The following is a 236,683-nucleotide window of genomic DNA, read 5'->3' as shown; positions in this document are numbered from 1 at the left end:
GTTAAAACTAAACCCGGACATGGGGCCTATCCGGGTTTAGGTCTAGGCCAGTTCAGGTTTATCATTTATAACACCACGTAAAATGGCATTCCTTTCACGTGCACGCGGACGCTTGACGTGGTTAGCTCGAGCCTCAAAAGGCGTCGGGGCATGAGATCGTGGGTTCCAATCCAAGCTCCTCACCTACGCCGCCATTTTTTGGGGGGGATCACCCACCTCGGGATGCCTGCCAAACCTCCTCCACCGTCGATCCCCTTACCCACCCCCACGTGCACCCTTGTGTCAATTAGTGCCATAGGTAGACCATAGTAATCGACATTCGGTGTGTTCGCCTCCTTTGTAATGAACGTGTACGTCGGTTGGTGCGAACTCTGATGGAATTTCTAATACACGAGTACGACCGGTCGTCGAAGGTGACTGGCCTCTCTCTCTCTCTCTCTCTCTCTCTCTCTCTCTCTCTCTCTCTCGCTCCCCCTCTTTATCGCGTGCACATGAGCTTCTCTCACTTTTGGCATTTAGCCTTCATCTCGCAGCTTGTGCCACGTGTAAAAGGCACTCCCCTCCACCATATTATCTTAAAAATAGATATATGTGTGTGTGTGTGTGTGGGGATTATGATGGAAACATCAATGAGTTATCTATAATCAAGAGATAATAAAGTAGACATAATGCCTTGTTAGAGCAGTCACAAGAAAGCCTCTTATATAGGAGAAGCCAAGCATCTAGACCTGACATCAGGTGAAGGTCGGATACATTATATCATACTACAAGTGGCAAGGGTTGATCCCTCATTCTAGGTATGCTTTTGGACTCTTGTGAAATGCATAAATGACCAGGAAACACATGGTGTGTCACACGACTCTATGCCACATAGGCTCCAACAAAACCAGAGAGTATACATAAGAAAACTCAATAAAGAGGCTCCAAGGAAAGGTTCCCCCAAGGGTCCATATCATGTCATGTTGCGATGAAGTAAGAGAAAACCTCTAATGGAATCCATGGATAACTCTTGCCGAGGCCTAGAAAGAATAGGCCAAGGCATAGAAAATCCTTGGGGTTTATTATGCGCATGTTTTCACATTAACATGCAATGCAAGTAGATAGAAAGTGATATACAACATGTTTCATGTCAGGCCTATAAAATTGATCTTCATAAGAATAAGTATGGTTAAACTACCCTTGAGATCAGTGTTCGAGAAAAGTGTGCCTCAGCTTAGCCTTGAGCCGGTTGCAAAATCAAAGTAGCCGGTTGATGGGAGGGCAAGAAGGAGAAAATTCACGTAAAATACATGGAAAATAGTGTAATTTGCAAAAATAGTACTGTAAAATTTCGGGTTAAGATTTTGGTATGTTTGTGAAAACGATTTTTCCCAAACACAGCTTGAGACTCATATATAGAGACAAATGCATTTCATGTAAAAGAAATCGTCAACAAGGTGCAATCTCACAACTTACAATGGAAAATGAGAAAATGAGGAGAACATGAGTACTCATTAGTTGGCATTTTGATTTTTATGCAGCATTTCAGACAAGAGAGAAGCATAATCGTGATAAGAGTCATGCATAATGCATAAGATCAAAAGATGTACGGTTGGTGACTGAAATATTGTTAATAAAAGGCCCCAATACTAAGTACATGTGCAACAACATTTCCATGATCAAGATAATACAAAATCAAAGGTTGAAAATTTTGAATAAAAGCAACCGATTTGATGTGTTTATTTGAGATGAGGGTTGTGTCAAAAGTTGTCATATACTTTTTTGCTAAGTTTTAACAGGAAGATAAGAATCCATTAGACAATGTTCCCACATACATACCAAGGCAATTCCTTGTTATAAGTTCTATTACTTTGTTCATTTGGTTTCAATTTACAACTCTCAAAAGAAATCCGGATGATCATCTTGCATTAAAAACAACACCTTTTCCTAACCCACTAGCATTAATAACAACTAAAAGGAAGCATCTAGAAAATCAAAGCAATTGTTAAACATGTTTATGTGTAAGGTGTTTTAAGTTTCTCAAAAGCTCTTTGTTGCTTTCTTTCCAATGAAATTCAGTTTTCTTTATCAAAAGAATTGTGAAAGGAAGTGTACATTTGTCACCAAAAAAAATTTGCATACAAATGATTCTCATGCTATAATCACACAATCATGATGTCGATGAAAATTATATTCATCATGTCGCTCAAAGTAGTAGGTGCATTCGAGAGACCAAAAGGCATAACAAAAAATTCATAGAGACCACTTCAAGTGCAAAATATGGTTTTACAAATGTCATATGGCTACAATTCTATTTGATAATAGCCAAATTTTTAATTAATATCAATCAAAACAATGGCTCCCTTGAGTTTATCAAGCAAATCATCAATACAAGGAATGGGATACCTATTCTTGATCTTCACCTTGTTTAAATCATGGTAGTCTATGCACATTATATATTCTATAGGTTCAGTTTTTAAAGGACACCAAAAGGGACAAGGTTCTATCAAGCCTCTCTTGTCAATAGTTTAACGACTTCTTTGAATTTATTTTTTGAATTTATTTTTTTTAATGGGATTTTGAGCACAAACAAAGTCAACCCTATGATCCTACATTAGAAGGTGGTAAATGTGGAGGGTAGTCTGAAGCAAAATAATTTTGATTGATAATGAGAAACATATATGATGTGATGTAGTAGTTGGTGAAGTAGAAGACTGTTTGACTTTATTAACAAATGAGGTTTCCTTTCTTATGATTGTGTAATGCACGACAAGCTTGTGTGTGAGAAATAATCGGAGACATTTCAAGTGATTTATCACTAGAGGTTGTCATTAATGTCTCGTCCTTTTTGAAGGTCATTGTGTGTGAGTGTGAGTGTGTGTGTGTGTGTGTGTAGCAATCGATAATTGATATTGTAGTGATGACAAAAAGGCTTACTTAGAATAATATTTGTGGAATACAAAGGTGCAATATGGAAATTACATGCTTCTTTCTATTCCCCTATTTGCAATTGGTTTCTTACTTCTTATGTCACATTATCTCTTGGACCTTGAAATGCGGCTTTAACTTTTATATGTTGATGAAGAAGCGCTTAATTAAAGATTATAAAGAAGCCCCTCAGAAATAAAATCATGAGAACTTTCATCATTATGCAAAACAATAAACTCATGGTCATGGAACAAACAAAGCATATGCAATAAAGTGTTCATGTCTTGAAGGTTATCTAAAGAACTAAGTATATGCAATATAGTGTTCATCTCTTAGAGGTTATCTAAAGGTTTGACATCGCATTGGGGAGCAACGTGTCCATGACAATTACACTTAAAACAAATAGAACAAGTGTGTTATGGATGCCATTGTGCACATGTGTGTTGTGTGTGTGTGTGTGTGTGAGAGAGAGAGAGAGAGAGGTGAGGATTTTACTTTACAGTGAAAAGAGTAGACACATTATTTACATGAGGACACTTAAAACAAATAGGACAAGTGTCTTGTGGACATGGTTGTGCACTATTGGAAATACACACAGCTTGGAGAAGATGAAGACGCCTTGAGATGAAGACGCTCAAGGCACACAACGAAGAATATGTATTGTTTAGTGCACAATGAAAGATAAGTTAAAATGATGGGTGTATATACAATGCAAAGGGGGGAAACCTCCTAGTGAGGGAAAAAATGCCCCGGTAGTCCTAAGTGTGCTCACACACACATCACTACCACATAGGATGGTAACAAATCCCCCCTTGGAGTGATGTGGTGAACAAGAGCTGGCACATAGAGTATAGGGAAGTGACATGCCTTGAGGACATGATCAGTCCACAAAGGGGAGTAAGCCCAAAGCTTTGAGAAAAGCTTCAAACTTCTCACGAGACAATGCCTTTGTGAAAAGGTCTACAAGGTTGTCATGTGTTGGCATCTAAACTAAGTTGATCTCTCCTGCTGAGAGTCTCTCTCTAACATAGTGGTAATGCACCTCAATGTCCTTTGTGTGAGCATGAAAAACTGGGTTTCTCGCAACTGCCAATGCGCTCTATCTATTAGTGTATATGATGTTGGGAGTGTCATGTTCAACACCCAAATCAGCCATAAGGTGTCTGAGCCATGCACACTCAACCATAGCTATGAATAAGCCTTGTACTCAGCCTCATAACTAGAAGTGGCCACGTTGGGTTGCTTCTTGCTCAACCATGATATGCATGAACTATTGAGCATGAAACAAAAACCACTCGTGGACAATCGCGTGTCATTACAACAAGCCCAATTTTAGTCCGAAAAAAGCATGTAAATCTGGTGGCAATGATCTCAACATAAACACTTCGGACTTAGCATTAAGCAGATACACCCATGAATGCCTGGAGTAATCATCAATGAAAGTCACAAAGTAAAGGTAATTGCCCAAGGACGGAGTTTGCATTCGCCCACAAACACCACTATGCACAAGCTGAAATCTGCATGTAACCCTAGCTGATGAACCATCCTTTGGAAACTTTGAATGCTGCATCTTACCCAAAATACGACCTTCACAAACATGCTTCACAAGTGCTTCAAGACGCAGCAAAGAAGCAATCAAATCAGATTTTGCAAACGCAGCAAGCTGGCAAAATTCAAATGCCCAAAATATGTATGTCAAAGTTTTACATTTGAAACAGCCTTTGGACCCACCATTGCATTTGCAAAAAAATTCCCACACCTGTCATACAAAGTGAGCTTACATAACCCACGACACAAAATGCCATATGCAACAATTTCATCACCAAAACTGAGATCATGAACTGTACATTAGTCATCCACAAATTTCACAACAAGACCAAGTCTAGCAAGTGCAAATACAGACAAAAGGTTCTTTTTTATCCTAGGTACATGAACTGCATCAACAAGTGTGAAAGAACGACCATTCACAACGGTCACTACAATATTTCCAGCTCCTTTGATTGAATAAAAGGCATTGTTGGCACAAGTGAACGTTTTCCCACGGGACAGACTCGAGAGAGGTAAACAAGTCACGGTGTGAGGTTGTATACGGCTAAGACAGTCTCAAAAGGCGGGAACTGTCTCCTGGAAGCCGAACAGTGGATCAGTAAGTAATTACCGCGGCAATTACCACAATAACTTCGAGAGGCTATAAATAGGACCCATTACATTGTAATTGGGCTGCTTGTATTTTGACTTCTTACTCCTAGTCTGTTGGTTTTAGTCTCCGAAGTTGTTCTTGAGTTACAATCTCTTCACTTGTAATTCTACTATGTAATCATTACTACAGTAGTCAATTGGGCTTCAGTCTGTTATACCTTGTACTCGTTCTTCATAAACTCTGAATCTGAACCTGAAACATTTCTCCAATCATTCAGTCTGTTTCTAGTCCCAGTAGAGTATTTCAGTTCAGTTAACTATTCCAGTTTAGTTTCCATATTCTATTCCAATTTCATTGAACGAACTGACGACTTCTGGTAGTTGTAAATTGTAACACTGGAATCAGCTATCTAAACAGATCAGATCCAATTACATTCTGGCAATCATGGTGGCTAGAGTTGTTTGCTCGTTGACCAGAACGCTTCTCCCAGTTTGAATTTTCAGCTGAGGTTATGACACCCAAAACCAACCGTGGTCGTAAACCATCCTATCGCATTGACCCTCTCCCTGAGGAGTCAGAAAGAGATTCTGATCCTAAGAATGAACCGAGGACTGAGATTGAGGCTAAGGAGGAGCACAATCATGTTGATAAGGCTAAGGACTCTTAACACTCTAGTCAGTCCAGAAGAAGAAGGGCTAAGAGGGAAGAACGCAAGGCCAAGAGTTCTAGGACCACACATGGGGATGAAGGAACCAAAGGCAGTAAAGGTAGTCACCATAGTTCCATTAGAAAAGCCAGGGAGGAGACAAAAACTGAGACTGAAGAAGGAATTGACTGGGATGCAGACACAAACCATTACAAGAAATCTTCAAGAAGGAGTTAGGTTCCTAAGGTGAGAAGAGACAGAAATGATGTTGATCGACATGATTACACCTCTTCATTGAAAATTTATTTCACAGTGTTCAAAGGTGGAAAGAAAGATGACCCGGATGTTCATATCCGAGCCTTCGAACAATATGCTGAGTTGAAAAATATTGATGAAGATGACTGGGTGGAATACTTTCCTCAAACATTAAAGGAGGCAGCAAGGAAATGGTACTACCATTACCCAACTTGCCAACTCATATCATATAACAGACTACTCAAAGCTTTTCAACTAGAATATTCAGATAACAAAGGAGATGAGGATATCCTATGTGAACTGGATAAGATAAAGCAAAGGAAATTATCAGTCAGAAGTTATGTTGAGAAAATCAAGTAGTTGACTAGGCAGCTCTGCAGGAACCACCATCAGAATAGCAGTTGTGGGCATGCTTTTTAAATGGTTTTCGTAGTAAGAAGCTTAGGGAACAGGAGGTGCTTGCACCAACAAATAAATTTAATTATTTGGTGCAGCGAGCCCTGAAGCTGGAACATCGGGCTAAGAAGAAAAGGAGTCATAAGAAGAGGAGGTCCAGTAGTAGCAATACTTCTCTGAGAATTCTGATTCGAGTAAGACCTCTAGTAGTTCTGAAAGTAGCTTGGATGAGAAGAGCAAAGACAAGGCTAAGAACGGGTCTTGGTCTAGAAAAATTGATGAGATGGCCCGGCAGATTGTTGTAATCAGCTAGATCAGACAACCAGTAAGAAGAGTGGAAACCTGGTGTTCAATCCAAAGATCATGTTTCCAATGAATGTCCATAGTGTACTTACTGCAAAGCTTACAGCCATCTATGGAGCAACTGTGGCATTCGCATTCATCATTTCAAGAAAAGAAAAGATCTATTTTTGGTGGCATTTACCAATGTTGAACCAGTAAGAGTGGAGACTACCAGTGTACCCCGAGAAGAGAAATCAGGTATCAATGGTACAGGTATGGGATGCGGCAAGTAGCAAGGGGGTACTGGCCAGGGCTGGGGTCATGGTAACTTCTAGAGTCGAAGTCTGTATTGATATACTTGTGGTAAGTATGGGCATTTCATGGCTCAGTGTCCAGAAACACGTGTTACTGCGGCTATTGAGGCGAAGGTCCAAGAACCAGTTCCTGTACGAGCAGTTACACGCAGCAAAGAGGTGGTTATTGAGGAAATTCCAGATAACCCAACAAAACCAATTAATCCTGAAAGTAGCAAATGGGCTCAACAGAGAGAGGTGTGGAAAGCCGAGGGTAAAGAAAAGGTGGTTGATGAATGGTAGGAGTAGAGTACTGGCGGTGTGAATCACAGAGGATTTAGCCAAGAAGCTGCCAAAGCAGCCAGAGAATTCTGATGCTCAGGTCATTCAGAAGATACCAATCCAGTCTTCTGAGAAAGCACAACCAGATCAGTCAAGGTTTGGAACACCTGAGACCATGTTGGCTGTAGTTCAGGGACTGATGGAAGAGTTAGGGACTCATAAGGGAGCTGAAAGCACTAGAACAAAGGAATGGTGTTGTGCAGATACTACCAATTCTTCAAGTTTTAATAACAACTATGATCATGAGAGGGAGGAAATTCATGTCAAGATTTGTGACAGAATTCAGAAACTCACGGTGGAGTTAGAGGACATTAGAAAAACTTTGCCTGAAGCAGCGAATTTCATAAGCTAGTGAAGCAAGGCTGAGGCGGAAGCCAGAACGGTTGGCTTGGCTGCTGTCAGAGATGATGAAGTGCCGATGATTCAGGTAGATTGTAAAGTTAGGAAACATTGGGAGCCACTATATGGTGTCATATTGAAGAAGGAGCAGGAGTAAACATCCTAGGGGCACATCTTCAGCAAAGGATGGGAATTACAAATCTGAAACCCGCACCTTTCAAAGTTCGAATGGCGGACCATCGAGTAGTGCAGGCAACTGGTATGATAGAGAGTATGCAGATAAGAGTGGGCAAGGAAAAGTTCAAAACTAGCTTCCTAGTATTAGACATGCAAGGCGCGTATGGGATGCTATTGGGGCACCCATGGCTGCGAACGGCACAGGCTGTTTACAACTATGCTAATCAGACTCTGCAAATACAAGGTGCCAGTAGCTGAATTCAGATTTACACTAGGAGTTGGAGAAAGGAGTTGAGACCGGAAGAGCTTTGCCAGAAGTATAAGGTGAAGAAAATTGAGAGAATGCTAGCAACAATGAATGTTTTTCCATTAACCGAGATAAATCTCAACGCAGTGTTACTGGACAAAGATCAGGTTGAAAAGCAAAAGAAGCAATTTCCAGTCCAGTTCACTGAGCAGAACTTTGGAGAACGGCTAGTTCAGCTGACTGGAAGGCTAGAAGAAACAGTTGATTCCAATGCACCAATGGATTTTGAACAAATACACTCTGAAGAAGTTACTAAAAATCAGAATAGCAGTTCAAAGCTTAGGGGACCTTCTTGGGATTATGTTGAGGAGTAGACCAAGAGAAAAGGCGGAGGGCCTAACTGGTTACTTCCAGATGATCAGGAAATAGAGGAATGGAATTTAGGTTCTGAGGAAAATCCTAGATTGATCAAAGTCAACAAACATCTGAATCCTAAGATGAAAGAGAAGGCTCGACATATGTTCCAGCAGTACAAGGATGTGTTCGAATGGGAACGTATTGATCTTAAAAGAGTAGATCCAGAGGTATGTCAACATCGAATACCATTGAAACCAGATGCCAGACTAGTACGGCTGCAGCGATACCGAATGAATCCAAATTACACTAAGAAGGTCAAGGAAGAGATTGATAACCTTCTGAAGGCTGGGTTCATTACTGAAGTAGCTAGTAGTGAGTGGTTGTTTCCTATTGTGGTGGTACCCAAGAACAATGGAAAGCTTAGAGTGTGTGTGGATTATAGGAAGCTGAACGCTAAAACAATTAAGGATCCCTTTCCTTTACCCTCATGGATATGTTGCTTGATGAAATTGCAGGATATGAGATGTATAGCTTTATGGATGGTTATAGTGGCTATAACCAATTACAGATTGCTCCTAAAGACCAGAGTAAAACCATTTTTATTACTGAGTGGGAAGCATTTGTGTATCTAGTGATGCCATTTGGTCTTTACAATGCACCAACCACTTTTCAATGATGTATGATGGAAATATTCAATGAATTTTTTCACCGATTCCTTGCCATATTTATGGATGATTTCACTATATATTCAACAGAGGAGAAGCATTTACTTTCTCTTGAAATGGTTTTCCAGTGCTGTCAGGAAAAGCGGATCTGTTTGAACCCATTCAAATCTGTTTTCTTAATCTGGAAAGGACAGCTATATTGGGACATGTAGTGTTAGGAATGGTATAGAAATGGCCAATGACAAGATCCAGTGTGTCCAACAGGCCAAGGCGCCTTGGAATGTGTTAGAGTTAATGTCTTTCTTGGGATATATCAATTTTTATAGACAATCTGTGCACAAGTTTGCTTCTCAGGCATTACCTTTGTATGAACTTACAAAGAAGACCAACACGTTCAGTTGGACTGATGAATGTGAGGAGAGTTTTCAGAATTTGAAGAATGCTATTATCAGTAAACCAGTCCTTCGACAACCAAATGGGACGTCATTTTTCATGTACATGTTGATGCTTCATGATTGGCGATGGGAGAAATACTGGCTCAACTAGAAGGAAGAACTGATTATCCAGTGTACTTTGCTAGTCGCAGGTTTAGTCAGGCTGAACAAGGGTATACAACTACTGAAAGAGAAGCCTTAGGGATGGTTTTTAGTGCTACTAAATTCAGACATTATTTGTTGAGCAAGCTATTGCATTTTTATGTGGATTATTAGGCCTTATTATTTTTTATTAATAAAGTCACTATTCAAGGCAGGCTGATACCCTGGATGATGTTCCTGATGGAATTTGAATTTTGTATTTTCCATAAGCCCGGAAAAAACCATTGTGGTGTTGATTTCCTGTCCAGGAGTACGAATGGCTACTTTGAGGTGTCTTTAAGAGACGAGCCAGTGGATGCAAAACTATTTCAGTTAACAGCTACAGAATCAACTGATTCAGAATCGTATGAGGTATATCAGTTTCTTGCTAAGGGAGGATTCCTAGATAACTGGACTTAGAATCAGAAGAAGGCTTTGATTATTAAGAGTTTGAAGTTCACCATCATTGGCGGATCACTTTACAGATTGGGAGTCGATGGGGTTCTTTGCAGATGTGTGCCTATGGAGGGATGAATGCAAGTTATTTTAGAGGCACATAATGGGGATTCTGGGGGACATTTTTATACTGATATCACTTCCAAAAATATTCTGCATGTTGGCTTGTGGTGGCAGACTTTAATATTTGATGTCATAAGCTTTTATAAAACTTGTGATATATGCCAAAGAATGGGCAGACCCACAGCAGCAGATATGACTCCTCTAACACCGGTTCAGTCACTGGGTGTTTTTATGAAATGGGGTCTAGATAATTACTCCAAGGAAGAATAGGTATATATTGATGGCCACTTGTTATGTGACCAAATGGGTAGAAGCTAAGGTTCTTCCCGACAACACGGAAAAATCCACTGCTATGTTTCTACTTGAAAATATTATTTGTCAATACGGATGTCCTATGGAGATTGTGTCAGACCAGGGTACGCACTTTATCAATGACGCTATGGACATTCTCATGGATATGCTTTCAGTCAAGCATCGAAAATCAGCACCATATTATCCTAGATGCAATGGGTAAGCCGAAAGCAGTAACAAGATTGTCAAGACTATTCCCGTGGGATTTGAAACTTCAAACTGCTCTCTGGGCATATCGAACAGCTTAAAAGGTCACTACGAGATTGACACCATTTAGAATGGTGTACGGCACTGAAGTTCTTGTGCCTATGAAATTTGTCATACCCAGTCTCAAGATGGCAGTCGAGTATGGGTTAGATTTTAATCACAATCTAAAACAGAGACTGGAGGAGTTAACACAGCTGGATAAGTTAAGGCAAAGGGCTATGCTGGAACAGGAAATTGTTCAGCAAAGAAGGAAACACTGGCATGACAGATGAATCAAAGTCAGGGATTTTCAGAAAGGAGATTTGGTTATGTTATATCAATCAAAACTAGGCCCTATGAAACCGAACTTAAAGATAGCTTGGGCAGGTCCATATGAAGTTGATTGGGTGTTCTCTAATGGAACAGTAAGATTGAAAGATTTATCTAGATTCTTGTTGCCAGGGTATATCATGGGGCCAAAATCAAGCTCTAATATTCAGAAGACAGAGAGACTTCTAGAGATAAAAAAACTGGTAGTCTGGGAACTGAAGACCAGGAAATTCCAGAATCAGCTATTTTAAGCCTTTTTCATGTACAACCAGTTCCAGAGCCAATCAAAAGGTCAGAAAAGTCTCAGTACGACAAAACCATGTCAGTACCAGAATTTGTAAAGTGTCAAAACCAATATCAGTTTTTATGAGGAAAAGGGTCAGTTGGACTATCAGTAGTAATCATTTCATAGAAGATGGAGAATATTAGCCAATGCATGTGTGCCACATAATTTGCAGTGCATAGGACTCTAGGAACGGTAAGTAGTGGAGCTTTCATGGCACGAACGCGTATAACAATAAGGCAGGTAGGTATTTTTCCTCTTAAATCTCTTGTGCGACGTCTACCTACTGCTATCCATTCGCCATCGCCAAGCTCTGAAGTTTGGTCACTGCAACCACAAACTCCTGCGTCTAAGGAAACTGTTGATTGCTGTCTATCTTTACGAGCCAAACCAGGATACGGGTTTGAAGATTCAAGTAAGTCCCCTTCTTCTTCCTCTACTGATTCATCATCTTCACAGTGTATGGGTAGGAAGAAAATGTCGGACAAGATGCAGGAAACTATAGAGGAAACCCAAGCACTTATTGCTACTGCAAAAGCTTTTCTTCCACTTATCCCTCACAGTAAAATATAGCGGTATGTGTTTACTGAGCAAGCTGAGGCATTACTTCGACTGTGGGATTTGCATGTGGTTGTGCAAGCCACAAGAATTGAGTTTGACACAGCTATCATTAGACAGGTTCTTGATTCCTTCAATGTTGATAAAGGAAGTGCTATGGTATATGGTAGGAAAGTGTCGGTAACACCTGGAAATATTGCTTTTGCATTCAAGATGCCAAATGAGCCAAAGCCATCTGTAGCAACATCTGAATAGATCAGTGCAGCTCTGAAAGAAGATGCTGCTACCAAGAAGAAACACAAAGCTAGTGTGCAAGGGGTTCCAGTAGCAGGTCTGGACATTCCCGTTGCTTACCGCTTTGTAGCTGAAGCTGTGAGTCTCAAAAACAACCCAACTTATGTGTCAGAAAAATTGTTTGCTATGTTACTGGCAAAAAGATTGGACGCCATAGTTTCAATAAATCTATGTCAGATTCTGTCACATAATGAGCTTCAACAGACTGCTAAGTTGATGTCCCAAAATGTTTTCAAAGCTTGGTATGTTTGGCAGTTCCTTTACTGGGCAGCTTCTTCAGACGCTCATAATCAGGTAAGGATGGCTTGGAGCCATAAGCCCTTTCCAGTAACTAACAATGTGGATTTATCATCAGATGAAGAAGCCCCGGATAACCAGTTAGCTCTCACTGAACAAAAGAGGAAAGCCACACAAGAGAAACCTGGCAGTTCTAAAAGACCAAAAACTACACTAGCCAAAAGCAGTGCTCTCCTTAAGCAGCTAGAAATTCAGGTCAAAACAGTGTCTATTGAAAAGACTCTAGCATACCAGACTTCAGCTGACCAGCCCGACCAGCCTCCAGTCCAGACCACTGGTGGAACCAGCCAGCAAGCAAGGCAAAGTTCAGCGTCCACCAGTGCAGGAAAAGACCAGTCAGACAGGACCAGTGTTGAGCAGCCAGTGGGTCAGACTGATAAGGGAAAAGGACCAACACCTTCGAATCCACTTGGTAAAGTTTCCATCCCTTACAGTGAAGCGGCTTTGATTTTAACCAAGAAGGACCGGTTACAACAGCTGCAAACTCATCCTCTCAAAGGACGCCTACTCTTGCACAAATTTGATTATGCTACACTACCATATATGGCTCCTGTCACAGTTTATGACCCGGCAATGGTGAATGATGGTTGTTCAGTCCTTATTCAGTCGTCCTGGAACACTATTGTGAATGCTATAGGACAAATGTTGGATGCCTCATGTTGGGGTATAGGCGTCTGTGCCTTGCCCGGCCGCCCAGAGTCTGGGCGCCCACTGACTTGTATACCTTATACATAGCATAAGTGTATAGGGGACTGCTCACTCTTTGAGTCTCCCCACCCACATCGTGTGTGTATCTCCTTCTCTCTCTCTCACTCTCCGTCTGTGGTGCTCCCCGATCCCCTTCAATTGGTATCAGAGCTATGGTGACCGCGGAGAGCACGACGGCTTTGAGAGCTTCGAGGCGATAGCTCGCTCGCTCTCGACGGTGGAGTTCGATCACGGAGTTTCACGAAGAGCGATTTTAGCTTGAGGAGCATTGTCTTTGGAGCTCAGGAGCTTGGTGTGGTCAAGCTTGGTCGAGGAGGCGGTTGCGGCTTCCTTGGTGAGAGGAGCTTTTGAGCTCAGTGGAGCTCGTTAGAGAAGTGCTCGGCGGAGGAGAGCTTGACATTCGAGTGCTTGGATGCTGTTGTGGCAGAGCTCTTGCGTTGGAGCTTGCATTGAGAGGACATTGCATCATGCAGAGTGGAGCAGGAGCAGGTTTAAGACTGTGTGCAGCTCGTTTTTGCCATTTTCGGGCTCTAAAACACAGTTTTTTGCGTAGCTCCGTCATACAGAGTCAGATCTACATGATCCAGGAGTCTAGGTCAGGGTTTTGGCACGCTCCGAACACGATGGTGATGTCTATTTGCTGAAATTCTGCTTTGAATTACAGCAGGTACAGCAGCAGGTTTATTTGTGCACTTTCGGGTCCCAAAAACACTGTTTTTGGTATATCTCACACACACGGAGTATTTTCTGCAACAACCAACAAATTCATAGGTGTACACAGGTTTTTGGATATACATTTTTCCAGAGAGCCACTCATGCGAGAGTGAGCTATGTTGCCATGGTCTTGGCGGTTTATGTATGCCATATATGGATTTGTGTATTTGTTTATGGCTGAGATTATTTGAGTGGTACTCCAACAAGAGCGGGTATGCTCATATGTATGACTTTGTGAGGTGATTCCGGTCGAGTTTATTCCCGGATTGGCCATCGTGGCATATATTATTGTCTCTTTGAGGTTTACTGTTGAGATTTTGCTCCAGTTACAAAGGAGACTCTGCCAAAATTTTGTCAGATATTTATGCGCGATTAAGTCATATTGACTTGTGATTTTGTGCAAAGTTTTGCACGTTTATTGGTGCAACTTTGCATCAGGTTTTGAGCCATATTTGCAGACTTTTGTTGATGCGATTCGAGCCAGTTTAGGGCTGACTTGTATTGACATTGTGGGAGCTCTATTTTGGAGTGTGTCTCACAGGTTTTACATTGTGTTTCTGGCCATATTTGTAGACAGTTTCCAGGTGTTGTTGGTGAGGTGGATTTGCTTTCTAGTTTGCTACATTGTGCTCATGGCAGAGAGAGGTGATCGATCAGATTGTGACCTCTCACAGATGCGCGTGTTTGATGGGTCAGACTTTGCGGCATGGAGAGAGTGTATGCTTGATGCATTGACACAGCGAGGGTTGCATCGACCATTGAGTGGTGATGCAGGTAGACCTTCAAACATGTCTGACGATCAGTGGCAGGAGCTAGAGGAGATGGCACTATCTACACTCTCTTTGCACCTTGCGGAATCTGTATATGCTCTTGTTATGTATGAGGCTACTTCGAGAGCACTTTGGCGCAGATTACATGATATGTATGATAGATCTGAGTCATCAAGATAGATCTGAGTCATCAAGGACTCATGTGAGACATGTACATTCATGAGCACGCCGACAGGTGACATGTTGGTATTGTGGTCATTCTGGACACGTTAGACGGCGTTGTTTTCGTCGTATGCAACATCGTAGGAGACATGGCAGTCTCAGAGATGTATGTAGTGATGCCATGGACTCAGTTGCTTTGACAGTTGAGGCACATGTAGTGTCGGAGTATACTAGTGACGGGGATGTCACTTTTACCTCGAGCTATGCACGAGATGCTATACATGTGGATAGTGCACTCCCTTCCCAGTGGTTGCTAGACGCAGATGCTATGTTTCATGTCACGCCGCATCGTGAATGGTTTTGTAGCTATTCTAGCGGGATGCTTGGCAGTGTACATTTGACCGATGGATCGGTGCATGCGATAGCAGGTGCAGGAGATGTGAGACTGTCATTACCGAGTGGTGCATCTTACTTGTTACGACATGTGCGCTATGTACCAGATTTGACAGTGAGTTTGATCTCGATTGGTTAGCTTAGAGATTGTGGATGTCAGATTTCACTACGAGAGCGAGATTTTGTGATGCATTTGGGTTCGCTAGTGATTGCGAGAGGTGCCAGGAGTGGTACAGGTTACCCATTGCATGTGGATCACGCGAGAGACGGTGTTGTCTCTGTGATCACGCAGCCAGGTAGAGAGAGAGAGAGAGAGAGAGAGAGAGAGAGAGAGAGAGAGAGAGAGAGAGAGAGAGAGAGAGAGAGAGAGAGAGAGAGAGAGAGAGAGAGAGAGAGAGAGAGAGAGCAGGCGAGTCTCTTTTGCTTGTGGGTTGCAGGATGCTTTGCATGGAGTGCAGAGTAGTGAGCTCGTTGTGCACACAGTTGGGGCACGACTTGAGCAGTCACACAGAGAGGTGACAGAGTCAGACATGCATGCTTTGCTAGTGACTGAGCAAAGCAGAGAGTCAGTTGTGCGAGATGCTTCTATGCAGGATAGACAGGTAGAGCGGTCTTGCTCTAGTGAGTCACGACAGGAGATCGTTGTGCAAGAGTCTATGCATACGGAGTTAGAGCATGAGAGCTCTAGTGAGTCACAGCAGATTGAGTGGTCATGTTTGCAGTGGATGATTGCAGAGGAGACTGAGATGTCAGCGATTATGCAGTCATTCCTTTCTATGCTCGACAGTGAGCATGGGGATATAGTTGTGCAGGATATGTCTTCCAGCAGACACCTAGAGCAGCTGGTGTGCTCTGAGGTTGCACGACAGGTTGATGCATCTTTTGCGGACAGTCAGGAGATGCATGTGGCTGACACGCCTTGTCAGTCAGAGATCCTATTGCCAGGGATATATATGTTGATGCATGCTCCGTAGAGCTAGCAGGGCCCGCTAGCATTGCATCGGCATTAGGTGGTCTCATGTATGAGATGTTGATCTTGAGACCGGATATCGCAGCTGCAGTGGGAGCATTTGCAGTTGGGGTTGTCAGCCGTTTGTTGATTGATGATGGCATAGTGCACGAGGGAGATATGCAGGTATTGCGTACATACTTGTAGTACGTGTGCGGTACGTCTAGTGGTGTATGGACATACACGGGAGCAGGACAGCCACATGCACACGATCACAGCCAGCTAGTGGGCATCGGTTGAGAGCGGTTTTCTCTCACCTTTTGTAGTCTTTAGACTAGGTTCCCTTGCTTAAAGGCACAGTCGCCTTTAAGTGGGAGGTTGTTGGGGTATAGGCGTTTGTGCCTTGCCCGGCCGCCCAGAGTGTGGGCGCCCACTGACTTGTATACCTTATACATAGCATAAGTGTATAGGGGGCTGCTCACTCTTTGAGTCTCCCCACCCACATCGTGTGTGTATCTCCTTCTCTCTCTCTCACTCTCCGTCTATGGTGCTCCCCGATCCCCTTCACCTCAGTGTTTAATGATGAATTGACCAAGCTAAAGATCAAACTGAGGGAGACTAAGCAGCAAGTTGAGAAGTTGGAGCAGGATAGAGGAGCACAGTCATTGCGGCACAGTATCCTTGAAAATCAATCAACTAGGACCATTTAGCATATAGAAAATAAGTTGTTAAACATGGAGTTTGAGATGAGGATGCTTAGAGAAGAAAAGGCTGAGGCTGAAAGAGCTGCTGACATATTCAAAACCATGCTGCAAATGAAGAGAGTTGATTTAAAATCATTGCTGACTAACCACACTGCATTAAAAGCCACTTTAACTGAAAGATATATCCATAATAATTTGGTTGAGATACTAAATCCAGAGGGGAATGCTGTTTTCAATATAGATAATCTGAGGGCTCTCATGGAAACAATGCAGAGTGATTTGCATGATAAAATTTCTGAAAACAACAATGCTTTGGCAAATCAAGCTATCATGGACTATATTGAACAACAGAACAACCTTGATGAGGATGATGATAAAGCAACAAAAGAGGAAGAGAAGGAGGATGAACCAGCAGAAAGGCATGATGATGATGACTCTCCTCCATCTCCACCTTCAGGATCTGGTGCTGGTGGAGCAGGGGCCACAGGGGGAAATTAGCCCAATACAGACCAGCCAGACCAATATAGGGGTCAGCAGTCGGGTGATCAGCACGTTGGAGATCAACAACCCAACAACACTGGGAATTCACCAGTACACCAGTCACATCACAGTTCAGATGAGAAGGGGAAAGGTAAAGCTGTGACTAAGGTTCTGGAAGGTGATGAGCAACATTTGTTACAGCTCATCACACTGAACAAGAGACTAAGACATCAGCAAGCTCCTATAACTAGGATGTATATGGAGGATGATGTTCTTCTTTGTGATCTTGAACGATTCCAGCGACTATATGTCAGCTGTAGAGAAATGGTCTAACATTGGAAATGAGCTGCTTTCCATGACCAAGAGGTGTGCCAACTACCTGAGCATCCTAACAAAAATCAATTGCTAGAGAGAGTACCTGAATGGGTACTAAAAAGAGTACTATCATGAGGAACATCGGCCCACCTAGCAAGCAGGCAAAGAGGTTCCTCAACACCTCAGAAGAATTAGATGGTGGATTATTTTAAAATTTTTTGGAGTCATACCAAAATTCAAGAAAGGAGGGAAGGATGTAGACGGCGAAGATACTCTCAACAAGTGGGAACTGTCTCTTGGAAGCTGAACAGTGGACCAGTCAGTAATTTCCACGACAATTACCACAGTAACTTTGAGAGGCTATAAATAGGACCCATTACATTGTAATTGGGCTACTTATATTTTGACTTCTTACTCCTAGTCTCTTGGTTTTAGTCTCCGAAGATGTTCTTGAGTTACAACCTCTTCACTTGTAATTCTACTCTGTAATCATTACTACAGTAGTCAATTGGGCTTCAGTTTGTTATACCTTGTACTCATTCTTTATAAACTCTAAATCTGAACCTAAAACACTTTTCCAGTCATTCAATCTATTTCTAGTCCCAGTAGAGATTTCAGTTCAGTTAACTATTCCAGTTCAGTTTCCATATTCCATTCCAATTTCACTGACTGAACTGATGACTTCCGGTAGCTGTAAATTCTAACACTGGAATCAGCTCTCTAAAGAGATCAGCTCCAATTCCAGAGGTAATGTGCACTGTCAAAGTACCAGACATGTGAATCTGCAACAACAAACATACATGCATCATGAACAGAAGGATCATAAGTTCACTCTGTACTAAATGCCCATCATGCATCTACATCAGCATCACAATCACCTTTCACAGAAGATTCTACAATAGTTGAACTTGTAGTAGAACCTGCCACTTTCTTCTTGGCTTCTTTTCCCTTCAATTTAGGACACTGCTTGATCAAGTGATCATTAGCTTTCCAATAATGGCAACGCATCTTGAACAGTATTGTATCCACAGAATCTTGGATGTACATCAATGCCCTGCACAACATTCCAAATTCCCTTTGACACGAACATATTGCATCATGTAAGCCCACATTGGGTAATTGTCCCCATCCAATTTATCCTCATTAGCAAAAATCTTAAACACATCTGTGTTGTTGTCAGCCATGGCAAGTATCTGCAGCTGATGTGAAAAGTGCCCAAAAGGAGGAGAAGCAAAGTGGGACTAACACGTGCTATATAGCACAACCCAAAGAAGACTGTAAGTGACCTGTTCTGCAAAAAATTGCAATTGACAGAAATTCTGCTTAAAATGACGAAATTGCTTGTGGAGTATTGCCTATAGAGAAAACAAAGTCAGAAGTTAGCCCGAATAGAAATTCTGAGCAGACCAAGCTCTACAAGATCCCTAGAAATATATGTTGACCTGTTGACAACTCACCAAAGCTCACCTAAATCTGAGAATGTGAGCAGGTATGTGTTGGCAATGCTGGCGACAATGCTCGAGAGATGCAACCTACTCTAATACCAATTGTTGGAATAGGGTTGCAGGGAAACACACTCTACTTGGAGAAAATGAAGAAGCTCAAGGCACACAACAAAGAGTATGCATTTCCATTGCTTTGTGCACAATGAAGATAAGTTAGCCCTAGAATGATGGGGGTATATACAATGGAGGGAGGGAAAAAAACCTCCTAGTGAGGGAAAAAATGCCATGGCGGTCCTAAGTGTGTTCACACACATCACTCCACATATATATGGTAACATGCACTTTTGTCTTTAGGTTGAGGATTTGAATTTACATTGAAAAGGGTAGACACATCATTGCATGAAAGACATTAGTAGTGGGATAAATGAGTGCACATGGTGGGATGGATTGTGTGTTTCCGTATCTACTATTGAATGAATTGAAGCATGTTAGAGTATTATGTTCAACTTGTGATAGTTCTCCTCATACTTACAAGCTTCTCATCACACATGCATTAGCCCTTCATTGTGGGTTGGCCACCCATGAAACTACTAGACACGGATCTCATACATATTTAAGGTTTGAACCATCACTTTTCACATCTCAAGCTCTCTTTGGCCATTCTATAGTTTTAAGATATGAGGGTTTTGTTTTTTGCCGTGGTATTTTACAAAGATACTGTTTTGACCTTACCTTGGCTCATTGTATGTGTGGCCTAGGGGGCTCTATATCCTTTGCCGTGTACATTCATACAGTTGTCCATTTAGAGATATTGGGCCCACCATCTTCTTGCCCATTGGCGTCTCTCTCTCTCTCTCTCTCTCTCTCTCTCTCTCTCTCTCTCTCTCTCTCTCTCTCTCTCTCTCTCTCTCTCTCTCTCTCTCTCTCTCTCTCATCTTGTTGTCATTTGTCTCTTCTTTTGTTGCACACTTCGACATAGTATATCGGAGCTTCAAATGGTTCCCTTGGAGATCATCATTACCCACACTATCCCTTGTTGCATTGCTCTCGCCTCTCAAACTTTGCTAGCATTTTTCTCTGTCACAACATAACTCACACACCCATTTTTTTAAAACTTTGCCTCATTTTTTTAATACTCCAACATGTTTTTGCTTGTGTATGGTTTTCTTTAATGTGAGACCTTGTTAGTGTCTTTTAATGTAACAGTAGCATTGTGTGCTATTCTAGGGAGTTGAGGTTTGAAGCAAGCTTTAAGAGCAAGCTTTAGAGGAAACCTTTTGTGGATATTGATAGACTTGCCAATTCTAGGGAAATTTCTTGCTCCAAAGAGCTCGCCCCAAAGAAGCATCACAAAAAACTCTCTCAAATATATATATATATATATGTGTGTGTGTGTGTGTATATATATCTTTATCTGTTTTCCTCTTATATATGTCTCTCTCTATACAAATATCACACTATCTTCCTAAATCTTAAATATGTGCATGAGCATCTCTATCTCGCTCTCTCTCTCTCTCTCTCTCTCTCTCTCTCTCTCTCTCTCTCTCTCTCTCTCTCTCTCTAGTAATTAATCTGAAAACAAAAAATCCAAAAAAATTTAAGCATTGAGAATCTTGCAAGAATATATTTCCATTCAATTACAAAAAATATGCAGTTACCCGCATTGGCTTACAAAAAGCTCTTAGGTTTAAGGTAGGGAACTCGAGTAGACATTCCTGATCTAAGCCATGGGTTGGTGGTTCTAATTCTATGACACTTGGCTTTGGGCCCGCCAATGATCCTTCCCCTATCGCATGATGCCCAAAGGGGAAGGAGCATTGGTGGGCCCAAAGCCAAGTCTCATAGAATTAGAACCACCAACCCATGGCTTAGAACAGGAATGTCTACTTGAGTTCCCTACCTTAAACCTAACAGCTTTTTCCATGCTCTTGCATCTCACTTGATCCAAGATGGGAATATGGTCACCATTAATATCTGAAAAATTTCAAAGATCACACTTTGTTAGCCTTTTGGCACTTGCACGAAACCCAAACATGAAAATCAATTATGCATTTCAAGCTCCACTTTCTCTCATTCAAATGTCTACGACATTGATTTTTTGGAAGACTTACCAAATGATGAGTACGTCACTATTGGCAAGTCAGACACATCCATTATGTATGTTTCAAGACTTGTTGTAAAGTCAATCATATCGTTGGTAGTCAATCCCAACTTTTTTCGTGATATATGCAATGACACATCTTAAGATATCCTATCCCATTCCTATGAGAATTCACAAAATAAAATAGGCATCATAACCTACTATTTTCCTTTGTGCAAGCATTCAGTTATGTGCCTCCAGCTCCTCCAGTTTGCTCCTAAAGTTGTTGTGTCCTTGGGGCAAGTCTTCACTATCAAACAAGAAATCAAGTTTTGATATGGTGGTCATCAATTACACACTTGAATTGTGGTAGATGTCTCATGTCTTTGTGACACTTGCACATTGGACTCAATAGCTGTAGGCATTGCAGGGATTTGTTCAGCCAAAGTAAACTCCGAGTTTGTTGAGGGATGTATATGTTGTGTTGCTTATCGAGCACAATCCTCCCTTTCCTTCACCGCATCATTGTGTGCCATTTCTTTGTTTGGAGGGAAGGAGCCCTTACTGTACTCCAAGAACCCTGGGATACTTGTGTACATGGTCTTCTTGAAGCTGAAAGTGAACTCGTGGTGTGTACCACTACAAGAGGTTGTGTGCTCTTGTGACGCTTATAGCGACGAAAATACACTGAGTTTTTTAAAGCCCTGGCGTCGCTAAAAGCATCGCTAAAAGCGTCGCTATTAGCGTCGATAAGAGAACGTCGCTATATTAGGCTCTACAGCGTCGCTATATGCGTCGCTATATAGCGACGCATATAGCGACGCTGTAGAGCCTAATATAGCGACGCCCGAGATTAAAATTTTTTGGGGGCAGGGCATTGAATGCCCTGCCACCCATCAACCATATGGAATGTTTCATTGGTCCATTTACCTTTGAAAAAAAGTGCAAAGGTAAATATAGACCTAAAATAGTCACCCACAAGACAATATAATCATTAACTCCAACATCCATAGTACGTATTGTTTGAAAAATAAAGATACAAAAATGACAAGCGTGAATTGATGGAAGTAAATAAATGACAATTGTACACAGCAGCAAAATCACTTGATTGTTAATCATTGCAAATGTAATAGTTACAAACCATTTCATTATTTAAAAAATATACATGGTTTTCAAAAATACATAGTTACATGGTCTCATGATACATAAGCTAGGACAAAAAGAAACTAATGCTATCTATCTATGGCTAAACTGACGTCGTCTAATCAGACGTCTCATCGCGTCCAAGCGGCGTATCTGTCGGATTCTGCAAAAAAAAACAATAAGATAGCCCATTGTAAGTATAAACATATAGTGAGCGACGTTTATAAAACAATAAATAAATAGAAAAGAATAAACCCTAATACTAACCATGCCGTCGTGAGAAGTCAGGATGTCTATAAGAGCGTTTAAGCCCTTCTTGCCTGCGTACTCATGCTCGTACGGAGTGGGATCACGTCCTGTAAACGACCACTGCCAAAACATACAAAGAATCCATTATGTTAGAATTTCAAATCCCATAAACCCTAAACTATCGAACATAGATGCGAACACTTACAAAATCGACCTCAAATGATGCCCACCTGCCGCTCCCCAAGTGGTGCGAGCTCCCAGCCTCTACTCGCGCTCTGGCTGCCTCCTTTTGTTGCTTCCACTTGTCGGGATTCTCGCGCACTTCTTTCTTCGCATGCTTCCAATCTTCTTTGGCCAGCCAATTTGGTCTGTTCCATCCATGCTTGATTGCTTTTTGCACTTCGGAACGCTTATGCTTGCAGTATTCGCGCATTCGAACCTTCATCACATCTTCATTGAAGCGGTCATCCCCTGTTGGAACGGGAAACTCGTCATGAAGTATGCTGATGACTCTGTCTTTTAATTCATTCGGTACTTCACTCCAGGTGTTTAGTATGTAGTGTCTAAACACCTGAGAGCAAAGACCGCGCATGCGCGAAATCACCTTCTTGCCGTCATCATCCAAGATGATGCCGCCGCTGAAGTCGACGGAGTAAGGCAAGCCCTCTCGCCGCTGACGCGTGAACCTGGGTGTCTCGAGACAGGGGTCTCTAGCGGCGTGTCAACGGGGGTACGGATGCGAGGTGTCTCCATTGGAGTCTGAGCCCCGAAGCGAGGAGTGTCCACTGGAGTGACTCCTGGAGGAGTAGCTAGTGGTGTGTAGCTGTGGGGAACAGCACTCAGCCGCACAAAACTTGGTGTCGATGGCGATGCCGTGGCTGGTGTCAGGACGGGCAAAGGAGGGGAGGGTAAAGAGCCTCGTCAAACACAAGGCGGTGTCGAAGCATCGGTGGCGCCACCCCCACAACAACCGCCACCGCCACCACTAGAGCGCCGATGCCAAGACGAGTGTGAAGATCGTCTCGTCGACACCAAAGCTTCGGAGATGCGGATGGAGTAGGAACGCGCGATGGTGCGCCAGAGCGATGACGCTCCACGTACCACTGTCTCTGCTGGGGTGACAAAGAAGAAAGAAACTCGTCATCATCCATACCTGCATTAAACACACGAACATTTAAACTAATATTGAATGAATGGAGTAGAAAACATGGACAAGTAGATAGATAGAGAGAGAGAGAGAGAGGAGGTGCTTGTCATCTCTGCTAATGAGAACATACCTAGAGCATACGTACCTGGAGTGGACGCAAAGACCATTAAATACAATGACGCAATGATGCATATAAATACAATGACGCAATGACGCAAATACTTAATGAGCCGGAGAATCGTACAAGAACTTGAATGTGCATGTAGCAGCAAAGGCTAGCAGCAACAGAAAGCGTTCTTCTTCTATTCAACTTGAGTGATGAAAGAGGCAAGTGCATAACTCTGAACCATTGCACGTCGAACAAGTCGACACAAAATCCTCTATAATCGATCCTCAAAATCTCTTGTAGCGTGCCGAAGTAAGTGAGTTCCGCCACCACAGTATCTGCATCAGAGGACCGTCGTCGACTGGACTGTTCAAATTTTGCCATGATTCCACAATCTTGAGTAAAACGTTTTTTGTCGATCCATGCCACCCTAAAATGTCGACCTTTACACCATGCTGCTGTGTATAACTTATACTACAACCAACAAAGATTATGAGTGGCCGTTCAAACATCTAGAAAGTTATTAGTCGTACATTGCAAACTTACCTTGGTCGCGCAACCCCTAGAGTACTCCCACTCTTCCTCAGTCACTTCTTCACTGCACTGTTGTGCGCTTTTCAATTGGTTGTGAAACCATCTTAAGCTCATGAATGTTGGTAGGCTCTCCAGACCCGTCGGATAGTGCATCGGTGGTCGTCTTCCCCGTCTCCACTCGATTCTTACCCTTTGTCACTCTTGCTTTGCATCCTCATATTGTGAGATCCACTTCTGCATGACTGGATTGTGAAGCATGCAAAATCGGTTGATTTTAGCCTCTAGATCTTCCGTCATCTTCTTCTCAACACCGAGATTGCACATGACAATTCCAGATATGCGCTCATCATCTATGGTTCGCCATAGCGTGTCCCGTTTTATCAAATCCATCTAGCCACTCTCCAATGTACACTAGGGACTCTGATACCAGCCAACCTTCTGCCATGCTACCCTCCGGACGTGCGTTCTGACGCACATATCCCTTGAGTGTTTTCATGAAACGTTCTAAAAAGAACATCCATCTAGAATGTACTGTGCCGGCTATTTCCACCTCATCAACTATGTGACCAAGAAGATGCACCTGAATGGTTAGCATGGTAGTAGGAAAATGTTTCTCAAACATGCACACAACCTCCGTAGCGCTTAGTTTGGTGAATGGTATGGAGTCTACGTTGATCTCCTTTTGTGAGATCCATTGTACCAACTTCGCAAGTTTGTAGATTGTGTTACGGACGTCAAGAGACAGACATCCCTCAATGGAAACCGGTAAAATAAACTGCAAAACACGTGCAGCAATGATATTAAAGTACGTCCACACACGAATTTGTTACACAATTCTCACTATGATATACTCCACTATGAACATACCTGACACATTTTATGCCAGTCGTGTGACTTCAAACCGGTAAGCTTTCCTTCTTTAGTAAAACACGTTCGGAGCGAGTGCATTACGCCAGTGGGAGTCCGCAAAGATCGAATGGTCTCTTTTACTTTGCGTTCTTGGGCTCCTGTGAAAATCCATGGTGCTTTAGGGAGTTTTATCGATCCATCAGACGCTGTTTGCGGCCAATATTGCTCCATACGATCCACATTTCTAAGGTCAACTCTGGCTCCCAAAGTATCTTTCTTGCCAGTCAGATGGTCCCATAGTAGATTATCCACATTCTTGAATATGTGCATTGGATCAAGCAAGTGATTCATCATGAGTCGGGGCCAGTATGGTAACTCGTACCATAGAGATAGTCTCTTCATCCCTGGGGGCAATCCGTCATCACACATCTCCTTCTGCTCTAACCATGCTTGTGCAGACATCCTCGGTGGCTCTCTTCCCAAAAAGCCGTCGCGTAACACATGATTCTCTGGAAGATACGCTTGATGACCTTCGTAGATTTGCTTCTTCAGTGAGGGCGCCCTACGTGCATTCAGTCTAGGTCCACATGTGACACATGCTCTGTATCTGCTTGTTTGAAGCCCTGCATGTATACACATGATAATAGATCAACTTGAGAAAAAGCAAGATTTACAGTGTCTGAGTGAGGAGTGTAAATAGATCACCTCAGCATTCTGTTAGTCCGGGATATTCATGCATGGTCCACATTAGAATGACTCTGATCAAAGCATTCCGTCGACCTGTGTGTTGGCTCATATCCACCACCTCTATGCCAATCCACAATTGTTGTAGCTCTTCCAATAGTGGACGAAGATACACATCCATATTCTTCACTTTATATCGCCCCAGCACAATCAAGCTTAGCCATAGGTGTCCCTTCTTCGTAGTCAACCATGGGGGAATGTTGTAGTTGACGATGACAACGGGCCATACACTGTAAGATGTTGATCTTTGACCAAATGGATTTACGCCATCCATAGCCAGGCCTAAGTGAAAATTTCGAGCTTCCTTGGCAAAATCTGTCCATGTTCCATCTATATGTTTCCAGGCTGCACAATCTGCAAGAATCCGTAGCACACCATCCGAAGATTTATTCTCCTCATGCCATGATGCTAGGGCGGCCATGGACTTACATTCGAAGAAATGCTTGATGCAAGGAAGCAGAGGAAAATGTCGCAAAACCTTTTGCGGAATTTTTGTTCCGTGGAGATCTACTCGATATCTTTTGGAATCACATTTCGGACACTTCTCCATGTCTATGTATTCCCCTCTGAAAAGAATGCAGTCATTAGGACAAGTGTGGATCGAATTGTAATCCATCCCCAAGTTTCGCAAAATCTTTCTTGCTTCCTCTCGAGAATTTGGCATCACATTATCAACTGGTAGTATGTGCTCTTTGAGCAATCTACACAACATAAAAATACGGTACAATTGTGTAAAAATCTATCAGATCATTATACATTTAGAGTTTTATTAAAGTAAACTAATTGTAATAGATCACCTGAAAAGCGCTGTGACGCTAGTGTCACTCCATCCAAACTTTGTCTGCATGTTGAGAAGAACCAGGAGCACTTTCAATCTAGACACACGTGCTCCATTATACAATGGCGTATCGGCTTCACTTTTCATATCATCATAGACAAGCCTTTCTGAATCCATGATCGTCTCGATCATTTCATCAATTTCGGGCTCAAACATTGCCTTGTTGGGAATGTGGTCTGCATGATCATCCCCCGAGCTGTCAGAGGCTACATCTTGTGGCCTCACATATGCTGCTTGACCAAAGCGCCTACGAACATGTCTATTGGGTTGCAAGATTGCTGCCTGTTGGCCAGCGTCAGAGTCCGACAAGTTATAATTGGCAATAACTCAATCTATAATAGATGGATCGAACTCGCCAAATTTGCAAACGTGCTGCAAACAAACGCATCTTGTCCGTCGCATAGCATGCTTGCAATGGTTACAAGGACATAACATCCTCGTTGAGAGATAGGTGTTTCGGTTGGACGGCCCCACATCCTCGTCACTACTCATAATGAGGGCAAAAATCTTATAACCTGGACAAAAAATTTAATCTTGTATTGACATTTAGAATCTTATCTCTCTCTCTCTCTCTCTCTCTCTCTCTCTCTCTCTCTCTCTCTCTCTCTCTCTCTCTCTCTCTCTCTCTTTGTTCACACTTTAACTACCTCACATTCTCTAGTCATGTCTAATCCCCGCACACCTCGGTCTAGAGGTGCACGGAGATTAGAACCACCGGGTTATAATCTCGTCTTTATTGGTCAATGCCTATATTTGTGGGTACAAGAAATCTACACACCCACGTCTACATGATACTGCATGTAGTGGACAAAACTCCTTTGCCTCTTCTCTAACTGTAGCATTTCACAGCATCTTAACATCTTTTCATAGTAGATCTTTGTTTGTAGCATGCAGGTACGTCATTCTTGCAATGTAGCTGATGTCTGCTCCAAGGCACTTAATTCTTATTCTAGATTTGACAAGATGTGCATGGTGTGTGTGTGTGTGTGACCCTTGAAATCGTCATATTGCATCACTAATTTCTGTGTATGCTCAATTTTCTCTTCCATTAGCTGAACATGACGGCTTATTGTATGGTAGCAACAGTCGAACATGCAGGTGGAATTGCTGGTCCGCATGGACTGTCGAGGCTGTGAGCGCAGGAAATTTTCTCGCCATTTCTTCTAACCTTATCTTAAACGATTTCCTCGCCATTTCTCCTAACCTTAATTAAATAACCTAAATCTAATTTAATATAACAACCCTAAACCTAAATTAATAAACCTAAATCTAATATAATATAACGTAAATCTAAATCTAACGTAAATAAACCTAAATCTAATCAAACGTAGATCTAACTAAAAATAAACATAAATCTAATCTAATTTAACTTAAATAAACCTAAATCTAATTTAACGAAAGTCTACATCTAACCTAATCTTTAACGTCTTTTGGGATAGTTTCCTACGACGTTAAAACTCTCTTCTTCTTGTGTGTGTGTGTGTGTGTGTGTGTGTGTATGGGTGTGTGTGTGTGTGTGCCAATAAAAAGAGAAAAATGGTATAACCTTTCTATCACCCAAGTGTGGTAGATTGGTTATGCCATTTTCCTCTTGAATAACAAGTCTTGGTTTCAACTCCTCGTCAGCTAGATTTTTAGGTCTCTTTAATTAGTTTCCTACGACGTTAAATTAAACTCTCTTCTTCTTGGGTGTGTGTGCACGCCAATAAAAAAAGGAGAAAAATGGTATAACTTTTCTATCACCGAAGTGTGATAGATTGGTTATGCCATTTCTCTTATGAATAACATGTCTTGAGTTCAACTCATGTCGACTAGATCTTTAAGGTCTCTTGGGATACTTTCCTACGATGTTAAGACTCTCTTCTTCTTCTTCTTCTTCTTTTCTCTCTCTCTCTCTCTCTTTCTCTCTCTCTTTGTTTTATATATATATATATATATATATATATATATATATATATATATATATATATATATATATATATATATATATATATATATATATATATATATATCTTTTCCTCTCTCAATGTGTGTGCATTTTTTGATTATTCATGTATGTGTGCGTTTTTTTGGTTTATGCATGCTCTCTCTCTCTCTTTTCCTCTCTCAATGTGTGTGTGCTTTCTTTGATTATACATGTGTGTGCACATTTTTGGTTTATGCATGCTCTCTCTCTTTTCCTCTCTCAATGTGTGTGTGCTTTCTTTGTGTATGCATGTGTGTGCGTTTTTTATTTATGCTTGTGCTCTCTCCCTCTCTCTCTCGTTCTATCTCTCTCTCTCTCTCTCAAAAACACAATGTGTGTGTGTGTGTGTGTGTGAAAGAGAGGGAGAGAGAAAGAGGGGAAGGGACCATGAGAGTGAGGAGAGAGAAGGAGCATACCTAGCTCTCCTTCCTCTCCTCGTGTGTGTGTGTGTGTGTGTAAGAGAGAGAGAGAGAGAAGGAGAGAGAGAAAGAGGGGAAGGGAACATGAGAGTGAGGAGAGGGAAGGAGCATACCTGGCTCTGCTTCCTCTTCTCGTGTGTGTGTGTGTGTGTGTGGAGAAGAAAGAGAGAGAGAGAGAGGGAGAGCGTTACCTTGCTTGTTTGAGCGCGCGTCGAAAACTCAGATCTGAGATCTGAGTTTTTGGACGCTCTCGGTTATTTTTTTAGCCCCATCGGCGTCGCTATGTTACTTGTAACATAGCGACGCTCATAGCGACGCATATAGCGACGTCGTGCATTTTCATGTTTAAGCGTCGCAGTATGAGCGTCGCTAATGTTAAGCATAGCTTGTAGTGTGCGGAATGCATGACGTGCATGCATACACGGAAAGGGAGAAGCAAGAGACTATCTGTGGGAGGAGCTTCTCTATGAGGATTTGAAATTACCTCACTACTTCTTCTTGTTTTATATGATTAAAAGAATAGATAAGGTTAGTATGGTCAATGTGATGGATGTCTGACCAGCTATCCTAAACCCTAACAATTTCCCACTTGAAGGCCAATGTGGCCCAAGTGGCCTATGTATTACATTTGTACAACTGTGAAGCATCCAAGTGGCTTCACCACTAGGCGACGAGCTAACCATAAAACTTCCTTGCTAGCATCATAAATTGCCACATGCTCTTCCTCGTGGTGGAAGATGATGTACAATTTTGGAGACATGGATCTCCACAACATTGCTGCTCTAGCAAATAAAAAAACATAGCCAGACGTGGATCTTCAACTATCCACACAACCCGCATAATCGGCATCCATGTAACCCATAATGGATGCATCACTATTGCCAAAGGTAGGCCCTTGTTTGCAATACCTTTTAAATATCTCAAGATGTGCTTCATCACTTCTCAGTGCTTTCTTCTGGGATTTGCCATAAATCAGCTAACCACTCCACTGCAAAAGCAATGTTCGGTCTTGTGGCTACCATGGTGTACATAAGACTGCCAACCACTTAAGAATATGGCACCTTGGCCATTTTTGCTTTCTCAGCATCAAACTTGGGAACATCATTCTTGCTAAGTTTTTCATATGCCTGCATTAGAGTACTAAATGTAGCCTTTCTCCCTGCATATTAAAATGTTGCAAGACCTTGTGGATATACGTTTCTTTTGATACAACGCCAATGTTCCACGTTTCCAAATCTTCTTATTGTTCTATATGATCAAAAGAATAGATAAGGTTAGTACGATCAATATGAAGGATGTCCGGCCAGTTGGCTTGAACCCTAACAAAATTTACGTGCTAGCTACATGGGGGTGAAAATGCAATCCGCGTTCTTCTCATCCAACCATATATAGACCTCTAACACTTTTAATGTTGAAGTTATGCTTACTCATCCGTCTAAAACAATTACAAGTTTTTCAATTATCCAAATGAACTTGTTAATATAGCACCATTATATTGAATTGTACTTATCTACATAGACACCATTTCCCCGCGTGTGTCAATCCCTTGCTCACCTCAGTCTATTATCCTTTCTTTATTAGTCCGAGCTCGTAAGCAAAGGAATTGGCCCTACGTTGTTGTTTGGTATTTTCCAAGAATGAGTCCACACTTGGGATCGATTTCAAATGAAGGCTCCTCATAGAGTTATAGACATTTGGGCCTCCCTTTATATTGATGACCACAAAACCTCACTCTTGAAAGACAATTGATTCCTCTGTTTCACAAAACATCTTCGGTTGGAGGAGTTGTCAGATTGCACATGTCTATTTAGGTTTTAGTAGTGAGTGCCATTATCGGTTTGAGGGATGTTTAAACTCTTCACATAGCAGGATCACTTGAAGCCATAGCCCGTAGAAATTACATCTTCTTTCTGGGAGGGAGATCTACACAAGCCAATCCGTACAATCACTCTTCTTGAACGCACTTCAGTAGGGAGTTCCATTCAATTGTTTGAAAAGTCATGCATGTTCAAAATTAAAACCAAACTCCATGATACTATATGCAATCCATAAACCTAGCAATCATAAAGAACCTTCACCGATCGTCTTCCAGGGTTGGGTCAACAATGGCCAAAGCTTTCTTTGTCATTCTTTAAGAGAGGCCATTCGTTTCAAAGAACTCTTTTCTATATTGGGCTTGGAAAATTGATGGGAGCATTGAGTCCTTTTTGGCCATAATCTTCTTTAGGACCAGAGCATACTTGTCCTACACACAACAAATACCAATGTTTTGTTTATTCACCATAGATATTTCATGTATTTTTTGAGTTCAATGACGTCGCATCCAACTCTAGACAATGCATGGAAGCTTACCCATGAAAGCTTCTTTAGAAGCTAGTCCCATTGTGTGCACCATCCATAGCATGTTTGTGTAAGACATGGCACGAAGCTTGTGCCATTCAATCTACTATAATGTGGAAATCAAAGGCAAAGCTATATATTACTTTCTTAATTGCAAACAATGCCTTAATAAATAAAGTGTAACATACTTGTTTATATGTATCACTAAGCTTAGCATGCCTGCCTCGTTCATGGAGTCCATAGTCACTAGCTTGACTCAACTATGGGATGCATATCTATATATCTCTCGTAAGCGACACCTGAAATAAAAAAGAACAAATTAACCATAAGAGAAATGCATCCACCTCTCTTTCTACAAGTAATATCTTACAATATTAAAAAAGCAATTGTCTTTCAAAACCCCCATCCACGTGGCCAATCTGTGGTTTCCATCTCACGTGTATAGAATTTTCCCAGACAAGTCAAGCAAGTATGCTGAATCTTTACTTCAAACTCATCATTCAATTCTTGTCATACAAAATCCCATTTTTGTAGGATTTTGTCGTCGACGCTGATAGATGGGTGTTTCGGTGCATCCAATGAAAAAATAAAAGATCCCTTTGGCTTGTAGTACCCTTCGAGTAAGAAAGTGTCGTCCAAGGGTTTTAAGTGTTTGGAGTCCCAACTCACTTGCCTGGCTTTCTCCAACTTTGTTAGTGGACATAGTGGAATCCACGGCAATGGAGTCTCACGCTCCTTCTAATTGTTTTGCATAATTTAATACAAACATCGCTTCAAAAACATTAAAATAAATACCTTTCTATTTTTTAGATATTTTGATAGTATATCCTAACGTAGCGTAACATCCTCATTTATTGGAAAGTCACCACCAACATTAGCTCCAACTGACGTACATGCTTCCATCTCTCTATCGTCGATTTTCTCTTTAGAATCTTCTTCGTCTACGAAGACTCTCAAGGAGGTACCTTCATGCACTTTTGCTTTTCCTGTTGCAGCCCTTTTAAGTGCAGATTTAGGTGTAATGGGTGGAGATGACACACAATTGACACACGTGTTTGGGGAACTGAAAAACTGGATGTTGGAGTAAACTTGTTGTAAATCAATTGATCGAACTTTCTTATCTCAAGCAATTCGATGCCAAATCAAAATAAGATATATCCAAGAGAGCGATTGAAAACTCTTACCAAATCATCTTTTGGCCATGCAATGAAGCTTTTCTCTGCCTTTTTCAATGTGTTTATTTCCATGTTCATCGGTAGGACATGGGAAAGGGGAGTGTCTTTACCATCATATACTTCAATGACAACAACAAAATAGTTAGCAAATTGGCAACCTGCTTCCATAAAGATGAACCAAGTTTGATGTCTTCTCAATTCGTCCCTATTCCAACTACTTTGTTGTTGTAAATGAACTCAACGAAAGCTCCAACATCCAATTTCTTTGCAAGGGCCAATTCAATCCTTTTTTAATATAGTTGTGAAGAAACATAAAAATTACGGATTTTCAATCCCTCTCTAACTCTCTAGTTTCCTCTCTGTATCCCTATCCATCTCCATTTTCCTCACTCTCTTTCTTCATCTCTATCCCCCCCTCCCCCCCCCCCCTCTCTCTCTCTCTCTCTCTCTCTCTCTCTCTCTCTCTCTCTCTCTCTCTCTCTCTCTCTCTCTCTCTCTCTCTCTCTCTCTCTCTCTCTAACTCCTTTACTCTCTCTCCCTCATTGGGCGTGTAGAGAGACACGCCCAATGAGGGAAGAGAGAGTAAAGGCGTTAGAGAGAGAGAGAGAGAGAGAGAGAGAGAGAGAGAGAGAGAGAGAGGGAGGGAGAGAGAAAGAGAGGAAAGGACATTGAGAGAGATAGTGATAGAAGAGACAAAAAAAAAAACTTACTTTGATAAACTTACTTCTCGTCCTCTCTATCCAACCCTTTCTCTCATTTTTCATATCCTTTCCTCTTTCTCTCTCCACCATGTGTTCGTACCTCTCTCTCTCTCTCTCTCTCTCTCTCTCTCTCTCTCTCTCTCTCCCCCCCCCCCTACTCCTTTTTATTCATAAACCTACATTTTTTTCTAAAAATTGAGTTAAAATGCCCCTCCTGGAAGTGTCAATTTGTGATTGATATGAACTATAGTATACCCTTCAATCAAGCACACATGATACACCTACATACCTACAAGGTGCACCCCTTGGAAACATACGTGGGAGTATGGAGCAGATAAATCATGCAAATACATAGACATAGTATTGTATGCTCAATAGAATTTTCCCAGTGATTAAAACTTATCAAAAAGGTTACAAAAATGACCTTTATACTTTGGTCAAAGTTTAGGATTTTGGTCCTTGGCCATAAAGGACTTAAGACTTGGTAAATAATTGACATCAAAAGTGATAGTTACAACCTGGAAGTTTGTATATTGGACTCGGTGACAAGTGACTCATAGCTACATCCGTAATAAAAATATATATAAGCCAAGTGGAAAAACTAACATCGATTGATATGATATATTAATGTAAAATTGCAAGGGGATTTACAAAATGTGCCTCACGATCTTCTATTAGGCTATATATATTAGCCTTGCTGCTAACATTCCCCTCCTCCTTAGCCATGTTGTCCCGTGACATACAGTCAAGATGCAAGCCAATGGTTTGGGATTTGTTTATATAGTGGCTCACTCAATATGCCCCACCTTGACACTTTTAAGGGTACACACATGAAGCTTGACTCCATGGCTACATCGAAATAAGGAAAAAATGCATAGGCTTCTTTGCACACACAATCTACCCCGCGTAGTAGAAATTAATTTCTCACCCTTAGGCTTACCACCTGAAATTTTGAGCGACAGCTTCAAGCTATAAAATCCTCCTTTTATAGTAGGTATGATGCATCAGCTTGCCACACCAGATTTTTGGATGCTATTTTGAACTTTCACTTGCATGTGTTCATCCTTCAAAATCAGCTCACAATATTATTTATATATCCTTATTTTTCAAGGGCTTAGAGATCCATATGGTTCGTTTCAAAACTCTCAAATAGTCCCCCTTCCCTTGGGCTTAGATAGTACGTCCATTGGTGTAGATCGTTGGTTTACGCATTACAAATTAATAGACCATTCTAAAAGTCACTGACCACCACTATTGTTAGCTTGGTTTGGGTACAATTGAGGATAATTTTGTTTTAAAGCCTAGATTTTGCAATGAAAATGAATATTCATTATTTCTATTGATTGTTTAGATTTGGTTTTACCAATGGCGATTTGATATGATATGGTGTTCTTATTTAGCAAATTAGTAAGCTAGGTGCATGATGCATTAACCGCCGCTTCAAGTCTAGTTCATGCATGTAGATGGCATATGCCACTTATTATTTGGACACGTAGTTTTTTTGTAAATAGAGTCTATGGATAGTTTTTATTTTTACCCAAAGAGAAGTGTATCTATTTTGAGCTTGACTCTTCATCTACTAAATCAAATACATGAAAGGGGGTAATGTACCTAGTGCTCATGTCACTCTTCTCCTGTCTTTCCTCTATCTCTCCTCTCACTCGCATGCATGCAATATCACTTTGATTGTGGATTTTGCCCATGTCTCCATCGCTCTTGAATCTCTCTCACTTTGTGCAATTATTGTTATTTTGTATGGAATTAAGCTTTCTATTGTTGCATGGAGAACCAAAGGCAAGAAAGAAAGGGGTAGGCTAAGAGGACACTAGAGACAAAGGGAGAAGAGGGAGTAGAACAAGGAGTGAAGAAGGGAAGGGAAAAGGCAAGAAGGGAGAGACAAAGAGATATGGGGAGAGAGTGAAAAAGGGGTGGATAAATGTTGAAAAGAGCACAAGAGAAGTGGAGAAACTGTGAGAGGGGCTTCATATGGAAAAGCAAAGGAGAGAATGTGGCCCGGGTGGGAAAGTGAGTGAGAAAGAGACAAATACAAATCATACGCAAAACAACAAGAAGAAAAAACAGTGGCCTATGCTTTTATGTGGCCATAATGCCACATGCCATTTATTAAAATATTGATAATATTGTTGAAGTTTGTGCTTTGGCAATCAATCTTTCTCATCAATGATGTGCCATATCACCAACCACGTCTCCTAGATTGCCATGCCTTTCACTTTTTCAATTATTCATGAGAGAAATGAAGGGTATACCCTTCATGAGAGAAATGAAGGGTATACATGCCATCAACTTCCCTAGGTATGAAGGAGAGGAGTGTTGTGGAATATCTTGTGGGTAAGGACAAAAAAATCATTGCACAAGGTTCTTGGGCTTAACATTGATGGAGGTAATGAAGGTCAACAAAATCCTAATGCAGTACAATGGTGATGTTATCTAAAGGTTTTGATTGTAATTGAAACATGTAAAGGAATGGATTCAATGGAGTTCAAAAAAAAAATTCAAACAATTCGAATGGTCATAACAACCAATGTGATATTTCTTGAAATGGCCAAGAAAAGCATATGTACCAAGAGTATGTGAAGGAAAGAGGAATGAGAGGAAAACGAGATTACAAAATTGCAGATGTACAAATCACACACAATTCATTGGGAGCATGTTGAAGGCTACACATGTTGGCAAAACATGAGAAGATGGGTAAGGAAAGTTAGAGTGCTTCTCTGTGCACAACACAATGTTTTGCAGTGGCATGCTATGTAATGTCCACATATGAGTAGAACAATATGTCATTGTGGTCAACATGACAATCCCACATGGAGAGGAACCTTTAAAAGCTACACATGTTGGCAAAACATGAGAAGATGGGTAAGGAAAGTTAGAGTGCTTCTCTGTGCACAACACAATGTTTTGCAGTGGCATGCTATGTAATGTCCACATATGAGTAGAACAATATGTCATTGTGGTCAACATGACAATCCCACATGGAGAGGAACCTTTAAAACCCCAAGAGATAATGTAAAGATGATGGTACCTCAGATCACAAGGTCCGCCCATGCAACTAGTCCTTGACAAGTGAAAATGTATGTGGCAAAGGAAATTGTAATGGTCTCATTAATGAGAGAAGGTGCGGCATGCAACGTCGTCATCATGGAATAAGCAATGAACTCTTTGCTTAAACAAATGCATATATAGCATACACAATAATGGCTCAAAGTACAAACATGAATTAAAATACTTGCTCACATCCATTGTGCACATCAAGAAACAAGGATGCGGCAATTCCAAGCATAATGTGTGACAAAGCTTGAATACACATTGATATGCATCTAGTTCCATGATGCTGAGATGCTCCATGTGAAGTGTTGCAACCATCATGTTGTGTGGTAGAAGATACTATGCCGTTAAGTAGATCCCTAGAGAAAATTTTGCATTTAGGGAATGCCAGATTTAGTGGAGAGACTGCACAATGAGAAAGTCTGTCCACACCTATCACATTGTGCAATGCAAGAAGTAGGATTCATTTTTCCATTAGAATTCAAGGAGCCCAAAAATCATTCTACAACACTTGTTTTTCTATAGCATGCAGTTAACATATAAATTATGCAGCAATTGCAATGTGTTTATGTTACTCAGATTCAAAGGTGAAATTTACCTGCTTTGTGACCTCTTTCCCTATAACTATAATTGCATGTAGATGATGTTGCAATAAAATCCAAGGTATAGTAGATCGATATCTTTGTTTGTACCATCTTTCTCCACCATCTACATGGTTTGCAATTCAACTTCAGAAATAAGTACGAAAAGTTTAGTTTGGGGTAACAAAATTTCATTTGCATCTTACCTATAAAGGAGACGATGAATTGTGCACGACATGTGTGGATGTTCCTATGCCACATTGGTGGCACGCATATGAAGGCCTTCTCAAAATACCATGTGTGATAGGCTCACAAGGTGGATGCTAAACTAACCCTTGATTTCTCTATAGCCTATCTATGCGCTTTTTCCACTGCTACAAGAAAGGAGTTCTTGAGCTTCGCAACGAGTTCTGTTACCATACATATATGGTAGTGATGTGTGTGAACACACTTAGGACCGTCGAGGCATCTCTCCCTCACTAGGAGGTTTTCCCCCCCATTGCATTGTATATATGCCTATCATTCTCGAGCTAACTTATTTTTCCATTGCACACTAATTAATACTACTCTTGGTTGTGTTCCTTGAGCATCTTCATCTTCTCCAAGTTATGTGTGTTTCCCTGCAACCCTATTTTCAGCAATTGATACCAAAGCAGGTCGCATCCTCCCATGCATAGGCATCAACGTCGCCACCCGCTTACTCACTTTCTCCAATTTGGGTGAGCCTTGGTGAGCATCAGCAGGTCAACAAATACTTTGGGTAAGATCAAAGGGCTCAGTTAGCTCAAATTTTCCATTTGGGCTCATTTCGGCCTCCGTTTCCACTATAGGTAGTGTTGCCAATGCAATTTTGTCGTTTTGTGCAAAATTTCTATCAATGTTATTTTTTGCATAACAAGTCCTTTACAATATTTTTTTGGGTTGTGCTATATAGCACATGTTAGTCTCGTTTCATTTATACTCTTTTCATGCAATTTTCACATCAAGTGCAGGCACTCGCCATGGTTGACAACAACATAGATGTGTTCAACATGTTTGCTACTGCTGAGGATAAATTGGATGGGGACAGTTACCCAATGTGGGCTTACATGATGCAACATGTTCTTGTTTCAAAGGGAGTTTGGAATGTTGTGCAGGGAAATTATGTACATCAAGGTTCTGTGGATACAAGCGATGTTGAGGATGTTGTAGGTTTTGGTGGCAGGTTGGGTGTTTGAATTTTGCCAATTTGTTGCGTTTGCAAAAATCTGATATGGTTGCTTCTTTGCCGCCTCTTGAAGCCCTATGTTACATGTTTGTGAAGGGTGTATTTTGGGTAAGATGCAACGTTTGAAGTTTCCAAAGGCTGGTTCAATTAGGGCTACATGCAAATTACAGCTTGTGCATAGTGATGTTTGTGGGCCCATGCAAACTCTGTCCTTGGGCAATTACCTTTACTTTCTGTCTTTCATTAATGGTTACTCTACGCATGAATTGGTGTATCTGCTTAAAGCAAAGTTCAAAGTGTTTATGTGCTTCAAACAATTTTTGGCTATGGCTAAAAATGTCTCTAAATGTACTATGGACACCCTCCATTTAAATCGAGGGGGGGAGTATATGTCTCATGTGTTTAATTCATTTCTTACTAATCGTGGATAAACACCAATGTACAATGTTGTATATACCTCATTAAATGGTGTTGCTGAAAGAAAAATGGGGTCGCTTACGGAGATGGCATGACATATGGTCAAGAGTCAAGCTTTACCACATTCGTTTTGGCTTGAGGCCATTATGTGTGCTACTTATTTACTCAATAGGTTTCCTACGAAGGCTTTGCAGTCTATGACTCCATATGAAGCATAGCATGATAGAAAGCCTTCTATTGATCACATGCGCGTTTTTGGTTGTTTAGCTTATGCTTTGGTGCCACAGACGCAACGCAGAAAATTGAATGATAGGGCTGTTAAATGCATTTTTGTTGGTTATAGTACTGAAAGCAAAGGTTACAAGTTGTACCATCCGCAGACAAAGTGTAACTTAGTTTCACAAGATGTTGTGTTGTGGAAGATTCTGTTCAGCCCTTGTTGTCATGTACTAGAGACAGTAATGGAAGATCACAAGACCTTTATGATAGTTTCTTGCCTCTTTTCAGTGGCGGAAGTTTGAATGTAAATTCAAATGAGGAAAAATGTACAGCCTATGGGGGTTTCAAAAAATGCTACAGATTATCCTATTACGGATGCACATGTACATGGTGTACTTGATGAGAAAAGGGCTAAGAATGAGCAAGCCAGAGGTATGCCAAAATGGTTGTTGCATACTTTGCGTGATAGTAGATTGACTGCATCTTTGTCTAGTTGTACTCGTTCAGGTTCTCGTCATGCATCTTATGCACCAGATTGTTATGCTTTGGCTATTTCTAGCTTATGTGATGTAGAGGAACCTCTGTCTTTTGACAAAGCACATATTTCTAAAAATTGGATGACTGCCATGCAATTAGAATATGATGCACTTATAGAAAATGACACATGGACTTTATGTGATTTTCCTTTTGGCCTCCTGGCAAAAAGGCCATTGATACAAAGTGGGTTTACAAAATTGAAATGTAAGCCGGATGGTGAGATTGATCACTATAAGGCCTGACTTGTTCCAAAAGGTTATGCACAACAGAAAGGTATAGATTATGAAGAGTCTTTTGCTCCCACTTGTCGTATGACTATTGTGCATTGGCAGCTCATTTTGGATGGGATGTACACCAATCAGACATTGTTACAACTTTCTTGAATGGTGACATATTTGAGGAAATTGATGTTGTCGGGGAGGTTTGGAAGGCGAGCCAGGTCAACACCTAGGTCAACACCGGGCTGGTAGCTGTGGGAGAAGAGAGAAAAGAAAAGATGCACCACACCGCACAATTGTATAGTAACCTCTTCAAAACGGGAGCAAAGTGCCAAAACAACTGAATTTTATAGTGCCGACAAAATTCAATGCACAATTGCCAAGGTAGTGCCATTAACAACACCGTTATAATTGCAAATTCAGGAGTTTACGCTCCTTTTACAAAATCTAGGGCCACATTAATTTAGCATGTATTGATTTTGAGTAACTGTTGATGTGGTCGGCGTTGATGAAGGTCAGTTTTTGTATGATTATCAAGAAGAAGAAAATCAACAACGTTGAAGCTTTCCCTATGCTTCTCAAAACCCTTGGTTAGCCCTCCTAATCTCCTCGATTATGCCACAGTTCTCTTGTTGCTTCAAAGTAGAGCTTCGGATTCCGAGCCTTGGTCAAGATAGAGATCGAGAGATCGGTAGCCTTCTTCTTATCTCCTTTGCCTTTAAAGCCTCCATCAAGAGTGAGATCGAGATCAGTATACCCCATTTCTTCCCTCCTCTCTTGCTTCAAGCTCACCCCTTGTTTGCTAGTTCCTCCTCTCTTTAAGGGAGAGAGAGAGAGAGAGATAAAGAGCTTTGTTGCATTCCGAGCCTTGGGAGAGGGAGAGAGGGAGAGAGGGAGAGAGAGAGCTCCATCCTCCCCTTCTTCCTTTGCATCCCTTGCCTGCGCTCTCCTTCTTCTTACATGCAACAACAACCCCCTTGTCCTCCTGCTCGTTTTTGCCTCAAAAGTTTTCTCCTTGCTTTTCTATTTTTAGGCTTAAAAAATACCCCTTCTATTGCTTGTCACGGCGGCGTGACAAGCCTCATGCTGACATGGCAGACCGGCTTGGGACGAGCACAAAATTTGGTGCCGCTGATGATGAATGGCTGCGCTTGAAGATCCCCAACACTTTTCGCTTCAATGTTGGTCTTGATCAATGACCGTGGCAGCTTGTGCAAGCTCTTCTCCTTCTTCCTGCGCCTCCATGTTCGCTGCCTGCCGACATGCCTTATTTTTCCCTCCTCCATTCACACCCACTAAGCCCTATTTGACGGCCTTACTATGGGAGGTGGCCAAAATTGCTTAAGCCCTTATCCTTATGAGCACACCGTTTTGGCATACATGTCCACCAAGGCTTTGCCTACTACAAGTGCAAATCAAAGCATTGCCAAGCAAGACATCATCCTCCAACAGTCCTTGACTAACAATATCATCGTGAATTTTGTTTCAGTTTTAGTGTCATGGATATTGCCATGGGCCATCAAGATGCAAGTATAAGTGATAGCATTTCTCCAGAAAGCCTTCTCTTAATTCGATTAATAGATTATGCCTGAGATGATCAATAACTTTATGTGCTTCCGTAAGGGTACTACATTTGACATGCATATCGGCTAAGGCACTGCCAAATGAGACTTCCCTTTCTAACAGTCCCCATCATCAATGTACTGCAAGAGATGACATTCCGAAAAACCTTTTTAGCTGAAAACTCATCAAGCACTTACTACTCTACTAGCTGCATGATATTCCAATATGTGGTTCAAGCCCAGAAATTATCAAATGGCACATTGATTGAGGCGACCAAACTGATACGAAACTAGCCCCCAGTGAAATTTAAATTGGCAGTATCCTAGCAACCATAACTTGATTTCTGATCTGAAGAGACCGACACCCACCACAAGATGAGCACCTCAGGCCCATGCAATTACTTTATTTCCAATCCCTCATCTGCAGTTGCCCAATCCGGTACAGATTTGCAAACCACTCAACTTCAAACTGGTATAACTTCTTCACTGTAACTCCAATTGACAAGGCGTAAAGACAGGCCCGTAGAGCACCTTGAGCACTGCAATTATAATCCATAAAATCCCATTGTTTGTCACTTTAGATATACCCTCTTTTAGCATTACAAACATAGTTTTGCCCCCTTAAAGTTGCATCTAGCATACATAAAGCTTAAAACTAGCTTGTTATCAAGCCATGATCACTGATCAATCATCAAGTAGACTTCAATCAAGCACAATGTGCATCCTTCTGATATTTTTCCCATCATGGAAGTGGATCTGCACGACATTGACCCCCTCTACACCTGCACACCCTCCGGTCTCACTGCCAACCGGTCTTCACTTAATCAACATGATCAAAAGCATCATTAGACACATCGCCCGATGCATACGTATCATTTTCTTCTAGAGGTTGATCTGAACTAAGATCTTCAAGAACAATCTCACCTTCTTGCTTCTTAAACAACTTAACCCTTTTTCTTGCAATAGGCACCTTGAGCATAGTGCCATCAAGGTCACATAGCTTATATGTCGCATTATCGTAAGCATGAAGCACCACATATGGTCCAAACCATTGTTCAACTATCTTTCACATAGCAGTATATTGGTTCTCCAGGCTATTGCCATAAACAAGTACCCAGTTGCCGTCTTTGATAGCATGGGTCGTAGTCTATGCTTTCCATCAAATGCTGCTTTATTCTTCAACCTTGCCTCCTTAAGCTTCACTTTAGCCTGCTCGATATCTTCTTGATGCCTCTCAAGTTGGCAAATATGCAAAGCAAGCAAGTCTTATGTAGTCATACCTTCTTCCCATGGCATTATAGTCCAAGATATGATTGTTTTCTCTATAGGCATAATGGGTTTTTTCCCATGCATCAACTCGAATGGCATAAAATTTGTAACAGAATTGTGTGTAGTATGATCAGCCCATAAATCAAATGGTGAGAGCTTAGGCCAATCACCAATATGCCCTTGACATGCCTTTGCTAAGGCTTTAACAATAGGCGAATGTCCTCTTTCACTTTTTCCAGTCCCTTCTTGATTGTATGCTGTAGTGAGAGCTAGATTAATGCCCAGCTGAGCAAAGAAATCACGAGCTTCATCTGCATCTAGCTCGCCTCTGTCAATAGTAATTTTACCAACACATCCATACATGGAAATCACATCTTCAAGCAAGAACTTGCAAACTGGACTGGTAGTTGTGGTACGCAAAGCTCTTCCTTCAACCTGGTTAGTAAGATTGTCTCTGGAAAAACAAATACCTCATCTGCCACACTCCTATTGGCATTGTAATAAGGTCCACCATCCACTTGTAGTTCATAGCCAGTGGATAGGTGGGATGCAATTCATCTCGATGTTGCACATTAGAATATTGTTGGCATACTAAGCATGTCTCCACAAATTGAGCCACATCCTTATACATACCCTTCCATCAGTACCGGTCTTTGATCTTGACAAAGGTTGCCCATACTCCTCTGTGTCTAGCCCACAAGCTCTCATGAGACTCTTTTATAGCCTGTTGTTGAGTCGCTTTATCACAAACAACCCGTTGCAGTACCCCTCCTAAACCCTTTGGCTGCTTCCATAGATAACCATGCTTCATAAAATAGCCGTAGGCCTTCTTCCTTATTCTTTTATAATCTTGGTCAGTCCATCCTTATTGCCAGGTTAGAGTGCTTAGGTAGCGGCCAATCAAAATCCACTCTCCCTCGTAGAACTCTTCAAAAAATACTTCAAAAATATGAGCAATATTATCGCAATTTTCATGTAGGTAAGAAGATGTATAGAACTTCAAGCCAACGTCATCACTCGTGGTAAGCATCTCTTCTTCATCTTAAAATCTAGTCGTTGATAACATATATGCAACAAGATTATCTCTACCTGCAATATGACAAAATTTAGGGTTAAGAGACTTAATATAAGCTATCCATCATAGCATGGCAATGTCCGGAGTAGAGAAGTTTGCAATCATCCCTATCAATGGCAAGCAATCTGTCTCTACCACTACTAAAGCTCCAATAAAATATTCTTTATCAGACCTTAGAGTAGTAGCAACGTCCCAAAGTTCTCTCTTAACCTGTGGGTAACCTTGTTGACGAGCATTGAGCACCTTTGCTCCAAATCGAACTGCATACATGTGTCCTTCTGAATCATCTTGACCTATAGCCCACCCAATAGCTGTCGCGCTAGTATCAACTGTAAATATTATTGGCCTTCCACATTTATAATCAACCTTCCTCAAGGTAGGAGCCTCAAGAAGCATTTGATTTAGCTTCCTGATCGCCTCCGTGTGAACTTCTTCCCAAACAAACCTCTTCCTTTCCTTAGCAATTGATAAAGCACCTCTGCAACATGAGCAAAATGTGGCAACCAAATAAGGTAAAATACACACGCACCAACGAACTTCATTAACTGAAGAGCATGTTTCCTTCATCTTTTGGATAGCTTCAACTTTAGTCGAACTTGGATTTCTACCTTTTGGACTGCACATATGTCCCACAATTAAAACCTCTTTAGCACCAAAAGTTGATTTCTACCCTGAATGTGCTAACTTCTTCAAGCTTGGACAAAATAGAGTCACAGTCAGCAATATGTTAAGCAACAAACTATCGGCCCCCCCTCTGATCTTTTAGCTTGTCTTTTGATCCTTCCTCACATCCTTTAATTGGTAGATCATGAATAGCAACATGAGGGATAAAGTCCCTTAATATCTTATTCATGTCACTCATCATATAAGCTGTAAAATTAGTAGCACCATGTGGCAGAGTGCACATCCTTACCAAAAACCCGAGAGGTGTATGCATCATAGTAAGATCCCTGCTCTCCAAAGCTAACTGAAATTGATTATATCCAGAGCAAAGATCACCCATAGACTAAATTGATCTACCTGCAAAGGCCTTAGCAAATTCATCCACGATTGGGCCAGTACCCACATTACTGATTGTTAACTTGTTAACCGACTACATGTCCTAAATGAACCTACCATTTTTCTTTGAACAATGAACCATCGATTGGAGTATGGTGCACATGATGGCTCCAAAATTACCATTTGTATCTTCTCATTAAGCAAATCGATAAGCTTTGGCAAGTGAGCTTTAGGAACTGGAATGGGACGTAAGCTCCATGGCATGTGAGGAACAGTGAATATAACTGTAGGTGAAACAACACTTGGATTCACACACCCAATCTCACCTGGCTCAAAAGCAAAAGCTTTACCGTGTTTTTCAAGCAAACCTTGAAAGCACTCCTCTTTGTTGAGGAAACCATCTTCTCCAATCTTCAATTGCTGCAATGTCTCCTTAGTGAATTTATGCCCAATGTTCTTTGGATTCCCTGGATTCTTTGGATTCCCTTGGGAGTTGCTTCCCTCTCGACCCCAATTTTGTTACACAGAAAAACTTCGCAAGCGCCATACTCTCTGCACAGATCGGCTCGTCACCGTACTTGTTTTGTGGTTAGCGACAACGAAGAGCTTTCTATTGCGCCTCTCGCCTTCTGTTTTGGTGCAGCACAGAGGTCGCGAGCTCGAGTTCGGCTTAGGTGGCCTTAAGTGGGGCCCCTTACCCTATCCTTATGCGCACACCATTTTGGCATATATGTCCACCAAGGCATTGCCTACTACAAGTGCAAATCAAAGCATTGCCAAGCACGACATCTTCCTCCAAACAGTCCTTGACTAACAATATCGTCGTGAATTTTGTTTCCATTTTAGTGTCGTGGATATTGCCACGGGCCATCAAGATGCAAGTATAAGTGATAGCATTCCCCAGAAAGCCTTCTCTTAACATTCGGTTAATAGATTATGTCCAAGATCATCAATAACTTTGTGCTTCCATAAGGGTACTACATTCGACATACATATCAGCTAAGGCACTGCCAAATGAGACTTCCCTTTCTGACATTCCCCACCATCAATGTATTGCAAGAGCATCAATGTACTGCACTTTACATGCCATTGTCATGATTGGAATCGAAGAATTGACATTGCCACTAGAGAAGACGAACAATCATTTAAGAGAGAGAGTGTTACATTGTAAACAAATTTCTCTCTACAAAGTCAGTGGTGGTGGTGGTTGAAATGAAGTTGTCTCAAATTCCAACGGAATAGCTTCTCCTCTTTTGTATACTCCCTGGCAAGAATTGTGTTTAGGGAAACTATTATATATGAATCAAGACTAAAAAATAGGACTAAAGCAAAATTGATGAGACATAGACCACCATGCCACGAGGAAAGGAAGCAAGGCATGCAAAAGATTGTTAATCGTGCCACTTTGTACCATGTGTGTATGCACATATAGGTACGAACATTCTTGAAAGTGTGTATGAGTATCGGATAAGATGTACTATCAGCTATGAGCTACAGCCTGCAAGATGTCCGTCCCCTAAGCCAAATATATGTCTAGTAGTTGTATTTTTGCCATCTCACCCTCATCGACCACATCCGCCACAATTTGAAAGTTGTGACAAAGAGCCACATTAAGGGTATCTGCCCTCCTCCATGCACAAAATATGGTGGTAAGAGGACCCATCTTTACCCTCACAAAGCAAACGAAGTCTTCAAGCCCATTATCATTGACAAAAAACAATCCAAAATAGAACTAACCGCAGTCTTCTTCATATTTTTAAGATTAATATTGTTCTATGCAAAGATAATGTACTCTTTTGGTGTGGACATGATGAAGAATACATTCAAGGATGCAAGTATCTATAGAGATGCAATCTAGTAAGTCCTCTCCTACTTTCATTTTTCTTTCAATACTTAGTTGCAAATTTATAGAGGTAATAAACATATGAACTTGGCCTCATGGTATTTATGCACCTCAAGCAGTGTATTTTACGATGAATTCTTTACCTATTGATGAAATCAAAAACCAATAGAAATCTATAATTGGTGATCTCACTTGAGCTACTAACTCCTTGGCATGAGACCATGTTAATATCTTAAAAGACGCCATTGACTTAATTAGAAGAGCACATCAGAACCGAAAACATGGACTAAAAGTGTAGAAATGTATCCAAGAGTCAAACCGCTCCCTAGAATCTTTGGCCCATTCAAAATACTCCAAAGGGAAAAAAAATTAATGCCAGTGCATTCCACTTGGGTATCCTTCACACAAAAGGATACAAAATTCCTACCACGTTAGCTCATAGAAACCATACAAAGGCCCTACCATACCCCCTCTCGTTGAAGATGATGAGGAAAATTTTAATTCCTAAAACTATAGTTGACACCATACATAACTAATATCACATGTAAACACAAAAAATCACTCTCTCTAGAAGAATATCAATGGATTTCAAAAGCATCGCTCAGTCCACACTATCATCACCTGATACTTACCACTCATGTGGGATCACACGCTCGTCAATTTAGATAGTGATCCTTGTTTAGCATCAATTCATGCATTTAAACAAGACTTTTGAAAAATTCGGTGCTACTTTGTTGGTTTAGGTAGCATTATTTACAGAAAATTACAATGCTACTTCTAGACACTATCACAAAGCCACAACATTCAAGATGCAAGGGTGAGCGATTCTTACATCAGAGTTTCATACTATGGTCATTATTTAAAACAAAGTAAGAACAAGGATCTGCAAATTGCCCACCATTCTAAAATAAATAAGTTTACCTATTGTAAAGCAACAATCAGCACTTACATATTCCAAGATTAGCCAAAGCATAAGGAAAAAATTAGTGTCAATGCCTATCTAACGAATCTCATCTGGATAAATAGTGTACGACAAATAGTGTACAAGAGGTAGACATCAAACACTGGATGCAGCAATGTGCATCAATTCCCTCTCACCAATGTTACCCTGTTTGGGTCATGAGCGACCAAGTGCAAGGTGCAAATCGTTCTCTCTACAAACCATCACAAATAGTCGCTGAACAATTTGTCGCAAAGGCAGTGCGACAGAGTAGCCAACCATTCTCAAGAAAGAAAAGTTTCATGAGCAAGCTTGTTTATTCCACACCCATGCAAGGTCCAGAATTCAAGACTTATGGGATAGCTCTTGACAGCTTTCTGCTGCTCTTCTCTCTCAGGCTGTTGCATTTTACAGCCAAAGGCAGATTCCAAGCTATCTTCCAAGGGTGGCTTCAACTATCGTCATGTACACAAGGAGAGCTCTCTCTCTCTCTTTCTGTGTGTATGTGTGTGCGCACGTTCATGAGCAAGCTTGTTTATTCCACACCCATGCAAGGTCCGGAATTCAAGACTTATGGGATAGCTCTTGACAGCTTTCTGCTGCTCTTCTCTCTCAGGCTGTTGCATTTTACAGCCAAAGGCGGATTCCAAGCTATCTTCCAAGGGTGGCTTCAACTATCGTCGTGTACACAAGGAGAGCTCTCTCTCTCTCTTTCTGTGTGTATGTGTGTGCGCACGCGCACGTGTGTGTGTGTGTGTAGAAAGAGGAATGGTTGTTTAAAGCTTAACATTGACATGGCCTCTTTGAGACCCCCATTGAGCTAGGAGGTTCTATGTTAGGCACCTACCTACGAAGTGCAGCTTTGTGGGTGTACAAATCTTTGGTGATGTCAGACGTGAGTACAAATCTTTTGAATGGTGTTCACACAGCCTTCCATACTTGCAAACCTCACTAAAAATAGCCCACATTAATTAGGACTGCTCATATATCCAGTTTGACCTCTGCAAACCTTCCTACAGAGCTAGACAAAAACTGCCAATCACCCCTGTAAAAGGATATCCACACATTACAAAAGTAAGACCAATGCGATCACTTTCAAACAAAAAGGCACCTAACTTTGTAGATTCCCCTTCCAAGAAAATGACATGGGACACCTTCAAATTTTCATTTTGATTGACTGTAGACATGCAACCATACAAAGTCTTGTGCTTCCGCTCCCTGGTGGCCAGACAAGCAAAATCCACATTTATCGACTACAACGTTACTAAGACATCTTTTTCCAAGCAATTTAACCCAAAAAAGATGGGAGTACATCAGCTAGTTGCAACGATTTAATTATGCCCGGTACTCTTTACCAAGGTTGCTTTTTGCCGGGCATTTTACCTGTTCTGGGTATTTTACCTGTTTTTTTACGTGTGACTGTGAGCTACCCTTCAAAAGATACACAAAAATACGTGGAAAATCATAAAATCTGGGAAACTTGACATGCAAGCGTGCCCTCCCCACTACAAGCTCCATCCCAAACCATCATTGAGAAAATGGAGTCTTCAAAAAATTAAAGCGCCCAATTCCAATTAATTGTTGGTGTACCAGTGAACATTAAACTAGAACTCCGCTTCACTTCAACTAGAATTCCACTTCCATTCTCTCAGGCCAAGTACCACCCCCCATACATAAATCAAAAGGAAACAAGACAAAAATATGAATATCCTCTAGATTAAAAGCTAACCACTTTGTATGCAATCGGATTGTATCGACACACCACAATATCTCTGCTTCTGACATTATTTAGCAAAAGGCTTTATCGATAGGAAAAAGTGGTGAGCCGTGATGAAAGTTATAAGATTCATCCTCGATGGACCAGCCTTTTCAGATAAAATTGCAGCCTCAATTGTTCAATCTTTTCGAAGCTCCATTGTCTGTCGTTTAATGCCCTCTGCATTCACCACAACTATCTCTACTGCATCACCCTGAAAATTAATACAAAAACTCAGCTATAACACCATCATGGCTCATGTTACAAGCAACACTGCCACCTGATAACTACGCACCGTGTAAATATCTCTTTCTGCTGCAGAAGCAAACACATCCATAATAAGATCAACGGCCTCACCCTCACTTAGCGGAGTGGCAGATTCCTGCAAGTAAAAGATAGTTGAGGACAATCATCCCAATATTGCAGAAAAAACGAGCCGATACACTTCAGTTAAAAGGCTATATGTCAGACTTTAACCTGTGAAGGCAACAAAAGAGGGCTAGCTGCCTGTAATTGATTGTCCAAAACAGGCATAAGGAGTTGCTGTCCACTGCCTTGAGAGCTGTAGCCAACACGTTCATACGATCCGACGGCATCGTAAGTAAAAACACAACCCTTACCTGCTGTCAGCAAGACCATTAGCTACTCCATTCATGGTGTCAAAATTGCACCTATAAAACCAACACGAGCACTTGCCTTCACTGTCCAAACCTCCAAGAACATTGAAGGCATAATACGGGAAAAATCGCTTGTAATATAAGGTGTTTGATAGCAGCTGTGCCATAGCCGGACAGCTCATCTTTTTGCTATGTTGATGCTGATATATCTGTTTGGAAAAGTTAATGATGCATGCAAACAGTGATCAGAATTATCCTTCAGTTTTCCAGCAAGACAAATGAAAACAAACATATTCCTAGATGAATCCAGGATAAGCCCAGATTCACCCTTGAAGGAAAGTGCAAGGTATAGACCCATGGTAGTCACCCACAAGACAATATAACCATCAGCTCCATCATGCATAGTATTGACTAAATACCATGACATCCCCACTAACGTCATCAGTGCCCAATAGTGGGTGTAGAACTAGGTACTAACATATGCTCCCCAACACAACACACAACACACGCACACACATATGAGCATACATCAACACAAAGTTCAGTGTGCTGAGTTTCTGTCATGACTCCGGAGATCAAGGGCAGACTCAGCCATAATGAAGCCTAGCACTAAAAGAAGCATTAAATCAGAAAAATTAGCACAAAAATGAGGTAGTTGATAGGGCATACGCACCACAAAAGATAGAAAGAATTAGCACAATATCAACTGGTCGTAACTCGGATGAAAACTTCACAACGTGAAGTCTGCATGTCCGCAATACGACTAAAAAATATACCTAGATGAATCCAGGATAAGCCCAGATTCACCCTTTGAAGGAAAACAAACAGCTAAATTTAAATGATTTAGTTTTTAAATGAGATTAAGGACAACAGCTTAATTTGATTACTTTGTACTTAAGACGTTAGTTGCAGACACTGTTGTAATGAAACGCGTTTCGCACCCATACGAAACTTTGCAGAACGTTCTTTTGCACGAAACACATTTAATACCTGTGAGCCCTTAACTTTGCAAAATTACATTTCTTGTTTACGTGGTTGGATCAAACAGCGAGGATGCAGCTTCATAAAAGTTGCACACACCAGTAGGTACGATACTCTTTCTGTAAGTTCGAAAGTCAGGGTCGATGAAGTGGGAGGCTAAGTGTGTGCAATGCACCAAGTACAAAACTCTCTCTCTCTCTCTCTCTCTCTCTCTCACACACACACACACACACACACGGGCTGTATTCTATGCACATAAGAGACTTCTGGAGATGCTCAATGGCTTATCACCCAAAGGAAGTACAAAAGCAAGGTAACAATAGGTGGGCTATGTATCAAGGTGGAAAGCAGATGCAACTCAAAATGGTCCTGTAACTCATGTTCCCCTCGTCGCCACTTTGCAGCTGCCTGTCAACAAACCTCGGAAGACGCAGCAATGTATGTAGCCAGATGGGGCGCGGGATCTACAGAACAAGTGCATGACACATGTCCAAACATTCCAAATCAACTCACAATGAAGCTTCCTGTAACACCAAGTCAGGTATGTGCGATCCCCGTCTACGCATAGAGGTGGTCTCAAATCTCAAATGTCAAGAAATTGGGGAATGATCAGAGAGCATTGTGCCATGCCAAATCATAGCTGTCCCACCATGAGATGCTGCCCAGGTACCCACGTAAAATCTATCTAGCCATATGCTACTTTCCCCCCAGTACATCAGTCTATGCTGGGCCTAGAGGGCAGTCGCCTTTCTTTGTCCTAGACGATGACGTATGGGAGTTATCCAAGGATGGTGACGTAATCCTCCTAGGGGACTTCAATGCCCGAATGGGCAATGCTCAGACAGTCTTCTATAGACTATGACACTTTAGAGGAGATGCTTAGAGAGCTGGATGTAGGAGATTTGGTGCTTGATAGACATTCACAGGACAGAGAGCAAATAAAGTACGGGAGACATCTCACGGATGGCGACTACACATGGTCTGGCCATACTTAATGGCCTACAACGTTTTCCTAGAGCGGCCGGTTTCACATGCTTTCCACACACGCATGGGGCCAGCTGAGTGGACTAAGTCATGGCACAGCCGAGCTTCGTCCCTTGCATTCAGGATTTCATCGTAGGACCTAGACCACTGGGTGTAGCAGTGGATCATGCTCTCTTGACACTTTCCATCTACTTTCAGTAGAGTTAGCCCAGGTATCAGGAGGGAGGACACATACCCGCTATACATATTTACACCAGAGACGGACTCCATTTATACAGAGGAGACCTATAGTCGTCTATGTACAACAGCCAGGCCAGGACTCTATGGAGGAGATCACCTCTTTGCTGACTGAGACATTGCATGATGCAGCAACAAAGACATTGTTGCTAAATGGACTATTTTCTTTTTTTTTTGACTAATTTCTATTTATTGAAATTAGGATATTTCAACATGTGCACTTGAACCGTAAAGGTTAAGAACTGTAGATCTACTGGAATTATTAAAATCCATCAGGAACAGACAACTCTGTTGTGTCATATGATGGGTAACATTAGGCATCGTGAAGGGGTTGTACTGTTAGTTCTGTGGGAGAGACCGGGAAGTGGATATTCTCGATGCGTCACATGATGGGTGACGGAAGTATCGAAAAGGGAGTATTCCATTGGTCTGGTAGGAAATCCGAACTGGAAAAAGGAATACGTGTAAAGATGCAAGCACAAGAATAAAGATGGGTTCTAGAACCTAGGACTTCAGCATTGAAAAGCTATTTCTTTTAGCCAAGGCTTAAAGCAGACATCGATCAATATGTCAAGGAATGTTTGGTTTACCAAAAAGTAAAGTATGATCGGCATGAGACGCCTGGGTTACTCAAACCTTTGCATGTGCTTGATCAACCCTAGGAGAGTATTGCCATGGATTTTACTCTGGATGCGCTCTGGACCATTATGGATAGATTTATTCCAGTCACGAAAACGATCAAAGCGGATCATATGGCTTGAATTTTTCTAGCACAGATCTTTAAGCATCATAGGATGCCCAAGTCTATTGTGAGTGATCGAGATCCTCGCATGACAAGAAACCTTTGCACAAAATTGAATTTTTCTTCTCCAAACCATCCCCAGACGGATGAGCAAAGTCAAATCGCCAATTCTACATTGTTGGATATGTTGAAATCCTATGTGCCCAACAAACATTCTAATTGGAAGAAGTATTTGCCCCTTGTCAAGTACGCATATAACAATACCGTAAATTCGTCTATGAGGAAGGCACCCTTTGAGATTCTTTATGGTAAGCCTTTGCTTCCACCAATCGTTTTGACTAAGGATAAGACTTTTGCAGTGGATTAGTTTGTTTGAGATTTGGGAAAAAGAAATACACATAAAAACACAAGCACAAGAATAAAGATTGGTTTTGAGAAGCTTTTTTAAAAAAGCAAAATATTTTTAAGTGCCTTTCGGGAAAAGCAAATGCTTTCTTACTAGGAATATGTGTTTGCATTGCATCCATGCCTGAGAATTGCATCCGGGGACGCCTGGAAGTGTTATTTCGCATCAATTTTCAACTCACTGAGTTTATTGAGTTTTTAAACAGGCACACATTTTTAAAGGGTGACCGGCCGCCCGCTTAATAACTGGACAGCCAACTGTAAAAATAAAGCAAGGCTTCCTAGAGAAAACTAGCGCTACCTCTTTGGGCTGAATTAGCTTGCGATCCCTCTCTGCCTCTATTCACGCCAAAACTACCGCCAGCCTTTCCCCTCCTCTAACGCTACTCTCTGCAACTATTATAGCCGGCACCGCACCAGCTATGGGTACAGCCAGCCCTCTCTCCCAGTCAGAAAGTTTTGTCAACGCTAGCAACTGAGGACTCTGCCAGCACGAAGCTACAGATTGCAGGTGATCGTGCAAAGCCAGTGTGCGAAGATCGATTTTCGACACACGGAGCAACATGTACAGATTGTGAAACGCTATACGAGTTGTTATTTTGTGTTTGTGCTTTTGCAGATACTCTATCACAGAGAAGGAGTGAGGAGGCCTTGGCCTACGCACAAGGATTCTAGAAACAAAAACACGAACAGTCTACGGAGTTCCGTACTTCGGAAATTGGGAGCCTAATGTAGGGCGATTACAATTCTTTCAAGAGGGGGGTATGTCACAAAGTGATGACATGGCTGGCCTAAAGCACTGAGCCTGGACATCAGGGCCTAGAATCTCTCAGGAAGAGGCTGAAGAAGTTTAACTGTCACGAGGACGTGGCAACTGCTAACCTTAGTTGTTGGTTTCTTTCCAATGATTTTTGTTTAATTTTTGAGACCCTCTTTTTGAAGTTGCAAATGGTCGAACATTGTATGGCCAATGTGAACGGTAGTTTCACCCGTAGACGGGAAGTTGGTCAGCACTGGAACTTGTAAAGTAAAAGGATGTCTAGGCTCAGTTCAAGATCATGTAGGTTCCCCCGTCACACTTAGCAAGTTGGTGGATACTCGGAAGTGAACTCAATAAAGGCATAAAGTCAAGGTGGGATCACCAACAGAAAGTATCCGACAGTTGGGCCACATTGCACTTTTGGATGCGGTCCCAATGAGGATAGATTGTCAGATGACCAGTGGGAGCCCAACGGAATCATTTCCTAAACTTTAGGGAACTGCTATTTTGGGCCATGAAATGTGTTCACGTCATTATCTTCGGTATGACAAGGGGAACATTTTATTACTCTGCTGCAAAGTCAACTGATACACCTATTGAGAGATTTTTAAGCAAGAAGCCCAATGCGGGGAAATTGCATGTATGAGTGTCAAGTGACACTTTTTGGTCAATTTACCAAGTTTGGGAAAAGAGAACTCGTAACTAACTTTTAGGAGTAGTTTTGGAGGCTGATAACTGTGATTTTCAGCCATCTCTCTCCATTTTTGACCTTCCCATGACTTTACCTAAGACTAAGGAGCTCATTTTCAGCATTGGAAGGCATCAGATGCATGTTTACAGGGCTGTTTTGCTGCGTTTTCAGCGATACGCAGGTTTTGGCAGCCATGGAAATCTTCCCCTTTTTGCATCTATTTGTTCACAGATGCATTACACGTCGAGGGCAGCAGAGGGGGCGCTCAATTTATGCTGGGGGGATGCTTCACTGAGAACTTGTCTCACAGGTTAAGAGCTATGGAGTGCTTGCTTTCCTCTCTATGTACAGTGTGGTGCTAGGAGTGATGCCCTACACGCTACACACTGCTCTCTCTCCCCTACGTGCAGTTATGTGATGCCCCACAAGAGGGCTCTTCATTTGACTGATGTACAGCTGTGTGGTTTCATGCTTTTGTGCTGAGGCAAGAGTCTCCTTGAGCAGGAACAGGGGTAGCTAGCTGCTACTCCAAAGCAGGCACCGGTCAGGGTCATAACCTCACCGTACAGGTGCAAATTCAGCGCTGTGTATGCGCAAAAAATTGACTGTTTTTCAGCCATATGGACACCAGAACACTTGGGAATCGTGCCCCACTGGTAGAGGACAGTTAGTGGACTGTTCGAGGCTGAAAGCAGGGCAAAAACCAGTAAATACAGCGTGCTGAATTTACTGTTTTTGGGCAGGAATCAGAGGGTTTATGCCAGTGGAAGTGAGTTCCAACAGGGGAATTGATTTCACGCAAGTTTTGGGGTGTTATGCTGCCGAACTTTGGCCAAATCAAGTGGTATCTAGTTGGATATAGACAAAGGATTCCTAGGACTCTACTTTGTAAATTTACCCTCTCAAAGTATAAAGAAATACCGAAAGGGGCGCCAATTTTGGGGCCTACAGGTTGTCGGCGTTTGCTCGGGGCGTTCTAGCTTCCAAGCCGTGTGTGTATTCAAGTGTTAATTCTTGTCGCAGGTTTCCTTTGCACGTTCTCTCTGTGTGTATAAAGTAAAGAATTTCAGGTGAAAGCCAACGCCTACCGCCCCACGGGCCAGTTTCATTAACCAACTTATGGCACCTATCCGAGTGGCCCAAATTTAAGGGTACTAATTTGATAAGTTGTACCAACTTCTGGTACTCCCGTCGAGGGGCTTAAAACCTTGTAAATAAAGCAAGGGACCTCGATTGCATAGATAATGTTGAAAAGGCATCGCTGTACGGCAGACCCGTGAATCGCGCTAACTGCCGATGTGGCTGTACGAACACCCGCATTTTACAAAGCAGCCCAAAGGATGCATGCTTTTGGGCATAGGAGCTTTTGGGGCTTAATGATTTTCATGTAACTGCTTTTGATATGGCTAGGGGCCTTTATAAGTGTGCCAAGGCCTCATCTTCGCTGACAAATTTGCTTGGGAGCACTGCAGAGAGAGAGGACCCTCGAACATTGTACTTGTTGAAGCAAAATAATAATGAAATGTTGAGAAGAAGCGCCAGTCTTTTGGGCTAATACCTTTCGGCGCGTAACTCCACCGTGTCGTATTGACTCTCTCTCAATTTTGTTCAGTTGTTCCAATTTCTCTCACGTGTTGCATTAGATCTTTGGCTTGGGGTGCCCAAGTCTATAACATATAGCAAACAAGCAAACATGGAGACAAAAAGGGAAACATGGACAAAAACCCCCAAGATAAACAAAGAAAATGCAAAAACCGAACGCAAAAAGGGGGGCACAAGGGCAGGCAAAAATTTTCTGAAGGGGGCAAGGTGGAAGGACTCCTCTCTCTCTCTCTCTCTCTCTCTCTCTCTCTCTCTCTCTATATATATATATATATATATATATATATATATATATATATATATATATATATATATATATATATATATATATATATATATATATAGTGGACCTTTTGATCTTTATGTAGAGAGAGAGAGAGAGAGAGAGAGAGAGGTCTTGCCAGTATCTACAATCTTTGAGTTGCCAAAAAGACTGTAAAATTGATCCTTTCAAGTTCACTAGCTGACCACAGTTCCAGATACCATTAGGCAGGGAGAACAAATGCTCCACTCTTCACCGTGCCAGCACGAATGGGTACATGAATATAAAACAGTCCTATCAGACAGTTGTAGCTGCTAACCTGATGTTGTGCATCAAGATTCTTTTGCAATGCACGAATATCAGCTTGAAAACCTGATGAAGCCAAGATACACTTATCTGACCTGCCAGAGAACCACTGTGAGAAAAAAGCTAAAAATGTAGCTGATAACACATCGGCTTTCTTGTAAAATATATGGTAGCAAAACATACAGCTGACACATCTTTGTGTGCTCTCGAGTAAGAATGCTGTATCCAGTGGACAATCTGGTGTCCGCAGCTATCACACAATAGTCTGTTCCTGCTATTGCAACACAAGTGCTGCCAAAAGCGTATAGATGAAAATCTCTCTCTCTCTCTCTCTCTCTCTCTCTCTCTCTCTGTGTGTGTGTGTGTGTGTCTGGGGTGTGAGTGTGCGCGTGTGTATGAAACGCGTGTAAGTGCTTACCCTCCATTGTTGTCGTACGGGCTCCAATTCGCCATAGCTGACAGGTGCGATCTGCAGAGGTTTTCCTTGTTCTTCAAGCTGCTGTTAGTAATACTAACGTTTTATTGAACCTCAACAAAATTATTACAATCACAATTACAATTTTAATGTTAATTTCAATTTGGGAAAATTTGAATTGGAGCGTTCAAAACTCTCATTTCTACTTCAATATCTCAAAACAAAAATGAACAAACATTTTGACGTAACAAAAATATGAGCCACCACAAGGGCAAGCCACCCCTTGCAAATTACCATCTATGACCTAAGGGCTTAAAGAGACGAGGAAAATTACATTGTGCAAATTAACCTTTTGTGGCATGAAGTTTTAATGTTATAACCATGCAAGAAATAATGGAAACTTAAGCACGGTTAAGACCGATTAAAAGCAAGTAACGTTTCTCTTGAAGTGTTTTAACTTATTTACGAACAAATAAAAGATAATGAAACCAAGAACAATAAAAATCGTATCAAGAGCAAAGATTGTGCTTTTCTTGCCTCGAGATAGCTTGGCTATCCTCCACATTCGGTCTTCATTCTCCTTTCCCATATAGATGCTTTGGGCGTCACTCAAAAATATCAAAAATAACATGTGAGCTCAACATGACGAGGTTTATATTATTCTGAAGGTGCAACCAATACACATTCAAAAGGGGAGGTCTTAATCTAATAAGTGAAATTTCATTACAAAAGGGATACTTAAACTAGTGAAAGGGGTACATGAGGGTTATACACAGCTCTTGGGAAGCTATAGTAAATGCCCCCCAAGTCTACCCTATCCAACAAACAATGTGTAAGAATCAAGATACTGCTTCCCAATGCTTTGCTGCCTAACCTAGACCCTGAGAAGAACACTCTGTCTCGGTACCCTATTTGGGTAGAGTTCACCTAGGGAGCTCTATTGTAGGATAGACACTCTAAATTGTATCCCTTCAAAGTGTGCAAGGTGAAGGGTGCAATAGAAGCACACCCAATAAAGAGAACAAGAGGAGATCAAGAGATGAGAAAGTGATCAATGCTAGGATGTTGGTGGAGCTTTATTGCAAGTAGGATAGTTTGCATCTCTACTATCTAGAAAAGAATGGTGGTGTTTGTAAGTTTAGTAAGCGTGTAAGCAACATGCTATACTAAAAACTCATAATGTTGAAAGCCGTTGAAACAGTATCTTCGATTCAAAAGTCAAATTTATATGGTTCGTTTAGAAAGACCGGTCTAAAAAAAGTGGTGAGTCCCATGAATATGTAAACACCATCTTGTGTAATCCTATGTAAGTTTTAACTGATACTTGCACCCATCGTGAAAAAACCATTGATTAGTAATTGGTTCATCATTTGTAGGTGTCAAAAGACTTGTTATCGACCCAGGATTAGGACCAATGGAGCATTTGTGCACTCTCGACTAGAAAGTTCTCACGCTGCCAGTTGTTTGGACAACATCATGACCTTTATGAAGAATTGCGAGGACAGGTCGATTGTGTAGTAGGGGAGGTGGGGGGTCAACTAGAAGAGGTAGTATGTGTGTGCCCCACTAAAAAGATAGAGGATGTAATCTTATGCATGCACTTCCATGATGCCAAATTGTGAGGCCAAGGGCCAGTGTGAAGTGGCTCGGGGATTGCCTATAAATAGGCATACAGCTGGGTGGAGAGCCATGCTTCACAGCCCCTAACCTTAAATTGGTATCGGAGCTTGAGTTGCAAGCTATCTTGTGTGTGGTCTTTTGCATGCATGGAACGGTGGAGAGGAGGAGGGGAACTCTCTCTCTCTCTCTCTCTCTCTCTCTCTCTCTCTCTCTCTCTCTCTCTCTCTCTCTCTCTCTCTCTCTCTCTCTCTCTCTCTCTCTCTCTCTCTACTGATTCGCGTCGGCCTACCTGAGAAATTTTCAACACAAGAGGTTACCCTCAAACACACTCACCGACTGCTCTTTCCTCCCTCTCTTCGGGTTGTTTGCCCACTGCCATAGCTCTTTGTGAAGGTGTTTTTCCATACAATGGGTGCCAAAGGGTAAAGCCTTTGGCCATCTAATTGATTAAGGGTGCATGCACACCCTGTGTGCTCTAAGGACTTCCGATATGAAGATTGTGAAGCACTCTGGATTTTCCTCATCTCCAGAGTACCAACCGGCAAGGTGGTCCATTTGTTGCACCACCCACAAATTCTGCAAGTTTTGCAAATTCTTCAATGGGTTTAGTTGGAAGATTTGAAACACGTCAAGTCATGTTTTTTTTTTAAATTGAAGCTATTTCCACTTATATGACGGCTTCTCCTACTAATCTGGCAAGGCTCGTTATTTGGAGGACTTATGTAGTTGTAATCAACATCGAAAACGATTTTAGCAAGCTATTTTGAATATTGGTCTTCCATTTGGCACAACCAATTGCCATCTCTTGTGGTAGTTACTCTTTTGCTTCAACTCTTGCGTTTTGCCAAGAGGTTCTTTGAATAAGGTATTCCTTTTCTTTATTGCTCACATAGCACAATTGCACCTAGATTCATACATAGACATGCATCATGCTTTTGATTTTGAAACCCTTGCATCCATTTAGCCCACTATTGCCCTGCAGTCGGCTAAGCTCATGGAGGGTGCCCGCATGGCAACTGGCCAGGACGATAGCATATATAATTGCTTGATATGCAAGAATTTAGAGCATGTACAAACACGCATGTTTGTTTTGGAGTCAAATTTTGTACAGTTGAATGTAAATGTGATTAAAATGTCTAATCAGCTTGTGCAATTCATGTAACAGTTGTCCAAGGGCCTGTCAATGAGCAACCTCGGGTTCCTTTGGCTCTTTGTGCTTAAAATGAACACTCGTGGTTTGTAGGAGCAAGGCTCCACTCCGGATATGTTCCCCATTATCTCTCAAAAAGAGGTGGATGATTTGTTGAAAAACACTAAGTCACCGACCTTTTGAGGGGAGAAAAAGGAATGCAACAAAGAAATGGTGAATATATTATTGAGCAAATGCGATGGAATTCGTGATCTTAGATGAACTCCGAATGCAGTCAAGGCACTGCAAACAAGTGTAACACTAGAGGGTAAAGCCTATAAATGGTGGATCTTGCTCAAGGAGAAGGGCATCATACCACATACATGCCACATACATGGGCGACCTTTGAAGATGTGTTTAGAGAATAATTTATGTCCACCAATGAAATAGAAAAAAATTGGACTACATGGGATAAGTGCTTAATGCATCAGCATAGACACTACTTGAGTATATCTCACACTATCATGATGTGATCCTCAAGTTGGAGGGTCTAGACAACTTCCAACAAGTATGTGGGTTCATCTGCGGGTTAACACCAAAGCTTAAGAAGCACGTAAAAACCTAGGATCCCAAGAGGCTTGAGGAAGCTATATTGCAGGCTCATATCCATGATGATATAGATGAAAAAGAATTACATAGCACACACAGGCCTGACACTTCAAATGCACCTATATCTCATGGTCATTATAAGAGAAAATCTATTGTAGCTACATCTGATGCGTCCAAAAAGCCGAGGGGGCCATCTGACTAGTGAAGAGTTTGAGAAAGTAAATAAGAATAAGTTATGTTTTAACTGCTTAGGAAGTGGACACGGCAAAAAAGATTGTCCCAAGGGGAAATCCACTACCTAGGGTAGGGAGAAAGCTATGCACATGGTGCAATTGCTTCCCCTAGAATCCTCTTCTCGGTTTTCCAATGTGGAAGCATACCGAAGCGGTTCACGAGTGTTGTCTTATGGGCTATATGTGGCAATCGACCTTTGGTCAACACAAGATGGCGTGTATGTATGGTTTTATCCAAGGTTAGAAGGTGAGAATCCTGGTAGACGATGGTGCCTCGCACAAGTTCATTAACTATAAGTTAGTGAAGCGGCTCAATTTGCCCCAAATACCTAGTTCCCATTGCTACAAGGTACCCATGATTGACGACCATGATGCTGAAGTGTGAGATACACAAGTAAAGGGTATACTTTTGGAGGTTCAAGGGTATCAAACATCCAGTGGATTTTCAAGTTATGAATATGGATCGGGCCGATGTGGTACTAAGTCAGGAGTGGTTATACGGGTTAGGGTCCTCATTAAAGCATGGATATGAGCATAGTAGTTTAGTGTTTAAATCCAATGGTGTGCATGTACTACTATTGGGAAAAAAGGATGTGCCTTCCTCACCACTTATTTGAATAGCCAAGCTTATAAAGCTCTCTTCTGAATATGAAATAGAAGAACTCTTTTTGTGTTACTCTTTGTTGTCAAATGTTGATAATAGTTTAATAAACAACAATTCCTCACTGCCAAATTCTTCTCTCTGTTCTCTTCCTTCACTCCTCTATCACCAGAACAAGCAAATAATACTAGATGTGGTTGCAGGTAGTAATCCCATAGTAAAGCACCCTATAGAATGATTCATTCTAAGGCTATTGAGGTGGAGGATCAACTTGCTAGCTACCTCACTATAGGATTTATCTAGCCTAGTTCTTCACCATGGGCATCTCCCATTTTGTTGGTGAAGAAAAAGGACAATAGTATGCGCATGTGTGTAGATTATCGTGGTTTACACGGTTATCTTTAAGAATAAGTATTCGTTTGCCAATAGTGGATGAGTTGTTTGATAAATTCACTCATGCTCACGTCTACAAAAAATAGATTACGGTCAAGGTATCATCAAAGTATGAATTAGGTTTGCTAGTTCATTTGGACACTACAAGTTTTTAGTTATGGCCATTGGGTTAATCAATACACCAGCTACTTTCATGACGCTTATGGATAGTGTCTTGAAACCATATCTCGAATTTGTCATTGTTTTTCTCAATGAAATTCTAGTGTACAATGCCTTTGAGGAAGAGCACTTATAGCATTTGAAGCAAGTGTTTACTTTATTACGGCAAAAAAAATACACGCCAAAGAATCCAAGTGTGACTTTGAGATTCACTATTTGGGGCGTGTTATTTTGCTTTCCGATTGAAGGTCTTTACCAAAGTTTTGTTAAAAATTATGCTCCAATTGTTGTTCATATGACGAACCAACTAAAAGCAAAGGAGAAAAATTTTCAATGGGGAGAAGCTCAATAGCAAAGTTTTGATGCACTCAAGGTCTCTCTAGCTACTGTACCCATTTTAGCTATTGTGGACCCCGTGAAACCTTTTGTGCTCGACACATATTTTAGTAATCATGCTATTGGAATAGTCCTTCTGCAAAAGGGAAGCCCGACTGCATTTGAAAGCAAGAAACTTGATTTTTGCATAGCAAAACTATGAAAGCAGCTCTATGCAATAGTGTCCGCTTTGAAAACGTGATGACATTATATGTATGGTGCTCACATTGAAATTGTGTTTGACTATGAAGGTATAAAATGGTCTACACAACAAATTGATTTGAAGGGTCAAAAGGCTAGGTGGGCTAAGATTCTTTAGAAGTATGGTGCCTAACTTTGGTATCATAAGGGACAATACAATGTGGTAGTTGATTCTCTTAGTCACATGCCCAAGATCAACTCTCTTCTCTTCACATAGAACTTTGAGGTGATTTTTTGGAATCTCTAAAGGGTAAATGCGAGCATGATGATTTGTACTCCAAGGTGTGGAGCCATGTTGAAGTGATTTTTTGGAACCTCTAAAGTGTAAATGTGATCATGATGATGCGTACTCCAAGGTGTGGAGCCATGTCAAAATGAGGGATCCTTCTAACTCCAACGCTCGTAGTGTGTCTATTTCCTCCACACCTAGTTCTCCTCTTTTGAGTGATGCGCTGCAAAGATGGAAGAATTTTTTCATAGATGATGATGGGTACCTACTCCACAAGGGGAGATTCTGTGTACCAATGGACACAGATATTCGATGCCAAATTCTCAATGAATTTCATGATAGTCCTATTGTAGGCACCCAGCCATAAAGAAAACTTATGCACTCGTATGATGCCAATTTTATTGGTTAGGTTTACATGGGTATGTTCAAGACAGTGTCTTGCATTGCCAAAAATCTCAACTTAATAGAGCAGAGCACACGAAGGCAGGAGGTTTGCTGCATCCTTTGGAGATTCTCAATGGTAAATGGGAGAGTATCTTTATGGACTTTACTGTGGGTTTACCAAGCATTGTACGAGGTCATGACTCGGTATGGGTGGTGTCGATCGATTGACTAAACTTTCCCAGTTTATTCCAACCAAATCCACTATTAAAACTCCAGAGTTTGCAAATTTATTTGTTGACAGTCTATACATGTCATATGGATTGCCGAGCAATATCGTGAGTGATTATGACCCCAAGTTTAACAGTCATTTCTGGAGGTTTTAGTTTAAATGATTGAGAACACAACTCAATCTCAATATTGCAGATCATCCAGAGACGGATGGCCAAACTGAATGTGTTAATTAGGAGTGAGATGATATGCTACGATCATAGATTAGCAAAAAGAAATCCGATTGGGAAGATTATCTCCCTATTTTAGAGTAGATGATATGCTACGATCATAGATTAGCAAAAAGAAATCCGATTGGGAAGATTATCTCCCTATATTAGAGTTTGCTAAGCATATTACAACTGAATTTAGTCCTTTCATGCTTATGTATGGTTTTCAACCTAGATCACCAGTTACAGTGGGGTTGGCGTTCAGCAGGTCGAGGACATTATCCAAGATCGTATGGATATGCTAAAACTTGCTCGTCAAAATGTTCATTGACAAGTACAAGATAATAGATGGTATTCAAGTATCTCAAAATCAACAGGTATTTGATCAGGTGTCTACAATAGTCTACCCATGCAGGCGTAGAGCCATGGGTGTAGGCCCCAGCTTAAGAGGGCCTAGGGATGTTATATTTTTTGATCCTATGTCTGACCCACCCTTGGTCCACAAGATTCTAGTATAGGATTCTTATTATCCTTGTACATATTAGGATCTTCATGGTTTGTATCAGTTCTTGTATATATCTGGTTTTTCTGGGGTATTGTATGTCAGGTAAATTTTGAATGAAGTTAGTTGTTTATTGCTTGACCACTGCAATTCAAATTAAGTGCAAAGTTTTCTTGTTTGAGCAAGTGATAGGTGGGTCTTATTTGGCTAAATCATATAGCCCAAGCTATTTAAGTATATCTAAGAGAGATAAAAGCATGAGTTCACAATTCTTATCCACCTCTCAACACTACAAGTCATGCTCAATTATAGCAGCATGCTCAACCTTTTACAATGTAATTGTCAAAGTCAACGATGCAAAAGCGTAGAGACCAAGGGGGGAGAGAGAGAGAGAGAGAGAGAGAGAGAGAGAGAGAGAGAGAGAGAGAGAGAGAGAGTCTCCTGAGCCAATCAACTTTGGCAATGAACAATTGAAATCTATATACAATGGAGGCAAGGGGTTGCTTATACAACAATCCCAGTAAATTGCCCTACCCAAGACTTTGACAAATAAGTAAAATAAATACCTAAAAGCCAAACTAAATCACGGGATCACATTGGGCAGTTCACTTGAGATGCCTAAACTTTAACACCGTCTCTATAGCTCATAGTGGACATCAATAGTGAGACCAAGTTGATGAAGAAGCTACCATGGACACCCCCAAAAGTGGCCACCAACTGGATACACCTCAGTATTGTCTCCTCAACTTTGTGTCTGAAAGTAATGCCATCTTGAGCATCAGTTGCCTTTGTAGAAATTTTGAACTATAGACCATACTATGTCCAATAATCCCCATTTGTGAACTGTGAACATATCACGTCCAAAATATAAAATTCCAAGATAATGAACTGTTGGAACACATCCTGTCCATGACCCGACCAACAACAATGAATCGGCACACCCATCCATAGTGTTTTAGACGTTTGATTGATTTCGTGGCAGATGCATGTGCGTTGAACTCCGACCTACGGGTCCAAACACCAATAACTTGAAATCCAACACAAGGGTCCAAATTAATTATAGGGAGCAGTGCTTGCCCCTCTCTGCCACTCACAAGCCTCTCTCTGGCTGAAGCAGGTGGTGACACCGATCTTCATGTGACTGGAAGGCGGGAGTACGTGCCAGTGTAGTCACCACCACACCAACAGCCTCCTTGTTGTCCTTCCGTGAGTCACTATCACTACTTTCCTCCTATTGCTTGCTTTTACCTTTGTTCTTTGTACAATCTCTATCTTTGCCTTTGGATTTGCAATCCTTGGCCAAATGACCACGCTTTCCACATTTTGTAACAACGGTACTTTGTCCTCTTTCTGGAATCTGAAGCAGCAAGTGCTTCACCGTGTGCTTCCACTGTCTTAGAAATTTGAATTTTGCCTGAGTTACCAACACGGATTCCTCCTCAATGAGAAAGGAGCTGAGATCATCAAATTCAAGCTTTTCCTTCATGATTTGTAGTTGTAGTGTCCTAGCCATTGTTTCATACTCTTGAGGCAACTTTGTGAGAACCAAAGTAGCTAACTGGGTACTCGTCAGTGCACTCTTCATAGTTGATAGTTGATCATGAATAACTTTAGTCTTCATAAGAAATGATTGCATTGAACTTCCTCGGGGAAAGTGGATGGCAAACAATTGTCCAAGAAGGGTGACTGCTCGCATTGTAGAATCACGATCAAACATACCTACGAACTGAACCACATTTCATTGGCAGTCTTCAAGGTCTAAATAGTTGGAGAAAGGTCCTTTGTAAGAGATTCCGCAATGGTCGACATTGCCTTCGCATTAGCCGCATCCCGATTGACACACGATTTGAGATATTCGTTATCTTGAAGGCTGGTGTACCTATTGTGAGAATCTTGTGTGGGACGAGGTTTCGAGCTGTCAACAACATCCCATAAGCCTTTCCGTGAGAAACAGAGTTGCAAAATCAAATTTCAATGAGCATAGTTATTCCCATTCAATTTGTCGTTGGAGCTTGAGCAAGGTGGGGCCACGATGAAGTTGCAAGATATGGAACTCGGTGAACCAGGGAACCTTCTCGCACTCCAAGTGTGGCCTCACTAACGCCAAGCCAATGAAGTCTCCAACGTAGAACCCAAATTCCAAGCCAATTCGATCCACTCCTTTGCACTAATCCCAAGCTGTTTTTCCACTTCTGAAGTCCTCTCCTCCTCTTCGTCTCCCAAGTTGCACCTGTACTCCCTTGCGGAAGCAAATGAGGCAATGTCTAACCTCTCCTCCTCTGCACCTCAAGAATCACATCTACTCCACACAACCCACAGTGTTTCAAAACGTTGGGCTATACGTAAAGAAGGAGATTGCCTTGTCCCATCGCGTTTCAAAATGCAAGGGCAGTGGAGGGGAGGTGGCACCACACAGGGATGGCTCTACCGTGCGTATCAAAATGCGGGTGGGAGGGTGTCATTGATAGAGTGGGAAAAACGCCTGCAAGCATCAATGTTTCAAAACGCGTAGGAGGGGGGGCAGGGCGCTGTTGGGCACAGCGTCTCAAAACGCAAGCAGGAGTGGGATCTTGAGGATTGTCGGCAAGGGAGCGAGGCGGGTTGGGGGGGGTAGCATTTTAAAACACTGCTGCTTCTTCTTTCACTTCTCTTCTCCTCGCTGCTCCTCCATGCCAAGGGCTTCAAGCCGTAAGCTCTGATACCATGTCAAAGTCGACGATGCAGAAGCGTAGAGAGAGAGAGAGAGAGAGAGAGAGAGAGAGAGAGAGAGAGAGAGAGAGAGAGAGAGAGAGAGAGAGAGAGAGAGAGAGAGAGAGAGAGACTCTTGAACCAATCAACCTTGGTAATGAATAACTGAAATGTATATACAATGGAGGCAAGGCATTGCTTATATAGCAATCCTAGTAAATTTCCCTACCCAAGACTTTGACAAATAAGTAAAATAAATACCTAAAAGCCAAACTAAATAATGGGATCACATTGGGTAGTTCACTAGAGATGCCTAAACTTTAACAGTAATACCATAAACCTTCTCATGGTAGGGAGGGAACGTTCCACAAACCTTTTACCATGTAATCCCATAAACCTTCTCATGGTTATTAAACAATAATAAAAATCACAAAACATTCCATAATGTTGAAAGCCAATGAAATAGTATCTTTGATTCAAAAGTCAAATACAATTGGTTTCATTCCAAAGACTATGCTAAAAAGAGGAGGGAGTTGCATGAATATGTAAACACCATCTCGTGTAATCCTCAGCAAGTTATATGATTGATATTTGTACCCATCAAGAAAAGAACACTAGATAGTAATTGATTCATGGTTTGCAGGTGTCAACATTACAAAGACTTGTTATCAATGTTGACCTAGAATTAGGATCTATGGAGCATATGTGCACTTCACTTGTGTGGTAGACATGTCCATGTAGCTTTGTTGAGAGAAATACAGACCAATTAGTAAGTCCTTAAGCTACCAATTGTTTAGATTCACCACCATGAATTTTATGAAGGATTGCAACAGTGGATCAATTGTGCAATGAGGAAGGGGGGGGGGGGGGGGGGGGGGGGGGGGGGTGGTCAGGTGGAAGAGGTAGTCTATTTGCACCCCACTTAAAAGATAGAGGATGTAACCTATTGCATGGACTCCCATGGTGTCAAATAGTGGCTTACACACAACATTCCACAAGTAGTGGGATTGTAAGTTGATTTTGACACTCATGTACTTCACATTAGGTGACCTCAAATCTTAATAATAAGGTTTTTACATGACGAGGGGGTAATTATGTGGCTTGCAATCTTCTAGGGATTGTCTGTGTAGAATAAAAGAGTGGCGTTTGTAAGCTAGTGAGAGTAGGCAGCTAGTCACATTGGCAAGCAACCAAAAGGCACAAGGCAACGACCTCCCACTTAAAGGCTAGTCCCCCTTTAAGTAAGCTATGGACATGTATACAAGGTCTATCCCCCAAGTGGTTTTCACGTTGATAACATCTTCGTGGGACCAAATGTAGATATGGACTCTACACACCTTGACCTTTTTTATGAAGATTGGTAGGGTTGCCATCTATGTGAATGCCAACAAGCTTTCCACACTTGTCTGATATCATCTCATGAACAACTTGATAATATCAATGTGCATTGTCTTTGCGTGAAATACTGGATTTGGTGCCAACTTTGATTGTGACAATGCAAAACTACAACCTTTTGAAGTGATCCCAAATCTCCCACTAGGTGAGAGCCACATAGCTTCCTTGCTTATGAGGAAGTTGCACATGTGCAATCTTGTAGCAAGATTGCCATGCATTTGCACGATCAGTGAAGATAAAGACATATCATGAAGTAGAACTTCTATTGTCCACATCGCTTGCATAAATTGCATCCATGTAACCAACGGCACATGCATATTTTCATCGAAAAAATGTTGAGCTCCTTCAAGCCATTATTTGATCACGCTTTTAAGCCCACTTTGTCCATCTAGGATTTGCCATAAGGCTATAAATCCCTCTAGTAATGCCCTACACAATTCCCAATCATGGCATACTATCAAGTAAGCGACCAAAGATGCACGACAAATCTTAGCCATCCCAACCATGTCCTCATCCAATTTGGGAAATCCTCTTAGTTGAGTTCACATGGGCAAGCAATGGAGTTTTGATCGACTTCCCATTTCTAGATTGAAATGCTTGAGTACTTGGTATAAATAGTCTTTTTGACATAAGTAAAGAAACTTCTTACTCTTGCCTTATTGTACATTCCAAGAATACAATTCACTTCTTCAAATCAATTCACCTTCAATGCATCTACCTTTAAGTTATCCTTATCAAGTATAAACCTATCATCCACATAGTGTTATATTTTTCTTTCATTAAAAAAACCACAATTAGTAGCTTTTCTTGTGCACAAACAACGATCATTTTTTCTCCTTCTATACCCTTGAAACTTCTGCATTTTCCAAAACTTAAAGACTTCGCTTGAGCTTACATGGTTTACAACAACTGACTTCTTGATAAATTTATCTACTTCCATATCAAGCACTACTTGTGGACATGGTGTGTGATCCACAAATCCTTTGGCATGCTCTACTCACTTTGCAAGAATTGCAAGGCATTAGTCTTCTTTTATGTCAAAGAGGTTTTGTATGTGAGTTAGGAGTACAAAATCTTTATTTTTTATGGGATATCAATGGACTTCCTATCTTTTTGATATTCATGGCTTTGAACTTTGCCACTTGCTCCAACTTCGCAATAAATTCCCCAGTTGTATCTTCAACCTTTACATCTTTCTCAGCTTTTGTAATGTGTAAGAGTTTGACTGTCTTCCTTCTACAGAAGAATGCTGCAAAAAATCATGAAGCCAATGTCTTCAATCACAAGATGGAAACCCTCTCATGACCATGCCATTAACAAGGGTCTTGTATCATCTTCCAATCATCTAGGAGTGGTGTGCACTTTTTGGACCCATTACTCTTGCTTATATTTCTTGCCTTGTATATGTCAGTGAGGTGTACAAAGGAGCCCACCTTGTGATCCCTTCTGACGTATATTTTTTGAAGATTTGAGATGTTCTTAGTAAAACTTGAAGAAAGCCCTCCAATTGAAAGAAAACATTGAAATAAACTTGACAAATAATTTCATCTTTAACTCCCTCATAGCCTCACTCCCCACCTAAACATGTTAAATCATTATCTCTCCTCACATTATCACAACACAATGGAGAGATTCTCACTACCCCCTGTCTCCCCATCTAAACTTGCTATATCATTATCAAGGAAGTTTAATTTTGTGTAAAAGGGGTCATGGTTCACCTCTCAAGTGATTTTAGAATACATAGAGGAGATTTGTCAAAGGCGTGAACCATCATGGGGTTTGGAATTTAACATATATGGAGGGCTACCTAGGAAGTCTTAATTTTTGTGAGGTGTGGACCATGCAGTGTGGAAGTTGATGAAGTGTAACAGGGTGGATGGTTTATCCATGGAGAAAATTTATCATTTAAGGTCACTCAGGAAGTCTAAAATTGAGTGAGGTGTGAACCATGGGGTTTGGAAGTTGATGAAGTGTAGAAACAAATCACGGCTCACCCTTTGAGAAAATATAGTGCACCTAGTAATTTTCTTAGCTTATGTATTTTTGCACGATTTGGAAAGCTTGAAATGAAGAAAATTCAATAAAAATACGCCTTCATTTTCCCTCAACATCATGTTGGTGAAGAAACTAGTTCAAAATTTGAGGAGAAAATCTCAAAATTAGGAAGAAATATAACTTAGGGGACCCTAAGTCTTTTTGCAGCACCTCTTACATACCCCTTGAAATTCTATTCCAATGGTCAAATCAAATTCCCACATCATGCCATCTCCATAAGTCACATTTTTCTTCTATTAGAAACACTGTTTTATTGAGGGACACAAAAATTTACATTGGTGTTTTAATGACTTGCTAGAAATTCAATAAATTCTTCAGACATATATTCCCCCCGGTTGATTGAAACGCAAAGTGCCCACAATACAGCTAGACACATTTTCAGCCATAAGCAAAAATTTCTTGAAGCACATAAACACTTCGAACTTTGCCTTAAGTGGATACATACATGCCTGGAGTAATCATTAAGTAATTCATGAGGTACATATGATTCCCAAAATATAAAGTATGCATTAGGTCACAAACATCACTATTGACAAGGTGCAATTTGCGAGTAGCCTGCACAAAACCATCCTTAAGAAACTCAAAATGCTGAATTTTGCCCAAAATACAACCCTTCACATACATGTTTCAATGGTGCCTCAATAGGGATGAACAAAGGAACCATATAAGTTTTTTGCAAACTTAGCAAACTAGTAAATTTAAGATGAACAAAATGTGCACCAAAGTTTTGCATTTAAAATATCCTTCAAACTAGAAATTGCGCATGCTTAATCTTCCGCGCAGTTCTTGTAATCATTGAGCTTATACATCCCACAAAACAAAGTGCTAGATTCCATAATAGTAACACCAACACTAAGACTAGGCACATATATGATCCACAAACTTGCCTGCAAGACAAAGTCCTTCTTGTGGGGCGGTAGACTATTGTGGCTCAAAGTTGGATGCATATTGAGAGGTCTCTTGGATGCTTTGATGTAAAAGCATATGGTATCTATAATCCCATGTTCCTTGGTACTTGATCCACTTTTCCCTTGCCCTTGTGAGCGTAGCTTAGCTTGACATTGGAAGATGCTGACACAGTGATTTGCATTGGAGCCTGGTCTTATGAAATACATGGTCTTGCACTATATATATATATATTCTTTTCTTGTGCCACAAGACTTTGTTTTGCAATTTTGATAGGCTCGGCCGTTGTTGGTGGTCAACCAAGTAGATGCCAAATGCTTTTTGAAACCATATTGAACTATGTAGCTTTGTTAATCAATGCAGTATACCTTAAACTAAATTAAGTTGCACAATGAAGCACTATTCCAATCTTGATGGAAGCTTTTGCTTGGTCATTGGGTCTTTGATTGGGGAACTTTTCCCCAAAGTGTCATGTCTCTAGTGTTCACTTTTGGTTTTGTGTGTAGCCCTAGATATTGATGCTATAGAGTCCTTCATGTTAGTAATAAAGCAATTATATTGTCCCATTAAAAGAAGAGAAAGATTTTGAATATCGCAAAAGAAACTAGTTGTAGGAGTTTTTGCCCAAATATTCCTTGCATATACATAAGAGATACGTGTGACAAGCATAAGTCAATCATGAAGGTGTGGTTGCAAGCCCATAGACCTAGAATGGAAACAAGAGATGGCGTGCCTTGAGGTAGTCTTCCTTATGAAGTGAGTAATTATCCGCACAGAGGTGTATCAACATGACAACCAATCACCAAAATGGATACAAAAGAGTCATGTTATCACATTAAAAATTTCTTGATAGCTAGGCCATGTTTGTTTGCTGCAGAAGAAATTGTCATTTGTAACATGTGTAGCACATTGAGTGTATACATGTGTAGCTCAAAGAATGTCCTTAACATTAAATGACAAATTACATGAGATGCAAAAGTTGATACAATAAGAAAAATAGACGAGCAAGAGTCTTTACCTGTATGTCATAGTGGTAGACTCAACTTGAAGTAAGACAAATTTTCCCACGTGTTTCTTTGTGCTTGCACCTTGTTCATAAAGTCTAACGTAAGGAGAGCTGACCTTGTCAATCATCAAATTGTTGTTGGTAGAGTGTATTGCATCATAGAAAAATCATAAAAAGCCTTCGATAATGAAATAAAATCCACAAAACAAGCACGTCGTGCATGTTACTCATAAAGAATAGAAGGATGAGCCCTTGGCTATAATGGCGGCCTTAATGGGTTTAGCCAATACCCTTACGTGTTGCACACTATTTATAATTGGCATGGATTTATCAAAGTATGCTTTGACCTTGTCATACATAAAATGCAAACATGTATCCCAATAATGCCAACTCCTTGACCCTTGGTACTCTTTCGGAGATCCTAATGCATCTAGCGGGGCATCGCATGGGCTAAAAGCATTGCTTCTCGTTATGGCCTTCAAAGTACCTTGCTTTGAAAGTTATGATTCTTTCCAAATTAAAGGTAAAGAATGCATTCAAACCAAAAAAAACTTTGAATTTTCCAACCTTGCCTCCCATCCTTTGTCATTTTTCTTAGAAGCTTGAAGAAAATGCTCGCTTGAGATCAAGTTTGGATGGATTTTGAAGTCCTCTCAATGTAGTAGCATGCACCAACTCCAATTTGTTGAACCTTATACAGAGCCTTGCTTTTTGCACGTTATTGCTTAAATTTCCAATAGGAGTCCTTCTGGCCCAAGGTTATGAGCTTTGAATTTGGCTTGTAGCTGTGGCTTCTAATGTATTTTACTTTGAATACGATTCATAACCGTGGATTTTGATATACCATGATCCCTTCCTATGTACCTTGTAAGCCCCTTGGTTTAGTTTATGCCAGCCTGATACTTTAGGCAATTCATCAGCCTAGAGTGCAAGTGTTCATACACACCTTTGAATTGATTATGTTTAAGCCCTCAAAACCCCTCAAGCATGTATGCTTATAGCATATCTCAAGCTTTGAAATGGTTGTAATTATCTTGTTGTATGAATAGCCTTGCTAATTCTTCAAGCTCGGGTCATGTTTCTCCAAAATGCACTTGAGATCGAGTTAAATAAACATAAACTTAGTAACCCCCAATCTTGTAGCCCAATTGTGAGTTCTACCATTTGAACAACATGAGAGCATGACATACTTGCAATATACATAAAACAACATGCTATAAGCAATAAATCAATAGATCTAGATACCTTGCAAATTGAACATACACACAATCAAGAAGGGCTTACGATTTGGGAAAATAGAGAGCGAGACAGAGAGTAGAAGAGCATATGCATGTGCATCTCCTAGAGTGGAGTGCTACACAAGTACAGAGAGAAGAGGTGAAGAATAGAGAAGATGAACATAGGGCACTGGGTGCACCATGCAAGAGTGATCATTTTCCTATTTTACATATTTACTTATAGATTTCTTAAATGCTCAAAATGATTACAAACTGTCCACGTGAACATAAAATGACCATAGTTCATAAAGAACTCTTTAATATTAAAAAATCAATAAATCTACTATCTTTTTGAATAGTTTGTAGTTCACTTATGCTTTTGCCATTTGTTTTTTGTAATAAATAAATATTTATCAATTTCCATTACATAGCCCTTCGTTAGGAAAGAAACTGTCCTCAATTGATGTGTTGTTAATCTGCAAATCATGCTTCTAAAAAACAATGGTTAAAATTATGTGTCAAAAATATCATGTATGTATTAAAAAACTCGTAAACTTAAACAAACAAGTTTTCTTATTCTTGTCGTCATTCACATATTACATATTTTAGTGTCCCATTCCACGAGGATAAGCAATATATTTCATATCCCAATTAAAGTATCAAGATATCATTGGTTGTAATCATTGTTTATTAATCGAATTTGATTAAGTCCAAATTCAATTCAATGCACATTATTGACATTATATAATCATAATCCAAATTCAAATCTCTTCCATTAGTAATCATGTTAACAAAAATCATACTATAGGCAATGGTGGCTAGCCGTTGTAGCATGATTTTGCAGAGTCAGTGTTGCCTAAATCGATGAATCAACACCAATCGAACATGTTGCCACCTGTGAATCTGCATTTGTGTTGCCTAAATTGGTGAATCTGCATTGATATTGTTTAAAATATTGAATCTATTGTTTGTTGTTGTGTTGCCTAAATCAAAGAATCTGCACTCGTGTTGCCTATATCGGTGTATTTGCACAGATAATTAGTCCTACATAAATCAACAAATCTATAAACGTGCTACCTAAATTGGTGAATTTTCATGAATAATTAGTGTTGCCTATATTGGAAAATCTACCCCAAGATAAACATTTATACACTGCCTAAATTGGCAAAGTTGTGTGCATGTGACCAATGGATTAGGTAAGGCATAAAAGAAAAAAATTTACTACGTGTTTAACACCAAATTGGAGTATGTTTGGTTGGGCTTGTGGGAGAGAGAAAGAGCTCTCATAGAGGCTTGATTTGTTGAATAGACATGGCTACATATAGTAGAGAGAGAGAGAGAGAGAGAGAGAGAGAGAGAGAGTTTCACACTTTCCAATACTCAATAGACCAAAATGTACAATGCAATACCTTTACAACATAGCATAAAATATGTACATTGAGGGCTTTATTTATAAGCCTTGAATAGATATCCAGTTGGCATTGTTTCTCTACTTGGCTTACACATAGCCATATAGAAAACCTAACAGCTCATAGACCAAATGCCAAATACTAAGCTATACATGTGTAGATATTTTTCCATGCCCACCTTTCAATCCTCCCCTTGGGCATGTAATACATAATGAAAACCCATTTATCCACACATGATGATGCTATCCACTAAGGATGACAGGAACTATCCACACAGGATGACAAATAACATTTCCCTTTGAACTAGAGAAGGTAGAAGTGGATCTTCAAAGTATATATGTAACAAAAAAAACCTCCCCTTATTTTCCTGCTTCTTCTTCTTCAACTACATGAACAACTCCTTTCATTGGCTTCTTGCCTTTATTGTTGTTGTTGTTGCTACCTTGATCCTTTGAATAGCACCTCAAAGGAGGATACCCCTACCGCAATTGCTACAAAATTTATTGATATAACAATCCTTAGCTACATGTCCCACTATACCACAATTGTAGCACTTTCAAATGTTGGAAGATGATGTAAAATCTATGGACGATTCGCCTCCCCTTGCAAAAAACGCTCCACTTGTCAGTGTAGATGAAAATTTTTGCGTCTTTTTTTCTGTCTAAAGCGAGCTTACCACATCTTAAAGTGCTGGAGTTGGCTCCTTTTCTTCAAGAATAGTGACTACATGGTCATAGTTGGAAGGAAGTGCACTAAGGAGGATTGCAACTTTGTCGTCTTCTTCTACTTCGCATTGGATGTAGGTCAATTGTGTGATCATGCTTTTAAGCCTATTGACCAAAATGGCTATGTCTTCCCCCTCGATCATAGTGAGTTTGTAAAGTTTCCTTTTTAGGCTAACCTTACTCCGTTTGGCTCTAGCTCCAAAATTCTCCTCCAGAACTTGTCAGGCCTTGTATGCATGTGTGCACTCATCTATGAAATGTACATAATTATCATGGAGTATAGTAATTATGATCCCAAGTGCCTATTTAACACCAAACTGGATTATGTTTGAGTAGCAAAATACTTACAAACTGTTATTCAATATCTCAAAGCACCTTAGCTCATGTGAGTAGCTGTATAGTTTAATGTCAAATCATCTCAATAGAAATTCCGTTCAGTGCAAGTAGAAGCCATGACAGAGATGACTAAACTTTTTTTCCATGAAAGATTAAGAATCATTGCATGAATGTATAACAAAAATCATACCTTGGTATAGTTTCTCGTGTTTAGCTATATTAGAATGTGCATTGTTTGAGTATGTTCTAGCGAGGAAAAACTTACGAGTTTTGATGATGCTTCCAAGTTACTTTAACTTGTGTGTTTAGTTATACCTGCAAATGTATTTTTGGAAGAGAAAGCACTAAAGATAACTTCTTGTTAGATTCATTTGAGAATTTAATTTCACACTAAATATATTAAGTGAGTAATAAAAAAATGATTTTTTTTCTAACAGCGTCCCTAATGGCTTTAAAATATATTCACTACCTACATAGTGCAAAGTGCAAGGATACTCTAAAGAGAAGTAACATGTAGTGTACGGTATTCCTAATGGCTTCAAAAAAAAATTAAAAGGTATTCATACTTCAAAGATTCCCTCAACAACAACAAAAACAATGCACTAGTCTATAGCACGTAACAACGGGTAATGATATTGAAGCACGTAGATTTGCAACAATATTAGCTTGAAAGGATGGATACAAGATTGAGAGAGAGAGAGAGAGAGAGAGAGAGAGAGAGAGAGAGAGAGAGAGAGAGAGAGAGGATAAGAAAATGCTAAAGGGAAAATAAAGGAGAAAAGAAACACCTCTTTATATGAACACACAAGGTCTTTTGACTTTTCACCTTCATGTCTTTTGACTTTCCATCACCTTCATCTGTCTTTTCATTTCCTAAACTCACCTTTCACTTATGCACTTAATATGTTTCAAAAGAATTTTTATTTTTCTAAGATTGGGGAGACCTAATAAGTCAGTAATGAAAAAATTGATGAGAAGTCTGGTTAGCCTTACTAGAGGGGTTGTGTGCTAATGAAATATAATGAAAGAGTTACATAAACTTGAAGAATGGTTTATAAAGTTGTGCCAATAGTAGATATTGGACTTGTGTCAAAGCAATAGTAAGTTCAAACACTAATTGAAATGAAAAACTAATTAAACTAATTGATATATACAATTGTTAGAAAATCCATCCCTAAATATAACGATGTCGGTACATAACCTTATACTTTCTAAGAAGTTGTAATATTAATAATCAAAGTGTGAATCTAATCTACAAAGATTAATTGAACTCATGATGAAATACACAAATATATGAGGATTGATGACCACCTATTAGGATATGTTAAATGATGCGAAGGGTTCGATATCAAATTCTAGCATAAGAGTAAGTACCACTCGATAACTATAGCCATCCACAAAGGAGTATTAGAAACGATAGTAGGGATGTCATACATAACAAAAAAATGAGGCAATAACAAACAAGATGCAATAACAACTTCAATACCGTATGATGCAACACTAAAGATAATCGCATAGCATCACTGCAAATGGGTATAACCGTACATCATCAAACCAATGGCACATGGAAATAGTGAGGAGAGAGAAATTTGCTCCTTTTTAGTAGAGAACTACTTGCATAGCTATATCCACATTCTAATTATCAAGATAGCAGTCAATCTACATAGTAGAGAGAGGATGAGAGGGTTCTAGTCAGTAGTGACAAGCTTAAAACATAGTTATCATGGGCTATTCTAACCAATTGATATGGTAGCCTGTGAATGAGAATAGTTGGTAGGTTCTTTTGTATTGATAGCTATGATTGTTGTACGTAGGTGGGTGCCTTCTCAATTGCGTCCTACTTCCACTCTTGTAGACCATACATGGAGAGCCCTCCATGTTGAAGATCGTCAATGAAATTCCTCTCCTCCTAAAGGTGACGCAAATTCTCAGTGCGGCTCTCTAAAGTGAACCATCAAGGTTTCATAAAGAGAAAGAGAGAGCGGTGTTGTTGTTAATCATTGTGGTCACTGGGAATTTATCCATTATATCCATCCCTATAGTCATCATGCTTATCTAAGATTCCTTTAATGACCACATGATTGTGGCTATGAACACTTCTATATTCATTGTCTCTATCTTGGTTGCTTTGTCTTGCGTGACTTCTCTCACATAGATTACCTGGATCTTCTTCATCATCTCTTGTGCGATTGTTTCCATCTTGACAACTATTGTGTGCACTTCTACTATCATATCTACCATCTCTAGTGTGTCTGTGTCGTTCCTTTGCTTTCAACTTAGCTTCATGCTCAAGTTCCATTTACCAAAGTTCTAGTCATGATCAATGGTAAGCTCTACTCACACTGTGTCAAAACAATTGATCAATGTTTCTTGCTATGTGTAGATCTTCAAAAAGGGGGATATTTGTGCCATGACCACTTTGGCAAAGCAGGGGTGAAGGGGCATGGGCATTAGTTGGAAATTGACTTGGAAAAGCAAGCCCAAGCTCATTATCTTTGTCCTCATCATTGGATTGAAAAGCCATGGCCTGGACAAACCGAGTAGTTGTCATGTTTGCTGTGTAATTTGGAGCTCTTTGAGATCCAACACCAGGGGGCACCTGCATGTAATTGGCGAGGAGCTGGATGCACAGGAGACTCCCACTTGAGCTACTTGCATTGCTTTGTTGCCTCAACATAAGAGGACTCCCATAGCGATTGGACACCATCTTCCTCTCTTGCTATTTCACATTCAACTGTACTTGCTCATGGTTCGCCTACACGGATCCATGCTAAGAGGAGAGAGGATAGAAAGAGGCTCTATATGAATGAGAGTGAAAAAGTTCCATATTTAGAGGAAGAAGGAGGGCACGCTAGAGGTAGGGGTTGCTTGAGAACTTCATGGTTTTTTTTTTTGAGGGAAAAGGGTTGAGATCAAGAAGTAAGAGGTATGAATTAAGGTTGATTCCATGGTTGGGAGTAAAATTAGTCTTTACATAAGGGATGTGGACCAAAAGACAGGGTGAGATCTTCTATCATTAAAAATGAGGGGAGGTGAAGGGCCTTTATTAAAAATAAATAAATAAAAGTTACTTTTGCTTTTTCCATGCACGATGGCTGTTGTTGTAGTCACTGTTTGCATGCACCACCCTTTGTGGCTAAACTAGTTGTGGTGCATGTGCCCACATTCGCTAGTGGGTGAGGTGATGCATGCTACCATGCAAATCGTTTGTGGACCCTACTTTTTGATCTTTGCCAACTTGTCTACATGCGTTCAATGTGTGAGGTCCATGCTACGCATACATGCCTCCACGAGCATTAGTGGTCAAGTGGTACAACGAACGGCACTGCTTTGGAGGGTAGGGCAATGGGGGTCGGCAATTTCTGGGGGATGGGAGTTTTTTGTTGGTTGCTACTGTCGTCACTGATGTTGCCTCCACTAGTGTGTTGTGATACCGCTGTTGGACGTTAGGTAGGAGAGGGGACTCATGTGCTGGGTGAATTTGGTATTGGGCCCAAGAAGCTATGGGGAGGGTAGAGGTAGGAGATAGAGAGACAATGACATGGAAAGGATAATACTAGGGTGTGAGAGATAAGGAGTGAAGGAAGGTAGAAGAGAGACATGGCCCTGTCATGCATGGTGGCCAACACTCACGTAGGTGTGGTTGCGCCTGCCAAAAATTGTTGTGGGTAGTGGGTATAGAAGGGCACCAAAATTCTAGTTGGCATCATCTGGTGTTGCTTTGAGTTGAAACGCGGGTTCCTCCAACAACAACATGCAAATGTACACATTGGTAATAGCCAAAAAGGTTGTACTTCGCTGTTGGTGCTATTGTAGGTCCTCTCTACTAGGAATTGAAGCTGTTGTCCTCTATTGGCGGTATAGTTGGGGGTACCGGCAGGGCTATAGTGCAAAGCAACCAATGAATCAATCTGTATAGGGTTGGAAGAAGTTGATACAACTTCTCAGTTCATGTAAGAGAGAAGGTGTTCTCACCAATCGAAACTACTCTTATCATCGTTTCCTGCGAAGCCATCTAGGTGGGGTTGCTTCCTACGATTGGAAAAAAGGTGTGTAAGGAATGAAGGGGAGGAAGGGAAAATGAGAATGTAGCCTTTCCTTCCTCTTTTGCTCCTTCTTCTACTAACTTATTACGTGTGTGCCTACAATGTTAAAATTTCTTTCATTTTACTTCAAGCTTCTCTAATTCTTGATTGAGAGATCCATCAACCTTCTTCAATTTGAAGAAATATATTTTCTTTCCCTTGTTTATTAAACTATATTGAAGCTTATAAACCTTTTTTGGCTTCTTCTTCTTCTTGTACCACCTAAAGAGGACCTAATCCGACCTCCTCTCCTTATAATTCTACCATTTTAGATTTAACTAATACAAGAAATACGATAGCCCACTCTCTTTCTCTCCATGTTTGAGGTCAATTGCATGCATCAAATTTACTACCTTTATGCTCTAAATTGTACTTGTTGTATGACAATTATACTCACCTAAGAAAAATCCATAATTCCTAAACAAATACTTGCGATCTGAGAAGATTCATAATAATCACCTGCATACAATTTTAAACAAGAAAAATTAAGTTCAAGGTATGCATGACTTATCGTTGATCACAATAATCTCCATAGTCATGATCATTGCAAGCCCAAAATCATATCCATAGCTTCGATACCACTGGAAAAACACATGAGTGTGGCGTGATTGCAAAATACATAAAACAACATGCTACATGCAATAAATCAATAGATCTGCGTGCCTGAATGTTGCACATACACACAATTGAGAAGGGCACATGATTTGAGAGAGATAGAGATTAGAAGAGCATGTGCAGGTGCGCCTCCTAGAGTGGAGCACACAAAGAGAAGAGGAAGAATAGAGAAGATGGACACAGGGGCACAGAGAGAGGAGAGAAAGAATAGAGAAGATGGACACAGGGCACTGGGTGCACTCTCCCCCCGTGCAAGAGCGAACATTTTCCTCTTGCACATGTCTACTGATAGAATTCTTAAATGCTTATAATGATTACAAATTGTCCACCTAAACATAAAGTGACCATAGCCTAGAAAGAGCACTTTATTATTAAAATATCAATAAACCTGCTATCCTTTTGCATAGTCCATAATTCACTATGCTTTTGCCATCTCTCAATTAAGAAACAAATACTTATCAATTTCCATTACAATCACCTTTGTTAGACTTTGTTTTTATGACCATAGTCCCGTGTTTAGACTTCTATTTGAAAATTCATACTCCATGCCTATAAAAATTGAGAATTTAGAAAGAGAAACTCAGAAATGACAGTATAATTAAAACTTATTCAATCCTATGCTTTGTCGGTGTCATCTAATTTTGGCGATTCTTGTTTGTGCTTGAATTCTCACACTAGAACTATGCACATGTGCTGAATCATTATAAAACTTGCCTTGGTCTTGTCTATCTTCCCAATCTAGGAGCCCTTTAGACCTAGTTCGATTCTCGAGACCTCCAAAAGATCTAAATTTCTTTTTTAAAAAAAGCAATCAATACCTTGCATGTGCTTTGGTTCTTGCACTTTGATTTGATGTTGGAGGCCTTCAAAGTTGGTTTGCTTGTTGTAGCCCAATCTTGTAAGCCGTGTATGCTCCCTCTACGTGAGGGGAGCCCAATCGAATGTGGTCGATTAGACCATCTTGTAAAGAAAGCTTGTTGTTGCTTTACCATCACTGGACACATCAAGACATGCAAGCAGTCTCATCACGGAGCCTTGAAACAAATCATCCATCAAAATATTCTCTATCGGAACCATCCACAGAGAGAGAGAGAGAGAGAGAGAGAGAGAGAGAGAGAGAGAGAGAGAGAGAGAGAGAGAGAGAGTTGAGTTGTGATACCAGAGAGAGAGAGAGTTGAGTTGTGATACCAGTGAAAGGACAAGGGCTACTACAAGTCCATTCTCCACCCAACCATTCTCCTTTTATAGGCTCCTGGTCTGCCTTTCAAAGACCCCTAAACCTTGCATGCCAAACAAGCCTTGCCTAGGGTTGTGCCCCTTAGTCCTACATGTGCTTTCCATGATAGCAACTATGGCTCGTCAACAGTCCCATGAGACTTCCTTCAAATTGTCACTATTCTTTCAAACTTTATTTATAATCTTGTTATTTTATGATCAAAATCATTCAATAGTATTTTTGGATGATTTCAATGCTGACTTTAATTATGTGTATTCAAACTCTATGAGACTAACCATATTGCTCTAGTCACATACTTTGCATCACATGACCATAAAATCCACAATCTAAGACTACACCTTATACCATAGATGGACATCAAGAAACTTGCTTAACATTGCTACTTGGACTAATTACAACTTTTTTGAAGGCTCTTTACACACCAGATCTATGTTGCCCATCCTACTTGTTAGAAGCCACCTTTTGGTTACTACTGTCAGCAGCTCAACCCTCGCTTGAGCTTGGGCAAGGAATTGTGGTTGCCCGTGGTATTATCCATTACCCTATTGACACGACCACTCCTTTTGCATCAACTCGCCCAAGCTTGGGCCTAGTTGAGCTGTAAACCAAACTTACTCCTCCAAAAAGACGCGCTCTTTTTACTTCCTCTCACACTCTCTTGCGCTGACAACATTCCATAGCAGGCCATCGTGATCTCACACTTGCACCGGCTGTAAGTTCCTGACTCTTAGCAAGCTTGCTGTCGGGTCAAGGAGAAGGTGCGCATGTTAAATTGAGAGAGAGAGAGAGAGAGAGAGAGAGAGAGAGAGAGCGCAATCCATTCAATTTCCAATGCTTGCGAAGAGACCCCCATCAATAAGTCGGTTCCTCTTCAATCCTGCCACATTCTTGGTTAACGCGTAAATAGGGAACCAAGCTTGGTGGTATAATAATCCCAGCTTCACGTCAAATCTTTTGTGAAATGGAGTGCTCTGCACACATGGAAAACTGCAAAGTTACACCTTGGATCCATACAAAAGAGTTCCTTGTCTCTCAAGGCTGAAAGGGCTTGGGGCAAGGGTCTACCAATCAATCCAACCATCAATATGTGGTTCTCATTATGGAATGGATTGTACTATACCATCAATCAAATTGTGGTGGTCATGATATAATAACCAAGATTTTGTACCCTTAATATTGCTAAACATCATCTCTATTGGTGAGATTGACAGCAAGTAATATCAATATTTTTGCATAACCTACAAATTCATTTGAGATTTAAACGGTCTTGCGTGATGCTCAAAGGCTCTGCTTGACAGTATAAACCTTCTTAGGTGTGCATAAGGAGCATGCAAAGATTGGAGAGGGCTGTTCTTCAAGCACCCTTGATCAGAGTTTTGTTGCAATTAGTCGTCGTTTTCAATGACAGAGTTATGAATGTAATGATCATCATTACCATTGGAAAATTTGACATCACCTCTACTCGTAGCTCACCTAGTTTCATTTGAATCTTTTTATAAAATTCGATTCTTTTATCAAATTGCTTATCGCCAAGTCACCTGATACTCTGGTAAAACAGTGCAACAGAATCAGAAACAGCAAACGAAATTGAGAGAACATTGGAGACAGGACACATTGGGGTAGAGTTTCTCACTCAGAGATATTGGCCCCTCCAATGGGCACCTTTTGCTCAAAGTTGAAGATGCGAAAGTGTAGAGACCAAGGAGAGAATGCATGAGAGAGAGAGAAATGAAATGTTATATTAATGTCTTAAAAAGGCCAAAACGACGTATGAGACCAATCTGTTACAAAATATTGAATCTGATACCATGTCTGGGTACAAAAGAACAAAAGAACTAGAACAAAGATACTGCTACTAGAATCCATCCTCATTTGCTCTCTGGATGTTGTGTTGTGTAGCTCCTCTCCTCAGTCGTGGCCTTGTGGATCTCCGTAGCTCTAGTTCTCGGTCAATGAGAGTGCCGGTAGTGGTCGAATGAGTGTGGGCCGAGCTCTGCAACGATGGCTGCTCATCTGGCTGTCCCGAATCTAGTGAAAAGAAATCTGTAATCTGTCTCTCGGATTGTCTCTCTTTAGCTCTCCCCAGTACAGTGTCTCTAAATCTGTGTAACTCAAGTAGATATAGCCCAAGACATCTCTGATCCTCACAACTCATGACCCTAGAGAAAGGCCTCTGAATCTACCCGTCTCAATCTCCTGCTGATGTGATGATGTGTGTATGTGACCAATGGCACACCGCAAACCATGAGACATATGTGTGTTTATGTAGTTGGGTTGAATCACAAACCCATCTCTTGTGAGGTGGAGAAGATGCTCTCTATAGAAAGCCCTCTTTTTGTCCAACTCCTGTGGAGGCTCTATCCATGTCCTTCTGGTATCCAGCTGGATCAGGTCCCGACGAATGAGTCTAGTAATCTCCACCCGTGTAAGAGACATCGAGGGTGCTTGAAGAGAGTACTGGAAAGGGGGCAACTTGTCCATGGTGAAGCCATGCGTCTGAAACCATGATGTCATCTGTGCATACCAACATGAAGTGTCTCCCTGAAGAGCTAACTGTCTGGAAGACTCAAGGGCCAATCTAACATATCTATCTCTAGTAGTATCCCATAAGCTGTGCACAAAGGAGACTGATGTGGTAAGCGCCTCAATCTCCATAGGGGGGGCACCCAGCTCTGCTCCAAGGATAGCGTGGGGTATGGAGGCCTTGACTCTGATCAGTTTAGAGATCATAGATACCAAGGGTCCCTCCATACGTCTCCAACCATCCTGGCCTATCGAAGGTCCTTATATCTGCACCCCATACAACATAGCTGAGGCTACTAAAGTATCAAAATTCAAAGAGCCATAACTTTGTCCGAGGTTCTTGGAATTGAACTTGCGAACACATTCTCTCCAAGCCTCCCAAGGCCGCATAAGCTCTAGTCAGTCTAGTCTCTGCTGCTCTCCCCAAGGAAATCCTTGCCCAGTGAAGACAACCCCAAGGTAAGTGCATCTGTATACTCTACAATCAATCTCTTGACCATATGTGAAAGTCGGTGCTGATCTACTAATCCACTGTGGTGTGGTGTTATACACCATAACCTTGGTTTTACCAAGGTTTACAGACAATCCACTATCCTCTGCAAAACTCTGTAATGCATCCAATTGTCACTGCATACTCTCTGGTGAGTCAAAGATCAACACAATATCATCAGCATATAACAACAATGGGATGCATGTCCTTGCTAGCTGGGCACTTCTATCACCCTCTTTGTCAATGTAATCAGACACCTCATCAACATACATATTAAAGAAATGAAATGAAATGATATATTAATGTCTTCAAAAGGCCAAAATGACCTATGAGACCATCAGATACAAAGTGGTGAATCTAATACAATGTCTGAAGTACAAGTACAAAAAGTACTGAAAGTAAAAAATGAAAACTGAAATGAAGTGTGAAATGTGAAAATGTAGAATAGGCCCTCAATGACAATCTGGGTGTCGTGCTAGAATGCCTCTGATCCTCTGCTGGAGTCTCCGTCGATGTAGTGTGCTCCTGTGTCTCAGTCGTGGTCGTCTTGATCTCCCGAGCTCAATCGCCCTGTCAATGAGGGTGCCTCTGGTATGAATGCGGGTACAACCTTGTGCTGGTGGTTGGTCTCTTGGCTCCCTCGATCCAAAGAAATCTGTGATCTGTCTCTGCGACTGTCGTACTCCATGTCTCCTCAACAGACTGTCTCTATGTCGGTGTAGCTCAAGTAGATATAAGCCAAGGCATCTCTGGTCCTGATACCTCATGACTCTATCTAGGGGTCCAAAACCCTCCCTGAATAAGCAATGGAAGTGCCCTCGTATCTCATAATACACAGTGCAGTGGCATATGTAGTGTAGCTTTGTCTCTGGCTCTCTACAGCATAGTTGACATATCCTAGACTCTGGTGGTATCCCTTTGAATCTACCCGTCTCAATCTCCAGCTGGTGTGAGGATGTGCGAATCTGACCAATAGCACATCGCAGACCGTGAGATAAATGAGTGTCCATGTAGTTCGGACAAGTCACAAACCCATCCCCTGAAAGTTGGAGAAGGTGCTCTTTGTAGAAAGCCATCTTCGTGCCCAACTCCTGTATCGGCTCTACCCATGTCCTCCTGGTGTCCAACTGTATAAGATCTTGACGAATGAGTCTAGTGATCTCCGTCCGTGTGACTGGCAGGGAGGGTGCATCCAGGGAATACTGAAAGGGAGGCAATCTATCCATGCTGAAACCATGCCTCTGAAACCATGAGGTCATCTGTGCATACCAACATGATGCATCTCCCTGCATCGCTAACTATCTAGAGGACTCAAGAGCCAGTCTAGTATATCTGCCTCTATGTGTATCCCATAGACTGTGCATAAAGGACACTGATCTGGTAAGAGCCTCAATCTCTATAGGAGGGGCGGCTACCTCCGCTCGAATAATCGCATGTGGTACAGAGGCCTTGGCTCTAATCATCTGGGATATCATAAATACCAAGGGTCTCTCCATGTTCCTCCAACTGTCATGATTCACAGATGGTCCCCAAACTTGGACCCCATAAAGCATAGCTGAAGCAACCAAAGTATCAAAGAGCCATAGTTTTGTTCGTGGTTCTTGAAACTGAACCTGCGAACACATCCTCTCTAGCCCTCCTAATGCCTCATAGGCTCTGGATAGTCTAGTCTCTGCTACTCTCCTCGGGGTAAACCTCGGTCCCGTGAATACCACCCCTAGATATGTATATTCATCTGTGTACTCCACAGTGTCCTGGCCATATACGAGTGTAGGTGCAGATCTCTTGACCCACTGTGGTGTGGTGTTAAACACCATAACCTTGGTTTTACCAAGGTTCACAGACAGTCCACTATCCTCTGCAAAGTTGTGCAATGCATCCAAATGTATTTGCATGCCCTCTGGCGACTCTGACATTAACACAATATCATCAGCATATAATAATAAAGGGATCCATGTCCCTGCCAGCTGAGCGCCTCTGTCACCCTCTCTGTCAATGTAGTCAGAGACCTCATCTACATACATACCAAAAAGTGTAAGGGACAAAGGACACCCCTGTTTCACTCCAATAGTGGAATGAACAATGTCAGAAATCCCCTCAAGAGTGCGTACCTGGCCAGTCACTGAGCCGTATAAAGCCATGATCCCCCATATGATCTCTGTGGGTACTCCCAACTTCAGTAGTCTGTGCATCAATCTAGCCCTCGGCACAGTGTCAAATGCCTTGCAATACATCCGTCTCCCATGTGCCCGACCCTCCTCAATAATGGCTCTGAGTGTAAGAATATGGTCCAAAGTGGAGAAACCCCTGCTGAATCCAGCCTGTCCTGCTGCTCGTATGCCCTCATTTTCTGCCCATTTACTCAGTTGTTGTTCAAGAATGGATGCATACAACCGTGCCAATGTGTGCCCTATCATAATAGTACGGTAGTTCCCTGGCACCGTGGGGTCCCTTGCCTTGAAAAGAGGTACAATAGTAGATAATCTCCAGGACTCGGGTAGTCCCTCACACATGACACGGTTAAACAACCGCGCAAGAACCTCTGACAGTAAATCTCTAGCATGTATGAAGTGCTCTGCCACCAAACCATCATGATCATATGCTCTCCTAGTCCTCATCCTGTCAATGGCGTTCTTCACCATCTCAGTGGTAAAGAAGTTACTAGTGGCTGGACATGGCTCTAGAGGGTCTGGTAATGGTGGTTGCCCAAGTACTGTATATAATGATGCTGCATATTGACCCCAAATCTCGGGAGAGGTAATCACTGGAGGAGGTGAGTGCTCATGGAAGAGATGCAAGGCCTCACCTGAATCTCGGCTCAAAAAGAGCTGATACAAATCACGTTCCATCTGGGCTAAAAAGGCCCGCTTCTTCCGTCGCACTAAACGCCGAAGGGCAATCCGAGACTGTCTATATGTAATGACTCCAAGTATAAGCTCGCTCTGAATCTGAACTCTCATCTCTCTGCACTCCTCATCATACCAACTATTCTGAGGCATGTTCCCAGAACGTCTTCTCTGATCTGGTTGAGTGTGTGGGTATGCCTCTGCTGCTGCCCCATGCAAGATCTCCGTCAATAAAGTGGTGATCTCCTCCACTGTATATACAGGCTCGGCTGCCCCCATCCGTCTGTAAATCTCTTCCACATAAACTAAATCCTTCTCTGGTGTAAAAGTATACCGTGTGTGTGCAATCCTCCGTGGTGTTTGAGAGACACTATACTGGAAAGAGACTGAAAAAGTCAGGAGAGCATGGTCCACTGCTACTCCAACAGTCCTAGGGCCCACACTGAGATCCTGAATATGAGAGATGAAGCTCGGTGAAGTCATGACATAGTCCACTGTACTGGCCCCATGTCTGTGTGGAAAGCATGTGAATCCCCCAGACGAAGGAAAAATCTCTAGACCATTAAGTATGGCCAGACCATGCGTAGTTGTCATCTCCATGAGATATCTCCCATACTCTGTGTGCTCTTTATCCTGTGAGTGTCTGTCAAGTCCCATCTCCGATATATCCATCTCTCTAAGCATCTCCTCCGAGGTATCATAAAATACCGTTTGGGAGTTGGCCGTCCTGGCATTAAAGTCTCCCAAGAGAATGATATCTCCATCTCTAGAGAACTCCCATATGTCATCATCAAGTATAGTGAAAGGGGATTGCCCTCTAGGTGAGGTATAGACTGATGTGCTAGGGGGAAAGTAACATATAGCAATGTATAAGAATCTGCCTGTCTCAGCTCTCAGTCTCACCCACATGTATCTGGCCTGGTCATCTCTCCGGACAATTTGTAATAGCGGCTGCAACTCTTCCTTGAATAAGAGTGCTACCCCTCCTGAACCTCGACTTCCATGCTGGGATCTGGCGTCTGGCCGACAAGCGGTCTCCCATAAATAGCCAGCCACACTTGGCATCAACTGTCCAGATTTTTGATGTGTCTATGAGTAAAAGACAATGTCTCTATCTCTGAAGCTATCTTCAAAGGCACCCACATCCAGCCTATATGATCCATTACAATTCCATGCCGCCATCCGGAGTGTGGTCCCATATGTCTCGCACCGTCATGCTGTGCGTTTTTCCAAAACCACTACTTTCCCTCCTCTGTAAAAGGCAATTTTTCCCTTCTCCCTTGCTGCCTTGATCTCTGGCATCAACTCTTGCATATGTGCTATTTGTGCTAAAGTAAGGTCATCCCCCATAAATATTCCAGTTTTCTTAAGTGCTGGTCTCTTCTTCAGGAATTCCTTCCTTGTTTCCAAAGTCGGGAAATGCAAAATAAGTGCTTTCTCTTTGACGTTTCCCTTCTCATCCACTCCCTTCTTTCCTACTGTCCAAGCACCTGTGTGCATAGGTTCCGGGATGCCCATGCGCTGCAAGAGTTCCTTCACTTCGTCTTCTACATTTTCGGTGTCTTTGATACCAGTAATACGCACATGGAGGGCTCTAGTCCTCCTCTTCTGTTCCTCCTCAATGGTCATATTGATGATGGTAGAAGTCTGTGCGGCTTCTGGCATCCGGGCCTTTCCTTTCTTTGCACCTTCAATCCATTTTTCTGCTTCGTCAACTTTATCCTGTGTTTTAGAAAGGCGCTCCGCCCATGAGGAAGCCTCTTTCGAGTTTAGTTCTTCCCCTTCGCGTAGAGTTTTCACCTGCTCCTTAATATCTTCGAGCTCCTTTAACATCGAGGGCTGATTTCCCCCTTCCGTTTTGGGCATAATTTTGCACGCTGCAAGTTCCCCTTTAAGCTCTTCAATCACTGCATCTTTTTCCTTCATGCACTTTTCCACATTGGTTTTCCAAGATTCAAAGCTTGCAATTTGCCTCATCCAACTTTTTCTGCATAATACATTCCATTACATTCACTTCTGCCCGCATGAGAGCCTGCATCTCCCCTTTCACAGATAGATACATCTCATCAAGCATCGCTTTATCGAATTCTTTCCTCATATCTGCATACATAGAATTCTTATAACTCTCTGCGTTTGCGTACATCTCTTTCCTGATGTCATCTCTCATGAAGCTGAGCTCAGATTTAATCATCACTTGAACCCTCTCCATCATTAAATCATCTTGGATTCTAACGGTTTTCCTTGCCCGCAATGAGCTTGGTGAGAGTATGCTATCTCTGTTCCTCTGCTTGAATGTCGCTTTCATTTTTTGTGGCGTGGTGAAGCCACTTGCATCACCATCCTCGACTGGTTGGTCCATCCGAGAGAGAAGAACAAAGCGAGCATTGAGTCAAGGCCCTCACCAGCTGAGGTCTGGCCTCCGCCCTGGGTGGCCTTGCCCTCGTCACCAAGTCCTAGCCCTCGTCCTGGCTGACTTGACTGCTCTCGTCCTCGCCCTGGCACTGGTCTCATCTGGTCACCCTTGGCTCTTCTAGCCCTCTCCCTTGGTAGGCAGCTAGCTCTTGCCCTTGGCACAGCTCGCCCTCGTGTTTCAGAGGTTAGGGCCCTTGTCCTTGCCCTTGGCAAGCTGCTCGCCCTCTTGACACAGGACCAGCAGCTCGACCAGGTCCACCTGCTCGCCCTCGACCAGGTCCAGCAGCTCACCCCGCCTTCGACCAGCAGCTCGCCCTCTTCCCTCGTCCAGCAGAGAGAGAGCTCGTCCCTCGTCCTTCGTCCAACAAGTTGGCAGCACGACGAGCTCGTCCTTCGTCCAGCAAGGCAGCGCGAGAGGGTTTGACTCAGCCTGCTCGCCTTCACCTCAGTCTCCTCCCCTCAGACATCTCGTCCTCGTCAGCCTGCTCGCCACAAAATGCTCGCCCTCCTCAGGCTGCTCGCCCTTGTCAGACTGCTCGCCACAGTCTGCTCGCCCTTAGGCTGCTCGCCCTCGTCTAGCTGCTCGCCCTCGTAGAGAGAGAGAGAGAGAGAGAGAGAGAGAGAGAGAGAGAGAGAGAGAGAGAGAGAGAGAGAGAGAGAGAGAGAGAGAGAGAGAGAGAGAGAGAGAGAGAGAGAGAGAGAGAGAGATTTGGGTCTGAAATCTACTTTCGAGGCAGCTAGCAAATCCAAGAAGCGTGTGCGCTTTGCGGATAACCCTAGTTCATCTTCACCTTCTGATAGCTCAGAGAGTTCCTCTTCCTCCGACTCTAGCGAGGAGGACGGGAAGCACTAGAAGCGGAGAAAGACTCAACAGAGCAAGATGAGCAAGAAGAACAAGCGAACTAAGAAGAGCAGATCTCACAAGAAATCTTGGAAGCATTGGAAACATGGTGATTGTACTGATGAGGACACCTTGTCTTCTGGTAGTTTCGACTCAGATGAGTCAATGTTTGGAAAGAAGCGAAGACATCGGTACCATTTGACCAATATGACCATCTCGAGAAGAAAGGTGGAAAGACCAAGGATTCTAAAGAGGGTGGGCAAGCACTCAAGTTTGACACGTTTTCAGGCTATAGAACACCCACAGAGCTCTTGCATTCATACAACAGTTTGACAAAGAGCGTTATCTTATCTGAAAGGGAATGCAAAGACATGGTGGTCGACCCTACTGTTATGCAAGGAAGTGCCTAAAATGTGGTTAAAATTCAATTGCATCTTCACTTCTGCCTTGCTTACAGAAGAATACGAAGAGGATGTCATCATAGCCTAGAATCATACGAGGATGACCAAAGAAGACCCCTTGGACGACTATTGTCAGAGGTTTTGGGATACTTTTCTATCAGCCTCTTTTCTTAAGAAAATTATCTTCAAGCAACAAGTTGAGCGGTTTTGCTGCAGTTTACCCAAAGAGATACGACGATATTGCCTACAAAAGAAGTCCGACTGCATTTTGAGACATATGGGTCATGCCAAGCAGGGATTTGGTGTGCATGCTTGCACACTAACGTACCCGTCGGACAGGCCACTGTCCGCTCAAAAGGGGCAAACGTCGTTCAACGGTAACAAGAGGAAGGGTAAACAACCGAAGAAGAAACCAACCGGCCCAAAATTGTCAGTGGAGCAACATGCCGAGTACTACAAAGAGGGCAAGTGTTACGGTTGTGGAGAGCAAGAGCACATTCTTGTGAAGTGTCTTAACATAGCGTCAAATGATTAAGCAGAGGACAAACCAGAGAGTTTCAAAGCAGTAGAGGAGCGTGCAAAGAAAGGGAAGACAAAGGCAGGACTCGTTCCAGATTGTGGGGATAGACCCAAAATAGATAAAAGAGAGTACGGAGCTCTGCAGGGCGTGGGGCAAAGTACGTGATTAGGGAGTCCTTATCTTCTTCAATGGAAGAGCCAAGGCCAACTTCATCTTGACTAAATTGACGGCTTGACGAGGAATCACACCAAAAGAAATGGGACCACCAATGGAGGTTGTTCTAGCAGCACCAGGGCGAGATGTGGCCATTACGCCTGTCATAGGAAAATTTCGGTGGCATTGCAAGGGGTATTTAGGGCACAAGGACTTTACATCATGCCTCTGGAGGGGTGTGACATCCTTTTGGGGATCCCTTGGTACCAAAAGAGCGGCGCCATGGTTGATCATTGGGTAGGAAAGGCCACGTTGAAGAATGAGAAGGGCAAGGAAATTATTCTTGATGTAAAATCAAAGGGTGAGTCTATACCACTTGTATCGGCTTCGGCCGTTTCAAAATTAATGAAATCGAGTCTCTTTGTTTACTCGATCTACTTAAATGAACTAAATGAAAATAACTAGTCAAACATGCTTGACTTAGATAAAGAACGACAATAATTTTTGCAAGCTCAAGCATACCGTTTCTTTGAGGGATTGCATGGAGAGCTACCTCTTGAGAGACTCAAAGATCATATGATTGATTTGTAATTTTGATTCCCAACAGTATGCCACCGAATTGGCCACCTTACAGAGTAAGCAAATCCTAGTGTCACAAAGTGATGACGTGGAGAGAATTGGCCGAGAGGACAAGAGGAAGTGAACTTGGAAAGTGTGGCCGAGGAGCGTAAACAGAAGGGGTTTGGGTTTTAAATAAAAGCCTAACCCTGCCCAACTTATGGAGCATCGATCGAGGGGCCTAAAACCTAGAAAGTTAAAAGCTTGAACTCTGGGCTGATTTCCATAAATAGTGCCGGCTGGCTGCCACGTGGCGTATAGGTCATTCGTGGGCACCTTTTTCGACAACATCATTGTGTTCTTCAAGTGTGAGGCAGAAATCTCTTAGAGGATTTTCAGGCACTACATCGACATAGAGTGGTGGTCAACGGGAAAAAGAGTGAGTTTTTCTTGCCAGAAATACACTTTTTGGGACACATCATCTTTGCACAGGGTGTAAAGATGGACCCGGTTGTCACAAATGGTGGCATAGCAATATGTGAAGAGAGAGAGAGAGAGAGAGAGAGAGAGAGAGAGAGAGAGAGAGAGAGAGAGAGAGAGACTTTGGCTATGTTACCACAGATTGCTTGGTAGGGGGATCCTCAGACACGTGATGAAATCTTCTCAGTCATCACTAGCATTGCTCTCTGGAATGTTTGGAGAGCTCGTTGTCTTCATATTCTCAGTGCGGCACCTCAGCTCCTTCCGGATATCCTCACTGCCATTTGGCTGGACATCATTCACACCCTCGTTTGGCAGTGGGATTCTTCCTCAGGTACATCTAGAGCAGCCGAGGCTCGTCGATTTGATTTCCTTCGGCGTTGGGCAAGATCTCCACTCTTCTTCACACTTACAGGTGGACATATTACATGGCATTATGCGCCTCCTCAGTGGTTCCTCCTCCACTCATCATACAGACCACCATGAGATTATTCTAGTCGAGTTGTCACTATAGTGGCTCTCAACCTTACATTCAGCTTGTACACCCCACGTGATAGGCTACTTTGGCATCCGCTGGGGATTATCTTGTACTCAGTAATATACAGCCTTGATTTTTTCCAAAGAGAGAGAGAGAGAGAGAGAGAGAGAGAGAGAGAGAGAGAGAGAGAGAGAGAGAGAGAGAGAGAGAGAGTGAAATGTTATATTAAATGTCCAAAATGACCTATGAGACCAAACTGATACAATCTTGGTGGATCTAATACAATGTCTGGATGCAAAATAAAATGAAGTGTTACGTCCCCTGTAACAGACTTGGACACTCCAAGTCGAGATTCTACCACAAGAATTCACTTCAAAACAGTTCACAGTTCACAATTGATTCAACACTGGCCCGATGGAGTTCCGTGCCTAGAGATATTGGTCCCATAGACTGGCGCCCCTTTCGGTATTTCTTTTTGTATTAATCTGTTGCAAAAGTACAAGTGAGTGGGAGGCTCTCACTCTCAGACTTTGCGTCCAGATGCTCTGAGAAGTGGGAAGCCTGCCCACTTATTTAAAGGTTACGAGGGATGCCCAAAAGCAGAGCCCCAAAAGCTATTCATAAAAAGCTGCCCCAAAAATAAAGCAACTTAAAAAATTAAGCCCTTTCTCTCTTGCTGCATTGCGTTGAATAAAGCAACATTAGCGTGGGATTTTCAGCCAGCGCATGCGTAGCCCAAAAGCAGCCAGCAGCTTTCGTGTGAAAAGCGGGCGTCCGTACACGCCGCCATGTGTCAGCAGTCCCGCGTTTTCAGGCTTGTCGGTACGGTGCCTGCCACCTCAGCATTCAGCAAGTGGGTATGCCAGCTGCGGGTGGGTTTGTGTGTGCACTGGGCAACCAAGTCACCGGTTTGTGACATACCCCCCTCTTGAAAGCATTGTAATCGCCCTCGATTACGCCTGCAAAATAAACAGAAGCCATAAACTGTGTTAGCAGACACCGACTGTTAGTACCAATGCACTAGGAACACACTTCTAGCACATGAACCAATCGACAGTCACATCACACGACATCACAGGACATCACAGGAGATCACATAACAAATCACATTCAACATTCATTTGGATCTCAGACCATGATTTTATCGGCAATGCAATTAGCAATCGCATGTGGATCCACTCCGGGCCTCATAGATGCCCGATTAACTAATCCCTATTGCAACCATGTCTATCGAGATCATTTAGACCAAAATGCTGCAGTTATTTCATCTATCAGTTCTTGCACTTAAACAAGTCGAGAACAAATTAGTATCATATTATCGGGAATTCCAGTTCATAAAGTCATTACAGTAGAATACTGTCAGCTCAAAATATCCCTAAAACTCAAAGAGACATAGTGACTTTAGTATTAAAAGAAATCGAGGCATCTGTTGACAAAGGAGCGGAGTAACTCCCCTCTTGTGCATACCCACTACACAAGATATCCGGCCAAGCTGAATTCAGGGTTCCGTTTGGAATAGACTATGCTAAACCAAAAGCTTCAAGGTAAAGTTTCACAATCTGAGGAGTATCTGCTAGGTCCTCCTCCTCCATCCACTTCGCATCCAATGCAGGATAGTTCTTGAATTTAACCCAAAACCCACTGCACCAGATATCCGGCCAAGCTGAATTCAGGGTTCCGTTTGGAATAGACTATGCTAAACCAAAAGCTTCAAGGTAAAGTTTCACAATCTAAGGAGTATCTGCTAGGTCCTCCTCCTCCATCCACTTCGCATCCAATGCAGGATAGTTCTTGAATTTAACCAAGAACCGCCTTATCGCTTTACCCTTAATCTTTCTGTCTTTATGTGACAATATCTATTCTGGAACAAGGATCTCCTCGTTTTCTTTCACTTCGGGTTGCTGATCAAGCTCCCCATCTTCGGGCACATTGCCTTTAAAAGGCCTCAGGAGACTCACATGAAAAGCATTGTGAATCGTCCAAGTTTCGGGCAGCTTCAATCAGAAGGAGACATCATTTATCTTTTCGGAGATCAGGAAAGGTCTGTAGTATTGCATACTAAGCTTTGGAAAAAGCCTCTCCTTTCCTTTTTTCTTTCTCAGGCGTGCCTTCTCAAAACGTAAGAGCACCCAATCGTTCTCCTTCAATTTCAAATCGCGACGATAGCGATCTGCTGCCTTTTTCTGTCTTTCTTGAGATTTCTGCAAAGCCTCGCAGACCTTGGCAAAAGCTTTGTCCAAGTCGCGCGTGTACTCATCGCCTTCAAAAGTCTTATCTTTCGTGCTTAGGAAGGGTGAATCTTCGTAGCACCTTCAATAATCTCAAATGGCGCCTTTCCCGTCGAAGAGTGTATCGTGTTATTGTAGGCAAATTCCACCAAAGGTAAATACTTTTCCCATTCAGTCTTCCGATCCGAGATGTAAGACTTCATTAAATCTAGTACCACTGAATTGGCAATCTCAGATTGCCTGTCAGTCTGCGGGTGGAAAGATGATGAGAACTGCAACTGCGTGCCAATGTTCTCCCAAATAGCCTTCCAAAACAAACTCGTAAATCTGGGGTCCCTGTCGGAGACAATCGTCTTGGGCATGCCATGTAATCTGAAGATCTGGGCCACAAACAATCTCGCTAAGTGATCCGGCTTGACTGTTTTCTTCATTGGAATGAAATGAGCTTGCTTGCTAAACTTGTCAATAATAGTCCAGATACCATCGTGACCACTCTGTGTTCTCGGGAGATCAAAAAATGAAATCCATTGCAATACTTTCCCAGGGGCGGGTGGGTATGGGTAAAGGTTGTAACAATCACTGTGCTTTATGCCTGTCAAACTTGACCTTCTCGCATACAAAGCATCTGCGCACAAACTCTTCCACATCCTTCATGAGTCTCGGCCAAAAGAAGTATCTCTCTACCCCTTTCAAGGTGGTAGCAATGCCGCGGTGACCCGTAAATGGACAGTGGCATTCGGTCATAACCTTTTCCCTCAACGGCTGTGTAACGCACAATATGGTTTTCCTCATCAAGTAGCCATTCCGAATGGAATATCCCGCTACTATCTCCCCATTCTGTATCCGAGTGAAAATATTTGCAAAATCTGTATCCGTGGCATACTGATCGACCGTATCCTCGAAGCTCCTATGATGTATCGCGGAAATAGCCAGAACCAATGGCTTCCGGGACAAAGCATCTGCCACCAAATTCTTTCGTCCCTGCACATGGACAATCTGGAAGTGAAAGTGTGACAAGATGTTCGCCCACCTTATCTACTTTTCTGATAGCTGCTTCTGTGACAAGAATTAGCGTAAACTCTGATGGTTTGTAAAGACAGTAAAATCCACTCCGAGTAGGTAGTGCCGCCACTGAGTAAGAGCATGGATAACCGCCAAAAGCTCTCTCTCATAAATCTGTGGTGTCAATTCCGGCCTTGAGAACAATCGGCTCTCGTAAGCAATGACATGGCCTTCTTGCATTAAGACTGCACCCAGACTACGACCTCAAGCATCACAATATACTTCAAATGACTTCTGCAAGTCCGACAAAGTCAAAACTCGTCCTGTAGTCAATTTCTCTTTCACTGTCTGAAAGGCAGTCACCTATGTGGGTCCCCACGAGAAAGGGACTCCTTTCTGTGTCAAAATATGCAAAGGGGAAGCAACCTCTGCAAACTTTTTAATGAACTACCTGTAGTACGAACACAAACCCAAGAAGCTTCTAACTTCATGGACATTCTTCAAATTGGGCCAATCACGGATAGTCTCTATCTTGGCCGGGTCCATTTGCACTCCTGCTGTTGACACAATGTGTCCCAAAAAGTGTATCTTTGGTAGGTTCTTTGCATAAATCACCAACTTGTGGTCTCGTAATGCTTGAAAGACCTGAAGTAGATGATCTCTATGTTCTGCCTCATCCTTGGAGAAAACAATGATGTCGTCAAAGGAAGTGTCAACAAATAGTCTATACTCTCGAAAAAATCTTGTCCATCATCCGATTAAATGTCGCAGGAGCATTGGTTAGACCAAAAGGCATCACCAAAAACTCAAATAACTCAAAAGTCATCCGAAAAGCTGTCTTGTAGACATCTCCCGACGCGATTCTGATGATATTCGCTCTTCAAGTCGATCCTACTAAAGCACGAGGATCTCTGTAGTCGGTCAAGAATATCATCGATGCTAGGAATCGGAAATCTGTCCTTGATGGTGATTTTGTTGAGAGTTCTATAATCGATGCACATTCTCCAAGATCCGTCTTTCTTCAAAACCAACAACACTGGAGAGCAATAGGGTGAAGTACTAGGCTGGACAAGACCCTTTTCCAAGAGGTCTTTCACTTGGTTCATAATTTTTTCGTTCTGGGCTCGGCTCACACGGTAAGGTGGCCGGTTCGGTGGTGTGCTTCCAGGTATCAGATCAATGTTATGATCCTTAGGACGAGCGGGTGGTAACTCGCCTGGCAGGCCCTCTGAAAAGCAATCGGCATGAGTGTGGAGAAAATCCTGGCGTTCTTTATCAAGTTCATACATATTTGTCCTATTCTCATCATCCATCTCTCTCAAGAAGATCAAGTAAACAAACAGATTGGATTTCATTAATTTTGAAATGGCCGAAGCCGATACAAGAGGGACAGACTCGCCGTTAAGTTTTATATCAAGTACAATGGTTCTGCCCTTCTCTGTGGTTAAAGTCACTTTTCTCGCCCGATAGTCGACCACGGCGTTGTTCTTGTGGTACCAGGGAATTCCCAAGAGGACATCACAACCTTCCAAAGGCATTATGTAGAAGTCCTCATGCCCCAAATACCCCTGACAATGCAACCGAAGTTTGCCAATGACAGGTGTAATGGCTACTTCTCTGCCGGGGCCGCTAGAACTGCCTCTGCTAGTTGGTCCCATCCGATCGGGTGTGATCTCGAGCCGTGCCGCCAATTCAGGTGAAATGAAGTTGGCCTTGACTCATTCATCAAAGAAAATCAGGGCTTCTTGGTCTTTCACTTTGCCCCAAGCTCGACAAAGTTTTGTGCTCTCATCAATTGTGCTTGGGTCAGTACCCATGCAATCTGGAACCAGTCTTGCTTTCATCTTGCCTTTTCGTCCACGTTCCTCAGCTTCTTTCGAACCCTCAGGCCTGTCTTCATCCTTGTTGTTTTGTTCTTTCGGTGCCTTTATAGGGCACTTTGTGGAGATATGCCCAGTTTCCCCGCATCCAAAGCACTTCCCCTCTTTGATGTAGAGAGCTCTCTGTGAAAGAGTAAGCTTGGGTCGTGCATCCTTTTCTTTCTTTTTTGGGTCGCTCTTCTTCTTTCTACTTTCATTGTTCGAATCCTGTTCGTTCCTTTGTGTCATGATTTCATCTGTGGGGTAGGTCAAACTGCCTTAGTGAATGGCAAAACCCCGTTTCGCATGACTCATCAATTCCTGAATGGAATCTAACTTTTGCTCTAAGTAGTGATCTCGGATCTCTGTAGGAAGTCCCAAGGTAAACCGCTCAATCTGTTCTTTGAATGAGATCTTCTTAAATGAAGAGGCTGGTAGAATAGAGCTTCAGAATCTCTCGCGATATGCGTCCAATGAATCTCTCTTGGTCATCTGAAGATGGTTCCAAGCAATTTGTATGTCACGTTTGTACTCTCCAGTCAACCAGGAAGAAATAAAAAGCCTTTCAAATTTCAGCCATTTAACTGGTGCTTTCTTGTTCAATAGAAGCGTGGACCACCAAGTTTGAGCATTTCCCCTGAAGTAAGAAGTAGCCCTCCGAATCTTGGAGTGCTTTGAGTAATGCCCTCCAGAGAAAGCTATGTCAAAGTGCTGTACGAAGGCCAAAGCCTTCGAAGCATCTCGAAAATTAAAAAATGTGTCAAATTTAACTGATTGTCCACCTTCTTTGAACTCTCGGACTTTCTTGCTTTTATCTTCTACAAAGTCATACTGGTTGGCTTTGTAGAAATTCTTCTTCTTTGCATAAAATCTGCGGTCGTCGGAGTCCGAACTATTTGAAGACAAGTCCTCTGTAGAACTGTCTAAAATTGGGCGAGATTTAGACTTCTTTGCCTTTTTCTTGCCCTTTTGCTTTTTGCTTCTCTTTTTGCCTTTTCTGTCTTCTTCGCTCGAATCGGAAGAGCTAGAAGAACTCTCAAAAGAAGAAGAAGAAGAACTAGGTAATCCTTCAAGGCGCACACATTTCTTCTGCTTTCTTGCCGAGGGAAAAGTAGATTGACGACCCAAATAACTGGGGAAGTCAGTTCTTTTCTTCTTCTTTTTGTCGTGCTTTTCTGCTTTGTTTTGTGTGTCAAAAAGCTGAGAAATCTGTGCATCAACCACCTCTTCTAATTCCTGCTTAGTAAACATCCTTGGAGTAGGAGGTTTCTTGAGTACTCGTTTGGGGGGTGGTTCTGTAGCTACCACTATGCATACACCTCGTCAAAGGAGGTCTGAGTCATAAATTTTTTAAAATTCCGGGTCCTTCGCAAAATTTAACATCATCTTTCCTGCTCCATCTCTTCAAGCTCCACCGGAGTAGGCTGAGGCGGGCCGTACTCCTTGCGTGAATCTTCTTCGTGATCTGAAGATGCGGAGGGAGTCGACTGATCTCTGTCTGAAGCCATAAGTGCCGCGTAAAAAGGATCGGATTTCCCGGTAGAAGAGAAATCAATCGCGCTCTGATACCACTGTAACAGACTTGGACACTCCAAGTCGAGATTCTACCGCGACACCACAAGAATTCATTCCAAAACAGTTCACATTTCGCAATTGATTCGACACTGGCCTGGCGGAGTTCTGTGCCTAGAGATATTGGCCCCAAAGACTGGCGCTCTTCCGGTATTTCTTTTTGTATTAATCTGTTGCAAAATTACAAGTGAGTGGGAGGCTCTCACTCTCAGACTCTGCGTCCAGATGCTCTGAGAAGTGGGAAGCCTGCCCACTTATTTAAAGGTTACAAGGGATGCCCAAAGCAGAGCCCCAAAAGCTATTCATAAAAAGCTGCCCCAAAAATTAAGCAACTTAAAAAATTAAGCCCTTTCTCTCTTGCTGCATTGCGTTGAATAAAGCAACATTAGCGTGGGATTTTCAGGCAGCGCTTGCGTAGCCCAAAGCAGCCAGCAGCTTCCGTGTGAAAAGCGGGCGTCCGTACATGCTGCCACATGTCAGCAGTCCCGCGTTTTCTGGCTTGTCCGTAAGGTGCCTGCCACGTCAGCATTCAGCAAGCGGGTATGCCAGCCGGGGGTGGGTCTGTGTGTGCACTGGGCAACCATGTCACCAGTTTGTGACATCCCCAAACATCAGGATGGGCTGTTCAACTAGTGCGAACCTGGCCCTTACGTTATAAAGCCCTATAAATAGGACTTGAGTCTCATTTGTGAGACATCTTGTGTGATCACCACACTTGGGACTCTTGGCCCTTGGCAACTCTGTCTGCACACCCGTACTAGTGTGGGTTGGTGGTATGGGACAGTCGCCCTTGTGGTCTATAGAGGCTAGCCCGCTTGGATGCAGGCTCCCAGGCTCGGGGGTGAGCCCGTATTGTTGGGAGGTGAGCCTGATGTTGGCTCACTACGTGTGTCTAGGTGTGAGTTTGGCTTGTGTCATGTCATGTGTGCAAGTTGGATCCGGCCAGGGACTAACATTGATATCAGAGCCTCCTTCCTGCTTGTATGCACGACATGGCGACGTGCACAAATTCACTAGAGCTCATGGGGCTGTGATGGCCCAGCCTGACAGGCTCTCCCAACTCTCGTATAGGGTGGTATGGGACGCTACTAGCGAGAGAGGAGGGCAAGGGGGGCACATGCAAGCTGGTGGGAGGAATTTTGCGAGTTCTCTTTTTGTTTCTCATGAATTATCGTGTGTGGAATGTGGATGGCTGGAGGCAATCACATGGATGCTTAGTTTGTCTTTTTTTTGGATCTCTTCGTAGGCTGGGAGCGCTTGAGGGTGCCCTTGGGAGCTGCCACTCCGAGGGCTTGGCAGCACCCTCTGTAGGCGCGTCTTCAATCTTGGTAAGAGAGTGTTATTCACTGAGTGTGTTTTGCAGGAGGATAGGAAAACTTTGTTGCATTGATATTACATAAGTTTTCACATGGTTGCTGCTGAAGTCTGGTCTCTGCTGCTCTCCTCAAGGAGAATTTTGGACCCCTGAAGATCACTCCCAGATAATGTATGCATCTGTATACTCAACCGTCTGCTGACCATATGTGAAGGTCGGTGTAGATTGCTTGACCCACTTTGCTGTGGTGTTGAACACCATTAAATTTGGTCTTGCCAAGGCTTACCGACAAGCCGCTATCACACTAGCAAAAGTGTGCAATGCATCTAAGTGTCGTTGCATCCCCTCTGACCAATCTGAGATCAACACAATATCATCTGCGTACAGTAGTAAAGAGATCCAGGTCCCTGTTAGCTGTGCTCCTCTGTCGCCTCCCCTCTCAATGTTATCTGAGACCTCATCTACAGACAAACGGAACAATGCCAGGGGAGAGTGGGCAGCCCTATTCACTTCAACAGTGGAGTGAATATGCTCAGATAATCCCTCGGGAGTACAAATCTGCCCCACGCTGTCTTGTATAAATCCATGACTCCCCAAAATCAGCTGTGTGGATACCCCCATCTCCTGTAGTCTTTGTATCAATTGAGCTCCGGGGGGGGGGGGGGGGGGGGGGGGGGGGGGGGGGGGGGAGAGAGAGAGAGAGAGAGAGAGAGAGAGAGAGAGAGAGAGAGAGACTCTAACTGGCAGGCGTCAAATCCTAACTGGTCATGCTACTTCCCTATGCTAGCTGCGATTCATATCCTGCAGAGTTGCGCTGCCTCTACTTAGCCAATCGCTTCAGCAATGTTGTGTTGCACCTCTTCTCGACCACGCTAATAACTCTTGCAACTCATGCTACTGTGTTGTACTGCTTGCTGTGTCAACCAAGCATGCTATAGAGCTTTCTGTCCTGCATCACAGGCTCATGCCTTACTACCTGCTGTAACCAAGGAAGCAGCTGTGCCCGCCTTGTCTCACTTGCCCACCCCCCATGACCTAACCCTAAACCATTGCAAAGGCACTGCTCTGTGCTGGTGATAATGGAACTTTATCTGCAATTTGAGCGAAGCTTTGGTTTGATTTAGGCACGACACGTCTTGGACATTCGGGGGTCTCTTGTCACTAGAGCCAGCTTGGCAAGCTCCATGCGCTAGCTTTACTCCCACAGCTTCCACGAGCTTCTCCTAGCAGTACATTGCTAGTCGGTCTTACTTAAGGTTTTCGAACAAATTTGGCGTTGTTTGGTTATAGTACTACTTTTGCGCAACTCGGCAATTTTTCTCTTAGTAGAGAGAGAGAGAGAGAGAGAGAGAGAGAGAGAGAGAGAGAGAGAGAGAGAGAGAGAGAGAGAGAGAGAGAGAGAGAGAGAGAGAGAGAGAAATGAAATGTTATATTAACGTCTTCAAAAGGCCAAAATGACCTATGAGACCAATCAGTTACAAAATAGTGAATCTAATACCATGTCTGGGTACAAAAGAACTAGAAAAGAACTAGAAGTGGAACAAAATACTGCTACTACTACTACAATCTAAAACTACGTGGGTGTAGCAGCTGATACAATAGGTACCCGGTAAACTGGATGTAACAGTGTGTGAAACAAAGATGGAAGAAATGGTGAGGATCCATCCTCATCTGCACTCTGGATGTCGAGAGAGTATGGCTCGAATCTTCTGTTGTAGTCTCCGTCGATGCTGTGTAGCTCCCCTCCTCAGTCGCGGTCGTCTGTATCTCTGTAGCTCCAATGCTCGGTCGATGAGAGTGCCAGTAGTGGTCGAATGAGTGTGGGACGAGCTCTGCAGTGGTGGCTGCTCCTCTGGCTGTCCCATATCTAGTGAAAAGAAATCTGTAATGTGTCTCTGGGACTGCCTCTCTCTAGCTCTCCCCAGTAAAGTGTCTCTATACCTGTGTAACTCAAGTAGATATAGTCAAAGACATCTCTGATCCTCATAACTCATGACCCTAGATAGAGGACCAAAACCCTCTCTAAATAAGCAGTGGAAACGCCCCCGTATCTCATAGAACACTGTGCAATGACATATGTAGTGCAACTCTGTCTCTGGCTCTCTCTGGCATAATCGGCATATCCTGCTGTCTGCTGGTATCCCTCTGAATCTACCAGTCTCAATCTCGAGCTGATGTGAGGATGTGCGTATCTGACCAATGGCACAACGCAAACCATGAGACATATGTGTGTCCATGTAGCTGGGTCGAATCACAAACCCATCTCCTGTGAGGTGGAGAAGATGCTCTCTATAGAAAGCCATCTTCGTGCTCAACTCCTGAGGCGGCTCTATCCATGTCCTCCTGGTGTCGAGCTGGATCAGGTCCTGACGAATGAGTCTAGTGATCTCCACCCGTGTAAGAGACAGCGAGGGTGCCTGAAGAGAATACTGGAAAGGGGGCAACCTGTCCATGGTGAAGCCATGCGTCTGAAACCATGAAGTCATCTGTGCATACCAGCATGAAGTGTCCCCCTGTAGAGCTAACTGTCTGGAAGACTCAAGGGCCAATCTAGCATATCTGTCTCTAGTAGTATCCCATAGGCTGTGCACAAAGGACACTGATCTGGTAAGCGCCTCAATCTCCATGGGGGGGGGCAGCTAGCTCTGCTCGAATGATCGCGTGAGGTACGGAGGCCTTGGCTCTAATCAATCGGGAGATCATAGATACCAAGGGCCTCTCCATACGTCTCCAACCATCCTGGCCTACAGAAGGTCCCCATACCTGTACCCCATACATCATAGCTGAGGCTACTAAAGTATCAAAGAGCCATAACTTTGTCCGAGGTTCCTGGAACTGAACTTGCTAACACATCCTCTCCAAGCCTCCCAAGGCCGCATAAGCTCTGGTCAGTCTAGTCTTTGCTGCTCTCCCCAAAGAAAACCTCGGCCCAGTGAAGACTATCCCAAGGTAAGTGTATGCATCTGTATACTCCACAATCTCTTGACCATACGTGAAGGTCGGTGCCGATCTCCTGATCCACTGCGGTGTGGTGTTAAACACCATGACCTTGGTTTTACCAAGGTTTACAGACAATCCACTATCCTCTGCAAAACTGTGTAATGCATCCAACTGTCGCTGCATACCCTCTGGTGAGTCAGAGATCAAGACAATATCATCAGCATATAACAACAATGTGATCCACGTCCCTGCCAGCTGGGCACCTCTATCACCCTCTCTGTCAATGTAATCAGACACCTCATCAACATACATACCAAATAGAGTAGGAGACAATGGGCAACCCTGTTTCACCCCGATAGTGGAGTGAACTAAGTCAGATATCCCCTCTGGGGTGCGTACATGTCCCATCACTGATCTGTATAAAGCCATAATCCCCCAAATCAACACTGTGGGCACCCCCATCTCCTGCAGTCTGCGCATCAGTCGAGCTCTCGGTACCATGTCAAATGCTTTGCGGAAATCCACAAAGCTACAATAAATCCGTCTCCCATGTGACCTGCCCTCCTCAATGATAGCTCTGAGTGTCAGAATATGGTCAAGAGTGGAGAAACCCCTCCTGAAACCTGCCTGTCCCTTTGCCCGTACACCCTCACCCTCTGCCCAGTTACTCAACTGCTGCTCAATAATGGATGCATACAATCGTGCCAGTGTGTGTCCAACCATAATAGTGCGGTAATTTCCAGGCTCTGTAGGATCACCTGCCTTGAATATAGGCACAATAGTAGACAACCTCCAAGTCTGAGGTAATCCCTCACACATGGCACGATTGAACAACACTGCAAGAACCTCCATCAGCATATCCCTAGCATGTATAAAGTGCTCCGCTACTAGACCGTCATGATCGTAAGCCCTCCTGGTCCTCATCCTGTCAATGGCTCTCTTTACCATCTCAGTGGTAAAGAAGGTGCTCATAGGTGGACATGGCTCTGTAGGATCTGGAAGGGGATCCTGCCCAGGAACCGTATATAACGATGTCGCATACTGGCCCCACACATCAGGAGAAGTAATCACTGGGGGAGGGGAGTGCTCATGGAAGAGTCGCCATGCCTCGCCTGAGTCTCTACTCAAGAACAACTGATACAAGTCTCGCTCCATCTGGGCCAGGTAAGCTCGTTTCTTCTTTCGCACAAGGCGCCGGAAAGCAATCCGCGACTGTCTGTAGGTGATGACTCCTAAATGAAGATCCCTCTGAAGATGGGTTCTCATCTCTCTGCACTCCTCATCATACCAACTATTCTGGGGCATGCTCCCAGAATGTCGCCTCCGATCCGGTTGAGTGTGTGGGTATGCCTCTGATGCTGCATCATGTAGTGTCTCAGTCAATAAAGTAGTGCACTCCTCTACTGAGAGGCCTGGAGCAACTGTGCATAGACGATCCCAGATCGCCTCTGTATAAACCGAGTCAGTCTCTGGTGTAAATGTATAACGGGTGTGTGACCTGCCTCCTGATTTCTGGGCTGTACTAAACTGAAAAGATACGGACAGTGTCAAGAGAGCATGATCCACTGCTACGCCCACTGGTCTGGCTCCCACTGTGAAATCCTGAATACAAGGAATAAAGCTCGGCTGTGTCATAACATAGTCCACTGTACTGGCCCCAAGTCTGTGTGGAAAGCATGTGAAGCCTGCTGCTCCAGGAAACCGCTGTAAGTCATTAAGTATGGCTAGCCCATGTGTAGTCGTCATCTCCGTGAGGTGTCTCCCATACTCAGTCTGCTCTCTGTCATGTGAGCATCTGTCAAACCCCAGCTCACCCACATCCAACTCTCTAAGCATCTCATCTGAGGTGTCGTAGAAGACTGTCTGACAGTTGCCCGTTCGAGCATTGAAGTCTCCTAGGAGGATGATATCACCATCCCTAGAAAACTCCCATATATCATCATCTAGAATTGAGAAAGGCGACTGCCCTCTGGATACAGCATATACTGACGTACTGGGGGGGAAGTAACATATAGCAATATATAGAAATCGACCTGTGTCAGCTCTCAGCCTCACCCACATGTATCTAGCCTGATCATCTCTCCGTACAATATGTAGTAGTGGCTGTAGCTCCTCCCTAAACAACACCGCTACTCCTCCTGAACCTCTACTCCCATGCTCAGATCTCGTGACTGTTCTGTGGGCTGTCTCCCATTTGTATCCCACCACATGTGGCAACAGTTGGCCAGGGGCCTGGTGAGTCTCTGAAAAGAAAACAATGTCCTTGTCTCTGAAACTGTCCTCAAAGGCACCAACATCCAACCTCATAGACCCATTACAATTCCAAGTCGCCATCCTCAATGTGGTCCCATAGGTCTCGCACCGTCATGTAGAGCGCCGCTCTACAATCACCACCCGACCATCTCTGTAAAAGGCCATCTTCCCCTTCTCCCTTGCCGCTTGAATCTCGGGCATTACTTCTCTCATATGCGCAAGTTGTGAGAGAGTGAGGTCATCGCCTAAGAAAATACCTGTCTTCTTGAGAGTAGGTCTCTTCCTCAAGAATTCCTTCTTCTCTTCCAATGAAGGGAAGCGTAGTATGAGAGCTCTTTCCTTTGAAGATTCTCCGGGGCCCTCACTCTTCTTGCCCACTCTCCATGCCTTTGTGTGTGAAGGCTTCTCCACCCCCATCATTGATGTGAGGCTTGTGACCTCTTTTTCCACATTGTTTATGTCCTTGAGGCCGGTTACCCTCACATGTAGAGCCCGCACCCTCCTTCTTTGTTCCTCTTCGAGGGTCATGTTGATAAGAGTGGGTGTACAAGGAGCTTCCTTACCTTTCCCTTTCTTGGCAACCTCAATCCATTTTTCGGCCTCCTCTATTTTCTTTTGCGTTTCGGATATGACCGCGGCCCATGACTTCTGCTCCTCATTGATGTTGTCAATTTCTTCCCTCAAAGAGGGCTGAAATTCCCCCTCTTCAAGCCCATTTTTTGACCGTGTTTCCAACACTTCTTTGTGGAGGTCCAAAATGCTATTCTCCAACGTGGCGATCTTGTTGAGAAGATGATCCTTCTCGTCCTTCCACCTCTTCTCCTTTTCTTCATTTTCTCGGAGGAAAACGGTCTTCGCGTTCCTCCAATCTTCCATCTCTTTTCTCCATGCTTTCATTTCCAATTCAATGATGGAAATTCGTTTGGAGTGAAGCATATATTTGAGTTTGCTTGTTGCCATAGGTGAGGTTGGGGATGACATGAGAGAGAGAGAGAGAGAGAGAGAGAGAGAGAGAAGAGAGGATTGATGTTTCTAAAGTGTAGAAAATGCAGCAAACCCTAAAATGCAGATCTGTCCAACCACCCCAAAAAAGTCGCGAACCCTAAAATACAGGTCGCGAGCCCTAAAAACAGGTCGCGAACCCTAAAATACAGCAGCAAACCCTAAACGAAAGCATGGTAAAGAGAGAGAGAGAGATGGCGTGATGAGAGAGAGAGAGAGAGAGAGAGAGAGACCTCCACTTAGTGGGCTGTGGACGTAGTGGATTGATTTTCCACTATGAAGAACGGCTCCCCACCTTAAGCAATCACCGTACTTTCTTTCCTCACTCCCTTGCTCCTACCTTTTGTTGTATCACCCATCTTTTGTAACTTTGCATCACTGGTAGTTTTTCCCTTGTGGTTTGTAATCATTGAATATCTGAGGGGTTTTTCACTATTAGATCGTTATGTGTGTATGCCTACGGTGTTGTACCGTGGCACGTGCATTTCTTAATGCTTTTGATGTGTGGGACCAAATGGTACAGTGTACGTGGTGTGATATATGTGAAAACTGATGTCATGGTTTCAGGCGTGTACATACCTTGCCGGGCAGGCGAGGCCGAGGACGTGGCACTGTTGCATGTTTTATCACATTAAAATATGCCTACTTTGCTTTAGGAATGTACAAATGTAAAGTGTATCGAAGTGGCACACTTGTTTTGCCTAGAAAGTTCAATGCAGTCGATCTTGGCAAAAAATAGCAGGTTTCATGCGACACCAAATCATCACACACACAAGAGTTTTGAGTTGATCTTGCTTCTTTTTCAAAGTGAAGCTTTCATGGCTAGAGTTTTTCTTGTTTTAAGTGTCTTTTGCTTCAAATCTTCTACGACTCGCTTGATTTTTCTACGAACTCTCACGGTCAGGGGCCCGACGCTTTCTTAGCTGCATTGCGCATTGCTTGTCACATTTTTGGTGAATCAGACGTGAAGTAGGCTACAGTTAGGGTTCAAAAGCTTCTTTGAAAGTCTCAAATCAAAGCTTTAAAGCTATGGACAATAAGAGCAACAGGGGGTGCGTTTTGATCTTGTCACAATGCAAATGTTTGAAGCCTTTGTTGTGTTTTTGCAACAGTAGCAAGCTATTGAAAGGAGGGAGCTTTTCTCAACCAAAGCGCTTCAATCAGTGGTGAAGAAATCGGATCAAATTAATGGTAAAGATGTAACAAAGTATCTTTGTGGGCATGTAAAGGAGATGAAGCTGCATCGAGTGCCTGAAGCAGAGATGGTACAAAATTTTGAGCTAGCTGTGGTTCCTGAGATTAGAGAGCATGTAAGGGGAATTAGAAATTATCACGGGGGAACTTGGGAGGCATTCAAATTAGCCTTGAAGGAAAGAGTATTTCATGGAGGACTCTGAAAGGGTGACAAAGAGAACTTTTTTAGAGTGGGTAGTTCGGCCAAAAGAGGGACTTTCGCCTATCGAACTGCTAAGGGAATTTGAACGCCGTTATGGCCAATTGTCAAGGATTGAAAAGGCTACCCTAAACTAAGAGAAGACAGAGCTCTTTTTGCAAGTTGCAGGCAAAGAGATCCAAGAGAAGTTGGAATTACTACTAGAGGACAAAGATGTTGAGCAGGGTTTAAAGACCGATTGGAATGAGTTCGAAGATGCCATTTCACTACTAGCTAAGTGACGACGAAGGCGAGACAAGATGATAGTCAACACTTACTCAAGCCCCAAGTGTTCCTTAGAGTCCGATAAAGCCTGTTATTGTGGTTCCAAAGAGTGACAAATCCATCTTAGATGATATTGTCAAGGGAATACAAGAGCCAAAGTTAAAGCTTACAAGGCTAGAAGAAAAGGGACAACCATCAGGTCAATCCACAGGGCAAAGACCTCAAAACAGAGAAGGCTTTGTAAATAGATGCATATGGTGCGATAGTATTGACTATGGAAGGAGGGATTGTGAAAGTTTCAAAGATGCTTTGATAAGGAGCTTGTTTTCTTTAAATATGGCAAGATTGACTTAAGTGAAACAAGTAAGCTCTTGGGAACAAACTTTGGAAAGATGGGATGAAGAAGCTAGTTGAGGACATGGCTACTAGCCATGCCATCTCAATGGTTGAGGTAGCCGCCTATGGGTTGAAGGTGGAGCCTATTAAGCAAAAAGGATCAATCAAGGTTGGAGAAGGGGAATCAAATTGGCTTGGACAGTGTGCGATAGAATCTGCTATAAAGAGTAAGATGACTAAAGAGGTTTTGCATGAAGCTGGAGATTGCATTTGGCTAGAAACAGGTTGGAATGACCCTGCAGATTCTTTGTCAATGCATGCGTACATTGCCAAATGTCAAGCCAATGAGGCCGTTGTTGAAGAGAAACGTAGACGTGAGAATGGGGATGAGGGCCTATAAAAAGGGCCACGAGAAGTGAAGGTAGAAACAACACAATGTCTCCTAGATCAAGTTCTCCACGAGGGATGCTTACACCTGAAGTGCCTACGCAAGAAGCTACCAAAGAAAAGAAGAAGGAAACAACCAAAGGTAAAGCAAAGAGTCTAGCTTACTAACTCCAATCCGATATAGAGGCATCAACAAATCTCAAATAGGTTTTGGAAGAGAGAATGTTGAACAGTAATGTGGAATTTACCTTGGGTGAGGTCCTTGGCATAGCGAAGCGGGAGTTTCATGAAGAAATAATTGATATTATACAGAGAAAGCGGCAGTCTCTTACTGAATTCATCCATGTGCAAGGTGAAGAAGAGACTTTAAATACACAGGGAGTACAGGTCTATGGCGAGCAAGGTGATGAAAATGTTGTTGGATGCTACAAGTCTAGGGGAGGAGTAAAATAGGTTCGCTTCTTGGATGATGAAGATGAAGTCGAGACCACTCACAAGAGTTATTACTCGAAGAGTCATTGGGCAAGAGCAACTATTGAGACCTTGGAAAAGTGGGAGACTTATTGTGCTGATAGATCATGGATCAGAAAGTAACCTCATGTCAAAGAGTCTATATCAGAAAGGCAAATGGCCCATTGATATAAATCATGGATGGATGATTCGTGTAGCTACTTGTATGGAAACAAAGGTGATGGACGATGAGTCAGCTTATGCTAGGATAAGGAGGAGGGATGGAAAGTGTGTGGTCCAATTCCTTACTGTTTGTGTGGACCATGAAAGAAACAGTGAAAGTCTTAGAGAGCATCCCTTGCCAAAGACAAATAAAGAATTCAAGGACTACAGGGATATAAGGGATTTTGGCCATGTATCGTGGTAGAGCGGGATTGCAGTGGTACAAGAAGAGAAAAGTTCTCGCATGATGTATATGCAAAGGAGGTGTTTTTTACAGGATTTGTAGGATTAACAAACTATGAATCTATTGCTTTTACAAAGTGTGAAGACTCAAAGTGGGGTAAATAGTGTATAGAAGGGTTTGAGGACCAATGGTTGGATAGAAGTTGATGAATGCATTGCAGGTATGTTTGATGAGTGTTCGTTTGTGGATACTATGCAAGACTAGGACTCTTTTGTGGATTGAGATTTGCGTATGGGAAGTGAAGTTGTGAAAGTATGCTCACTAGAAACGTACAAAGTCATTGAGGATTTAAAAAAATGCTCAAGGTGTTGATGTACGAGTGGAGACCAAGTCTAAGTCTATGGCATAGAAAGTGAACCCAATGGCATTACCTCTACCAAGGTCTGCACGGATAAGATGGAGCAAGCTGCTTCGCAACCTAGTCTTCATGACCCGAGCAAGATTGGGCATAAGTTTACACAAGATTCTTTGAAGAAGTTAAAGATTGGTTGCAAGGACAATTTGACGAAGGTTGAAAGAATATGCTTTGAAGAAATGCTTGCTAAACATGGAAAGGCTTTTGCATTTGAGCTGCACGAGATAGGTTGCGTTGATCCATCCATGGTTGCTCCTATGGTGATCTTCACTATCCCTCATGTACCTTGAAACTCGCGGCCTATTCCAGTTCCAAAGGCTCATTTGCCAAAACTTATTGAGCTGCTTAATGAAAAGATCAAGATGGGTATTTTGGAGCCTTCTTGTTCTTCATATTCAAACTGTAACAAACTTGGCCTCTCCAAGTAAAGATTCTACCACGACACAACACAAATTCACTTCAAAACAGTTCACAATTGATTCGACATAGCCCGACGGAGTTCCGTGCCAAGAGGTGTTGGCCCCAAAGACTGGCGCCCCTTTCGGTATTTCTTTTTATATTAATCTTCGAGAAAAGTACAACTTCCGCGGGTGCTCTCTTTCAGACTCTGCATCCAGATGCTCTGCAGAGGGAGCCCCCTTGGGTTCTTAATAAAGGTTACAAGGGTTGCTAAAAGTAGAGCCCCAAAAGCTGCCAGCTTTTCAAACAAAGGCTTAAAGCTAAGCCCAAAATCTTGTAATTTTTAGCTTGTGTAAGATTTTTCCCCAGCGCAAAAGCAAACTGCTGTACTGTCTGCATCATGAAAAGCAAGATCTGTACAGCCAGCCACGTCAGCCCTGGCAACTGATTTTCTGCCGCAAATCATGGAGGACCGTACACTACCGCCACGTCAGCATTTGTTGCGCGTTTTTCCCAGCCTGCTTCTCTGTGAGTGTGTTGCCACATCACTAGTTTGTGACACAAACAGGTGGTCCACAGTTCTGAAAAAAAAATGGTTCTTTACGCTTTATTGAGAATATGCAACCTTGAATAAGGTGGCAATCAGACAAGGCCAGTTATAGATGAGTTTGCAGAGGCATTTGCAGGAAGGGCAATATATTCTATGGGGGATTTGTACTCAGGGTATGATCAATTCCAATTAGCAATGGAAAGTAGGGACTTGACTACCATGAGAACACCTTTGGGTTTGGTAAGGATGTGCTCCTTACCTCAAGGAACAACTAATCAAGTTGCGCATATGATGGATGGTATGAACAAAGTCCTACGTGACTTCATACCTCAAACTACGATGCCCTTTCTTGATGATGTGCCAATCAAAGGTACCGCAAGTATGTGGCAAATCATGTCAATGATTGTGATAAGATCTTTTCAAGGTTGGAAGAAGTGAACCTTATCTTGTCTGGTCAAAAGTCAGTTTTTGGTGTGAATGAAGTTCTTATTGTGGGACATATGTGCGGGCCATATGGTAGAAGGCCTTGTCCAACAAAGATTGATGTAATTCAAAGAATGAGAGAGACATGTGTAAATGTAACTGAGGTTCAAAGGTTCTTGGGTGTATGTGTGTTCGATGTTATCTGGATTCCACATTATGCGCATGTGGCAAAACCTTTGTACCAACTCTTGAGAAAGAACTGAAAATTCCAATGGGAAGAAATGCATACACTTGCCGTGAGAAAATTAAAGAAGTTGTTGCTTATGTCTCGAACTTTGAGGAAAGTAAACTATGAATGTGGAAGACATGTAATTTTGACAGTGGATACTAGCCTCACAGGAATTGGATGGGCGATTGGGCAAGATGACGACGATTGCAAGGGATATGTGGTTAGATTTGGAGCAAAGGTCTTGAGTGCTCGCCAACGCAACTATCCCGAGGTAAAAAGGAAATTATGGTGAGTAGTCACAACACTAAAATGTGACAAAGAGTATGTGATAGGAGCAAATGTAATATTGGAGACTGATTGTCTACCTCTTCTTGGAATGATCACAAGCTCTGCTCAACTCCCGACATAGCTATGTTGAGATAGATTGCCTACATAAAGTCCTTGAATCCAGAATTTAAGCATATTGTGGGTAAAGATAACCTAGTTGTAGTTATGCCTCTAGAGCAAGGTATGGAAAATGAAGAAGAAATGGTTGTTGAGGGTGATGATGTAGGCACGAGGTTTTATAGTAGCTCTCATGCCAAGGGTGATCATATTTGCCTATCAAATGCACTTAGTCCTTTAGAGAGGACCTATATCAAGGTGATTGGTTGTGCATTGGATGCTATTTGAGCACTTTGACAAGGCAAGAAGGGTGGCTGATCAAGAGTTCAAAAGAATTCATAGAAAGGCCTACGGATACTTTTTGGAAGATGGGTACTTGTGGAAGCATCCTAAACAAAGAAATGGGATGCCGTTGAGAGTTGTGAATGATAAGAATACTCAAAATGAGCTTCCAAAGATTCATGAGAGTCTTTATGCGGGGCACAGAGGTGTATGGACCACCTTTACTAAAATGAAAGAGAGGTATTGGTGGAAAGGTATGTATAAAGATATATCTCACTTTCTGGAGTCCTGTGAAACCTATCAAATGTATTCAAATGTGTGTCATCATGATGGGTTGCACCCTACTTACCCATTGGCCATGCACTATAAGTGGGTAGTAGATCTGGTTACAATGCCATTGTGCTTATTGAAAATGAGATACATAGTGCTTGCACAAGAAGACGTAACCAACCAAGTTGAAGGTTGTTCTCTAAGAACAGAAATCACAGAAGGGATATGTAAATTGCTCTTGGATGATGTGATTAGTCGTTATGGCTGTGTTGGGAAAATAACAGCGGACAGGGGTGAGTTGGATGCCGACAAAGCCAGGGAATTTTTCTCTAGGTTGGGCATTAAACTTGCTTTCACTACTGCATACAATCCTGAAGGAAATGGAAATCAAAGCTTGCGCATCCTCCTATCATTAAAGCTTTGGCTAAGGTCTACAAAGGTAAATTGGGAGAGTGGCTTAGACTATTGCCTTATGCTTTATGGGCCGATCGTACAACTCATAGCTCAATTATTGGTTATATGCCTTTTGAGTTGATGTATGGTCATAAACCTGTAATGCCAATTGAGGATGTAATTTCCACATGGAATGTATTGTCTTGGGAGGATGGAATGAGTAGGGAAGACAGACCTTCTTGCTTTGCGCATACATCAATTAGAAAGAAGGCCTCAAGATATTGAGATTGCAATAGCACGATTGAAAGAGGCAAGGTTAAAGAATAAGGACCGATTTGATACGAGGCATAGGCTTAGACCTAAAGCTATTGAGGAAGGCGATTGGGTGTTGGTGTATGATAGTAGTCTAGACAACCAACATTCAAATGTGAGAAAGCTTTCAAAGAGATGGTTTGGTCCTTATGTGGTCAAGCATGTACATGGGAATGCAACTTATACCTTGCATGAGTTGGATGGGATAGAAATGAAGATTTCCATCGCAGGGAAAAGAATTAAGTTGTTCAAAAGAAGAGGTGAGATCTCTTTGACTCACAGGAAAGTCAAAATGAAGGCTTTGATGAAAATTTCATGGATGTGGATGAAGAAAGACAGGATGATGCGTTTAACGTTAGATTTTGTTGAAAGCGAAATTGACATGTATGTTGACTTAAAGGAAGACTGAGCCTGCTATGTGGCATATGCCGGAGGATGTGTAGGTGTATAGGAGGTGGATGTCGTGCCGTGGCACGTGCATAATGGGAAACTTAAAATATCTACCTCACTCTTAATGCTTTTGATGTGTGGGACCAAATGCTACAGCGTACATGGTGTGATATATGTGAAAATTGATGCCATGGTTGCAAGCGTGTACATACCTTGCTGGGCCGGCGAGGCCAAGGACGTGGCACTGTCGCATGTTTTATCACACTGTTGCATGTTTTATCACACAAGTGTTTCGAAGTGGCACGCTCGTTTTGCCTAGAAAGTTCAATGCGAGCGATCTTGGCCAAAAATAGCAGGTTTCATGCGCGGGCATAAAAGACGCGTCCAAAGTGTTTGCCAAGTGGGGAAAATGAGGTTCACCATGCAATTTAAGGCCAAAGGATTTTCCCACAAATTTAGGGATTTTTCCACAAATTTAGGGATTTTTCCCAGCTCGTTTGGGCATTTTACGGACAAAAAGGGCCTTTTTGGGCGAAAAATGATCACAAAATCCTAGAAATAGTAAAAAATTGGCTCAAACTGCCACATCAATGACGGTGCCATTGTTGCTCAAGCCGAGAGGGAAGTTATTCAGCCAAGAATGAGTTCGTTTGGGCATCTAAGCAAGGAGATATAGCCATTTCAATTCAAGGTCCTAGTGGAGTTCCGTGCTGCTTCTACTACATGGTCGAGGTTGTGAGGCTATCAATTAGGGTTTCCCCTCTTTCAATAATCACTTGGGCTTGTGTAATGAAGCTTTGTAGCTTCCATGAAATGGCTACGATGAAGAATTGAAGCATTGATTTAGGGTTTTTATCAAGGCGAAAGAGCACTACCTCTGTACAATTGGGAGCGAGGCTACACCAAATCATCACACACACAGGAGTTTGAGTTGATCTTGGTTCTTTTTCAAAGTGAAGCTTTCATGGCTAGAGTTTTTCTTGTTTTAGGTGTGTCTTTTGCTTCAAATCTTTTACGACTGGCTTGATTTTGAGACAAACTCTCACAATCAAAGGCCCGGCGTTTTCCTAGCTGCACTGTACACTTCTTGACAATGGGCTGATGTAATGCCTTCGGGCTTGTAATTTTGATTACGTAATACAAAATGGTACCAAGCTTCACTTTGGAGAGAGAGAGAGAGAGAGAGAGAGAGAGAGAGAGAGAGAGAGAGAGAGAGAGAGAGAGAGAGAGAGAGAGAAGAAGAAGAAGAAGAAGAAGAAGAAGAAGAAGAAGAAGAAGAGAATCTTAACGTCGTAGGAAACTATCCCAAGAGACCTTAAAGATCTATCCGACGAGGAGAGTTGAATCTGTTATTCAAGAGGGAAATGGCTTAACCAATCTACCACAGTTGGGTGATAGAAAGGTTATACAATTTTCCTCTTTTTATTAGCACACACCCACACACACATACACACACTCGAGAAGATGAGAATTTTTACGTCGTAGGAAACTATCCACACAGAGAGAGAGAGAGAGAGAGAGAGAGAGAGAGAGAGAGAGAGAGAGAGAGAGAGAGAGAGAGAGAGAGAGAGAGAGAGAGAGAGAGAGAGAGAGAGAGAGAGAGAGATGATATGATATGATATATTAACGTCTTCAAAAGGCCAAAATGACCTATGAGACCATCAGATACAAAGTGGTGAATCTAATACAATGTCTGAAGTACAAGTACTGAAAGTACAAAAAATGAAAACTGAAAATGAAGCGTGAGATATGAAATGTGAAATGTGAAAATGTAGAAAAGGCCCTCAATGGCAATCTGGGTGTCGTGCTAGAATGCCTCTGATCCTGTGCTGGAGTTTCCGTCGATGGAGTGTGCTCCCGTGTCTCGGTCGTGGTCGTCTCGATCTCCCGAGCTTAGTCGCCCTGTCAATGAGGGTGCCTCTGGTATGAATGCGGGTACAACCTTGTGCTGGTGGTTGGTCTCTTGGCTCCCTCGATCCAAAGAAGTCTGTGATCTGTCTCTGCGACTGTAGTACTCCATGTCTCCCCAACAGACCATCTCTATGTCGGTGTAGCTCAAGTAGATATAAGCCAAGGCATCTCTGGTCCTGATACCTCATGACTCTATCTAGGGGTCCAAAACCCTCCCTGAATAAGCAATGGAAGCGCCCTCGTATCTCATAATACACAGTGCAGTGGCATATGTAGTGTAGCTCTGTCTCTGGCTCTCTACCGCATAGTTGACATATCCTAGACTCTGGTGGTATCCCTCTGAATCTACCCGTCTCAATCTCCAACTGGTGTGAGGATGTGCGAATCTGACCAATAGCACATCGCAGACCATGAGATAAATGCAGAGTTACCCGGAACGCGGAACGAAAACGGCGACGGGCCTCCCTGCGGAACGGGGGAACGGGAATGGGCGCGAAACGGGAACGGCGCGGAACGGCAGGCTAAAAAAACACCCAAATATTTTTTTTTTTAGCGTTATGTGTTTGAATACAAGTAGTGTTAGAGTCCTTTGACTCTAATACCCACAAAAAACACGATTCGAAGACCATTTAACCTTATTATGACTTGATTGGGATGTGAGGCGCCCAGAGTACATAGCCAGATGAACAACAATGAGCAAACACAATGCCCATAGTACATACACAATGCTCTCAAATAATTGCAAGAGTAGTAGTCAGAAATAACACTTTGGAATTAATTATGGCTAACATAGTAACAAGCCTCAAGGGCCGCCAGCGGCCAAGGTGCTACAAAAATACCAAAGGGGGGCAAAGTTCAAATCAGACTTCAGTGACCACAATACCAAAAGACTGAAGGTGACAAATACCATAAAGATGCTAGTAGCTACAAATGGCAAAGAGGGCAAGGCTCAAGCAGCCATACAAAAAGGTGGATAAATGGCAAAGACTCAAGACTCAAGAGCCACTAGCGTGAGAGGCCTCCCAATCCGTAGTAGCCGGCTGTAAATCATGCACATCCTCCCATTCCTCATCATCGAGGTCTAGGTCCGGCTCGATCTCAGTCATAGATGAAGTACCTGGTGTTGGTGGATGTGCATCTCCACCCGCCTGAGAAGCCTCTTGCTCCATCTCCCACTGTGTAAAAGGATCTGTCTGTTTGTCTGTACTCTTGCAAAGCATTTTCAAATTTGCGCTGACGAAGACAAGATCATTAGCCTTCTCCACTCCAAGCCGATTTCTCTTCTTGGAAGCAATGTGGCTAATGGTACTCCACAATTGCTCCAAGCATGAGGTACTAACTGACTGGCTGAGAATACGGATCGCCAATCTTTGAAGCTCAGGGCCATCATAGCCATAGTCCTCCCACCAAAGCACTGAACCTATTTTCTTGCGATCAATCTGAGCATCTGCTGCCAAATGACCCCCGCATCTCTCTGTACTGTCTCAGCTGATCTCTGACAATGCGTCGCCCATCTCTGTCTAGAACCATCTTGTTTAAGATCTCTGTAAATTGGTTCATGACTTCCCTATCTGTTTCTTGCCCTGCACCTTGGAACTCTGGATCCACCATGTACGCTGCTCCGTGTAAAGGAGAGGCATATGAATTCCACCTCGAGCTGCAAAGCGCATGGATCTCCTCATATCGCTCTGCGTTCGGCTCAAGCTGTGCAAGCTGCTCAATCATGCGGTCCATTGCCTCATAAATCTTGCCAATGCAAGGATCTATGCCATCCAGAACTCGAAGCAAATGAACCACCGGTTTTACCTGTGCATCTAGACTCTTGAGCTCCTTCCAGAACTCAAGATCCTCTGCCTTATCCTTGCACAAAATCCCTGCAATTGTCTTTGCATAGGGGGAGGTGGTGAACTCATCACTGATGAAGACCTGTCGGACCGCATTTTGACATTCAGACAGTCTGCGTCCAAGAAGAAAGTTGAATGCGAAGCGGGTATCTGAATACTTTAGAAGCACTTTGCCGCCCGACCTCTTGAGGTACTCACTCCGAACCAAGTTGTGATTGTTGATGAAAGTAACCATCTTCACTGCATCAGCAATGACTGGAGCAATCCAGTCTAGCTTGCCGATGTCTTTTAGAAGGTTGTTCAAGCAGTGTGCCATGCAAAAGCACACTGTCACATGAGGATAGTGGCCCTCTATGATAGCTGCTGCTGCCCTGTTTGATGCCTCCCCATCTGTGACAAAGGCCACCACGTGTTGCTCATCGATGGTTTCTATGGCCGCTGTCCACTCTGTAGAGAGGACATCGGCGGACTTGCCACTCTCAGTGGCATCATGAGAGTGCACAAAGTACATCTCTCCACTGGAGTATGCGACGAGACCATGGATAGATCTCTTTCTTGTATCGCTCCACCCGTCAGTAATGAGGGAAACGCCATGTTTTGCCCAAAGACGCTGAATGTTGAGGGTTGCTTGCTCCACGATAGCCTTCTCTCGATCGAGCAAGGTGGTTCGGAGAGCCTCTGAAGATGGCGGCACATAGCCGGTGCCATACTCTCCTATCCGTTGCACCATGACTTTCCAATACTCCAACCTATTTCGATCAAACATAGAAGAGGTTAGTATCAAAAAAGTGGAAACGACGATAACGGAAGAAATGAGAGAGAAGATTGATGAATCATAAAACAATGAACATACCTCGCTGCGAGAAATGGGATATGGTCGTGATAGAAGAATCGGGCCACGACCGCATCTACCTCTTCCTTCTTCTTTGGGTCCCAAGAGGTGGCAAGGGTCTTTTGGCGACGAATTGGACCTTTTGAAGATGCACCAACACCTACACCGGGTAGAGAGGAAGAAGGGAAAATGAGGGTCTTTGGATCAATACCTTTGCGTGCCGGCTTGGCTTTATGGTTGAATTGCCGATCCTTTTCCTCGAGCTCCTTCCTCTTCTTGATGGTTACGTTGGCACAAAATTTCACCTCATGTCCCGGCACTCGAAAAAAGTGTGCCCTCACTTTGTCATGCCCCCCTTTCCGCGTGTAAGAGCATAGCTTGCATCCCCATGCATGAGAACCTCCCGCCGCCGATAAGGTGCCCTCCGAGGTCACTTCATCCCACCACGACCATTCCTTCGCCTTTTGAGTGTTGCCCGCATGAACGGAGGGGGTTGAACGAGAAGAAGAGGCCATGGATAATGGATTATCCGTGAAAGAGAGAGCTTGATCTTGAACTTTGAGAGAGAGAGAGGGCTTGAGAGAGAGGCTTGCCGCTTGATTCCGTGAGAGCTTGAGCCTTGAGCCTTGAGCCTTGAAAGTTGAGGGTTAGAACTTAGAAGTTAGCCCAAGAGAGAGAGAGGTTGAGAGCTTGAGCCTTGAGGCATGCCGCGGCGCCACACTATGGCTTGAGAGTTGAGAGCAAGCTAGGGAGAACGAGCTTGGCTTGAGAGTTGGGAGCAAGGCTCAAGCAAGGGAGAATGGGCCTTGAGGCTTGATGAGTGAGTGAAGAATGGGGGAGGAGGGGGGCATTATATACTTTTTTCACTGCTGAAAATGGCCGTCGGCTGCCCAACAATCATTTTTTTTAATTTCAAAAACTGCCGTTGGGGCCCTTCCGGCCCGTTCCAGTGACAGCTTTCAGCCGGAACACCGTTCTGTTCCGACGCGTTCCAGAAACCTCCAGCCGGCCGGAACGCCGTTCCAAGGTCCTAATATGCCGTTCCCCGGTAACTCTGGATAAATGAGTGTCCATGTAGTTCGGACGAGTCACAAACCCCTCTCCTGAAAGTTGGAGAAGGTGCTCTTTGTAGAAAGCCATCTTCGTGCCCAACTCCTGCATCGGCTCTACCCATGCCCTCCTGGTGTCCAACTGTATAAGATCCTGACGAATGAGTCTAGTGATCTCCGTCCGTGTGACTGGCAGTGAGGGTGCATCTAGGGAGTACTGGAAGGGAGCCAATCTATCCATGCTGAGACCATGCCTCTGAAACCATGAGGTCATCTGTGCATACCAACATGATGTATCTCCCTGCATCGCTAACTGTCTAGAGGACTCAAGAACCAGTCCAGTATATCTGCCTCTATGTGTATCCCATAGACTGTGCATAAAGGACACTGATTTGGTAAGAGCCTCAATCTCTATAGGAGGGGCAGCTACCTCCGCTCGAATAATCGCATGTGGTACAGAGGCCTTGGCTCTAATCATTCGGGATATCATAAATACCAAGGGTCTCTCCATATTCCTCCAATTGTCATGATTCACAGATGGTCCCCAAACTTGGACCCCATAAAGCATAGCTGAAGCAACCAAAGTATCAAAGAGCCATAGTTTTGTTTGTGGTTCTTGAAACTGAACCTGCGAACACATCCTCTCTAGCCCTCACAATGCCGCATAGGCTCTGGATAGTCTAGTCTCTGCTGCTCTCCTCAGGGTAAACCTCGGTCCCGTGAATACCACCCCCAGATATGTATATTCATCTGTGTACTCCACAGTGTCCTGGCCATATACTAGTGTAGGTGCCGATCTCTTGACCCATTGTGGTGTGGTGTTAAACACCATAACCTTGGTTTTACCAAGGTTCACAGACAGTCCACTATCCTCTGCAAAGTTGTGCAATGCATCCAAATGTCTTTGCATGCCCTCTGGCGACTCTGACATCAACACAATATCATCAGCATATAATAATAAAGGGATCCATGTCCCTGCCAGCTGAGCGCCTCTGTCATCCTCTCTGTCAATGTAGTTAGAGACCTCATCTACATACATACCAAAAAGTGTAGGGGACAAAGGACACCCCTGTTTCACTCCAATAGTGGAATGAACAATGTCAGAAATCCCCTCAAGAGTGCGTACCTGGCTAGTCACTGAGCCGTATAAAGCCATGATCCCCCATATGATCTCTGTGGGTACTCCCAACTTCAGTAGCCTGTGCATCAATCTGGCCCTCGGCACTGTGTCAAATGCCTTGCGGAAGTCCACAAAGCAACAATACATCCGTCTCCCATGTGCCCGACCCTCCTCAATAATGGCTCTGAGTGTAAGAATATGGTCCAAAGTGGAGAAACCCCTCTTGAATCCAGCCTGTCCTGCTGCTTCTATGCCCTCATTTTCTGCCCATTTACTCAGTTGCTGTTCAAGAATGGATGCATACAACCGTGCCAATGTGTGCCCTATCATAATAGTACGGTAGTTCCTTGGCACCGCGGGGTCCCCTGCCTTGAAAAGAGGTACAATAGTAGATAATCTCCAGGACTCGGGTAGTCCCTCACACATGACACGGTTAAACAACTGCGCAAGAACCTCTGACAGTAAATCTCTAGCATGTATGAAGTGCTCTGCCACCAAACCATCATGATCATATGCTCTCCTAGTCCTCATCCTGTCAATGGCGTTCTTCACCATCTCAGTGGTAAAGAAGGTACTAGTGGCTGGACATGGCTCTAGAGGGTCTGGTAATGGTGGTTGCCCAGGTACTGTATATAATGATGCTGCATGTTGACCCCAAATCTCGGGAGAGGTAATCACTGGAGGAGGTGAGTGCTCATGGAAGAGATGCCAGGCCTCACCTAAATCTCAGCTCAAAAAGAGCTGATACAAATCACGTTCCATCTGGCCTAAAAAGGCCCGCTTCTTCCGTCGCACTAAACGCCGAAGGGCAATCCGAGACTGTCTATATGTAATGACTCCAAGTATAAGCTCGCTCTGAATCTGAACTCTCATCTCTCTGCACTCCTCATCATACCAACTATTCTGAGACATGTTCCGAGAACGTCTTCTCTGATCTGGTTGAGTGTGTGGGTGTGCCTCTGCTGCTGCCCCATGCAAGATCTCCGTCAATAAAGTGGTGATCTCCTCTATTGTATATACAGGCTCGGCTGCCCCCATCCGTCTATAAATCTCTTCTACATAAACTGAATCCGTCTCTGGTGTAAAAGTATACCGTGTGTTTGCACTCCTCCGTGGTGTCTGAGAGACACTATTCTGGAAAGAGACTGAAAAAGTCAGGAGAGCATGGTCCACTGCTACTCCAACCTTCCTAGGGCCCACACTGAGATCCTGAATATGAGAGATGAAGCTCGGTGAAGTCATGACATAGTCCACTGTACTGGCCCCATGTCTGTGTGGAAAGCATGTGAATCCCCCAGACGAAGGAAAAATCTCTAGACCATTAAGTATGGCCAGACCATGCGTAGTTGTCATCTCCATGAGATATCTCCCATACTCTGTGTGCTCTTTATCCTGTGAGTGTCTGTCAAGTCCCAGCTCCGATATATCCATCTCTCTAAGCATCTCCTCCGAGGTATCATAAAATACCGTTTGGGAGTTGGCCGTCCTGGCATCAAAGTCTCCCAAGAGAATGATATCTCCATCTCTAGAGAACTCCCATATGTCATCATCAAGTATAGTGAAAGGGGATTGCCCTCTAGGTGAGGTATAGACTGATGTGCTAGGGGGAAAGTAACATATAGCAGTGTATAAGAATCTGCCTGTCTTAGCTCTCAGTCTCACCCACATGTATCTCGCCTGGTCATCTCTCCGGACAATTTGTAATAGCGGCTGCAACTCTTCCTTGAATAAGACCGCTACCCCTCCTGAACCTCGACTTCCATGCTGGGATCTAGCGTCTGGCCGACAAGCTGTCTCCCATAAATAACCAGTCACACTTGGCATCAGCTGTCCAGATTTTTGATGTGTCTCTGAATAAAAGACAATGTCTCTATCTCTGAAGCTGTCTTCAAAGGCACCCACACAGCCTATATGATCCATTACAATTCCATGCCGCCATCTGGAGCGTGGTCCCATATGTCTCGCACCGTCATGTTGTGCGTTTTTCCAAAACCACTACTTTCCCTCCTCTGTAAAGGGCAATTTTTCCCTTCTCCCTTGCTGCCTTGATCTCTGGCATCAACTCTTGCATATGTGCTATTTGTGCTAAAGTAAGGTCATCCCCCATAAATATTCCAGTTTTCTTAAGTGCTGGTCTCTTCTTCAGGAATTCCTTCCTTGTTTCCAAGGTCGGGAAACGCAAAATAAGTGCTTTCTCTTTGACGTTTCCCTTCTCGTCCACTCCCTTCTTTCCTACTCTCCAAGCACCTATGTGCACCGAGAGAGAGAGAGAGAGAGAGAGAGAGAGAGAGAGAGAGAGAGAGAGAGAGAGAGAGAGAGAGAGAGGGAGATTTTTAACGTCTATAAAAAGGCCGAAGTCGGCCTATGAGACAAATAAAAGTACATGAGGTGGGTGTCCTCTGCGTATCCATAAAGGATAAAAGCTACAAAAGTAAAAGTAAGCTATCCTGTGTAATGACGGGGGGAGGCGGTAAGTGATACAAGGGTTGGGGGGAGCTCCAAAATTGGGGAAAGATGCAAACCTATATGCTGGGGTAAATACAAACATGAGATGCTATCCTATGTCTAGCTCCATCCAGTCCCATAGTCTGGATGTAATACATAATGCATGGGTGGATAGGATGTGAACAATCCGCGTAAGATGGCGGCTAGATTTGCGAAAGCTCGAATACGTCGCTCCTCCAAAGATCTATAGTAGTGCTCTTCGATCTCTTGAATCTCTCTCTGGTGTAGGCGAGGTGCCCTACGTCCATGGGTACGTGGGCATCTGCGAGCTTGGACCTCCTCAGCCTGCTGTAGAGTCACTCCTCTCTGGATGGTCGGAGGTGATGGTGCTGCTGTGGGCCTCTGAAAAAAGTCAGTGATCTATGTCTGGCGCTCATCTCTCACATTTGATGCCGCCTGGAGGAGGGAGTCCCGATGCTGCTGTGCCTCTATGAGGAAGCGGCCGAACTGCCGCTGGTCTCTGGACTCAAAAATCTGATGTAGGGTGGGCTGATCTGCAAACAAGGTCGGATATCTGCCTCTAATCTCCTCATATGCTCTATATCTGCATACATAATGCTCCTCGCTCTCAACCTCTGCTGTGCAAAGTCTGCATATCCTCTTTGCTCTGGGAACACGTGCAGCTCTCCCTGCCTCAATCTCTAGCTGGTGTGATGATACTCTTGAGCTGTCCAATGGCGACCCGTGCTCTATTTGGCATGTAGGCATCCATGTATCTTGGTCTTTGGATGAACCCCTCTGCTAGAATGGTCAAGAAGTGGTCTCTGTAGTACTGTCTCTTCGTAGGAAGAGACTCTCTGGGTGTGATCCATGTCTCCCTAATGTATAGCTGCCAGAGATCCTGTCGGGGAACTCGATTCCTGTCGGTGTGTGAGAGGCGCATGTGAGGGGAGTCAAGATCATACTGAAAAGGAGGCAGATCCGTGATGTCTAAGCCATGGAATATAAACCACTCTATGACCTGTGAGTACCATGCCCTCGTGTCCCCCTCCTGATGTAGCTGTATCGATGTCTCAAAAGCTCTGCGGGTGAGTCTGTCAGGTGGGAGCTCTCGCATGCGTTGGATGAAACAAACTGTCTGAAAGAGGGCCTCTACTAGAATCGGGGGTGTAGCTAGCTCTGCTCTGATGATGTCATGTGGTACTGAGGGTTTGCTATGGAGCAAACGAGAGATCATGATGATCTGTGGGCGCTCTATCTATGACCATAGAGATGCTGATAACCTTGGTGTCCATAGTGCGGCTGCATACATCATGGCAGGTGTGACTAGAGTGTCAAAAAGCAACCCCTTGGTGCGGGGCTCCTGGAAGTGGGCCTGATGGCATCTGCGCTTCAAGGTGGCCAGCGCTGCATATCCTCGTGTAAGCCGGTCTCGGGTTGCCTTGGCCATGGAAAATCTGCCAGTGGTGCCAGTGAAAGTCACCCCTAGGTATACATATGAATCCACCACATGGACCTGCCCGCCTGCTGTTGTGAGTACTGCTCTGCTCCGAACTGTCCTGGAGGTGTGGAAGATCATGACCTTGGTCTTTCTAAGGTTCACTGTGAGCCCTCGATGTGTGCAGAAATCATCCAAGGCTCGTAGGTGGCTCTGTAGTCCCTCGTGTGTCTCAGAAACTAGAATGATATCATCAACATAGAGCATAATATGGATTGGTATACCTGCTAAGTCTGATCGCGCTCCGCCTGCTCGTAGAATGTAATCTGATATCTTGTCGATGTAGAGACCAAATAGAGTAGGGGAGAGGGGGCATCCTTGCTTCACCCCATTGGTGCTAGCAATGGAATCCGATAGTCCACCTGGGCATCGCACTCTACCAAAGACCTGTGCGTACAAAGAATGAATGGCCCATATCATCTCAGATGGTATCTGTAGCTCTTGAAGGCGCTGAAAGAGTCTCTCTCTAGGGATAGTGTCAAAAGCCTTGCAGAAATCCATAAAGCAGCAGTAGAGTCTCCTCTTCCATGCTTTCGCTCCATCGATCAGGCAGCGAAGCACGAAGATGTGGTCGATAGTCGAGAAAGTGCGTCGAAAGCTTGCCTATCCTGGTGCACGTATCCTTGATGCCTTTGCATGTGTGCTAAGCTCTGCCTCAAGAACTGCCCCATACAATTTGGCCAATGTGTGACCAATCATGATAGTCCTGTAGTTCCCTAGGTCCAGGGTGTTGCCAAATTTGTGGATAGGCACGATGGTGTGCATAGTCCACTCCTCTGGTAGTCCCTCAACCAAAGCGCGGTTGAAGAGATGCGCTATCAAGGGGGAGAGAGTGTCTGCTGCATATATCAGGTGCTCACTCTATAGTCCAGTGTGATCTGCTGAGCGGCCATGCTGAAGGCGTCGGATGGCCCTCTCTACCATGCTAGATGTGAAGAAAGTCAAGGTGGTAGGTTGAGGATCAGGTGGTGCTGGGATCAGTGGCTGCCAAGGTATCTGGTATAAGCGCACGGCATAATCATGCCAGACCTGGGGGTCCTCCAAGGGGGTGGGTGGGCGTGGCTCTCTGAAAATCCTCCATGTTGTGGCGCAGTCTGTACTCATGAGACAGTGGTATAACTCAAGCTCCTGCGCCTCCTCGAAGGCCCGCCGTTTACGGCATGTGATGGCCTTTATCTGTCGCCTGACCTCGCTCTCGTTGATCTCCTCTAAGGCTCGTTGAGCCCGTAGTTGTCTGTATAGATCTCTGCACTCCCTATCGTACCATCGGTTCTGGGGTATCGTCCCAGAGGGTGGGGGTCGGCCACTATGGGTAGTGCGTGGAAAGCAGCTGAGGGCTGAGGTGTGTAAGACTACGTAGAGCTGGCTAGTGAGTGTAGAGAGTGGTGTGTCTGGATTGAGGGTGTAGATCCCCTCATATACATGTGATGAGTAAACTCTGGCTAGCTCATGTGTTAAGTGTATAGTGGTGTGTGGTGTGGATGTAGGTGGTGTATGTGGGATGGGTGAGCCTGTCACAAATTGATGATGTGGCTGCCCTAACTGGGAAAATCCTAACCCTTGAGGAAAACCCTAAAGTCTCTTACAGCTGCCAGTACATACACCCGCTGGCGAGGACTCCTGACTGCAGGCTTGAATGCTGACGTGGCATGGCTATATGACAGCCCCCGGAAAACGCAGAAATCCTGCCAGCTGTACGGAAACCCGCTTTTTGCGACGCTGTTTACGGCAGGACAGCAGCATGCTTTTTCTACGCAATAAGCAAGAGAGAGATAGCATTATTTTTTTGAAAAAGCTTTTTGATGTACAGCTTTTGGGGCTCTGCTTTTGGCATCCCTTGTAACTCTTTATAAGTGAAGTTGGTCTCTCACTTCTCAGAGCATCTGGACGCAGAGTTTGAGAGAGACCCAACCACTCTATTGTACTTTGGCAACAGATTAATACAAAAAGAAATACCAAAAGGGGCGCCAGTCTTTGGGCCAATATCTCTAGGCACGGAACTCCGCTGGGCCAGTGTGAATCAATTGTGAACTGTGAATGGTTTTGAAGTGGTTATTTGGTGCTGTGGCGGTAGATTCTTGACTTGGAGTGTCCAAGTCTGTTACAGTGGTATCAGAGCACGGCCGATTTCTCTTCTACAGGAAATCCGATCCCAAATTTTTTTCCGCGGCACCTATGGCTTCACGCAAGGATCAGTCGACTCCCTCTGCATCCGGAGATGCGGCAAGGGATCACAACGAAGATTCTAGCCTACTCAGGTGGAGCGTCCGGAGATGGAGCGTCGTCAATTGATCGGCGATGCAACAAAGATGATGCTCAATTTTTGCGAAGGACCCAAAATTTGCAATATATATGAGCGAGACTTCTTTTCAGAAAGTGCATGCGGAGTGGCAGAAAACCACAACACCACTCCCAAAACCCGCTCTCAAGAAACCTTCTGCTCACAAGAAATATTCAGAGAAGGAATTAGAAGAGTTGGTTGATGCACGGATTGCTCAGCTTTTTGACGCGCAAAACAAAGCTAAAAGGCACGGCAAAAAGCAGAAGAAAGGCACTGACTTCCTGGGTTATTTGGGTCGTCAGTCGACATTTGAAAAGGCAAAGAAACAGAAGAAGCGTGTCCGGTTTGAAGAAGTACCCAGTTCTTCTTCTTCTTCTTCTTCTGACAGTTCTTCTAGCTAATCTGACTCAAGCGAAGAAGACCGCAAAGGCAAAAAGCGAAGCAAGAAACAACGCTTCGGAAAGGGCAAGAAAAAGGCAAAGAAGTCTAAATCTCGCCCAGTGAGTGACAATTCTACAGAGGACTCGTCTACAGACAGTTAAGACTCTGACGACAACAACTTTTATGCAAAGAAGAAGAATTTTTATAAAGCCAACCAATATGACTTTTTGGAAGATAAAAGCAAGAAGGTCCAAGAGTTTAAGGAAGGTGGACAGTCAATTAAATTTGACACGTTTTCGGGATATAGAGATGCTTCGAAGGCTTTGTCTTTTGTACAACAGTTTGACATCGCTTTCGCAGGAGGACGTTACTCAGAGCACTCTTAAGATTCGGAGAGCTGCCTCTTACTTTAAGGGGAATGCTCGAACTTGGTGGTCCACGCTTCTTTTAAACAAGACTGTGCCAATTAAATGGCTGAAATTTAAGAAGCTTTTTATTTCTTCTTGGCTGACTCAAGAGTATGAATGCGATATACGAGCTGCTTGGAACCATCTTCGGATGACCAAGAAAGATACAATGGACGCTTATTGTTGCGAGAGATTCTGGAGCTCTTTTCTACTCGCCTCTTCATTCAAGAAGATCTCGTTCAGAGAACAGATTGAGCGGTTTACCTTGGGTCTACCTACAGAGATCCGAGTCATTGCTTCGAACAAAAGTTAGCTTCTATTCAGGAGTTGATGAGTCATGCGAAACGGGGGTTTGCCATTCACTCTGGCAGTCTGACCTACCCCACCGATGAGGTCATGGCACAACGAGCCGAATAGACTTCAGCAAATGAAAGCAGAAAGAGAAAGAGCAACCCAGAAAAGAAGGATGCACGACCCAAGCTTAGTCCTCATGAGAGAGCTCGCTTCATCAGGGAGGGGGAGTGCTTCGGATGCGGGGAATCTGGACATATCTCCGCGACGTGCCCTAAAAAGGCACAGAAAGAACCGAAAGAACAGGATGACGAAAGGCCTGAGAGTTCGGGAGCAGCTGAGGAATGTGGAAGAAAAGGCAAGATGAAAACAGGACTGGTTCCAGATTGTGTGGGTACCGATCCCAACACAATGGACGAGAGTACAGAACTTTGCCGAGCTTGGGGCAAAGTGAAAGACCAAGAGGCCCTGATCTTCTTTGATCGAGGAGCCAAGGCCAACTTCATTTCACCGGAATTGGCGGCGCGGCTCGAGATCACTCCCGATCGGATGGGACCACTTGCGGAGGTTGTTCTAGCGGCACCCGACAGGGACGTAGCCATTACACCTGTCATTGGCAAACTTCGGTTGCATTGTCAGGGGTATTTGGGGCATGAGGACTTTTACATAATGCCTTGCGAAGGTTGTGATGTTCTCTTGGGAAATCCCTGGTACCACAAGAACAATACCGTGGTCGATTATCGGGCGAGGAAAGTGACATTGATTATAGAGAAGGGCATAATTGTACTTGACATTAAACTGAAGGGCGAGTCCGTCCCTATTGTATCGACTTCGGCCATTTCTAAATTAATGAAATCCAGTCTGTTTGTTTACTCGATCTTTATGAAAGAGTTGAGTGATGAGGATAGGACAAATATGTCTAAACTTGATAAAGAACGCCAAGATTTTCTCCACTCTCGCGCCGTTTGCTTCTTAGAGGGCCTACCAGGCAAGTTACCACCTGCTCGTCCTGAAGATCATACCATTGATCTGAAACCTGGAAGCACACCACCGAACCGGCCACCTTACCGTGTGAGGCGAGCACAAAATGAAGAGATTATGAACCAAGTGAAAGACCTCTTGGAAAAGGGTCTTGTCCAGCCTAGTACTTCACCGTATTGCTCTCCAGTGTTGTTGGTTTTGAAGAAAGACGGATCTTGGAGAATGTGCATCGATTATAGAGCTCTCAACAAAATCACCATCAAGAACAGATTTCCGATTCCTAGGATCGATGATATACTCGACAGATTACAGGGAGCCTCATGCTTTAGCAGAATTGATTTGAAGGGTGGATATCATCAGATCAGAATCACGCCGGGAGATGTCTACAAGACAACTTTTCGGACGACTTTTGTAAGGTGCAGCGGAATGAATGTTTGAACTTTGCACAAGATGAGTGCTCCGAACTGTGCTCAAGGTTCCTTTTGTTTTTATGGAAGGGAGAGCCTTCCGCCTTTAATGAGAGAGTGCAATGATCACGTACAAAGTGAGTGGACACTGTGCGTGAAAGTGTATGAGACTGAGAGATAGAGAGAGAAGAGAGATACGACACCAGAGACGTTGTAAAACCCTCCTCCGAAGGCCCCACTCTCGTCGGCGAGAGTGGTCTACTTATGATTACACAAATTGGTACAAACTGAATGCATGTGATTGATGCAAGTCTAGGCTATGTCGATGTCGACGACGGGGATGATGAGGCCGACACTAGGGCTGAAAACTGAAGGTTCTTATTTGTTGTCCAAAAACGTTATGGACTGAAATCTGCTGCAAATCCAAAACGCTGGTTTTGAGGATGATTTTTGCTAATCTTTGTCGCTGAAAATCTACAGGTCTTAGGGCTGAAAACTGCACTTCTTGTAGGGCTGAAATTGATGTCGCTTCTTGCTGGAAAACGCCAGCCAGAAGGGAGGGCGATCTGGTTTGAAAAACTCTAGGGCTGCAATCTGGAAACGCTAGGTGCTGGGACTTCTTGCGGTGAAGATCTGCTGCAAATGCTATGTATCCGTGATGCTAGGTGATGAGGAAGATGGAAACGCCAAGTGCTGGGGGTGTATGGCGAGGATCACCTTGATGAAAAACACCAAGGATGGGATCTTGCTTGGAGGGGAAACCACCAAGGTTCTTGCTTGAGAAGTTTCCTGTTGAGCTTGGCTCCTGTTGCCTCTTCTGCCATTTAGTGCTAGCCTAGGTTTGCTTATATACAAACTTACTCAATTTGCCCTACCTACTTTCCAACAAAAGTCACTTAAAAATTATAAGTGAAAAATGTCAAAAATAGGTAAAATAGGCTAAATGCACTGGAAAATTCCCCTGAAGGATTCTGATGGATTTTGATGGGAATGCTTATGATCATGCTGTGTGCAACCAGAGGATATGTATCTACACTAAGTACTTGGGCATGCACGGTCTGCGAACAGACTCACAAAAGTGCCAGATCACTTCCTATTCTAGACTGACTTGACCGAACTGAACCTTGATCATGCTGTAGCTTGTCCACGGACACATAGGGTTGGATGTGTCATGTGACATCCCCTCCTTTTCAAAGTGAGGTACTCGTACTGCACTGTATGGCGTCAAGGGAGATCGCCAATAGCATCCGGAATCCGGGAAGGGACTCGTCGTTGGCCCACTCTGATGTGTGGGTCGTGAGGTACTTCAACTTCATAATGGTCTACAACGCTTGCTTCTTTGGGCCGCGCCGAAAGCGACACAAAGGCTTCTGTGGCTCCTTCGATCTTCAACTTCATCTAGAGTCATGCTTCTTTCTCCTTCAAGAATCTCCATGGCTGAAAATTCGTGAACCCATTTCCAACACAAAACCATGAACATACCCATTCCATGTAAAGTGAGTGGAAAAAATCTTGTCTTGTCTAAAGACTGTGTATGCAATGTAGATGAACATAGAGACGGAGTGACGAACCGTTCATCAAACACATGCAAACAATGAGATTGAATCTTTTCTTTCTGATCTAAATCAATCAACTGTGGCAATTCACAATGGAAATGCCCATGCTTGGTGCTCATACTTTCATATGCTCGTTCTACGAATGTGTCATGCCAAGGAAGAGACATGGAATGTGACTTCCTTGAATGTATACTTTTCAGCTTTTCATGAAAAATCCGCATACCTTCGTGTTCATCCATGAGTGAAACGTGCTCAACATACAATATGTCATGCCTAGGAAAAGGGATCACATAAAGATGCTGACGAAAATACAGGAACCGATCACGAATGAAACACTCGAACAATACGTGCGTATGAATCATGCGAACACATAATACTTCCTGTGAAGGTTCTTTGGACAGGGGCTCAAGAGCCAAGATCGGTTCTTCTTGAAGGGGTTCTTTGGACCTATGCTCGATAGGCAAGATCGGGTCTTCGTGATTGATCGTCTCTGCAATGAGGTTAGCTTCACTAGAGAAAGTATCAACTAACACATCATCCTTCTTGTGAACAATCACATCTTATTCATGCAAATCATCATGCTTGTGAGAAATCACATCTTGATCATGCAAATCATCATGCTCATCATTATCATCCAAATCATCATGCTTCTCATAATCATGCAAATCATGTGTGGCATGCTTGGGAGAAGAAAAAGAGACTGAGAGAGTCTCCTTCTCCTGAATCCGTTCAATCTTGTCCTGCACATTAGCAATGAGAGAGGGAGAATGAACAACTTCCTCTCCATGAATGACAATGGGAGAGTCACTTTTGGCATTGAGAATGAAAGTGTTAGCCTCCCAATCAATGAGACGGTTAAGCTCACGAAACCATTGAATGCCCAAAATCATATCACATCCTGAGAGAGGAGAGACAAAAAATCTTCTACGGAAAGTAGCTTGTTGAATTGAAAACAACACACCAAGACACTCTTGCGTGATGAGAGAGTCCATACCGGGAATAAAGCCAGAGACCTCGAGAGGAGATTTCTGACTAACTTCTAAGCACGCTCTCTCAACAAGAGAGGGATTGATCACATCATGCATACTACCTGGGTCAAACAATATGACAAAACGCTGCCCCGTCATATGACCATAACATTTATTGAGAGAATCATCAATGGGAGGGTCATGAGAAACTTGGGGAACACTCGTGTTATCATTAATTGCATTGACAGAGGAAGTGGGTTCTGTGGATTCTTTAGATTCATTTGATTCAAGCTTAGGACATGTTCTTTTTATGTGACCCTTAATGTGACAATGAAAACAACGACCTTCCTTAGAATAAGTGCTTTGCTCTTCTGACGTGATGTATCCTTCTACAATTCCTTGTGCTACCTTTTCATCTGGAGTAAGCTTAGGTTTAGCAATTGTGTTAGCCTTATCCTTAGGTTCATTGGAAGAATTCTTTTCTGAGAGACTATTGGAAGATTGGTTAGAAGAGTTACCATTCTTACCATTCTTATCATTCTTATCATTCTGAGGGTTTGGAGAAGTCTGCGAGGTACTTGTGGAAGTCTTGTTCTCCTTAGGCTTTCCCTTGTTGTGCTTCATCTCCTGTGCGAGAGCAATCGCTACCGCTTTGTTGAGATCGATTGGATCGAGCACCTCGACATCGTACTTGATATACTTGTCCAATCCATAAAGGAATGCCTCTTTGCGCTCATCATCCGACTTACGTAATTGGGTACCACGCATGGCAAGAGGCACAGTTAGCCGCACACCTGGAGAAAGCCAATGAATTCACGCCCCTTTCCTTCAATTGGGCTGATTTCCAAGACAAGCTCAAGGCGCGGTTTATGCTACATAGCTGCCGTCAAAACCTTGCTATTCCCTGTCTTCTTAGTTGTCGCAAAATAAGCATTAAATTGATGCAACCAAGAATGAATAACCGTAGCATCCATCTTACCATCATATTTACTGAAAGTCAACTTCTGTGTGACTGGATTGTTGGAATCCGCCTCGTGGCTTGCGCCACTTGAGGAACTCCCACGATCTTTGGTTGGTTCGGACTTCGAGGCAAGTACTTGTCGAACCAATTCTTGAGTGTGGAGGTCTCATTGAGCCTCACGCTCGGCCTCCAAGGCTGCTCTTTGAGCTTCACGCTCGGCCGCTCTTTGAGCTTCCCGTTCCTCCTTTCTTTGTGCTTTTCTTTCGTTTCGTTCATCGCGCTCGCGTTCTAAAGCAATGCGAGTTGCTTCTTGTTTTATGGCACTTCTTTCATTTCGTTCTTCGTGCTCGCGTTCGAAAGCAATGCGAGTCGCTTCTTGTTGTGCCAACGCAATTTGATTCGCTTCTTGTTGTGCTAATGCAAGGCGAGTCGCTTCGCGATTCGCTTCTTGTTGTTGGGCCATCATGTCCAACATCGTCTTGACCATTGCCTCCATGGAAGTTGGTACAACTCGTGGCGTAGATGGAGAAGGGGGAGGGTCGGAAAAATCTCTTGGTGGGGAGAACTCTTCGTCGCCTCTCTCATGCTCATCACCTGTATGCGAAGTATCCATTCCGCTTCGGGTGATGACCATGCACTGTGATCTTTGGTTCTTAAGTTCACGAGGAACGTGGGTTCTTGAGGGTTTTCTTTCGCTTGCAATCTGTGTTTGAGAAGGATCTTCTCTTCACTCAAGTTCTACTCCTTTCCGCAGGCGCACCCCTTGGTGGCCTTGCGCTCACACTAAGGTTGCTTTTTCCCACCTCACGTCGATTGGCCGGCCGCTAAGTGCACGGTCCGCTCTCAATGAGTGAAAAGAGGCACAAGGGAAGGCTGGACAAGCCCTTCTTTCCTGGGATTCCTATCACTCTTCAAAAACACGATTAGGAATCGACATGCCCAAGCCAACTTGGGTTCATGCGACCGCAACAAGCAAACAAAATTCTTGTGTTCTTGTGGTTCTTTCCTTGAGTGATACAGAACACTGCCAAAGCTCTGATACCAATGTTAGGTGCAGCGGAATGAATGTTTGAACTTTGCTCAAGATGAGTGCTCTGAATTGTGCTCAAGGTTCCTTTTGTTCTTATGGAAGGGAGAGCCTTCCGCCTTTAATGAGAGAGTGCAATGATCACAAACAAAGTGAGTGGACACTATGCATGAAAGTGTATGAGATTGAGAGATAGAGAGAGAAGAGAGATACGACAAGAGAGACGTTGTAAAACCCTCCTCCGAAGGCCCCACTCTCGTCGACGAGAGTGGTCTACTTATGATTGCACAAATTGGTACAAACTGAATGCATGTGACTGATGCAAGTCTAGGCTATGTCGATGTCGACGACGGAGATGACGAGGCCGACACTAGGGCTGAAAACTGAAGGTCCTTATCTGCTGTCCAAAAACGCTATGGGCTGAAATCTGCTGCAAATCCAAAACGCTGGTTTTGGGGCTGCTTTGTGCTGATCTTTGTCGCTGAAAATCTGCAGGTCTTAGGGCTGAAAACTGCACTTCTTGTAGGGCTGAAACTGATGTTGCTTCTTGCTGAAAAACGCCAGCCAGAAGGGAGGGCGATCTGGTTTGAAAAACGCTAGGGCTGCAATGTGGAAACGCTAGGTGTTGGGACTTCTTGCAGTGAAGATCTCCTGCAAACGCTATGGATTTGTGATGCTAGGCGATGAAGAAGATGGAAACACCAAGTGCTGGGGGTGTATGGCGAGGATCACCTTGATGAAAAACGCCAAGGATGGGATCTTGCTTGGAGGGGAAACCACCAAGGTTCTTGCTTGAGAGGTTTCCTGTTGAGCTTGGCTCTTGTTGCCTCTTCTGCCATTTAGTGCTAGCCTAGGTTTGCTTATATACAAACTTACTCAATTTGCCCTACCTACTTTCCAACAAAAGTCACTTAAAAATAATAAGTGAAAAATGTCAAAAATAGGTAAAATAGACTAAATGCACTGGAAAACTCTCCTGAAGGATTTTGATGGGAATGGTTATGATCATGTTGTGTGCAACCAGAGGATATGTATCTACACTAAGTACCTGGGCATGCACGGTCTGCGAACAGACTCACAAAAGTGCCAGATCACTTTCTATTCTAGACTGACTTGACTGAACTGAACCCTAATCATGCTGTAGCTTGTCCACGGACACATAGGGTTGGATGTGTCCTGTGACAACTTTTGGTTTATTTGAGTTTTTGGTGATGCCTTTTGGCTTAACCAATGCTCCTGCGACATTTAACCGGATAATCGACAGCACTTTCTTTGACGGTATCATTGTTTTCTCCAAGAATGAGGCAGAACATAGAGATCATCTGCTTCAGGTCTTTCAGACATTACGAGATCACAAGTTAGTGATTAATGCAAAGAAATGTGAATTTTTCCAACCAGAGATACACTTTTTGGGACACATTGTGTCAGCAGCAGCAAGAGTGCAAATGGATTTTGCCAAGATAGAGACTATATGTGATTGGCCCGATTTGAAGAATGTCCATGAAGTTAGAAGCTTCTTGGGACTGTGTTTGTACTACACGCGGTTCATTCGAAAGTTTGCAGAGGTTGCTTCCCCTTTGCATATCTTGACATAGAAAGGAGTCCCTTTCTCGTGGGGACCCACAGAGGTGACTGCCTTTCAGACATTGAAAGAGAAATTGACTACGGGACCAGTTTTGACTTTGCCGGACTTGCAGAAGTCATTTGAAGTATATTATGATGCTTGTGGTCGTAATCTGGGTGCAGTCTTAATGCAAGAAGGCCATGTCATTGCTTACGAGAGCCGATTGTTCTCAAGGCCGGAAATGACAACACAGATTTATGAGGAAGAGCTTTTGGCGGTTATCCATGCTCTTACTCAGTGGCGGCACTACCTACTTGGAGCGGATTTTACTGTCTTTACAGACCATCAAAGTCTGCGCTACTTCTTGTCACAAAGCAGCTATCGGAAAAGCATATGCGGTGGGCGAACATCTTGTCATAGTTTTACTTCCAGATTGTCCATGTTCAGGGACAAAAGAATGTGGTGGCAGATGCTTTGTCTCGGAAACCGTTCGTTCTGGCTATTTCTGCGATACATCATAGGAGCTTCGAGGATATGGTCGACTAGTATGCCACAGATATAGATTTTGTAGACGTTTTCACACGGATACGGGATGGGGAGACAGTAGCGGGATATTCCATTCGGGATGGCTACTTGATGAGAAAAACCATGTTGTGTGTTACACAACCGTTGAGGGAAAAGGTTATGACTGAATGCCACTGTCCACCTTTTACGGCTCACCGCGGCATCGCTACCACCATGAAAGGGGTAGAGAGATACTTCTTTTGGCCGAGACTCAAGAAGGATGTGGAAGAGTTTGTGCGCAATTGCTTGGTATGCCAGAAGGTCAAGTTTGACAGGCACAAAGCACAGGGATTGTTAAAGCCTTTGACCATACCCACCTGCCCTCGGGAAAGTATTGCAATGAATTTCATTTTTGATCTTCCGAGAACACAGAGTGGTCACGATGGTATCTGGAATGTTATTGACAGATTTAGCAAGTAGGCTTATTTCATTCCAGTGAAGAAAACAGTCAAGCCGGATCACTTATCGAGATTGTTTGTGGCCCAAATCTTCAGATTGCATGGCATGCCTGAAACGATTGTCTCCCACAGGGACCCTAGACTTACGAGTTTATTTTGGAAGGCAATTTGGGAGAACATTGGCACGCGGTTGCAGTTCTCGTCATCGTTCCACCCGCAGACTGACGGGCAATCTGAAATTGCTAATTCAGTGGTTTTAGATTTATTGAAGTCTTATATCTCGGATCAGAAGACTCAATGGGAAAAGTATCTACCTTGGTGGAATTTGCCTACAATAACACGATACACTCTTCGACGGGGAAGGTGCCATTTGAGATTGTTGAAGGTGCTGCGAAGGTTCCACCCTTCCTAAGCACGAAAGATAAGAGTTTTGAAGCGGATAAGTATACGTGCGACTTAGACACGGCTTTTGCCAAGGTCTGCGAGACTTTGCAGAAATCTCAAGAACGACACAAAAAGGCAGCGGATCGCCATCGTTGTGATTTGAAATTGAAGGAGGATGATTGGGTGCTCTTACGTTTTGAGAAGGCACGCCTGAGAAAGAAGAAGGGAAAGGAGAGGCTTTTTCCAAAGCTTAGTATGCGATACTACGGACCTTTCCAGATCTCTGAAAAGATCAACGATGTCTCCTTCTACTGAAACTGCCTGACACTTGGAGGATTCACAATGCATTCCATGTGAGTCTCTTGAAACCTTTCAAAGGTGATGCGCCTGATGATGGGGAGCCTGATGAGCAACCCAAAGTGGAAGAAAACGAGGAGATCCTTGTTCCTGAACAGATTTTGGCACATAAGGACACAAAGAATAAAGGTAAAGTCCGAAGGCGGTTCTTGGTTAAGTTCAAGAACTATCCTGCATTGGATGCGAAGTGGATGGAGGAGGAGGACCTAGCAGATACTCCTCAGATTGTGAAACTTTACCTGGAAGCTTTTGGTTTACTCCAAATGGAACCCAGAATTCGGCTTGGCCGGAGATCTGGTGCAGTAGGATGCACAAGAGGGGAGTCACTCCGCTCCTTTGTCAACAGATGCCTTGATTTTTGTATAATAAAGTCATTGCTGTCTCTTTTAGCTTTAGGGATACTGAGAGCTGACAGTATTCTGTTGTATGACTTTATGACATGAAATTCTTGAATATGAAACTGATTTGTTCTTGAATTGTTTGTAAGTGCAGGAACTGATAGACGAAATGACTGCAGCATTTTGGTCTAATTGATCTCGATTAGACATGGTTGCAATAGGGGTTAGTCAATCGGGCATCGATAGGGTCCCGACTGGATCTAGATGTGATTGCTAGCTACATTGCCGATAAATCATGGTCTAAGATCCGAATGAATGTTGAATGTCATGTGATGTCGTGTGATGTGACTGTTGATTGGTACATGTGCTAGATGTGTGTTCACTAATGCGTAGGTACTAACAGTCAATGTCTGCTAAGGCAGTTTATGGCTTCTGTCTGTTTTGCAGGCGTAATCGAGGGCGATTACAATGCTTTCAAGAGGGGGGTATGTCACAAATTGATGACGTGGCTGCCCTAACTGGGAAAACCCTAACCCTTGAGGAAAACCCTAAGTCTGTTACAGCTGCCCATCACATAGACCCGTTGGTGAGGACTCCCGGCTGCAGGCTGAAATGCTGACGTGGCATGGCTGTACGACAGCACTCGGAAAACGTGGAAACCCTGCCAACTGTATGGAAACCCGCTTTTTGCGGCGCTGTTTACGGCAGGACAGCAGCATGCTTTTTCTTCGCAATAAGCAAGAGAGAGAGAGCATTATTTTTTTGAAAAAGCTTTTTGATGTACAACTTTTGGGGCTCTGCTTTTGGCATCCCTTGTAACTCTTTATAAGTGAAGTTGGTCTCTCACTTCTCAGAGCATCTGGACGCAGAGTCTGAGAGTGAGACCCAACCACTCTATTGTACTTTGGCAACAGATTAATAAAGAAAGAAATACCGAAAGGGGCGCCAGTCTTTGGGGCCAATATCTCTAGGCACGGAACTCCGTCGGGCCAGTGTGAATCAATTGTGAACTGTGAACTGTTTTGAAGTGGTTATTTGGAGCTGTCGCGGTAGATTCTTGACTTGGAGTGTCCAAGTCTGTTACAGAGCCGGTGAGAGATAGGGCGAGATATGCATGGTCAGCCCCAATAGGTAGTGGTGGGATGGTGAGAGATGTGAGCAAATGGACTACCTCTCTGAAGCCGATGATGTAATCAACTGCGCTACCTCCACTGGCTGCTGATGGTGGTATACAAGTCAAGCTGCCGGATGATGGCCATTGCGCCATCCCGTTATAAATAACGAGATGGTGATGTGATCCCAAGCGAAGTAGGTGTCTCCCATATGGTGTGGGTGTGGTGGTATCTCTAGAGATCCTCTCTGCCCCTGTGTCCTCCATGGTGGAGAGTAGCTCTAGGTCATCGAAGTCGTAAATATCACAGTCTACTCTGTGTCCTGGCGTTGAAATCCCCCGTGAGGAAGACTTCACCCAATCTAGAGCACTCCATGATCTCCTCCCTGAGGCATGCATATGGTGAGTGTGAATCATCCTCCTCCTCTCCTCTATGTGTGTGGACCTCCTCTGTCTCTCCTCCATCTGTCTGTGCAAACCTAGAGCCGCTAGGTCCAAAGTAGCATATGGCAATGTAGAGGATGTGCTCCTCAGATAGCTCAATCCGTATCCACATGTATCGTGCTTCTGGATCGCGTGCTACTATCTGTATCCTGCTGTGAAGTGAGCGGTGGTAGAGGACTTGTACTCCACCAGATCCTCTCGAGGTGTTGTGCCGTGTACACTTCCTATGTGTAGACTCCCATTGATAGTCCTGTACTCGGGGTAGACCTCTCTCTGAGCTCTCGTGTGTCTCTGTGAGTAGAATGATGTCTCTACCATGCATCACCTCTTCCAGTCTCCCTGGGTGTGTCCATAGAGAGCCGTTGCAGTTCCAAACTGCCATATGTATCTCCTCGTAGAGTGTCCCATAGGCCGCGAGTCCCTATGCTACCGCCTTGCCATCAATGATGACTCATCCATCTTTGTATGAAGGCCTCTTTCCCTCCTTGCGAGCTTGGTGTATTCTAGGCATGCATGCGTGTCGGTGTGTCACTTGCATTGGTGTGAGATCATCGCCTAGGTAAATAGGTGGTCCATCGAATCCTCTCAAGATCACCCTCTTGCGAAGGAAAGTAGACCGTGCTTCTTCGGAGGAGAAGTGTAGGATGAGGGCCCTCTTCCTTGTGAGATCTTTACCCGCTCTCCAAGCTTTGAGGAAAGGGGGTGCTTCCTCTTCCTTGTATCCGAGTTTCTTGCATAAAGCCTTTCCATCAAGCTCGGGGGTGAGGCCTTCTTTTTCTAAAATGCCCGTGACGCGAATGTTGAGGCGTCGGGCTTGTCTCATCTTCTCTTCCTCAAGGGTAGTGTGCACAATGAGGACTTCCTCCTCTCTTGCCTCCTTCTTGATGTTCTTCTTGACTACTTCGACCCACCCATTTTTAGTAGCTTCCAATTGGTCCTCGATGCTAGGTGTCAAAGCTTTGGTGAGTTGTTCTTTGAGGGCTTCCTTCGTGTCTGTGTGCATCTCGCCTTCTTCGGGGGTGAGGGATGCAATCGAGGCTTTGAGGAGCTTGATTGCCTCCTTCATGTCTTCTCTTTCTTTGGCCCATTCCTCTTGTTTCTTCCGCCATTCTTCTTTCTCTTGCTCCTTCTCCATCTCCCATCTCTCCTTCTCTTTCTTCCATGCTTCCCTCTCTTTGATATAGGTCTCCCCTTCTTTCTCTAGCTTGGAGATCCGGTTGATAATGGTGTTGAGAGTGGTATCTGATGACTTCTTGTATTCCTTGATCTTGTCGTCGAGTTTGCTCATCTCCTTCCCCATTTCTTCCTTGCTCACTCCCTTCGTCATTGTTGAGAATGGGAGTAAATGTGGCTGTGATTGTGTGGATATGTATGTGGCTGAATGTGTGTGTGTGTGGAGAGGGGGGATGTGGTGTGTGTGTGTGTGGTTGGGGGCAGCAGGCTTGGTGCAGTGGGGCAGTGGCAGTGGCAGTGGCTACAGCCTTGTTGCAGCAGTGAGGCAGCGGGCAAAGAGAGAGAGAGAGAGAGAGAGAGAGAGAGAGAGAGAGAGAGAGAGAGAGAGAGAGAGAGAGAGAGAGATGATGATGATGATGATGTTGTATTTACGTCCTCGGGGGGCCAAAATGACCTATGGGACCACAAAAGGTCTACAAGATGCTCCCCTCATGTGAGAGGGGGTAGTGGGCTAGTAGCTTTCTTGTGTGTGAGTGTTGTGTGGTGATCCAATATTTTGGCAAAGTAGATGCCTGAAGCTACCGGGGAGGGGTGTATCTGAGAGAGAAGCTCCTCAAAGGTGACATTCCCTTGAAAGAGCTGTGGAAATTCAACACGGATGTGTGCGTATGCTCGGCTCGGCGCTCAACAGTGACACGAGCCTCGCTTTCCACTTGTTCAACTTGCATTGTGGGCATGTCCTGCTATTTTCCTTGATATTCAGCCACCCTCCCGTTTCAATCTTGAGCATGTGCGAGCGCGTCCGCATCAAAGTAATGGCTCGTCTTGCCCGGGGGGACATGGGTGTCTTTATATGCATCTGAGTGTCCCCAGTCTTGTAGGTCTCCCAATATTGTGTATTGATGTGCTTGCCGTAGTACTCAAATTTGGACCTGTGTACTGCTGTCTTCCATCTGGTGTGTAGGGCTTCAAGTATGCTTATGTCAAAATTCAGCCCATGTTCATGTTCTGTGTGTTCCTCTTCTATATGCATGTCCACATGGTCTCCCACATTCCATCTAGAGAACCATTTCCGTATGTCTTGTACAAGACTAGATGTGAGAAACTTACTCTTGTAATTCTTTTGTGGCTTACATCCGGTTTGCCATACCTTGTGGGGTAGACGGCTCTCTGGCATCATCTTAACTTTCATGAGGTATCTGTGTACTCTTTGTAAGGCTTGCATTTCCAAAGGTCTCTTGCTTGTCTCCAAAAGCATCAGTGAGTATGGGGTGGTAGTTTTGATACCCAGGTGTCTACATAGGAATTTCTTCTGTATCTTTTCAATGTCGTTCCAAGTGCTAGCGGGGATACTCCCTCCCCATACCTCTACACCGTAAAGTATTGTTTGGACCACACATGCATCAAATGCCATAGACTTAATTTCCCATCGCTTTGTGACACTCTGCTTGCACATGTTCTCAAATTCATAGTATTTTGCATGTCTTGCATCAATTCTGTTTTGCACGCAACACTCCCATGCATGGTTTGAGGGAACATAGATGCCCAAGTACTTGAAACTCTCAACCGCTTGGAGTGTTTGCCCGTCATACGTGGTGATGGGCTGATTCTCATTTCTACATGTGTGAACTGACATAATCTTTGTTTTGGCTACATTGACTAACGGGCCCGTTGCATTGCAAAATGCATGTACTGCATCCAGAAGTTTTTGTAGAATGAGGGCATTGTAGGCAAGGAGAACTACATCATCAACATATATGAGGAGAAGAAGCGTGAAAATGCCAATACTAGGGTGATCTCCCCCCTCTCTCATAGCCTCGTTGATGAAGTCATCAAGCTCGTCTATGCATAGTCCGAAAAGTGTAGGTGAGAAAGGGCATCCTTGTTTAACTCCCATGGTGCTCCTGAATTCTTGTGAGAAACTTGTTTTTATCTTGAGTTTGCATCTGACCTCTTGGTATAGGCGCCCTACGGCTGCTTTGATATGCATAGGAACTCCTAGAGTTTCCATATGTGACCATAGACCTTGACGGGGTACTGTGTCAAATGCTTTCTTGAAGTCCACAAAACAGCAATACAGAGTTTTTCCTTTTAGCCTGGCTTCTTCCATCAAGACCCGGAGTGTCATCAGGTGGTCTACTGTGCTATGACGGGCTCTAAATCCTGCTTGTCCAATGGCGCGTTTCCCGTTATTTTCAGCTCATGTGCTAAGATCTTCCTCGATAATGCTTCCAAAAAGTTTTGCCATACATGAGCTCACCATGATGGTGTGATAATTAGTAAGCAAATTGCGGTCACCTCCTTTAAAGAGCGCTTTCACCCAGTTCTCTTGCCAGTCTTGAGGTAGGTATTGGCTGATTGCTTGATTCATCATATGGTGTATCCATTTCTTAGCCTCACTACCTGACCATTGCAGCATTTCAAAGTTAAGATGTTATGTGTCAGTTGCTTTCCCATTCGCCAGGCTTTTCAGGCCTTTAATGACTGCCTAGAAGGTGATGGGCTTTGGATATTCAGCCTGAGGCCCTGTGTATATCACCTCTTGAGCCCCCAGCGGGGTATACAGAGTTTGTACATAAGCATACATTTCGTGTGGGCTGAAATCTCCCATCACGTCCCCTTTCTTCTCCTTCATGTTACGCCAAGCTTTCTTGAACCTACTCAAGTCTAGTTGTTCTTTTGAGAGTTCATACATGCGTCTCTTTTTCCGCGTGAGTGTATTGTATTCTCTAGCAGCACATTCCCATTCATTTGAGTGTTGTGATAGGCCTCTCATCTTACGTTTGGCCTCCTTGCATTCTGCATCAAACCAAGGATTATGAGGTAAACCCTTCCTAATCTGTTTGCCACTTTGATATTTGCCCATAATGGTCCTTGCCGCTTCCTCCATTGCATGTCGGAAGATCTTCCACGTCTCTTCAATGTCACAAGGCATGTTCCGGTCAAACAGTAAGCTATCTAAGAGACTAGCATAGTCCTCTTTTTTAGTGAGTTGCATCTTGTATGACTAGTTCGGTGTATTCATTATGTTGACAATAGGCATACTTGGCATGTGTAGGCATATATGGATTGGTGTATGGTATGAGGTCGGTAACCTGCTACCCACTTCAAAACGGTGGACCAAGTCCAATGCATCGTATCTCACCAAGGCATAATCATTTGTACTCCTCCCATGACTTGCCGTGTAACAAGTGTATGATCCAGAGTGTATGAACTTATCCGCACCATTCATGGCTACAAGCTGCATTGAGTTCATCATACTTATCATAGCTGACCCCTGTGCATTCACGATGTTATCACTTGAACATCTGTCCCACATAGGACCAAGCATGAGTTCTCCATTCTTATCCGCAGGGTGCAGTGAATGGTCCGTCAATTGTACCTGTGTGTTTGCAATCCGGGCATTCGGATCCCCAAGAATGACAACTGCTCCCTCACGTGCATACATTGCAATGTCTGTACATAGGTCAGCAAAGGGATCCTTTTAGGTAGCTGGTTTGTGTCATAAAAAGGTGACTCTCGATGCGGGATATAGCATCCTGCGATAAAGATCAATCCTTTTGATGAGCAAACCTTAACCCATATATAGCGTTTGTGCTCGTCAACCTTGCATACATCAACCATCTTTTGAAGCTCTTCCTTATGTATTACAGCTACACCTCCTTGTCCTCGCATTTTGGTACCAATCCACCATACTGAGTGCGTGATGTACCCGCTAATGTTCGGCAGCCTGCATGTGTTTTGTTCCCATGTTTCCAATAGAAAGAGTATGTCAGCTTGTGGTAGAATATCTACCAACCCTTCTCCCTTATGCCATGGGAAACCTCTACAATTCCAACTCGTAACCTGTATGGTCGTGATCCCATGGGTCGCGTGCCCCTATGCATCCTTAGATGGTGATGTCGGTTTTTTCTCCTTGAGGCGTTCCTCATACGCTTTCCTTCTTGCTGCCTGTTGTGCCGGTGTTCTATCTTCACTTACATAGTACTAAGTGCCTTTCAAGTAGAAGCGTGCAGTTTCCAAAATTATGTTCCTTTTACGAGCATCCAACATTGTGCAAACAACTGCCCGATGAGCATCAGTCTTCTTCTGGCCCACTCTATGTCCCCTATATACTCCTGCATCTTGCATGTCAAGCTTTTCTGCTAACAAGGTGGTAACATCTACGTTCAATGACATGACTGTTTCCCCCTCAAGTTCTGGCATGCCTCGTATTACAATGTTTCGGGATCTTTTCTCCCGTTCCTTGTACTCAATAGGATCCTCATGCGTATACATGCTCTCATGCGTATACATTTCTCCTGTCATGTGCCCCATAGTCTTCTCTTGTTTTACTATTTGTGCCCAAGATGGAGGAGACCCCTCGGGTGCATCGATTACATTATTGGTGACCTGTATTATGTGATTTCCTTGTTCCAGCACTTGGGATTGCAGTGTTTTCATGGTGTCTTCTTGTTGCTGAAGCTTTAGAGCTTGTAATTTAATGGTATGATCCAGCTCTTGGTTGCGCAGTGTCAGGGCTTTGATGTCGTCATTTTGACGTGAAATCACCTCATTCTATTGTCGTACTTGTTCCTGGATAGACAGTAGCAGTCCCCATATGTCCTGGGTAGTACATGTAATTGTCATGTTCCCTTGATTCCTTGGGGGGCGTGTCCTTCGACATTGTTTTGGTAGGTGATGAGCTCACTGTTCGACCGCTTCTTGATATCCTTTGGTTAATGTGCGATGATTGCATAGTCATGCAATAGCCACACAGAAGTACATGGGTGTTTGAGAGAGAGAGAGAGGGGGGGGGGGGGGGGGGGGGGGGGGGGGGGAAGGAGAAGAAGAAGAAGAAGAAGAAGAGAGTTTTAACGTCGTAGGAAACTATCCTAAGAGACCTTAAAGATCTAGCCGACGAGGAGACTTGAACTCAAGACCTGTTATTCAAGAGGAAAACGGCATAACCAATCTACCACACTTGGGTGATAGAAAGGTCATACCATTTTCCTCTTTTTATTAGCGCGCACACACACACACACACACACACACACACCCAAGAAGAAGAGAGTTTTAACGTCGTAGGAAACTATCTCAAGAGAGAGAGAGCTTCGACATCTTCGACTTCTATCCTTTGGTCAGTTCTTGCTCCATGGTGGCTACCACACCTGCACCAGACATCACGAAGACTGCCCACCCACCCTTCACATGGATAGATGGCCTGACTATGGAGGACCTAGCCAGTATCGAGGCGGCAACTAGACATTATTTGAGCCGGGGCCTCTCCCCCCCACTTGGCACAATTCAAGAGTGGCTTCAGGTGGCCCTGAGGGTAGCATTCTAGAGCTCATCATGCTGGGACATGGCATCTTTCAGGTTCAGCTTTCAGATGACCGCTGTACCGAGTCTCTCCATAGTTGCTCTTCTATTGTGATCGGGACCCGGCTGTTGGTTTTAGAGTGCTGGAGACTAGGCTTCGCCGTTGAGGAGTTTGGTCGTCAGCAACGGATCCCTCGTTTTCCGGTCACTCTTTTCTTTCTATCCCTCCCATTATATCTTCAAGTTTTCTTACTAGTGTAGTTGCTAAGTGGGGCCTTGTTATATTGGATTCATTGGCTCCGAAGATTGTCACACCATAGATACAAGTATACGCACCTAGAGACACCCATTTCCCAGATACAGTACGATTCCAAGATCCCACCACAGAGCAATTCCGTTTATTAGACGTTTGTGGTTACTAGTTGCTCGTATCACTGCTTGAGGTGCCATCAGTTTGGGCACATGGTGAGAGATTGTCCTAGTGTCACGCACCTAGAGACACCACAGTACGATTCCGAGATCCCAAATCAGTCTATAGAGGTTGGTGGTTACTAGTTGCTTGGATCACTGCTTTAGGTGCCATCAGTTTGGGCACATGGTGAGAGATTGTCCTACTGTCACTAATTGCTGACGGGTGAAGCCACTGAAAACCTGAGCCGACTTGTAGATCTCGACCGAGGGGCCTAAACCCTAAGTGAAGAAGCAGCAGAAGAAGTTTTACCAACTTACTAAGTCTTGCCGAGTGGCATATTTTTTAAAAGAGGACTTCCCACCAACCTATGGGACCCCATCCGATGGGGCCCAAGGGACCTGAAGACAATAAATAAAGCAAGACCAACACACACACAAAAGATTCTTGTGTAAAAACTGATGGCGTGGCAACTGTACGGATTTCCACAATTTGCGTTGGCAGCTTTTGGACACACACTTTTTGGGCCAGATGCTTTTAGAACTTGATGCTTTTCATGTAGCTGCTTTTAAGAGGCGAATGGCCTTTAAATATTACCTAAGGGCCTCTTCTCTGGCATTCTCGTAAGAGCGGAAGCAGAGCAAGAGTCTCAGGCTATTGTATTGAGTTCAAGCAATATAAAGAAATACCAAAAGGGGCGCCAAGGTTTGGGGCTAGTGCTCTCTTGGGGTGGAACTGTGCCACTCCCGGTCTCGTGTGTCGTGCATCTCTTTCAGTTCAGTTGTTATTTCAAGTGCTTAAAGTTGTTTAGACAGTTTTTGCCGTCGGCATGTGGTCCTTGTCCCCGTCCCCGTCCCCGTTATAGTGGTATCAGAGCTTCAGGCGTGTGCTTTTCTGAAAGCATATCGGTCCTACCAAAGAGTAGACAGAGCAAGTTGGCGCTTCCAAAGTTAATACGAAATTTTATTAAAGAATCGTCGTTAACGACCCCAGATATGAAATTTTATTAAAGAATCTTCGTGCCCTGACCCACCCCGAACTTATTAGCCACTCTCACCCTTACTCCATCGTGCATCGGGCACGCTTGTGTGTTCATCGCTCTGTCTTACGAAGCATAAGCCATAAAGAACCCAAGACCACATGGTGTTCATAGATTCGGTAGAGTACGTGTAGTTTCTCCTCGACGAGCTTCGTGACATTCTTTCGCGGCATCCTCAGCAGAGTCTTCCAATGCTACAAAGTTTTCAATAGTTTTTGAGTAACATGTACCCCCTTTGATGCCCAAGGGGGTACCTCCTCCTGTGGCACCAGAAAGTACAAGAGCTTTCAACCGGCAACCTTCCCAACTGTCTCTTCTGCTTGAGGGAGTCTTCAAGAATATGGTGCAGCCATCTGACCCTGATCAAGTGCAACCGCCTTTGCCACTGCTGTTGCCCCTACCTCTCCCACCACCACCGCCACTAGGCTACAATGATCAGAGCCCGTATTGATACCCTTATTATCCGTATCTGGGATACGTGCCTAACCAACCGAAAGATTTCAAGGATGGCGGCATGACGATCAAATTTTTTACCTTTTCGAGGATGAAAGATCGAAAGAAAGCATTGCAGTTCCTTCAACAATTCGACAACATCTATGCTTTGGGAAACTATACGGAAGAATCCAAGATTTCTTGAGCAGCGGGATTTCTTAAAGATAATGCTATGCAGTGGTGGAGTTCAATCGCGACGCAACTGCATGCTCCAAGGACTTGGCAAGCTTTCAAGACAATATTCGCACGCAGTTATATGACCTCTCTTTGAAGTCCGGATCTTGGCAGAATGGGGTAACTCAAAAATGCTTGCCACAGAGACGATGGACGACTATAACCAAAGGTTTCTCGACGTATACCTTCCAGTGTCCTTCTTTAAGTTTATTCCCTTGGAGGACCATTGCAAGCGATACACCATTGGACTACCATCACCATTGCAAGAATATTGCCTGTCCAAGCAAGTCTCAACTATGCAAGAGCTTATGGACCATGCCACGGCCGGCTACAAATCGATGAAAGGCAAGCTAGAGTTTACTACAGAAGTAACTACGGCCAATAATTGGAACTTCCGGCAACAACAAACAAATTCTCGAGATTCTCGTGAAAGTCAATGGCAAAGGCCTCGTTTGACGCCTCAACAATGAGCCACCTTATGACAAGAAGGCCGATGCTTTGGATGCTTTCAAAGAGGGCATAACTATTTTGGTTGTCCCCAATGCACCGACAGACCAGCTGAGCCGACGCCTGCACCGACGGTCGACAGAACTCCAGGACCATCTCCAACCAAACGTGCTAAACAGGGCATTGGACTTGTACCTGACATCTATGGCATACGCCTTGAAAGTACAAATGAATTGTGTCGAGCATATTGCAAAGTCAACGGCTTGGAAGCCCTAATTTTCTTTGACCAAGAGCTATCGAAAACTTCATCCATCCAGAATTCCTGAAGCAGATGGACTTTAATTCTGATCCACAAGGTGGCGAAATTGAAGCTGAGTTAGCCACCTGTCAGACCCAAAAGTTGGTACCGCTCATTGGTGCTCTTCCAGTGACCATCCAAGGATATCAAGGAAAAGCGATTTTCACATTATGAAGTTGGGCAACTGTGACGTTCTCTTGGACATGCCTTGGCATGACAAGAACGACGCGACACTCTAGATCTAGAACGGTACAATTACCGTGATGCAGAAGGCCAAGCCAATCGTCCTCAAAGTTTGGCTGTCCGAACAAAAACATGAATGAATTATCCAGTTGTTCTAAATACTTTTAAACTCTGTTTGAGGAAGTACTGTTTGAAATTTGTTTGAAATAGATGGTATCTGTTTTAAACTTGTCTTTGTGCCGATTTGAATTGTTTGACTCTGGTTTTAATACTCGTTTCAATGATTGGTGCTTTACTCATGGGTAAAGTACTGAAGAAAATCGATGTTTGAGAATGCTTGCATATGCTCATGGCGCGGAGTATTGAATGTTTGATAAGTGCTGTTTTTACTCATGGCTTGGACCCTTGTGGTTATTTGCGGAAGGAGTATTGAATGTTTGAAAAGTGCTGTTTGTATTCATAGTCCGAACCCTTGTGGTTATTTACGTGGGGAGTATTAAGAAGTCTGAGTAGTGGTGACCTCAACACCTCTAAACGACGCAGGCTACGGTTTGGGGGATGTTTGGTTGTAAAAGTCCTCTATATCTCATGGCTTGGATCTTTTTAAGTTATTTACGGGAGGAGTGATGAGGGAGTCGTTGAACAGCTCATGGCCCGGACCTGGATGGTTATTTGCGGGGGGAGTGTTCATCGGCGGCTTTATGTTTCTATGTCTTGTAACATGCATATGTGAGCATTTGTGTTGCATTGTGATGTACCACCCACTGAATATTCCTAATTGGATGAGATTGCCTGGGTATGTAATTTTAGTGCATCAAGACATCTGTTGGAGATCAGTTCGGTCTGGGTGTGATGACTAATTTTAGTACGCCCAAAAATCAAGAGCTCCGATCGGGAATGAGAATATACTCCTTATTGGATGAGATTTTTTTGGGAAGCCAACGACCCAGGATATCAAGAGCTCCGATTTGGAATGAGAAAACTGATTGTCCCTTAGAATGAGAAAACGGAATGTCCCTCGGAAATTTTGAGCTAACTTGAGTTGTTTTGCAAATATGCTGTAATCGTGGACGATTAGTCTCTTGCAAGAAGGGGGATGTCACAAAATTGTTGACGTGTCAAGCCACTGAAGACTTGAGCCGACTTGCAGATCCCGGCTGAGGGGCCTAAACCCTAAGTGAAGAAACATCAGAAGAAGTTTTACCAACTTACTAAGTCTTGCAGAGTGGCATGTTTTTTTAAAGAGGAGTTTTCACTAACTTATGGGACCCCGTCCAATGGGGCCCAAGGAACCTAAAGACGGTAAATAAGGCAGGACCAACACACACGCGCACACACAAAGATTCTTGCGTAAAAATTGATGACGTGGCAGCTGTACGGACGCCTTGCGTTTTGCGTTGACTGATGATGTGGCAGCTATACGAATTTCCACAATTTGCGCTGGCTGCTTTTGGCCACCTGCTTTAGGGCGAGATGCTTTTAGAACTTGATGCTTTTCATGTAACTGCTTTTGAGAGGCCAAGGGCCTTTAAATATCACCTGAGGGCCTCTTCTCTGGCATTCGCGCAGGAGCGGAAGCAGAGCAAGAGTCTCAGGCCGTTGTATTGAGTTGAAGCAATATAAAGAAATACTGAAAGGAGCGCCAAGGTTTGGGGCCAGTGCTCTCTTGGGATGGAACTCCGCCACTCCCCGGCTCGTGTGTCGTGCATCTCTTTTAGTTCAGTGGTTATTTGAAGTGCTTAAAGTTGTTCAGTTCGTTCTTTTTCGTCGGCACGTGGTCCCTGTCTCCGTTACATCTACCCACCCCCCTCATCACCCTAAGACACATCATTATTGACCTTAGGGTGCAATGGAGGATTGGGAGAAGGCCCCTCACCATCATATCTTTCGGCGGCCACAGCATCGTGCGGCACGACACCCACCTCCTTGATAGCCTGTGGCCTTGGAAATTGGCATGTCCATAAGTTGTCCTAACTTAGAGGGCACCTGTTGACAAGGCCCTAGGGACACTAGACTTAAAAAGATATGGCTGGCGGGCTGTTGTACGGAAATCTGCAAATTGCATTGAAGTGCTGACGTGGCTGGCCGTACGAATGTCCGCAAAACGCGTTGGCTGTGCTGACGTGGCACGCCGCACGGAATTCCACAGAAAGCGCTGGCTGATTTTGTGCTAGGTTTTGGAGCCAATTGCTTTTGAGTTTGGCAGCTTTTCATGTATTGCTTTTCCCATGGCCAAGGGCCTTTAAATAAGTCCTTTGGGCTCTTTCTGACTCACAAGTGCCGACGAGCCAGCGAGCAGAGGAGACCCTCGGGCAACTGTACTTTGCTCAAGCATTAATACCAAAAGAAATACTGAAAAGGGTGCAAGCCTTTGGGGCCAATCTCTCTTGGCACGACCGGGCCGTGTCGACTCAATTGAACTGTGAATTAAGTGTGAAGTATGTTAAAGTGATTCTCACTTGTGTGTCGTGCCAGATTCCAGACTTGGGGTGTCCAAGTTTATTACATTGGTATCAGAGCTCAATCGATTTCTCTTCTACTAGGAAATCCGATCCCCTTTTTCGCGACACACATGGATTCTGGCAAGAATTAGATGACTCCTCCTGCCTCTTCGGGAACGGGAGGAAGCACGAGAAATCAAATGGATTAGCAGATGAAGAATACGGGCCACCTCGGCCTACGAATTTTCAACTAATGGAGATGCAACGTCAGGATTAGGTTGATGATTGCGCAAAGTAGATGCTCCAGTTTGGGAAGGATCCACCCGATCGACAAAGTGCATACGCATTGGCAGAAAGCCATTCACACCCCAATTAAATCGGTCCTCAGAAACCTCCCATCCCAAGGATGTTTACTGAAGAAGAACTTGATGGCGTTGTTGAAAGACGAGTCAACCAACTTTTGGGGGCGAAGAATCAATCGAAGAAACGCAACAAGGGGACTGACTACCCCGGTTATTTGTGCCGTCAATCTTCTTTTGCAAGGGCAAGAAAACAGAAGAAGCATGTACACTTTGAAGGACTGTCCAGTTCGTCCTCTTCTGACAGTTCGGATTGGAGGGTGGATAGGCAGTAAAGTTTGAATCTTTTTCACGATTTCTAGATGCTCCCAAGGCTTTAGCCTTTATTCAGCAGTTTCACATAACATTCTCTGGAGGGCGCTATTTAGAGCACTCCAAAATTAGGAGGGTAGCATCATTCTTGAAAGGAAATGCACGAAAGTGGTTGTCCACTTTTTTCTTAAGGAAAGAAGCCCTGACTAAGTGGTTAAAGTTCAAACGGCTCTTTATTTCCTCTAGACTAACCCAGGAGTACGAACGAGATGTGATTACCGCTTGGAACGATCTTTGGATGACCAAGGGTGACACTTTGGATGCTTATTGTGAGAGATTTCGGGATGCTTTTCTAGCTGTCTCTTCTTTTAAGAAGGTCACTTTTAAGCAGCAAATCGAGTGGTTTTGCTGTGGACCTCCCAAAGAGATCCGAGATGACTACCTTGAGTAGAAGTCTGAGTCCATACAACAATTGATGGGACATGCTAAGCAAGGATTTGCTATGCATTCGGGTAACCTGACTTACCCCACTAATCAAGTTTCGACACCAAGGACCGGACAAAATTCGACAAATGATAATAGAAGAAGGAAGTTCCAGAAAAAGAACGATGCACAACCCCGCTTGACCGAGGAACAGAGATCAGACCGCCTCAAGGAGCGGAAGTGTTTTGACTGCAGAGAACAAGGACACATCTCTGCAAGGTGCCCCAAAAAGGCACAACGAGGACAATCAGAAGATAGGCCAGAGAGCACAAGAGCAGCTGAAGAACGTGGCAGAAAAGGGAAGATGAAAGCAAGACTGGTACTAGATTGTATGGGGACCGACCCGAATCAGATGGACGAAAGCACAAAACTTTGCCACGCATGGGGAAAAGTACGAGATCAGGAAGTCCTCATCTTCTTTGACGGAGGAGCCAAGGCCAACTTCATTTCACCCGAATTGGCGGCTCAACTTGGAATTACGCTCGACAGAATGGCGCCACAGGCGGAGGGAGTTCTAGCGGCACCCGGACAAGATGTTGCCATTACACCTGTCATTGGAAAACTTTGTTTGCATTGTCAGGGGTATTTAGTGCACGAGGACTTTTACATCATGCCTTTGGAAGGGTGTGACATCGGACCGCACAATTCTCCAGGGTCGACCTAGAAAGCACCGGGCCTCTGGCTGTAGATTGGAGCTTAGCAGATGCTCAAACTAGGATAAATGAGTGCATATAGATTTAATTAAGGTTAAGTACACGTAATACTGGTGATTAAAGTGAGTTTAAGAGAAAAGACCGTCAATAAGAACGCTATTAACCGTGAACTGCAACCCTTCGACGAGAAAGCTCTCAAAAATTGAACCACCATTGAGTCTTTTCGTGCTCTTGACTCTCTTTCCGACCTTCTTTGATACTTTCCCCACCGGTCTGGAGGACCCAGCTCAAAGAAAAGAACCCCAACGCCTCTATGGGCTTCCGCTGGTACCCCCAGTGCCCAATAACTCATCAAAGATCCAATCACACCCAATAGCTCCCTGCCTCTATTCCCCCAAACGCCCTTTCAAAAATCCCCCAAATTGACGAAAAAAAGAACTTTGATATGGCGAAAAAGAACCCCAAACCTCAAAATGGCAAGAAAAGCCCTTGTAAATTTGTGTGTTTCTCCTTTTATAGGAGTGGCTAAGCCCAAAAAAAGAAAAAAATTTGGTTTTTTATCCACTCGTATAGTCGACTTGAGCTTATTATAGCATATATTTGCATTGCATACACTTGGCATTATCTCTTATAGCAACCATTGCATGGCATGGCATATCGGAAACTTTTCTCCCTCTCATTGCACATGTGACGCAGCCCCTAGCTGGCTTCGGGCTTGGCCTCTCCCTCTCTTTGTGCATATGACTGCTCCCCTTCCCACCACTAGTGATATCGCTTGTGGTGGGGGGCACTTTGCCCTCCAAAAAATGAATCCCCTTAGGGCGCGGGACTGAGCCCCAACGGACCTGCCATGTCACCACTTCACAACGCCGACGACGGCCAACACTGGTAGTAGCAGCGACAATGTGCGCCAGACATAGGCGCAAATCCCGGCACCGCCACACGAGGCCAGGGCAGTGCCCACGGACGCCAACGCCATAGCCAAGCGTGAGAAGCTCTCTCGCTTCCAACTCCTTAGCTCGCGCATGTGGGATTACCCCCCCCTCCCCCCCTATGTGGCAGTCTTCTAGGGATTGGCCACCCCGCTCTTTTTTTTGTGTGAATTGAAAACCCCATTAAACTCAAACTTTCCACCCCTTTCAGAGTTCCACCATTTACTGCTCCCAAAACCTTGTCAAAACTTCACCGCGTCGACTTTGAACTCCAAGGCCCTTCCCGCATTTCGGCTTCACTGTGCCCTTGAATCAAGCATCTGAAAACCAGAAAAAAAAACACATGCACCCATCTGCTCGACCCACTCTATCTTGCTGCCCGGGAGTGTGATTGACGAACCGTGAACTTTTGTCAACTCCATATGAAGTGCACTACCTTCTAGAACCCTGTCAAGGCCCAAAAACTCCATGATGGCACATTTTCCAAAGCGGACAACCCGGTTCAGAAACGGTTCCTGTCGAAACTTCAAACCTTGATATCTCGATATCCATGACTCAGATTGCCGCAAGCACCATGCCTCTGTCACTTCAAATTACCTTTGACCATCTGTCCCCATTTGCTTTGTCTGTCTCAGATCTGCAACCACTTTCAACTTTAAACTGCAATAACTTTCTCATCGGGGCTCCGTTTGACGAGCCGTCTGTACCAATTTGTAAATCAGTTCAAGCACTACAATGTTGGTCTATGAGACCACTTTTTGACAATCATCACTGCATCTCGGTGTGCAGGCAACAACCTCATTTGATGGCCTCAAACCACAATTAGCATACATTCCAATTATCTCCTGATGTCTTAGCAGAATCTGGCCTGTTTGGAAAAACCTTGAAAATTCAAGCATATCCTCGTCTTTCACCCCGTGCCCGCAAAGCGGCAAGACAACGTTCTCCTAGGAATCCCTTGGTACCACAAGAACAACATCGTGGTTGATTATCGGGCTAAGAAAGCGACTTTAACGAACGAGAAGGGCAAGAAAATTGTGCTTGATGTAAAATTGAAGGGCGAGTTCGTCCCTATTGTATCGGCTTCGGCCATTTCCAAATTAATGGATCCAGTCTTTTTGTTTACTCGATCTACTTAAAAGAATTGAATGATGAGCAACGAACCAATATGTTTGAATTGGATAAGGAACGACAAGAATTTCTACACACACACGCCGATTGCTTCTCTGAATGCCTACCAGGCGAGTTACCTCCACCTCGTCCTGAGGACCATACGATTGATTTGATTCTTGGAAGTACATTACCGAACTGGCCACCTTGTCGAGTTAGCCGAGCCCAGAATGAAGAATAATGAACCAAGTAAAAGAACTTCTAGAAAAGGGTCTAATCCAACCTAGCACGTCACCTCACTGTACTCCGGTTTTGCTAGTACTAAAGAAAGACGGATCTTGGAGAGTGTGCATTGTTTATAGAGCTCTCAATAAAATCACCATCAAGAACCGATTTCCTATCCCAAGGATCGATGCTTCTCGACAGACTTCAGGGATTCTCTTGCTTTAGCAGAGAATCCTATCCCAAGGATCGATGCTTCTCGACAGACTTCGGGGATTCTCTTGCTTCAACATAGTTGATTTGAAAAGCGAATACCATCTGATCCGAATTGCTCCAGGGGATGTCTACAAGACAGCTTTTCAGACAACTTTTGGTTTATACGAATACTTGGTGATGCCTTTTGGACTTACAAATGCTCCGGCAACATTTAATCAGATGATGGATAGGATTTTCTGAGAGTATTGATCTTTTGTGGGCACTTTCTTGGCGACATTATAGTTTTCTCCAAGAATGAAACAGAGCATAGACATCATTTGCTATAGATCTTTCAGGCATTGCGGAAGCATAGATTGGTTATCAATCCCAAAAAGAATGAGTTTTTCTTATTGGAGATACATTTTTTGGGGCACATCGTCTCAACAGGAGGAGTACAAATGGACCAGTTTGAGACTATCCTTGATTGCCCTAACTTAAAGAATGTTCATGAGGTTCGAAGCTTTTTGGGCTTGTGCTCTCATTATAGGCGGATCATTCGGAAGTTTGCAGAGATAGCTTCACCTTTGCATTTACTGACTCAAAAAAGGGTCCCTTTCATGTGGGGATCGACTGAGGTGACCGCTTTTCAGACGCTCAAAGAGAAGTCGACTACGGGACTAGTGTTGGCTTTGCTAGACTAGCAAAAGCCATTCGAATTTTATTGTGATGCTTGTGGTCGTAGTCTGGGAGCAGTTTTGATGCAAGAAGGCCATGTCCTTGCTTATGAAAGCAGGATTGTTTCACGGCCAGAGTTGGTAGCACAGATATATAAGAAAGAGCTATTGGCAGTGATCCATGCTCTTACACAGTGGCGACACTATTTACTTGGAGTTGATTTTACAGTCTTTACGGATCATTAGAGTTCATGCTACTTATCACAGAAGCAGCTCTCGGAAAAGCAGATGCGATGGGCTAACATCCTGTCACAGTTTCACTTCTAGATTGTCCATGTTCAGGGACAAAAGAATTTAGTGGCAGATGCATTGTCTCGGAAGCCCGTGGTTTTGACTATTTCCGCGATTCACCATCGAAGCTTCGAGGATATGGTTGATCAGTACACCACAAAATCTTGTGCTAACATTTTTACCCGGATACAGAATGGGGAGATAGTTTTAGGCTATTCCATACGGGATGGCTATTTGATGCGGAAAATTATGTTGTGTGTTACATAGCCTTTGAGGGCACAGGTTTTGACAGAATGCCATTGTCCACTTGTTACGATCACCGCGGCATAGATACAACCTTGAAGGGTGTGGAGCGTTACTTCTATTGGCCAAGGCTCAAAAAGGATGTGGATAACTTTGTTCGCAGTTGTTTAGTATGCCAAAAGGTCAAGTTTGACAGACATAAGGCACAAGGACTTCTACAGCCTTTAACCATTCGCACCCGCCCCTGGGAAAACATTGCTATGGATTTCATCTTTGATCTCCCCAAAACTCAAAGTGGGCATGATGGCATTTGGATAGTCATTGACAGATTTAGCAAGCAAGTTCACTTTATTCAGTAAAGAAGACGGTCAAGCCTAATCATTTAGCAAGACTTTTCATTGCGCAGATTTTTTGATTACATGGCATGCCTGAGACGATAGTGTCAAATAGAGATCCCCGATTTTACGAGTTTGTTTTGGAGGGCAATTTGGGAGAACATCGGTATGCGGTTGCAATTCTCATCATCATTCCACCCGCAGACAGATGGGCAATCTGAGATAGCCAATTCAGTGGTTTTTGGATTTATTGCAGTCTTACATCTCCGATCAGAAGACTCAATGGGAAAAACATTTGCCTTTGGTGGAATTTGCCTACAATAACACGGTTCACTCTTGGATGGGGAAGGCGCCATTTGAAGTAATCGAAGGTGCTAAGAAGGTCCCTCCATTTCTAAGCACCAAGGACAAGAATATTGAAGCAGATGAGTACACAAGGGATTTGGACACTGCTTTTGCCAAGGTTCGCGAGGCTCTATAGAAGTCTCAAGCACGGTACAAGAAGGGAGCAGATAGACATACTTGACTTGAAGTTGAAGGAATGGGTGCTCTTACGTTTTCAGAAGGCATTCCTAAGAAAAGAAAAGGAAAGGAGCGGCTTTTTCCAAAGCTTAGCATGAGGTATTATGGCCCTTTCCAGATCCAAGAAAAGGTAAATGATGTATCCTTCAAACTCAAGTTGCCAGACACTTGGAAGATTCACAATGCTTTTCATGTGAGTCTCTTGAAACCCTTTAAGGGTGAGGTGCCAGTTGACGTGTTTAATGAGTGGCATGGAGGATTCCTTATTTCCATTGGGTGCTTGCTCATGGTGGTCTTCTAGTTGGCTCTTGGAGTGCTCAACGTGGGCTTCGATCCTCTATGTATATGTTGTACAGGGAGGATTGTGGAGACTCCCAACCACTGCCATTGGGGATGCTTCACATCATTTCTTGTTTGGAGATGTCACGTGACACATCCAACCCCATGTGTCCGTGGACAAGCTACAGCATGATCAGGATTCAGTCAGTCTAGTCAGTCTAGATTAGAAGTGATATGGCACTTTTGTGAGTCTATTCGTAGACCATGCATGCCCAGTCACTTAGTGTAGATGCATATCCTCTGGTTGCACAGAGCATGATCATAAGAATTCCCATCAGAATCCATCAGAATCGTTCAGGGGAATTTTCCATTGCATTTAGCCTATTTTTTCTCTTATCATTTTTAAGTGACTTTTGTTGGAAAGTAGGTAGGGCAAATTGAGTAAGTTTGTATATAAGCAAACCTAAACTAGCACTAAATGGCAGAAGAGGCAGCATGAGCACCTTGCTCAAGCAGAACCCATCAGGAGGCCTAGCGTTTTACAGATTGCAAGACCTAGCGTTTTTTTCATCAAGACTAGGTTGGTGATTTTGCTCAGCAGATCAGCCTCGGCTACCACAAGACAGCAAGAGCCTTAGCGTTTTTGCAACTGAACCACAGATCAGCCTAGCGTTTTGCATTTGCAGGACATCCGGCGACAGCAGATAAGTTTTCAGCGCGTCGTCGTCGTACCGTTTCAGAACCACAGATCAGCCTAGCGTTTTTGATTTGCAGATCAGCCCCAGCGTTTTCAGTTTTCAGCAGTTAGCACCCGCAGTAGAAGTCCCGAACCTCGTATATCTCACCTTCCCGCAGAGCAGATCCTTGCCGCACGGTCAGTTTCCGCAAGGTTTACAGGTTCAGCCCGGAAAACGCAGATTTCAGCATCTGCGTTTCAACGTGTCATCGTCGTACTGCCGTCACCGACATCATCATCGACATAGAGTCAAAATTCAGCAGATAAAGATTTGCAGATTTCAGCCCCTTAGCATTTCCAGATTCTGCCCGTTTCGTCGTTGTCCTCATTGTCGGCAAGCCCAAGCATTGTAGAGATTTGTGCAATCATAAGTAGACCGCTCTCGCCATAGAGAGTGGGGCCTTTGGAGGAGGGTTTTACAACGTCTCTGGTGTCGTATTCTCTTCTCTATCTCTCAGTCTCATGCACGTCCATTCACAGTGTCCATTCACTTTGTTTGTGTCCATTGCACTCTCTCACTAAAGGAACGGAAGGCTCTCCCTTCCCTAAGTAAAAGGAACCTTGAGCACAGTTCGGAGCACTCATCTTGAGCAAAGTTCAACATTCATTCCGCTGCACCTAACAGGAGAGCTCTTTCATTACTTCTTTTCAAAGCTGGGTCCCAATTTGGCTTCCTTTCGTGGGGAGCAGTCTCGTGGCTGATGCATTGTCTTGGCAGTCATTTCTTTTTTGAGGGTGCTTCGACGGATCCTGTTTTTATGCTGACATCTACAGGGTTCTCATCCGTATCTTGAGTATGATACGCAGAGGGATGTGCAGCATGATGCTCTTCGGCCCCGAGATGAGGTGTTCTGCATACTACTTGTCATCACATTGTGGAACAGTTGGCGAGCACACTGCCGTCAAGTTCTCGGAGCACGCTACTGTAGACATCCTCGCAGACATTTGGGTGGATATTATCCACACTCTACGTAGCCAGTGGGATTCAGCAGCGGGTTCCTCGAGGCAACTGAGAACCGCAGGTTTTGTTTTCTCAGTCGATGGGCTCACTCCCACATGTTTTTCAATTTTGTCAGAAGTCGGATGCAGTGGCATTACTCCCCACCACAGTGGTTCATCGGAGGAAGTACAAAAGCAAGATAACAATGTGAAGGCTATGTAAACGTCAAGGTGGCCTGTACGAAGAGTGCCTGTACGAAGAGTGTAAAACGAACCACTGGGGAGGTGCATAATGCTGTGTGATGTGGGCATGGTCTCGACTGAATAAAATGCCCAGGTGTGAGGAAAGGTGCATCTACACTGCTCCGTTGCCCTAGAGGAGCCTGCTGAAGTATCCCATTGACTGCGAAGAATATGCAGCAGCTCAGACTTCAATCCAATTGGTTATCAAAATTGTGAATGTAGGGGAAGATTGTGCGCCCAGAATGTGAGCAGATCGAGCCTTCCATATGGTCCGAAGAGTGATGCTGCATATCTTAGTGAAAATTGTGTCCCGCTGGTAGAAGTCCTACTAGTGACCTGCATCTGGGATCATCTGTAGAGTGCCCGGTCTATACCCATACTTGCCGCTTCATGGTTGGGTTCAGAATGGCCTGAAAGGCTTTAAATCCCAAGTGGTGATATTCTTTGTTTAATTATTCTTCCTGCACACTCAAAGTTGGGATATGTGTTAAGTTTCTGTTTCAGGAATGTCCAGCTTTCGCATAACTCAGAATGCCACCTCTAATGTTCCTGATGACTGATTCTGATAATTTGATTGTTTGTTCCTATTCAATTTTGGCAGGTAGTTCAACTTCACAAACATCATGCCCATGCTTCTCTTCTTTAGAGTGCAATGGTTTAAAGGCTTAAAGTAAGATGTCGATGACGAGGTGGCTGTCAGGGTCAGAAAGTCGCCAAGATTCCCAGCGTACGGTCGAGGACATTTCCGTCAGCAATGACCAGTAGGGGCTTAACTTCTGTAAACCACATAGCTGTCTTTTAAAGTGAAGAGAAAAGATTTGATACACAAAGAGATGTTGTTTTTGCATGCTTGTAGGTTTACTGATGCAGCTTTGGAGCTTCCTTTGTTAGGCAGGAGACAAAAAGCAAGCTCTATTGGAGCCTCCTTGTATTTAACTATTTTGGTGAGGTTTCCCAGTTGTTACGGGGAGTCAGCAGGCTGTAGCTGCTTGTTAAGTTGATTGAATTGCAGATATTGAGGAAGCCTTTACCTTAAGAATGTTGATGATAATTTTGCAAGTTGTTAACTGAGCTTGGACGTGCTCATCTGCCGAGTTATGTGGATGAACACTTTTGTATGTGAAATGCAGGTGCTGTATGCTGTTGTCGTGATTGCTGCTCCCTGGATATTTGCTACAGTTACGCAGTTGTATCCTGCTATCCTGTGTAGTTGCAATGTATTGCTGCTTGGTTGTACAGGTTTGTCAACCCTGCCAGAAAATGCACACTGGTTTAATTTTCCCCCCCTCTTTGTTTGTGTCCCACTTTGTCAATTCTAAATTCGCTACAGAAACAAGGTGAAGACTCACGTTGGCATCTTAAAACAAAAAGTTTAAAAAGAAGTCCTATGAAGTGACCATTTACAAACTAAAAAAAGTCTTTTTAAAATCAAAAGTTCAAAGAAGTCATGAGACTCTTCAATGAAGGGACCTCTCTCTCTCTCTCTCTCTCTCTCTCTCTCTCTCTCTCTGCTCTGCCTCGCGCCCCCCGCTGCCCTGCTCTGCTCGTGCTCCCCGCCCTGCTCTGCTCTGCCTCGCGCCTCCTCGCCCTGCCCTGCTCGCGCTCCCTCCCTTGGCGCCCCCCGCCTTGCTCTGCCTCGCGCCCCCGCTGCCCTGCTGCATCGTGCTCTTCCCCCTCTGCAAACCCCCCCCTCCTCTTCACCCAGTCCCCCCGCTGCCTCACGCGCTACCCTGCTCCCCCCCCCCCCCCCCCCCCCCCCCCCCCGGGGTGCGTAGAGAGAGAACGTGCAAGGTGAAAGTTTTCACACGTAGAAAGAGAAAGGTACTAGTGCATAGAGAGAGAAGGCTGAGAACTTTCAAACGTAGAGAGAGAGAAATGCAAAGCGTAGAGAGAGGTGTAGAGAGAGAAAATTTGAGAGCATAGAGAGAGAGGGAAAAAAAAAGCGCAGAGAGAAAATTTGACAGCGTAAAGAGAGAAAGAGCGTAGAAAAAAAAAAAAAAACCTCTTCTTCACTTCTCTATCTCTCTCCCTCTCCTTTGCGGCCTTCAATCATGAGAAAACAAAATGGCAAGGATGACCCTATGGAGGATGCCATTCAAAAATGCAAAGAAGAAATGAGCGAGCCCATCAACAAGATCAATCGCCACCTCCTAGGTACTATTAACGCACTCGACGAGCGCGTGGCGGCACATAAAAGCACAATACATACACTTGAGAATCGTGTGAAGGCCCAAGAGGAGGAAATCACACTACTCAAGAAAGAGCTTGCAGAGGTGCGATCGCAAAATGTCCTCGAAGAGGGAGAGCTTGAACCCTCAGCAATTGAAGAGCTTAACACGATTAAAGAACGAGTGCGGGCCATCAAAGAAGGTGGGGAGCAACAAAAAGAAATGACGACCTCGTGGGTAGATGTCATCACAAAGACCCAACAAAAAGCAGAAAAGGCCGAAAAATGGATTGAGATTGTCAAGAAAGGAAAGGGCAAGGAATTAACCCCCACCCCACACCAACCGTCAGTAACTTGACACTAGCAGAGGAGCAAAGGAGACGGGTGCGGGCCTTACACGTAAGGATATGTGGCCTCAGAGATCAAGATAATGTGGATGAAGAGGTGAAAGAACTCATGACTCTAGTGGGGGCTAATGAGCAGACGCATACGAGGGCCTGGAGAGTGGGCAATAAGAAAAGTGGGAGCAACGGAGAAACCTCGAAAGAAAGGGCACTCATCCTCCGTTTCGCTTCCATGGAAGCGAAGGACTTCTTGAAGAAGAGACCGACTCTAAAGAAGACTGGCATCCTTCTTGGAGATGACCTCACCCTCTCGCAGATTGCTCATATGCAAGAAATAATGTCACCAGCATGTGACTAGTATCTATCCTTTTTGTTGATTTCTTTCTTATTATTTATTCACTTTCACTTTTTGGAAACACCCCTCTGGAAGTCTAACTGCCCTGCATTGCATAGCTAGTGTGGAACTGTTCAGAGGGAGTCCAGGCCCGAGGGCAAGAGAGCACTAAGGTTGGACAAGGACTATGGTTAGCCAAAGTGGGGTCATTGACTAGCCAAAGTGGAATCCTTTGCTACAGAGGCTACATTTCAGTTCTTGGTGTGGCTGCAGTGTACAAAGAGGGTCGGATGACCTAGAAAGATACAATGGTAGCATCTCCTAAAATTTAGGGAACTGCTATTTTGGGACCTGAAAATGTGTTCGCGTTATTACCTCCGGAATGACAAGGGGAACATTTTATTACTCTGCCGCGAAGTCAACTGGGCAACCAATCGGGAGATTTTTAGGCGGCAACCCCGAAACGGGAAATAGCCTGTAAATGTGCCAAGTGGCACATTTCTGTGCACTTTCCTCATGCAGAAAAATGGGCGCTGATTTTTAAGTGTGGAGAGGCCTTCACTTGTATTCTGTCACAGGTTAAGAGCTATGGAGTGCTTCCTTTCCCTGTTATGTACAATTCGGTGCCAGGAGTGATGCCCTGCACGCTACGCACTGCCCTGTCTCTCCCCAATGGCAGTATGTTATGCCCCTCTAGTGGGCTTTTCAATTGACCAATGTACAGTTGTGTGGGTTCATGCACGATTGCCGAGGCAAGAGCCTCTTGAACAAGTACTTGATTAGCTAGCGGCTAATCCCCCGCAAGTACAGGTGATTCGGAGAGGTTTCACGTGCGAAATCTCGTCCGATTCAAAGGGCAAGTAGTCCTACAGGTGCGGGAGCTCGAGGACCTGCTACGGATGCGATCGGCACGCAAAACGGAGCCCGAAACAGTGAATTACTGCCTGCTGTGTATTTTTGCAGGTTTAGGGTTTTGGCCCTTAACGGACCCTAATACCCCCAGGAAGTTCGGGGACGCGAGGGGATCGTTGTACAGGTGATTTGACGCATTTTCGGGGCAGAAAACAGAGAATTCAGCGTGCTGCAGATTCTCGCTAGGTTTTGCTAAGTGTCCATATGCGTCGGGAAAGTCATCCAATGCGTGGGAATATTGACTGTGAAGGGTCCTAGTACAGTTATGCTGCCGAAATCGGGCCAGAACAGTTGAAATTCAGCCAAGGTTGTGCGGGGCAGCTTGTAGGGAACCACAACGTTTATTCCCTCTTTTAAAGAATAAAGAAATACCGAAAGGGGCGCCTATTTAGGGGCCAATCTGGTGTCGGTCTTCTCATACAGGTGCAATCTAGCAGCCTGTATCCCTTTCCCCTTTGTTGTGTCTTGAAAGTACAGGTAAAGTGGGCGACAAATTAAATGGGTGAAAGCAAATAAGGTTTAAGTCTAAGGTCTACTGCCGTTTTTGGATTAAACAGGCCAGTTTCATGGTTCCATCCCCGGGATGAAATCACTTTTTCCGATAGAAGTGAGCCTTGGTCAGTTTGGGCTTGAAGACATAGGGGATCATAGACTAGACACAGGAAATTGCAATTATGGCTGACAGACCAGATGAGATGACTGAAGAGGCTTCCTCTACGCAGGGTCAATAGACACATGAAGTGGGTGAGTCTTCAAGACCACCACAGACGGATGATGATATATTCAGGACCCAGTTGGCTGCTGCTGTGGCTATGTTCACATAAGTAATGCAGAACCCGAGGTTTTCAGTCTTTCTGTAACCTCCTCTTCCGTCTCAGCAAGTTGGGTCACTGGATCATATTCAAAAGCCTGTTAAGGCTCAAGCATAGGTGATTCATACTGCAGAGTCAATGGAAACACCTGTACACTTGACGCAGAACATGCAGTCTCCACAACCTCTGCCGAAGGTGCAAGAACAGGTGGCTGAAATGCCAGTCTTTCAAGCTGTACCAGTTCAGCCAGCCACCTTTCAGCAGCCTATAGCTGGTTCTAATGGACAGGGAAGCAACCTACAGGCTATGCAACAAGTCTTCCCACCATCTTCAGTACACCCTGGCTATTTTGGAGGTGGATCGGTATTCCAGAGCATGGCTGGTCATGCACCTGGAAATCAGTTTTACACGCGAGGAATAGTGTTCGGGGGTACTCAAACAATGATGCCTAACCCCATGTATGGTGTCATGGGCATGCTACCAGGGTTTCAAAGCATTCAGGGCCAATTTGGGATGCCACAGGTAAATTTTGGTATGGCTGGAATTACAAATCAACAGCCAAATATGGCATTTCTAGGTCAACTTAATAGCGGTCAAGGAACATAGATGAACCCTAACAGTGTTCCCATGTTTCAGTCACTTCCATATGACAACTTTACGCCGCTGGAGAGGCCAACTCCGTACAAAGAAGGTAGCAAAGGTGTGACATTCACGACCTTTACAGGGTTTGATGACAGGAAGAAGGCTCTCTCATTCCTCCAGCAGTTTGACAAGGCCTATACAGGGGGAAACTTTACAGAGGCTTCAACGGTCCGCAAGGCAGCCACTTTCTTGACAGGGAATGCGGGACAATGGTGGACAACTTTATTGCTTCAAGGGCAAGCTCCGTCCACATGGATTTACTTCAAGCAGATTTTTGCAGCAGCATGGTTATCTGATGACTTTGAAGCAGATGTCATGACAGAATGGCACCAGCTTAATGCTGCCACTTGCAAGAATCTGGATGACTACAATCGGAAGTTTTGGAAAGCTCTACTTCCAGTAACTTCCTATAGGTTTGTGCCATTGATAGAACAGATTGAAAAATACTGTTGTGGCCTATCCAAAGGATTGAGAAAGTACTGCATGAAGACCAAAGTCACTACTTTGACGCAGCTCATCGAGGTAGCAAACACTGGCAATGGTTTGCTCAAGCGAGAAGATTGTGAATTTAATACTGGCGTCAAGGAAGGATCAGCCAAGAAAAATTCAACAAAGAAGTACGTTCCCAATGAGGTTCCTAAAGCGACTCAGGAGCCAGCCAACGCAGGGAAAGGCAAAGCTACGACTGAATGAGAAAAGGGACCAGCAAAGAAATGGAAAAGACGTTTTCCTCGCAAGTCTGAAGAGCAAAAGAAGGTCGTGAGATCAGAGAACAAATGCTTTATCTATGAGTAGCCTGGCCACATTGCTTACAATTGTCCTCAAAAGAAAAGGCCAGCTGATTCTGAAGACAAGGAGGACAGGAAAGGAAAGAGGCCCATGGCTGGTCTAGTGCCAGATATGGTGGGCGACAAGCCAAATTCAGATGCAAGTGAGCTTTGCAGAGCATGGGGAAAGGTCAGGGATCAAACAGTGCTTATCTTCTTTGATCCAGGTACCAAAGCCAACTTCATTTCCCCAGAATTGGCTTCAAAGTTGGGAATCAGACCTGAAGAGATGGGGTATACAGCAGGTAGGTTTGGCATGTCCTGGCCATACAGAGGCTGTGACACCCATCATCGGAAAGTTGCGCCTACATATCCAGTCCTATGTAGATGCTGAAGAATTTTACATCATGTCATTGGACGGATGTGATGTGTTGCTAGGTATTCCTTGGTTGTTTCGTGTACAGGGAATCATGGATGCCTACAACAAAAAGATCTTTGTACAAAGCAGGGGAAAGACTCACATTCTAGATGTAAAGCTTAAAGGGGAGTCTATTCCCACTGTATCAGCTTCTGCTATTACTTCTGTAATGAAAAAGCATCTTTCTGCGTACTTGGTTTTTGCACGTGAAGTGATTGTGATGAATCAAATTTATCTGTGTTAGATAAAGAAAGGTCAATGTTTTTACAATAGTAGAGCGACTGTTTTTCTGATTCATTACCGTCTCAATTACCGCCAGAGAGACCCGAGGACCATGCGATAGATTTGGTGGCAGGCAGTAGCCCACCAAATAAGCCTGTGTACAGGGTTAGTGCGGCTCAGCAGAAAGAGATAATGAGCCAAGTACAGGAGCTGTTAGAAAAGGGGCTGATTCAGCCCAGTTCATCTCCATTCTGTTCTCCAGTGTTGTTGGTGCAGAAAAAGGATGGCTCATGGCGTATGTGCATCGACTACCGTGCACTGAACAAGAATACCATCAAGAATAGGTTCCCTATACCTAGAATTGATGATATTCTGGACAAATTAGAAGGAGCAGCTATGTTTAGTAGGATAGATCTAAAGAGTGGGTACCATCAGATCCGCATTAGATCAGAGGATGTGCACAAGACTGCTTTTAGAACAACGTTTGGCCTTTATGAATTTTTAGTGATGCCCTTTGGTCTCACAAATGCTCCTGCTACGTTCAATAGGATGATGGACAGAATTTTCCGTCCACACCAACAGTTTGTTGGTACATTCTTTGATGACATGATAGTCTACTCAAAGAATGAAGAGGAGCATAGGCATCACTTGGCCATTGTGTTCAAAGAGCTACGCAGCCATAGGTTGCTCATCAATGCAAAGAAAAGTGAATTTTTTCTGGAAGAGATTCACTTTTTGGGACACATTGTCTCAAAGGATGGTGTCAGAATGGATCGTGCAAAAGTTGAAGCGATCAAGTCATGTCCAGATTTGAAGACGGTGCATGATGTCCGAAGTTTCTTGGGACTATGCTCCTATTACAGAAGGTTTATCCGAAATTTCGCTGAGATTGCTTCACCTTTACATGCTCTTCAAAAGAAGGCAGTCACCTTTAGATGGACACAGAAAGAGATTTCAGCTTTTAATCTCTTAAAGAAAAAGATGACTTCAGATCCAGTCATTGTGTTGCCAGATCTTAGGAAGTCATTTGTGGTCCAGTGCGTCGCCTGCGGTAGTAGCATTGGTGCAGTGCTAATGCAAGATGGCAGGGTAGTAGCCTATGAGAGTAGAATCCTGCAAGGGCCAGAAAAGACTATGCAAGTCTATGAAAAAGAACTGCAGGCCGTGATTCATGCGCTCTTAAGTTGGAAACACTACCTGTTAGGTGCAGATTGCGTTGTCCAAACAGATCATCAGACCTTGCGATACTTCTTGACACAGGCAAAGTTATCTGAGAAGCATATGCGATGGGCAAATATCTTGTCCATGTTCCATTTTCAGATTGTGCATGTGGAAGGCAAGAAGAACGTTGTGGCTGATGCCTTGTCAAGGAAGCCACAAATTTCAGCTGTGTCAATTCCTTATCATCATGAACTTGATGATATGAGGGAACAATATGCAAATGATGAAGATTTTGCAAGGGTCTTCGAGCAGCTAATGGATGGACAACGTCATGAACACTATCTTCTCAAAGAACACTATCTTCTCAAAGATGGGTTCATGATGATGCATGGCAGATTGTGTGTCACAAAGCCATTGCGACGCAAAGTTATGGAAGAGAGTCATATCCCACCGTATGCAGGGCATCATGGTATCGATGCTACAGTTAAAGCGGTTGAGACATTCTTCTACTGGCCTACATTGAGAAGAGATGTGGATGCCTTTGTGCGAGAATGCCTAATATGCTAGAAGGTAAAGTTTGACAGGCAAAAGGCACCAGGGTTATTGCAACCACTACCTATTCCAGATAAAACATGGGAAAGTATTGCTATGGATTTTATCTTTGATCTTCCGAGAACGCAGACAGGAAACGATGGTATTTGGACCATCATTTGCAGATTCAGCAAGCAGGCTCATTTTATTCTTGTCAGGAAGAAGATAAAGCCTGATTAGATGGCATGCTTGTTTATGAGCAATATTTTCAAGTATCATGGCATGCCACAGTCGATTGTTAGCGACCGTGATCGACCGTGATCCACGCATGACAAGTTTGTTCTGGAGAGGCTTGTTTGAGAATATGGGCACAACGCTCAAATTCTCTTCGTCATTTCATCCTCAAACAGATGGGTAGTCAGAAGAGGCAAATTCTACTGTCCTAGATCTGCTGAAGTGCTACGTGTCAGAGCATAAAGGAAAGTGAGAGCAGTATTTGCCATTGGTGGAGTATGTATACAATAATACAGTGCATTCATCAACTAGCAAGGCACCTTTTGAGATAGTTGAAGGTGGCAAGAAAGTTCCTCCCATACTGCATACAAAGGACAAGATATTTGAAGCAGATAAGTATGTTCAGGACATGGATGAAATGTACAAGAAGGTCAAAGTGGCCTTAGAAAAGACTCAGGCAAAGCAAAAGAAAGCAGCTGATCGTCACCGTCGTGAAGTGGTATTTTCACTTGGTGATTGGGTGCTTTTACGCTTTGAAAAGGCAAGGTTAAAGAAGATGAAGAAAGCAGCTGATCGTCACCGTCGTGAAGTGGTATTTTCACTTGGTGATTGGGTGCTTCTACGCTTTGAAAAGGCAAGGTTAAAGAAGATGAAGGGCAAGGAAAGACTGTTTCCAAAGCTCAGCATGCGTTACTATGGGCCTTTTCAAGTATGCGACATAATCAATGATGTTGCATATAGGCTGAAATTGCCTGAGAATTGGAAGATTCACAATGCGTTTCATGCGAGTCTTCTCAGACCCTATGTGGGTGATGTGCCAGAGGATATGCTAGCTGAAGATCAGCCGGAAGTCGAGGAACTTGACGAGATCTTGGTCCCGGAACAGATTTTGGCACATAAAGAAAGAAAAGTGAAAGGCAAGGTTGCTGGGTGTTACTTGGTGAAGTGCCCTACTGCACTGTGCTCTTCCCCCTCTGCAACCCCCCCCCCCTCCTCTTCACCCCAGTCCCCCTGCTGCCTCACGCGCTACCCTGCTCTCCCCCCCCCCCCGGGTGCGTAGAGAGAGAAAGTGCAAGGTGAAAGTTTTCACGCGTAGAAAGAGAAAGGTACTAGTGCATAGAGAGAGAAGGCTGAGAACTTTCAAACGTAGAGAGAGAGAAATGCAAAGCGTAGAGAGAGAAAATCTGAGAGAGAGGAAAAAAAAAGCGTAGAGAGAAAATTTGACAACGTAAAGAGAGAGAGCGTAGCAAAAAAAAAAAAAACCTCTTCTTCACTTCTCTGTCTCTCTCCCTCTCCTTTGCGGCCTTCAATCATGAGAAAACAAAATGGCAAGGATGACCCTATGGAGGATGCCATTCAAAAATGCAAAGATGAAATGAGCGAGTTCATCAGCAAGATCAATCGCCACCTCCTAGTTACTATTAACGCACTCGACGAGCACGTGGCGGCACATAAAAGCACAATACATACACTTGAGAATCGTGTGAAGGCCCAAGAGGAGGAAATCACACTACTCAAGAAAGAGCTTGCAGAGGTGCGATCGCAAAATGTCCTCGAAGAGGGAGAGCTTGAACCCTCAGCAATTGAAGAGCTTAACACGATTAAAGAACAAGTACGGGCCATCAAAGAAGGTGGGGAGCAACAAAAAGAAATGACGACCTCGTGGGCAGATGTCATCACAAAGATCCAACAAAAAGCAGAAAAGGCGGAAAAATGGATTGAGATTGTCAAGAAAGGAAAGGGCAAGGAATTAACCCCCACCCCACACCAACCGTCAGTAACTTGACACTAGCAGAGGAGCAAAGGAGACGGGTGCGGGCCTTACACGTGAGGATATGTGGCCTCAGACATCATGATAATGTGGATGAAGAGGTGAAAGAACTCATGACTCTGGTGGGGGTTAATGAGCAGACGCATACGAGGGCCTGGAGAGTGGGCAATAAGAAAAGTGGGAGCAACGGAGAAACCTCGAAAGAAAGGGCACTCATCCTCCGTTTCCCTTCCATGGAAGCGAAGGACTTCTTGAAGAAGAGACCGACTCTAAAGAAGACTGGCATCTTTCTTGGAGATGACCTCACCCTCTCGCAGATTGCTCATATGCAAGAAGTAATGTCACCAGCGTGTGACTAGTATCTAACCTTTTTGTTGATTTCTTTCTTATTATTTATTCACTTTCACTTTTTGGAAACACCCCTCTGGAAGTCTAACTGCCCTGCATTGCATAGCTAGTGTGGAACTGTTCAGAGGGAGTCCAGGCCCGAGGGCAAGAGAGCACTAAGGTTGGACAAGGACTATGGTTAGCCAAAGTGGGGTCATTGACTAGCCAAAGTGGAATCCTTTGCTACAGAGGCTACATTTCAGTTCTTGGTGTGGCTGCAGTGTACAAAGAGGGTCGGATGACCTAGAAAGATACAATGGTAGCATCTCCTAAAATTTAGGGAACTGCTATTTTGGGACCTGAAAATGTGTTCGCGTTATTACCTCCGGAATGACAAGGGGAACATTTTATTACTCTGCCGCGAAGTCAACTGGGCAACCAATCGGGAGATTTTTAGGCGGCAACCCCGAAACGGGAAATAGCCTGTAAATGTGCCAAGTGGCACATTTCTGTGCACTTTCCTCATGCAGAAAAATGGGCGCTGATTTTTAAGCTAGGAGAGACCTTCACTTGCATTCTGTCACAAGTTAAGAGCTATGGACTGCTTCCTTTCCCTCTTATGTACAGTGCGGTGCCAGGAGTGATGCCTTGCACGCTACGCACTGCCCTCTCTCTCCCCTATGGCAGTATGTTATGCCCCTCTAGTGGGCTTTTCAATTGACCAATGTACAGTTGTGTGGGTTCATGCGCGATTGCCGAGGCAAGAGCCTCTTGCACGGGTACTAGATTAGCTCGCGGCTAATCCCCCGCAGGTACAGGTGATTCGGGGAGGTTTCACATGCGAAATCTCGTCCGATTCAAAGGGCAAGTAGTCCTACAGGTGCGGGAGCTCGAGGAGTTGCTACGGATGCGACCGGCACGCAAAACGGAGCCCGAAACAGTGAATTACAGGCTTCTGTGTATTTTTTCAGGTTTAGGGTTTTGGCCCTAAACGGACCCTAATACCCCCAAGAGGTTCGGGGACGCGAGGGGACCGTTGTACAGGTGATCTGGCGCATTTTCGGGGTAGAAAACAGAGAATTCAGCGTACTGCAGATTCTCGCTAGGTTTTGCTAAGTGTCCGTATGCGTCGGGAAAGTCATCCAATGCGTGGGAATATTGACTGTGAAGGGTCCTAGTACAGTTATGCTGCCGAAATCGGGCCAGAACAGTTGAAATTCAGCCAAGGTTGTGCGGGGCAGCTTGTAGGGAACCACACCGTTTATTCCCTCTTTTAAAGAATAAAGAAATACCGAAAGGGGCGCTTATTTAGGGGCCAATCTGGTGTCGGTCTTCTCATACAGGTGCAATCTAGCAGCCTGTATCCCTTTCCCCTTTGTTGTGTCTTGAAAGTACAGGTAAAGTGGGCGACAAATTAAATGGGTGAAAGCAAATAAGGTTTAAGTCTAAGGTCTACCGCCCTTTTTGGATTAAGTAGGCCGGTTTCAAGTAATGTCGGAAATTAAAGCAGCAAGGGAGAAAGGGAAGATTTCTTTTTACAGGGATGGAAGGTGGTGGTGATATTGGAGCGACGCTCCGCATGACGGTGTGAGACCTATGGGACCACACTAAAGATGGCAACCTCGAATTGTAATGGGTCACTTTGCCTTGATGTAGGTGCCTTTGAGGATAGTTTGACAGGGAGAGACATCAGTTTCTACTCTGATACGCATCAAGCCCCTGGGCAATCCATGCCTCATGTGAGCGGATATAGATGGGAGACAACCTGCAGACTTAAGACTAGATCGAAGCATCGAGGACGGGGTTCAGGGGGAGTGGCAGTTCTATTCAGGGAAGAATTGCAGCCATTGATATATATAGCGCGCAAGGATGAACAGGCTAGGTACATGTGGGTGAGGCTCAGGGCAGAGACAGGCATATACCTCTACATTGCTATTTGTTACTTTCCTCCTAGTACGTCAGTATATGCATCACCTAGAGGACATTCCCCCTTTGCTATTTTGGATAATGACATATGGGAGTTTTCCAAGAATGGTGACATTATAAAACTAGGGGAATTCAATGCTAGGACTGCCCATCACCAGACATTATTTTATGATACTTCCGAGGAGATGTTTAGGGAACTGGACGTTACAGAGATGGGCCTATCCAGACTATCACAAGATGAGGAATACACTAAGTATGGCAGATACTTGATAGATATGGGAGTTGCACATAGATTGGCCATTCTGAATGGCCTACAAAGATTTTCGACAGCTGGAGGTTTTACTTGCTTTCCACACCGACATGGTGCTAGCACAGTGGATTATGTTATGGCCCGGCAAAGTCTCATTCCATTCTTTCAGGATTATATGGTGGGCACTAGGCCAATTGGAGTAGCAGTTGATCATGCTATCTGGTCTTTCACCCTGACGTTTCAGTTCAACACAACTCCATTAGGAGACGTCCCCACGCACACTCGGTATACCTTCATGAGGGAGACGGATTCTGTGTATATGGATGAGATATACAGGTAGCTATGCACTCAGGAGTCGAGACGGCCACTAAATTCACTCAGATACTGACAAAGACGCTCCATGATGTAGCATCAGCGGCATACCCCCATAGCCAACCTACACGGAGACGATCTCGGAGCATGCCCCAAAACAGTTGGTATAATGAGGAGTGTAGAGAGACGAGGATCAAGTTACAGAGGGAAGTGCTCATGGGTATTACCACACATAGACAATCACGGATTATCTTTCGCCGCCTAGTGCGACGAAAGAAAAGGGCTTATCTATCTTAGCTAGAGCGGGATTTGTATCAGCTATTTATGAGTCAAGACTCAGGCGAAGCATGGAGGCTATTCCACGAGCATTCACCACCACCAGCGGTCACCGCCATAGAGACATGGGGGGAATATGCCACATCTCTCTATACAGCATCAGGGCAACCACCTTTGCCAGACCCACTAGAGACATGCTTGGAGACATGTTCTTTCTTTACTGCCGAGAGGGTAAGGAAAGCCATTGACAGGATGAAGACAAGGAGAGCACATGATCATAGCACAAGACTTCATCCATGCGAGAGGTATGCTTGCAGAGCTCCTTGCTATAATGTTTAATCGAGCCATGTATGAAGGCTTCCCTGAGACTTGGAGTATGTCTACGATTGTGCCTATTTTCAAGTCAGGAGATCCCATGGTTCCCGGGAATTATCGCACCATCATGGTTGGTCACACATTAGCTAGGCTGTATGCATCCGTTCTTGAGCAGGAGCTGAGTAGATGGGCAGAGCGAGAGGGCATACGAGCACCAGGGCAAGCAGGATTCAGGAGAGGTTTCTCCACTCTTGACCAGATTCTAACACTCAGAGCTATTATTGAGGAGGGTAGACACCATGGCAAGAGGATCTATTGTAGCTGTGTGGATTTCCGCAAAGCTTTTGACACAGTGCCGAGAGTCAGACTTATACGCAGACTTGTGCCTACAGAGCTGATATGGGGTATTCTGGCTCTATACAGGACAGTGATGGGGCGGGTACGCACTACTGAGGGAATGTCTGACATGGTCCACGCCACTATTGGAGTAAAGCAGGGATGTCCCTTATCTCCGATTCTTTTTGGGATGTATGTGGATGAGTTTCGGACTATGTAGAGCGTCAGGGAGACAGAGGGGCTTAGCTAGCAGGGACATCGATTCTGTTGTTACTATATGCTGATGATATTGTGTTGATTTCTGACCCTCTAGAGGGGATGCAACGCCATTTGGATGCTTTGCATACATTTGCTCATGACAATGTATTGTCTGTCAACCTGGGGAAAACCAAGGTTATGGTGTTCAACACCACACCACAGTGGGTCACGAGGTCAGCACCCACATTTACGTATGGCCAAGAGACTATGGAGTACATAGATGCATATACTTATCTCGGGGTAGTCTTCGGTGGACCGGTGTTTTCACTGAGGAGAGCATCAGAGACTAGACTAACGAGAGCATATGCAGCCTTGGGAGGACTAGAGAGGATGTGTTCGCAGGTTCAGTTTTAGGATCCGCGAACAAAGCTCTGGCTTTTTGACACTCTAGTGACTTCAGCTATGCTCTATGGAGTTCAGGTATGGGGACCCTCAGTAAACCACCATGGGAGATCTGGCAACACAGATGGATGGAGATGTATGGAGAGGCCTCTGGTCTCTATGATCGCTCGGATGATTCGGGCTAAGGCCTCAGTGCCGCATGAGATTATCCGAGCCGAGCTAGGCCCCCCCTCGTGGTGGAGGCATTGACTAGATCAATATCCTTTATACACGGTTTATGGGATCTCTCGAGGGACAGATACGCTCGGCTTGCCCTGGAGTCATCTCGACAACTAGCGCTACAAGGCGATACAGCATGTTGGTATGGACAGATGGCAGCATGGTTTCAGTCACATGGTTTCAACATGGATAGATTGCCTCCGTTTCAATACTCCCTGGATGCACCCTGCTTGTCTCTCACACGGACAGAGATCACCAGACTCATACGCCAGGATCTGACTCAGCTAGATACCAAGAGCACATGGATATAGCCGACACAGCAGTTGGGCACGAAGATGGCCTTCTACAGAGAGCATCTTCTCCAACTCATGGAGGACGGTTTTGTGACTAGGCCTACATACATGGTTACGCACTTATCTCATGGGATACGATGCGCTATTGGGCAGATACGTACATCCTCACATCAGCTCCAGATCGAGACTTGCCGATTTCGAGGGTGCCAGCAGGGGCCAAGATATGCCACCTATGTAAATTAGAGCCGGAGACAGAGCTGCACTACACATGTCATTGCCCGGCGTACTATGAGATACGCGGCCGCTTCCACTCCTGTTCAAAGAAGGTTTTGGACCATTTTCTATAGTCATGAGATACAAGGATCAGAGATGTCTCGGATTGTTCCTGCTAGAGCTGCGTAGACTTAGGGAGAGCTTGTTGAGGACATCAGCGGAAAGACAGTCTCAGAGGCGAATCACAGATTTCTTTACACCAGCCATGGGAGAGCTAGAGGAGCAGTCATCACAGCAGATCTCAGAGCCCACCCACACTAGATGTACGTTGCTTGACTGAGCCATTGAGCTAGGCAAATCCAGACACCCGCGACCTCGGGGGGTCTCCCACCATCGACAAAGGCTGCAGCAGAAGATACATATCACAATACTGACCATGGAGGAGGTTGATGAGATTCGACTGCGTCCGATGAGGGATTTCATTTGAACCCCCCCCCCCCCCCCCCCCCCCCCCCCCCCCCCCCCCCCTCCCCCCAATATCTCGTCTCAATTTCGAATCAGCTTGAACTTCATTTCCTATTTTCCTTTTTTCTTAGTGTTTTAGTGTTAGTTCTTTGTAATTTCTGTACTCAGACATGATATAAGATTCACCAATTGTAACTTTTTGGTCTCATAGGTCATTTTGGCCTTTCGAAGACGTTAATATAACATTTCATTTCTCTCTCTCCTTCTTTCTGGTATATTTCTTGAAAGAAATTGAGTGGGCGGGCTAGACTGAGGCAAGGAAGGGGCCACCGATACCAAAGTTATGCATGGCCTCTTATTATATTTATACTTCCTATTTAGACTGATGCATAACATGTAACAAGTGAAATTTTAATCAACTTGCTTTACGTTCTTGCTCCACAGTAAGTAAAGATTGTGTCAGTTTACAGCCTTTTTTATTCCTGGTTTTAGGCTTGGTGCAGAAACATCTCTCAAAACAAGTCAAGAAAGAAAGAAGACAGGTGCTTGTTAGTTTCTCAACATTTTTACCTTGTAAAGGTAGTTATTAGAAAAGATTGAGTTTTGTAATATACATGATTGACATATTATGTTAGTGGGCTTCTAGTATGACGGGTTTATGCTCCTGTTGTAGGGCTTTCTTAAGTTTTCGGAGCATTTGAAGCCTCTTATTCATGTACCGTTCATTGTTTTGTCATACGGTGAGTGATTGCTTTTCAAATTAAGGAGTTTTCTATGTTTGGCAGCTTGAAGTGTGTTTTGACACGTGTGAAATAAGGAGTTTTGTATGTTTGGCAGCTTGCATTCTGTGTTAATATGTGTAAAACATATTGTGAGGACTCAGGAGAATTTTCCTGAACTTCAGTAACATTCTATGACCTCATGGATACCAGATAACCTCTCCGGTTTTTAGAGAAGACATATATTTTTTGATGTTGCAACAGCCAAGTTGCCACATTAGAAGGAATCTTTGGTTAGGTGGCTCCAATCTAAGGATCTTTAGGTTAAGACTTTGCACACCTTAAAAGCTTACCAGACAGCTTAAACGTCGGGAAGCAGGCGAATGCATCGGAGAGATGAGAGGAATTAAGAGATTTCAAAGACCAAGGTTGTGATTGCAACAATTCATTTTCAGGTGTTTTATTGAAAGACTTTGTGAGTTTATTGGTAGCCAGACAACGGATCATGTAGAATTTAGCCTCACATGCGGGGTGTATTTATGGTAAGTCTAGTTTGCTTTCTCTTTCGGGTCACCTTCACAAAGCAAAGCATCCTCGTTGCCTTCAGAGTGGTTGTGCGTTTTCTGTTTTTGTTGTTCTTTTTGGAGGTTTAGTTATAAAACAATATAAGATAACTGGTTGTTTTTTTTCTTGGCGTATTCCAATTTCTGTCCAAAATAGATTACTTTTTGTGGTTTAGAGTCTTTAAGAGATTTCCTTTGTATGAACCATCAAGGATAGTTTTTTCTGAATGTTTATTGCAAAGAATTTATGTCAAAAGGTATTTTCCTCAGGGACATCAGGAGTATTGCTAATCATAGTGTGGTCAAACCAATTGAGCAAAATTGGTGTTCCGGTTCTGCTGCTTGTACGGTAATCAGTCCCCTTTCTTTCTTGTGATCATTATTAAAAGTGGATATGTGAAAATAAGTGGAGGTGTGGAATGATGGGGAAAAAGAAGAAGAAATTTATTGCATTAAAAACCAAAGTGACTTTCAAGAATGAAATCCTAGCATGACTATGGATAATGTTTCATATGAAGAACAACCAAACTAATTTAGAATGGGAAAAAAAATGCTTCAGTAGTGTATTTCCGCAATTAATCTTTTGTAACTTTCCATCATGGTGGGTTCAGCTATATTTAATGTTCAACTCTTACTGCTATACATTGGAGTCTTCTGATATGTTGTATTGCTAGTTTGCGTGTGTCTTGGGTTGGTGACGTTTTTTTTTTTTTTTTGAGAAAAAGATCCTTCCATTAGTTGATAAAAACTGCCCATAGGGCTACAACACCTCTACAGAAGAGGTCTACATCATCAGCAAGGGGAGACTCTTCCAATGAAAACACAAAATGTAAAATGGGGGCTATATCAAGAAATGAAGAGCCACACAAGTGGACGGTAGTGCCATCTGGGTGCACCCTAGGCCCTGGGCGCCAGAGTCTGCGCTCCCGCATGCGGTCGGAGCTGCCCTGGAGTCTCTCGAACTGGCCCCTGAGAGAGTGAATCAGCTCCAGCCAAAAATACCTAACAGTCTCTGCCGGTGGAACAGGGCGAACCTCAAAGATGCGGAAGTAGCGGGCCCGCCAGATGAACCAGAGTGTCAAGCCACAGATGAGCTCCCAATACACCTCTCTCTCCCTGCACCACTCTTGGGGGGTAAGCTCTGTAGCAGGAAGAAGTGTAGGTTGCCCCCCCGGATCACTATCATCTTGCTGGTGGAAGCCAGCTCAAACTGAAGCGCGGGGCCCGTAAGAGTGGACCAGGCTGCAGCTCCCCAAGTGTACTGTCTAGTTGTGGAAAGAGCTGGCATCAGCTGAAGAATCCGAAGCCAAACCTGTTGTGCCATGGGACAGTCCCACAGGCAGTGTCGCTGACTCTCTTAAAGGATGACCACAAGCTGCACAGGCTGCCGAAAAGCCACTGTATACTTAGTACTAGTCAGCTCCCAACCGCTGTAGCTCTGTGTGCAACAAGCCACTGGAACAAAGTGACTCTTCTCGGCTGTCTGGAGTCCCACAACCGCTCTTAGAAACCTGACAGGAACTCAGCTGTGAGAACCTCCTCCTGGCAATGAGGTGTTGCAGCGGGACGAGCCTCCCTCCATGCTGCTAGTATGTGGCACCCCAGTCGGACTGTGTACTGAAAGAATGGGGTCCAAGGGTGCTCAACTGAAGAGAAAGGGTCTCTCCAGAACCACTCTCCAGGGTCCCACAGCGCTCGTGCCAGAGGGCGACTCTCCCAAGCCCAAAGCCGCCAATGGCTTGTCTCAAGATCTGCAGGGTCAGGATCTAAGACACAACTCCTCCCCCTGATGCCCACAACTCGTATCCTTTGAAAGAAACACGGCAACCTGTGAAGCCTCTGAAGGGAATCTGTGAAGGCGACCCTCTCCCTGAACCTCAAAAAACAAGTACGGATTCTGAGCAAGCCCGAACTGCATTAAGGACCTCCAGTCGTGTGAAGGCCCCCATCCATCTCGGAGTTGCTGACTCTAGAGGGGTGAGCCACTCCTCGGGTATAGCCTCTGTAGCGTCCCTACACATGCTCTGTACCCGCGCATGCTCTGTAGCTGGATGCTCTGAGCCTCCTCGGACAGACCCGAAAACTGAAGCCAGTCACCAAGAGTGCGGGTTGGACCCTCTTCCATGGGACCCCAGGAAACATGAGGTCTACTGCCAACCAGGTGGCCTCTCTGCGTGCTGACCAACAAGGGGTTCCAAACAAGGGCTGTCGTAAGCACTCCTCTGTGCAAGTGGGCTGATGCTGCTCTAGGCCACTCCTCAACTGCTCCCAGGACCTAAGCAGGCTCGAAGCAAAACGGTCCTTTAACCTCCTGCTCAAACCAACTCTGCGCATCTCTGTGAAAATCCACCTGATGGAAGGGCTCCAAGCAGTCCTCTGACCACAAACTTCCCAAGAAGGAATCTGCTCTGCTGTGCTAGGTCAATGATCCCCAGCCCTCCCTGAGAACATGGTAAGGTGATGACATGCCAGGCTACTCTGGCTCGGGCAAATTGAGTGTCGCGCCTCAACCAAAGAAAGTTCTTAATTAGCCTCTCCAACTAGTGATACAGGAGCTCGAAAAGATCCAGCAAGACATTGTCAGGCATTTTTTGGATGAGCACAAGTCATTAGATCATGCCAAAAAGGTTGCTAACTAGCCTCATATATATATGTGTACATAGTGCTTTGAGTCTTGGGAGTGACCATGTAAAAATTTATGTACAAAGGTTTGGTTTTACCGGGCTTGGGTACTAGTGTTTTGGGGTGTTCGAGTCCCCAAAACATGGTTTTCAATAAGTATTATCAACCGTGCTTTATAGCTTGTGAATCGGATTTGTACATCATGAGTTATGTGTGTCCGAAGTGGGTAGTCTCGACTTAGAAAGTGGTTGCAGATGCATGCGACAAAGGCAAGTGAGCCAACTTGATGATCTAAAATTAGAAATGCTGAGAGTTTAAATTTATGGAGATAGCTGAAGTAATGGGCCCCGAGCCGTGCTTTACGGCGTCACATTTGGTGGCCGGAGCAGTGCACTATGCTCCCAGGAAGTTGGTCCTGAGAAGGGCAAGCTGGAATTTTTCTGTGGGGAGAGAAGGGGCTTGGAGAAGAGTGAGAGGAATGTGCCATGTGACAATGGGATAATCCCACATAGGGGAAAGTGGGCTCAAAGCAAAGGGTATAAGGGGTGGATGGGGTGCCCATTATGGGTGTATCAAAGGTGAGAGGAACTCTCAAAGCTTGGCTTTGGGGGCTCGTGGGCTTCTTGGGGGGGAAGAAGGTGCATTTTGGATTCCCATTAGCCTGGACAGGTGCTTGGCTCCACTTTTTGGTTCCCCGGACACTTGCCTCCACTCCTTCCCTTGGCCAAAAAGTCATCGGCTGCCCATTTTATACCCAAATTGAGCCCAAAAGAGGACCAATAAAATGAAGCCTTGCAAGAGAGCCTTGTCGGCTGAGGAGAGAGAAGAAATCTTTGGGGATAAAAGATAAGAAAAGCCCCCATTATTATAGCTGCAACACCTACGAACTTTCTAGAGAGCTAATTTTTGAGCAAGAGAGAGTACACCCCCAACTTTGGATGGCCATATCTCTCTTATTTTTCCTTTGTTTTTAGTCTATGGATACTCTATGGATATCTACTTGAGACGAGCTCCCCCCTGATGTCCTTTGTTTCTCCTAATTCCATGTGTGCTCAATGCTAGAAGGGTTTTTCATAAATCTTTACAGTTGCTTATCACAGATGGTTTCGGTGGTGCAATAGTTCTTCTTTCCGACGGTGTGACTCGTGCAAGGCTATAGAGGCACTCGTTTTCCTTGTCGTTTGCACGCTAACATCGTTTTTTTCTATCATGTAAAGCACATCATTAAGCATTTTGTACTTTCTAGTTCTTATAAAAGCATACTTTTTGGATGATGGTAGACCCTTAGGTAAAACACCTGTCAACAAAAATTCCACCTCCTTTGATAACACTTCCCTTCCATGATATAAAGGGGCATTTGCCTTCAGCACAAACACACAAGTGATCATTTCTTGGGCGGCATCATGAGCTTCTTCATTTTGAGATCTTTCAATATGCTGCAAACTCCATGCTTCCAACTTTTTGAGTAACAATTTCACCTTGAAGCATAAATTTTTCAGTTTAGGATTCTTATTCTTCCATACTCCCAATACTTGCTTCACAACCAACAAGGCATCTTCTTTGATTTGTAGGCATCTAATTCTCAACTGTAAACAGATGTACAAGCCACCTTCAAGAGCCATGTACTTTGCTTCATTGTTACTTTTTGCATCAAGTTTCAGTCCTTGTTTCCTTACAAGTTTTCCTTATGCATCATAGATGACAATTCCTCCAGAAGAAGCATCATGACTTCTTCGATAAGAGCCATCAAAATATACAGTGAAGCATTAGATGTGGCAAGAGTTTTGACCTTCTTCCTCTGTACCACCTCTTCCTTAACCAAAACAAGAGTCTCTTTATAAGTAAGTAAAGCTGCCAAGGTAGCTGGAGTACTCTCTTCCACTAAAAAAGCTAACTGAAACTCTTGAAGTTCAATAACCCATTTCATCAGTGTTTTTGATATATTTGAATTATTAAACAGCTGAGGAAGCAATGAAGAACATGTGAGAAAAGTAAACAACTTTTGCAACAAGTAATGTTTGAATCGTCTGCATGTATAAACCATACTGTGGTCATCACCAATTCAATTTCTGAGTAATCTCTTTCATGAGGAGTCTTCACTCTGCTAGCATAATGAACAGGTTTCATGTATTGAGATTCCTTTCCACTTTGCAACAACATAGCCTGAATGGCATCATCTCCCATTGATGGGTTAACATAAAACTCCTTTTTCCAATCAGGGGCTTGCATGATGGGCAGTGTACTCAAAACTTCTTTGACTCTATCAAAAACATCTTCACAATCACGTTTCCACTCCAATGGATCATTTTTAACCGCTTGTTGCAAGGCATACAATAACTATGATGCCAAAGGTATGAATCGAGACAGATATTTTACCTTCTGTATGAAAGTGGCCAACTGTCTTGTACCCTTTGGAGATGACAACAATAACAAAGCTTCCACTTTCCTTGGATCTGCTTTAATCCCATTTTCTGAAATCACATGTCCAAGAAGCTTCACTATTGGCTGCGCCAAATGACATTTCTTAGGGTTCAACTGACCCCCGCATTCATCTTACCTTGCAAAAGTCATTTCAAGCTTCTGAACATGCTCTTTCCTTGGACTGTATACATAGAAATCATCTATGAATCCTTTGACAAACTTCCCAAAGAACGAGGTAAGGACCCAATCCACTTTGCTTTCAAAAGCTCCAGGCCCATTTGTTAATCCAAAAGGAAGGCAACAAAAGTAGAAACAACCCCACGGAGTGATAAAAGTAGTCTTTTTCCGATTTTCAGGAGCAAGGATAAGTTGGAAATACCCTGAATAACCATCACAGACACTCTATCTTTCAAAGCCAGCCACGACACCAAAAGTTGATCAATGAAAGGTGAGGGATAAGTATCTTTCTTGGTCATTGCATTTAATGGCTTATAATCAACGTAAACTCTCCAACACCCTTCTTTCTTTGGAATGACCACTACAAGGCTCACCTATTCAGCATTATCAACTGGCACAATGAACCCAACATCCAAAAGTTTATCCACTTCTTCCTTTAAAGCATTCATTTACTCCTTACCCACCCTTCTTAATTTCTGTCTTATTGGTTTGGCCCCTTCAACTAGTTCAATCTTCACAGGATCTTTAACAAAACCCCTTATTTCCCGATATGAAGTGATGAAAAGATTAGGAAACCTGTCCAACATTGTTAAGTACTCCCTTCTTTCTCCTTGAGTCAAGTCAGTACTTAGCATATTTTGAATCAACCCCTTCTTCACTGGCAATTCCTGTCTAGGCTACATCAACTCTTTAAGTCGTTCTAAACGGCTTGAAGCATTTATATTTTCCTGGCACTTGCAATACGTCACCAATTTCTCCCTTTTTCCTCGTTCAACAACAAGAATGACACTTCACCCTCATCACTGGAACTAGAAGTAGTGCTGCTTTCTGAAGCTTCAGAACTGTCTTCACTAGTAACTTCGGATTCATCATTGTCACTCACATCTTCTAGTGCCAAAGGTTTCTTGGTATTCTTATCAAACACCTTCTTTTCACCCTTCTTGCCATACACACAGATTATGCCCTTGCCCCAATCTTGCACAGCACCGACAGCTCTCAACCAAGGTCTTCCCAAAATGAGAGGAAAAGCTCCCAGGCCAGCTAGCATAACATGAAAGTTTACGATAACCTTCATGTTAAAGACTTCAACTTCCAAATTCTTAATCAACCCCAAACACTTCACTTTGGCATGGTTTGCTAGTCGAATTCTAAACCCAGAGCTCCCGCATGTAATTAGACCCAGTCTCTCGACACATGACTGTGTGATCACACAAACTTGAGCACCTCCATCAATGTAGGCCTCTCCCATGCCCACACCTTTGTGCCAAGCGTTCATCACAGGACAAACGTCGGGTAACTCTCCCACAGCCAACACTCTGACTTGTCCATGCTTCCGGCTCTTTCTCTGGATTCAGTAATGACTTCCACTGCCTCTTAAGTTTGGGCACCATATTCATCAATTGTTCAAAAGTACAATCTACTTTCCTCCCAATCAGGTCTTCGTTTAAATTGTAAGCTGTTTGGCCTTCTCCCAGAAGTAAATCTACTACTTCAAACCGTCTACGAGGTCTTCTCTTCCTCTTAACTTTCTCATCTTCACCCTCTTTCTCTTTCCCTTTCTTCTTAGTGGGACCTGGAGCGGCATAGCCTTCCCTCTCTCTATTTCTTACGGACATCATATATGCTTCTTTCTTTTCAACCCGCACAATACCCACATGACCACCAGAGGTTGAGGCTTGATTTTCCTGTTCAGTACCTTGATCTCCCCGTGTATGCAATGCATAATCATTAGCCCTGTTAGGATTCTGCTGAGGAAGTGGAAACATATCACCTGCCATCCTTGTTGGCTTTGGACAATAAGTGATGATATGACCAAGCTCACCACAATTATAACAGGTAGGGATGAACCTCCTTTGCGGCTCAAAAACACCTTGTCCACGACCCCCATTAGCATTAGGTTGAGCTTCATAGGGCTGGGCCATTCCTCTACCACAATCACGACCACCTCCAAGAACACTGAGCCGCAATTCCTGCATCATGGTCATCATGTCTTGCATATTTTGTTGTAACTGTTCAGTGTTCGCAACCCTTTGAGCAGGTTGTGGGATCCAGCCTCTGCCTGATTTCCCTTCTTTTGGCCACCATTACCTTGCACATGGACCGCTTTCCGATACTCATTGAGTCTTTGAGCCTTCCATTCTTTCTTCTTGGCGATAGTGACTGCTTCCTCGAAGGTAGTGGGCCTTTTCAGCTCAACTTTGAACTTCAGACTTTCCTTCAAGTTTGCCACAAAACGGTCCTTCTATAACATGGCTGGAGGGATTTCATTACCCAAAGCTCGGGCCCATTTATCCCATAAATGGGTGAACTGCATGACAAAATCATCAACACTTTAATTAACCTTCTGAGTGTACCCCAAAATTTCATGCCAAACTTTATCAGGTACTTCAATGGATCTGTACTGTGCCAAAAAAGCTTGCTTCACACGATTGTAGTCCAAAACCGCCCCTGGAGTTTGTGCCTCCACCAGCTCTTCATAATTTTGTAACCAAACTTTTGCCTCATCCTGTAAACTGTATTGCAGCAACCGCAACAATATAGCTTGATCTAGTATATTTCGCAGTAAGCAATTGACTTCCAATTTCTCAATAAAAGTCTGTGCATTCTCATTAGGCAATCGATGAAACTGTGGAAACTTGTTCGCCATGTTCGATTGCCACAAAAACACTTACATGTGACGTCGAAAGTTCAAGGGATGTCGATGGATCGCTCTAATACCTTATCCACCTCACACTGGGTAACCCGGCCCCCAGTGCTTGGCTTCACAAAACATCACGACCCTCCAAAGGCTGCAATCCAATTACGACTGCCTTAAGTATTGTCCACAATTTACACATACATAGGCGGTTGTCTTTAAGGACCCACATCCCCTTTACATTCCCTGCCTGTAGAATAGACATATTTCACAAAAATTGGAGCACAGGAGCACTTGCTTCTCTGTGGGGGCACCAAAACGATGTTAGCGTGCAAACGACAAGGAAAACGAATGCCTCTATAGCGTTGTACGAGTCACACCGTCGGAAGGAAGAACTATTGCACCGCCGAAACCACTTGTGATTAGCACCTGTAAAGATTTATGAAAAACCCTTCTAGCATGGAAACGCACGTGGAATTAGGAGAAACAAAGGACATTTTGGCGTAGCTCGTCTCGAGTAGATGTCCGTAGAGTATCCATAGACTAAAAATAGAGGAAAAATGAGAGAGATATGGCCATCCAAAGTTGGGAGTGTACTCTCTCTTGCTAAAAAATGAGCTCTCTGGAAAGTTTGTAGGTGTTGCAGCTATAATAATTGGGGCTTTTCTTATCTTTTATCCCCAAAGATTTCTTCTCTCTCCTCAGCCGACAAGGCTCTCTTGCAAGGCTTCATTTTCTTGGTCCTTTTTTGGGCTCAATTTGGGTATAAAATGGGTAGCCGGTGACTTTTTGGCCAAGGGAAGTCTCAAGACCAACTTCCTGAGAGCATACTGCACTGCTCCGGCCACCAAATGTGATGCCGTAAAGCACGGCTCGGACCCCATTACTTCGGCTATCTCCAGAAATTTGAAATCTCAACGTTTCTAATTTTAGATCATCAAGTTTGCCCAGTTGCCTTTGTCGCATTCATCTGCAACCACTTTCTAAGTCGAGACCACCCACTTCAGACGCACATAACTCATGATATACAAGTCCGATTCACAAGCTATAAAGCATGGCTGAAAATACTTATTGAAAACCATGTTTTGGGGACTCGAACAACCCAAAACACTAGTATCCAAGCCCGGAAAAACCAAACCTTTGTACATAAATTTGTACATGGTCACTCCCAAGACTCCAAGCACTATGTACACATATATATATATATGAGGCTAGTTAGCAAGCTTTTTGGCATGATCTAATGACTTGTGCTCATCCAAAGCCTGACGACGTGATGTACCACATAGTGGCCAACAACACCTGGTTGGCCACTACAACTCTACTTGCCAAGGAAAGGCCATACCAAACTCTAGTGCAACAACTTCCTCCTATTGGATAGGAGGAGGGGAGCCGTCTGTTGCTCAGGAGACAAGTCCATACCAACCTGACAACCCAAGTAACAAACTGCAGTCCCTTGGGGAATCCATTTAAATCCCTCACCTGCTTGACCAACCCAAAAATCCACTGTTCTACTCCAGTTGATCAATGCGCCTGATGCATAGCAAAACACCTCTAGAGCCTGCTAACACCTGTGCAGGTTGGCCTCTTGGCCCTCCAAGTACAGAGCAGAGTCGTCGGCAAACTCAGCATCCAGCAGCTGGTCTCCCCAAATAGGGAACTCTAAACCATGCAAACCAACCTGCTGTGAAGCTAAGAATTTGCTCATCGCCTCAGCATAGAATAGAAAGAGGAAGTGGGCTAGAGAGAAACCCTGTCCAACCGAGCTGTGAGCATGAACCGATCCCTCTACTTCTTGCCAAAAAGCACCTGACTGTGTGCACGTCTGTAGAGAGCTGACACACCTCTGATCCAAGCATCTGAGAAGCCCATCGTGCATAGAGTACCCTCCAAGAAATCCCAGTCGACTCTGTTGTAAGCCTTCTCAAAATCGAGAAGAAGAATCACCAAATCGTCACCTCGCAAGTGCGCAAGGGCGGAAGCCTCCCAAAAAGTGAAGATGTTGTCAAGGATACTACACTCCTGGACAAGACCTGTCTGGGTCTCATGTATAATGCTCTCTAGCAGTGGGGCTGAATCCTCAAGCTCAGAGCCTTGGCTAGAATTTTGTAGGTTGAGTTGATGATCGGTGATGGATCGCCACTGTCGAATCTCATCCAATGAGCCCCCCTCCTTGGGAATGAGGTAAATCAAGCCCTCACTCATGCTGTCAGGCATCCCTCATGGGTGAAAGATGTACTAAAAAGCGCTGCAGAGATCTGAGCCAAGCAAGTCCCAGTACTTCAAGAAAAAACTGGGCGTCAAACCATTCTCCCCTGGACAACTACCTCGGGGAAGTACTCTAAGGGCCTCATGGAGCTCCTCTAGCTGCAAGGCATCTGCAGTCTCTGGCGCATCTCCTCAGTCACAAGACAAGGCATCTGTGCCCAAACCTGCTCTTTGCATGTATCCTAATGGTCTGGCTCAGCTGACAACAGGTCACGGTAGAAGTCAATAGCAATTGCATGCGTATCCTCAGGCTCTGAAGAAATTGACTGGTCGGGTCTCCTCAACTGACTGACACTAGTGTGCGCATGGCGGAGACCCACCGTCTCAAAGAAGGCCCCAATCACTCTGTCACCCACCTGGGTCCCATTGAGATGCCTGCTAATGGAAAGCAAACTCATGGCCAGCTCCTGGCGAGCCTGCTGCAATTGCTCCTCCAACCAAGGACTGTCTGGGTGATGTTCCTGCATCCTTTGCAAGGATGCCACGCTCCGTCAGAGACGCTTCTCCTCCTCTCTTGCTGCAGCCAAGCGAGCTGCAGACTCCTAGAGGAAGAAGCGACTAAGCTCAGCAAGTCCAGAGGCTGCTCCGTACTCAGGGGAGTCTTGCGTGTCCAAGCCCTTTGTCCAAAGCACCACCACTTGCTCTCTAAGCTCTAAGTCCAACAAGACCCCTCAAGGATGCAAAGCATCGTGCTCCCCCTCCTCTGGCTGTTTGTCATAGTGAGGATCACTGGTGCATGGTCGAAAAAAGATGTCCCTGACAGAATGCCAACAGATCCACCCATGTCACAGAATTGGTCACTAACGTAGAAGCGATCTATCTGAGATAGATTCACTCCTCCTACTGTGTGGTCCGAGCGAGAAAAGGGCAAGCATCTAGGGGTCTCACAAAGCCTGAATGTTGCCAAACATCCGAAACCCTCAAGGTCATACATAGACTCTCCCAAGCTGCCAACTCAGCCCCGTGCACAATAGCATAGCTACGTTGTCAGAGGGGTCCTCCAGTATGTTGAAGTCACCCCCAATACACCATTGCTTTGCGTGCGGCAGAGACTCTACAATGTGAGACCAAAACTCTGCACGTGCACTTGTGACATTGGGCACATAGATGTTCAGGAAGACCATGAGGCAACCCTAAACCTGCATAGTAATCCACTGAGCCCTATCAGGTACATTAATACCTCTGCCCACAATGGCCTGTTGCCAAGAGTCCGCAATAGTCATACATAGTACATACCCTGCCCTCTATACCACCAGGTCCAAATGCAGCTGACCAAAATGTCTCATATCGACCACGCAAAAGCTGACCACATCGTCTAATGCAGCTCTCACAAAGATGATGCTCCCGCAGCATAAGAAGATCAATCTCACCGCCCACAAGGCATCACTGAAGCTCCTGATGCAATCGACCCCGCTGACGTTGAAACTGGGGTCCACCTAATCCTTGTATGTTCCATGAGACAATCCTCATGGGGTGCGAGAAAAAACCGATGCTGCAACAGCAACTAACCTCGGCTTGGATGGGGAGTAATCTGCATCCGAGCAACCCCGAGATAGACGTGACTGCAAAGACTGTCCAACCCAAGCCCACCAGGACAGTGCCAATCTCTGAGCCAATCCTGGACAGGAGCGGAAGGTACTCTCTCCTCAGGCCAGGGAAGCAGATTGAGATGGGAAGGTCTGCCTCCTCAACTAGAACATCGGTAGCTAGGTCGAAACCATGGCGCCATTGTCGAAAATGAGCTTGAATTGCGTGGATGGCCAAGGGGCTCATCACAATGACCTTGGAGCCATCTCGGAGGTCTCAAAATCTATTTGATAATAGCCACGTCCCAAAAGCTGAACGTTTGGGATCTTGCCCACCTCTATGAGAAGGCGGTCCTGGAGGAGATCTCGCACCTCCCCTCTGCTAGGTCGGATGCCGATGATCTTGCAAGGGACGGAGGTTGTGTGGAGGCGCTCTACCTCTACTACGAGGTTCGTTTGCTCTGTCGGTGAGAGCAAGTCGGATGGTGGGCTCTGCAGGGCCGGGCAAGGGGGCTTCTTGAGAGTCCCTTTGGGGTGGAGCATGACCCTCCATCTGTGTCTGCTACTGCGAAGAAGTCGGGGAAGGCGTTCTCTGCTGGCATGGACAGGCTCCAAGACAGCTAAACAGAAACACCAGACGGCGAAAAGGATGCGGGGCGGGGGGGGGGGGGGGGGGGGGGGGATGGCGAGCAGGTCACGAGGGGGGAGGGGCGAGCTGGGGCATGAGAGCAGGGCACGAGGGGGGGATGCTGGCGATGGCGGGTGAAGCAAAAGCAGCGAGCGTCAACAAATCGTTCCAAGCAAAGTCGTTCAAAGAATGGGTTGGTGACGCTTTGCATTTCATGTAAAGTGTCAAGTCCTTCATTCTTCCTAGAACAAAGGGTGGCTTGGGTATTATTGATCTAGAGATGGAGAGTCACACACGTCTTACCAAGCTAATTGTCCGTGGGTAGTGAACCTGAGATTTTGCTACAGGCTTCTCTGGCTTCAGTAATCCCGCCTTTTGGAGATAGAGCTATGCAGGTTTGACGATAGGGTATGCGGTTTTTTTAAAACTGAGGTGTCTCTGTGACTATCACATGTCTTTTTTATGTGTTCTGTAATACAGACGTGGATTTCCATGAGGGGTAGCTTGATCAGAATGCCACCCCATTGCAGAAAGGAGATAGAAGACAACCCCTTGTATGGAACTCTGTTGTTTTGGTGTGTGGTGAGTGTATCTCCCTCCTCCTCCCTCTCCTCCTCTCCTCCTCTCTACAACCATCTGCCTTTGTATCTTCTCCTCCTATCGTGAGTCTTGACCTTGATGGGGCGAAGTAGCATACAGCAATGCCACGGAGTGCTCTTGTTGCAACTGTAGGTACATCCACATGAAGCAAGCTTGTGTGTCTTGTGCAACAATGTGCACTTTCCTCGTAGCTCTTGTCTATATCTGCCAGTCCTCCGTAGCCTCCTGAATTGTCATGTTGCATACGCATCCCGTGAAAGTGACTCCCACTAGTAACCCTGCACTTTCTGTACAAAGGATATACCGCACATGTACATAGATTTGTGTGATAGGTTGAGTTTGGCCTTTTGAAGATATTAATAAATCTTTCTTTCTTTCTTTTTTTCTCTTTGTTGCTAAATGGACTAATTTCTTATTTTTTGAGTAATTTCTATTTAATGAAATTAGGATATTTGATTATGTGTATTTGAACCGATAAGTTAGGAACTGTAGGTCTATTGAAAAGCAATGAGGAACGGACATTTCTGATGTGTCATATGATGGGTGACATTAAGCATCGTGAAGGAGTTGTTCTGTAAGTTCAATGGGAGAGATCTGGAAATAGGTATTTGCGATGCGTCACAAGATGGGTGACGGGATCATTAAATAGGGAATATTCCATTGGTCTGGGAGAACATCTGAACTGGGAAAGGGTTACGGGTAAAGATGCAAGCGCATGAATAAAGATGGGTTCTCAGAAGCGTTGGATAAAAAGCAGGATGTTTTTGAGTGCTTTCTGGGAAAGCAGATGCTTTCTCCCTAGGAAATCTATGTCTGCATTGCATCTGTGCATGAGATTGCATCCACGGGCGCTGGAGGGTGCTGTGTAGTGTCAATTTTTCAGCTCACAAGTCTTTATTGAGTTTTTGAACAGGTTCACACTTTATTTAAAAAGCGACCAGCTGCCCACGTAAAAATAAAGCAGGTCAAATAGAAGGCACCCCAATCTGGCTAAAAACAGCCCAAAATCAGTGATCTCTCTCTCTCTCCTCTCTTTGGACTACTGTTGCCAGCTCTCGCTCTCGCTCTCTCTCTCTCTCTCTCTCTCTCTCTCTCTCTCTCTCTCTCTCTCTCTCTCTCTCTCTCTCTCCAACTTCGAAACCAGCTATTCCTGCCGCTCTTTGGAGCCTATAAAAGCACCCCTAGCGTCCCCACTCTCCCCAGTCTTGCTAGCGCTAGTGCAAGGAGGCTTTCCCGCAATGCAACAGGAAGTGAAGGTTGGAGTACGAAGGTTGCTTTTCTGTGCTAGGAGCGACAAGTGAAAGTTGTGCATACGCTCTACGATTCTTTGCTATTGTGTTTGTGCTTTTTGTAAGTACTTCATCACGGAGAAGGAGCAAGGAGGCTTTGGTCTGGATTTCGAAAATGGAATCCGAGATGGTTTGCGGAGTTCTGACGCTCCCAGTGAGAACCGGAAGGAAGAGCTACTCTCTCTCGATTTTCCGTGACAAGAAGGAAACGACCATCGAGTCTAAGATCTAGAACGGAGGGGACACTCCGGTTCTTGTGCTTGTAAAAAGATTCTCCTTGAATAAAGATTCTCTTTAAAAGGGGGGGGGGGGGGGGTCACAAAGTGATGACGTGGCGGACAACAGAAACCCTAGGATTCCTGCAAACCCTAAAAACTGCCAAAAACCCTAATTTGCAATAAACCCTAATTTCTGGCTGAAACCCTAAATTCAGCAAACCCTAAAACTGCCGACGCATGATGACGTGGCAACAGGTACGGATTTCTGCTTTTTGCGGTGCGTTTTACAACAGCTTGCTTTTTCTTCTCCACGCAATGAGAAAGAGAGAGAAAATGCTTTTTGCTTTGAGTTGGACTCTCCGAGAGAGAGAGAGAGAGCAGTTGCTTTTGATTTTGAAGCTTTTTGGGGCTCTGCTTTTAGGCATCCCTTGTAAACCTTTAAATAAGTGGCTTGGGCCTTCACTTCTCAGAGCATTTGGACGCAGAGTCTGAGAGCGAACCCCAAGTCACTCTCTTGTACTTTGAACTGATTAATATAAAAAGAAATACCGCAAGGGGCGCCAGTCTTTGGGGCCAATATCTCTAGGCATGGAACTCCGCCGGGCCAGTGCAAATCTATTGTGATCTGTGAATTGTTTGAAGTGGTTATTTGGTGCTGTCGCGATTGATTCTTGACTTGGAGTGTCCAAGTCTGTTACAGTGGTATCAGAGCACGGCCGATTTCTCTTCTACGGGAAATCCGATCCCCAATTTTTTTTTTCGGCAGCACCTATGGCTTCACGCAAGGATCAGTCGACTCCCTCTGCATCTGGAGATGCGGGTAGGGATCACAACAAAGATTCAGGCAAAGAGTATGGCCCGCCTCGGCCTACTCAGGCGGAGCGGCGAGAGATGGAGTGTTGCCAGTTGATCAGCGACGCAACAAAGATGATGCTCAATTTTGCGAAGGACCCAAAATTTGCAAAATATATGAGCGAGACTTCTTTTCAAGAAGTGCATGAGCAGTGGCAGAAAACCACTACACCCACTCTCAAGAAACCTTCTGCTCACAAGAATTATTCAGAGAAGGAGTTAGAAGAGATGGTTGATGCACAGATCGCCTAGCTTTTTGACGCGCAAAAGAAAGCCAAAAAGCACGGCAAAAAGCAGAAGAAAAGCACTGACTTCCCAGGATATTTGGGTTGTCAGTCAACTTTTGATAAGGCAAAGAAACAGAAGAAGCGTGTTCGATTTGAAGGAGTACCCAATTCTTCTTCTTCTTCTTTTGACAGTTCGTCTAGCTCTTCAGATTCGAGCGAAGAAGACAGAAAAAGTAAAAAGCGAAGCAAGAAACAAAGCTTCGGAAAGGGCAAGAGAAGGCTAAATCTCACCGAGAGCTTGACAGTTCTATTGAGGACTCGTCTACAGACAGTTCAGATTCTGATGATGGAAACTTCTATGCGAACAAGAACTTTTATAAAGCCAACCAGTATGACTTTCTCGAAGATAAAAGCAAGAAAGTCAGAGAGTTTAAGGAAGGTGGCCACTCGATCAAGTTTGATACCTTTTCAGGATACTTAGATGCTTCGAAGTTTATACAGCAGTTTGACATTGCTTTCGCGGGAGGACGCTATTCAAAGCACTCCAAGATTCAGAGAGCTACCTCTTACCTAAAGGGGAATGCTCGTACTTGGTGGTCCACGCTTCTTTTAAACAAGACTGCGCCAGTTAAATGATTGAAATTCAAAAAGCTTTATATTTCTTCTTGGTTGACGCAAGAATATGAACGAGATATACGAGCTGCTTGGAACCATCTTCGGATGGCCAAGAAAGATACAATCAATGCTTATTGTGAAAGATTCTGGAGCTCTTTTCTACCCGCCTCTTCATTCAAGAAGATCACGTTCAGAGAACAGATTGAGCAGTTCACCTTGGGTCTACCTACAGAGATCCAAGATCACTGCTTGGAGCAGAAGTCAGCTTCTATTCAGGAGTTGATGAGTCATGCGAAGCGGGGCTTTGCCATTCACTCTGGCAGTTTGACTTACCCCACAGATGAGAACATGACACAACGAGCCGAACAGACTTCTGGGAATGAAAGTAGAAAGAAAAAGAGCAACCCAGAGAAAAAGGATGCATGACCCAAGCTTATCCCTCAAGAGCGAGCTCGATTCATCAAAGAGGGGAAGTGCTTTGGATGCGGGGAACCGTGACACATCTCCACGAAATGCCCTAAAAAGGCATAGAGAGAACAAAATGATAAGGACGACAACAGGCGTGAGAGTTCGAGAGCAGCTGAGGAACATGGACGAAAAGGCAGGATGAAAACAGGACTGGTTCTAGATTGTGTGGGTACCGATCCCGACACTATGGATGAGAGTACAAAACTTTGCCGACCTTGGGGCAAAGTGAAAGATCAAGAGGCCCTGATTTTCTTTGATGGAGGAGCCAATGCCAACTTCATTTCACCGGAATTGGCGGCGCGGCTCGAGATTACTCCCGATCGGATGGGACCACTTGCAGAGGCAGTTCTAGTGGCACCCGGCAGGGACGTAGCCATTACACCTGTCATTGGCAAACTTCGGTTGCATTGTCAGGGGTATTTGGGGCATGAGGACTTCTTCATAATGCCTTTGGAGGGTTGTGATGTTCTCTTAGGGATTCCCTGGTACCACAAGAACAACGCCGTGGTCGATTATCGGGCGAGAAAAGCGACTTTGGCTACAGAAAAGGGCAGAACAATTGTACTTGATATTAAACTGAAGGGCGAGTCTGTCCCTATTGTATCGGCTTCGGCCATTTCAAAATTAATGAAATCCAGTCTGGTTGTTTACTCGATCTTTATGAAAGAATTGAGCGATAAGGATAGGACAAATATGTCTAAACTTGATAAAAAACGCCAAGATTTTCTCCACTCTCACGCCGATTGCTTCTCAGAGGGCGTACCAGGAGAGTTACCACCTGCTCGTCCTGAAGATCATACCATTGATCTGATACCTGGAAGCATACCACTAAACCGGCCACCTTACCGTGTGAGCCAAGCACAGAATGAAGAGATTATGAACCAGATGAAAGACCTCTTGGAAAAGGGTCTTGTCCAGCCTAGTACCTCACCGTATTGCTCTCCAGTGTTGTTGGTTTTGAAGAAAGACGGATCTTGGAGGATGTGCATCGATTATAGAGCTCTCAACAAAATCACCATCAAGAACAGATTTCCGATTCCTAGGATCGATGATATACTCGACAGGTTACAGGGATCCTCGTGCTTTAGCAGGATTGACTTGAAGAGTAAATATCATCAGATCCGAATCGCGCCGGGAGACGTCTACAAGACAGCCTTCCAGACTACTTTTGGGTTATTTGAGTTTTTGGTGATGCCTTTTGGCTTAACCAATGCTCTTGCGACATTTAACCGGATGATGGAGAGGATTTTTCGAGAGTACAGACTATTTGTTGGCACTTGCTTTGACGACATCATTGTTTTCTCCAAGAATTAGGCAGAACACAGAGATCATCTGCTTCAGGTCTTTCAGGCATTACAAGATCACAAGTTAGTGATTAATGCAAAGAAAAGTGAATTTTCCCTACCAGAGATACACTTTTTGGGACACGTCTCAACAGCTGGAGTGCAAATGGACCCGGCCAAGATAGAGACTATCCGTGATTGGCGCAATTTGAAGAATGTTCATGAAGTTAGAAGCTTCTTGGGACTGTGTTCGTACTACAGGCGGTTTATATGAAAGTTTGCAGAGGTTGCTTTCCCTTTGCATATCTTGACACAGAAAGGAGTCCCTTTCTCGTGGGGATCCATAGAGGTGACTGCCTTTCGGACCTTGAAAGAGAAATTGACTACGGGACCAGTTTTGACTTTGCCGGACTTGCAGAAGTCATTTGAAGTATATTGTGATGCTTGTGGTCGTAGTCTCGGTGCGGTCTTGATGCAAGAAGGCCATGTCATTGCTTACGAGAGCCGACTGTTCTCTAGGCCGGAAATGAGAAAAGAGATTTATGAGAAAGAGCTTTTGGCGGTTATCCATGCTCTTACTCAGTGACGGCACTACCTACTCGGAGCGGATTTTACTGTCTTTACAGACCATCAGAGTTTGTGCTACTTCTTGTCACAGAAGCAGCTTTCGGAAAAGCAGATGCGGTGGGCGAACATTTTGTCACAGTTTCACTTTCAGATTGTCCATGTTCAAGGACAGAAGAATGTGGTGGCAGATGCTTTGTCTCGGAAGCCGTTGGTTTTGGCTATTTCCACGATACATCATAGGAGCTTCGAGGATATGGTCGATCAGTATGCCACAGATACAGATTTTGCAGATATTTTCACACAGATACGGGATGGGGAGACAATAGCTGGATACTCCCTTCGGGAAGGCTACTTGATGAAAAAAGACTATGTTGTGCGTTACACAGCCGTTGAGGGAAAAGGTTATGACTGAATGCCACTGTCCACCTTTTACGGGTCACCGCAGCATTGCTACCACCATGAAGGGGGTAGAGAGATACTTCTCTTGGCCGAGACTCAAAAAGGATGTGGAAGAATTTGTGTGCAGTTGCTTAGTATGCCAGAAGGTCAAGTTTGACAGGCATAAGCCACAAGGATTGTTACAGCCTTTACCCATACCCACCCGCCCCTGGGAAAGTATTGCGATGGATTTCATTTTTGATCTCCTGAGGACACAGAGTGGTCACGATGGTATCTGGACTGTTATTGACAGATTTAGCAAACAGGCTCATTTCATTCCAGTGAAGAAAACAATCAAGCCGGATCACTTAGCGAGATTGTTTGTGGCCCAGATCTTCAGATTACATGGCATGCCTGAGACGATTGTCTCCGACAGAGACCCAGATTTACGAGTTTGTTTTGGAAGGCAATTTGGGAGAACATTGGCACGCAGTTGCAGTTCTCGTCATCGTTCCACCCACAGACTGATGGGCAATCTGAGATTGCAAATTAAGTGGTTCTAGATTTATTGAAGTCTTATATCTCAGATCAGAAGACTCAATGGGAAAGATACTTACCTTTGGTGGAATTTGCCTACAATAACACGATACACTCTTCGACGGGGAAGGCGCCATTTGAGATTGTTGAAGGTGCTACGAAGGTTCCACCCTTCTTGAGCACGAAAGATAAGATCTTTGAAGCAGATGAATATACGCGAGATTTGGATATGGCTTCGCGAGACTTTGCAGAAGTCTCAAGAACGACATAAAAAGGCAACAGATCGCCATTGTCGCGACATGAAATTGAAGGAGGATGGTGGGTGCTCTTACGTTTTGAGAAGGCACGCCTACGAAAGAACAAGGGAAAGGAGAGGCTTTTTCCAAAGCTTAGTATGTGGTACTACGGACCTTTCCAGATCACTGAAAAGATAAATGATGTCTCCTTCCGATTGAAACTGCCAGATACTTGGAGGATTCACAATGCATTCCATGTGAGTCTCTTGAAACCTTTTAAAGGTGATGTGTCTGATGATGGGGAGCTGATGAGCAACCCGAAGTGGAAGAAAACGAGATCCTTGTTCGTGAACAGATTTTGGCACATAAAGATACAAAGACTAAAGGTAAAGTCCGAAGGCGGTTCTTGGTTAAGTTCAAGAATTATCCTGCACTAGATGCGAAGTGGATGGAGGAGGAGGACCTAGCAGATACTTCTCCGATTGTGAAACTTTACCTCGATGCTTTTGGTTTAGCATAGTCTACTCCAAATGGAACCCAGAATTCAGCTTGGCCGGAGATTGGTGTTGTGGGATGCACAAGAGGGGAGTCACTCCGCTCCTTTGTCAACAGATGCCTTGATTTAGATACTAGAGTCACTGATGTCTCTTTGAGCTTCAGGGATACTGAGAGCTGACAGTATTCTGTTGTATGACTTTATGAAATGGAACTCTTGATAATGATACTAATTTGTTTCTTCACTTCTTTTGAGTGTAGGAACTGATAGACGAAATGACTGCAGCATTTTGGTCTACTTGATCTCGAATAGACATGGTTGCAATAGGGGTTAGTCAATCGGACATCGATGAGGTGCCGATTGGACCTAGATGTGATTACTAGCTACATTGTCGATAAATCATGCTCTAAGATCCGAATGAATGTTCAATGTCATGTGATGTCCTGTGATGTCGTGTGATATGACTATCGATTTGGTACATGTGCTAGATGTGTGTTCCTAGTACGTAGGTACTAACAGTCAGTGTCTTCTAAGACGATTTGGTACATGTCCTAGATGTGTGTTCCTAGTAGGTACTAACAGTCAGTGTCTGCTAAGACGGTTTATGGCTTTTGTCGGTTTTGCAGGTGTAATCCCAGTCGATTACAATGCTTTCAAGAGGGGGGTATGTCACAAAGTGATGACGTGGCATACAGCAGAACCCTAGAATTCTTGCAAACCCTAAAAACTGCCAGAAATCCTAATTTGCAGTAAATCCTAATTTCTGTCTGAAACCCTAAATTCAGCAAACCCTAAAAATGCCGGCGCATGATGACGTGGTAGCAGGTACAGATTTTCGCTTTTTGCGGTGCGTTTTACGGTAGCCTGCTTTTTCTTCTTCACGCAATGAGAAAGAGAGAGAAAATGCTTTTCCCTTTGAGTTGGACTCTCTGAGAGAGAGAGAGCAGTTGCTTTTGATTTTGAAGCTTTTTGGGGCTCTGCTTTTAGGCATCCCTTGTAAACCTTTAAATAAGTGGCTTGGGCCTTCACTTCTCAGAGCATCTGGACATAGAGTCTGAGAGCGAACCTCGAGTCACTCTCTTGTACTTTGAACTGATTAATATAAAAAGAAATACCGAAAGGGGCGCTAGTCTTTGGGGCCAATATCTCTAGGCACGGAACTCCGCCGGGCCAGTGCAAATCTATTGTGATCTGTGAATTGTTTGAAGTGGTTATTTGGTGTTGTCGCGATTGATTCTTGACTTGGAGTGTCCAAGTCTGTTACAGGGGGGGGGGGGGGGAGACCATCCATCTCCTAGTCCCCAGTTCTGTGTCGATCTTCTTCCTTGTCTCTTTTGGTCAATATTCTATTTATTTTCAGCTTATTGATTATTTATGTGCATTCCATTTGTGACGCTTTCTCAATAGTCTGTTTTGGATTTCCATGTCTCTCTCTGACTAGTAGTATGTCATTGCAATCCGTCACCTCCTCCAGTCTCCTTGAATATCCATAGTGACCATTGCAACTCCACACCGCCATGTGTAGCTTTGTGCGTGGTGTGTCATAGACAGCGAGTCCCTATTCCACCGCCTTGGCATAAATGAGGATATGGCCATTGTAGTATATAGCTCTCTTGCCCTCTTTGCAAGCTTGTAAGACGCAAGGCATGCATGCCCTCCGATGCTCAATTTGCATCTGTGTGAGATCATCATCCTATGAGCAGTGTCACTGTGAGCTTTAATGCACCATATAACACGCTTAAATGAAATGCCATATATTTTCTAATGTTTGCATTAAAACTCTTTTAGGTTACATTTAGTTGAAACACAAAAAAAGGTTTATACATGTAGAGTCTCATCATTTATACTCACATTTGTAAGATATACCCATACACATATCTACGTATTTGTCACAAGTTGGTGACGTGGCATGCCCAAGTGGAAGGACTGGCCGAGAGGACTAGGGGTTAGAGTTAAAAACTCTAACCCACAAGAACCTTAAGATGTGGTTGTGGCGCCTAATGGGGTTAGGGATTTATAAACCTAACCATACCGACTTGAAGAGCACCGGCTGAGGGGCTTAACCCTAAAGACAAAAGCATGTAGGCTGGCTGATTTCCATAAATTGTGCTGACATGCCACGTGGCACTACTATACCGATTTTCGCGATTTGCGTTGGTGGCTTTTGGAAGATTTGCGCAAGCTTTTTGAGAGCAGATGCTTTTGGAGATAAGTTCTTTTGAGGCTTTGCTTTTGGGCATCCCTTGTACTGTTTATGAGGATCCTTGGGAGCATTTGGACAAAGAGTCTCGGAGAAGAGGACCCTGAGGAGTTGTACCTATGGGAAGCAATAATAAAGAAATACCAAAAGAGGCGCAAGTCTTTGTAGGTAGTGCATCTTGGCTCAGAACTCCATTGTGCCGTGTCGACTCTCCTCTTCTCTCTCTCTCTCTCTCTCTCTCTCTCTCTCTCTCTCTCTCTCTCTCTCTCTCTCTTTGATACCTTAGTAGCCTTAGCTATGTTGTATGGGGTGCAGACATGGGGACCTTCTGTAGGCCAGGATGGTTGGAGACACTTCATGCTGGTATGCACATATGACATCATGGTTTCAGACGCATGGTTTCACCACGGACAAGCTGCCCCCTTTCCGGTACTCTCTTCAGGCACCCTCGATGTCTCTTACACGGGTGGAGATTACTAGACTCATTCGTCAGGACTTGATCCAGTTGGATACCATGAGGACATGGATAGAGCCGCCATAGGAGTTGCGAACGAAGATGGCTTTCTATAGAGAGCATCTTCTCCACCTCACAGGAGATGGGTTTGTGATTCGACCCAGCTACATGGACACACATATGTCTCATGGTTTGCGGTGTGCCATTGGTCAGATACGCACATCCTCACATCAGTTGTAGATTCAGACTGGTAGATTTAGAGGGATACCAGCAGACAGCAGGATATGCGCTTATGTTAGTTAGAGCAAGAGACAGAGCTACATTACATATGTCATTGCACAATGTACTCGGAGATACGGGGCCGTTTCCACTGCTTGTTCAGAGAGGGTTTCGGTCCTTTCTCTAGGGTCATGAGTTTCTATAATGAAAACATTTTTAAAATTAAGACTCCCAACTTTTAAAGGTGCTTGAAAGTGAGTACTTTATTCAAAATAAAAGCCATTTTTATGGCTCTTTTTTATTTTTAGAAAGTGAAAATGTTCAAATACTAACTTTTTGGGATTCAAATGGGTATACAAATGTTTGTTTGTGCAAGGTGAGCTCATTTCTGTTTCATATTTCAAAAGATACCATTTTTAAGAATGGTTACATGGAAAATTGGGGTATGATACCTTAAGCCACTTTTATGGCTTGAGCGGATTATGAACACAGCGGATTACTAACAAGACAAATCAACAAAAGATCTCAACAGAGAACAGACACAGCTAAACAGTATCTCAGAACAGACACAGCTAAACAGTATCACAAACACAGGGTGATCATAACCAAATTTATAGCTGTTGTTTAGATTCCTTGCATAGATCAAACACGGTTACAAGATGAAGGCTAGTTATAGGGTTTACAACAGAGCTTCTCAGATCTAAGAGAGATAGAAGGCTTCTCAAAAGACGCCCTTATACAAACGTTGCCCTTCCTTATATACATGGAGTTGGATAGGCGTTTATTGACGCGTGTAAAGAAGGTGCCGATATTTTGAGGTGGTGGAGTACAGCTGTTGACAACATAGTGGACTGGTCCCAAGAGATATTTTCTTTTAGTGAGTGCAATACAACTGCTACATAGTGGTCCATAAAGGAAAAGAAAAAGTGAGTGCACTACAGCTGTTACACAGAAAGTTGAGATATTGCTAAAAGTTGATGTTGACGAAATGTTGACGAAGTTATTCCAGGATGGTTGGAGACACTTCATGCTGGTATGCACATATGACATCATGGTTTCAGACGCATGGTTTCACCACGGACAGGCTGCCCCCTTTCCAATACTCTCTTCAGGCACCCTCAATGTCTCTTACACGGGTGGAGATTACTAGACTCATTCGTCAGGACTTGATCCATTTGGATACCAGGAGGACATGGATAGAGCCGCCATAGGAGTTGCGCACGAAGATGGCTTTCTATAGAGAGCATCTTCTCCACCTCACAGGAGATGGGTTTGTGATTAGACCCAGCTACATGGAGACACATATGTCTCATGGTTTGCGGTGTGCCATTGGTCAGATACGCACATCCTCACATCGATTGTAGATTCAGACTGGTAGATTTAGAGGGATACCAGCAGACAACAGGATATGCCGCTTATGCAAGTTAGAGCCAGAGACAGAGCTACATTACATATGTCATTGCACAATGTACTAGGAGATACGGGGCCGTTTCCACTACTTATTCAAAGAGGGTTTCGGTCCTTTCTCTAGGGTCATGAGTTTCTATAATGAAAACATTATGAAAATTAAGACTCCCAACTTTTAAAGGTGCTTGAAAGTGAGTACTTTATTCAAAATAAAAGCCATTTTTATGGCTCTTTTTTATTTTTAGCAAGTGAAAATGTTCAAATACTAACTTTTTGGGATTCAAATGGGTATACAAATGTTTGTTTGTGCAAGGTGAGCTCATTTCTGTTTCATATTTCAAAAGATACCATTTTTAAGAATGGTTACATGGAAAAATGGGGTATGAGACCTTAAGCCACTTTTATGGCTTGAGCGGATTATGAACACAGCGGATAACTAACAAGACAAATCAACAAAAGATCTCAGCAGAGAACAGACACAGCTAAACAGTATCACAAACACAGGGTGATCATAACCAAATTTATAGCTGTTGTTTAGATTACTTGCATAGATCAAACACTGTTACAAGATGAAGGCTAGTGATAGGGTTTACAACAGAGCTTCTCAGATCTAAGAGAGATAGAAGGCTTCTCAAAAGACGCCCTTATACAAACGCTGCCCTTCCTTATATACATGGAGTTGGATAGGCGTTTATTGACGCGTGTAAAGAAGGTGCCGATATTTTGAGGTGGTGGAGTACAGTTGTTGACAACATAGTGGACTGGTCCCTAGAGATATTTTCTTTTAGTGAGTGCAATACAACTGTTACATAGTGGTTCATAAAGGAAAAGAAAAAGTGAGTGCACTACAACTGTTACACAAAAAGTTGAGATATTGCTAAAAGTTGATGTTGACGAAATGTTGACGAAGTTACTCCTCCCCTTTTTTTGATGCGCGATAGTAAATCAGCAATATTATTTTTATGCCTTGGCACACATTCGTAGGAGATATCAAAATAACTAAGCTTATAGGACCATTGCCAAAATGCTTAAGGTCGCTGCGAAGCGTGAAAGGTACTCCCATTAAAAATAAGCAAAACACCAACAGTGAGTTGACTCTGGCTAGTAGCTCTCTCTGGATAGAATGGTATTTGACTTCAGGGTCCTTGAAGCGCCCGGAAGCCCATCGGCAAACAATAGGACCACTTTCAGTTTCTTCACATAATATGCCATCCCATGCTTACTCTGATGCATCGGTGTATACCGCCAACGGTTTGTCGGATGGAATTTGCAAGGGTGGTAAATGGTAGCAAACTTGCTTTATCTGTTGGACTGTTTTTGTCATTTTGTCAATCCAGAAGAAATGTGTGTTGCGTTCTAGCTCCTTGAAGATTAGCAAATCCTTAGCAAGATGAGGATACTGGGGAGCTATCCATTGTAGGCAGCCAACAAAAGACTGCAGCTTCTTCTTTTCAGTGAAAGTGTCAGGGAAACTTTGCAGCTTGTTGAGAACATGCGGTTGCATTCGAATTCATCTTGAGAAAATCTCAACTCCAAGAAATGCCACTTGAGACTGGCAAAGCTCAATTTTCTTCAGGCTTAATACAAGACCTGTCTTTTGCAGTTTTTTAATGAACATATGCAAATGCTTCATATGACTACTGATATCCTTAAAATAGATTAGGATATCATCAATATACAAAAGCACAAGCTCCCTGCAATCTGCAAAGATTAATCCAATGCGTTCCTAGCATAGGGGAGGAGCAGGTTTAATACCCATTGTTAGGACATTCCATTCAAACATTCCTTGAGGTACCACAAAACTTGTCTTATGTCTGTCAGCCGGATGTATCTTGAATTGCCAAAAACCACTTTTGAGATCAAATTTAGAAACGATCTTACAGCTCCTGATTCTTCGAAGAAGATAATCCTTAAGTGGTAGAGGAAACCTGCGTGGTTCAAGTCAATCATTAATCGGCTTATAATTGATGAAGAATCTTCTTTCCTCTTTTCTGCTCAGAGTGATTATTGACGTAGAAAGCCTGGCAAGCAAATGCATTGTTACTAGGAGAAATAAGTCCATCTTTAAGTAGTTGTCCAATCTCCTCATTACATAGTTTAGTGTCTTCTAATGACATGTCAGGGTGTGTGGCCTTTAATCCAGCGATAGGTGGGTTTTTTGGAAGCGAAACCCAATACTCTTCTCTGTCCCAGAACTCTAACGGATTGTCATTGGTCTGTTGTGTTGTCACTGGTCTGTTGTGTTAGTAACATTCTAATTTCTTCTAATTCCTTTGAGTATCTGCTTTTTTCCATTTGGAACCATTGCTGGAATCTTTCTTCCTTTTGAGGATCAGGGAGAGTACGAATCATCCCCCCAAAAAGAAGAGCACTTCTAGATTTTGTGCTTACCTGGTAAGCTGTATTCTTGACATAAAATTGCATAGATAAATCAGGTAAAATAGTGAAAGGGTTTACCTGAGATACCAGATTAGCCCCAAGAGTAAAATCTATATTTGGGTGAGGGTGCAGATAGAGGGTGATTAGAAACTTGGCTTTTCCAACAGCAATTTTACAAGAGACCACCTTTTGTATTCTCCCTTTGGTATTATGGCATAGGAAACTGTAATGCTAGAAGGTAGGTATTGAATCAAGTGTGGTGGAACAAGGGTTTGATTAATGTAGGACATCACAGAACTAGAGTCCCACAGAGCATCCACATGGAATGATTGCGTGTGAGGAAACTTGATCCAAATTTCTGAATAGAATGCTCTATTGAATTTGGCATCAAAGTGAATTATATCGCAAACATTCATGGTGTGGTCAGGTACCCAATCAGTGACAGGCTGAGAAGCTACTTGATGCATGGCTACCATGTCGGAGAGATTAGTAGCAATAGCATAGGTTTGATCTACCTTGGCTTCAATAGCAGCAAGCTGAGATTCTATTGTTGTTATGCGTTGACTCAGTTCTTTGCAATCTAGATGTATAGCTTGGATAGCATCTAAGATAGCTTTATCATTCTTACTGCATACTTGAATAAATTTAGCTGCATGCTCTATTGGTGATTGTCTTGGAACAGAAGTTGAAGCAGAGGCCTGTTCAGTAGCTTTAGAAGATCGTACTACCGGCTGTGGTTCGCCGATAAAATCATCTTGTTGCTTCCTTTGTTGCTTGCATTCAGGTTGATTAACAATGTCAGCAGTTCTTTCAACCATACTTCTGAATAGTGGTAGTGGCCTTAAATTTCTTTGCCATGTATCTGATTCTTCACTGGTACTAGTAGTAGCCTCTTCTGTTGTGAAAGAATCATACCTTGCAGACTTTGGGAAAGGATAAGGCTTTTTTACCATATTGGACATTTTGGTAAAGCTGTCATTGGCTGAACTGTCATCAGATAAAACAGGTTCTTCAGTCGGTGTAGACTTTGCAGTAGATTCGTCAGTAGAGGAGTCGTTTTCATCAGAGTCGTATAATGTGTACTGCCGAATTGGAAAATCCTTTTTCTATAGGACATTACAGTAAACTACTTCATACTCATACCTGTCTTTTAAAACAGCATTTCCAAATTTTTTCTTTCTTTTTGGGCAGTTAAATTTTTTCTTTCTTTTTGGGCAGTTAGGGGCAACATGACCAGGTTTACCACAGATGTAGCATTTTACCTACTGTCTTTCTTCTTTGTTGAGCTTCCTCTTTTTCCTAACCGCTTTGAACTTTTTTTTGCAAACTTGTTTCGATGTTGTTTGACCTTGCATTTACATTCTTTAGCTTGCTTGCATCCAAACTGCTGAGCTTTAGTCTCCTTGGTGCAAAAGCTGGAGTTAAATCCCTTAACCTGTTTGATGTCGCGCTTGACCCTTAGTCAAGCACACTCAAGATCTGTGACTTCATTGATGAAAGAATTTATTTGAGCAATAGAGATATTTTCATCAATGTGTAGTCCAGCAGCTTTAATTCTTTCCTTGATTAAATTGGCAAATGATTCAGGAAAAGAATTCACATAATACTGTTTTTACTCAGTTTTAAAGTATCCACCAGGAAACTGGTACATCAATTGGGTCATGTGTTGCTGATATTTTTTTACCTGTGTAAGATTACAAAGCTTACTCTGGAAGAAAGCTTCTCGATTGCGATCTTGAATCTTGTTGGTACAACCTAAGAATTGCATTACAAGAGCAGCGAAGAATAAAGAAATAACATTGTCGAAGTTCCCGCTTCCTTCAGGTCCTCCCTGCATACTATATGTTTTACTTTCCACACTTAAGTCATCCCACCAAGCTCTTAGCATACCTTGGGATCCAGCCACAATCATAGAAACAGACTGTCGTTGTGTTTAGTCCTTATACAAGATTCCATAATGCGCAGAGTTATATATGAACTCAAAAACCTTCCAGATTTCCTCTTGAGTAAGGCCATCTATATCTAGTATGGTCATATCACCTATTTTGCTTACCCCTGTGAGGCTAGTAGAAGATGAAGTAGGAGATTCCACCTTCATTTTACTTGTTTCTCTACTAACAAGGTTGATAATCCGGGCCTCTTCATCACTGCTAATGTCAGAGTCCTCATCAGAGGATGCTGTCAGATCTGGAAATATTTTACGTATCTGTACATCCATCTCATCTAATTCTGTTTCTTCATATCCTACACATGCATCGTCCAAAGACTATCCAGTCGATATCTTCCGGTATTATGTTGCGTATTTCTTCGCCCATCTGCTGCCTTTCTGTCCAAGTCTAAACCTATGCATTTTCCCCCACCGAAGATTAGGGTCAAAGCTATCGGCTATATGTTCATCTATAAATGGAGACATGTGGGCTGGGAATCTGTCAACTGACTCAATGACCAGTTCCTGTTGAACTGCAGAAAACATTCGAGGGAATGTTTTGTCTTCACTGTTTCCGCCAAAAGTAATAACAGGTGGTTGTTGGACTTTTGATTCAGGCATGAAAACCTTTCTGGCTATAGATATTGGAGAAGTGAAGACTGTTAACTTAGATAATACCTGGTATTGCAGGGTAGCCAATTCTTTAATGGCATTTGTATGCCAATTAGATGCAGTCTCAAGTGGTTGCAGCCGAGAATTCGGAGAAGGCAAGATATATGGTTGGCTCGTAGACATGTCTTTGTCATTGATGGCTTTTTTGGTGAGACATTCAATTCCATTAATAGCAAAGTCGGTTGCTATTATGCGATTGCACAGTTTACATCTGAACAGACCTTCGAAATCTTTGTAGGTCTCAGGATGTATACACATCAACTTCGGACGAGCTTTGCTTGAAGACACTGCAGAGCTAGTTGATGCAATATTATACTATGGTGGTGCAAGAACAGAAGCAAGTTCCCGTTTTGACTTTGATTTGCCCAAAATTTTATATTGATCAGTAGAGTCCAATCGCTCCATCTCATAGGCTCAGGGTGCTGTACTTCAGTCATTAGGGTTTTGGAAATATTCAATTTCCATTCTACAGGAAACTGCACTTCCTACCATTCTACCATGTCAGGTAGAGTCCCCATGGTAGTGTCATCTACCTTCATTACTATGTTCTGTCTCTTAGAGGATTCTGAACCTTTTAAGTATCCAAAGTTATAGACAGAAAAGATGCAAGTATTTACAGTGCGGACAATCATCCTATAGGCTATTTGCAAGTGGTCAGCTGTATTTTTGATATCAAGACCATTGGTCTTGATTAACAGGGATACCACTTCATTGAAGTACTTATGGGACAGACTACAAGGGAAGTTTGGGAAGCATTTGATGTATATGGGTCCGTTGGACAGGCTTCCTTGCAGGATGCTAATAGTCTGATCATTGAGGTTCTTGTGTCTAGTATCTAGTAATGCTCCTATATATGACACATTAAGTCCTTTTTGGAACAGAGGTATAATACCTACAGCTATATACTCTATATGGACAAATTGATGATTTCTTTTCAAAGCCTTTTCTTTGAATTCAGCGAACTCCTCGAACAGATGGATTATATGATCATCATTATCACTATCCTTAATGGTAAGTTTACCATGCGTCTCATGGTACAAAGTGTTTGCAGATAGAGCAAAAAGTTTGTTGTGCTTGTATACCTAATTATCAGTCACTTTAGGTAGACTCCATATGGCTTGAGGGGTTTGTTCCTCAACTTCGATATTGTCTGTGAGTAATTTCTTGAATGAAGAGACAATCATTGCCATTACTGATGAAAGGTTGGGTGGAAGAAGTTTCTTCTCAGGTGTAACTTTGTAGCCAAGTAGGAATTGAAGTCCTCAGAGTAATCTTCTGAACTGTCTACGTCTTAGCGGCACCTTGCCTGAGCGACTGCGACTAATTAAGCTTAAATGACTTCAATGAATGAGCATTGGCTTTGTGAGTAAGTTACTATATATTGGAAGAAACTTTAACTGACCAACTTCTATACAACAAAGGACGATAATAGGCTCTTATACCAATTAGATAGCGGATTATGAACACAGCGGATTACTAACAAGACACATCAACAAAAGATCTCAGCAAAGAACAGACACAGCTAAACAGTACACAAACACAGGGTGATCATAACCGAATTAATAGATGTTGTTTAGATTTCTTGCATAGATCAAACACGGTTACAAGATGAAGGCTAGTGATAGGGCTTACAACAGAGCTTCTTAGATCTGAGAGAGATAGAAGGCTTCTCAAAAGACTATTCAGAAGTATGGTTGAAAGAACTGCTGACATTGTTAATCAACCTGAATGCAAGCAACAAAGGAAGCAACGAGATGATTTTATCGGCGAACCACAGCCGGTAGTACGATCTTCTAAAGCTACTGAACAGGCCTCTGCTTCAACTTCTGTTCCAAAACAATCACCAATAGAGCATGTAGCTAAATTTATTCAGGTATGCAGTAAGAATGATAAAGCTATCCTAGATGCTATCCAAGCTATAGATTTAGATTGCAAAGAACTGAGTCAACGCATAACAACAATAGAATCTCAGCTTGCTGCTATTGAAGCCAAGGTAGATCAAACCTATGCTACTGCTACTAATCTCTCCGACATGGTAGCCATGCATCAAGTAGCTACTGAGCCTGTCAGTGATTGGGTACCTGATCACACCATGAATGTTTGCGATATAATTCACTTTGATGTCAAATTCAATAGAGCATTCTATTCAGAAATTTGGATGAAGTTTCCTCACACGCAATCATTCCATGTGGATGCTCTGTGGGACTCCGGTTCTGTTATGTCTTACATTAATCAAGCCCTTGTTCCACCACACTTGATTCAATACCTACCTTTTGGCATTACAGTTTCCTATGCCAATAATATCAGAGGGAGAATACAAAAGGTGGTCTCTTGTAAAATTGATGTTGGAAAAGCCAAGTTTCTAATCACCCTCTATCTGCACTCTCACCCAAATATAGACCTTACTCTTGGGGCTGATCTGGTATCTCAGGTAAACCCTTTCACTATTTTACCTGATTTATCTATGCAATTTTATGTCAAGAATACAGCTTACCAGGTAAGCACGAAATCTAGAGGTGCTCTTCTTCTCGAGGGGATGATTCCTACTCTCCCTAATCCTCAAAAAGAAGAAAGATTCCAACAATGGTTCTAAATGAAAAAAAGTAGATACTCTAAGAAATTATAAGAAATTAGAATGTTGCTAACACAACAGACGAGTGACAACCCGCTAGAGTTCTGGGACAGAGAAGAGTATTGGGTTTCGCTTCCAGGAAACCCACCTACCCTGGATTAAAGGCCACACACCCTGGCATGTCATTAGAAGACACTAAACTATGTAATGAGGAGATTCGACAGCTACTTAAAGATGGACTTATTTCTCTTAGTAACAATGCATTTGCTTGCTAGGCTTTCTACGTCAATAATCACTCTGAGCAGAAAAGAGGGAAGAAGCGTCTTGTCATCAATTATAAGCCGATTAATGATTGGCTTGAACCACGCAGGTTTCCTCTACCTCTTAAGGATGATCTTCTTCGAAGAATCAGGAGCTGTAAGATCTATTCTAAATTTGATCTCAAGTGGTTTTTGGCAATTCAAAATACATCCGGCTGACAGACATAAGACAAGTTTTGTGGTACCTCAGGGAATGTTTGAATGGAATGTCCTACCAATGGATATTAAACCTGCCCCTTCCCTATGCCAAGAACGCATTGAATTAATCTTTGCAGATTGCAGGGAATTTGTGCTTTTGTATATTGATGATATCCTAATCTATTCTAAGGATATCAGTAGTCATATTAAGCATGTGCATATGTTCATAAAGAAACTGCAAAACAGAGGTCTTGTATTAAGCCTGAAGAAAATTGAGCTTTGCCAGTCTCAAGTGGTATTTCTTGGAGTTGAGATTTTCTAAGGATGTATCCGAATGCAGCTGCATGTTCTCAACAAGCTGCAAAGTTTCCCTGACACTTTCACTGAAAAGCAGAAGCTGCAGTCTTTTGTTGGCTGCCTACAATGGATAGCTCCCCAGTATCCTCATCTTGCTAAGGATCTGCTAATCTTCAAGGAGCTAGAACGCAGCACACATTTCTTCTGGACTAACCGAATGACAAAAACAGTCCAACAGGTAAAGCAAGTTTGCTTCCATTTACCACCCTTGAAAATTCCATCCGGCAAACCGTTGGTGGTATACTCCGATGCATCAGAGGAAGCATGGGGCAGCATATTATCTGAAGAAACTAAAAGTGGTCCTATTGTTTGCCGATGGGTCTGGGCGCTTCAAGGACCCTTAAGTCAAATACCATTCTATCAGAGAGAGCTATTGGCCGGAGTCAACTCAGTGTTGGCGTTTCGCTTATTTTTAATAGGAGTACCTTTCACACTTCGCAGCGACCTTAAGCATTTTGGAAAATTCTTGGAAGAAAAAAATGTTGGAAAGGTGGGCAACACGCGCATTTTCCAATGGTCCTTTAAGCTTAGTCATTTTGATATTTCCTACGAATATGTGCCAGGTCATAAAAATAATATTGCTGATTTACTATTGCGCATCAAAAAAAGGGAGGAGTAACTTCGTCAACATTTCGTCGACATCAACTTTCAGCAATATCTCAACTTTCTCTGTAACAGCTGTACTGCACTCACTTTTTCTTTTCCTTTATGGACCACTATGTAACAGTTGTATTGCACTCACTAAAAGAAAATATCTTTTGAGACCAGCCCACTAAGTTGTCAACAGTTGTACTCCACCTCAAAATATCGGCACCTTCTTTTTACACGCGTCAAGAAACGCCTATCCAACCCCATGTATATAAGCAAGGGCAGCGTTTATATAAGGGCGTCTTTTGAAAAGCCTTCTATCTCTCTCAGATCTGAGAAGCTCTGTTGTAAGCCCTATCACTAGCCTTCATCTTGTAACCGTGTTTGATCTATGCAAGCAATCTAAACAACAGCTATTAATTCTATTATGATCACCCTGTGTTTGTGATACTGTTTAGCTGTGTTTTCTGTGCTGAGATCTTTTGTTGATCTGTCTTGTTAGTAATCCAATACATACATATATGTATATGTATATACATACATACATACCTATATATATATATATATATATATATATATATATATATGTATGTATGTATGTATGTATGTATATATATTCAAGCTCAATTATTTGCAGATTTTGTTCGTGTGTTGCTATTGATATCTCACTTGGAGTGTCTAAGCCTGTAACAGTGCTGTCAGAGCTCAAAACAATTCTTCTTCTACGGAAAATCCGATCCCATCTGTAGCACACATGGGTTCTCGTTGAGAATCTGATAGAGATGACACGCCTCTGATTGTTAGTCGTCGAGGAGATATATATATACATACATACATACATACATACATACATATATATATATATATATATATATATATATATATATATATATATATATATACACACACACACGCATACATACATAGATACATACATACATACATACATACATATATATATATATATATATATATATATATATATATATATACACACACACACACACACACATACATACATACATACATACATACGTACGTATATATATATATGTATATATATTCAAGCTCAATTATAGATTTTTTCAGTTATATGGGCTAGAATCGACTTTCGAGGTGGTAAGCAGATCCAAGAAGCGTGGTCGTGTCGAGGATGCCCTAGATTTTTCTTCATCTTCAGAGAGTTCCGCCATTTCGTCTTCCTGAGAGGATGAGAAAAAGCGGAAGAAGCGGAGAAAAAGCAAGACAAGTAGAATCTTGAAAAAGTCTGGAAGGCACAGGGAGCCATCTAGCAGTTCAGAGGAGGAGACCTCGTCCTCTTTTGAAAGTTTAGAAAGTGAGAAAAAGAACAAGAAGACCGAGGAGTTCAAGGATGGAGGTTAAGTAGTCAAGTTTGACACGTTTTCAGAGTACGAGGACACCCATCGAACCCTTGAATTCATACAGCAGTTTGATGTCGCTTTCTGAGGAGGTCGTGTCTCGAAACTCTCCAAGGTACAAAGGGCAGCGTCTTATTTGAAAGGAACGTACAGACATGGTGGTCTACTCTGTTGTTACACAGAGAAGCACCTAAGAAGTGGGTAACATTCAAGAGAGTCTTCACTTTTGCTTGGATAACGGAAGAATATGAAGAAGATGTCATCACGGCTTGGCATCATGTGAGAATGAATAAGGAAGACACTTTGGTTGACTATTGCTAGAAGTAACGGGTAACATTCAAGAAAGTTTCACTTCTGCTTGGATAACGGAAGAATATGAAGAAGATGTCATCACGGCTTGGCATCATCTGAGAATGAATAAGAAAGACACTTTGGATTACTATTGCCAGAGGTTTTGGGATACCTTTTTGCTAGTGTTAGAGATCAGCGAGATCTGGATGTGATGGCTAAGTGAATGAGAACTGAATGTGATTCTAGTGCATCAAGATTTCTATCTAGATGAGATGATTGGATACTGTTGTGAGAACATCAAGAGTTCCGGAAGGATGAGATGACTGCACAAGGATCTAGGTGCATCAAGAGTTATGGGCGGGATGAGATGGCTAGATTGAATGATTGAAACAGTGTTCAGTGTGATGTGTGATTTTGTGAACTGCATGCTCTTTGAATGTACTGTCTTGTGCGGATGGTGAAGGGCATGGTTTGCTTGAACTGTGAAAAGAAATGATAGAATTTGATAGTAACAAGATTCAGTAGATCAAGACATTCGTGAAAAGATCAACGCGGTCTGGATGTGATTGCTAAATGGTTACCATGATCATGATTTGTATGTGAGACCCTCGACATAAATGTGATATGGATGTCTTTGTGAAAGTGCTGGATTTGTGGAGTCTGGTGCCTGAGCACATAGAATCAGTGTCTACTGAAGAAATTTTTTGTCCTTTGGTTGTTTTACAGATGTAATCAAGGACGATTACAATTCTTTCAAGAGGGGGGAATGTCACAAGTTGGTGATGTGGCATGCCCAGCTGGAAGAACTGGCCGAGAGGAGAAGGGGTTAAGAATTAAAAAACTCTAACCCAGAAGATCCTGAAGATGTGGCCGTGGGGCTTAAGGTGGTTAGGGATTTGAAAACCTAACCTTGCCGACTTGAAGAGCACCAGCTGAGGGGCCTAAATGTGGTTGTGGGGCTTAAGGTGGTTAGGGATTTGAAAACCTAACCTTGCCGACTTGAAGAGCACTGGCTGAGGGGCCTAAATCCTAAAGACAAAAGCAGACAGGCTGGCTGGTTGGCTGACTTCCGTAAATTGCACTGACATGCCACATGGCATTGCTGTATGGATTTCCGTGATTTGCGTTGGCAGCTTTTGGCAGATTTGCACAAGCTTTTTGAGAGCAGATGCTTTTGGATAAGAGCTTTTGTGGCTTTGCTTTTGGGCATCCCTTGTATTGTTTATAAGGACCCTTGGGGCCTCACTATGGAGAGCATCTGGACGTAGAGTTTTGGAAAGAGGACCCTCGGGATTTGTACCTTTGCGAAGCAATAATAAAGAAATACTGAAAGGGGCACACGTCTTTGGGGCCAGTGCATCTTGGCTCGGAACTCCACCGTGCCATGTCGACTTCTCTCTCTCTCTCTCTCTCTCTCTCTCTCTCTCTCTCTCTCTCTCTCTCTCTCTCTCTCTCTCTCTCTCTCTCTCTCTCTCTCTCTCTCTCTCTCTCTCTCTCTCTCTCTCTCTCTCTCTCTCTCTCTCTGCTGTGCTGCTGCTGCCGCCTGGCTTGCGCCCTGCCCCCCCCCCCCCCCCCCCCCGCCTCTGCCCCTCGCTGCCTGCGTTGCACCCTCGCGCCCGCCCCTGCACTGCACCCACGCGCCTTCCTCACTGCCCCCCCGCCTCTGCCCCTCGCTGCTTGAGCTGCACCATCGCGCCCGCCCTGCCCCCCTCGCTGCCCTGCCCTGCTCGCGTGCTGCACCCCCGTGGCACCCTGCTGTGCACCCCCCCCCGCGCCTGTTGCACGCTGCCCTAGCCCCCCAACTTCTACGCGTAGTATGTCTCCCCCCCCCCCCCCCCCCCTACCTCCCCCCCCCCCCCCCCCGTTTTTTCTTTCACGCGTAGGACGTCCATCCTCTACGCGTAGGGAGTAAATAAATTTTTATTTTATTTTTTATGTTCTTTTTTTTTTTTTTGCCCGCCCCCCTTCCCCCCAAGAGGAAGAGATCACTTCACTCAAGAAAGAACTCGCCGAAGCCCGATCAAGAAACACACTGGAAGAGGGCGAACTGCAACCCTCAGTAATTGAAGAAATCAACACGATCAAGGAACAAGTACGGGCCATCAAAGAGGGAGAAGAACAGCACAAAGAAATGACGACTTCTTGGGTGGATGTTCTTACCAAAACCCAACAAAAGGCGGACGAAGCCGAGAAATGGATCAAGGTGGCCAAGAAAGGAAAAGACAAGGAGATAACGTCCACGTCCACACCGAACAACATCATTAACCAGACACTAGAGGAGGAGCAGAGGAGCAGGGTGCGCGCTTTACATGTGAGAATTTGCAGTCTTAAAGACAAAGGCAATGTGGACGAAGAAGTAAAAGAACTCACAGCCTTGATGGGGATTAATGAGCCGACACACACAAGGGCATGGAGAGTGGGCAACATAAAGAAAAATGGAGGCAGTGGAGAAACCTCAAAAGAAAGAGCACTCATCCTCCGTTTTCCCTCCATGGAAGCAAAGAAGTCATTCTTGAAGAAAAGACCAACTCTTAAAGAGATTGGCATCTTTCTCAGGGACGATCTCACCCTCTCGCAGATCGCTCATATGCAGGAAGTAATGCCGGAGATTAGAGCGGCAAGGGGAAAAGGCAAGATCGCTTTTTACCGAGACGGAAAAGTGGTAATACTTGAGCGACGCTCCACATGACGGTGCGAGCTTATGGGACCACACTCAAAGTAGCTGCGTGGAACTGCAATGGATCTATGCGTCTTGATGTGGGTGCTTTTGAGGATAGCTTCTACTCTGAGACACACCAGGCCCCTGGGCAATCCATGCCTCACATCAGTGGATATAGGTGGGAGACAGCCTACAGACAAGAGACACGCTCAGAGCACAGAGGGCGGAGCTCGGGAGGAGTGGCAGTGTTATTTAGAGAGGATCTGCAGCCACTGATACATATAGCCCGCAGGGACGAGCAGGCTATGTACATGTGGGTGAGACTGAAAGCAGAGACAGGCAGATACCTCTATCTAGCTATTTGTTACTTTCCCCCGAGTACATCAGTTTATGCACCACCCAGAGGACAGTCCCCTTTCTCTATTTTGGATGATGACATATGGGAGTTCTCTAGGGACGGTGACATTATCATCCTCGGGGACTTCAATGCTAGGACTGCCCATCACCAGGCAGTGTTTTATGATACTTCAGAGGAGATGCTAAGAGAGATAGATGTGGCAGAGACGGGCCTTTCCAGACTATCACACGATATGGAATATACTGAGTATGGGCGACACCTGATAGACATGGGCACTGCACATGGATTGGCCATCTTGAACGGCCTACACAGATTTCCTGCTGTGCGGGAGGTTTTACATGCTTCCCACACAGACATGGAGCCAGCACGATGGACTATGTCTTGGCACAACCGAATCTCATCTCTAGTATCCAGGATCTCACAGTTGGGCCCAGACCGGTCGGGGTGGCGGTGGATCATGCTCTGGTGTCAATGACCATCTCCTTCCATTTCAGTGTAGCACACAGGCCACGAGTAGCAGCCCCTACACATTCACAAGGGAGACAGACTCTGTATACATGGACGGAATCTACAGACGCCTATGCACTGAGGACCCGGGGCGACCTCTGGAGGAGCTAACTACTATACTGACACAGACATTACATGAGGCAGTAGCTGAAGCATACCCACACACCCAACCTGAGCAGAACCGCCAATTTGGGAGCATGCCTGAGAACAGCTGGTACGATGAGGAGTGCCGCCAGACTAGAGCCAAACTTCAAAGGGAGGTGTTGTTGGGGGACGTCACTCACAGACAGTCACAGATGGACTTCGACGCCTGGTGCGGCGGAAGAAGAGGGCTTTTTTGGCTAGACTCGAGCAGGATCTATATCAGCTATTCTTGAGTTGAGACTCGCGTGAGGCGTGGCGGCTCTTTCATGAGCAGTCCCCCCCCCCTACTATTTCCTCCACAGAGACCTGGGGTCAGTACGCATCATCTTTGTACACAGTACCTGGATAGCCGCCCCTCCCCAACCCCCCCGACCCATGCCCACATACATGTGTCTTTTTCACTACTGAGATGGTGAAGAAAGCCATTGACAGGATGAAGACTGGGAGAGCATATGATCATGAGGGCCTAGTAGCTGAGCATTTCATACATGCCAAAGACCTAGCAGAGCTTCTAGCAGTTATGTTTAACCGTGCCATGTGTGAGGGCCTACCGGACACTTGGAGCCTATCTACAATCGTACCTATCTTCAAATCAGGTGATTGGGCACACACTGGCACGGTTGTATGCATCCATTCTTGAGCAACAGCTGAGTAGATGGGCAGAGAGGGAAGGAATACGTGCAATTGGGCAGGCAGGATTCAGGAGAGGCTTCTCTACTCTTGACCATATCCTAACACTCAGGGCCATCATCGAGGAAGGCAGATCTCATGGGAGAAGGATCTATTGTAGCTTTGTGGACTTCCGCAAAGCTTTCGACATGGTACCCAGAGCTAGACTGATGCGCAGATTACAGGAAATGGGAGTACCCACAGAACTCATTTGGGAGATCATGGCATTGTACAGATCAGTAGTAGGGCATGTACGCACCCCGGAGGGACTTTCTACACCGGTTCACTCCACTATTGGGGTGAAGCAGGGCTGCCCGCTCTCCCACTCTTTTCGGTATGTATGTGGATGAGATTTCTGACTACATTGACAGCAATGGGGATAAAGGTGCTCAGTTGGCAGGGACATGGATTCCACTTTTGTTATATGCTGATGACATAGTGTTGATCTCCGAATCCCCAGAGGGAATGCAACATCAATTGGATGCTCTGCATACGTTTGCCCACGAAAGTGGTTTGTCTGTCAACCTGGGTAAAACCAAGGTTATGGTGTTTAATACCACCCCACAGTGGATCAGGAGGTCAGCACCTACACTCACATACGGCCAGGAGACTGTGGAGTACACAGACGCTTATACTTACCTTGGAGTGGTTTTTAGCGGACCTACATTCTCACTCAGAAGAGCAGCAGAAACCAGACTTACTAGAGCCCACGCAGCATTGGGTAGATTGGAGAGGATGTGTTCGCAGGTTCAGTTTCAGGAACCCCGGACGAAGCTCTGGCTCTTTGACACCTTGGTGGCTTCAGCATTGCTCTATGGAACCGAGATATGGGGACCTTCACTGGATCACCACGGGAGGACGGGTCGCTCAGACGGATGGGGAACATGGAGAAACCTCTCGTCTCTATGATCTCGCGGCTCATTAGAGCCAAGGCATCAGTACCACGGGCCATTATCTGAGCAGAGCTAGCGGCCCCCCCACTTGTGGTGGAGGCGCTCACCAGATCAGTCTCCTTCATAAACCGCACATGGGAACTTCCTAGAGACAGATATGCTCGCATAGCACTTGAATCCTCTCGACAGTTAGCCATACAAGGAGATACAACATGCTGGTATGGGGAGATGACATCATGGTTTCAGGCACATGGGTTCAGCATAGACCGGCTGCCACCATTCCATTACTCATTGGATGCACCATCTCTCACTCTTACACAGTCAGAGATCACCAATCTCATACGCCAAGACTTGGCCCAGCTAGACACCAGAAGGACATGGATACAACCAACACAGGAATTGGGCACGAAGATGGCTTTCTACAAAGATCACCTCCTCCAGCTTACGGAAGATGGTTTTGTGGCGAGACCCAGATACATGGATACCCACTTGTCTCATGGGATACGATGTGCTATTGGCCAGTTACGCACATCTTCTCACCAGTTGCGGATTGAGACTGGGATACAGCGGAGTACCAGCAGAGGACAGGACATGCCCCTTGTGTAACATGGAACCTGAGACAGAGCTACACTATACATGTCGCTGCCCCGTCTACTACGAGATACGAGGCCGCTTCCATTGCTTGTTCAGAGAAGGTTTTGGACCACTCTCAAGAGTCATGGGATACGAAGATCAGAGATGTCTGGGTTTGTTCTTGCTCGAGCTGCGCAGACACAGAGATAGCCTGATGAATGGCGAGGCTAGTCAGTCTCAAAGACGGATCACAGACTTCTTCAGAGCAGACACGGGACAGCCGCAAGAGCCACTCCCACAGCAGAGCCCCCCCTCGTCTCACACCAGAGGCACACTGATTGACCGAGCGATTGAATTGGGGAAATCCAGGCGCCCGCGATTGCGAAGAACTACACAGCATCGACGGAGGCTACGACAGAAAATTCGGAGCACGTTGGCCAGGCATGCACGACGCCCGGTCAGACTACTAACCATGGAGGAAATTGATGAGATTCGCCAACGACCTATGCTAGATCTCTTGTGATTCAGCTATCCCAACAAGCCGCCCATTTTTTGCTTGGTTCACATCGATCAACTTAGGACCCCATAGTATATATCTTTGTTTTGTATTGTTGTTAGGTTATTTTGTTACTCTGACTTTGTATCAGATCCACCACTTTGTAACTTTCGGGTCTCATAGGTCATTATGGCCTTTTGAAGACGTTAATAGAACATTTCATCTCTCTCTCTCTCTCTCTCTCTCTCTCTCTCTCTCTCTCTCTCTCTCTCTCTCTCTCTCTCTCTCTCTCTCTCTCATATATATATATATATATATATATATATATATATATATATATATATATATATATATATATATATATATATATATATATATAGATTCAAGTTCAGTTATTTGCAGATTTTGTTTGTGTGTTGCTATTGATTTCTCCCTTGGAGGGTCCGAGCCTGTAGCATATTAGTGTTTGAGTCGTTATGTATAGCCTCATACATATTTCTGTATTTGCTTGTGTGTTTATTGAGGCGTCATTTGTATGCTTTGGTAAGTGCGTCATTGGAGGTGGAACCGTTTGAAATGAACTATCCTTTGGAGTGAAAAACACATTGGGGTTGAAATGTTTTGTGCTGACAAATTCTTTCAGCCCGCTTGCTTCGATGTTGCAAATTAGCATGCATTGTATATGCCTTTGCATTTTCTTCAAGCAAGATCATTGGACTCAATTTTCAAGTTTTCTAGTATCAAGTAAATTTATTTGTTTGTAACTTCTGACTAAAGGTGTGTTTTTAACTGGAAGCTCAACTTTTCATTGCTGAAAAATATCAAGGTTGTCAGTATCTCATGGCTATCATACTCAATGCATGGGAGTCTGCAGGTTGGCACTCTTGCTGGAAATCTTGTGGACTGGAGCAGTGTTTGGACTCTATCTGTGTAAGTCAAAGCCTGCATGCTCTCTCTTATTTTTACTGGTATATTGTTGTTAACAGTGAGTTATTCCAGTTAAAATCATCAGCTTTATCAGGGCAAGGCCATTGTGCAGAAATGAGGGTAACGTCTTGATGTGCTTTCCACATGGGTGAAGCTGTGTAAGGTCTAAAAATATGTGGGTGATCTTAGAATACCCAGATAAAATACTGTTTGATGTGAATTTGATCTCTTCACAATTCTGAAAAATAAATGCTTCGATGGGATAGTTGGAGACATTTGCAAATGCATATACCAGGGAGCACCCCTTGATGGGAGCCTTTTATGAAGCTTCTAGAGAACTAAAAGCATTTGTTGCTTAAAAAGTCAGCGCTCTTAAGGGCCTTTTTGGGGTGACATTGCATCTGAACGATGTAAAAACAGGTAAGAGCATCGGATTGTGAACACCATGATAGTTTGCAAGAAGAGAGTGTGTGGGTATGCTTATTGAAGGGGTAGGGAATGGTCCTTGAGAAACCATTCCCCATAATCCTTCGACCACTTGGCGACCGGTGGATGCCGGGAGCCATGGGGGAGGAGGATTGTGGGGAATGGTCCCTCAGGGACCATTCGCGGCCGTCAAGGGTCCAAGGGAGGGGGGCCAACACTATTTGTCGAGAGAGGATACACAACACACACTGATACGGTCTCACGTCACACACATGCGATAATATGCAGCAGATCGACTTGGTTACAGTTGAGAGCTCAGCCGGTTGCATGCGCAGCAGTGTCAGAGCACACATGCCAGGCAGAGTCCATTCCCTACCCCATTACGAATTTCGCTTGCTATATGCTTGGCATATTTCCATTGCTAGAGAGTTTATTACGGGTGCTGACAAGGCGTGCAATGATTAGCAATGATTGCGAGGAGGTAGACGGACTCATTATGAGTGCTGACGGGGCTTATATTAAATGGCAATGATTGGAAAACATTTCGTGCGCTGACATGGTAAGCAGTCTGCAGGTTTCCGTGAGCTGAGTTGGCAGTACTTGATTGAATGCATGGCAAGAATGTACTGTGTGCTGAGCTGGCAGAAATCGAACGGCTGCTGCAGTCGATTCTGCTGAGGAAACGCTAGTGGCTAGATTCTCTGCCCCCTGACCTCGGACCTTGACGGTGTAGGGAATGGTCCCTGAGTGACCATTCCGTGTAATACTACGACTGCATGGCGACCGGCGGAGGCCAGGAGCCATTGGTGGGAGCAGTATTGCAGGGAATGGTCACTCAGGGACCATTCCTGGCTGTCAAGGGTCCAGGGGAGAGGGGCCAATACATGCCTGCCAGCTGTCCAAGGATGAGGGTGTTGGGCGACTGCAGACTGCACAATTGATTCACTGAGCGACAGTGCAGAAGATGATGATTGCGACGGCTTTGCAACATTTTCTCCATGCTTAGGTGTCTAATTTGATGGCAGACAGTCTGCTGTTTTTCATGACGCCTGCTGAGCTGGCTGCCATCCGTTGCTCCAGTAGCTGATTCTGGCCAGTCATGGAGCCTAGTTCGATGGCGCAGATGAGCAGCCCTCCGACCCTGGAGCTTGACGGCTTGAGTGTGCAATGATGATGTGCACTGTGGTGCTTGCATGTGGATCAATAGTTCCCTGGCGACTAGGCATTTAGCTTTGTTTCTCCTTTACCAGACACACGTTTCTTGTTTCTTAGGAATTTTTTTGACTTTTCAGCCTCGAATTGCATATTGAGGGCCAAAATCGTACGGGCTACCTATGATTGGGCTTGCGAGTGAAAAATTTTGCCGAAAAACATGATTGGGGCGTATTACTGTGTGAGCAATTTGCATAGGGCTTGCTCTCGCAACTTTAGTCCCCCCTCCCCACTCTGAGAGAAATAATGATATTTAGCTTTCTTAGTGCTTTGGATGGTCAATTGTATAACATGATTAAGGATAAATGGTAAGTGTTTTACATTTCTTTTTTATAGCATTACTTAAATTTTCATTTTGCATTTTGCATTTCGCCGGTTCTTCTGAGGACTGAAACTCCATTTCTCGCGTTTCTGTTTCTCAACTTCTGGCAACTATGGTAAGGCAGCTTATTTAGAGTTTGTGATACCATGCTTGGTAGCAGACTCTGGCACAAAGTCTCCTATGTAGCCCATTTTTTATGGTGTGCTGCTTTAAAGCTCAAAGACGTGGATATTTTCCCATGATTTATTTTACCGTCTTTTTCTTCTTGACATTTAAGACACAGAGATGTTTAATTTTGTAGTCCCATTGACAGTTTCTCTTCATTTTACTTTCTTTCTGGAATTTTGTTTTGTGATTGCTGAAGGACTTACTCTACAGTAAAGAATTTGCTGCAGCAACCTGTAAAATTTCAGTGCTATAAACTTTTGTTGATGCTAAGCTATGAATCCAAAGCTGTGTAGCATGCTTTCTCCATTGATCCAATTAATGGTTTTGCAGATTGGATTCGCTGGCATAATATGTCTAATCGGCAGCCTGATGTCATCTACTCTCTGCACTCAGTCATCCAGCCACCTACTTTCTTGGGTGATATAAGGTTTGTAACACATATGCTTTGAATCTTGTTTGCATGATCTTATTGAGGAGGTAGATTCTTGAGGAGGTGGATATACTGTTGCTTTGTGGATTTTCGTAAAGCCTTTGTCACAGTCCCCAGGGCAAGGCTATTGCAAAGGATGTATGGGGGTACCTGGTGAAATTGTATGGGGGATTAGTGCATTGTATGACATGGTGATTGGGATAGTGACGACTTCCGAGGGTTTATTACACCAGTTCACTCCACCAGAGGGATAAAACAAGGATGTCCGTTATTGCCTACCCATACTTCGATGAGCTTGCAGGCTATATTCACAGACGAGGAAACAAATGAGCACAGTTGGGCAGTGTATGGATCCCTCTTTTATTGTAAGCTGATGGTATTGTAATGATAGCTAACTCTCTAGAGGGCATGCAGAGGCATCTTGATACTCACAAGATAGTGGTTTGTCAGTTAATCTTAGTAAAACCAAGGTTCTAGTTTTCAATACTACATCTCCGTGGAGGAGGAGATCGGCACCAGAATTTACATATTGTCAGGAGATAACGGAGTATGCTGACTTTTATACATACTTGGGAGTGCTCTTAGCTGGCCCGTCCTCCTTGAGAGGGTCTGCAGATATTCAATTGACATGTGGATATGTCGCCTTGGGGAGGTTTGAGAGAATGTGTTCACAGGTGTAGTTCCAAGAGCCCTGCACAAAGCTGTGGTTATTTGATACTCTAGTCATGTCTACAATGCTATATGTTGTCCAGGTTTAGGGCCCTAGCATGGATCATCGCAGCAAACATGGTAAGACTTGACTTTTTACTCTCGCTAGCTTGCTGCTGCTCGCACACCTCCCCCGGCATTGCCATCCCACCCCCCCCCAACGACCTGCCCTGGTGGCAGTGGTTTCACCATCGTCTTCATCATCTTTGTCTTGCCTTCGTTTCGTCCTCGCTCGCCGTCACAACAACAGACACACAGATGGAGGATTCTGCTTCGCCACAAAGGGATTTGACTGAAGGCCGGCAAGGCAGCAAGCAAACCTTTAGTACGCGTTCAAGTTTGAGACACCCACACCCTCTTGAAGGTCGTTTTACTACCTTGGGTGAGTGGTGGTGGGCTCCGTCAAAATGTGGAGTATTCGGGACTCCCGAATTAGTGCTCCATTTGTAGACATATGGGCCATCTTGGGAAGGGCCTGTCCACAGAGGAGGCCTTGACCCGCGACACAGACCCAGCCTACTAAGGCTGGCCAGGCTCAACAGGCAGAGACACAGGGAGCACAGGTGGGTTCTTCCTCTATGACAGGTACCCAAGCGAAGGAGGGCTGGCAGCAGGTTTGTGGTCGATGTCGCGAAGGATCACCACGCCAGTTTGGCACCCCTGGTGGTCGGCGTGCACCAGGCCAGCAGCAGTGGGTTCCCACAGGGAACTGTTTTGACCCTCTACAACAGGATGAGTCGGCAGATACCCCTTTCCACCTCAGCTTCGCCATCGATAAGCCCTCCTCCTCCCTCTTCGCCTTACCCCCCTCCCAATCCCTCCCTCTACGCCTCTCCCATCCCACCCGCCACTCCCCTTGCTCCCTCTCATACCCCGCCGCCGGCCCAGGGGACAGGACCTTCCTTGGCAGCTAGGAGGTCTCTTGGTAGTGCATTTGCCACGAGCCGCTTAGCATGAGAGGAGTAGCCATATTTGCGGACGCCCCCATTGGTATAGGAGTCGCCTTTGGGGCAGTCCCTTGGGCTGACCATTTTCGACATCCGTCGCTGGTGGAACTTCTTCGCCTTCGATTTCACACGATTCCTCAATGACTCTTCTCCCGACCTTGAGGCGGCTTGCTTCAGAGTCCATGTAGTGTTTCTAGCAACTAGAGGGGCAGAGGCCTTGGACATTGGTTGGTTTCTTCTTCCCACTGTGTGGTAGGGATCAGACTGAGCGGACTATGGATAAAGTGATGGACTGGCTTCAGGTTCAAACTCTCGAGTTCTCTTACCACACGGGAGACTTGGGGGTGACAGATCTGGTATAGACTCTGTGGCGGTTGGCCAAGTTCTCTTTGACACCACTAGATACAGCAGGATGTAGGCACATTGTGGTACACTTTTTTGCTGTTACGCAGAGTGCACCCTGCTATGTATATGTTCATGAGGACTTCTGGACAGAGGATGTAACTCTACGGACTGCACGCCCAGCCTGGGCATGGGTCCGATAGACACTCCAGACATGGATTTCTTGAGGTCGCTCGGATGCGGATTACTCCCCATCCAAGCGTGCCTCGAAGATTGCGAGACTGGCTGTGATGGCAGCATCGGCCTTCTCTCACTGACCTCATGAGGATAGTCTCGTGGATTGTGCAGGGGTTTGGTGGACCTCAGTTTGTACGCCAGAGAGGTCGACTTAGACAAGAGCTCCAAAGATGCCTTGTGGGTGGAGCGATTGATATGCTTATGCTCCAGGAGGATCACTTGTGTGAGAGCCGTATCAGGTGCTATGGACAGATTTTGCATGGTCAATGTGAGACTTTTTGGTCAGCTGCTTTTGGGCCTGGTGGCATTCAGGGAGGTGTATGTATGACTATTGTGGATTCATGGCAGCAAGCCATTGTGGGTAGAGGCATTAGTGTGCCAGGCAGGGCCTAGTGGGTCTCTATGCGGATACATGGCTGCCTTGTGGGTTTTCTGAACATTTATGCGCCCAACCATGCGAGTGCATGGGTTGAGTTTTGATGGAGTCCTTATCCCATGCAGAGGAGTGGTGCATTGGGGGGATTTCAACATGCTTGAGGACCCATCAGACAGGGTTGGGGGCAGTCATTCTACAATACATGGAGAAGGGTTGGTTTCTTGGGACCGGCTATATATGGCCTTGAAGATTTTGGATGTTTGGCAGCGTGCTGGCTTTGCACGGCCCTCAGATAGCCTCTCGTTTTCGAGATCCGACCGCAGAGTAGGTGAAGCGAATCTATCCAAGATAGATCGCTTCTATTCTAGTGAGCACTTTTATGACTTGGGTGGTTCAGTTTGCATTTTGGCAGGGACTACTTTCTCTGACCACACGCCACGATCCTTACTCTAGTTGATAGGCAGAGGAGTGGAAGTGTCATGTGGTATCGGACACCAGTCCTTGTGGTAGAGATTGGCCCATTAGCTGCAGGCTCCCAAGCTCAGGGGAGAGCCCCTATTGGCTCTATGGCAGGGAGGTGTGTCTGATGTCCGCTCTCTACACTCGTTTATGCGTGAGTATGGCTTGTCTCATGTCATGTGTGCAAGATGGGTCTGGCGAGGGACTAACACTAGGTCTTCGACTAAACGGGCCAATTATAGGCGTTGTCGAGCAAAGAAGTTGAAACCTCGATGCAGTCAAGAGCGGAGCCGAACTAAACTTTGGACCAAGGAGTCCGAGCATGAGTCAATGTCGTAAATACCTTGGCATCTTATGCTCTTGTATTACAAATCAGTTGTAAGCGACAGGTCTAGGTCCTCTTTTGGCTTCTCATATGGAAATCTATGGACCCAGCATCTACTACGACTCTCCTAAACTAGCATAGCAAACAATGCTCCAAGCCTTAATGATGCTCTACAAGAGGTAGACCCAATATCAAGTGACAATGTGAAGAGCCCAATGAGACCCACTTGACCTCTTTTGCATTACTCAAATAATTGAAAGATTTTTCCCACCGAAGTCTTTCCTTTCACCATGTACAATTGCATTTAGTTGTAAAGGGTTTTAGACACTGCTCATAGCACTTGATAGGTGGTAAGACCACCCTATGCATTGTTTCCTAATAAACCCTTTGGCCCTATGGTACTTACTTTTCTATACCTTAGACAAGGAGTGAAGAAGGTCACACATAGGGTGACAATCATCAAGTTTTGAAGATCATGTTTATTACATGTTGTGCATGGCTTCATTCTAAGTCCTCATGCTGTACAATCTCCTTTCAGTTTTTAGTTATTTTAGGGATCAAATGTTATCTTATATCTGTGGTGCTGTAAACATTTGTAGTTTAGGAATCAAGTTTCTGCATTGGTTCATGTCCTTGGTGATGCCAATGACTTTAAAGTTAAGTTTTTGTAAAAAATAGAGAATTTCACTCAAGTATGCTTGCCTCATTTTGCCTCTTTTGTTTAGTTCATTGGCAAGTAGCTATTGATGATTTTATTACCTTCAAAGAAATTGAAATTAGTCTTTTCCAATTTCGAAACTCCTGTCTTCTACAAGAATGTGTGTCTCTTGTTTATTTAGTCTATGATATTGTTTTATCCTTATTTTAGTTTGTATGTGCATAACATGACGTTAGCAAGGTATATATTTGGTGCATCCTTCCTGAAATATATTTGCACCCAAGCCCCCATCCTTTTAAAAAAGGGCTTGCTATGTCAATGCTTCCTCTGCCACATTATGCTTAAGATTTATTAAATGTACATTTTATCTGCATATTTTTAATCGTACTTTGAAAAAAGTGTTTTATGGCCCGCCCTTTTTCTTCAAATATAATACCAGTGGTTTTGCAAAAAGAAAGATTGTGTGGTTAATAGCTTGTGCACTCCAGATTTGTGAGAATGGCTAGTAAACAAAATGCAATGCCTTGATTATCTGGAAGGAACCAAGAAAGTTTTCACCAGTTCTACAGACATTTAAATGTTACCGTCTCTCGTAAAGAGCTTTTCTTTTATGTAGTTAGTGTTCAGGTGTCTTTCTGGGTACCCTATTGCAGTTGAGCCCTAACGTCATGTACTATTGTGAGGAAATGTGAATAATCAATACAATTTCTTATTTCTTATGATGATGTAAAAGAATGCCTGCAGATACCTTGATGGAGCGAAATTAGCAGAGCAACAAGCACTTCTTCTGAGCTACCAACAAGAGAACCTCCGGTATTTGCATGAGGAGGTGAGAATTTTTTATGCTCAGTGTCTTTGTGTTTTATGGGGGAGTCTTTTGTGCTTAATGCAACTTTCCAGGTTTTGCGACTGCAAGAAAGTTTAAGCAAATATGAGCGCTCACAAGATGGTGCACCTCAGGTTAGCGTTTTCACAAAATCTTATTGTCTTGTGTAATACTTCACAAGAAGCAATATTGCTTTCAATATTACAGTAATAGAGTCCTTCGTAAATTGTGCTCTGTCTCAAACCTTCAAAGCCAAGACAAAAACACTAAAATAGCTAAAATGATTCCATGGCACCTATATGAGCATGCTTCATGTGTAAACATGTTCTTTCTAATTCAAACCTACCCTCCACATGCTGAGCAATGTGGTTTGGTGTTTCTTTGCATCTCGTCACACGCTGTTTCTTCTTCAAAAGCACTTGTTGCAACTAGGACAATGGATAGAAGACCCAATGTCTTTTTTGATTGAGTCGCCCAGCAATTGCTAACACACTTTTTGAAATGTTTCACCCAGGAAAACTGCAAGAAATAGTTTACTTTTATGGGCTCTCTTTTGAAGTTGGGTCTTGTGAATTAGCAGGTAGATGTTGTCCACATACTTGCAGCTCGTGAACAGGAGCTGAGAGCAATGACAGCTGAGGTAAGTGATCCATGGGAAGAAAGCATCTTACATTAATGGTCCTTTGTAACTGAAAAGGTGCATGTGCATAAAAGGTTTTACAAAATTTCTGATTAAGCCAAAATTAAGCACACAAGGCACTGCAACTTTTTACTGTAATGCTTGCAGAGAGATCAGCTCCAATCTGAACTTCGTTTAGCAAGGGGCCTCATAGCTGAGCGAGAGGCGAGTGTTATTCAAATACGGGCAACCAATGACAGGGTGAGATTGGCATCCTTCATCAAGTTCATGACTGACATACATTCCTGATCCCTCATTCAAACCTGTTATTGGCAGTTTGTGGAAGAAAATGAAAGGCTTCGTTCAATGCTGGGTGAGTGGAGTTCTCGGACAGCCAAGGTAAGAAGATTAGAAAAGCTATTTTTGAATTAAAGAGTTTTCTTTCATGTAACTGATAGATAAATTTCAACACATCAAATGGTTGGAACAAAAATAAAGAGTACTTATTTCATGTAATTGATAGTTAATAATTTCAACACATCAAATTGCTGGACACAAAACAGCCTCTAGGGGAAAGCAGAAAGTGTCATGTCACAAATTTAAATGTGCCACAAAACTATCTAGCAAAGAACTTAGCAGAGATTTGACTTACGTTACGGGAACAGTGGGGCCATTTATGGCTGTGAGATTGTTGGTTCTCTGTAGTAACAGTTGAGTATGAGACCAGGTAATAAAGTAGCACTTCCTCTGATTCGTTGAACTTACTAGATGGAGTCACTTTGGCACCAACAGTGACTGTTAAAGTAATTTCTCAAATTAAACAGGGTTATGCATAATGGCTTGTGCTAGAGTTCAGACTCGCCACCACCAGGCAAAACCCAGGAGAAATTTTCTCTGATGTTGGCAGACCCAACCGTGATCATACACGCAGCCTTACACCACACCCACCCATGTACTAGATCTTCCCCCAGTTTGATATAGGATGGAGCTAGTCAGCTTGATGAACTCCATGATTGTATTTCCCTGAGCATATAGATGTGCACCCATACCCCCTAGCCCCCCCCCCCCCTAGCGCGCGCCAGAATATACCATGCAACTTACATCCTAGCCTCCCATGGATCACTCCCTCCGCTTACCACAAGACCACATTTTGTTACTTTATACCTTTGCTCTTGCCCGATGGATAAACCCTGAAAGATATATATCATGAAGTAGTGAACAAGCTCTATCTGGCTGTAGGAAGCCTACACAGGCTCTTTCCGCCTCTAGAGGTGTAAGGAAACCATAAAGACCAGTGCTAGTTACCCAGATAATGCATAGTATCCGCTATGACAACTTCATGTAGCAGCTCATAAAAGCCAAGGGACTGTAAAACCCGTGTGTTGTGCCTCCAAAATCATCCACGATCTCTACTACTACTACACATGAATTTGTACTATATCGTACTACTTTGGTAGGTGCTGTACTAACGTAGTGAATTATAGCATATAGTACTCTACTATTATTGTTCCATGTGAAACTACTCGTTCCTATTTACACACTCATTTTTTGGCAAACCTAGTTTAGAAAAGCTTCATAATATTTGTACTGTTCTTCAAGGTAGTATCATTTACTATGCTACACTGTTGTACCTGATGAGTTTGATTGGCTATGCCAGCTAGAATTAGCACTTGAATCAGAAAGAGTGTCCAATGCGGAGCTCAACAAGAGGCTAGCTATTTTACGGCATGCTAATACGGATTCTACCGGTTGACTTTAATCTGGGAATAGTGCAGTTAAGTCTTAATTTCTTTCAGATGAAGGTCTCTGCATAAAAATTCAATCCATTCTCTTGAGCTTTGTGCTCTTTGTTGTGCAGAAGGAACTGCAGCAACTTATGTTGGAGCTGTCACTTGCATGAGTGAAGAGAAAATTATGTCTCCCTCTACGAAAGCACCGTGAGCATCCTGTCTGTGTCCGCCATTGGATTGAGGGTCTTCTCAAAACTGCATGTTTCTGTTGGCTATTTCGTAATTAGCAAGCACATTACGTCCTGAGAGCCATTCTTTTGACTATGCAAAGCACTCACAGCAGAAGAACTCATTGTAGGTTGATCCTTGTTTTCCCAGCTGGTTTCTGACCAATTTCGGAAATTTGGCCCCAACCTTTTGATTGTTACATTCAGTTAACCTTTCAATAGAGCTTGGCATTATTGTATTAAATGCCTAGATTTCACGAAGCAGAGAAAAACAAATTCAAAGCATTTCAAATATGGATGGACCCCAAAATTCGCACGTGCCTTTCACATTTTTCAAGCCATGTTATGTCATTGCCAGTGCTAAAAAAAAACCTAGGTTTAGTGTAATCCCACCTACAAATTTTGAGATTAACCTCCAAATTTTAAATTTGAAAGTGAGAAAACCTGAGAGATATAGTGTAATGTAGTGTAAGAACCTTCAAATTCAGTCAATTTACCTCTAAACTTTGTCATGCGTAGGTTTGCCAGATTTTTGGGGAAAGTTTTTTTTGCATTGCAATAAGACATTTTGAATTTCATATTTTAATTTTCACAGTCCTGTCGTTAATGTAATGCAACATCCAAGTAGGCCAACTTTTTATAACAGCCGGGTACCCCTATGTGTTAGTGAGATAAGTAGCATTAGGGAAACTAGTGGTTCCAGACCGGCCTATCTGCCGCCCCCACCGCCGCTTTATGCGGCGGATTGTATATATAGGGACCTCTTCCACCACCAGCTCTCTTTTAACTGTGGAGGTGGAGGCAAGAAAGGAAGATTGCCTTTGCCGCCGCCTTCGTCTAAACCCAGCCTAATACTCACTTTCTCTTTGGTACGATTAGCCAATGAAAGTTCACTCCCTTTTTCTAGTTGAAGTGCTTTTTAGTCGTTCTAAGAAAGAGTAATGTTCCTTTACTTTCGGGTGGGACTACACATTACCTTTTTCACTCTTCAAAGTTACACTAAATATGTTCTGCACATAAGGGGGACTTGGGTCTGATTTGGGTTTAGTAAAATGAAGGGGACACAATCCTTAAAAGCCTTATTGTTTCTAATATCCACTTTTTCTCTAGTAGTAGTTTCACTTTTATTGTAATTTTGCTTTTGCATTTTGGAATGGTTTTTCTTTTGAAAGGCTTATAGGGACTACAATTTCCAGGAAATGCCACAATCTCTTAGTCTACAGTGGGACCTAGCTTTAACTTGCCGTCTAGTTATTCTACCCACCACAAATGGTGTTACTTTTTACCACAAGTAGGGTAAAACACCCAATATAGAGCCATCTAAGAGAGGTGACAAAATGCCACCACTCTGTGATGCATTGTTTTCATCTTGGGAGGGTGCATTCAAGAGCTGAGGGCAAGGGCTATCAGTGATAGAAGCTGCTACGAGAAGATGCACAACGCGAAACAAAATTCTTTGTGTAACAAAAATGGGCATGAATAGGGAGTCAACAAGGGGTGTAAGTGGAGCTGTTGAGGCTTGGACTCAATATCCAACAGCTAGAATCCTACCATCCCTTGTGCTAACCAGTCCACCATCTACTTAACTTTGTCCCAAACTTGGAGCAAAACAGCCTTCTTTAGGGGGCCGACAAATAGAGATCCGGTTTTTTTAATTGGCCCCTTTACCTTGATGCTTGAAGTTAGTGCCTCAAATCTTTATTGTACAATGGGCCTTCATAAGACGGCTTGAGAGCAACAAATTGTGATCCCTCAACATAACCACCCATTTGCCTAAAAGCTCTTCATCAAAAGATATTTCTAGGGAGATAAATACATTGATCAATCTTGAGCAAGCCACACCTAGCCACACACCAAAACCTATTCATACCTTGGTTTCAGGAACTTGTTGGATACCATGAGAAAGTATCCTTTACAAATAGGTTTACAATGAGACTACTAGCCACCGTGATGCTATCAAGGGATGCGAAGTGAGCACCTCGATACAAAATCCCATTGTACACATTGAGGGCTTGTGACATGGGAAATTTTTGAAGCTTCATAGTCTAGCATCACTAAAGATATTGAAAAGAAAAGAAATCATGATATGTGAGGCAAAGCATAGCCAAGGGCTACAAGCATGGCCCAATGAGAACGCGGCATGGGGGCTCTCCCTACATGAGGGCTTGGATGGTTTTGAGGAGTGAGTAATGTTCTTATTTCATTTGGCCTTTTATTGGTATCAGAGGTTGAGTGTGGCAAAGAATAGCCTAAACATGCATGCCTAATTTAGGGTGTCCCTTCTTCTTCAATCCGTGAAGAAGGAGCTCTCGGTTGACTTGATGCGCGTGAAGAGACTTATATACATGACCGCAATGCCAAGCTAGGGACTTTGCTTCTTGTGCATGTCAATTCAGTGCTAGAGCAAGAAGGAGAGGAAGCTTTGCGCATCTTGTTTGTTGCTGCCATCGCTTGTTCAAGCTTGCGCTTGTACCCACGTCCAAGAAAGCAAGGCTTTGGTTTTTCAAGCAAGGATTTTGTGAGTTTGCTCTGCAAAACTCTTACAATACACGGAGGATATGAAGTTTTGAATTTTTGCAACTTCAGAGAGAACAGCTTGAAATATTCAAGCTATTCTGTCTTACATTGCCAATGAGCTACTAAAAATTTTTCTCAATCAAGGGCATGAAAATCTTAATGGTAGACTTAGGAGCAAGGCTCCGATCCGGACCCATTGTAGTCTCTATATCAAAAAGAGTTCAATGAACTGTTAAAGAACACCAAGCCACCACTCTTTTAGAGAGAAGAGAAGGAAGGCAACAAGGATACATTCAATAGTTTTCTTGGTAAATCGGAAGGTATTCACTACATTCATTGCACTCCAGATGCACTCAAGGCACTACAAATTAGTCTCACTTGAAGACAAAGCCTATGGTGAGGAGAAGAGGGAAGAGCCACAATCATAGATTGATTTTGAACATGTTCCAAAAAGAATTCCTTCCTATTAGAACTAGATTGCATGGGATAATTGTTCCATGAAGCACCATAAAACACTTACCCCCAATACATCTCACTATATAAATATTATCATCAAATTGAAGGGTCTTGATGACTTCTAGCAAGTATAAAGATTCATTTGGCGGTTGACTCGTGAGCTTAAAAAGCATGTCAAAACCGAGGACCCCAAAGCACTTGAGGAGGCAATTGTCCAAAGCACATATTCATGATGATCCTGACGATAAAACACATCATATTGCATCTTATACTTTGTCATTGCATGATGTTACACCTGCACATTCATCCCATATGCAATTGATGAATATGCCACCAAGCGTACCCTCATTGAGTAAAAACTGGTTAGGATTGTCGAAGAGAATCGACACAATCAAAGTTGATGTGTGCTATCTTCACCTTTCGAGAGCAGGTAGCCATGGATAGGTCCATGAACGAGCAAAAGAAAGAGACGACGGAAGAAGCAACAACAGCTCTAATGAAGAATAGAACAACTGGAAGTGCGCTGAGAGGGCAATGGAAGCTTGTTTTGAGAGAATCTATCATGTGTAAAGGACCATGCCTCTGTGTACTAGGCATTTGAGTACACACTTCCTATTTCTTACACACATATGCACACTCACCTATCTATGACTATTATCGTCTTCTCATAGAATAGCAATTTCTTGGAGAGTGACCCTCCCTCAGTCTCTTAGTTTGAAATGGGGTCTTTTTTACCTTCCATTGTTGCTCTCAAAGGCAAGTGTTGTGATTTCATCACTTGTTTTAATAGTCTTAAAAACAATGATGTAACTAATTGAATAGTTAAAATTGGGGTTACTTTTTGCCATACATTTTACGTGTTTTGGGGTATTTTTCTCGGTTTTCAGGGATGAAAATGTGAGCTATCCTTCAAAAAATACTCTAAATTGCTAGAAAAATCATAAACTCTTGGAAATTTGAAGGGCAAGGCAACCCGTCAAAAATCAATGTTGAAATCTAGAATGCTCTTTTTATTTGAAAGTTATGTCAACCATGTCTTAACCCTTATCATCTTCCCATGGGCAAGCCTCCTTATTTCATCACTTGTTTTTATGGCATTGGGAATTTGCATCTCGTTAATCACGAGATTTCAAGTGCTCTAATTGTGAAATGGCATGGCATGCATATGCATGCAGAAGGATTCTATAATCCTACACAATCCGTTGCACTCTGATCAAACTTCTTCAGCATATCAATGGCTTCCCACATTCCTCATTTTTGTAAACGCATCCCAACACTCTGAATTCTTCTCCTTATTAACAAAGTCTCTCTCTCTCTCTCTCTCTCTCTCTCTCTCTCTAAAGAAAGAGACTTCTCCCAACATGAAGCAGTCAGGTGATGTACTCACAATGTGGTTTATAGAAAAAGGAGATAGATACAATGGAGAGTGCTCCAACAAGAAAGAGTGCACAACAAATGACACTGTGATCTCTATATCTTCTTCTTGGGACTTGTTGCTACTCTTGGGTCAACTTCTTCTCCTTTGCAACTCTGCTCTTCAAAATTAGTGTTACATTATTATGATGATGATCTATGTGAACACACTTAGAAACACTAGGGTACTTTTTTCCCTCATCCACATGCCTTTTTCCAATGGGTTGTATGTATGTCCATCATTCTAGGGCAAAGCCATATCATTGTACTAGCATACTTAGTAATAATATCCTTGAGCTTCTCCTCACCTTCTCCATCTTTGGCTGTATTCTTGCATATGTAATTCCAACACTTGGTATCAAAGTAAGCTTTGGCATGGCGAGCAATGTCGCCAACATCCTAGTTCACTTTCTCAAATCAAGGTGATATTTTGGTGAGCATTCACAAAGTAACAATTTTTTTATAGGGACGCTTATGGATCTTGGTATCATCAAAGTTTAAATTTAAGCTCATTTTGGCCTCCATTTCTAGTACTTCTGTTATTGTAGAAGTAGTTTTGACCTTTTGTGCATGTTTTTTTATAGTGTACATCTCTACAAAACAGACACTCTAGTCATGTGGGTTGTGCTACATCTCAAGTTGATTTTGAATAGTTTTTCCCCTACATATGCAACTTTTTAATCATGTGAGGTCATCATACATGGCTAACAACAATGATGTTTTTTGCATGTCTAGTCATGTGGGTTGTGCTACATCTCAAGTTGATTTTGAATAGTTTTTCCCCTACATATGCAACTTTTTAATCATGTGAGGTCATCATACATGGCTAACAACAATGATGTTTTTTGCATGTCTTGGAGAAAACTATCCGTTGTGGGCATAGTGGCATACATGTTGCAGTATGTTCTTGTTGCAAAGGGCATTTGGAAAATTGCAGATGAAAATGGTGACATACCATGTTTAGTGGATGTTGGTGTAGGTGTGAATAAGTCTACTACTCTAATTATTTTTCCTATTGAGGAGGCATGTTTGGATGTTAGAGATGTGGAAGCTCATGCATTGATTGTTGTCTTGGTTAATGGTTCTACATGTTCGCATATTTTCTCAACAAAAGTAGAAAAATAGGCACAAGATAAACCAACTACCTTGTATACAAGATATATGTAAATTGCAGGAGGTAAAGTCAAGACAGGTTGTTTTAAACCTACAAGCTCTTGCATCAATGTATGGATGATATTGTGGGGCATAAAGGCTGCTTTCTTAATGGTGCATCGGTCTGCATGTGTGCACTTGTTCCCCAAACTTTACACAAAATTAGCCTTAATCCCTTAAAATTAGCGATTCTTACAAGGCCCATGCAAAGTTCATATTTTTTCTAATGGTTTAGTCTCCTCATGTTTAAATCAGCTTCTCAAACTTGAACACCATTTATGGTGGGGTTGTTTACAAGTGAAGATTGACAAGTCAAGGACTTATACTTCGTTAATTACGTCACCCAGTTACTTTCATGGAAAGTGAAAAGAGATACTTTTTTAAGTACATCTTAAAAGAGTATCTCTTTTAAGTGATAACTTGTTAAGCATGCCCAAGTGAGTTCTAAATGGAGTCTATACGCTATGTTGAATACGGACAAAGGGACAACAATATGGAAAATCAATATGCTCTTCTTGATTTCATTGGACTCCTACCAAATCGTGCTCCAGTCAAAAGGATAGTTGGATCCATGAGGGATGCCACTGCTGAAAACATTAGTGTTCTTCATGACGCTATCACCACTGTTGTTTTTGAGGACAAAGATTCTTCTCCAAGAGGGGAGTAATGTAAGGCCAAGGGCAACCCAGGGGGTCATGAACCTAGACCAAGGGCATGTACGGCTTAGATGTGGAATGAGGATCCATACTAGGTTAGGGCTAAGAGCCACATAGTCTATATATATGGTGGTAGGGAGGTGGATCTTTGAGGCCAGTCTCCTAGGTCCTTACATTTTTTTCCATAGGCTCCCCTACTACCAAAGTATCATGATTGTGCATCTTGGGACCGACAAGATCCTTTAAGATGGGCATGAAAATTTGCAAGGGTAATACATCTCACCTTTGCAAAGTTTCATGGGCATCAAAAATCGTCTCCTTGGTTCATGGTTACCTAATCGCCATACTTTGGATAGACAAAACAATTTCATATCCCCTATGCCTACAAAGGTTTATTGGCATCGGATTAGGTCTCATGTATACAGGGTTGCAGAGTGGCCATTTTTTGCCATAGGGTATCCTACAGCCTGCTAAATATGGCGCGATTGTGCAATGTTGGACCAATGAAATCGTTTCAAATGGCCATGAGACTTTGCAAAGGTGGGGGTTGCATGATATCCCCTGCCCCTCCAAAGTTTCAAGGGCATCCAAAATTATTTCATCCATCAAAGGTTGCCTAATAGCCATTTGTTTTCCATTGGGTCTTAGGTAAGTTCAATAGCAAAAGTATGGCAATTGTGCAACCTTGGACAATAGAAATGGTTCTTGATGCAATCTTGGACACCACAAACTTTGCATAGTTGGGGATATAATGCATCGCACACACGTGCAAAGTTGCATTGGCATCGGATCACGTCTCATCAGTATAACATTGAACAATGGTCATTTTTTCCATAGGGTTCCCTCCTACAATCAAAACGTGGTAGTTGTGT

At 43.7% G+C, this 236,683-nt stretch overlaps 2 protein-coding genes and 2 pseudogenes across 5 annotated transcripts; 1 reads left to right on the top strand and 3 right to left on the bottom strand.

The window, feature by feature from the left end:
- Nucleotides 1-48,849: 48,849 nt before the first annotated feature.
- On the bottom strand, nucleotides 48,850-57,221 carry PBF1 (N-terminal nucleophile aminohydrolases (Ntn hydrolases) superfamily protein). The gene is made up of 7 exons (XM_086527340.1): nucleotides 57,065-57,221; nucleotides 56,830-56,937; nucleotides 56,660-56,741; nucleotides 49,756-49,885; nucleotides 49,537-49,679; nucleotides 49,355-49,441; nucleotides 48,850-49,273 (listed from the first exon to the last, which is right to left on the bottom strand). The coding sequence occupies exons 1-7, from the start codon at nucleotides 57,097-57,099 to the stop codon at nucleotides 49,199-49,201; spliced, it is 660 nt and encodes a 219-aa protein (XP_086383466.1). The 5' UTR covers nucleotides 57,100-57,221; the 3' UTR covers nucleotides 48,850-49,198.
- Nucleotides 57,222-82,073: 24,852 nt separating this feature from the next.
- Nucleotides 82,074-230,131, top strand: LOC147444804 (protein FIP1-like). Of its 4 annotated transcripts, none has more exons than XM_086527339.1 (16): nucleotides 82,074-82,365; nucleotides 160,909-161,068; nucleotides 161,164-161,251; nucleotides 161,438-161,546; nucleotides 176,647-176,696; nucleotides 176,828-176,894; nucleotides 177,707-177,785; nucleotides 219,553-219,608; nucleotides 222,064-222,160; nucleotides 226,960-227,044; nucleotides 227,116-227,175; nucleotides 227,622-227,681; nucleotides 227,829-227,921; nucleotides 227,997-228,059; nucleotides 229,318-229,408; nucleotides 229,519-230,131. In XM_086527339.1, the coding sequence occupies exons 2-16, from the start codon at nucleotides 160,983-160,985 to the stop codon at nucleotides 229,599-229,601; spliced, it is 1,167 nt and encodes a 388-aa protein (XP_086383465.1). In that variant the 5' UTR covers nucleotides 82,074-82,365; nucleotides 160,909-160,982; the 3' UTR covers nucleotides 229,602-230,131. The 4 variants fall into 4 exon arrangements, with proteins under 4 accessions (XP_086383465.1, XP_086383463.1, XP_086383462.1 ...); XM_086527337.1 differs by having other exon boundaries at nucleotides 82,077-82,319; nucleotides 227,619-227,681; nucleotides 229,318-229,434; XM_086527336.1 differs by having other exon boundaries at nucleotides 82,078-82,365; nucleotides 227,619-227,681; nucleotides 229,318-229,434.
- LOC147444806 (uncharacterized) lies at nucleotides 124,085-125,081 on the bottom strand (annotated as a pseudogene).
- LOC147444805 (uncharacterized) lies at nucleotides 206,426-207,918 on the bottom strand (annotated as a pseudogene).
- Nucleotides 230,132-236,683: the final 6,552 nt, after the last annotated feature.

This window comes from Adiantum capillus-veneris, chromosome 13 (genome assembly GCF_014529385.1).
Source record: "Adiantum capillus-veneris isolate H3 chromosome 13, ASM1452938v2, whole genome shotgun sequence".
Lineage (NCBI taxonomy): Eukaryota > Viridiplantae > Streptophyta > Polypodiopsida > Polypodiales > Pteridaceae > Adiantum > Adiantum capillus-veneris.
The sequence above is the reverse complement of the archived record's forward strand: the minus strand, read 5'-3'. Positions and strand labels throughout refer to the sequence as shown.

Excerpts from the sequence above, each read along its gene's own strand:
- LOC147444804 (XM_086527339.1), top strand. The coding sequence starts at position 160,983 with ATGTCGATGACGAGGTGGCTGTCAGGGTCAGAAAGTCGCCAAGATTCC. Across the intron at positions 161,547-176,646 it reads ATTGCTGCTTGGTTGTACAG|GCTTGGTGCAGAAACATCTC; the intron begins GTTTGTCAACCC and ends TCCTGGTTTTAG. Across the intron at positions 228,060-229,317 it reads GGAGTTCTCGGACAGCCAAG|CTAGAATTAGCACTTGAATC; the intron begins GTAAGAAGATTA and ends TGGCTATGCCAG.
- PBF1 (XM_086527340.1), bottom strand. The coding sequence starts at position 57,099 with ATGGCGAATTGGAGCCCGTACGACAACAATGGAGG. Across the intron at positions 56,938-57,064 it reads CCGTACGACAACAATGGAGG|CACTTGTGTTGCAATAGCAG; the intron begins GTAAGCACTTAC and ends CGCTTTTGGCAG. Across the intron at positions 49,886-56,659 it reads ATCTTGATGCACAACATCAG|ATATATCAGCATCAACATAG; the intron begins GTTAGCAGCTAC and ends TTTTCCAAACAG.